This window comes from Dunckerocampus dactyliophorus, chromosome 11, assembly GCF_027744805.1.
Source record: "Dunckerocampus dactyliophorus isolate RoL2022-P2 chromosome 11, RoL_Ddac_1.1, whole genome shotgun sequence".
In the NCBI taxonomy this organism is placed as follows: Eukaryota; Metazoa; Chordata; class Actinopteri; order Syngnathiformes; family Syngnathidae; genus Dunckerocampus; species Dunckerocampus dactyliophorus.
The window spans coordinates 16209076-16497433 of NC_072829.1; the positions used below are offsets into that span (position 1 = coordinate 16209076).

The 288358-nt window shown below is 40.9% G+C and overlaps 8 protein-coding genes and 6 non-coding genes across 27 annotated transcripts in view; 12 read left to right on the forward strand and 2 right to left on the reverse strand.

Annotated features, from left to right (window-relative positions):
* Window positions 1-18557: 18557 nt before the first annotated feature.
* csnk1a1 (casein kinase 1, alpha 1) lies at window positions 18558-67672 on the reverse strand. 4 transcript variants are annotated; one of them, XM_054791088.1, is made up of 11 exons: window positions 66997-67671; window positions 66607-66713; window positions 53155-53281; window positions 50093-50191; window positions 39184-39267; window positions 33071-33210; window positions 32638-32716; window positions 32357-32431; window positions 31554-31660; window positions 28660-28808; window positions 18558-19293 (listed from the first exon to the last, which is right to left on the reverse strand). In XM_054791088.1, exons 1-11 carry the CDS (start codon window positions 67117-67119, stop codon window positions 19286-19288), a joined length of 1098 nt encoding a protein of 365 aa, XP_054647063.1. In that variant the 5' UTR covers window positions 67120-67671; the 3' UTR covers window positions 18558-19285. The 4 variants fall into 4 exon arrangements, with proteins under 4 accessions (XP_054647063.1, XP_054647065.1, XP_054647066.1 ...); XM_054791090.1 differs by having other exon boundaries at window positions 28696-28808; window positions 66997-67670; XM_054791091.1 differs by lacking the exon at window positions 39184-39267 and having other exon boundaries at window positions 66997-67665.
* A 6942-nt stretch (window positions 67673-74614) lies between these two features.
* On the forward strand, window positions 74615-77951 carry LOC129189732 (trypsin inhibitor ClTI-1-like). Its single transcript, XM_054791723.1, has 4 exons — window positions 74615-74732; window positions 75674-75720; window positions 77054-77160; window positions 77238-77951. The coding sequence occupies exons 1-4, from the start codon at window positions 74690-74692 to the stop codon at window positions 77287-77289; spliced, it is 249 nt and encodes an 82-aa protein (XP_054647698.1). The 5' UTR covers window positions 74615-74689; the 3' UTR covers window positions 77290-77951.
* A 1256-nt stretch (window positions 77952-79207) lies between these two features.
* Window positions 79208-130288, forward strand: LOC129189730 (storkhead-box protein 2-like). 3 transcript variants are annotated; one of them, XM_054791720.1, is made up of 4 exons: window positions 79208-80083; window positions 106492-106644; window positions 119934-122319; window positions 124256-130288. In XM_054791720.1, exons 1-4 carry the CDS (start codon window positions 79747-79749, stop codon window positions 124458-124460), a joined length of 3081 nt encoding a protein of 1026 aa, XP_054647695.1. In that variant the 5' UTR covers window positions 79208-79746; the 3' UTR covers window positions 124461-130288. The 3 variants fall into 3 exon arrangements, with proteins under 3 accessions (XP_054647695.1, XP_054647696.1, XP_054647697.1); XM_054791721.1 differs by lacking the exon at window positions 79208-80083 and adding an exon at window positions 84916-87344; XM_054791722.1 differs by lacking the exon at window positions 79208-80083 and adding an exon at window positions 98349-98616 and having other exon boundaries at window positions 124256-130287.
* A 992-nt stretch (window positions 130289-131280) lies between these two features.
* Window positions 131281-145258, forward strand: enpp6 (ectonucleotide pyrophosphatase/phosphodiesterase 6). 3 transcript variants are annotated; one of them, XR_008572906.1, is made up of 9 exons: window positions 131281-131590; window positions 138366-138545; window positions 139779-139890; window positions 140623-140764; window positions 140833-141012; window positions 141484-141621; window positions 143732-143858; window positions 144382-144496; window positions 144617-144765. XR_008572906.1 is itself a non-coding variant. In XM_054792167.1 (8 exons), exons 1-8 carry the CDS (start codon window positions 131356-131358, stop codon window positions 144826-144828), a joined length of 1326 nt encoding a protein of 441 aa, XP_054648142.1. In that variant the 5' UTR covers window positions 131282-131355; the 3' UTR covers window positions 144829-145258. The 3 variants fall into 3 exon arrangements, 1 of the variants encoding a protein (XP_054648142.1); XR_008572905.1 differs by having other exon boundaries at window positions 143732-144496; XM_054792167.1 differs by lacking the exon at window positions 144382-144496 and having other exon boundaries at window positions 131282-131590; window positions 144617-145258.
* Window positions 145259-158439: 13181 nt separating this feature from the next.
* trnad-guc (transfer RNA aspartic acid (anticodon GUC)) lies at window positions 158440-158511 on the forward strand. The gene has a single exon. It is a non-coding gene; the product is annotated as a tRNA-Asp (tRNA).
* A 169-nt stretch (window positions 158512-158680) lies between these two features.
* On the forward strand, window positions 158681-158751 carry trnag-gcc (transfer RNA glycine (anticodon GCC)). The gene has a single exon. It is a non-coding gene; the product is annotated as a tRNA-Gly (tRNA).
* A 2034-nt stretch (window positions 158752-160785) lies between these two features.
* trnag-gcc (transfer RNA glycine (anticodon GCC)) lies at window positions 160786-160856 on the forward strand. Its single transcript has one exon. It is a non-coding gene; the product is annotated as a tRNA-Gly (tRNA).
* A 3200-nt stretch (window positions 160857-164056) lies between these two features.
* On the forward strand, window positions 164057-164128 carry trnad-guc (transfer RNA aspartic acid (anticodon GUC)). The gene has a single exon. It is a non-coding gene; the product is annotated as a tRNA-Asp (tRNA).
* Window positions 164129-164642: 514 nt separating this feature from the next.
* On the forward strand, window positions 164643-164713 carry trnag-gcc (transfer RNA glycine (anticodon GCC)). Its single transcript has one exon. It is a non-coding gene; the product is annotated as a tRNA-Gly (tRNA).
* Window positions 164714-168161: 3448 nt separating this feature from the next.
* On the forward strand, window positions 168162-168233 carry trnad-guc (transfer RNA aspartic acid (anticodon GUC)). The gene has a single exon. It is a non-coding gene; the product is annotated as a tRNA-Asp (tRNA).
* Window positions 168234-186091: 17858 nt separating this feature from the next.
* aup1 (AUP1 lipid droplet regulating VLDL assembly factor) lies at window positions 186092-199915 on the forward strand. 3 transcript variants are annotated; one of them, XM_054792776.1, is made up of 13 exons: window positions 186092-186189; window positions 187077-187174; window positions 187551-187688; window positions 188430-188580; window positions 190016-190203; window positions 192245-192317; window positions 192712-192785; window positions 194205-194271; window positions 195858-195960; window positions 196046-196183; window positions 198284-198423; window positions 198514-198602; window positions 199577-199915. In XM_054792776.1, exons 2-13 carry the CDS (start codon window positions 187134-187136, stop codon window positions 199620-199622), a joined length of 1248 nt encoding a protein of 415 aa, XP_054648751.1. In that variant the 5' UTR covers window positions 186092-186189; window positions 187077-187133; the 3' UTR covers window positions 199623-199915. The 3 variants fall into 3 exon arrangements, with proteins under 3 accessions (XP_054648751.1, XP_054648752.1, XP_054648750.1); XM_054792775.1 differs by lacking the exon at window positions 186092-186189 and having other exon boundaries at window positions 186653-187174; XM_054792777.1 differs by lacking the exons at window positions 186092-186189; window positions 187551-187688 and having other exon boundaries at window positions 186647-187174.
* Window positions 199916-202001: 2086 nt separating this feature from the next.
* On the forward strand, window positions 202002-210129 carry fnta (farnesyltransferase, CAAX box, alpha). Of its 2 annotated transcripts, none has more exons than XM_054792932.1 (10): window positions 202002-202111; window positions 202197-202359; window positions 202655-202740; window positions 204007-204121; window positions 204257-204361; window positions 205317-205443; window positions 207133-207281; window positions 208007-208069; window positions 208335-208524; window positions 209381-210129. In XM_054792932.1, exons 2-10 carry the CDS (start codon window positions 202232-202234, stop codon window positions 209534-209536), a joined length of 1119 nt encoding a protein of 372 aa, XP_054648907.1. In that variant the 5' UTR covers window positions 202002-202111; window positions 202197-202231; the 3' UTR covers window positions 209537-210129. The 2 variants fall into 2 exon arrangements, with proteins under 2 accessions (XP_054648907.1, XP_054648908.1); XM_054792933.1 differs by having other exon boundaries at window positions 202015-202080.
* Window positions 210130-217975: 7846 nt separating this feature from the next.
* LOC129190024 (transmembrane protein 271-like) lies at window positions 217976-219295 on the forward strand. The gene has a single exon (XM_054792322.1). It carries the CDS (start codon window positions 218332-218334, stop codon window positions 219121-219123), a length of 792 nt encoding a protein of 263 aa, XP_054648297.1. The 5' UTR covers window positions 217976-218331; the 3' UTR covers window positions 219124-219295.
* Window positions 219296-227187: 7892 nt separating this feature from the next.
* pigg (phosphatidylinositol glycan anchor biosynthesis class G) overlaps window positions 227188-288358 on the reverse strand; it is a 90165-nt gene continuing 28994 nt past the window's right edge. For 2 of the 4 annotated variants that reach the window (XM_054792041.1, XM_054792044.1), the window contains 7 exons: window positions 283576-283793; window positions 282693-282977; window positions 277232-277632; window positions 276264-276455; window positions 258245-258554; window positions 243289-243452; window positions 231475-238568 (listed from right to left, as the gene is read on the reverse strand). In XM_054792041.1, coding sequence (XP_054648016.1) covers window positions 238358-238568; window positions 243289-243452; window positions 258245-258554; window positions 276264-276455; window positions 277232-277632; window positions 282693-282977; window positions 283576-283793 — 1781 coding nt within the window. In that variant the 3' untranslated portion in view covers window positions 231475-238357. Of the gene's footprint in view, window positions 230115-231474; window positions 238569-243288; window positions 243453-258244; window positions 258555-276263; window positions 276456-277231; window positions 277633-282692; window positions 282978-283575; window positions 283794-288358 lie in introns of those variants that run through there. The other 2 variants (XM_054792043.1, XM_054792042.1) reach the window with 2 other exon arrangements.

The window sequence follows — 288358 nt, forward strand, 5'->3', positions numbered from 1 at the left end:
TTGTTAACACACGCAAGTAAAGAGGCCGCTAACAGTCACACTGCTCATACTGGTTGTGGTGTTCCCGTGCCAAAACCTTCACACTAGTTCATCTGAACGTTTGGAATATTACCACTTTAACACTTCATTCTCATATCATTTGCTATTTTTTCTTTCAAATATGTACTTTATTCTCATCTTTATTCTCTCAGACGTCATTGTTATACTGCAGTTTTAATATTTTATGATGTAAACTGGTAATAAAATAAAACTAAATCACACTTTAGTTTGGTAACATGACAACTTCATTTCATTTTTTCCTGAAAATAAACCTGATTTTATTATAATGTTACAACTTTATTATGGCAAAAGCACTTTTTCTGGGAAAAAAATCTTAATTTATTTTTATAATATTACAAATGTTTTACATCTGGTTACATTACAACTTGTTACTCAAAAAATATCAAACTTTGTTCTTACAGTTTTACTATTTTATTACGGTAAAATACCTTAAAATTGTATTTTTTTTAATCACATTTTGTCTTGTAACATTACAACTTCTCAGAAACTTTTTCATTTAATTTTGTCCTGAAAATAAATCAGACTTTTTTTTATAACGTATAGCATCATAACGTATTACTACATAATAGTATAAACGAGTATATATTTTGGCAAAAGTATAAAAGAAAAAAATCAGAATTTATACTCATAATATTAGAACATGTGACTAAAAATATCAGACTTTAATTATGTCTATATTACTTCATTTGTATTTTACTATAAGATATTTTCTTCTACTTATTTTATAACACTGAGCTTCGTAGGATAATACAAATATTTTTTCAATTTGTCAATCGTGATTATAATCAGAATAAAACATAAGACAAACAATAAAGTCTATTTTTAACAATATATAAGTACAACATTGTAAGACAATGTAACAATATAAAAAATAATGCGTTTATTCCCTTTTAGTACACGCAGTTGTTTGAGTAAAATAAAGTCAATAGTGCAAAATAACTAAATGAAAGCAAAAACTATTATTAGCGCTCATTCAAATCCTTATTCCCTGAGTTGATAAATAATATAACAACATATAAATATTACAATACTGACCAAGACAAGAAAAATAAGCATAGAAGAGAAAGAAAGAAATGTTGACGTCACCCCGCTAATATTGATGTAATACTGCTACTATGGATAACTAAGTAACAGTGCGGAGATTCTCTGACGTAAGATCCATGTAGGACTCCAACCTCCAACTGTGGAAGTGTCCCGTTTCATGTCTGACTTTTGGGACCACCCAGTAGCACCGAGTTTTCACATCAAAACATCGTTAGAATGATTTATTTTACCTTCATGTGACGCTTTTGTCATCACTGCTTTTCTCGGCAAATGGAAACTGAGTTGGACTTTGGACTCCATGAGATTGAAGTGTCTTTGTTCTAGTCCCTCTTATTCTTTTGACCGTGCATGCATGTGTGTGAGTGTGTGTGCGAGGCGGACACTTTGTATGACAAGCAGATAAAGTCAAATGGTTTCCTGTGTGTGATTTACAGAACTGGGAGGGGAAACGACCATATAAGGAAATGTTTAGCTTCACAGAAGAGATAGCTCTCTGGCTGTTATCATAGCCTGTATAAACACACACACACACACACACACACACACATTACACACACGCACACACACACTAAAGTGATTGTGCCTCCATCACAAGCTTCATGACATGACATTAGATTTGTGCCAGGCTTCACATGCAATGTTGATGATATGTTAGAAGTTTAAAAAGGTAGTTTGGACTATGAAACATGTCCACATTGATCATTGTCTCTTTTCTCTCTTGGAAAATGAACCACTGGTCGTGAACCACATATCGTGGAACCTTGGTCAGTCTGCTTTTCAAATAACGTTGAAAATTTACGCCAAAAGTTTGCTTCGGTTTGCATACATATTCTGGTTAGTATACAATATGGTGTGCGTCTGTCAATAATTGTGGTTCTTAATGTATTTTTATCACAAAACGTCTTTGTTAGCAGCCTGTTAGCTTGCTAATACATGGAAACAGGAAGCGGAAGTCAGCTCTGTCGCCTGTCTATGATGTCATCACTGGTTGACTGTAGTTCTTTGCTAACTAATACAGTTATGCCACAAGTCTCAAAAATGTTAACACGAAACATGTTTTTATAGTTTTGCAATGGTATTTGTACTGTACATGCATAAAACAATTCAAAATGCATATAATGAATGAGGAATGAAATGATAAATAGATAAATAGAATATTTAAGTCTACTTTTAGTCTATATTTAAATCTACTTTGACCTACAAAATGTGTCAGCAAGAGCAACACGGACACCACCTTTGTGTTTTGCTACGAGTTGTTTCTTGAATTCAACAGTGTTTTGATAAAGAAGGTGGGAAACACTTTGGAATTGAAGAAATAACTTATAGCAAAACACGAATGTGGTGTCCGTGTTCATCTTGCCGCCTTTGTCAACACGTCATCACGTCTTCAATGTAGGTAAAAGCAACTTAAATGTTCATTTATCCTTTTCATTCTTCATTTATATGTATTTCGTATTGTTTTATGCATGTAAAACTGTAACTGTAAAACTATAAAAACATCTTTTGTGGTAACAAACCCAGACTAGTGGCTAACTGTGTTAGAGTCATCCGCTGACGACATATTATACGTATTTAGTCATTTGGGAGCCCAAGGCAAACCTAGTCATAGGGGCCCTCCACGTCCTTGTTTTATATTAATTTTTACTAAATGTGAGTATGTAATTTCGGCCACTTTTTTCCTGCTTTTTCAGCTTAAGTTGTTTATATACCACCCCAAAACGATTTTAAACTAATACTACTACTAACAAGTGTGAATATAAGAAAATTCTTCTATTTCCTGAGCTAGATAAAGTCCTTAAAGTCCTCCTGGGGGATGATTATTACTTAACATGTGAATCATCTCAACGCTTTTACTGTAATTGTTAAGAACATTAAGCAAGATTTAACATAGCACACACCCCTTTAATACTCACATCGTTGTGAGGAAAAGCGTCACTCTCAGCTTCTTCACCACTAAAACTACTGTGGCTGACTAAAACAGTAATATGTACTTTAAATCAAATTTAAAAAATCAATCAGTTTGGGGGCCGCCGGAAATCTCGGGGCCCTAGGCCATTGCCTTTGTTTGCCTAATGGTAAGTCCACCCCTGCTAACAGACTGCTAAAAGGACGTTTTGTGATAAAAATCCTTTAGGAATACAGCTGCACTCACACAGTGTATTAACACGACAAGATGCGCACCATATTGTACGCTAACTGGAAAATGTACGCAAACCGAGGCAAAATTTTGCTGTAAATTTGTGACATTCACCAAAAAAAACATGCTAACCGGAGCATACACTAACCAAGGCTCCACTGTGGTTATGTTCCTGTTGCTGTTTCACGCTGCTTAGCAATAATGATAAAGTTTGCAATACCACCGCACATGTCGACATACGTAAACATTTTTCATAGAAGTGAACCCTTTGGCTCTCAAATTTCGGCTCTCTTTCAATGCAAAAGTGGTCGACCATGTATGTCAACGACGACTCAAGCTTAGTGTGTATATATACTGTATATATACTGTATATATATATATATATATATATATATATATATATATATGTATATATATATACTGTATATGTATATACTTGTTACACGTTAACGATGGTAATTTATTTATTTCATTAATTACGTTACTTTTTTTGTGTAATTAAGGCATGGGCACCAGAGCAAACATGCTTCTCTGTGATGACGGCAGACGGATCCGTCGTCATAAGCACAGTGGAGCACAAAGCACAATGAAGCACAGTGGAGCGTCCCCACACAGTCACACAGAGTCTGATGCTCTTTTATGACTTCATTCTGACCTGAACACATCAACAGCAGTACAATTCCAACACCGTATACGTACTCTATGTGTCTCCAACTCAAAAACATCTCTAGTCAGTTCATCCTGGGAATGACACTTCCTCATTCTCATGACAAGAACGCGAGATGCATTCAGGGACACGCCAAACATCACAAAAACGGCTTTATAATGCATGTGTCACTTGGTAACGCTTAATACGGATGTAGCATTTGCTACATTTAAGTATGCTGGTATGTACACTGTGGTTAGCATGTTGGTCAGGAGATCGGGAAGATCTGGGTTCCAATCTCCGTTGGGCATCTCTGTGTGGAGTATGCTAATGGTGATTAATCATGATTAATTAATTTTAAAACTGTGATTAATCGGATTTTTAAAAATGTAATCACTTGACAGCCCTAATATATACTATATATACTGTATATATATAATATATATATATATATAATATCCATCCATCCATCCATCCATCCATTTTCTATACCGCTTCATCCTCATTAGGGTCGCGGGGGCTATAATATATAATATTATATATAATATTATATATATATATATATATTATATATATGTATGTATATATGTATATATGTATATACACACAAGTGTGAGGCTGAGAGAGGGCAGATGTGTTTGTTGGTTGTGTGTCATACACTTCCTGGGAGCAAACGTGAAAACATGGCCTATTGTGTGTGTGAGGGCGAGCAAGAGAGAGAGAGAGTGAGAGAGTGCAAGTCTTTCTTCTTAATAAGGACTTGTTGAGCCAGAGCATAGGGAGAAAGCCCTCCGCCTCCTTGCCGTTAAGTGTGACTAGAAAAGGGAATGTATGTACTACTAGCCAGCTGGAGGGGGTGTGGGGGTTGTGTGTGTGTGTGTGGGGTGGGAGTTGGGGGGGGGGGGGGGGGGGGGGGGGGCAATCTATCTGTGGGAGTAATCACAGTCTGAAAGAGGGAATGTTTATCCAGTGCACTGATCCCATTTTCCATGATCCCAAAAATAAAAAGGCCAGCTAAGACCTTATATGGGACGACGGAGACTTTCCAGTCTAACAATGTCAGAGTTTTCCAGCAAAAAAAGAACACCTTGTTAGCTTCTAGACTGTTCATTATTATTGCAATCCACATTTCAACGTTGTCTTCTTTGATCAGGAGTCGTTACGGAGACGAAGTGATGCAGAACAAAGGCGGACATTAAGTCTTGTAAGGTGCTATTTTGTATTTATTGTGTATTAAGGATGTTGAGTTCGTCACTTTGCAGGTATTCCAAGATGTATGAGTAGTGGGGTCGTAGCCGTAAGACGTGGTGTTGTTACATACTGACAGTTCTTGTATTGAGTTGAGTACTTTATTGTGGTACACTGAACACGTGACGCTTTAACTATTGGTTGTCAACCATGGTCATGCTTTACACCAGCGTGTTGGATGTACCATGTTAGTCCATGCTAGAGCTGTCAGCTGTCTGTCTTAAAGCAACGTGTACACGTGTCCTCTCCCAGGGTCACGTGTCCACATTTCTCTGTCCTGTCTCAGAGCTCACGCCACTCTCATCATGAACAAATAACACTGCACGCTTTACTGACAGAACTCATACCACGACAATCCCCTCGTTTATTGCTGTTACTTAGTTCCAGACCCAACCGTGATAAGTGAATTTCTGCAAAGTAGGATTCCTTATTTATACATATAATATTTTGGTATTATTTTGGTTATGGTATAGAAAACTTGTTTACAGCTTTCTACGTACAGTGTTTAATATTATTAGAGCCTTGTAGACATGAGATAATACCCCTATAGTCACCTTTACGCTCCTATTACCCAATACAGTAGACATAATAGGGGAAAATAAGACATAACATTGGATTATTAACACTCTTAACAAAGTGTGTGTGTGTGTTTTGCTCTCTTATGTGTGTGTTTCAGATGAGATGTTCATGCAGCAAAGAGGTGAGTATCAAACACACGTAAAACAAACACACACTCTTTTGCCTCCAGTATTATTTTTGCGCCAAAGGAGTCCTTACAGCGCCTTCATCTCAAAGCTCTTGTGTGTGTGTGTGTGTTTGCGTAATATGAGAAGGAACAGCACTTAGCGCCACAGGAAGTTAGAATGATGTAGGTCTGTTAGAGTTCAAGTCATTTCCTGTTTACCCCTCCCATGTCAAAGTGCATTTGCAGTACTTTTGTCCCTGCGGCCCGTGGTGCAGTGCTGCATCTCTGGTCAGTTGCTAGTCTGAGATGAAGCACTGTAGCTCGGGACGGAGGACCGACACACTGTACCGCCGAACACCTGCCGGTCAAATGGGAAGAATGTGGAATCAATCTGGAATTGTCCATGTGATGATCATTGTTTTCTTATTTTTATCTCCTCTCTCCTGGGGTCCAGTTTTCCCAGGAATCCCTTCACCTGTCCAAAAAGGGGATTCCTGGAAATACTGTTCTTAGGGGCGGGGCCGAACAACAATTTCATCCGTATTAAACAATGATTGAATTATTTCCATGTGTATTAAACAATTCTTAAAAATGTGTATTAAACAAGGAGTTAATAGCATTAGAAATTAATTTTTCAACGAGTATTAAGCAACAATTGAATTATTTCCACACATACTAAGCAACAGTTACATTATTTCCATGTGTATTAAAAACATTTTAAATTATTTCCATGAGTGTTAAACAACGCTTAAATTATTTCCATTAGTACTAAACAATGTTTGAATTATTTACACGCCTTAAATTATTAAAAACTATTAAAAGATTATTGAATTATTTCTACAAGTGTTAATGGTTGAATAATTTCCAAGTGTACTAAACGATGATGAAATTATTTCCATTAATATTAAACAACGATTGAATTATTTCCATTAGTATTAATTTTTTTTGTATTATTTCCATAAGTATTTAACAATGATTGAATTATTTCCATTAGTATTAAAAAATATTTAATTATTTCCATACGTATTAAATAATGATTTAATTATTTCCATTAGTATTTTTTAAAAATTACATTATTTCCATAAGTATTAAACAATGATTGAATTATTTCCATTAGTATTAAAAAATATTTAATTATTTCCATACGTATTAAATAATGATTTAATTATTTCCATTAGTATTTTTAAAAAATTACATTATTTCCATAAGTATTAAACAATGATTGAATTATTTCCATTTGTATTAAATTTTTAAAAATGATTTCCATAAGCATTAAACAATGATTTAATTATTTCCATTAGTAATTTTTTTAAAATTATTATTTCCATAAGTATTAAACAACGATTGAATTATTTCCATTAGTATTAATTTTTTTTTAATTATTTCCAGAAGTATTTAACAATGATTGAATTATTTCCATTAGTATTAAATTCTTTTTTAAATTTCCATAAGTATTAAACAACGATTGAATTATTTCCATTAGTATTAAAAAATATTTAATTATTTCCATACGTATTAAATAATGATTTAATTATTTCCATTGGTATTTTTAAAAAATTACATTATTTCCATAAGTATTAAACAATGATTGAATTATTTCCATTTGTATTAAATTTTTTAAAATTATTTCCATAAGTATTAAACAACGATTTAATTATTTCCATTAGTATTAAAAAAATTGTCAAATTATTTCCATAAGTATTAAACAACGATTCAATTATTTCCATTAGTATTAAAAATGTTTTTCATTATTTCCAAGCGCATTAAACAATGATCGAATTATTTCCATGAGTATTAAACAGTGATTGGAATTATTTCCATTGGTCTTAAAAAAAAGTTTAATTATTTCCATATGAGTATTAAACAATGACTTAAATATTTCCACAAGTACTAAACAGCAATTGACTTATTTGATTATGAAAAAATGTAAAATAATTTGCGTGCATATTATACAATGATCAAATTATTCCCGTTAATATTAAACAACGCTTAAATGATTCCCATTGGTATTAAACAATGTTTGCATGATTTACACGTGTATTACATGACGATTAAATGATGATTGAATTATTTCCACAAGTATTAAACGGTGGAATCATTTCTGCGTGTACTAAACGATGATTCAATATTAAGCAATGATCAAATTATTTTCAATGATTGAAATCTGAGCGTGATTTTGGAGGCTGACAAAATAGAAATATGATAAAGACAAAGATGTGTGAAAATGTGTCCAAAAAAAGACAGCAACGTGAGTATGTCAATGGCAATGATGGAAGTATGATGTACTATAATAACATTATTGCAATAAATCCCACTATGATGACTCTCGTCTGTCTTTCTCTGTGTGTTATTTTGTGTTTGTTTTTTCTGTATTATACCATATGTAGCTTTGTTATGAATATGCATAGAACACAACAGAAAATACTTTTTTTAGGCAAGCCGCATTATAATCAATATAATGACATCATCCATCCATCCATCTTCTATGCCGCTTATCCTCAATATGGTCGCAGAGATGCCCAACGGAGATTCGGACCAAGATCTCCTGACTGTGTGGCCAACATGCTAACCTTATAATGACATCATATATCATGAAAATGTCATCTGTCTGTGCTACACATTTTCTTGAATTAAATACAATGACTTCAATTAATGTACTTCCAGGACAGTCCAAAATAGATCACATGCTATGTTTACTAGACTAGACCATTCACTGTATGGACAAATGTTGAGAGTATTATTATATTATTGATATTAGTAGCAGTACTTTTTAAGTGTACACATATGTCTTTCTCTTTTCTGTGCGTTCTAAAGATGTAAAAACAGCTAAAAAGATGCAGCTAAGAATGCACGTAATGGGAAACACTTATTCCGCCTATAAAGCCTTCTGAAAAAAACTCCAAAAAGCGTCAGCAATGCTCCATTTACATATAATGTGACGTGCATGTTAACCAAGCTAGAGCGACACTATTATTATTATTATTAATATTAACAATGTTACACCAATCGAACTACATTACTGGCGCATTGACACTTAGCCATACCACACTAGCTACTAGCTGGTTAGCGACTAGCTTCACCACTCACTCGCCCGTAGCGCGTAACAACACGCTCACAACGCCTCAGACACTACCGAAGGGTAAAGCTACATATTGGACCTGCTGCTGTGTTTTTATTTTTGAGTTTGGAAAGGTTTATGCTAGGTGTAGGCATTCGTTTCTATGTTGATATGTGAAATCGATGCATCCAGGAAGGAAGGTCCAGTAATGTTAAAAGGACCAAAATATGGCAAAATACTGTAAGCATTAGAGTTAATATTACGTTATTCTCGTAAAATTGCAACTTTTTTCACTTAATATTTCCACTTCATCTTGTAAAATGTTTCATTGTTGCTGTTGTCGGGTTTCTGTATTTTCTTGTTATATCGAGGAAAAGGCTTCTTGAGACGTCATCTGATTCTTGTTATATCCTACTTTTAGAATGTGCCGCGGGCCACAAATGGTCCCTGGACCACACTTTGAACACCATAGTGGTTTCAAAGAACAGATTGGACTGATACATGTCCATATTTGTCACAATTCAAAGTCAAACTTTTGTTCAACTCCAATAAAATGGCGTTCTTAACTTTCACTCACCACTGTCTGGTATTCACGGACAAGTCCGCAGCACGTGCACGTACACAAAATCAGTCATTTGTAGTCATCGTGTGGTTATGATAGGCTATACATTCAATGACAGCTAACGTCAACAGTGGTTCATCTTTGTCTAATCACTACCATTAGCGGACAACTAACATTAACTAATGCCTTGCTTGCAGCGCCGAAGCCGTACCTAACCAAGGTAGACTTGGCATCTTTCTTGAAAGGAAGGCACAATACAGTGTATGTTGTCTGTGTATAAACTGCACTGTCTGGTCTTGGCCACAAGGTGGTGCAGTTTCAACTTCACACAGCAAGCAGAGGTCCACTTTCTATCACACATATCAAATTTCATTGAATCGATTGAATTGACTGCGAGATAACGTGATAAATTGTGTCCGGGTCCAGTCTGCATGGCGACGTGTTTGTGCTTCCAACATGTCAGCCTGGAACATTCTTCATACTTGTGAACATTCAGTCATGTTCACAAGTCAACCAAAGTGCCGGCTAGTTGACTTTCAATTATCCCGCTTTGTCGACCTCCCACACACGCAAATGTGAATAACTGAGTGTAATATAAAGTCACCGTTGCCTCCAATAATCTGCTCTCTTAACTCAGTTTAAACCAAATTACACCCTTCACACAATACAGTGCAAAAGACAATATAGCAAAGCACGTAATAGACAGCAGGACAGGCATTTCTTTCAATTCATGCCATTAGAAAAAGGTAGACATCGACGGACAAAGCACTGACTCACGCTAATAAATGAGATGTCATTAAATACATTAAAGTTGTGTACACCAATAAATGTGTGTCCCTCCCCTCAACCAACACACACACACGCACACACGTGAATAATTGCTCACCAAATAGGAGTGTTTCAAGCAAAAGGAACACACCTTGCAGGGTGTGTCACCCTTGAATTTCACTGACTCACAACTCAGCTATGAAGCTGTGTTCGTCTGCATCTTGTGTAATCAGTGGATCACATTAACACGGTGTGTTTTGTTGTATACACACACTGATGTTCATTTTTCAACACAGATGTATTGAAAGCTTTTATTTTGGTCAAGCAGGTATAGGCTGTACCAAATGAAACAGCATGCTAATGTATGCTAATTGTAGATTGTATGGTCCTTAGGCGTGAATGTGAGTGTGAATGGTTGGTTGTATACCTAGATGTGTCTTGGGATTGGTTGCCTACCAGTCCAGGGTGTACCCCACCTCTCACCCAAAGTCAGCTGGGATAGACTCCATCTTACCCATGACCTTAAAGGAGAACAAGCGGTATAGAAAATGGACGGATGGAGAGACAAATGATAACACCGACATTGCTTCAGGAGAGGCGGGTAAGGCAGCGCCTAAACTGTCATGATGAAAATTATAAAGCAAATAATGATAACATGAAATAAATATTCATATTTGTTCATTCTGTATCACAGAAAGGTCACATGCAGAGGCACTGCAGTACTCTCCTCATCCTGAGGGGGTGGGAGAGTGCGTGAGCTGGAATGTGCTTGTCACTGTTGTCCTTCCATAGAGAGGAAAAGCCTCTGTTTTTTTTACAGCAGGAGCACCATCTGGAGAAATGTATTAAATATATTTGTATGCTCTGATGAATGAATGAATTTGACTGCCAAAATGGAGGATTATATACCCAAACTCACCAGAAGGTGTTCAGACTTTTACAACAAAGTATAAGAGCTTTTCCTGGAGAAGGATAGGGTGCAAGTACTTATATATTAGGGCTGTTTTCGACGAAGGATTTTCATAGTCAAATCCGATGTGTTAGATATTGTCTATAGTCAACTAATAGTCAAAAAAAAAAAAAATTTAATAAGAGGACCACTCATGGCCCCCCCGTAGACCCACCACCTGCGGGGGCAAGCATAAGGCTCCGGTGCATTGCGTTTTGGGTGGCGGTCGAGGGCGGGCACCTAGGCGACCTGGTCTTCGGCGGCCAAATCTGGTTCTTGGAACATGGAACGTCACTTCTCTGGCGGGGAAGGAGCCCGAACTTGTGAGAGAGGTTGAGACATTCCGACTAGATATAGTCGGACTCACCTCGACCCACAGTTTGGGTTCTGGATCCAAACTCCTCGAGAGGGGCTGGACCTTGTTCTACTCTGGAGTTGCTGCAGGGGAGAGGCGGCGAGCTGGTGTGGGCTTATTAATAGCCCCCTGGCTCGGTGCCTCTGTGTTGGAGTCATCCCCGGTAAACGAGAGGGTCATTTCCCTACGCCTTTGGGTTGGGGAAAGGGTCCTGACTGTCGTTTGTGCGTACGCGCCAAACGGCAGTTCAGAGTACCCAGCCTTCCTGGAGTCCATCAGAGGGGTGCTGGAGAGCACCCCAACTGGTGACTCTGTCGTTTTGCTGGGAGACTTCAACGCCCATGTGGGCAATGACAGTATGACCTGGAGGGGCGTGATTGGGAGGAACGGCCTCCCCGATCTGAACCCGTGCGGTGTGATGTTGTTGGACTTCTGTGCGAACCACAGTTTGTCCATCACAAACACCATGTTCCAGCATAAGGATGTCCATAAGTGCACATGGCACCAGGACACCCTAGGCCGCAGGTCTATGATCGACTTTGTAGTCGTATCATCAGACCTGCGTCCGCATGTTTTGGACACACGGGTAAAGAGAGGGGCTGAGCTGTCAACTGATCACCACCTGGTGATGAGTTGGATTAGATGGCGGGGGAGGATGCCGGACAGACCCGGGAGACCCAAACGTGTAGTGAGGGTGTGCTGGGAACGTTTGGCAGAGTCTCCTGTTCGTCGAGTCTTCAGCTCTCACCTCCGGCAGAGCTTCTCCTGCATCCCGGGGGAGGACGAGGATATCGAGTCCGAATGGGCTCTATTCCGTGCCTCCATTGCTGAGGCAGCCGATCGGAGCTGCGGCCGCAAGGTGGTCGGTGCCAGTCGTGGCGGCAAGCCCCGAACCCGATGGTGGACACCAGAGGTCAGGGCTGCCGTCAAGCTGAAGAAGGAGTCCTATCGAGCATGGATGGCTTGTGGGACTCCTGAAGCAGCTGACGGGTACCGGCAGGCCAAGCGGCACGCGGCTTCGGCGGTGGTCGAGGCAAAAACTCGGGTGTGGGAGGAGTTCGGTGAGGCCATGGAACACGACTTTCGGTCGGCCTCGAAGAGGTTCTGGCAAACCGTCCGGCGCCTCAGAAAGGGGAAGCAGTGCCCGGTCCACACTGTTTACAGTGGGGACGGGAGCCTGCTGACCTCGACTGAGGATATAGTTGGGCGGTGGAAGGAATACTTTGAGGCCCTTCTCAATCCCACTGACATACCTTCCCTAGAGGAAGCAGAGACTGAGGATACGAACGCGGACAGTTCCATCACCGTGGCTGAGGTATCTGGGGTAGTCAAAATGCTCCCCAGTGGCAAAGCTCCGGGGGTGGACGAGTTTCGCCCTGAATTCCTCAAGGCTTTGGATGTTGCGGGACTGTCTTGGCTGACACGTCTCTTCAACATTGCGTGGAAGTCGGGAACAGTACCTCTGGATTGGCAGACTGGGGTGGTGGTCCCCCTTTTCAAGAAGGGTGACCGGAGGGTGTGTTCCAACTATAGGGGGATCACACTCCTCAGCCTCCCTGGGAAAGTCTATTCCAGGGTGCTGGAGAGAAGGGTACGACCGTTAATCGAACCTCGGCTACAGGAGGTGCAATGTGGTTTTCGTCCTGGTCGTGGAACACTGGACCAGCTCTACACCCTTGCAAGGGTCCTGGAGGGTACTTGGGAGTTTGCCCAACCGGTCTACATGTGCTTTGTGGACCTGGAAAAGGCATACGACCGTGTCCCTCGCGGTGTCCTGTGGGGGGTGCTCCGGGAGTATGGGATTGGTGGCGCGCTACTACGTGCCATTCAGTCCTTGTACAACCGGAGCAGGAGCCTGGTTCGCATTGCCAGTAGTAAGTCAAGCCTGTTTCCGGTGAACGTTGGCCTCCGCCAAGGCTGCCCTTTGTCACCGATTCTGTTCATAATTTTCATGGACAGAATTTCTAGGCGCAGCCAAGGTGTCGAGGGAGTCCAGTTCGGGGGCACTAGGATCTCATCTCTGCTATTTGCAGACGATGTGGTCCTGATGGCCTCATTGAGCTGTGACCTGCAGCGTTTACTGGGACGGTTTGCATCTGAGTGTGAAGCTTCTGGGATGAGACTCAGCACCTCCAAATCCGAGGCCATGGTTCTCAGTCGGAAAAGGGTGGATTGCTCCCTCCGGGTTGGGAATGAGGTCCTGCCCCAGGTGGAGGAGTTCAAGTATCTCGGGGTCTTGTTCACGAGTGAGGGAAGGTTGGAGCGTGAGGTCGATAGGCGGATCGGCGCAGCGTCTGCAGTAATGCGGTCGCTGTACCGGACCGTCGTGGTGAAGAGAGAGCTGAGCCGGAAGGCAAAGCTCTCAATTTACCGATCGATCTATGTTCCCACCCTCACCTATGGTCATGAGCTTTGGGTCATGACCGAAAGAACGAGATCGCGGATACAAGCGGCTGAAATGAGTTTTCTTCGTAGGGTAGCGGGACTCACCCTAAGAGACAGGGTGAGAAGCTCGGTTATCCGAGAGGAGCTCAGAGTAGAGCCGCTGCTCCTTCACATCGAGAGGAGCCAGCTGAGGTGGCTCGGGCATCTAGTCCGGATGCCTCCCGGACGCTTCCCTGGTGAGGTGTTTCGGGCATGCCCAGCCGGGAGAAGGCCCCGGGGAAGACCTAGGACACGCTGGAGGGATTATGTCTCACAGCTGGCCTGGGAACGCCTCGGTGTCCTCCCGGTGGAGCTGGAGGAGGTGGTCGGGGACCGGGAAGTCTGGGCTTCCCTACTGAGACTGCTGCCCCCGCGACCCGGACCCGGATAAGCGGAGGAAAATGGAATGGAAATGGAATGGAATGGAATGGACCACTAACGGCGATTCCCACAAATAAACAGATCTCATTTGCAACTTCTTCCTCCTCAAAGAAAAAGGCCAACACACTCAGATAAACAAACATGGTGGGTGTGCAGCAATAGTACTTTTACTTAGTGACACAGAAAGCGCCTTTGGTCTTGCTGGTTTCAGCCACTCTTCTCTCAGTCCAAAGCGCGTGGCGGTCGGCTAGCTCAATAGCATTGTTCGGTACTAGTCATGTCTCTGTGAAAATGAGGACATCGCAGTCCAAAAGTCTCTTACTGCGGGTGGTGTGGAGTCGTAACTTGTCCATTTTAATCACTAAAGACCGCATATTAATTAGTGAGGAAAATGCTTGGTAAGGAGAGTCTGTGCGGTGTTGAGCTTGAGCTTAGCTCGTATTCCCCCGCACCTTCCCCGCCTTTGTTTACGTTCTTGACGCCGCTTGCAAACACTTCCGCCCGTATGCGCCGCCATCTTGCGTAAGTATAGGTCTTCTGTTAAACACACACGTCATTTTCAAATGTTTATCAACACAAATGAGACTGAGTTTTGTATTCAAATAAGCTATGGATAACAAAAAACAAAACAATGTATGAAAATGTATGCTCAGCAGCAGCCGTGGTCACCCCCATGTAGTCCCGACTTCATGCACAGATAAAAGATAACACCACCAATGTTTTGCAGTTTATGAATAAATAAATAAATGGAACTAACAAGTATTTGAAATCTAATTTTTTAACAATTTTCCTCTTCATAAGAAACCTGTACTAACAGGGCCTCACCAGCCACGAGCCTCACAGTAGAATGATCCATTCCTTCATGCACACCAGTCACAGCAAACAGGATGTGTTTCCACACCTCCATCCTGAGTCATCGGCTGTGTACATACACTAACTGTTGTTCAATCCTGCTGACTTCCTTTCACATGGGGCAGCTTTTATACATTCTTTTTCTTAGCGAGCCGTCACAGCCGCTGATGCCACAATTGACAGGAATGTTTCATGGCCTCTCTTTCTTTCATTAGTATCATTATGTCCTCAAAACAGACAGCTCATAGACGTCTCCCGTGTCACCCCCAGGAGAAAATAAAGCCTTCTTTTATGGATGCTACTGTTCAATTACATGAAACTGCTGATGCTACCACTGCTTTGGCTGCTACTTTGGCTCCGTTGTAAACACGTCCCATATGCAGTGTTATAATATGATATCTGACTCTTGTGTAATGACTTCAAATGATGCATTTATGATCATGTTGTCGGGAGCTCCTCCATGAATCACCACCTCGTGGTGGAGGAGTTTGAGTGCCCCAGTGATCATAGGAGCTAAGTTGTCTGGGGCTATATGACCCTGGTAGGGTGTCCCGCGATGTTTTAACTCGACAGACCCCTCCGGATCGCCATTGTTGCATGGAGTTCTCTTGTGTGGCTTCGTGCTGTGATGTTCCTGAACAAGTCGAGTCTTCTGAATGGCTCTTTTAAATGAGCAAAGAGTTGCACATAAGAACGCCTAATTCTTATACAGTAATCCCTTGTTCATCGTGGTTACATTGTTCCAGACCCAACCGGAATAAATGAATTTCCACAAAGTAGGATTCTTTATGTAGCTATGAATGGAACAATTTTTATAGTTAGAGCATAGAAAACCTCTTAACAACCTTCTAAACATGGGTTTCGCCGTTATTAGACATGAAATAACACCCCTATAGTCACGTATTACCCATTATATTGTACACACAGTAAGATAGTGTGTGTTGCTGTAAATGTGTTCAGGTGCTAGGGGAGCAGAGTGGGGGACGAACAGGAAGTAACGTCAGTGGTTCAGAGTTGAGTTTTAGCTTGGTGTGGGTTATGGCAGCAACAGTAACAAGACCTTTGTCCATGACTGTAGATTAGTTCCAGCTCCAAAAACAATCTGGATGTCCCTCGAACCACCATTGTGCACTACTACTACAGGAGAAGCTAAATAGCTCATCAACGAGAGCTGTGGTTGCTCAGTCTCAGGAAAACACTGCCCTCGCCGGCAGAAGGGAGGGCGTAGTGACTGTGCTGTAATGTCATGAAGCCTCAAGAGGTGAGATCATGCATGGTGCTTTGTGCGACGGCGATTGACTGTCATCACAGCAACAGTGCTCTCTTTCTCACCAAGCAAGGTCACTACTAAATGCTTTTAAAATGTGGTCCCCTAATAATTTGTTTTCTATCACATTCTGCTTGCAATAAACGTGCACTTGGTGGCAGCAGAAAATACAGTAAGCATACATATGCTTAGCGTTGCTTCATTTGGAAGTGTGAGGACTGGCCTCACAGGTTATACTGGATTTCTACAGGTTATGACTAGCACCATGAGAATATCCACAGATTAGTTCCACTTTAACCCAATGCCTTCCACACCACTGAAGTTATTTACGGTAGCTGCTCAAACTATGCAGTAGTTAAAACACATTATACTGTAATTCAGTGTTTTAAAAGGATTTTAAAATGAAAAATAAATGAATAATGGTGAACTGTGCTCCTAACACAAAGGTCACATTGAACATTTGCTTGTATTTTCATTAGTTGGTTGTATGGAAAATGGGTATTTTTACTTTGTGTGAACTGTGCGTCAAGTGAAGTCTGTTCTTGGTATAATTGTAGAGCTGACAAAAGCTTCTTGAAGCGTGAACATGATAGTAATTTGGCACATCTACATTCCTAAAATTAAACATCTAAAAGTGTTGACGAAGTAGGCTTTATCGCCTTTGTTTAAAAAATGTTCGCGCTTGAATACTGCATCTTATTCGTGTGTGCACTGGCGAGTGCGAGTGTATGTTCTTGACCGCTCCCAAACTCAAATCACGCAACAAGCTTGTTCCCATCCCAACCTGTTCTTCTACATCGTCCTGGTATGTCACTACTGGCTCTACTACTTACCAGCTTTGCGGCTGGGCGGGGTCTCCTTCCACCTTTGTTATCTTAAGTACTGTAGCTCCATTGAGGTAGCTCTCAATTTTTTTCTATCATGCCCCCACTGGGGGACAGAAACGTTTTCGCACCCCACCCAATTTGAAACACTATTGAGAAACGGATCTATTTATCTGTACTCAACTGGAAACCAGTGAAATGCAACAAAATGGACAGCAGTGAAGCATACACGTGCATTCAAGAGTAAAATTGCATGCCAAGTATGACAAATTCATAGATGTTGGCAGGTTTGCACTAATATTGAAAGTCCTCTGCCTCTCATGCCCCCCAACATTTTTCCATAACAGCTTTGAATTGTTGACCCATTTTGTGGTCCCTGTAACAGGCCTTTTTGGATAATTCTGAAATACACATTTTCTTCTTACCCGGGGCCGCACGGTGATCTAGTGGTTAGCATGTTGGCCACACAGTCAGTCAGGAGATGGGGAAGACCTGGGTCCGAATCTCCATTGGGCATTTTCTGTGTGGAGTTTGCATGTTCTCCCCGTGCGTGCGTGGGTGGGTTTCCTCCCACGTTAGGTTAATTGTCCATAGGTATGAATGTGAGAGTGAATGGTTGTCTGTATGTGCCCTGCGATTGGCTAGTGACCAGTCCAGGGTGTACCCCGCCTGTCACCCAAAGTCAGCTAGCGGCATAGAAAATGGACTGATGGGTAACCTTACCCTTCTGGGGTGTTCAAAAGTTCTGACCGGTAGTGTATGTCAACATGCAAGTACACATCTAACACTGGAAATGCTTTTCAATGTTATCTTGTATGGCAAAAACAAGATTAAGGTCTATGAGTGTCATGAGCACTTCAGGCTTCCATCTATCTATTTTCTATGCCGCTTATCCTCATTAGGGCCAAGGGGGTATGCTGGAGCCTATCCCAGCTGACTTTGGGCAAGAGGCAGGGTACACCGTGGACTGGTCGCCTGCCAATCGCAAGGTACATATAGACACACGCATATTTTTGGAATGTGGGAGGAAAACCCACGCACGCATGGGAAAAACATGCAAACTCCACACAGATGCCCAAACGGAGATTCATACCCAGATTTTCTCAACCTCCTGACTGTGTGGCCAACATGACACCTACCTTTAAGCTTAGTTTCATTGCTCACAAATTCATGTTTCTATCTGATTTCTATACCTGTACACAATGAGTGCTGCAGCATGCAGTATGTAGTAGTAGTAGTATGGCAAAGAAATGCCTTTGGCAAAACCATGTACGTGTATGCATGTATGTTCAGACAATTCAGAGTTGTGTAATGTTTTTATTTGTATTTCTGGAGAAGACCATGGGTTTTACAACAGATTTAATAATAAGTCAAAGCTCTAAAGAAAGGGAGAGAGCCAGAGTATCAATCTACTACAGACTGTTGCCATCAGCTGCTTATAATGTCAGCAGGCAAACTCCTAACCACCATAGGAAAAACAAAACAAAACATGATTCATCAATAGTTCACCGTTCAGTAAATAACCAGGGTTTCCTCAATCAGCTCTTCAGAAACAAAAAAGGGGGGAGGAGTTTTTAGGTTTACATGTTGAAACATTTGCTTGGTAAAGCAGAGTGAAATAAGTGAAGGGGGGAAGAGGTGCTTTGAGATACTCACACAGAGAAAAAGAAAAGGGCCAAGGTTGCCTATTTTTTAAAATTCAGTTTTGAACAAAACCTTACAAAAAGCCAACGATGAAAAGGAAGACAGACAGGGATAGATGAGAAGGTTTGTCAGGTCAGGGTTACAGCCTCCACATCCAAAGGTCCTTCTATTCCATTCTTCCTTTCTTTCAGAGTGGAGAGTTTTATTATATACACATACAAATATATAGATTTACACACACGTGTCTGCTGTGTTATCTATATATTTCCATTACACAGATAGATAGAAGGGGGACAAAAACTCTCTTTGTTGCATGTCTAGGAAAGAGCCTTGTTGTTCCTGGTCGCCAACACTTCTGCAGCTCTGCTCTGAAGAGACTACTCAGAAACCTACGGGCACACAGACAAATAACATCAGCACCATTCTCAAAACACAAAGGCTCAAAACACAAAGGCTGAAGGTGACAGCAAGATGCGCACACCATGCATGGAGATAGTATAACAAAGAATGAAGTAGTATAACAAATCACTTAATCACTGAAAGAATTTCAAGTAGCAAAATGATCTAGAAGAGACTTTGTGGTAGTTTGGTTACATTGACACTGCAGGTATGATGCACAATGTGTACTTTAAACAAAAAAAAAATCCCATCTTTTTATGTCGTCGTTCACATTACAAAAAATCCGACTTGATTTGTCTGCGACTACAATGCGTCTGCGTAGTTTTATATTGTGCAAAACTGCATAACATAATTTACTTGTAAGAACCTTTTCTAACAGTTAGTAGCTAGTTTTCTTCATTTGAAGAATGGTAGAGTGAAGGATATTGGTGGCTTAAGAATGCATGCTACTCTTCAGAATTTAGCAGTTATCTATCCAAAGGGCGAGTAGAGTAGGAGAGTAGGCATGTACACTGTTGATAGTGCACATGCATAGTAGATAAATAGTTTATCCCTATGATTCATGTGACTTTAAGAAAATAAAACGGCTGATTATCTAAAAAATTAAACCAACTGGTTGTTCATTACTCTTGTATTTATAACTGTTCTTTAACCAAGAAAAAGTAGGTTTTATCCGACTACTCAATTAACTAGAAAAGCACTCTGAGAGCGCAGATCTCCAACATAGTTCCACCCATAAATATTACTCTTACATTTTATCTACATATTAACATTGCTAATGTTAAACATTAGCATGCTAACACCTAGCATTATAATGGTGTTTATATATGTGTCTAGCTATGAAAATGGCTTAGAATACTATTATCATGCTACCATTGCTCACGTGCTAACATTAGCACGCTAACACCTAGCATGATAGTGCTAAGTTTTTATATAGTGTCTACCTATGAAAATGGCTGAAATGCTACTGTGCTAATGTTAACATGCTAAAATGCTAAAATTAGTACGCTAACAGCTAACATGATAGTGCTAAGTGCTTATATATGTATCTACCCATTAAAATAGCTAAAAATGCTACTATGTTAACGTTAACACTCTAGCAATGCTAACATGCTAATGTTAGCATGCCAACACCTAGCATGATAGTGCTAAGTGCTAGAGCCACATAAACCATCTTGAGCTCTGAGAACCTCAGGTAATTGTCTCCTGTGGGCGCGAAGAGTTAAGACTAAACACATGGTGAGGCTACGTTTCAGTTACACATGGTGAGGCTACGTTTCAGTTTTATGCTGCCAAAATCTGGAACAGTCTTCCAGAGGATGTGTGACAATCCTCTACTTTGGCAATGTTCAAATCCAAGCTGAACACTTCTATTCAACTGTGCATTTCACAACTGAAAGTATTTTATCTGCACTCTTCATTTTTTTAATTTGATGGAATTTTATATAATGATTTTAGAATTATTGTGTTTATGTAATGTTTTTATGAAGTGATTTTATCCTTTTCTGTAAAGCACTGTTAATTACCTTGTGTATGAATTGTGCTCTACAAATACACTTGCCTTGCCTAAGTGTTTATATATGTGTAAATAGCTAATAGCCATGAGAATAGCTAAACACGCTAGTATGCTAACATTAACATGCTAATGTTAGCATTCTAACACCTGGCATGATAGCGCAATGTACCGGGAAGGCTAAATGTCCCGAATTAGTTGAGAATGTTGACTGTGGAACGGTCTGAATTTGTTGAGAAATGTGGACGCAGTTAGAACTCTTAGGATAAAAGGCATTTTGCATTCCGAAAAAGGGGAATGTCAAGAAAAATAGCTGGTATGTGGAAAATGGCATGACTGTCCTTAATTAGTTCAATGCTTTGATGTTGGAATGGTCTGAATCAGTTGAGCAATGTGGAAATAGCTAGAACTCTTTAGATCAAAGGCATTTTGCGTTCTGGAAGAAAAAAACGTGGCAATTTTTGTGCTGTGGCTAATAGCATGAATGTCCTGACTTTGTTGAATGAGTTGGATGTTGGAATAAGGTGAATCCATTGAGAAATGTGGAAGTAGTAGTTGGCAATAGCAGTTTTACAGAAAAGTGTGAATTTTGGGAACAATTTAAGATTTTTTTCACTATAAATATATGTAGCCTGAATGTTCTGAACGTGTTGAACAATTTGATGTAGATGAAATGTGGCAGTAGAAGCACATAATAATAATAATTAGTTGTAGGGAAAAGGGTGAATTGGGAAAATTTTGAATTTTGGATCACCTCAAAAAATTTAATCAGTTCTTCCACCATATCCCATTTCCAGAAATTCCTGAAAATGTCATCCAAATCCATTCAGAACTTTTCAAGTTATTTTGAACACAGACAAACAGATAAACGCAGTCAAAAACATAACCTCTGCGCTGCGCTTTGCGGAGGTAAAAAAGAATTTTCAGTAGAATACCTGATCACTAAAATATTTGATCGCTGCAGCCCTAAAATAGACACACAGACAGAACCACATGACACACCAAAACTAAAGAAGAAAGCATGCGCATAAGGTCTGTCATCTTCCGCATGCCTGGCTTGGAATTACTTCTGCAAGTCACTAGAGTATAAGGAGAACGTTGACTGGCAGTCATGCGAGTCGAAATGTTCAGATATGTTGATTTTTCAGCAGCAGTACACAAATGGTCACTTCTGGCCACGTTGTCATCATTCACATAGCATGTTCACATAGCAACGACAAGGTGGCCCTGTTAGAATGTCATTTTCTGTCAGCGTTCACTGTCATGAGCTCTTGATGGCAAAGGCAAAAAAGCTTTCTCTCTTTGAACGCGATCTGATAGTTGAGCTGCAATAAGCAAGGTCTCTCGCAGCGCTGAGGTTGGACACAGAAAGACTTCATCTTCAAAGATCCTGAGGGTTATGGAACAAAAGAGTCAAGTGGTAGACCCAAAAAAAGTGTCACTGGCCCTGAGCCGGAGGATCAGATTGTCGGCTGTCCATCAAGATACGGGACGACCCTCGACACAAATGAAGGTTGTTACCGGTGCCGAGCAGGGCTGGACAAAAATCAGATTTGAATTGAGAATGACCTAAAAATTCTGAAATGCACTGAATTAAATTCCATTTCCTATAATTCAAATTCAATTCAACATACTGTGGGGCGGAGTCAATTAAAATTCTGAAAATCTGAAACTTGCACAGGCCTGATGCCAAGTACAGTCCAATAACCATCAGAGGGAATCTGCAATAGAAGGGTTTTAAGAACAAAAAATGTCTTCAAAGACCTGGTCTCCTTCAACACAACAAAATTGCCTGTTTGGAATTTGCATGAGAGCGCCAAACATGGGACATTGATAGGTGGAAGAAAGTTTTACTCTATGATGAGAAAAAAACTTAACATTGACAGCCCTGATGTCTTCCAATGTTACTGGGATGACAAGAAGATCCCACCTGAGATGTTTTCCACACAGCACAGTAGAGGGGCCACCATCATTATATGGAGTGCTTTTTCCTTCAATGGAACAATGGAGGTCCAGGTTGTGCAGGGGCATCAAACGGCAGATGGCTATGTGGAGATGTTGCAGGGGGCACCCCTCATGACTGAAGGCCCTTATGTGTGTGGTAATGACTGGGTTTTTCAACAGGACAATGATGCAGTTCACAATGCCGGCCTGACAAAGGACTTTTTCCAGAGTAATAACGTTACTCTTTTGGACCATCCTGCATGTTCCCCTGATCATTTTAAATCCAAGTGAGAACATTTGGGGATGGACGGCAAGGGAAGTTTCAATCCTGCAATGTGAAGTTTTAAAATATTTTCATGCAAACATATGCGGACAAATGCTCACAGCGGAAAAGACGGCATAAACCATCATGGGGAACGTGAGTTGGTGAGATCAAACAAGATGGAAGAGCTAACGGCGCTAACCTGGCTGCAGAGGCACTACCGCGAGTGCAGCCTGATTAAGATTGATTATATTTGACTTTTTCTTTATTTTTTTCCCCCCCAAAGAGAATGGACTACTGCATTTTAGTTCAGCGGCTATTTTTCTATAAGATCTTTTTTTACATTTTAATAAAACAACTTTGCACGCATATTTGGCTTTGTCTTAACTCATTTGTGGAAAAAAATATCGGGATATACAGTATATCGATATTCAACCTAAATAGTAATAGAGTTTAGAGTTTTGGTCCATAATTGCCCAGTCCTATTCTGTTGACATTTTTACAAATAGGCAATCACCACAGTACAGTAGCAGTACTAGTTCTGCGACTACATGCTAGATGCTTAGCATAACTTACAGCTGATGTTGTGAGTCCATCCTGGCTTCCACACGTCGCCATTTGTTGTACATCATCATTAACCGCTTTCATTTCTGTGAGCCCCTGCTTCTTCTGTCAATATGTTACCTCTAAAACTAAACACAATCTGAACAAAAGAGTGGCTAAATACCACCGGGGATAATGAGTAAACATCGTGCCACACCAACTCTGATCGCCGTTAATGAAACCATTGGTCATTTTCCTGTATGGATTTCCTGCGCTCAAAAGATAATACACCGTGCGAGCGCAAGTCATCTGGCTGGTCTATTACTCTGAGCACTGAGTAAACAAGACTTAAAAAAAAATAACTAGTAAACTAGGCTAGTTAGGCAAAAACAATAGGCAAGATGTAACAGCTTGTTGCTCTGGACAAGTTAAAGCCTCAATGAGATGTGATTCTGTTTGTGACCCAGACCTGCCAACCTTGAAGACATTTTATGAAGCACATTGTACAAGTATATTTAAGGGTCGAAATGTGTGCCATGTATGAAAAATGCATACATGCTGACAGCTCTGGTGACAATGTGGTGTTTTTAAAGTGACGATGATAATGTTGCACATTAGAGTAAGCAAAAACTACTAATGGACTCTGCTAATATAAAAACAACCATATCGTTCATATCAATATAGACTGGATTTGCGCTGTAACTCTTAGCTCACTCATCACTCTACACTAGAGGAGGGGCAGAGCAGAAGCTCGGCAGCTCAGTCTTCAACAAAAATGGAGGACGCGACAGCGTCTACGGTAGAAGAATTAGTCAGAAAGAAAGAACAGAACAGTAATTTGGAGGTACTTTGGATTCAGAGCATAAAAAAAAAATAAATTTCACCACCTTCAAATCTGGCACAAACTCCAATATGAGGAATGTGTGAAGCTGCGCTCTGGCTGCACAACTCCTGCCACAACACAAAAAGCTAACTGCTTGCTTCTTTTTCCTGTTGTGTTCCTCATGAAAGAAAAAGTGCAAAGTGGTGTGCTATTAATAAAGCAGTGTTCTATCACATTGCTGAAGATATGGTCCCCGTTGAAACAGTGGAAAAAAACGGCTTTAAAACCTGCTGAAAACAATGGACTATGTCCAGCGAGCTTTGCAGTCAATCATTTCGGATGACAAGCTTAACCACAAATATACACTGTCAGTCAGACAGTTGCTAAGCCGGATGCAGTTGAGACGTTGGTGTTCCTGGCACAAAATAAGGACATGTTTGTGTCTTCTAAAAATGTTTACGTAAAAAAATTACTGTTCAATTTAAAGTATTTTTGAGTTGCTGACATTAACAAATTTCTTCTGAAACCGGACACTCCTTCATATTGTTGTTCATATTGTTTGTTCTTTTGTGCTTTTGTTATTACATGAGGATTTGAGCATAGTTAAATGTTTGTTATAAAAAAGATTTTTCTATATTTATTTCAAAAAGGGAATAGCCTACTTTATTTTAGTGGCTATTTTTAGATAATGTGCATCTTGCATGCAGCTTTTAAAATTTCCAAAAATGTCTTCATGTTCAGTATGTATTTTAATAAAAGAACTTGACACATATTTGGCTTTGACTTTGTCTAAATAAACTTTGCGGAAAAAATATTGTGTATCAATATTCAGCCTAAATTTTTCGGGATATGAGTTTTGGTCCATATTGCCCTGCCCTAGGAACACCCAAATAGACTGTGTAGATTATCTGCAGTTTGATGCATATGATGGAACTGTTAAGTTTGAAGTGGTATCCTGCATATGCAAAGATTGTTATTTTAACTTTAGATTATTTAAATGGAATCGATGCATGCACCAGATATCATTCAACTAATTTCCATCTATAATTTCCAACTGACATACACTCACTCAGCACACATGAAGCAAGACCCAATATCATATACAATAAAATGACAGCATATATAATGGCATACACTTATCACAACACATCATAAACGAGCCCTCAAGGAATTAAACTTTCCCCCACAATTGCTTTTTGCTTTTATCAAAGTGCCAGTCTAATCAATGCTGGTAACACTGGTTCAGTAACTTCTCTTTTACAAGAGAACGAAAGCTACTGTAATTTGTCATGATGTTTCCAGGTGCATGGGAAACTTATTCCACTCTTTCCTAGCTTTAAAAGAAAAAATGCACTCCTGACATGAACGTGTTTTTCCCTTTTCTGTGCATTCTAAGGAGAGAAAAAGTTAACATGAGGCATCTAACAATGCACGTAATGAGACTCACCTATTTAGACTATAAAGCCCTCTAAAAACCAAAAAACCCCAAAACGCCAACAATGTGCCATTTACATAATGTGACCTGCATACAGTGACATGGTTATTGTAACCGAAGAACTACTTTTTCGCACACAGTGCCGCTCACAACGCCTCAGGCCACTACCAAGCTAATAGCTAATAGCTAATGCTCCCAGATCTGCTGCTGCATCGCCTGTTAGTTTGTAAAAGTTAATGCTAGGTTATAAATCATACCTCGCACATGTAGAACGTTGTGGCAATAAGCTGAAAAGTTGGTCGACTTTGAGATTCCACACGTTAACAACTAAACATCCGGATAGACTGAAGCAGTGGATACTGGCTCCCAACTTAGACCCAATGACATTGCTAAGAAGACTCAGGTATATGCTCGTTTGGTCTCAGTATTTTTTACCTGAGGACTACGCTGAATTTACCAGCTCAACGGGGAGCACAAGTCTTGTGCTGGAAGATACAGCCATCCCATCAGTTGGCATCCCAGCGAGAGCAGACATTTTAAGTAGGCGTAGGCCAGTATGAGATTCTTATGAGATAACCTTGGAAAAAAATATTAGTTTGACCGTTTCACAGCATTATAATTACAGCTCTGAAATGTGTTAAATGTGTGAAATATCTTCTTAGTCACGTTTAAACAGTAATTTTAAAAACTATAAAATAACACGATGAAAGTGGAACATATGTATTTTAAAGTAACAAAAATAACTGAATTCTTTCTCTCCATCCATCCATCAATTTTCTATGCCGCTTCTCCTCATTAGGGTCGCGGGGGGTATGCTGGAGCCTATCCCAGCTAACCTTGGGCAACAGGCGGGGTTCACCCTGGACTGGTCGCCAGCCAATCGCAGGGTGCATATAGACAACCATTCACACTCACATTCATACCTATGGACAATTTAGAGTCTCCAATTAACCTAACAAGCATTTTTTTGGAATGCGGGAGGAAACCAGAGTACTTGGAGAAAACCCACGTACGCATGGGGAGAACATGCAAACTCCACACAGAAACGCCCAACGGAGATTCAAACCCAGCGCTTTTATTTTGAAGGCCGGATGTGTGTTGAGAATGGCAATTGACGGTTGATACGCGCTCGGTGCAAGAAGGTGCCTTATCTTTTTTCACTCAGAACCTGCATGTCGTCAGTGGGCATTGTAAAATGGTCCTTCCATCCATTACATCATAAAATGGTCCTTACATTAAAGTGGTAAAACAACACGGTCCAGTCTGAGTCACATGCACACACAGCTGCACTACTCAACTAAGCTAAACCTGGTAGCTTCCATTCACGCTCCGCAACAGAGGAGCTACGGAGCCAAATATTCAACGTCCAAAGTGAAACTAACTTCACCATTGTACTCCGCGGACATGTCTGCACCGTGGTGTTGACCCGATCTTGTGGCGGAAGCAGATATTATCCGATCTTCAAAATACAGCGGTGATTTTTGGTAAATCGTTGGGGTTTTTTGGGTCATGGAGAAGTTATCTGTGGTGACCATGTTGACACAAAATATATGAACATGAGTTGGCCGCAATAATTACGTATGTGGGGTGCATGTGTTCCGCACGACATACATACGAGTGTGTAATTGTGGCATACAAAAAACTTGGCATTTTGCCCAAATCTGACACCAGCAAAATGTACACGTACGGCCATACAGACGACGCACAAAGGCAAATGAAGTTCGTAAGTTTGTCTTGCAACCTGGGCTAAAAAATAAGCATCTGTAGAACTTGTTTGATATGACAAAGAACCTCTGCGCCCAGTCTATGGCTCAAATCGGCACATCACACGTGCGTTTCTTGTACATAGACTGGCCGTAGGAGCCCATTTAAATGTACGATGCACGCTGAAATTAATTGGCAAAAAGTTGAAGAAACTTTTAATTTGGTGGAAACGGGCACAAATGGCTCTTTTGATGCTAAAGGTTGCCAACCCCTGTTTTAGACACTTTTTGTGTAAAACTCAGACCACTTTGATTTTAAATCTTCTTTTTGGAAATTTTATTGTTGATATTATTTACAGACACTTAATTGTCCGTAATCGGTGTAGAACTTTACCAGTTCCACGTATGTCGTCAGCCCGATTTGAATAAATCAGGCTAAATTTTGAAATCTGGTGGAAATGCCAAGCACATTAGGCTAGGGTTGGGAATCTCTGGCCACCTCACAGTTTGATGCGATTACAATTCAGGGGCTCGTTGGAACTTGTTTGTAACGCAAGGATCACTTGTAATTGTGCACTCAGTGTACTTGTTTGTAACTCACAAAATTACAACTTAAGTAGACCAGTATTCCTCTCTCATTGCTAAAGAGACACCATCTTGTTGCAAGCATTCATAATGTTGACAAAGTTCAATGGGAAACCAAAAGTTGAAAAAGAATAGATGCAGATAATGGCAAACAGTCAAGAGTTAAGTCATCAGAATGAGTTAGTCAACAGGAGCAGAGAAAGAGAGCCCATTGTCCAGCCCCAACAAAGGAACATGATCTCAGTGCAACAAAGTTAGTAGTCAAATTCCCCAAGGACGTCTTTGCTATAGCAAGACTGACCAATTGTGTCACTATCTCATTCCTTTGACTTCTGGCTCTTTTGTGATGGTGATGCCGCTCTAATTTTTCTATGGTATCATTCCAAAAACCTTTTCATTTTTGGTTTTCATTTGGTTCTTTTTTTTTAGAGTTTAAAGGGGGGAGGGGGTGTGGGTTATACAATAGCAATAGCTAATGTCTATTTACAATACTGAGACTGAGCAATTGGTGTCTATAAAAAAACGTCGCTTGGCTGTTTGCTACTAACCTTTCATGTTAGGCTTGGGTTTGTCAGTTTGCTTGCCTGTGGGGGTTTGTGCCTGTTGGCCCTGGCCCCCGGAGGAGGCCCCCTGCTGTGCTGCTTTCTGTTTCAGCATGGTCCAGTCGAATGTATAGTCATACTGGTGGTTCAGAGTCCTAAAACACAGCAAAGGATTCAGTTTTTTTGGGCAGAGGGAATTGCATTTTGAACCAGTTGAAGGAAGGTAGGGTAAAGAAACAAAACAAAAACAATTTCCAATGAAGAGCAGTTGAACTGTTAGGACAAGAGCTCCGCTGCCTGAGACACCACCATCGGTAGTTTGTTTTTTCCCCAGTTGAGAAAATCGTCAGTGCCGTCTGTGTTCCTGCGCTCATCGTGTTTAAAACCGAAATATTCCCACACTGCGCTGTCGGCTGTGGCCTTCGCCTCAGAAACCATCGCTTCCGTTCCTTCATTCATGTTAGCGTATGTTGCCTCAAGAGGCTAACCGCTAGCACTCTGTATCCACTCACTCCTAGCCCCGCATCCACAAAAAAATTCACTCTCTACGTTCATTCCACTATAGAATGAATAAGCATAAACAGATGCATAGTGAAACCTCTTGTACCAGCCCGTGTGGTACAGCGAGATGAGCAGAGGAAACACACACGCATACATGCACGTGTCAATTCATCAAAGGCATCATAATTATAGACCTGTTTTTTTTTTTTTTTTTTAAATCGTTCGATAAATCTATCGATTATCATGACAGGTCTGTGATCGCGTCACAATTTTAAAGCTGGGCACGCTACGCGCGTTTATGTTGGAACAAGATACACAACCAGTGTTTTGAAGACAAGACAATCATTATAATGGAGACAAGAGGGCTAGGTTGTTAGACACTTAAAAAAGTTAGGACGTACTCCATGAATGTGACAGCCATTGTAGTTTCCCTGTAGGACAAATACGAGCTCAGAACGAACCACATTGCTTGCTTGTTTTAAACACAAAATGTCTGTGGTTAAAAAAAAAAGTCACATTTGGAGTCTGTGGACCAGAGACTAACTATAGCGGATAACTATAGCTAGCCATCTACCTGCCGCCAGAGAGACAGTGGAGCCATGCAAAATGTGTAAACAAAGACGATAGCATAAGCGTGAGCGATCACACACTGGCATCGATAGGCTTAGACTGTGACAAGCTGTCGTCAACTGACTACACATTTCACAGACTATTTTACCCCCCCCAACCATTTGGTCCCTCAAGTCCAGTTCTGGTCGGATTTTCTGCTTAGTTGTTGAGTCATTTAAGTAAAGAGTTTGGCTTGCGTTCAAAAGAGTAATACATTTGCATCATAAAAATGCCTACAATGGTGGTGATGTGAAACACGCGTAAACAAGATGACCCCGACGCTCCGTCGCGGATGAAGATGCAAGCATCTTCATCACATACACACGAATGGAGAGGCGACAGTGTGCAGGGACATGGCGGGAGGCATTACTGTATTATCCTTTCAAGTAGAGATGCCAAAGTTCACAGTCTGATTGGCTTCTGGCTACCCTGTTCTTGCGATAAAGTATTTCTCCAAACGGAAAATCTCGCCACGTTTTAATCTCACCCCGAGTAAACAGCATATTCCACACAATGTTGCTAAAAGTGAAGCAAGGACGTGTACTGTATATGCAAATGAGCTGACATCTGCATTGAAACCCAATGTGAACTTCAGAGTATTTACGGGTTGCTTTTTTGCCAATATTCAGACAATAAGGAAAGTGACAAATTCAAAATCAGAAATATTGTGATTTTTATTTAAGTGCAATTTTTGCTAAAAGAGACATTTTATTTTATTAGCCCATTTTATTTTCATTGGGCTGTTTTTGTCTTATTTTATTTAGAAGCTCTTGACATTCCATTTACAATGTTAAATACTCTTGAGAAATTACATTTATTGCTTTTGATAGTGTACTGTGTTCCCTCGTGGTTCACTTTTAGCTGCGTGTTCTGCGTCCTTATTGGCTGTAGACCATTGTCAACCAATCTCCTTCGTGCCATACTGCCATGCTTCCTGTTGTCTGATCGCTAGCAAACAGCTTGCCGAGACTCTGACCTCTGTATGTTTACACATTTTCTCCCTGACAAAACTCACAATGTCGACGAAATGTTCTGCACCCAAAAGGCAGAGGAAGATGCGAACCATCACACATAAAGTTGGACTTCTGGACATGCTAAATGTAAACGTTACACAGCTGTAGGTCGCCATTACAGAATAAATTAATCTGGATGAGGAGGATGAGGAAAGTACTACGACAGCAACAATATGTTTTAACAAGGATTAAAAAAAATGCTTCAGAGGCACGGCGCCAGGACAAAGAGGCGTGGTCAGAGGAGTGAAATACACCAGTCTTAATTTAGGGTTAAGGGTTACTGTGTCTTCTTGTGTCTAACCTCGTAGGTTGAGCATTAAAATTCAAACAAAGGTTTGAACTTATGTTAAAACGAGAGAAATGTGAGAAATGTTAATGCGTGTCTGAGAAAAGTGTATAACGTGTATGGTGAGGGGATTTACAACATATATAATTATATACAAATAAAATTGGCTACTTCGCGGATTTCACTTATTGCGGGCTATTTTGGGAACCTATCCCCCGCGATAAACGAGGGAACACCATACTGCATTATTATGCCATTTATTATTACATTAATGAATAAATTGTCTCAAAATAATGTCGGCAATATAGCTATCGGCAATAATTTGGAGGACAATTATCGAGCAAAATTTGTTGTTGTGACAGGCCTATTCTAGCTACATTTGCTGATTGGTGCGGCTGCATATTAAAGCTAACACAGTTGCCTTTTGAGTCGTACTGAAAAAGTATTATTTTCCAAATTCATACTGTCCAAGAGACACAAGTGGAATTTACCTGAAGAGGATGCGGAAGAGTTGGCGCAGATACATGTAATCTGGAGCCTCCTCAAAGCGCAGGCCACGGCAATAGTTCAAATACATGGAAAATTCTGCTGGAAAACCCTGAAGGCATGTAATAATACAATGAGTTGTCCTGATGTGGAGGGAAATAATGTTCAGAAATTCAGTGACGTGCAGTGAGGTTCATTCATTCGGCAGTGTAAAATATCTTGCATTTTACTTGTTGCTAAACAGCTGCTGTAGCTGGTGCTACAGCAAAAAAAGAAAAAAAAGAAAAGAAAAAAATAATTGGCTTTTTCTCTCTATGGAAGGACAGCAAAGAAACACCTTTCAAATCGCGCACCCCTTCAGGATGAGGTGGAGTACTGCAGCACCTCTGCATCTCATATTCCTCTGTATTTTATTATCTAAATAGCAAGAATAATGATGACACATGCACATTAAAAGACACATAATAGAAGTCTCTGCAAACTTTATATTGGAGACATGCTGAGAAACAGAAACGGCCATGCGCCATCTGGCATCCTGTGCACCTAATGCGGTGCACTCGGACGGTAGGACTCTGCTGCCCATTTAAGAACAAAGGAGAGATTCACCACAGTCTCAGCTCAGCTTTTTGCTTGTATCTAATGAGGAAATGTGCAAATTCAGCCATTTTTACTTAAGAAAATGTTAACGATTGTAATCATACAGAAAATATTGTTAACAGTTTAACGGACAAATATTTACATTTTTTTTCACCATGAGCTTCCCCTGACCGCACGTCACTGCAGTAATTCCATGATTGTGTGCTCTTACCTTACAGAGTATTTCCACAGGGGTGGACATCTTCTTCTCGGAGATTTTCTCATATTTCTGTTTCTTTGTGGCAGCCTGGCAACCACAATGTTCAGTGTCACAATAGCATTATACATGTACTGTATGACAAGACTGTCTTGTCCAATCAACAGTATGTAAGCCACTATCGAAATTACATAATTACCAAGTAAGAACCCAAAACGCCATAAACGGTAAGCAATGAATTCAGATGCTTAAACTATACCAAGAGAACATCAAAACGAACGAGCTCCAACTCATACCTTGAGTCCTTGCCATGGTAGACTGGTTCTGTTGAAGTACATCAGCACATAGCCTAGCGACTCCATGTCATCACGCCGACTAAAACAACAAATAATTGAAATGTAGCATACAAATTTTGGGGGTGCGGCTGGTGTGTGCTGACCAACACGGACACAAATGCAAAAAAAACGGCATTGCTAAGTCATAGAATGACTAATGTATATAATGCTAGTAGAAACACTGCAAATGGAGCAGTGCTTTCATCAAAACTAAAAGTTTAAGACAAACATTTCATAGTTCACCTTAACAGAGAACAAAAATCCCAAGTGAAAAGCTGGTGGTGGCAAATCAAATCAAATCTTAATTTAGGGTTGCTCCAAATCAATGATATAAAAGCAGACCGTTTTAAGTGAAGCAACTAACGAATTTAATTGAGCTACTGTGTCAACAGACCTCTGTTCAATGCCCAGGTGTGCATTGATGGAGGCGTAGCGTGCTGTGCCAGTCAGGTTCTTGTCTTCTCTGTAGGGGATGTGCTGTCGTGTTCGGTTATCTCTGTACTTCTTCGCCAATCCAAAGTCAATAAGGAACAACTGTATAGAGGGAGAGAAAATATATTTTTATTATTTGTGCCTAGACCGGAGAGATCAAAAATAAGCATGCACAACTTTGTCCACATTATTCAACATGAAGGTTTTTCTATTAAATTCCAATAAGGAGTCTACTCTCCTATGCAGATAAGATTGGGGCCTCTGACAGAAGGACTCGGGCGCAATTCCGTCCACCATATAGGCACTCACAGTATGCTGCACTGCTACAACATGTCCTTCATGGTAAATACCTTCTGTGTTCAGCGTATGTCTTGATTCTGTTAATCATTTGCTGAGTATCTGAGAGGTTATGGATGTACATGTGGTTTAGCCATGCTGCAAAATTGAACTAATTATATCTGGGAGGTGTTAAGGTTTCAAGGTTATTCATTTAATGTGACGGTGATAACGCCGCAAAGACAAGCAAACTAAGTAAGTGGTTAAAGCTGCAATGTCTATTCAAAACTCATCAAAACTACAAGCTGCTAACATACGGCCTTATTAACACTCTGTCTACCAGAATTCTGCAACTACTAGAATGACCATAGCAGTCATTTTGACTCTTTGTATATAATTTGGATTATCATTAAAAAGATCTAAAAATAAATTGGTGGAATATGTAAAAAAAACACATCAGGACACTAAATGAAAACTATAGTGATTGAGTGTTTGATTGAATTGACACAACATAACTTCTCTGCAATTACACATGCAAACTCGAACTGCAACCATTTTCTGTGAAGCAAGGCTAAAGCCTCCATAGCTGTCACCTTCTTTCTACTTGTCATTTTTGTCTCTCTTGGGTTTAGAGTGAAGCTACAGCTAGATTTTAGCATCACAGAGCATAAAAAACAAACAGCCAATAGAGCAGGAGGAAGGGCGGGAAAAATGTAGTAAATAGTGAAATATGACACCCCCTGTAAAAAGCAGGCAGTCAATTTGACTGCTATGGTCATTCGAGGTAGTAATACTCAGATCTCTTTAGTGTTTTGAAATTTTAATGATAAAACAATGTTAGAATAAAATATACACACATTTAGGAAAAGTCAGTGTCCCCTGGGTACATAGGTTTTTTTTAACCAAGTTATGACATTGCAAATTTTGAAAACAGTTAAAATGACTGCCTTGGGAGTTCGAGTGTTAAATTGCACAAAATGCAAAAGATGGTAATTTTCAAACTCTGTCAGGTGCAACCTTAAGCAAAATTATCATTGGGAAATGTCTGCCAAATGACTTTGTTAAAGCAATGTCTTACTGAAGTAAAATGACAACATCAACTACCCCTGTAAAATGTCATCCCCTCCCATTCTGGTAGTTCATACATCATAACCAGCTGTCACAGGAAAACTGGTACAATATGCTCTACCCATTTGTGACATGGAACAATAAGTTGGAACAATCATATAAATACAATTATTCCCAAGTGGCCTTAATGATAGAATACCATGGTGAATGCCCCACCAACTGCAGACTAAGAGTACATCCTTTAAATTCGAAACAGCCGCCTCAGCTTTCAAACAAACACTTAAAAATAGTAGGCTCAGCAATGAAACACAATTTAAAAAGTCGTACTGACAAATTCACATTTGAACTGAAATAGGACTGCCACATAGAAATTATGACGATACTGTACTTGAAAGAAAAATGGCACTTGTGGGAATTTTGCTTATCCACAATCCTTATGTGAAACATGAACACACGTCTTTCCCTTTTCTGTGCGTTCTAGAGAGACAGCTAGCATGTGGTAGCTAACAAAGCACGTGACGGGACACACCTGTTTTGACTATAAAGCCCTAAAGAAACCCCTCCCGTAAAAGGGCAACAATGTTCCATTAACATAATTGACCATTATATAAACCAAGCTAGAACATTGTTATTGTAGGAGCTAACATGAAGAGCTATATTTCTGGCCTAGTGATGCAGAGCCTCACGCCACTACAGAGAGGTAACGGGCCGACTCAAAACCAATGCGATAGAACAACCATCTGTACAGACCAGGAAACAACAAGCATATGAACAACTATGAATAGACAAAAAAAAAAAAGAGAAAAACAGCATGAGGGTGCTAACAATGCACGTAATGCGACAAACCTCTTTCGACTATAAAGCCCTCTAAAAAACCAACAACGTTTTATATACGTGCTGTGACCATGCAGTAAACAGGTACATTCATGACAGCATGTAATTTTTACAGTATTTTGCCCTATTTTGATCATTTTAAACATTACTGGAACGTCCTTCCTGGGCGCATTGATTTCACAGAGCCCATAGATAGAACTAGTGCCACGAAACAAAAATGGTCTCATTTTGAGACTAAAATATGACATGTCACGAGTAAATTTTTCATCTACTCCCGCATGTGCGACCAGATAAAAGTATGTCCGTTGACCAGATGCACTTTGTCCCTTATTACTGTGAGAATGTGTAGTCAATTGACGACAACTTGTAACAGTCTAAGCCTATCGATGCCAGCATGTGTGATCGCTCACGTTTCAATTGTATTTGATTGAATCTTTGTTTGCACATTTTGCCTGGCTCTCATTTCTTCTGTCGCACCGACAACAGCTAGCTAGCTATTGTTATCAACCTAGCCACTGGTCCATTAACTCCAAATGTGACTTTTTAACCACAGTGATATTTTGTCTTTAAAACAAGCAATGTGGTTTGTTCGGTGCTCGTTTTTGTCCCACAAGGAAGCTAGAATGTGGTTTTCTCTCTCCACTCTGATTTTGAGTAGCAGATTCTCAAAACTATGAACACACATGTGGAATTATGTAATTAACAAAAAAGTGTGAAACAATTCTAAAAATGTCATATTTTAGGCGTTTTATTTCTTATTTTTTGATAGCGCTGCAAACCCTTGGTGTTCTCTCAATGAGCTTCATGAGGTAGTCACCTGAAATGGTCTTCACTTCACAGGTGTGCCTTGTCAGGGTTACTTAGTGGAATTTCTTACCTTATTAAATGGGGTTGGGACCATCAGTTGTGTTGTGTGTGTCCACACTTTTGGCCTGTACTGCATATTAATGAACAATTAATTTCCCATGAATTAGTATTCCTCTAAAAAGGCATCAAATAAAATGTAGGTTTGTGTCAAATAGTACACCGTTTGTTTCACACAAAGCCCTCCCCGCCCCCAAGCCACTTTACTTTTTGTTGCTGACAAACTTGCAGTAACGTGCAATGAGGTATTTTGCCAACCCACATTAACTCCTAAAGAGGAAGAAAGGAGACAAGCACCACAGAAGAAGGCAGGCCGATGTGTGTGCAAAGATGGGGGCTATAGGAGTTAACAGTATTTATCAATAATACACTGTAAGCAGAGGAAATGTAAATGTTTACTTTGCAAGTCGATTTCGGTGTGTGTGACCCAAAATTTTCCTGCTTGCATTCCTAAAATTTTAAGTTAGGGGCCACTGTGCTCCTAGTACAAAAGTTAGTCTGGAGCCCTATACCGTGTTACCATTAGTGGAAAAGCTTTGTGTATACAGTGAGGAGGACACTGTCCAAAGGACTGCATCACAACAAAGCTTTCCACCTACCCAAAATCAACTGTAAAAGACACCTCAGACCAGCTGGACAACTGTTCATCCAGTAAGTCAGTGCTTGATATCACAGCTATACACAGTCCATCTAGCAGAGTACAAACAAAACATGGAATGTGGGCTAATACATTCCAGATAATTTGGTTGTCTATTCGTAGTTTTTACTTCTTCTTGTTTCCCAGTCAGTACGAATCCTATCGCATTGTTTTGGAGTGGGTCCGTTATTCAATAGTGGCATGAGGCGCTGCGTCATTGTGCCAGAAAAATTGTTCTTCGTGTTAACTCCTACAATGTCATATACAGGTCAGTTAAGTTTTTGGAGAATTTTTAGGGCTTTATAGTCTAAAGAGGGGTGTCCCGTTATGTGCATTGTTAGCTCCCACATGCTACTGTTTTTATCTCTTTAGAACATGCAGAAAAGGGAAAGACGTGCGGTCATGTTTTACATAAGGATTGTGGATGATGGGCGAAACTTTAAAAAGTGCGGTTTTCCTTTAAAATTGTTCGCCAGATCAGGGAAAAAGAAAAAGAAACAAATTGCACCTTCGCCCAAGCATACCCGACATATCTTCATATTTCTCGTGCTTTCTGCGTCAGTGAATTTTTAATCACTGTGCAGTTTCATGTCCTGAGTCCAATTTAGTGCTTTGCAACTACACAATGCCACCATCAGTGTAAACAAAGCAGAAAACATGACAAATCTAGAAAACTGAAATATTTAGCTGAAAGGTCAAATGAAACAATACGTGTTATGGTAGTAGAAGCAGAAGCAGCCACATGCAGTGCAAAATCCTTTGTACTGACTATAATGACCTAGGCTTCTGCTTGAAAATGGTGCTTAGATACCTCTGTGGTGATACTCTAGTCTTGTTAATAACACACAGTGTATCATTATTCAGGCAAAAAGTTGCAGGCTTCATTAAAATTAGCTAACCAACTGTCTCATAAAAAGATGGGATTTACAAGATCTCAGCTCAGTTTAGGGGAGGGCAATCTAGCGAGTTTTTACTGATATACTTGTTGATATACACAATGATACAATAATGTTTTGGTAAATGTTGTCCTGCAAGGGTGTGTGGTGTGTGTGTTTGCCTCTTTCCTCTCCTCACTCTGTACATCCCCACCTCCACCCTCCCCATGCGCTGCTGCCTGCTCAGTGCTGGCTAAGGCTATGAAAGAAATTGTGTGTAAAAAGACAAACAAGGTTAAGTTATTATGAGATGGTATGGATTGAAAAGATCAGATGAGTAGATAAATATAATGTATAGAGAATGTTGCAAACAGGTTGCATTGGAAAGTGAAAAGCACATGGGATCTCGACCACATCAGTAGACATTATTTGATTTTTAAGTATTGGGTTGTTACCTTTGTTCTGTAATTGCACTTCACTCTATTGTTAGAAAGACTGAAAACTCTGCACAGAGATTGACAGTGTTTTATTCAAATTTCAATGATACATTTGCCCAGACACGACTATTAGCTAGGATTTGCGAGTTGTCTGCGATGTCGGCATCACAATCTGCATATATGCATGAAGTGCATTTTATTGAAAAACAGGGAGTCCAGCGTAGCTCTACTGTGTGTACTGTGATTGGCCAACAAGGCACTGCTAGCGCAATCACTGGACAGTTGTCCATCTTTCAGTTGTCTATTATTCATCTCAATCACAACTTTACTGCTGGAGATTTTTGATCAGAATAAAATACTTATGTTTTGGTGTAATACATCTCTAAAATGTGGATATTCCTTCAAGTCTGTGAAAAGGTACAATTATTAGTAACTTATGGGTGTTACCAGCCAGCCCCAACCCTTGACTGGAAAAAAGGCTATTCTGGAGAGTTGTTCTTGAAACCTGCAATGTTTCAACCTATATTTCATTAGGTCTATACTCTGGACACTAAGATAATAGTGCATAATGAGGCATTCACCAAATTTTATTCATTTATTTGCTCTCTCTTACTACTGACAGTTGATAATTCCATTAGATGGGCGATCTTCCAACAGCAGTAATATTTTCGCAAGATAACATAGACCAAACTTGTTTGACATTTTTCATTCCAAAGGTTGTTTCCTTACGTTAGTGAAAACTGTGTTTCTGTCTTAAAGGCTTAAACTGCACCAGGTTTGACATTGGTTTATAAAAAGAGTAGGTGGATTTAATTTACTCACACGTCAAATATCGCACAAGAGACTTCCTTTAGGGTAGGTAAGAGGAGCAGCCCTCTAAAAAGGAGGTTTTACAAGTAGAGAGCCAAGAATGAACATTTTTACCCTCCTCTCCCAATGGAATGAAGTGCACACTGGGTGGTTGAGTAAGTAAGTGCAAGATGAGCGCTAATGGTCTGATTCACTCAAAGCCTGTATAGTTAATTATAATTGCAAAGCGACAACTGCTGTTGTGAGGCAGCTGGTGTTGCGGTAAAGGTCACACCTGGTTTAATCCTGAGAAAGATGGGTCCTGAGAAGAGCTAACCGCCAAGCTTCTTTTCCTCTTCCCCACTGATGAGTCTAAACACTAGGGGCAGACAGTAGAGGGGCAGGGGTCAAAAATCACAGCCTCTATCCACCTTTAGTCACAGTTAACATGAGTACAACAGGCACTTCTAGTTGCACCCACTTAGTTTAAAATTAATTCTGTACAAAAAAAGTACAAGCGCCTTTTGTACATTTAAGATTGGACCTACAAACACAAATTCCTTATTTTTGTGGTATATGATAAATCTGGCCATCAGTCAAGAAGAATTACAGGTGTGATGTTCTTCTGCCAGGACACCATGGAAAAATCAATATTGCACAAAAAGAGAAAAATCCCCCAAAACAAAATGAAACTTCCATATCCTATCTGACAGTGGTTTAAAAAGCCAGCGCCGAATGGCCACAACATAAACAGGACCGAGAATTTTTGGCGGGGCAGGGGTCCAAGAAATAAGACCATGTTTACATTTACAGAAAAGAAAAACTATGCCTTTACATCGACATAGAATTTTAGTTTGAATATTCATTCAGCCAAGTTCAATTTAAGCTCAGAAATATGTGTTTAGTAGATTATTCCTTCAATGCTTCTTAACACCACTTTTATACTATTGGAAGTCTCTAGTTCCCTTTTAAGTGACGCCCTAGTTGTAAAGAACATACATTTGCTGGACGAGCAGCACAACTGAGAATGTGTGATGCATCCATGGAAAATGTGCCATGTGATCACTGTCTATACAAATCAGTTTATTTTGCTGTTGTTACAGACTCCTCAGACGCTTCAGTGCTGACAATGAGCTGCCTGACTGGTAATCTGTAACACTTACACACTTGTGTAAGTACTGTAAGCTTTTTATATATACACTGTGGTGTGAAAAAGTGTTTGCCTCCTTCCTCATTTATTTTATATGTTTCAGATCAACAAGTTTAAATGGTCAATGACAACGCAACGCAACGCAAGGAGAAGAAACACTGTCCTGCTGCAGAACCCAAGTTCATTTCAGCTTGAGGTCACAAACAGATGGCCGTGCATTCTCCTTCAGAATTTTTTGGTAGACAGCAGAATTCATGCTTCCAGTTATCACAGCAAGTCATCCAGGTCCTGAAGCAGCAAAATAGCCCCAGACCATCACACAACCACCACATTATATTGTCGGTATGATGTTCTTTTTCTGAACTGCAGCATTACTTTTACTCCAAATGTAATGGGGACACACACCTTCCAAAAAGTGAAACTTTTGTCTCGTCAGACCACACAGTATTTGGGGATCTTAGTGATCATCAAGATGTTTTCTGGCAAAATTGAGACGAGCCTTAATGTTGTTTTTGTTCAGCAGTGAGTTTGGTCTTGGAACTCTGCCATGCAGGCCGTTTTTGCCCAGTGTCTTTCTTATGGTGGAGTCATGAACACTGACCTTAACTGAGGCAAGTGAGGCCTGCAGTTCTTTAGATGTTGTGGGGTCTTTTGTGACCTCTTGAATGAGTCGTCTCTGTACTCTTGGGGTAATTTTGGTTGGCCTGACACTCCTGGGAAGGTTCCCCAATGTTCCGTGTTTTCAGCATTTGTGGATAAAGGCTTTCACTGTACAGTCAAACCTGTCTTAGTGGCCACCTGCCTATAGCGGCCACTGAAAAAGCCCCCGCAGAAAATTGTGTATAGCGGTCACCTGTCTAACACGGCCAGCGGCCACCCATTTTGTATCCCTTGGTCAATATCGGACCGCATATAGCGGCCAAAATACCGACTCAAGCAGAAGCTTCATGCACGAAAAAGTTTAGTTTTTTTAAACCACTGAAGCCGTTGTGTGTAGACTTTAATTACTGAGTCCTAGCTCAGTCACAATCATTCACAAGATCCACACAAACTGTCAGTTGTTCAACATAAAAAAAGCCGTCTTCTTTGGAGCTTGTTGCAGACAGTGACACCGTTTATTTCCTGGTGTGAGACAATGTGCGCTGGTCAATACTGTAATGCCCCTTGTTGTGGGGAAGGAGAGACTCACGTCGCCAATGCACTTTAATCGCTTTATCAACAGCGGAGAACACGGCAGGACTTTACATCCACACACTTCCCAACTCTCTCGACACTCACAGCTAGCACTCAGCCTAGCTCTCCTGCTCGTGACGTCGCACCGTCACTTCCTGATGAACTAAAGCTGTAGTGACACTCTGCCATATACAACCCCTGGCAAAAATTATGGAATCACCAGTCTCGGAGGATGTTCATTCAGTTGTTTAAATTTGTAGAAAAAAAGCAGATCACAGACATGACACAAAACTAAAGTCATTTCAAATGGCAACTTTCTGGCTTTAAGAAACACTAAAAGAAATCAAGAAAAAAAGATGTGGTAGTCAGTAACAGTTACTTTTTTAGACCAATCAGAGGGAAAAAAATTACGGAATCACTCAATTCTGAGGAAAAAATTATGGAATCACCCTGTAAATTTCCATTCCCAAAACTAACACCTGCATCAGATTAGATCTGCTCGTTAGTCTGCAGTTAAACAGGAGTGATCACACCTTGGAGAGATGTTGCACCATGTAAACTGACATGAATCATGGCTCCAACACAAGAGATGTCAATTGAAACAAAGGAGAGGATTATCAAACTTCTTAAAGAAGGTAAATCATCACGCAATGTTGCAAAAGATGTTGGTTGTTCACAGTCAGCTGTGTCTAAAATCTGGACCAAGTACAAACAACATGGAAAGGTTGTTAAAGGCAAGCATACTGGTAGACCAAGGAAGACATCAAAGCGTCAAGACAGAAAACTTAAAGCAATATGTCTTGAAAACACAAAATGCACAGCAAAACAAATGAGGAACAAATGGGAGGAAACTGGAGTCAATGTCTGTGACCGAACTGTAAGAAACCGCCTAAAGGAAATGGGATTTACATACAGGAAAGCTAAACGAAAGCCATCATTAACACCTAAACAGAAAAAAACAAGGTTACAATGGGCTAAGGAAAAGCAATCGTGGACTGTGGATGACTGGATGAAAGTCATATTCAGTGATGAATCGCGAATCTGCATTGGGCAAGGTGATGATGCTGGAACTTTTGCTTGGTGCCGTTCCTATGAGATTTATGAAGACGACTGCCTGAAGAAAACATGCAAATTTCCACAGTCATTGATGATATGGGGCTGCATGTCAGGTAAAGGCACTGGGGAGATGGCTGTCATTACATCTTCAATAAATGCACAAGTTTACGTTGACATTTTGGACACTTTTCTTATCCCATCAATTGAAAGGGCGTTTGGGGATGATGAAATCATTTTTCAGGATGATAATGCATCTTGCCATAGAGCAAAAACTGTGAAAACATTCCTTGAAGAAAGACACATAAGGTCAATGTCATGGCCTGCAAATAATCCGGATCTCAATCCAACTGAAAATCTGTGGTGGAAGTTGAAGAAAATGGTCCATGACAAGGCTCCAACCTGCAAAGCTGATCTGGCAAAAGCAATCAGAGAAAGTTGGAGCCAGATTGATGAAGAGTACTGTTTGTCACTCATTAAGTCCATGCCTCTGAGACTGCGAGCTGTTATAAAAGCCAGAGGTGGTGCAACAAAGTACTAGTGGTGTGTTGAAGTATTCTTTTGTTGTTGTTTTTTTCATGATTCCATAATTTTTTCCTCAGAATTGAGTGATTCCATAATTTTTTCCCTCTGATTGGTGTAAAAAAGTAACTGTTACTGACTACCACATCTTTTTTTCTTGATTTCTTTTAGTGTTTGTTAAAGCCAGAAAGTTGCCATTTGAAATGACTTTAGTTTTGTGCCATGTCTGTGATCTGCTTTTTTCTACAAAATTAAACAACTGAATGAACATCCTCCGAGAATGGTGATTCCATAATTTTTGCCAGAGGTTGTATATAGTAGCACAGCTTTGTTCTGTGGGTGGTGTAGAATAACAAGCCTAGTTGTTCTTTACAACTTTTATCTGCAGTCCCACAGTGCCCTCTACTGGTCAACATGTAACAGTATAATTATATGTATCTGCTAACACAACAAGCTTCTAATCACAGACATGTTAATATGTGCGTGCACAAATTCAAAATGGCCCCCAACCTGTCTACAACGGCCACTTTTGCCGTTTCCCTTTAGTGGCCGCTATAGACAGGTTTGACTGTAGTTTGCTTGAGTCCCAAAGCTTTAGAAATGGCTTTATATACTTTTCCAGACCGATAAATCTCAATTAATCTCAATTAATAACATGGGGGACAATCACCTTTTCACATAGCCATGTAAGTTTGTATTTTTTCCCCTTAATAATAAAATGAATCATAGCAATACGATATATATATGCGCAATATGCCAACAACTGTTATATCACATCGGGTTAGCTTCAGCTCCAATAAACCTTCAGCTCCTAATCCGTCTTTGCCATTGTTCACTCGCAACAAAGGAAACTATCAAGCAAACCATATAGAAGCATAATTCAGGCTTCCAGGTCATACGCACCAACACATTTGAAATGATAAAATGCAGAGGTACTCACCACAAACGCATGATAAAGATGACTGATAAAACAGATCACATCAGAGTCACGGTCTAGTCTTTAGCCTGGTCCTCATGCTACTGCTACAGCCACCTCCTCCATCTCCCCATAAAGTGACTAGCGGTGGTAAGCAGCCCCGCTTCTCCTGACTAGCAGAGCAATCAGAAGGTGTTTCTCCAATGCCGCATGTACATAAGCCAACTACTTGCCTGTTGTAATTCCAGTACGGATTTACGATCATAAATTTACTTGTGTTCACCATAATGCAAGTTTTACAGCCTGATTGTAACAAAGTTAACCAAATATACCTCTGCAGCCACATAGGGTGCTGCCATCTTACAGACATTACATCATTACGTCAATCGTTTATGCTGTAAGGAATGCTGTATTATGCTTTATCACATATTTATTTAAGTTATTAACAACTTAGGGTGAATGATCTCTGTTTTCTGGGAAAAATAGCCTCTCAAGAGAATTGTAGAGACCTCCCACAAAAAACCCCACAAAAATTAGCCATAATTTGCGGGAACGTGAATGCTGAATCGCTAATATGTGGGGAATCCACTGTATTGTGTTATGTCTGAACATTTTCACATTTCAAATTCTCCAATTTCTCCTTTGGTGCACTTGATATTGCAAAAAAACTTAATGATTATGAATCATCATTATTTCTCGGTATACAAGTGATGTACTACAAGGGATGGCTATCGGCATGTATTGCTGTTTTCATACCGACAAGAAGACATGGCTAAATATTCAATGGCTGCTGCCAAACCGGCTGAAACTGAACCTTCAGACATTCTGCAAAAGCACAATGATACCACAGTGGGTTACAGGTGGATTTTAGTACCCCTACCTGATAGTATCAAATTAAGAGGCAGATCAACATCCACAGGGGAACAAGTCAATCCATGTGTGACATTTAAGGTTTACAAGTCAAGACAATCCAGCAGGAAATCTCTAACAAGCCATTATATTTTGGCTATTAAGTATCAACATGGATGACTTATACACTCATGTTCAAAATCTTACGACCAGTTGAAAAATTGCTAGAATTTCCATTTTGCACATTTGGATCTTAATGAAGGGGCCGCATGGTGGTCTAGTGGTTAGCATGTTGGCCACACAGTCACAGTCTGGAGATCGGGAAGAACTGTGTTCGATTCTCCCTTGGGCATTTCTGTGTGGAGTTAAAGCTAAGAAGCATTCTCTTTTTAAACGTGGTCAGATTGCCGAGCTGCATAAGCAGGGCCTCTCACAGCGTGCCATTGCTGCCGAGGTTGGGCGCAGTAAGACAGTCAGATTCTAAGTTTTTTGAAAGATCCTGAGCATTATGGAACGTAAAAGTCAAGTGGTAGCTCTACTTAAAACCTCATTAAGATCCAAATATGCAAAATGCAAATTATAGCAATTTTTCAACTGGTCTTAAGATTTTGATCGGGAGTGTATGAATACAACCTAATATACTCCTCCTTAAAATTGACATTAACCCTTTGCTCCATTTCAAAGTTCTGAATACTTTTTCTTTCTCCAAACAAGTGTTGAAAATATAATTTTTGGACCAATTATATATAAGAGGTGACTGGCTGTCGCAAAGTGATAAAACAGTTATCTGGAGATTGATGAACAAGGTGCTTAAGTTAGGCAGAAGCACACATTTCTCCACAGTAGTCTAGTACAGGCGGTCCTCGCTTCGTGGTTACAAACACACCGTTGTAAATGTTTAATTCAGCACAAAAAGAAAAAGAACTAGTTATGTGCACAAGACTGAAAAATACATAGACGGAGTAATACGTAATCGCATACTGCTAAATCAAGGAAGGACATCGTCACTTTTGTTATTTTTAGTTACATTTGTAACTTTTACTTTCATTATGTCTCCCAAGTATGTGGCAGACTCTTCTGGTGGCAGAAACAAAAAGTCTTAAGTAAAATTAGACACTGTAAAACAGCCAGCGGACAAATGAACTTTGGCTGCATTTCTGGTCGTAGCCGCTCAATCGCCAAATATGAAGGACAAAGGTGGCATTTTAAACATGTAGAAGGATCTGCTCCAATTAAATGGACAGTGACAACTTAACAGTGTAGTGGTCTCATTATGGAGACTTCCTTCTCCCATTAAGCCTGTCTCTCCCTCCCTTGCAACACCTTCCAGTGTGCAAGACAACCACATGGTCACATCATTAAATTAATGGGATGGCTACTCTCACAAATCAGTAATGACAGCCACCACCTCGCAGAAAATAAATAATCAGAATGACTAGAGATATGACTGGAAATAATCCACAAAGTCGGGAAAATTGCAGTAATACAGCAGCTTAGACGTGATAGGAGTAGGCCTGTCACAATAATCAATCAATTAACCCCATGACAAATAAAAACAAACTCAATTTTGCCAGTCTTAATAAATTGACATGTGCATGCTTGCTTGTTGGGAGCTAGCCAGTGTACACAGAGTGCTGCAAGTGAATGTCATGGGGAGTAACAAGCAAGCAAAAGTACAAGGGTGATTCTCCTGAAAGGGGTAACGGCGAATGAGAACATTCAGAGGTGTACCAGCAACAGTGCAGTTACTTCGAGGGTCATGACGCACAGACTACAGTGATTTGAAGCCATAGCCATGTGAAAATATACTGCAAATATATTGAATGAACAGAGGAAACAGTGTTGAAAACATTTTAGTGCGTGCTGTGCATAAAACATGATTTGGGCTGTCAATTTCAGCCCGTGTGCGCATAGTCATTAGTGACATTAAAATGTTTCTGACAAAGAATAAAAGAAAAACGGTGGAACTTACGGTTCAGCTGCTGTGATTTGTCAAGTCTAACACTTCATTGTGCCCCAAATGCATTTTGTTGCATCCAAAACTTTGACCAAACTCCAAAAACATTACATCTCATTAAGCGTAAACAGCGTATTCCACACAATGTTGATAAAAGCAAGGACGCGTATATGCAAATGAGCTGACATCTGCATTGACACACAATGCCAGCTTCCGAGTACGTCCGGCTTATTTCTTCGTCCCCCTCCCCCCTCAATATTCAGACAATAACGAAAGTGACACTGATTGAAAATCAGAAATATTGTAGTTGTGATTTTAATTTAAGTGCAATTTTTGCTAAAAGAGACAAGTACAATTTATTTTCATTGGGGTGTTTGTCTTTGTTGTTAATTTATTATGTTTGTTAGTTAGAAGCTTGGTGGCCTAGTGGTTAGAATGTCGGCCCCACATGGGCCGGGAATATCTGGGTTTGAATCTCCGTTAGGCAGTTTGCGTGGGTTTTCTCCAGGTAGTCAGTACATTCCAAAAACATGCATGTTAGGTTAATTGGAGACTCTAAATTGTCCATAGGTATGAATGTGAGTGTGGGTGTGTCTGTCTATATGTGCCCTGCGATTGGCTGCCGACCAGTCCAGGGTGTACCACCTCTCGCCCGAAGTCAGCTAGATAGACTCCAGCATACCAGCAACCTTAGTGAGGATAAGTGGCATAGAAGATGGATGGATGGGGGGGACAAAAGTTTGGAGTGAACAAAAACTTAAGAGATTGGCAAAAAGCGGAGGATACTCTAACTGCAATGATGACAACAAAGCTAATCGCAGGCTAAAAGCTAGCTGGCCACAACTAACAGAGCAAGCAAAATGGGTGCTTAAATGTGCTGCCAGGAGAGGCTTGTCAACAGTGCAGTTACATGTCCACGCCCAGGTAGGTGCCATGACTTTGCGGGTTGTTTACGTTTTTAGTTATCTGAATAACTGTGGTTATTCTATGGTGGTAACTATGTTAACGTACCACCTATTTACCTTACGTTAATAGACGCTGGTACTTTACACTACACATTTGAAGCAGCATTACATGAGAAAAACTCAAGAGACGACAAGAAGTCATTAGCTATAACTGAAAAGATGACCAGCTCTTTTCAGTGGTAAGAAAAGCCGGGTTTAAACACTTAATTGAGCATCTCGAACCTCACAATATTATGCCTAGTCGCCACCACATTATGGATAAAAGCATAAAGATTCTTCAAAAGTAAATGGGTCCATTTTTCCTTATACCTACTGTTTTCTAACATTCCACATAACAAAATAAGTACAAGTATGTATGATTTGTGGCGATATCACATTAATATCAGTATCTGTTGATATTTAAGGCTGCAATATCGGTATACAAAAATCTTGACTAATGTAATAGCATGTAATAAGAACTCTTCACTCAAAAGCAACTACTGGTGGCCTACAAAGCCCCATCAAAGAAACCACTGCTGCAGCAAAATGTCACCCTTCCTTTGCTTTACACCAATAGCATTTGTCAAGGTGCAGATTTACTCCTACCAAACTGCATGTAATGCCAGCATGTTGCAGCGCACATATATAATTGGGAAAGACGTGTGACAAAATTTTGAGTGGCTAACTGGGATAAACAGGCAGGTAAAGGAAACTTCAAATTTCTTGATGACCACCTGGAACAGCTATGAATGTACACAATTAAAATAACTGGTCATGTTACCATCTATGTAAAAATACATTGTAAAGTTTTTTATTTTTTTCCACTGGCAGGCTTAGGCTGTTATTGTGTCAAAACAATGCAATTTGCATATTGAGGAGAATGGCATTTTAGCCACACAAATTTCTGCTCAAGTGGGACTGGTCAAACCAGAATGGCCAAGCAGGTTACATTGACAACAAAAATCTTGAGCAACATGAGCGCATGGTGGAGATACAACTACATCGAAATTCAGTACTGTAAGTCATGATGCCATGTAATTGGTTTTGTGAAATAAAAATAGATTGTAAAATTCTCATTGTCAAGTAAACTATAATCATTAGAGATGTCCCTATCCAATCTTCAGAATCGGGATCGGCTGCCAGTGATCTGTATTTTGAAGATCAGATACTATCGGCTTCCGCCATGAGATTGAGCCGATCTGGTTGCCGTATCACGTTCGTAACTGTGGGCCACACTCCAACATGGTAGGTGTGGCAATGCGATTTGAAGCTGGTTGCCACTCAACTTCGGCCACCCGCAAGAAGAAGAAAACGCACCACCACCATGCAGACATGTCCACGGTCTACCGTGGTGAAGTTGGTTTCGTGTTCGACGTTGGATATTCTGCTCCGAAGCTACCGCGGGAGTTTCCCCTCACTGTGCCCGGACTGCTGTGCCATTGTGTTGGGAGCTCCCAGGCAGTGGTGGAGCTACATGGTGGCTGTGGCCACCCTTGGTCACTGTCCGGCCGCCCCACTGGTCATCTAGACATTTCAGGTATCAACTTATTGCCGCCCCTATGAAAAATCTCTGGCGCCGCCACCGCTCGCATGTGAAGTGCTGCTCTAACCGCTGCTTGTTTACACTAGCGACTGTCAATAAATTACTATTGCGTTGACAGGTTTGTTCAAAAAAAAAAAAAAAAAAAAAATTCTATATCACGCACCAAATTGATCTATAACCATGTCAGATGATTAGTCCTACCCTAAAAGTATTTTACACGGCCATTTTTTCCAATTTTATCTTTTATTGGATTAGGGACATGACTCAGAGGTTTGCTCCAAACAATATTGTTGGTCATGCTGTGTAACAAAAAAAAGTAAATTCAGCAATACTTTGTATTATTTTTAATGCTTTGAAGAGCTATTTCATAACAATATTCAGTTCAACAAATTCTTTCTGGTAACAAAAGCTCATTAGAAAAAAAGAAAAAGGATCGGTACCGGATCGGCAAGACTATTAAAAAAAAAGTCGGATCGGAAGCTAAAAAAACGTGGAATGGGACATACCTAATAATCATATATTGCCTGCTCTCACTTTTGGCCTTGATATGACCAGCCAAACCATTGAAAACATGAGCCCCTTTTTCACCACAGGAACTAGTCAGGAACTTACCTGGGATTTTGAAAAACCTCTGCACATTTCCACCTACTTTTCCCGGAAAAGAAAGATGGGAAAAGTAATCCTTTCCCAGGACACCAAAGTTTCGCTGAAAAGGTACCTAGTACCAGAGGAGTCTTTTCAGAAGCCAAGAAACTTCTGAGGTGGGTTGTGTGCACAAGAATGCGGATTGTTGGAATGCCCTCATACTGTTTCGTTCACCCACCATGTTACCCTGGCGTGTGGGTTGCAAACTTGTTTTTGTTTTTCATTTTTACAATCGATCATTTGAAAAACACAGCAAAAGAAGAGAAGCTATAAGAAGTGGACAGACGACTCTTCAAAGTTGGTGGAAAAGGGGCTAATGTGTACTCTGGCATTTCGGTGGCTCGAGTCACAAACCACAATTAAAAAAAAATATTTACATTTGGACTGGAAAGTTAACATGACTACAGCTGACACACAATCAACTGTTTACAACTCGTGTTTGGGCGTCTTACCTTGTTACAGTGACGGCCGATGCCCATGAGAAAGTTGTCTGGTTTGATATCTCTGTGGATGAAGTTCTTTGTGTGTACATACTCAATTCTGCTGATCATCTGAAATGAAAGGGTTGGCAAAATTTTCAATGTCTCCCAGACAATTGCAGATTTTGCAGTCTGACAATTTGGTGTTACCTCCATTTACTTAAATAGATACACTTGCTGAGCTAAAAAAACAAACAAGCATGTACTAAACTAAAGAACACATGCTGTATGATTTGAGTTGACTTCAGTCTACTATCTGGATACATCCTAACAGGAATACGACATATGGCATACCATAGAATTAAAACCTCTATCATTTGATAGATTTCTATCACCCTAATAATGCATGTTGATGACGCAACTTAGCCGTATCCTGCAGAACTGACAGTGACAAGCTGCAACAAGTCATCACTGTAACCTAGTGCTGGAGCTAGCGCGGCTAAAGTATGTGCGGAGCCGCTCCTCTGAGTTACTAATCCTCGCCTTCATGGCAGCAAATAAACTAGTATCATTATTACAGGGTTCCGATGGACTTTAGACTTCAAAATCCCATACTTTTTCCATACTCAGTAAATAGATTTAGGGGTGTCATGAGACACCCAACTCACGAGACGATGCATGAGATCGTGTCCACAAGGACGAGATGAGACGAGATTTTAACATGAAGAAAATATCTATTTTTAATAAATATAATAAAAGATAAGTACTTTAAACGAGTCACAAAACATTGTAGGTGTGTTTTTAAATGCAAATTCATGCTTTGAGACATTTTTGAGACCAAATAAGCCACTGTTATAATCATATCAATACAATAATAAATAATAAGAACAACAATAATATAATAATACATCATCATAATGCAATATTTGCTGTAAAAGGTAATCTTTCTCTCTGTAAAATTGCAGTTTGTGACACGTATTTTCTCACAGGCAATTCACACTGTTTGTAAAACGGCTTTTCAATGGAGGTGTCAGCATTAATAGCTCCAGCTTGTAGTTCAACAATGCCAGCTCATTGTTTTTGTCTTATCTACTTATGCGTCTGTGTAGGCTCTCAGTCGTACAGGAGTTGTCCAACGAGGGAAGAGGCTTCTTGAGACGTCATCTGTACTTCTGTGAAGAATGTGTCGGACGTTTCGCTCCTCAGCCAAAGACCTTCGTCAGCGAACTAACAAGTGTTGGTATCCTAGGCCTTAAATAATGATCGAAGGTGCTAATGGGAGGAGAGGATTAGGCCACCACTCCTCCCAGTCTTAGTGTAAGGAACCAATAGGAGGAGGGCATTGGCACACCAATTCCGCCCACTCGTACTGTATTTAAGGCCTAGGCTACCAGCACTTGTTAGTTCGCCGACGAAGCTCTTCGGATGAGGAGCGAAACGTCCGACACATTCTTCACAGAAGTACAGATGACGTCTCAAGAAGCCTTTCCCTCGTTATCTACTTATGCTATTTTAGTAATCGACTCGTCGTTTTTTTTTGAAAATGTAAATATCCTCTGATTTCAGCCTCTCAAATGTGAAAATTGTTTCATTTCCTTAGTCAACCCTAAAAGCAGACCTATTATCTTTGCGTTTGACTTTGGAGAACAGTGATCACCACTAGGCCTGTCACCATAACAAATTTTGCTGACAATAATTGTCCTACAAATTAATGTCAATAATCAATATTACTGGCAACATTTTTGAGATCATTTTTTCATTAATTATATGGCATAGTACTGCAAATACATTGTATCAAAAGCAATAAACTTTAATATTCTCAAGAGTATTTAGTCTCTTTTAGCAAAAATTGCACTTAAAAATTCAAATTTTAACCAAAAACAATATAAAATAGACACGGTCTCTGTCTCTATTAAGAAAAAAAAAACTCCAATAAAATGCACACAACAATAAAAAATAATAATAAAAAATTGAGTATCAAGTTTCTGTGTACAAAATTGCACTTGAATAAATAATGAACATTGGGTATTATCCCTTACCAGGAAGGCTTAACATGTAGCGAACGACACTGTCTGTGAGCGTGGACCATTTTGTGCTGTTTTCTCTCATTTTTTTTAACGTTGCCCACCAAACGCCTCAGCAAGTGTTGACCGTTGGGACGAAGGCACTGCTGCACGTCCAGAGGTAGCGGTATCAGTTCATCTGTGTTCATGAGCTCACCCTATTCATTCTGTTTAAAAGTAAAATATTCCCCACACTGGAGCTGTGGCATTTGGCTTAGAAACCATTGCTTTTATGCCTTCATGCATATTACATATTCATATTCATAAGTTAGCACACGCCGCTAACTTGTGCTACGGCTAAGCCCAGAAAGATGCAAAGTGCACCCTCTTGTCATCCAGCCTGTGTCGTAAAGAGAGAGGAGCGAGAGGATCACAAACACGCATGCACGTCAGTTTAGAAGCCGGCAAAATTATCGATTTACGTTTTATTTTATCGTTCGATTAATCGATTTATTGATCATCATGACAGGCCTAGAAACCACTGTTTGTGTTTGCTTCATATTTATTTGATCCATCTAGGGCCTAACCGATTACTCAATCAAAACATGCAACTTCAGATTAATCGGTTAATCTAATCAGATTAATCTAAAGCACACTAAGATTAGACAGAGATTCCATGTTGACCGCTAAAATAGCTTGAATGTAAAGTAGCAAATGCAAAATAAGTCCTTAGTACTCATTTACAAGCGTCTAGCTGGAACTGCGCTACAGCGGAGAATAACCAGTTTTGAACAAGAAATTAGTAAATAGACTTTAATCAGTCTAAAGAGACAATACAACATACACATGTCCAAAAAACAATGCAATACACCATCGCCTATGTCAGCAGCCAAAAGCCAGTCTCACTTGTAACCAGTTTTGAAATGCTTCCATTATAATTTACATGCCAAAGAATATACCAGCTGAAAGATATATATCGCAATAAGGATTTTAGACAATATCGTTCGTCCCTACATCCTACCCTTTGTTGAACCCCCTAAGCAAAATCATCACCTCAGAAGACTGCATAGAAATGTGATGTTTGTGGGCTACCTGGTCTGCCAACATAAGGACTGTCTTCATGGTGAAGCGGCGAGAGCAGAAGTTGAACAGGTCCTCGAGGCTGGGGCCAAGCAGGTCCATGACTAGGACGTTGTAATCTTTCTCTTGGCCATACCACCTAAAAAGAGAAGTCATGAGTCTGAGTTTTTCTTATTATTTAGCAAACATTCTAAATTTTGCCTACTAGCAAATGTAGTGTTCAACACCAAGCTGCTCATCTCACACCAATTTACATGAGCTAACATGATATTAGTAGTGCCTTTTCCACTTCTACACTGCAAGAACTTTTCTCATTTACCCGGGACTTTGAAAGACTTGAGTGTTTCCAACGACCCCAAACTTGCCTTGATAAAAGTCCTATCCTATTACAAGACACGTTTTAAAATTCCTAGGAACTTCTGAGGGGTAGAAACAGACTTGCAGCATTTCTGATCTGCTAATTTGGACCAATTTGGCTAACCTGAACACCGGATAGGCTTATTTAGACACACCAAAGCCCTAACACTTCACTTACTTTTTTAGTTAATCTTAGGGCACCTTCTTTTGTTTTTTAATAGTCTTGCTTTGTATTTAGCTTACTTGCACCTTAGTTAGAAAGTCTTGAGTTGAAACTTTGAGGTGCTGTGGGAAAACCCAACCCTCACAGATGACCAAGAATTACTACCTGGTAATTCAGGGTGCCGATTTCCTTAATTTTGAGGTATCAGCCATCGGCCAATTCTACATATGAAACCCATCTATCACTATTAAAGCTACTTTGACAAAAGAAAGGAGAGGTGAGCTACTTGCGTTTTATGTGTCTGGCAACATTTAAATTGTACGTTATTTAAAAAGCAGATCTCCACTTAAACAGTGTGCTCATTTGTCATTAAATACAGGCATCATGTCTGCACTGAACGGCTATAAAAAATACTAAAAGTTGAAACAAATATTCTTTGGTGAACTACTCAACAAGGTACATAACACAATGTGTTTACATTAAACAACTTAAAAAAAACACACAACTAGTGTTTTGAAGACAAGGCAATTATTAATAAAACAGCAAGGTTGTTGAGTGACTAAGTAAAAGTAAGTTAGCACGTACACTTGAACGAGATAGCCACTTTTAGCTTCCTCGTGGGTCAAAAACAAGCTCTGAACTACCCGCATTACTTGTATGTTTTATACAAAATGTTACAGTGGGAAAAAAGTCACATTTGGAGTATGAAAACCAGAGGCTAAGTGGAAAACTAGCTAGCTAGCTAGCTGCCACCAGAGAGGTAGAGTGACCACCAGAGAAAGTGTGTGAACACAGACAACAGCAAAGTCGAACGGCAGATTGAAAAGGTGAGTGATCACACATGCTGGCATCGATAGGCTTAGCCTGTGTCGTCAACTGACTCCCCATTTTACACACTATTTTTCACTCTTGCGGTAATAAGGGACAAAATGCGCCCCTTGTCCATCTAATAAGGGCCACATACTTTTATCTGGTTGCACATGGCCAAGTAGATGAAAAATGTACTCGCATTTCTCAAATTTTAGTCTCAAAATACGACCATTTAGTTGCAGTCTGGAGGCCTGGTATCGAGTTAAAATCATGCCAAAACCTCAAAAACACACAAAACAAGTTTTACTCAAGCCCAATGATTCACAACAAACTCAGTGTGATTTGCAAATACAAAACATGATTCAAGTCATGCATTTTGTTTTGCAAATAAGAAACATACCTATCAAACAAATACATCTTGCTTCACAAACCAATACAGCATGTTTTACAATTTCAAAAAATCTGCCAAAATCTGTATCGGCAGGTCAGGCTTTTTAAAGGTTGGCGATCGGCCAGAAAACTAAAATCAGTGCACCCCTACTGGTAATTGTTCCTGGAAAAACGTTTCATTGTCATACAGTAATCACTCGTTCAACGTGGATAATTTGTTCCAGACCAGACCGTGCTAAGTGAATTTTTGCAAAGTAGGATTCCTTATTTATAAATCATATTTTTGTAGTTAAGAGCATAGAAAACCTGGTTAAGACATTCTAAATATGGTTTTTAACATTATTAGAGCCCTCTAGGCATAAAATACCACCCCATGGTCTCCTTCAGACTCAACTGCTGGGTTCCACGTAACGTCACGTCTGGTTGAGGTCAGTCCCGCCTCAGAGATGGGAGGCAAATAGACGTCTTTGTAACTAGAAGTCATTTTAAATCAGAGCAAAAACACGCATACGCGCAGCGTTCTCACATGTGGAAATCATTCAAATATGTATTTCAAAAAACAGTATTACTAAGATAGTCCATCACAACAGAATAAAGTTCAGGAAACAACCACAAAAAGCAGAAAAAACACCTTTTTTCGGCGTTTGCTAACCAGCTGATACTGTTGTTGGGCAGAGCCGTGTAAGCACGGTCCAGTTTACAGTGCGCAACAAGAAGCACAATTTACACTAAAATGTAAGTTAAAACATTGTTTGAATTAAAAAATGTGAAATACAGCCACCTAGAAGAATGCACTGGAAGAAGTGCCACTCCATGGAGGGCTTCTTGGAAATGAGGCCTGCTAGCTAGCTTCTAGCAGCTTCTTTTATGATAGGAAACATTTATGAAAAATGTAATTATCTCATCTGCCTTGGTCAGTCGGCAAGCAGTGATGACATAATGAGAATCAAGTGGTGTCCCATTTTTAGTAGCTTCTTCCCCTTGGCCCTAGGTTTTAAAGGGAAGGGGAAGGAAAAAGACTACGGGGTAGAATTGGGATTCAGACTAAATCTCCCAGATTAAACACTCTTAATGGACAACATAATCATCAAACATTTATTCACATAGGGCGATGAAGAACTTGCAAGTTCTCCCACTTTGAAATCATGGAGGGGTCTGAAATTTTCATCTTAGGTGCATGTCCACTGTGAGAGACAATCTAAAAAAAAAAAAAGTCCAGAAATCAAATGTATGGTTTTATAATAATTTATTTGTATGTTACTGCTCGAAGTACTTGAACACCTGCCAATCAGCAAAATTTCTGGCCCTCAAAGACCTGTTAGTCCGCCTCTAAAAAGTCAACCTACACTCCACTTATTATTCTAAATTAGAAGCACTCTTCGAGATCGTTAGCTGCATAACGACACCTGTCCACCCCATACAATCAATAAGACTCCAACTACTAATATGGCTAAGACCAAAGAGCTGTCCAAAGACACCAGAGACAAAATTGTAGACCTCCACAAGGCTGGAAAGGGCTACGGTGCAATTGCCAAGCTGCTTGGTGAGCAAAGTTCAAGGGTTGGAGCAATTATTCGAAGATGGAAGAAGCTAAACATGACTGTCAATCACCCTCGGACTGGGGCTCTAAGCAAGATCTCATCTTGTGGCATATCAAGAAAGGTGAGGAATCAGCCCAGAACTACACAAGATTGAGCTGGTCAATGACGTGAAGAGAGCTGGCACCACTGTTTCCAAGGGACTGTGGGTAATACACTAAGATGTCATGGTTTAAAATCATGCATGACACGGAAGGTTCACCTGCTTAAATCAGCACACGTCCAGGCCCGTCTTAAGTTGGTCCACTCGCCGTGTTGGGAGGAGGAAGAATGAGGAATACCATCCCAAAAACACCATCCTTACTGTGAAGCATGGGGGTGGAAGCATCATGCTTTGGGGGTGTTTTACTGCACATGGGACAGGACGACTGCACTGTATTAAGGAGAGGATGACCAGGGCCATGTATTGCCAGACAACCTCGTTCCCTCAGAGCATTGAAGATGGGTCGTGGCTGGGTCTTTCAACATGAGAATGACCTGAAGCACACATCCAGGATAACCAAGGAGTGGCCTACCTAGTCAGACTCCAGACCTAAACCCAACAGAAAATCTTGAGAGGGAGCTCAAACTCCATGTTTCTCAGCGACAGCTGAGAAACCTGGCTGATCTAGAGAAGATCTGTGTGGAGGCACGGGCCAAAATCCCTGCTGCAGTGTGCGCAAACCTGGTGAAATCTACAGGACACGTTTGACCTCAGTAATTGCAAACAAAGGCTACTGTACCAAATATTAACAGTGATTTTCACAGGTGTTCAAATACGTATTTGCAGGAGTAACATAAAAATAAATGATAAAAAAAAAAACACACACTGCGATTTCTGGACTTTTTTTCTAGACTATGCCTCTCACATTGGACATGCACCTAAGATGAAAATTTCAGACCCCTCCATGATTTCAAAGTGGGAGAACTTGCAAAATCACAGGGTGTTGAAATACTTATTTTCCTCACTGTACCCCCTGTGACAATTGGCATACCCCACTTTGGGAACATAGGCAATAATGTATTCTTGCACACTTCTTGGGTGTAAGAACACAAATTGACATGTTAGAAGCATTATTTTCATTATGTCTGAAGATAATCTTTCACTACTTTTCGATCATCTTGTTTTCAACTATTTTATTTCTTCATGCATCACACCATGTACACACACCATTACAGCAAATCATTTCTGGTAAAATAAGTGTAAAAGGTAAAAAAACAAAATTTTAAAAATTTTAAACTGAAAAAAAAAACTTAATTTGGGGAAAAAAAATAAAACAGATTTCATAGTGTAGGCATGGACCGGTATGAGATTCTGGCGCTATGATAACTGTGGGCAAAAGTATCACAGAATTATAATTACAGTAGGGCCCTATGATTTCCGTGTGAATGGAATCGTGGACAAAATCGCAGAATTGGCCAAGAAAACGGAATTTACAGTTAAATGCGTAGTTTCTCAGAAAGTGACAGTGTGAATGAAATACTGTGACCGTGAGAACGAATGTTAGAGTGGGGAAATATTTCCCCAGCGGACCTCTCATTCATTGCGGCATGTCCTCACAAACACTAACCAGCCCCCTCCTGAACTAAACATGTCGAGGCGGCAACCGGAAACATCGGTGAAAAAAACTTTGAAATTCTTATTTGTCACACAGTGTGAGCTCACGTAGCAATAGCCAGTGTAAGCTAGCTGGATTAGCTTAGTGTAGCGGAGCATGCTAATGCAGCTGTGTGTGCCACTCTGGCTGTATGAGTTGTGCTTTAGTGCTTGTTAATGTAACCAAGCGTTTTAGGATGGCCGTTGACTTCGTGCAACGTGTGTGTGAAATAGGGAGACATCCATGGCTGCAAGATGCACTCAGATAGCTACCTCACTTTTTAACAGACTAAACACGTTTTCATCACACATCACACCTCCGGCCTTCAAAATAAGAGGAACACACATCCTGTCTCATTGTAGTAATAAAATCAGGGTGTTATGAATAATAGCTTACATTAATAAAGCTATAACAATTACATCTGCAACTACATCTTTAACCACAAGTACTGATATGATCGTTTCTTGAGGATTTTGTAGCAATGAAAACTTAGACAAACCTCTAAGTGTGACAAACATGCAAAAAGAAAAAGAAAAAAAGAAATTGGGAAGGGGCAAACACTGTTGCACACCACTGTACATACTGTCTCTAAATGTATACCATCCCCTATAACACGTGTCAATGGAGGGCCCAAACACTGCAGGTTCTCTCTCCAAGCAGTTTCTCCAGCAGGTGATTTAATTGATGATTTCCTTCCTTCAAACTGAAGGCGGTGTTAATCATTAAAATCCTCTGCCTTTAGTGACCGGCTGGAAAGAAAACCTGCAGTGTCTCATCCCTCCATGGCATGAGTTTGACACCCCATATCTATAAAGTCAATTTTAAACAGTAGCATATTAAATGACAGCTTTGAGGAAAGAATACATTTAATTTCCAGCCGTTTACAAATCCTTTTGCACCATTTTACAGAAAATACCTACTTTGGCACAGCTATAATAGTATCAGAGTTGATGATAAATTGTTCTCATTCAGTTATATTCAAAGTGCATTAAAAGGTGTTGGCTGAGATTTGTAGTTCTTACTAGCAGACTACAGTCATTTGGAAAGGGGTACTGTTAGTGTAGCTGCAAAAACAGAGTTGGGGGGAAAAAAGTCACAGAAATGCAAGGCGATGAAAGATAAACTGGAGGAAGTTTTAAACGTGAGCCGGGAGGTGATGTGAGTGGAGGAGGGGCAGCAAGACCAGCAGGTTGGACAGGTTCAGGCTAGACTTCGCTTCAAAACCAAAAAGTATTACCAACAACAGGGTTTCCCCTAGGATTCTTTGAAGCTGTGGTGGTGGGCTGTGTGGGAGGCGGACTGCCGCTGCTATGTTGTGTGCTGCTGTGTCGCTGGGGCCAGAATTTTTTAATATTTTAATGTACTGTCCGTAATAATGTCAACATTAAAGTCGTTTTCACAGTCTTGAACACCAAATGTGTTTAACTTTAAATGGCTTTCTCTCTGCCTTTTCTTCCGCTCCTTATCTGTCAAGTGCCAACAGGGCAAGCACGTGATTCGGGAACATGTTTTTCTAAATGAAGTGTAGTGAAACGTTTTTATGATATTTGATAGATATTTTATTTCAAATTAATGGTGGTCAATATGTAAATAGGCTATACATGTATCTATACGTCATTGGGGTGCTCACACTTTTTCAACCTTTGGGCTACTTTGCCCCAAAGATCTACCTCCTACTATAAACACAGATTATATATATATATATATATATATATATATATATATATATATATATATATATATATATATATATATATATAATAAATATGAGTATTTGTGTATATTGTTACACTGATCAAACTACTGGTGCATTGACACTTCACCATAACACACCAGCTAGCTACACTAGCTTCACCACACTTACCCGCAGCGCGTTAGCAACGCGCTTACAATGCCTCAGACCAAAAAGGTATGGCTACATATTTGAGCTGACACCACTGCTGCTTGATGTTTTTGAGTTTGGAAAAGTTAATGCTAGGTGTAGGCGTTTGTTTCTATGTTGTTAAGTGAAACCAATGCACCGAGGAAGGAAGTTCCGGTAATGCTTAAAATGCCCAAAATACATCTCGTGGAGAAATGCTGCATCGCGAAGCCAAACAGACTGAACAATGGCATTGCTATTATGAGTGATAATAAATATGGAAGTGGCAGTGTGCAAGGCATTATTGGAAGCGCACACTTTAAACCCTGCAATCTAACCTAGTGACATGTGGCTGTTTTTTTTTTGTTGTTGTTTTTAAAACACAATTAGAGTTAAACAGCTGCTTGATACTTGCTGAAGTCCAAGCAGAAGCTGTAGTAATTCTATATTTGATCAACTTTACTTACAGATTTGTCAGATCAGCCTACGTAGATTTTGGGACTTGTCTGCACCTTTAATCACCGAACGGTTCTCTTGATGCTCATTGCATTCAGCTGAGAACCAACTTTCAAGCACCCACGATCACCGATTCCATTTCGTAACCCCTCATACATAGAAGAGATCTGTGTTGACAATTTAGCGACATGGTCAACATATCCAGCCAGTAAGGGTGCGCATTTAAGTCTTTTTTGCGTCATGCATTTATTTGAGAATTATATACAAGCCATCAACAAAAGGTGAGGAGCGTGGAAGTGAGCTTCACCTCCGTACCGCCGTGCAATGCAGGTCTGTTCTGTCGCCTCGCAGCACCTCGCCTTCCTGGTAAAACACGCATGAGTGTCCACAGTGTGGTGCCAGTGCCAACTTCGGAATGTGGCTCAATGCAGCAATAAAATATATAAAAACCCAGCAAGTGAGAGCAAAAAGGCATAATGCAAATAGAAAACGTTAGATTGTTGATAATAACTAACAAAAACAAAGATTTGTCTTTAAATATATGTTTGTTTGTTTTTTTTATTGTAATTTTTTAAAAATTATAAATATGCAAGGACAGCTGGACATCCCTGATGTAAATGGACAAAAGACTGTAGATAAAAAAGTGAGCTGTACTATTATCATCATCATCATCATCAAAACAGGGGTTTATTTGGTTTCAAAAAACGCATTGTTTTGTGATTCAGTGGAATAAAAGAAGCTGAAAAAGTTGGATTGCCCAGTCATATTTTTTCTCAGTAATTTTAGTAAAATTTTTAACTCTCGTCTCGTCCGCGTGGTGCCAATCTCGTTCATTGTCTTGTCTTGCGAGTTGGGTGTTTAGTGACACCCTTACTTATTTGCTCTTATTTTCTCTACTATTTTGGGTAATACCAGTGTAAAGCCATTTAAAGGAAAACTGCACTCTGCAATTTTTCCCATCATCCACAATCCTTATGTGAGACATGAACACGTCTCTCTTTTCAGTGCGTTCCAAAATACTGACAAAAACAAGACATCTCAGTACCGCATGTTGGAAACACATATTCCGCCTAGTAAGCTTTCATAAAAATACTCCAAAAAGCGCCAACAATGCTCCATTTACATGTGACGGGCATATAACCAAGCTACAGCGACAGTTATTATGATTATTTATTATTATTAACATTGCGACAGTTATTATTAACATTGGTACGCCCATCGAACTACACTACTGGCGCATTGACACTTAGCCATAACACACCACCTACCTACTAGCTGGCTAACGACTAGCTTCACCACAGACTCGGCCACAGCGCTTCAGCGTCATGCTGACAACAATGCCTTAGACCACTACAATAGAGGTAAGGCTACATATCTGAGCTGACACCACTGCTACTGTGTTTTTATTTTTGAGTTTGGAAAAGTTAACGCTAGGTGTAAGCGTTCGTTTCTACGTTGTTATGTGGTATCAATGCAGTGAGTACTTCAAAGTTTCCTTAATGCTTTGAATGGGCAAAATACTGTAAGTATTACATGTTATCATAAATGTACCTAGTGTATCAGCATGTATGAAACAATAAAACGTTGGAGGTTTTTGGAGTCTGTGAAGGCGGCATGTGTGGATCCCATTATGTGCAGTACTGAGCTGTCCGTTTTTATATCTTTACAACGTACAGAAGAGAGAAAGACGTGTGTTCATGGCTCACATAAGGATTGTGGATGATGGGCAAAATTCTAAAAATTTCCTGTAAAGCCGCCATTACAATACATAAATGTTTTGTGGACGTGCGCTGCCCAGAAAAACGTGTCATTTTCTCTGATTATATCTACTATATTGGGTAACAGGAGTGTAAAGGTGACTATATGGGTGTTATTTCAGGGCTCCAGATTAACGTTTACTAGGAGTACAGTGGCCCCTATCTTCATATTTTAAGGGCGCAAGCAGAACATGTAGGAAACGCACACCGAAATCGACTTGCGAAGTAAACATCCACATTTCCTTCCGAGAAGAAGGTTCTCAAGTGACAGTTTAAAAGTAAGTTAGCAAGTACCCCATGAACGTGACAGTAGGGTCGGGTGATCAGGTATAAATTCTTTAAATGATAAGAAAATAACATATCGGTATTAATTATTTTAAAACGTAAAAAGCAGAGTTAAAGACCTGTTTTTCCTACGGCTGCGCATCGCAGCCCTCTGTATTGATGCATTGGTGCCTCACATATAGCATGGTCCAGTGGTGGCAGAAAAAGCACAGCAAACAACAAAACAATAAAACAAATGAGAGAAAATTAGCATGGCTGAAGGCGAAGGAGAAGCAGAGAGTACAGACGAAAAAAACTGTTGCTAAATGGGTAGGTACCTCTGTAATATGGAAGTGGTTTGGTTTCCATTGAGCCGATGTAGTACAGACATTTGAAGTAGCCGAGCAACTCAACCATATACTAGCCTCATGGTCCACTACATAACCAGCGACTGGACTTTGAAGTCGCCCTGTCTCCAAACAAGTTTTTTTTCCGGAGGAACACACATCGCAAGTGAGTTGAAGGAGTTTCTCCAGGAAAGGGACTTAGATGAGAAGAAACAAGTGTGTAACAACTGACAGTGGATCTAATGTTGTGAAAGCAGCTGTCCTGAACAACTGGAATAGACAGGCCTGCTTTGGACATTCTCTACACAGTGCCATGGATAAGCTTACTTTTAAGTTAATTACTTCTAATTATACGGGTTAAGGTTTGTAACTTTTTATACAAGACTCCGCCAAATTTAATTATATCGTCGTATTGTGATATATCCCAAAAATATTGTGATACATGCTAAGGTCCATATCACCCAACCCTAGTAGAAAAGTCGATCAAATGCGATTGAAAGGTGAGCAATCACACAGGCTGACATAGATAGGTTTTGACCGTGACAAGCAGTCGTCAATTTACTCCACATTTTACAGTCTATTTTTAAATCTCACGGTAATATGGGACAAAGTGCATCACTTGTCAATGGGTGTACCATTATCTAGTCACACGTGTGCGAGTAGATGAAAGATTTACTCGCTATGTCTCATATTTTAGTAGCAAAATGTGCCCAGCCCATTTAGTCGCAGTTCGGAGCCCTTTATTTCATGTCTTGAGGGCTATCATGTTAAAACACGTATTGAGAAGATCGTAAACAGGTTTTCTATGCCATAACTTAAAATATTGAATCCTACTTCGCAGAAATTCAGTTATCACGGCCGAGTCTGGAACCTATTAACCACGATAAACGAGGAACAACTGTACTAAAAAAACTATTGCAAAAGTGAAATCACATTCATCTTTGTATTATCTTGCACCCACCTTTACCCCAGATTAATAAAGTACTTCTGATTCTGAAAATACACATACCAAAAACAGCAAACATATGGCAGAGCAACATTCCAGGCTTTTCAAAATTAAACCAAATATGTGTAATTCTACATTTGATTTATGATACTGTATAATAAGGGTTTGGTATGTACAGTGCTTTGGTAATAAGTAATGTTTAATTTTTTATACAATAAGGGCACGAAATACAAATCATAACACTACTTAATCTATAAACAGAAACTGTTGAATCAAAAATAAATAAATATGATTTTCTCTATCATCATTTGCAAAGTTGCTTTTAAGGAAAGTGAAACAATGCAGGAAGTACAAGAGCAAGGGTGATCAGTGTGAATGATTATTTTATTTTTAGTACACCATCGTCCGTCACTACATCGCAGTTTCAACATCCCTCCCTCAATCTATCGCGGTTTTTCAAAAATTAAATGATCACTCATGATCACCTGGTCACTAGGCATCAGTAACGTTACATTGATGAGACATGACATTACATTAACTTAACACTACATTGAGTCAGCCATGGCATGTCCCACATGATAAGAGTGAACTAAAGTTCCCCTCCCATTCTGTGTGAAAGTGGTACGCTTTTGGCTTCTTACTTTGTCCTTCTTCCACACTCCGTTTGAAACACTTAGGTTTAAAACAAATTGGATGCTAACTGGTTAGCTCGGTAGCTTGCTATGTGCTATTAGCGGCGGCCGTGTCTCATTTCCCTGCAGTGACCCCCATAGCCTACGTATTAGTGGTGTGCAATGTGGGCGTAAGCAAAGAATAGTAGGAGTGTAAGGGTGACTATGGGGGTGTGTTTTCATGTCTGCAGGGCTCTAATAATGGTAAAAACTGTATTTAGAAAGTCAAACAGGTTTTCTATGCTTTAACTACAAAAACGTTCTGTTTATTAATATTGAATCCTACTTGACCGCGATAAATGAGGGACGACTGTTAATGTATTCTGGTGCTAGGAGAGAGAAAGTGGCTTCGGGGTTCAGATTTGAGCTTTTAGCTTACAACAGTAGCTCATGCTAAAGATTATTGTGTCTGCTGTGGGATAATTCAAACCTGCAGTAAAAGCCTGTTGTGCCGGCAATCAGGTCTGGTGCTTATGTCTCTTACCGAACATTACAGTAAAGCCTAGGTCACAACCGGATGTACGATTTTTTGGCATTGCGAATTTTTGGCGTTCCACAAATCGCTGAGTTGTTTTTTGTTCGTGGAGAACGTAGTTGTGGTGATCATGAAGGAGTAAGATCTTGACACGCATAAAGGACGTGTGAAATATCTCAACGTGCATTAGCCACATTAATTACATATATTGATCGCATGTGTGGCGCACTACATACAAAAAAAAAATACATTTTGCCGAAACCTGACTCCAGCTGAAACGTACAAAAGACACACATTAGCGGTACAGACAATGCGCAAAGATATACTAAGTGTGTAAGTTTGTCCTGAAACGTGAATAAAAAAGTGTCTGTAGAGTTTGTTTGACATGATAAAGAACCTCTGCAGCCAGCCTACAGCTCGAAAATATGCAAGTCACAGGCACACCTGTGTTTCTTGTGTTTTATGCACGTAGAACGACCGTAGGAGCCCATACGACCGGTTGCGACCGAGTCTTAACATTACTGACACCTAGTGACTTGTTTAGAACACAACATGTCATCAGAACGTCTTTGAATTAGTCTTCTGAATGTATTATTTATTTGTATTTTAGTTCATCCACCCATCCATTTTCTATGCCGGTTATCCTCACTAGGGTCGCGGGGGTAGTATGTTGGAGGCTATCCCAGCTGACTTTGGGCGAGAGGTGAGGTACACCCTGGACTGGTCGCCAGCCAATCGCATGGCACATATGTATTTTAGTTCATTTTACCATTTCATTGGCAAAATGCTTAACTTTGGCAAAAAAAAGTTTGCTTAAATATGCACATTTTATTAGTGTTAATAGGTCGTATTCAACAACAAAATCCGATGCTCAAAGTGGCGAGGGATGACAGTACAGTCCAATCAAGCATATTGCTCCTGCAGCGTCTTCAGCCTGATTTACACACCATTTGCTAGGACCTTGCTGTTATGAAAAAGCAAAACACGAATGAGCTCCTGGAGCTACAGTTACTAGCAGCTCATGGATATTTGGTGGAAAAGGGGTTAATCATTCCTTCTGTTGCTCAAGTGCTAATGATACATAACCCTATAAAATCATTATGCTTTGAATAAGCATCTCTAAGTCTGTACATCTGAAGTCCCTTTGGCTATTTTTTAATAACTCAGGCACAATCAACAATTAAGACATTTCAATTTCAATGTGATAATTAGTTATGTTTTCTTCTAGAAGTTTCTGCACACAGTTTAGTGTACTTTACTCATGGTCTACCATTAATTATTATCCAACACAAGCTGAAATGATGCAAGCAACATGTTCTATCAACATGAAGTGACGAACAACTGGAGCACCAGTGCGAAAACTGTGAATGTTTGCACCACTCTGTCTAACAACGCAAAAAAGCAGCGCAGTTTAACGCAATTTTGCTCTTTCTGACGCAGTCCGATACTTAACGACAGGCTCAAGTTCTTGTTTTCCCTGCTGAGCTCCGCCGCCATTTTCTATTCCGAGCACAGGAAGACATGTTGAGAACAACAAAAGAGGAGCGGCCATTTCCAACACATAGCAAGCTTTCCTCGCCCGCAACAGCTGCTATTTATCAAAAAACAACAAAATCATTTTACTGACACGATCACTAATACAACCGAAAATTTATGTTTGGAATAAAAGTATAGTATTTATAAGCGATAACCGACAAATCATTGTTAACAGGGTCGGCTAAGAGAAGAGCGATTACACAACAATAAAAAAATGGTATACAAGGACAATACAGGGTACCAAGAATGCCCTTACCGTATATGTGGAATGCCAACGCCACCTTGTAGTATTTTATACAGTTTACTTTCGTATAACAACTGTGGATGCCTGGCTTTCTGCGACTCCAGTTTGACTGCTACCTCCTAAACATAACACACGGAACAGGTGACAGTCAGATTTGTTCTTAGCATATACGAAATAAATACTATGTCAGCAATGTCTACCCCACTACAGTTCAAACAAGTTAATTCGTTAGTTCAACACATGTGGCTATGGATAATCTTATGCAATACAAAGGAAGGTTACTATGGATTGATGGGGAACCTGACAACACTACATGTTTAATTAGGTATTTAAATACGTGTAATGAACTGACGTTCAATGTTACGTTCACAAATTAGTATGGACAATTATAAAGCGTATTACCTCTCCATTTGTGACGTTGATGGCCAGATATATGTCGCCGAAAGACCCCGATCCAATTTTCCGGACAAGCTTGTACTTCCCACCGACAATGAATTCGGCTTTAGAGCCGCTGCTGCTCGCCATAATATCCACCAAATGACAACAGCCACACGATTCACTTCAGGAAATTCAGTTTTGTGGGGAAACTAAACCGGTGAAACATAAATGTAGCTCCGAGTCACTTGGCGTTAGCTACTTCAAAACTATGCTAACGTACTGCGCCAATTGGAAACAAATATCGGACTGCTGACCTTTTTAATGCTACCATCCGCAAAAGATCTTCGTTGAAATACGAAGTCCTTTAAGAAACACTGTATGACGCGGTAGTAACGACATACAATTGGATCTAAATCGAAATATCTTGCGGCCTTGTACGACCAGCCAGTAACAGCTAATGTTAGCTAAATGCTAACGCTATCGCGAGGATCGTCCCGGAAAAAACGACCTCAAACGCTTATGGCTGAAACGCCAAAACAATAACGCTCCAGGCGATAATGTTTTTCTATCCAAACATTTCGCTCCTAAACATCTATTGGACTATCTTCGAGTGTCGCAACCGTTTGTCCACAGCGCGACCCGTTCACTCGGCCATTTTGTCTTCTCTACCCTTTCTCTCAGCTGTTTTCCGCTGCTTAGGTTTGATAGCGCATGGGGCCTTCAGGAGCTGTCGGAAATATGAACTTCAGTCTCATGGTGGAAGTCAATGACAGTGATCGTATTTAGTGCACGTAGTCCTTAAGTTATATAATTACTTTGGGATTTAAGCAACGTTAGACACTGCTATGAAGATCAAATGTTTTATATTAATACACACGGATAAAATATGAAAGAAACTTTACATGGCTTTTTGACAAACCGACAAATCGTCTGCTCTATTTTGCCACGTTTAGGCACTGTTAGGGAGATCCATCAATTTTTGAAACTGCTGTCTTCACTCGGGTCACAGGTAAGCTGGATCCTATCCCAGCTGACTTGGGACCAGAGGCCTGGTCCACCCTGGACGGATGACGTTGATAAAATTAACTATATGTATATGTTTAATCACGATGTATCAAAGCTTTGAGGTTGTATTTTATGAAGTATTTCCCAGTCCCCTGGCACCATTAATTTGAGTAATAAAGCAACGTAAATAGCATTACACGTCGTTAGTTTCCTGAACAGGACGAGCTTCATGATTGAATAGCATTAACCACTCAAATAGCACCATCTACTGCTCATATAGTGGAACAACAACCAGGACTAGTAAGCAAAGTCTTGGTCATGAGCGTTGGGTTGGGCGGGTCGATCCAAATATCGATATTAGTATGAATACCTGGTCCATGCGAGCGTGAGGAGAGCTACATTTTTCAGTTCTCTTTCATGTTAGGAGGATGAGCGCCAACACTTTTTTATGATTATTTTGCACTACGGACTAATTTTACTAAAACAATTGTAATAAAAGGGAACACTTGTATTGTTTTGTTGAAATGGTTAAATTGTCTTGTTTTTAAATTAAGCCAATGTTAATTTTTTGTGTTTGTTTGCCTTAAACATTTGCCCTTTGTTTTATTGTCATTATAATCCATCCATCAGGCCTGGGATGCGGGGGCAGCAGTCTCAGGAAGTCTAGACTTCTCGGTCTCCACCTCCTCTGCCACCTCTTCCATTTCCACCGGGAAGACACCAAGTCGTTCCCAGGCCAGCTGTGAGACATAATCCCTCCAGGGTGTGCTATAGATCTGACCTCCGAGCAGGGTATGCCCAGAACACCTCAACAGGGAGGTGTCAAGGAGGCATCCGGACTAGATGCTCGACCCACCTCAACCCTCTCCTCTCGATATGAAGGAGCTGTGGCTCTACTCTGAGCTCCTCCCGGATGACTGGGCATCAGTCCAGCCACCATACTGAGGAAACTCATTTTGGCCACTTGTATCCGTGATCTCGTTTTTTCAGTCACTACCCAAAGCTCATGAACATAGATGAGAGTGGGAATTGAGAGTTTTGCCTTCCGGCTCAGCTCTCTCTTCACAATGATGGTCTGGTACAATGACCACATTACTGCAGATGCTGCGCCGATCCGCCTGTCGATCTCACGCCCCAGCCTTTCCTCACTCGTGAACAAGACCCCAAGATTCTTGAAGTCATCCACCATGGGGTAAGACCTCACTCCCAACTTTGGAGATTTGGAGGTGCTGAATCTCATCCCAGAAGCTTCACACTGTGCTGTAAACTGCCCCAGTAAATGCTGAAGGTCATCAGGCCATCAGGACCACATTATCTGCAAACAGCAGAGACGAGATCCTAAGGCACCCGAACTGGACCCCCTCGACACATTGACGGCACCTAGAAATTCTGTCCATAAAAACAGAAGTGAGTCATTCTAATCATGATCAACAAATTATTGCTATTTGTCCGTGAACTGTGTTACACATTTATTTTTTGTATGATTCCAATAGTTAAAAAAAAATTTTCTTCAGTAAAAATTGCTGAATTGGTACATTTAGTCAAATACAGAGCATCCCTTCTCAGCCTAGTGCGCAAGCCCTGCCTACCGTAAGGGTGCACTCAATGAGCGCACTAAGTTGAATCGTGGCATCGGTCAGTTTGTGTCCGCATGTCACTGTTGCAGAAACATTTATTATCCATCATGACTTTCTTGAGTATGCGATTGGCTGGCGACAAGTCCAGGGTGTACCCTGACTCTCGCCCAAAGTCAGCTGGGATAGGCTCCAGCATACCCCTGCGCCCGTAGTGAGGATAAGCGGCATAGAAAATGGATAGATGGACTCTCTACAGCCTTTGTAATGTCTTTAATGTGTGACGTCATTATTCTTGCTAATCCCACAATAACACACAGAAATGTCATAGGGGGGCACTGCAGTACTCTCCTCATCCTGAAGGGGTAAGGCGTGAGCTGGAAGGTGCCTGTCACTGCCGTCCTTCCATAGAGAGGAAAAGCCAGCATTTTTTTTTTTTGACAGTCAAGTCAAATGCATTCAAGACACTTTTATGCTTTGCTGAATGAATGAATGAATTTGACTGCCAAGAAAGAGGATTACATAGCCAAGTTCACCAGGACGTGATCAGACTTTCACAAGAAAGTATCAGGTTTTTCTGGGGAGGGGTTATACAAATAAAAGATACCAGCTGTTTTCAGTTAATTGAAAAAAATCTTTGTTCACTAATAAAAAAAAGTTGCTGGCATCTTTAGTTGCTTTGATGATGTGAAGTTAATGTTTTGCCTCAATGGTTAGTTAGATGTTTTAGTTGCTTCCCTGTTGTCTAGCAATGTTTTACATAAGTTTAGGTTTTGCAGATGGCAAGCCTCTATTTCCTGTGTAGGATGAGTGAATATAAGTCTCCAGACATTTTAAAAGTTACTGATAAGGATGTTTTGCTTTCATATAAACCGTATTTCTAATTTTTTTTAGTTGTGGCATTTTTTTATTCTGCATTTCACATTTTCATGAGCATTTTGGAGTTCCAACTTTTTTAATGTTGGTATAAATTCTGCTTGTTGTTGGCCACTGCAAACTTGAGCGTGTTGACGTGGTTCTCCTCGACAAGAGAGACTGGTTCAGCAGCCACCTTTCTCAGCCTTTTTTGGCTGTTTCTTGAACTTTTGTCCCTTCATGATGGACAATCTTAGTAACAACTTTTTTCAGAGTTCCTATTTGAACAATTTGTACATGCGAGAACAGTGCATGTATGCGACATTTTCGCTCTGGCTTCACTTGACTTTGAGCCCCGAATACAGTAATCCCTTATTTATTGCAGTTGTACGATTAGGAGTAAGATTCCTTATTTAGAAATGGAATGGTTCTTAGTTTCATAGAGCATAGAAAACCTGTTTACAACCTTCTAAATACGGTTTTTAAGATTACTGGAGCCCTCCAGGCATGAAATACCACCCCTAGAGTCACATTTACACTCATATTACTCAATGTAGTAGAAATAACAGAAAACAAGACATTTAAGAAATACCATAGACCAGGGGTCTCAAACTCGTGGCCCGTGGACCATTTGCGGCACCAAGTCACATTTTGCGGCCCGTGACTTGTCTTCAAAGATGACTGTAGTACGGCCTGCGACAAGCCAATGTTACCCGTAGGATGCACACAGAAGCCTACACTGAACTAAGAGTGAGTGAGTCACTTAAAAAATGTGGTAAAAAAATTCCACCCATTTTCTATACCAGTTGTCTTCATTAGGGTCACGGGTAAGATGGAGCCTATCCCAGCTGAATGCAGCAAAATATAAACTGTGAAATTATTTATTTATTTGATTCGCCCTATTACTGTATCAAGATATTATTGTTATTGTTATCGTGAGCCATGTATTGCGTGTCGTATCGTGAGGTACCCTGAGATTCCCAGCCCTACTCCCAATACCTGATGGGGCCCAGCCTCACTCAGATTCTACCTCCAGCGGCCCCCAGGTAAATTGTGTTTGAGACCCCTGTCATAGACTGACAAATGTTAGCGTTTCTTTTTTTACTTCTGGTTTATACTGTACTTCTTTCGCTGACTGTCGTCTCATCAATGTAACATTACTGACACCAAGTGTCCAGTGTAGAATACTACATATCGCTCATGTCTTTGAATTCGTTTTTTGAATATCTTATATCTGTATTTTTAGTTCATTTAGCCATTTTTATGCTCGAAATGCTACATTTAGGCAAGATATACCTAACATTTCCTTTAAATGTGCATATTTTTGGACTAATAATAGTCCGTATTCAACGACAAAACAGCCATGATTTATGTATTAATATGTTTTTGAAGAAAAATAATAAAGTGAAGCCGCAAAATTCAAAGCGCAAAGTGGTGAGGGATTACTGTAGGCTTGTTTGACCCCATCTGCTTGAGACTGTGACAACAGCAACCGGACGTAATGTTACAGTCAAACCTGCCTATAGCGGCCAAAAAAAGGCAAAGAGCAAAAGTGGCCACTATAGGCAGGTGGCCGTTATAGACAGGTTGGCGGCCATTTTGAATTTGTGCGCACACATATTAACATGTCTGTGATTAGAAGCTTGTTGTGTTTGCAGATACATATAATTATACTGTTACATGTTGACCAGTAGAGGGCACTGTGGGACTGCGGATAAAAGTTGTAAAGAACAACTAGGCTTGTTATTCTACACCACCCACAGAACAAAGCTGTGCTACTATATATACGGCAGAGTGTCATTACAGCTTTAGTTCATCGGGAAGTGACGGTGCGACGTCACGAGCAGGAGAGCTAGGCTGAGTGCTAGCTGTGAGTGTTGAGAGAGTTGGGAAGTGTGTGGATGTAAAGTCCTGCAGTGTTCTCCGCTGTTAATAAAGCGATTAAAGTGCATCGGCGATGTGAGTCTCTCCTTCCCCACAACAAGCGGCATTACAGTATTGACCAGCGCACATTGTCTCACACCAGGAAATAAACGGTGTCACTGTCGGCAACAAGCTCCAAAAGAAGACAGCTTTTTTTATGTGGAAAAACTGACAGTTTGTGTGGATCTTGTGAATGATTGTGACTGAGCTAGGACTCAGTAATTAAAGTCTACACACGACGGCTTCATTGATTAAAAAACGAAACTTTTTCGTGCATGAAGCTTCTGCTTGAGTTGGTATTTTGGCCGCTACTTGTATATGCGGTCAGATATTGACCAAGGGATACAAAATGGGTGGCCGCATTAGACAGGTGACTGCTATACACAGGGTCTATAACACATAAATTTTCTGTGGGGGATTCTTCAATGGCCGCTATAGGCAGGTGGCCGTTCTATACAGGTGGCCTCTAAGACGTATATACAACGCAGCAATATATTTACGCTCCTCAGTGCTGCCACTAGTGGTCAAATGAGGTAAAACATAAACAAAGGCCAGCACCAAAATAAACCCAATACACCAAATAAACTAGACCAAAACAAACCATAAATGGTATTTACAGCAAAAATAAAACTGTTTTACAGTGGAACCTTGGTTAGCGTCATTGATCCGCTCCAGAAGGTCCTACTCTAATCAAAAATACTCGAACTGAATCAAATTTTCAATCCAGTTAATCCTGACAGGAAACACTTTTTTAAGAATGGTTTTATAATTATAGTTTTACACGCATAAAACTATTCAAAATGCATATAAATGACAAATGAAAGGCATAAATGACCATTTAAGGTTACTTTTACCTTCACTGAAAAAGTGATTGTTGCCTGAGACATGATGTAGCAGTGAGATAAACACAGACACCACCTTCCTGTTTTGACATGTGTTTTTTTCTTGAATTCAATAGTGTTTCTCACCTCTAGTCTCTGCTTGTCTTTTGATCACAGCTGCAATAAACCCAAAATAGAGTCATAGAAAGTTGCAAGTGTCAGGCTTTGATTAAAAAAAGAGGGAGAAACCCAACTGAATTCAAGAAATAACTCATGGCAAAACACAAAGGTGGTGTCTGTGCCACATTATGTGTTTGTCAACAATCATGTCTTCAATTAAAGTAAAAGTAACGTTAAATGTTAATTTATCCCTTTTATTCGTAATTTATATGCATTTTGAATTGTTTTATACATGTAAAACTATAATTGTAAAACTATGTCGCCCGAAGTCAGCTGGGATAGGCTCCAGCATACCCCCGTGACCCTAATGATGAGAAGCGGCATAGAAAATGGATGGATGGATATAACAATGTGTTTTGTGTTAACCTTTTTGAGACTGGTGGCGTAACTGTGTTAGTTAGCAAAGAACTACGGAGTCAACAGCTGATGACATCATAGACAGGCGATGGAACTGACTTCCGCTTCCTGTTTTCATGCTAACAAGCTAATAGGATTTGCTAACAAAGATGTTTTGTGATAAAAACACATGAAGAACACAGTTGGACTCACGCAGTGTCTCAATACCACGACAAGATGCAAACTATATTGGACGATAAACGGAAAATGTATGCAAACTGAGGCAAAATTTGGCATAAAAAAGACCCTAGGAGGGGCGTACACTAACCAAGGTGCCACTGTATATTTGTGTTGAGTTTGTTTTCGATTTCTAAACGTGTTTTTCTGGTTACATGCGTTTTTCAATGCTTTGTCTCAAAGGGCAATGTTTGCCATGAAGCATGTAAATATTTCTTCTGCAACTTCAGCATCTTTTTCACTATACACATGCTCCCAAGTTTGCTATCTTGCATTGTTCTTAAAGGCACGAAAACGTCTGGGCCTGAATTCACAAGTGAGCAGGACGGCGTCACGAGTGGCACGGAGGACAAGGAACAGGAAGTATAAAATACTTGCTGGAAAAGCAGGTTTTAACCGGCTGGAATGAGAAACAAGGCTAAGCGGCATAGAAAACGAATGGATGGAATGAGAAACACGAGTTTGACACCCCTGTGAATGCCCTTTCAGGGAGTCATGGGATCTCAGCGGAAACAGAGGACATAAAGATGAATGCACAAAACACAAGTGAACATACCATCAATGACTATGTTATTCTACTCCGTCCACTTAGTCTAGTGTGTGTGAAAGATATGAAAAGATGTCATTTTAGTAAGTCACATGTTTGTTTTTCCAAGTGGTTGATTGGCCTGATTCACAGGCCCTGCCTACCTGGCCTTGAAAATCAAACCTGTTGACGTTTGATGGATGAGAAAACATCCACCTGTTGTGGAGCGCACACAAGCCATCGCACGCGACTGAGAAGAAATGAAGCTTCTTGTGCTGTTCACTTCTATTTTGCTACTTGCTGGTGAGTTGATGATGAAGTTTACTTGACTTTTTTTTTTTCCCCGCAACATGCTGGGCAAATAAGAAAGACAAGTTACAGCACCAGTGCCAAAAGAACAAGAGAAATGTTTACTATATAAGTATTGCTTTCTTGTTGTTACAGTAGGTAATCGGTATTTATTTATTAGCTTATTTAACCGTGTTTGTCTTTAAACCTGAAGTATTAAAATATTTCATCTTATAAGCAACTGTAAGCCAAGACGCAACAAATCTTTTCACTTATCTTTTTTAAATCAAAAATACCACACAAAAAACAAGACATACTTGCTGATAAAACAGTCAATAGTAACCCAAACTGTTGACAGTGATGTCAGTGTTCGACGCCCCCCAGTGGCCACCTAAGGAGAAACTCCTATTGTATGCCATATTGAAGCCAGTCTTAAGGAGTGACTGTCATGTGACTTTCCGGGGCTATGCTTTCCCCACGATGGCAGCGTGTCACGTATGCTAGCTAATTTCCAAACGTGTATTTTTTTGCCATTAAAGCACGTTTTAAACCCATTTAGCAATTCTATATGAAATTCTATATACCAATCAAAATGTTACTAGTATACTTCAGTGAATTCAGAGAGAACAGGCTAGGGAAATATCACTATAGAGCTTGGCTTAAAATTGCTACGGGGAAGCCTGACTCAACATATTTGTTACAATAGCAAAAACGCTAATAAGACACTCATGTGATTGTTTCAATGATTTTTGAATGAATGTTGAATCAATGACTGTGCAGTGTACTTTCAAAATAACATTTTTACATCACATTGTTGTAGTAAAAAAACCTATGTCATCTCTGTTATAGCCTCAATTCATTACTCATCATTTCATAATGGTTTATATAATGTCTGGTTTTGATTATATTACTGGAATAATTTGTGTGTGTGTGTGTGTGTGTGTGTGTGTGTGTAGTCACCACTCAGCAAGTTGGGGCTCAGTCTCCGGGAAATGAAATAGAGGTGAGCTCGTTTTTTCATTTGAATGTTAGCAACATGGTGTCTCTCCTACCTTTTTATATTTACAACAGGTCAAGCTCCTTTTTTTTTTTAATTGAAATAGCCTCATCTTACATGACAGCATGTCATTTCTCACTTCACGGTAGCGTTTACAATCTAATTCGGAGGGGTGATGGCGTTTGTACACGTTTACTTTGTGGATCAATTTGGAATCTTTGAGCTCAGCAGATGAATGATACTTAATTTCAGTACAAATGTTGCTGTAAGCCAAGAGTAGACACTAACGTACTGTAGCTGCATGTACAAATCTCATGAGCCATCATTAGATTAGCTTCGATTCCAGAACCCTCACCTTCTCTCTCTGATATGCCTCAGACACTATTAAACTGCCGGTAACATGTTATTTTTTACAACCCTAATTTTCTCATTTTACTTTTCTTAAAAGGAATGTTAAAACCTTGCCTCGTAGACACCCCGAATAGTTTCACTTTTACAGCAGCTATGGTGCATTCAAGGACCACAGAACAAAGTGTGAAATCTCTACGCTTGAGGAAAAAACATTCAGTGAAGCCTAAATATGTAAGAAATTGTTGGCGTCTTGAACAGTGGTACATGTATTTTAATTTTCAGAAAAATTGTACAAAAAATGCACAAATTTGCAGGGCCACGAATGCTGAATCACAAATGTACGGATGAGTTAGAGTTTCATGCATCCTGCCATGATGAAGATATCGGCAAAATTTGATAAAGCCCTCAAATGTAGTGACCGTAATACAGTGGAACCATGGTTGCCGTGTTTTTCAGTTAGTGTCAAATGTACGCCAAAATTGTCTTGCGTACATTTTTTTTGGTTAGCATTTTATGGTGGGTGTCATACACTGAATCCAACTGTGTTCCTAATTTATTTTTATAAATCTTCTTGCTAATAGATGGAAACAGAGAAATGAACGTTTAATACAAATACTCAATGGTGTCTCTCACCTTTATCAAAATGCTGGCACTCGCAACTTTCATTTGGGTTATTTTGCAGCCGTGATCAAAAAAGGGAGAGACTTGAAGTGAAACACTTAAATTCAAGAAATGACTCCTGGTGTATGCACGTCTTTTTACTGGAGCTCTGGTGTTGCCGCCTTGTATTTTCATCGCCTTTTTTGAAAAGATGTGCAGTTCACTGTGCTAACTTTCCCTGGGCTTCTTCACTCACTGCCATAGTCATTGTTGGAATAGAGACACTATTTGACGCTGTCTTGCTTTTTATGGATGTATCTTCATACACCAATTTTTCCCCAATATTTTTGACTTGTATGTAATGAGATGTAAATCTGTTTTTGTCAAGCCTGCCTGTGAGAACTATGGAACCTTTTGCCCCAAGATTTTGAATCCAGTGTGTGGCAGTGATGGACAGACCTATGACAATGAGTGCATCCTCTGCCAGATAAACGGGTATGTCCTCACTCTGCATCTATCTTGTATGTATACACAATTATGCTCAATGCTCATGCCTTCTTTTTCACCAACAGACTCAAGAACACACACGTGAAGGTGGCGCACAAAGGAATGTGCGATCCCTAATGTGCACACACTGCTGTGTAAAAGACAAATTCTGTCTATGAGCAAAAATGTCCAAACTAAAAATTAAACGGCTATACTCATTTTTTTTTTACAATGTTTTACATGTGTCACTCAAACTTCAAACTTTTTTCCAAATGTGCATTAAGATATCCAGAGTCCGGCCTGGGCACCATGTGTGGCCTGCAGCATATTTATAAAAAAAAAGTCTGCATCAAAACATTGCAAAGGATGAGGTCCGCACAACTTAAAAGTATTAAAAAAAAAGTAGTAAAAGTATTTGCCAGCTGGATATTCAAGACTCATTTCAATAAAATTGCAACTTTAACAACTTAAAACCAACTTAAAATCAAAAAAGTAAACCAGAATGTCTTTAAAAAAAAAAAAAGAAAAAAAATTGATTACAAAACTTTATTTGCCATAAAACAAATACAAATCAATGAAATAATGGATTGCTTTATACCACATGTCGAACTCATGGCCCGGGGGCTAGATGCGGCTCACCACATCATTTTATGTGACCTGGGTATGATGTGTGTCAATAACACTTCACCTTTTTCCCTGTGAATGGATTTGTTCTCATTTTGACAGAAATGGTACTGCATGCAGTTCTTCTAAACTTAATCTGATCATGCAACAAGATATTCCAAGCATTATTATTAAAGTGGGACTGGCATCCTTTCATTTGTCTGTATCGGCACCCGTCCTCAAGTGTTTGGCTTTATAATCTTACTTTGAAAATCTATCTGCAGGGAAAGGTGCTTAACCCATGTCAGCAGCATCCTCGAACACCTGTCAAGGAGAGATGTACGAGTCGTTCACAACACATGTGCTTGAACGGAATCAGGACAGACTTAACTCGTTCACTTACGGGACCCTGCTACAGCGAGCTAAATTTGAAAAGAAACCAGTTAACGTGTCATGAATTGTGCACCTGTGATTCTAACTGCATTTGTACAGTATAAATGGAAAAGCAACATCTGGTCCTTGCCTCAAATCCAGTCCTTTTCTCCTTCCTACCAGAGCTGCATCAGACGCCACAAAGCTGATTCATTCACTCAGCCTGTGTGTTTCAGTGAGTCCCGGGTACTCGACAAAGACTCTCCCAGGTGTGAATTGTTACATGCTCTGTGGTGGGTGACTTGAGTGAATCAAGTACTCAATTCAGTTGGGGGTCGACAGGTGAACTTGTTGAGCATGTGCAAGTTTCTGCGTATTCAACTTGAGTTAGAGTACGCAATTCATTCCAGTAAGTGACTCATAACAACTCGAGTGAGTAAAACGAGTCAAGTTTCCCATAACTGTCAATGCCAATTTTGGTACTGATCCGATACCAAGTAAAAACAGGGCCAGTGTAGCCAATAGCAACACTGATGGATACTTTTTTTTTTTTTTCAAGACCATTGAAGTCAGCTGGGATAGGCTCCAGCATACCTCCGCGACCCCAATGAGGTTAAGAGGCATAGAAAGTGGATGAATGGATTATATTCAGTGTACACACAGGACAAAGATTTTGGGCAACAAAATATTTTTGTTTTATCAAACTTATTTTTGTGAACAATTGAAAACTACCTAAACAATGTAAGACAATGTAACAAAATAATAAAATTACTTTTTATAACAATTGTTTTAACAAACTCATTGCAAAATAACATTAAAAATACATAAATGAAGCAAAAACGACAATTTGCTCTTATTATGGTCACAAATAATGTAACTATAAATATTACATTATCAATGTAACAACATATAAATATAATACCAACAAAACAATTTGAAGAACACAAAAAACACATTTGTGAAACTAAACCGTTAAAAAGAACTGAAAAATGTCGATCTCATCACGCTCGTATCGGTCCGACACTGATACTACAGTTGGTATCGATACTATGGCTATTTGGATCGATTTACCCATCCATAGTATCCTTACCTGGATGAGGATCCACACCTCAGCCGTGTCCTCATAGCAGGCGCCAAGCAGGGTTTATACTTCACCCGGAGAACATTCTCACCTTCGGCATCGCAAAGGGCGGGAAAAAGGGCACCGGCGTCCACAAGACCTGATGCTGCCTGGCAACGAGAGAAAGGAGGGGGGCGTTAGCATCCTGCTAGCTTTGTTGCAAGGCTGCTGTTGTAACGACGTGTTTTTTCTACCGAAAATCACGGATGTCATCCCGTGGTTCAAGTGGTTTGCGTTGCACGTCAGTCTTGAGTAAATACTCGCACCACTTAGTGGTCGAAACATCACGTCTGAAGAGGAGGAGGAGGATGCGTTTGGCGTGAGGAAGATAAAGGCAGCTAGCCTGCTAGCTTGATGCTGATGACTTGTAGGCTATGCGGCTAACATGCTAGCGCTTAGCTACACACCCCGTTAGCAAACATGGACTTGCTGTTGCTCGATGCTGTAGGACACAGCTAATAAATGCAATGACAACACTCAACCCGGCAGCCAGCTAGACCATGGAGTCTTTCCTTCAGATCGCTCCCCACTCACTGGCCATAGTGCTATCTAGGGTCGGGGCTGGGGAGGCGCTGGGGGCCGGGGTGTCGGAAAGCGACGAGCTGCCGAGACACCACACTGGCTATGAGATATTTGCCGATTTCAAAGCTGAAAATACTCAGCATCACGTATGGAATCAACGGATTACTGAGGCTGTGTCCGAGACTTTCTTCCTGGGATGGATAGACGAGCATGTGCTTCTCATACAGGGCAAGGAAGACCACCTGGAGGTTTTGAGGGAGGGTTGGATGCGGAGGTCCCTCAACCCTCCCAGAGGATTCACTATCAAATATCTGGGTAAGTCTTGCATACACCTGCCTTAAGTGACTCTAGAGATGTGCGAGTCATGAACGAGTCGTTCAAAACTCGCGAGTGTTTTAAATGAATCTGGACTCACGGGTACTCGTTGACTTCCCACTGTTACCGGTAACTTAATAAAATTAGGAGACCAGAAAACATTCCAGTAATTGGGCAAGTACTACCATTAAACCCATATAACAGTGGTAAAAGTTATTTCTGCGCCCCCTGGTGGTGGCCTTGGGTCTGGTTAACCGCTGACCACTTTTTGATCTGCTTGTCTCACCTTAAACAGGTGTGAAAATAGTCTTGTAAAGTGGAACTTTCAATGCCCCTGATGTTGACCATTTAAGTTGACAATAGTGAGAAAAATAATACTTGTACAATATTGTTTCCATGGGAAAAAATACATATTTCTTTACTTACAGAGAATTAATAGCTCACCCGTTCTGAAGGAGACACACACATTAATTTTTATCAAGTTTGAATCTGTACAGAAATGGCAAAGCGTCATTACTGTTTTTGTATTTTTGTATGTTTTTTTGGATGCACATGTTGCATTATTGCAAATAGATGATACAAGATACATTTGTAGTGTATGGAAATAAGTCATGTGTTTTGCCATTAGCCCAAGATTAGGATGGTGATTATATGAAGGAAAAAGTTGTTTAGCTTGTAGTGATGTCGGTGCAGGTGTGTGTGTGTGTGTGTGTGTGTTCGTCTGTCAAGAGTTTTCTGCTCCAGTTACCAATTAAAGAGGAGAAAGGCAGCAGTGACATTAATAAAGGTCCTATTCTTACCACTACCGTGGGCATGTACTCACATGCTTATAAATGGCTGGACAGATGGCAGTTTAACGCGTCATGACGGGATGCAAGTGCCACATACTTATCCTTCCTATGTTGGATTTAGGGATTGGAATTTTACTCAGTTTCTTTGACGGAATCTATAGAAAGTCATTGATTAATGAATTATATTATTTTCATGTGTGAAAATAATTTTAAGTGTGGTTATGAAGCAGAATGATGCCGTCTGCAGGAGTTCTCTGTGGATGGAGCTGAACTTCCCATAGTTCTGGTCATCAGGATCTTCTTTGGACAGCAAGCTTGTTTCAGCTGAATAAACAGCGGCTGTGCTCATTGCAGCCAGGTAGTCCACTCCGTTTTGCTTCAAGATGCAATTAACCAGCGTGAAATTCCACAACTGACAACAAGACTTCTCAATGATGAATTAAATTATTACAGGAGAACCTCGGTTTTTGTCATTAGTCTGTTCCAAACGGTGTGGCAAAAACTGAATGAATTATTTCCATAAGAAATAATGTAAATCCAATGAATCCGTTCCAGACGTTCAGAAATATTACCAAAAAACACATTTAGTAGAGAATATTTATAGTTTTAAATGCAGAAAACAAAATAAAATGCATATAATTGACAAATGGAATGGATTAATGAACATTTAACATAATTTTTACCTGTATTGACTGTTTTATTGAACAATTGAACAATTGATGAGAGGGAGAAGGTGGCGGGGAGAAGAGCCACGCGGACACATTTTCACTCTAGTCTGTTACAAACTTAACTTCAAAGCGTGGACGGTTAGAGCTGTATGCTTGCTCACTTGAACTTTTATTGTAAGCTTCGGGAGCAGGTAGGATCATCATTACACACGCCTGGCCACCCCACTTTCTGTTAGTTGTGTCTCTCTTAAACCGTTCCTCCTACAACCTTTGTTAACTAGGAACCTTTACATTACAATCCTGTTGTACTACTTTGCTACACATTCTTTCTTGAATTCAATAGTGTTTCTCACATAATTTATCCAAGTTCCGCCACTTGCAACTTTTTTCAGCCCTCCCTGATTAAAAAAAAAAAAAAAGCAGAAACTGTTTGAAAGCCTCACCTAACACTCAGAAATACACAATGCGTTTAAATGTCTGGTTGGGCAAGGGGGCACAGTGCATATTAGGAGGAAGAAAGGAGACAGAAACTGAGTTGTTCATCATTCTGTGTGCATTCTATGAACAAATAAACAAACAAACAAACAAACAAATAAATAAATAATTAGCAGTGTGGTTTTCGTCCTGGTCGTGGAACTGTGGACCAGCTCTACACTCTCAGCAGGGTCCTTGAGGGTGCATGGGAGTTTGCCCAACCAGTCTACATGTGTTTTGTGGACTTGGAGAAGGCATTCGACCGTGTTCCTCGAGGAATTTTGTGGGGAGTACTCCGGGAGTATGGAGTATCGGACCAGCTAATTCAAGCTGTTTGTTCCCTGTATGACCGGTGTCAGAGTTTGGTTTGCATTGCCGGCAGTAAGTCGGACCCGTTTCCAGTGAAGGTTGGACTCCGCCAGGGCTGCCCTTTGTCACCAATTCTGTTCATTATTTTTATGGACAGAATTTCTAGGCGCAGCCAGGGCGTTGAGGGGTTCCGGTTTGGTGGCTGCAGGATTGAGTCTCTGCTTTTTGCAGATGATGTGGTCCTGCTGGCTTCATCAAGCCGTGAACTTCAACTTTCACTGGATCGGTTCGCAGCCGAGTGCGAAGCGGCCGGGATGAGAATCAGCACCTCCAAGTTCGAGTCCATGGTTCCCGCCCGGAAAAGGGTGGAATGCCATCTCCAGGTCGGGGATGAGATCCTGCCCCAAGTGGAGGAGTTTAGGTACCTTGGGGTCTTATTCACGAGTGAGGGAAGGATGGAACGCGAGATCGATAAGCGAATTGGTGCGGCGTCTGCAGTGATGCAGACTCTACATCGGTCTGTTGTGGTGAAGAGAGAGCTAAGCCAAAAGGCAAAGCTCTCAATTTACTGGTCGATCTACGTTCCTATCCTCACCTATGGTCATGAGCTTTGGGTAGTGACCGAAAGGACAAGATCGCGGGTACAAGCGGCCGAAATGAGTTTTCTCCGTAGGGTGGCTGGGCTCTCCCTTAGAGATAGGGTGAGAAGCACTGTCATCCGGGAGAGACTCGGATTAGAACCGCTGCTCCTCCGCATTGAGAGGAGCCAGATGAGGTGGCTTGGGCATCTGGTCAGGATGCCTCCCGGACGCCTCCCTGGGGAGGTGTTCAGGGCAAGTCCGACCGGTAAAAGGCCTCGGGGAAGACCCAGGACACGTTGGAGAGACTGTTTCCCAACTGGCCTGGGAACGCCTCAGGATCCGCCGGGAGGAGCTGGACGAAGTGGCCGGGGAGAGGAAAATCTGGGCCTCCCTGCTTAGGCTGTTGCCCCCGCGACCCGATCTCGGATAAGCGGTAGAAGATGGATGGATGGATGGATAAATAATTAGCAATGAAGAATTTGAATTTGCTAGAATTTGCATTTTGCACATTTGGATCTTAGTGAGGTTTTAAGTAGTGCTACAATATGCAAAAGCAAGAAGGGGGAGTGAGACAAAAAGCATTTTGAAAAAGTAACTTCTTGAAAAGAACAATTAAACTGAAATAGGCTGTTTATCAGCTGATCAAAAGTTTAGGACCATCGCTCAAAAAATAACAAAAACAACTCTCCAAACCAGAAAAAAAAAATGTTCTCAGTAGGACTCAGTATTGAGTAGCTCCACCGTTCTTGTTAATCACTTCAAAAATTGCTTTGGGCATGCTTGATGCGAGTGTTTCCAGGAGGCTAGTGGGAACATTGCTCCAAGTGGTGAAGATGGCTTCACGAAGGGCATCAACTGTCTGGAACTGATGGCCATTTTTATAAACTTCCCTTGCCATCCATCCCCAAATGTTCTCTATGGGATTTAAATGAGGGGAACATGTAGGATGGTCCAAAAGAGTGATGTTATTCTCCCTGAAGAAGTCCTTGGTCAAGCGAGCATTGTGAACTGCAGCATTGTCCTGTTGAAAAACCCAGCTGTTACCACACAGACGAGGGCCCTCAGTCATGAGGGATGCCCGCTGCAACATCTGCACGTAAGCATATCGCCGTTTGACGACCCTGCACCACCTGAAGCTCCAGTGTTCCACTGAATGAAAAAGCACCCCATATCATGAAGGACCCCCCTCCACTATGCCGGGTAGAAAACATCTCAGGTGGATCTCCTTGTCATGCCAGTAACATTGGAAGCCATCTGGACCGTCAAGGTTCCATTTTTTCTTATCAGAGAATAAAACTTTTTTCCACCTTTCAATGTCCCATGTTTGATGCTCCCTGGCAAAGTCTAAACGGGCAGTTTTGTGGCGTTGAAGGAGACGAGGTCTTTGAATTCCTTTTTTGTTTTTTAAACCCTTTTCCCGCACATTCCGTCTGATGGCGCAATAAGCGCTGCAGTCGGCACCAGTAAGGGCCTTAATGTGAGTAGAAGACCGCCCTGTGTCTTGATGGACAGCCAATCAGATCCTCCGGTTCAGCACAGGTGTGATTTTTTTTTTTTGGTCTACCACTTGACTTTTTTGTTCCATAATGCTCAGGATCTTTCAAAAAATGTAGAACGACTGTCTTACTGTGCCCAACCTCAGCAGCAATGGCACGCTGCGAGAGGCCTTGCTTATGCAGCTCGACAATCCGACCACATTCAAAAAGAGAAAGCGTCTTAATTTTAGCCATCAGGAGGGCATGACAGTGTGAATGCCTGACAGAAAATGAACATTTTGAGCAGATTTGGGCTTTTATAGCCTGCGGTCTTAAACTTTTGATCAGTTGATAAACAACCTATTTCAGTTTAATTGTTGTTTTCAATAAATTACATTTCCAAAGTGCTTTTTGTCTCACTCCCTCTTCTTGTTTTTGCATATTGTAGCTCTACTTAAAACCTCATTAAGATCCAAATGTGCAAAATGCAAATTCTAGCAATTTTTCAACTGATCTTAAGATTCTGATCAGGAGTGTACCTTGTGTCAGTCAGTCATCCGCCACTAAACAAACCTTACGGACATCTTGAAGTAAAGGTATGTGGTCAACTTTTTTTGTGCTAAAATTTTGTAGCACAACATAAACATAAAACAGTACTTGCTGTGCAAACTGTGGAATGCCGGTGAAATAAAATGCTCAAAGTCGTCGTCCAATCAGATAACTTTGGTGAAAGTACTTAAAAAGTAAGAGATGGGTCACGAAAAATGGCATTTTAATTTCAGCGCGGTCCAAAGGCACATAGCTCCTGGGTAAACAAGTCTTTTTTTTACTAAGTCACATTTTGAATAGGATCAAAATTGCTTAGTTCCCTCAATCAAATACGATTTCATTCATAACCTTTATTAGTTAACAATTTTTTTCTGCTTTTTTTTTTTTTTTTTTTTTACATTTTTTTAACAATTCTGGACTGTTCATATCTTTGTAAGTTGGTAAACTTACAAAATCAGCAGGGGATCAAAAACATATTTTTCCAGTGTAAATCCTGTACATACGTACACACATGTATACACATACAGACGTTGTATTGCATGTGAGGCTGTGTGCATTCTGTGTGCGTGTTGTGACAGATGTGATGTTGTGATTGGGATATGAACATAGACACACATATTGACAGTGATAGAGTACATCAGGGGTGCCCACACTTTTTCAGCCTGCGAGCTACTTTTAAAATTATTTTAAAGATCTACCCCCTACTACAAACATAGACAATATATACATTTGGTATATTTATAAATTTGAGTATTTATGTACATTGCTCATGTATATCAGGGGTGCACACACATGAAAATTACAAGTCAAAATTATGTCCCTCTTAATATAAAACATAACACATATATCAAATCTAACCGGTATACTTTGAAACTACAATACTGAATACTAATGATTAGTATTTCACATTCACAATTTCATGGGTTTTATTTGTAGTTAAGATTTTTCATGTTGAAGACATTTCTGAAACAACTGGGATATTACAATGCAAACAGCTGGATGTTGATGTTTTGATATGTGTTTATACACTGAGAGGTAAATATCTTAAAAAAATAAAAAAAAATGCAATTATTACCACAATAACCTTCCACAATATAAATAATCAGAACAACTTGAAATCAGATTGGAAATTGCAGCAATATAAAAGTCATGGTACAAACACACACACACACACACACATACAGTATATTAGTGCATGGATGCATCAGCTCAGCTTTAGGATATGCACGTTTTCTATGAATGGGCAGCAGCTCCCAGCTTTTACAACAGGGGGGAAACAAGGGGGTGGGCTGACAAGAATCTCTCAGCCCCTCCTCGCCATGCTCCTCTCTCACAACAGTGAGCACAGCAGAGGGTGAAGGGAGAAGACAAAGAGAAGTGGAGACAGCTTTCGCTCCAGTCTGGATTTACCACACCATTGTGGATTTTTATTTAGCAGATTTTTCTCTGTTAGACTTCCATCATCCCTCTGTTCAGCTGTAGTCGTGTCACATAGCAACACATTTTCTTCCCGGCGGTTAAAAGCAGTGTTTTTCAACACGATCCTGGCGCAAACCGGATGGGTAGATCTTGAAGTGAGGAGCTTATGTGGGTTTCCCATGGATGTTTTGTTGTTCTCGCTCTCTCTTGGCTGGCTTTCTTTTGTATTAGCACGCCCTCCCACCTTCCCTTCTTCCCTCGCTTGGCTGCACAGGCTTTTCTGGGATTCATCGGCTTTCCCTTCCCAGAGACCCAACAGCGTCATACCCCAACTTTGCCCTCCTGTTTGGGGAGAGAACTTACAAATCTGATGGAAAAACAACTTTTTTAACCACGCCAATATCTTGTTTCTTATATTTGTGACAGTAGAGGCATTGGCTGTGCAATCAATACATTTTTGCTGACCTGAGAAGACACTGTGGATATACTCCCTGCTTCAATCTGCCTCTCTGAATCAATGATTCTTTTGCTTGTGTTAACAGTGACATGATGACGGCTGGCAAAACCTGGAGTGTAATTTTATTTTTTTTCCCCACAACACGACGCTGGGTTGATTTTCATTTCTTGATTTAAGCCGCTAGCGCTGCAGAATGGAATTCACGTGATGTGTTGCAGACAGAAAGCCTTTGGTCTGTTCTTTGGCTCAGATATTCCACTTGCTTGTTTTGACTCAGCCTTGTAGATACAATTACCACCTGTTTGTTATCTGCCACCCGGCGTGGTGAGGATGAAGAAGACACACAGCAGCACACTGAGGCGGGCATGGCCCAGCTCTGACCTGTCAGAACGGCTGTTGCCACTGGCAGCCTGTGCAGAGCCTCACAGGAACCGACGCTCTCATAGCGAGAAGGACTACAGAATCCACAAACACAGAAAGAAGAACCACTATCCCGCACCCTATCTGTGTCAGAGTCCGCCTGCTTATATTCACACAGGTACTGTCCACACATCACCAAGCGGGTTGTATTTGGCTTCACAGAGCTTCTAATGTGCTATGGACACACTATTTATACTCCCTTCCTAAATTCGTATTGTTTCAATATGGGAAATATTAAGATAGCTGAGTATCTTGTTAGGTGGTAATGCTTGTTACCATGGATACCATCCAACACACATTAGTTATACATACACATGTGTGTAGAGATAGGTAGTATCACATTTGAACCAATACGGTACCAATGGTTGGTACCGGGGAATCAGTATCAGTGCTCGATGGTACCAATTTTCGCTACTTTTGTGTGTCTTTATGTGGTAATAAATGTTAATTTGTGCAACTCTAAAATCTCAACATTTTCCAATTTAACATTTATTTCTCAATGTATACATTTTAACAACTACAGTAATCCATCGCCACTTTGCACTTCAATTTTCGCAGCTTCACTCTATCATAGTTTTAAAAAATATATTAATTCATAAATCATGCTGTTTTCTGGTAGCATACGGCCTATTATTAGTACCAAAAAAATCTGCATATATTATGTTTTTTGCCTAAATTAAGCATTTCAAGCATAAAAATGGCTAAATGAAGTAAAATACAAATAGAAGGCTTTCCGAAGACACTTTCAAAGATGATATACAGTATCCTACACTGGTCACTAGGTGCCAGTAATGGTACTGGAATGTTTGGTGAGACAAACAAGCACCAGACGTGATGCCCGGGGAACAACTGGCTTTTATTACAGGTTTGCATTACCTCGCAACAGGCACAATAATCCCACAATAATATCCACGCCAAGATAAACCTAAACTCTGAACTCCCAGCGTAACTTCCTGTCCGCCCCCCTCTCAGCTCCCCTAGCACCGGAACACATTTACAGCAGCACACAGGAGTCTTATTTATGTCTTCAATGGCTTATTTTCTCTTATTTTGTCTAGTATATTGGATAATAGGAGTGTAAAGGTGACTATAGGGGTGGTATTTCATGTGTAGAGGGCTCTAATATTATTAAAACCCGTATTTAGAAGGTTGTAAACAGGTTTTCTATGCTCGAACTATGAAAATATTACATTTATAAATAAGGAATCCTACCTCCTGGAAATTCACTTGTCATGGTCGGGTCTGTAACCAATTAAGTTACAAACTTGACATCAAACTGTCTGCTTGCACAAATAACGGCTGCATTTGGAGTTGCCTTCGCGGACATTGTAATTTGCACAGCCTTCGCTCGGCGCGATGACGTCATGCAGCCCCCAAATGCGGACTAGTAGGCTGCAGACCTCGGATTTAGACAGCCTTTGTTTTCTATGTAATCGCCTGTAAACGTCACGTCACGTTTTCAGTAGGGATGTAAATCTTTGTGATTGACGATTCCATTCGAATCTAGATACACAGGTAACGATATGATTCAAAAACGATATTCTTACCAACAGAACGATTCGATGCAGCGTACAGACGATACGATTCGATTTAATTCTACGGTTAATGTTTGTTGATGTAGACATTAATCTTTATCAAATAAAGATGGCAATTATATAACAGTGGCATGCTTACAGTATTAGACCGTCATGAGACAGGTTAGCGTAGCTAGCTGGCCGGCCGGCACGTTCGTACCTAGCCCGGGCACGCTCGTAGCTAGTCAGGGCTCGCTGTACACTGCGCGCTGGTAGCTAGCTAGCTAGCTAGTCGACGGTTAGCATTCTCATCTTCAGCCATGGAAAGTAATAGAGCATGCGTGACAATCCTCTCACGCTGTGTATAAGACACTAGCAACCGATTGCGTCTCTCGCGATGCCCGGTGCATGTCTCCACAATCGATTAATCGAAAGATTTATGGCTAATGCTTTATGCTATCTGCCGTGTTATTGTTGTTTTCTACTTTTCACTGACTAACTAAATGCTAAATGATTTTCAGTCTATTTTTATTCATTTGTGAATACAAATTTACAAAGTTTTGGTGTTAAAATTTGGCTAATTGGTATTTTCTACACACATGAATTAAATGTTGTTAGGAGCACCACTATGACACCCCACGGAGACTGGCGTTTAGGTACAGAAACAAGGTACAGTTGAATCGGTACTTGGTATGAGCATTTGTGCATGTTCGTCTCTGCGATCGTTAGCCCAACTCCCCCCAACCCAACTTAATTCTGACTTATTTTGTATCTTTTCTAATGCTTTCTCTGATGAATGTTTATGACATGTAACTGTAGTTGAGCTATTGCAGTACACACAGGCACACCTGATGTGTGTATCCCAAATGTTACTGCAAAAGTGCTACCGCACTACAATGTGCTCTGCTGCGCGAGTCGATGATAGTCAAACCCTCACCCCCCTAAAGCTGAAACCTAGGGGAAAGACTGGGCTGTGGTATTTTCTGCCTTGTGAGAATGAAACAGCTGACTTGTGCATGTATGTCTTAATACTAGAACAATGTGTGTGTTGTGTGGAGACAAACAGGTCAGAAGGGCTCTATGCTCTGCTTCTACACAGCAATACGCTATCTTCTTCACAAATACTTCATATTGAAAGTTTCCTTAACGTTGGAAAGTACATACAAATTCAGACCACATCTATGTAAGACTTCAGGCTTTGGAGATGCTTGGAGCATTCCAGAGCTATGATGGGATCAAGTCTCAATCAAGAGGAGGAAGTAGCATTGAAGGCTTTGTCCCAGAAAGCCTGCAGTTAGACGTAACAGATGCAGACTACAACTCTCTGTGGGCTGGTGGTCCTTGGGTGAGGTATAGATGCTCATGAGATTCGAACCCAGATCTTCCCGATCTCCTGACTGTGTGGCCAACATGCTAACCACTAGTGAATATGGCACTTTAACATAGTAACATGCCATCCAGCAATCCAATAGAGTCAGACCTTGGTTTTTCAACGCCCCAATTTTTGTACGGTTTTCGCCAAAATTTTGCCACGGTTCTTGTACACTGTCTCGGTAATCGTACAATATTCCGCGCAGCAAACTGTTGTATTTTACCTTTGGTACGTTGAATCTTGTGGTATTAGTAAAGATGCGGACGGATGATACTGCCAGCATAGCTAGTTTATTCCGCCATCTCGGATCACACCCAACACCAAATCTCACAATACTTAGTCCATCCATCCTTTTTCTGTGCTGCTTATCCTTATTATGTTTGTGGGAGCCTATGCCAGCTGACTTCGGGCGAGAGTTGGGGTACACCCCGGACTGGTCGCCAGCCAAACGCCGGGCGCAAATAGCATATAACAACCGTTCACGCTCACATTCATACCTGTGGATGGATTTCGAGTCGCCAATTAACCTAACATGCATGTTTTTGGAATGTGGGAGGAAACCTGAATACCCGGAGAAAACCCACACACGCACGTGGAGAACATGCAAACTCCACACAGAGATGCCCAAGTGGAGATTCCTGACTGTGTGGCCAACATGCTAACCACTCAGCCACTGTACAGGCCCGCACAATACTATTTATCTACTATGTAAAGCACATTCATTTGGCAAACTCAAACACCGACTAGTCCGCATCAACAATAAGTTCCATTCTGGTAAAGAAATAAGAGATCAAGGAAGATGTTGCGAGAGGTGTTTACGAAACAGAGATCACAAACAGTGGAAGATTTTGAGATGTTGTTTGTGCGGATCCTCTGCTGTCTCTCCCCTCCCCGCTTCGCTCGCTGCTTTTTTATGGGAACCTGGAACGGATTAGTTGGATTTACATTATTTCCTTTGGGAAAAATTGCTCTGGTTTTTGGTACGTTTTGGTTTTCATCCAAAACATGTACTTTGACCAAACTCTGACAAAACCTGTACGCGTCACAAACGTAAGGAGCTTAGTCTCCACACAATGAAACTAAAATTGAATCGCGGAAGACTATACGCAAATGAGCTGACCTCTGCCTTGAAAGACAAAGTGAACTTCCGAGTATTTGAGTGTTATTTCTCCATTTTTTTTGTTTTTTATCTCTGGCATTTTATACACCACACCAGACAGTGGAGTGTACATCGTCATGCATATAGTGGAAACTTGCTTTTTGTTAAATTAACTTCCCATGTATTACTATTACTCTAAAACATACATCAAATTAAATTCAGGTTTGTGTCAAATAGCACATTTGTTTCACACAATTGAAGGCAACACACAAATGAGCTACTTTGCCAACCCATATTAACTCCTAGAGAGGAAGAAAGGAGGCAAACACCAAAGAAAAAGGCAGGAAGAAGAAGGTGGAAAGAGAGGGGAGTTTTGGAGTTATAATGTCTATGATGCCACCAATGAGGCCTTCCAGAAGCTAGGGACAGGAACAGGGGGGATAGAGAAGACCGTTGTCAGTAATACAGTGAAAATGAGAGGAAATGTGAATATTTACTTTGCAATTCGATTTCGGTGTGCACCCCTGAATTTTCCGTTTGCGCTCCTAAAATTTTAAATTGGGGGGCCACTATGCTCCTAGTAAAAAAAAAAAAAAAAATTCAGTCACATGTCACCCAACACCATGACTTCAGCCACCGGTCTCTTGGATGCTCTGTTGAGGTTCAGGTCACACATGTTGAGATGGCAACAGAAAGAGAAATGACAGAGCAGTTCCATAACAAAGTAGGGATGTCCCGATCCACATTTATTGGCTTCTTGATCCAATTTTTTTTATTGTCTTGCCGATACGATCCAGTACCGATATTGATAGGTTTTTGTTACGAACATGAATTAGTGAAATTGAATATGGGTATGAAAATAGCTCTTCAAAGCACTAAAAATCATGCAACCAAGGTATTGCTTAATTTCCTTTTTTATTACACAGCATGACCATCAATATTGTTTGGCTTTTGAACGTCTAGTGGTCTTCTGTCAAGATCTGTCACTCCTTTACAGTAGGGATTGACGGATACGTTGAATTCTGCACCAGTTTGCATTTTCCATTTGAGCCCACCTGTTGTGTACATTTGAATTTGTATTGTATTTGTATTGTTGCCGATTAGCATGAAAAAAAATAGCAGAAAGAGAATTGAAATGAGTGAGGTATTATTGTTATAGTAGTAGTAGTAGTAGTAGTGGTAGTATAGTACGTTTACGTATTTCACCGGGAAGGCAAAGTATTCCCATACAACGGACGAGAGTCTCCAGGCGCTACCCGAGACTCCCGCAAGCCAAAGGCCTGGCTACATTGTATTTGTTTACCGAGTAAATCTGTGACATAAGAAACACTTCCCGTCCCTCACTCAACATGTACCATGTGGGAATTCATTACACATCTTTATTGAATCGAAGGTTCCGTACCAAAAAAAATTGATTACGTATTACATGTACTGTTACACCCCTCACAGCAGTATACAGTGGAATCTCGGTTTTCATACGACACGGTTTTTGTGTGATTAAAAAATGAATGGCAAAAAGTTGTCTCGGTTTTTGTACAACGTCTCGGTTATCGTGCGGCCAAACGGTGCACCTAACTCACTATTCTGTTTTCTGGCGTATCATTTCGCGGAATTGAGTGCAAGAAAGAACTTGGAGCAAAGCAGGGAGGTAGGGTCTGTTACAGTAAGATTGTTATGTAAAGGTTCCTAGTTGTATTTTGCTTTGTTTTCTGTATGTAAAACTATAATTATTCTCTGTAAAATGTGTTTTGTGTTCATATTTTATCTATTTCATCTATTTGCATATCTATTTCCCATGCAAAAATAGCTTTTTTTTCATCTGGCCTTTAGGAAAACGGAGGTTCCAATGTATTACATTCCTGTCCTTTGTGGTAGCCAACATGTTTTCTGCCTCACTTGAGGAATCTTGTGGGTAACTATTAGCGCCACAGCCCCCAGTGACAATTTAAAACACTGAAACTTGTTTAGTTACCATTATTTGAGTATGTTTGTCAAGTAGTCAACAAAGAGGGTTTTATGAAGAGTGGCACTCATCAGCCATCTGTCTACTCTGCTGGCACAACACACTGGGTGAAGCAGTGTTTCTCAAATAATAATAATAATAATACATTTTATTTAAAAGCACTTTTCAAGAAACTCTAAGGCACTTCACAATAAAGTAATGAAATGCAGAAAATATATCATAAAGCAATAAAGACAGAAAATCAATCGTGAGCTAAAAACTGAAGACAACTAAACATATAATAAAATGGAAGTATTAAACGGTAAATGCCAGTTTGAAGAAGTGGCTTTTGACATGTCTTGAAGGTGGATAACTCAATACAGTTACGATTGGGTGCGGGAAGGGAGTTCCAGAAGGAGGGGGCAGCGAAGCTAAAGGCTCTGTCACACCAGATCCGGTGCTTGCAAATGACATCTCTCATAGTCTCCCTTGGACAACTTGAATAAGAGGCGACATGACCTCATGGACCATGCCGTCACATCTCATCCGGCCAATCACAGGCTCTTGAAGTTAAATTAGTTGACGCTCCTGAGATTTTTTATTTATTGATTTTTGGCCGAGTTTTAAAAAATGTGTGTCGACACTGGACAAGGCCACTCCTGTCTCACCTCAACACTTCCATACCTGCAAAGGGTATGTATGTAGGGGCCTATGATTTCCGCGTTAACGGAATCGCGGAATTGGCCAATAAAAATGGAATTTATTGTTAAACGTGGAACGTTGTGACGAGAAGGAACATTGGTGTGGGGAAGTATTTCCTTGGCGGACCGCTCAATCGTGGCTGGACACTAACCCGCCCTCTCCTGAACTAAACATGTCAAAACGGTGGATTTACATTGGTGACTACATCTTCCTGAATCACAAGCAGGGGCATTACAGTTTGGAATGTGTGCAGAGGTTGACATCCTATTACAAAAGTTAGCCAAGTTACATCCATTTCTAAATTACTGGACAAAATTGGCTATTGAGGATTTTTGAATTTAATTCATGCACATACGTAAAATACGTGTAAAAGGTGAAAAACGAAATTTTAAAAATTTAAACAAAAAAAAAATGAATTTGGGAAAAAATTTTGATTTTATACGGTCCTAATTATGTCACCATGCCCAACTGCCTTCCCATAATTCATCCTAACCTGCTGCACAGTCTTCCCATCTTGATTTCTATGCCCTTCCCATTTTTACTGTTTGTTTTCTCCTTCCTTACAGTCTAGTCTCTCGTGCAACCCATCAAAGGCCTCAATTAGACTTTGCCATTCAAACCTTTGCCCTAGTCTCATATCTTTGTAGTATCTCTGGGCTCCTCTGGTTCCCTCTGGTGGACAGACAGAGCATTGCAGCACAATCCATGCCTCCATTTTCTATGCTGCTTGTCCTCCAATGAAATTGCTCAAATGAAATGCATTATGGGAACACTTTTAAATGTGTCTTTTTTTTCATTTTAAACTCGCACTGGTACATGTTTGTATATTTCTGAGGTACACCTTTTTCAGTGTTAAATTGCTATGTGATTAGTTTGGTGATGTTTTTTTTAGATGACACCATGAGTCAGACTGTTATATTGTTATACCCTTGTATATACTGACCTCCTGCAGTTTCCAATGGGTTGACAGGCTTGTTATAAGGGCGCTTTGCCATTTTATGACGTAGACATGTGCAGCTTATACATGTACAAATCTGCGTCTTATATATGTACAAATCTGTTTTTCCCCCTAAATTGAATAGGTGCAACTTATACACTGAAATTTACGGTACACTTCCTTGATGAAATAGACAATTGGAGAGTTTTGCCCGATAATTCAGAAGCGGATGTAGCTTGGATAACTTTTGTAATGGGATATCAGCAACTGCAAACATTTCTACAAAATCCTCAACAATTTGTAATACCCGTGCTTTTGATTAAAGAAGATGTAATCACCAATGCAGTTGTAAGATATTTTCATGACACCCTTTTTTGTCTGCACAATTAGACAGGATGTGGCGGTCTTATTTTGAACGCCGGAAGTGAATTGTGTGTGTTGAGAATGTCTATTGACAGTTAAGACGAGCTGGTAGCAAGAATAAACGTGCCTCTCATTTTATTTCACTGAAAACGCTCACTTACATTAACAGGCGGTAAAAGGCAACACGGTTTAAACACACTCGTAGAGCCTAAGTTGCACACACGCAGCCGCAATAGCATGCTCTGCTAAACAAAGCTAACCCAGCTAGCTTCGATTCACAATCCGTTAAAAGAGTTTTTCTGCCAACTTTCGCCAGTGTTTCAGGCGGCCCGTATGAACATGTTTAGTTTGGGAGGGCGTTAGTGTTTGTGATGACATGCCACCACGATTGAGCGGTCCGCCGGGGAAATACTTCCCCTCACAAACGTTCCTACTTGTTACGATGACCTGTTTGGTGAAGCGAGGGAGGAGGAAATCCACCACGCACGCACATGTAAAAATATAGAGGCGGGAAATTTATTGTATTGTTTTTAATTACCGTGTGCTTAATTTATTCGATTATCGTGGCAGGCCTATGTGAAGGGGTGTACTCATTTCTGTGACATCCTGTACATGCTGCTTTGTTTGTGAAGGGGAGTCCGAATTACAGTGCAAAGCAGGGAGCAGAGGTTATGTCCATACCCAGCTGTTCAAATCTGGATGCCCTTTCAGGGAACAGCTGGATGCTCTCTCCCACACACACTACGAAAACACGCATACACATTACTACAACAACCTCTTGTGGCAGTAAATTATCCTTACATGTTGCGGGAGAAGCATCGGGCCTCCTGTCTGTGGATTAGGTTCAGTCTTGATCACGTGGACCAATCAGCACTCAGTCCGATGTGGATTGCTGGCAGAAAAGCTGATTTCCAATATGAGTTCAAAGCTGCCTTCATGCATCTGTTAAGAATATATTTCTGGAACTAAAGGGCTACAATCATTGTTGTGTTGTGCACAGATACAATACTTTCAAAACAAATCCATGTGAATTCTGCTGGTGGACTACGGGAGATGCTCCACTTCACAACCATTTTCAGCTTGTTGGTATATGCATTGTATTTGCTCCACAGGATTCAAATGTTACCTCCAAGTTTCATCAGCATCATCGACCAACCCAATAAACATATGTGCATTACGGACTTACAAGCATTGATATTGTAAACTTAGTAGGGACGCGCTGATCAGTATCGGACGATTTCCGTAACAAAGCATGTTACCATTCAGTGCCGATCACAAAAAAAAGCCTGCAGAGATGCAATTTCTGGAGTGATAAAAGTTTGCATCCTGCAACACATGCCGTGAAAAATATCTCACAGGGGTGGCATGTTAAAAAAGGTTTAATTTGACAAACAAACACTTGAAGGAGTATGGTGAGTTTTTGAGGTTAATGGTGAAGCAACAGACGGAAAGCTAACATAGTCATCACTCGCCTGTAGGACTGCGACAGTCAGAAGGCTCAGGAAACAACCCGAAAAATAATTGAATTCAACCGACTAGATGACCAGTCTTTCTCAGCAGTGGACGACGCCGGGTTCCGCCTACTGCTCTCTCACTTGGAGCCCAGCTATGTGCTACCTGGAAGTCCTGCCATGAAGCGCTCCATCAGACAACGTACTCTCACATCAAAAGTCTCCTTAAAGAAGGCAACATTTTTATCTAAATTGTCACATTAATCGAAACACACTGAGACGTGTTGGTTAGGAAAGATACAGAGTCCACTAACATTGTTGAGGGGCGACAGAGCTGTGGGACAATGACGTCCTGGTGGGAGTTTAGAGCACGTATTCTAACAAAGACACGTTACGGACACAGCTGGACTCACGCAGTATGTTAATAACGAGGCGTGTCCGGCGCCGATATTGACATTAGATATCGGTCTGATATCAGCCAAAAAAAAAAAAAAAAACGCACCGGATTATATCGGCCTGCATTTAAAATCTTCTACATTGGCACTCCGATACAAGCAGTCCATAAAGTCTGAAAAATACGTCGCAGCTGATTGCAAAACTTCATGAACATGTCAAGTTTTCACCACTGACACATTTGCAAGGCTTGACCAACTCCGACGTGACGGGGAGTCATTGGCTGTAACAGAAAAGAGTCAGCCCTGTTGGTGGTGAGTAATGTCGGATGTAAACATTTCATCGCGCATGTCGAGCCTCACTACATTATGCCTGTTGTTGATAAAACGATACACTTGTTGCATCAAGAAGTAAATGGGTCAGTTTTTCTCATAACTACTGTTGCTGACTATTATTCTCTTGGGTGAGTAATATCACTTGATCAAGCCGTTTCTAACATTCCACACTACTAAACAAGTAATAAAAGTATGTATCATCTGTGCTGATATCAGATTGACATTGATATCAGCCGATATTCAAGGCTGCAATTTCAGAATCTGATCGGAAGTGCAAAAGTCACCCCTATTAATAACGTGACAAGACTGAGTCACCAGTGCGTGGGATTCTTCGTTTGGGCACTGGAGTCTGTGGAATGATACGCGGGCAAACTGACTCATTTGTGAGGTACAGTGTTGGGCCGTGCAATAACTGAGACAGCGTACGAAAACCACGACATTTTTGGCAGACATTTCCAGGGAAAACCGAGGTACCACTGAACTGTTATACAGTAAGCCCGGCGAATGCCTCCAATCAAATCATATTGATAAATGGACAATTTATATAAGGGAGCATTTCAAAGCGCCATATATTCTGTGTAGTTGTGTGTGTCCTACATTCTACAGTCTTAGTGTTCAAACTGGGTCACACCAGAATCCAGCTGCAGTTCTGCAACACCGGCTTCCCCAGAGCTTGTGCAGATATACACACCGTCACACACCACATCAGCACATGCTTCTAAAAAGGGACCGACTGTGCTTGTATGACTGTGTGTGTGTGTGTGTGTGCGCGCGCATGTGTGTGTGTGAACACATGAGTGATGGCAAGAAAGAGCATCTTGGGATGCGTTGTCATGACAACCTTCTCAGCAGCCCGCCTACAAGCTCGTATGCCAGTGAGCATTACACAGTGAGAGAAGGGGAGGGGGCGGGTGGGCGCAGATGCAGAGTGAGGCAGTATGTGATTGGTCACACCCCCTTGTCTTTGTTTGGCGCAAAGGATTGTGGGAAGTCCTTCAGTGAATGCGCATTTGTGTGTGTGTGTGTGTGTGTGGGAAAAGAGGGGAGGGGACCAGCAAGTGTGTGCGTGTGAGAAGAGTGGAGGACGTAACAAGTCTGTGTGTGTTTGCTCGGGGCGGGTGAGGAACAGAGCGTGTGTGTGTGTGTGAGTGTGACAGAGAACAGCATGAGCTAGCGTGTGTGTGTGTGTGTGAGAGAGAAAGCGAGCTGTGCTACGATCAGAACCCCCCTTTTTGAAAGGGAATTCTATTTTTGGCGTAGAGAGAGGAAGAGGATAACCAAGGTATGAATCTGCATGTGTGCCTTTGTGTGTTGCACTCTGACATTATGAGTTAGCACATTAGCATAGCAACTACTTAGCATTGTAGCATAGCATCGCAGCTGTGCAGAGCGAGCAAGACAGTGAGGCAGTAACATACGAGTGGCTGGAAGATGGATGCGTACATAAGACAGATGCGGAATACGTGTTGTAGCCAAAGCAGGATAAATTGCGGTAATGAAATAAATGAATGGTAAGAGAGGGAGGGAGAGCATGACAAAAGGAGGGGGTGTGGTTTAGTGCTGTGGACAAAGGAGGCCGGCTGATTGTTTACTACCACTGCAGTGAGAGAGACATGGACGATCAATGCTTCCTGCCTTCCTCATTCTTTATTCCTTCTACTTTGCCTCATTAAACTGCCCTCTTTCTCACTCTGCTTTTCCTCTCCTCACCTATAATTCTTGTGTTTTACGTTCACTTGTTATTTTGTCCACAGTGCTCTCTCCCACTCTCTCTCTTTGCCAGTTTTTTTTGGACACTGTAGTAAAAATGGAGAAGGCAGGGTCTGCAAGCTAACAGCTGCTCTACCAAAATGGCTCTTCCATATCTGCATCTCAGTGGTTTTAGTGGCATGACTGAATGAGACAGTGAAATGTTCATTTAACACAACTGCTATTGCTTGTGGTTACTGTGTTGTTTGCTGTAGCATTTGTTGTTGTATGTCCATTGCTAGCTATCTGCAATGAAACCGTCTGTCTGTGTGGTTTTTTGTTTGTTTTGTTTTGTTTTTTGCAAGCAGCAGAGATGGGTGAAATAGATTTAATGGTGAAATGCAGCAATGGAAAGAGTAACAGTAGAACAAGCAATATGTTCTGTTGCTGTGGCGGAAATGACAAAGATGATACTGTTAAAGTATATACAGTAATCATATAGTAATCCCTCACCACTTTGAATTTCACGGCTTCACTCTCATCACAGTTTTTCAAAATATATTAATTAATAAATCATGCTGTTTTGCGGTTGAATGTGGCCTATTATTAGTCAAAAAGGATGCATATTCAAGCTAATTTTATGCCTAAATTAAGCATTTTCAAGCATAATTTAGCAAGCTCCCCGTACCATGACACAGCAGTTTGGGCACAGTGAGGGGAAACTACCGCTGTAGCTGAATATCCGACATCCAACATGAAACAAACTTCACCACGGCACACCATGGACATGTCTGCATGGTGGTGTTGCGTTTTCTATTTCTTGCGGGAGTCGAGTGGCAACCCGCTTTGAGGCGCATTACCGCACCTACCATATTGGAGTGTGCACCATGCTGTACGCTAACTGGAGAATAAACGCAAACCGGGGCAAAATTGTGGCATAAATTTTCAATGTTAACTAAAACACACTAACCAGGGCGGACGCTAACCAAGGTTCCACTTTTCTACCTGGCACTTATGTATAATGTACGAGTTTGTTTAAGTGGCTGGGTGGGGTAGTGGGTAACGACATTGGAACTTGGCACAGGGGACTGTGGTTTGAATCCTAGTCAGGGTAAATTGTGACGTATGACAATATACACTACCGGTTAAAAGTTTTAGAACACCCCGATTTTTCCGGTTTATTTTCCAGTTATTTTTTGAAATTCAAGATGTTCAAGTCCGATGAATAGTTTGAAATGGTACATAGGTAAGTGGTGAAATGCCAGAGGTTTAAAAAAAGCTAAGCTTACCCAAAACTGAAAAATAATATGTATTTCAGAATGATACAAAAAGGCCTGTTTCAGGGACCACAAAATGGGTCAACAATTTAAAGCTGTTCTACAGGAATGGAGGTTGATCAAACCTTGGCAGTTGGTGCAACTAACTTACTACAAGTTCTGGAGTACTTACTACCTCCTCTGTCTGCATAAAAACAGTGTTTGGAACACACTGTGGTACTATACCCTCGTGAACATGAGTTGAACAGCATTGTACTAGAGAAAGTAATTTGTTGCTCCAAAAATGGCAAGAAAAAATGGCATTAACAATGGAAGAGAAACAGACCATCTTAACACTTAAAAATGTAGGTTTTTCCTCCAGGGAAATTGGAGTATTCTAAAACTTTTGTCAGATCATTATTAGCATAATTTAAAGTCCAACCACACCTCCTTCACATCGAGGGGAGCCAGTTGAGGTGACTCGGGCATCTTGTCCGGATCCTTCCTGGACGCCTCCTTGGTCAGGTGTTCACTTTTCGCGGAATCGCTCTTTCGCAGAATTTTTTTTTTGTGTAATTTTAGTGCTTTTTGAAAACACTTTCACAGTGTAAGAACGATGTTACAGACTGAGCCTGGCTCTTTAAGAAGAATTGCATTGTGGGAAGTTGAGTGTTGTAGTCTTCTGCATCCTGATTGGCTGTAGACCGTCTTCCTGTTGTGGTCATGGCTAGCGAGCTAACAGTGTGAGAAGCGTCAGAAGCTACCTGGACACGCCAAAGCAAGGCAAGACACACAGCTGGAACAAATGAATCCTTGGCTCACGGATTACGATGCGGGGGGAATAAACACGACAGTAGATGCAACACTCTTCAACAAGGACACAAAAACGCCACAGCCGAACGGTGAAGAGCCACGGTCAGTGAGTCAATAATTTCTTGTGTCCAACGAAGGAGGTTCATTAAAATTCAAACGAAATTTGAACTTTGAGAGTGTTTAAACAAGAGAGAAATGTGAAGACATGTTAATGCCTGTATGAGAAAAGTGTATAAAGCGTATGGTGAGCGGTTTTACAGTCTTAAACAATATATAATGATGGTAAACAAAGACAGTTGGCTACTTCGTGGATTTCACTTATTGCGGGCTCATTGGGAACCTATCCCCCGCAATAAATGAGGGAACACCGTATTTGCATGCACGCCGAGATCTGCATGCACATCGTATGGGCGCACACGCTCCACTAAAATCTGAACTATCAGACGTCCTACTATTTTCTAAGACAGTACTTCATGATAAAGAAGTGACACTTTTTGTCGGCTTCATCACATTTACTCTTCAATGGTTTGGTCACGGTTCCCTGGTCTCATTTGTAATGCAGTAATAGTGCACCACCTGCTGACCAAAGGCTGAACAGGTGAAATGAACTTGCGCAACGGTATTATGAACCACAGTGGCAACAGTCACTTGTTATACAAAAATAAACAAATAGGGGGACAACTATTTTACAGCGTGCCACAAATACATTGTGAATTTCCAACCTAGCTGCTCCTCTCACTGTATTTCTGGATAGGTATGGCTGAATCTAATTCTTCAACATACAGTATATAACAAATTTTAAAGCCAAAAAAGTCCAAACTTTCATATGATTTATGGTTTAATTTTATTTGAACATGCATGCAAGTTACAATGGAATACATCAGATAATTCAATTCACAGTTCCACATGTTCACCCCCCATTCGTTCCACATCTTGCGCAGTACATTCTATTCACTTCCTGTATTCCATATGTGATTTTATAATACATACAGTAGAATAATAAGGTAATGTAACAATATGATGATGTAATTATTTTATGTTATTTTATTTTATATAATAATCAGTATAATTATTCGCATCTGCAGCTGGTCCAGAATGCTGCTGCCCAGTTTTTAACAAACACGCCCAGACGTGAGCACATCACCCCGATGTTGTCGTCACTCTACTGGCTTCCAGTTCGTTTTAGAATCGATTTTAAAATTTTAGTATTTGTTTTTAATGCCATTAATGGCCTTGCTCCGTCGTACCTGTCGGAGCTTTTAACTATCTGCAATCACGGCATGGCCCTGCGTTCCTCAGGACAGCTTCTGTTAGAAGTCCCACGGGCAAAATACAAACAGTGGGGCGAATGCTGTTTCTCCGTCGCTGCTCCCAGACTGTGGAACAAACTGCCCACTGATATTCGCACCACTACTGAAGTCGGCCTTTTTAAATCGAAATTGAAAACTCATTTTTTTAGACAGGCGTTCAACACCGACTAGGGCGGTCTTGTATTTATTCTCATTTTATGCATATTTATTTCTTGTTGATTCCCATTTTATGTACTTTTAAAGGCTTTTAGCACTCTGCAGCACTGAAGCACTTTCTTATAGAGTTTTTTTTTTGTGTTTACTTTGTGTTTTTGTTTTGTTTTGATGCTGTGTTCCTATGTATCGTTTTATTTTAAAGCACTTTGGGAGCCTGTGGGCTATTGTAAAGCGCTATATAAATAAACTTTGATTGATTGGTTGATTGATAATGACAAAAAAAAATAGAGACAACCATAACAAAAGAAGTTCAAGACTCTTCTGCCTTGTATTTTGCAAACATCAACTGTATTTGCTTGCATTGTTTTTTGAATTCGCTCATCTTGGTGCATTGTTTGAGTTCCGTACTCGATCCGTTCCATAATTTAATTCCACATACTGAAATGGCATGGGTTTTTTCGCGGTGTGTTTCAAGTTAAATTTTCCCCAAAATCATATTTCTCCTCTCTTGTAGAGAAGTATTGCATGACATTTTTTGGTAGCAGGCTATTGTTAAAATTATGCATTATTTTAGAGGTTTGAAAATTTACAAAATCAGCAAATTTTAATATTTGTGATTTTAAAAATAAGGGATTTGTGTGTTCTCTATACACGGCATTATGACTTATACTCACTGATTTTTTATTTTTTTTGCAGTACATTTAGCGAGTGACGATTGCTTTTATAGTTATTACCCCATATCTCCTCACAAGAACTAATTTTGCTTTATTCAATATTGAAGTATTTCTCGCCACCTTATGTTGTATATTTTTGATGTGAAATTTCCAGGTAATTTTTCATCTATTATGATCCCCAGGAATTTATTTTCATTCTCCTTTTCAATGTCCACTCTGTCTATTTGTATTTGGTCGTACGTGTCCTTTCTGCTATTACCAAATACCAGTATTTTAGTTTTACTTAAGTTCAAGGATAATCTGTTTTTATCAAGCCATCTTTTTAACCACTATTTAATCTGTGACTTTTTTAATTAGCTCTTTTGTGCTTTCCCCAGAACAAAAGGCAGCATTGAAGAGTTTTGGTCCCAGTATTGACCCCTGGGGCACTCCACATGTAATATTTGAACTTTCAGATGTGTATTCTCCTAGCTTTACAAATTGCTTCCTGTTTGCTCGGTAGCTTTTAACCCAATTCAAAACTAATCCTCTGATTCCGCCCTTTCTAATTTTGTTGTTGTGGATGCCGTGATTAATTGATTGAAGGCCTTTGAAAGATCCATAATTCATTCTTATTAATAAATTTGTCCAACCTGTTATTAAATAGATTCTCGATAATTTTAGAAAATAATAGTAATAAGGAAACTAGTCTGTAATTTGTAAATTGATGTTTTTGTCCATTTTTTTCCGCTCTGAAATGATAAGTTACTGTACATATGTTAACTGTTCTATGATCTCATTGATAACCCTTTTTATTGTTTCCATGACAATCCGTTGATGTTTTTGCTTTTCAATTATTGACAATGTCAGTGATTTCCTTTTAAGTTACATCAGTGAGAAACATGGAATTATGATTCCTGTCTATGGTTTCATTCCTTTCCTCCATTGTCTACAATTTTGTCATTTCCTCTTCCAGTTTGGCCCAATATTTACAAAGTAGTTGTTAAGCATTTCAACTACCTCTTTCATATCATCCTTATTAGTGTTTCCAACCATAAAATAATATAATATAATATATATACTGTACACTTCGGGTCACTTTGTTATCATGAACTACTGTGCCTTTGGAAAATAGTAGTAAGTAGCCTGGTTTTCTTCTAGTATGGTGTCACACTCAAAATGTTCCCCCTGCAACTTTTGCTTACGCGAAACATTTACATTACAGTCCTCTTGTAACAGCGGCCCGCTGTTAGCGCTTATGAGCAGTGAAAAGAGCAAAGCTGTTCTTAGGTAAATTATGGAGTTCATGGCATTGAACGACTAGCCATGAGCCATTAGTCTTCTAGATTATCATTTTATGAACTACCTCAAGCCTTGTCATTTCCTTTTATTTGTATAAGCAAACTACTGCTGTGCATTTTATTTTTGGTAAGAGGCTCAAGTCAAGTCTTAAGTGTAACCTGTTGTGCAAGTTTAGTTTGTTTTTAAAATGTGAAAATAAAAGACTAAAGAAACTGATTCAAACATTCAGTAGTTTAGACAGCAATTTTCTAAACTTTTTTTGGTTTTCAACAAAATAAGATTGTAACATTAAATGTGTGTGCTGTCAATTATTTTTTAAAAATCTGTATGGGACAAAACTGGAATTGGCAGGTCAGACTTTTTAAAGATCAGTCAGAAAATTGTAACCGGTGCACCCCTAGTACTTACCCATGCAAGTCCAACATTGTCTTTCATGGCCTGAAAACTAGATCTAAAGAAGTTATGTGTCTCCATACTTTTGTAGTTCTTTCATTCCTTGCTAGCGTAGAAGGAAGTGTGGGCCACCAGATCGTTGGAAATGTTAACTTCGGTGATGTTGTGAAAATTGTTTAAATCTTCCCATCAAGTCTTTCTTCATAAGAGTGCATGGGTCCACTCCATCACAACTTCAAACTTCAAACTTGGAAGTGACACCCAGCAATAGTGGAAAAGGGGTATGTCAAAGGTATCCTGAAATGACATTCGGTGTGGTCTGGTGCTTTATTTTCCCGACACCCAGAAAAATGAAAGTTATATAGGCAAAACAATATGCTACAGTCATTTTTATGTCAGAATTAATTTTTAAACATTTTTTATGCAGTGCCCTTTGCAGTGGACAACAGTCTCTAGTGCCAATAATAATAATAATTCTTTAATCCATCGTCTTTTCTACTGTTGTGATGAAGACTTTTTCAAATAAACTATATAAAGCAGTTAAAAGGTCTACTGGGATATAATTTCAGGGGAAACATTGAGGTACACATTTTGTCAAAGATTACAATGATCAAACTTGTAACACAGTATGTTAGTATGTAATGTGAAAGTTAATCATTCATTTTCTATGCCGTTTGTCCTCACTATGGTCACGGGGGTATATTTGAGCCTCTCCCAGCTGACTTCGGGCAAGAGTTCGGGTTACACCCTGGACTGGTCGCCAGCCAATCACAGGGCACATATAGACAAAACCATTCACACTTATGGATAATTTAGAGTCGCCAATTAACCTAACTAACATGGATAGGAAGCCAGAGTACCCGGAGAAAACTCACGGACGGGGGAGAACATGCAAACTCCACACAGAGATGCCCAAAAAGGAGATTCAAACTTAGATCTTCCAGGTCTCTGTGTGGCCAACATGCTAACCACTAGGCCACCGTGCGGCCAATATTTATCCATTTTAGAACATAATTATTTTAAATAATTGGCTTGTATTCTCTGGTTTCTGCCTTTATCCTTGCAGTTCTAAAACTATTGTAGACTTGAGCCAGCTGTTACTCTTTTCTCTGTGTGTGTTGTCACGTTTGCTTTACCACAGGAGTTTTTACTTTTCAGTTCCAGTTTTTTTTAACTAGAATGCAAAGTGAACTTGATTGACATGGCAGAGAGAAGGCATCTGTACAAGTAATCAAAGTGGAAAAAACTCACCTTATTTATTTGTGCAGAACTTGTAGTGAGAGGAAACAAATCGTACTTGCTAAACCATGTCTGGCTGACATTGTGATGTGATCTCTGAGGGGTAAATATCTGTACATTTGGTCACCATGGACCAATGCCAGATCAGTATTTGGTAAAGTCTCGCAATATCAGTTGAACTAGTGAAGCATGTTGAGTACGTTTGGCAACAAGTCATGTCTGTCTGTGACTGGATGTTCTAAAACGGGACAATACATGCACCTCATGTACCTTTAATATCTTTTGGTAGTTGGTTATGTTATAGCCGATCCATTAATTATAGTGACTTGCTCATCTCTTTTCACAGGTGATGTGTCGCCCATCAGTATGTCCCCTATCAGCCAATCGCAGTTCATCCCCCTGGGAGAAGTACTGCTATTGGCTATCTCTGCTATGAACTCTACCCATAAGCCTGTCACCCAGGAGGCCCTAACTGAACATCTGCAGACATGTTTTCCAGGTAACACCCAAGTTAATTTTCATATCAAGTTCTGCCGCCTTTTTGTGTATTTTGTGAAGTAGTACATTAGGTTTAAAACAACAAAAAAACATATATACAGTGGTGTCAAAGTGTTGGAAGAGTTGGTGTGGTAAATGGAACCATGAATTCTGCTCTCTACCAAAAAATCCTGAATGTCCGGTCATCTGTTGGTGACCTCAAGATGAAACCAACTTGGGTTCTGCAGCAGGACAATGATCCAAAACACACCAGCAAGTCCACCTCTGAATGGCTGAAGAAAAACAAAATGAAGACTTTTGAGGGGCCGAGTCAAAATCCTGACCTGAATTTTATTCAGATGCTGTGGCATGACCTTAAAAAGGCGCTTCATGCTGGAAAACCATACAATGTGGCTGGATTACAACAATTCTGCAAAGTGGGCCAAAATTCTCATTGCAAGTTATGGCCAATGCTTGATTGCAGTTGTTGCTGCTAAGGGTGGCTCAACCAGTTATTAGGTTTAGGGGGCAATCACTTTTCCACACAGGGCCATGTAGGTTTGGATTGTTTTTCTCCCTTAATAATAGAAACTTTCATTTAAAAGCTGCATTTTGTGTTCAGTTGTGTTGTCATTGACTAATATTTTAATTTGTTTGATCTGAAACATTTTAAGTGTGACAAACATGCAAAAAAAAAAAAAAAGAAATCAGGAAGGGGGCAAACTTTTTAACAGCACTGTAGTGGTGTTGTTTAGTGGTGGTTATGATGGCGCTGTCATCAGAGCAAACCGTTTTTTAGGAGTGTCATGACGCCGCTTAAATTCACAAGAGAAGAAGACGAGCCAGAGGGAGGAGGCAAGATTAATTTTTCTTTAATAAGTACAATTTTTTAAGTACATGGATACAATAAAAACTTAGCTTATGCTGGAAGAAGGCACTTTTAATACATGACATGATGCCCGAACGTGTCCCAGTGTGTATCAAACGAGTGTTATTTTAACACCAAAACCTCATTTTTGTATTCACAAGTGAATGAAAATGGACTGAAAATCATACATGTGTATTTAGTTCGTCACTGGTTGACACAGCAGCTGCAGTCTCCAAGCTAGACATAATTAGTTTCCTAATGAAACAACACTGCTGTCGAAAATACCACATTTCTCAAACCACAGGAGGTATCATATCATTTATAGTTACACATTACTTACAGACACATAGCCTCCAAGACAGGAGCATATTGGAAAGTAACAAAAAGCATCCGGTATGCTCTGTATCATTCAGTTTGTGTGCCTAACTGCGTCACAGCTCGACTTAATGAATTATTGCGGCCACTAGGTGTCACCAAAAAAAACAACCACCACCCCACTTTAGCTTGTTCAATTATATACTGTATATATTAGGGGTGCTGCGATCAGGCTCTTATGCTGCTGATTTCAATACTGATCATCCATAAGTGGGATCGTCTGATCACTGATGATACCGTTCACATTAACTGTAAATCAAAAGTGGGGGAAAGTTAGGACAATTCAAAATAGGTAATTATTAAAAAAAATAAAAGGGGGTTGCCAACGTGATTTGTTTTCTTTCATGGGCCCCATAATTCCTGGCTCCACCCTGCTATTGGTTCTATGCTCTGAAAAAGGAACCATAAAATCACCTTCATTTAGACAAAAACTTACTTTTTCAAGAGAACATACAGTCATGGAAAAAGTTATTAGACCACCCTTTGTTTCTTCCGTTTCATGTTCATTTTAATGTCTGATACAACTAAAGGTACATTTGTTTGGACAAATCATATTTTTCCATCATACCGCAGCAACGGCATGATGGAAAAACTTAAGAGGCGTCCACAATGAAAAGTTTTCAGGTCCAAACAGAAAAGTATTCGATCATTTCAGCTTTTCATGCACATGGAAACGGCGTTCTGGATGCCCTGCAACGGTATTTTTTGAAAATGGCATCCAGAGTGGGAAAATCTGAAAACGGCAGCTTGTCGCTGCCGTGTATACAAGCAACTCATGTGACAAGCAAGTCACATGACCAGGAGTGACAGGCCGACAACATATCTGAATACTTTGACTGGCATGACTCACCCCAGTCGACAATCTCCTGATACTTTTTGCACATTTTTTTCCATCGCCAAAAAAAATACCAGGAACGTTTTTGTATGAACAAGGCCTCGGTGGTTTTGACTTTTTCATACCCTGAAACCGGTAACCGGCTCATACTCACTTGCAGCACATTCAAAAGTTACACTCCCCCATGCAGCACCGAACCAAGGCAGAAGGCATATTTATGTTTTTTAATTTTTAATACTTTTGCAAACATTTAAAGAAAATATTTTTCTTGTTGTTCTGTGGGGTGTGTACAATTTGGAACAGAAAATTAATTAATTAAGCTGGAACATAACAAAATGTGGAAAAAGTGAAGCGCTGTGTGTCTTATCATTTGTTTCTTTCTTGAGAAAACATTTTAAAACAAAAGAAAAAGTGAATAGTTCTGTGACATTATCCCATTGTTTGTAAGGCAGTATTTATTTTGTAATATATACACTCAACAAAAATATAAACTATTGGCCTTTTATTGTGGGCAGTCTTAGGCACACCTGTGCACTAATCATGGTGTCTAATCAGCATCTTGATATGGCACACCTGTGAGGTGGGATGGATTATCTCAGCAAAGGAAAAGTGCTCACTATCACAGATTTAGACAGATTTGTGAACAGTATTTGAGAGAAATGGTGATATTGTGTATGTGGAAAAAGTTTTAGATCTTTGAGTTCATCTCATAAAAAATGAGAGCAAAATAAAACGTGTTGCGTTTATATTTTTGTTGAGTGTATTTGTAATATCTTAATGTTTGTACAAATGTTCTAAAATGGTGGCATGGCATTGGCAAACATTAGCACCTGCTAAATAAGGCCCATCCATCAGTTTTCAGACAAGATCCACAGGAAATAGAGGATTTTCATACTGACAGGAGAACACTGCATTTAGCACGGTGTGATTAGCCCTTATATTCCTAAATGATTGTAAACTGTTTACATTTATCAGTGCACTTTATTTTATGTGTGTCATGTGTTATGTGTGGATGTTGTATAGTCAGAAAAAGACACAGGCATACACACACACACACACGAGCGCACACTTACACAGTCTTAGCCCGTTGGTGTGTGTTAGTCTGTTAATCAGCTCTGGGTTTCCCTCTTTAGTGAACTTGCATCATGTCACCAAAGCAACGGCGTTTGTATGATGTAATGAAAGGCAACGCAGAAACCCTAAACCACACACATGCTCGCACACACAAAGCTGTCTGCAAAGCTGCTGCTATTGGGCTTGAGTTGATATCAGCATCACCAGTCAGCCTCACACCGATCGGTCATTTCACCATTCTGACAATTTGATCATGATTATTTCAAGTTGTCTCATCATTATACTGTTGATACTTGTAAATTACAAATATTTCCTGGAAGTATTTCTCACAGCTGCTTTATACTTTCATCCAATTCAGCATTCGGAACCCCGCACATTTGCGGAATTTTGGTTAAAAAAAAAAAAAAAGAATTCCTTTTTTTTCTGAAAAAACTGGCAGGCCTTTTTTTCCCGCAGAAAACACATCTCATTCATCATAAGTTGGTAATCATATATAAATATGTGATGTAGGGATGTCCCGATACGATCGTCCGGATTGGGATCGGTTGCCGATTCGCTGTATTTTGAAGATCAGATAATATCGACTTCCGACATGAGATCGGGCCGATCCGGTTGCCTTATAATGTTGGTAACTCTGGGCCACACTCCAACACGGTAGGTGCGGTAATGCGCCTCAAAGCTGGCTGTCACTCGACTCGCGCAACCCGCAAGAAAAAGAGAAGGCAACACCACCATGCAGACATGTCTGCGGTGTATGGTAGTTCCCCCTCACTGTGCCCGGACTGCTCAATCGTGGCAGAATCTCATCGTAAACACTACTAAACATGTTGAAACGGTGGCAAAAAACCTTGGAAACTCCTCTGTTAAGGAGCATGAATGGAAGCTAGCGGTTCTCCTAGTTAAGCAGAGCGTCTAGTGTAGCTGTGTGCGTGCGTGCACGCGCAACTCAGGCTGGATGAGTATATTTTCACCGCGTTGTGTTTTACCGCTTTTATGTAAGGACCATTTTTAAATGCCCACTGACGACATGCAGGTTCTGAGTGAAAAAAGACGAGAGGCGCGTTTATTCTTGCACCCAGCTTGTATCAACCGACAATTGCCATTCTCAACACATATCCGAGTAAGAGCGCTCTTTGTCACATTTGTCCACTTATGAAAACAAAATAAGGGTGTCATTAAAATATCTTTAACAGCGCGATTGGAATGGCATCTGTGACTACATCTTTTTCATATGTGCTGAGGCTGACATCCCGTTAGAAAACTTAGCTAAGCTACATCCATTTCTCAATTACTGGACAATATGGGCCAATGATGTATTGCAATAAATGTAAGGATTTTTGCATTTTATTCACTAATCCAAATAGCACACACTCTATGCTGGTAAAATAAGTGGAAATGGTAAAAAACGGAATTCTAAAAAATGTAAACGGAAAGAATAGAATTTGGGAAAAAAATAAAACAGATTTCATAGAGTTTGTTTTAAAAAAAAAACAACTCATATAGTCACACCAAATTGATCTATAACCATGTCAAGTAATTAGTCCTACACTAAAAGTATTTTGTACGCCCATTTGATTTTTTATTGGATGGACTTTTATTGGATCTTTTATTGGATTAGGGACCTGACTCACAGGTTTGTTACAAAGGCCAAACAATATTGATGGTCATGCTGTGTAATAAAAATTTGGGATCGGGATCGGATTAGAAGCCAAAAAATGTGGCTCGGGACATCCCTGATGTGATGATACAGGTAAATGTACGGCATACATGTACCACTGTTAGAAAAGCCCACCATTTTTACATATTTATGTCTTTATGCTTCACCGATAATGTTCTTTCATCATGTATTGCAATTTCTCACGTAGTTCAGCGGTCTTTCAACACACCAGTTACTTCGAGCTTTCTTAGTCACTGTCACTGCATCATAAATCCACCAAATAGAAGACCAACTGCTATGTTAGTGGCGAGTACCTATAATTCTTATACTTGAAATGTGTTGTAAGTGCATATTTTAGGGCTTAAACCTGGTTTGCGTCACAGCTGAACAATGGTAATTGAAGAGAGAAGGGGAGGGTTGTGGAGCTCAATCTAATTTAAAAGTTACAACAGTCACTTATACTGCTAATGTTGATCAGAGCGTCAACGTCAAGTTGGCAGGAGGGTGTTTGGCACTTTTGTAGGCGTCTCAATTGCTTGCGGCTTTTGCCATTCACTGGTGGTGCATATGAGGTGTGTTAAGGAGGGGATGCCATCTAGTGTACGGAGTTGGAATGACAAGCTACATTCAATCCATTATATTGTGTTTATGGGGGAGGCCAAGAGGTAGCGCCAAATCTATTTGTGGTGGGGTCAAATGAATGTATGGGAAGCACTCAGTACATTTCCATGCACTAAATTACTGAAATAATTTGGTTTCTCCAGTTTCCACACCTCAAAGTGACGTCCCTGTTTGTAGGCACTATCTCCACTGCAATTGTTGGCCATGCGCTGTCTCCCCAAAAAAAAAAATGCTAGATGGTGCTTATGGTCCTTTCAGCGCAGGTAAAAGTTTGGCTTTTCTGGTTGATCTTTTACGTCACATATAAACAAAGCATCTCGGCCAGCATTGCCAGATTCTCCTATTAGAAGCGACATTTGTAAAGATGCTTGCAAATTCCCAAGTTTCTTGTTGTTTCGGGCTTTCTTTCACAGATTAGTCGCTTGTTTCTCTCGCAAGACCTGGCAACTGTCTCTGTGTCTCAGCTGCAAATGTGCATGAAAAGGAATTCTACGAGCTGTATTGTGCTATCTGTTGAAGTGACTATGCTAAATAATTACCTGCCAGACACAGCTGCTGCCCTCTATTCAATTTATGATGAGCATCTTGACCTGGACGGCTAGCAATTTGCACAGAAACAATACAGGATCGCCGCAGTGTGATGGCTACTTTTTTAGATCACAAAGTACAAGCGTTTGGCTTCCTCCATTCATATGTGCTATACTTTGTCTTTAATAGCCACTAACGGTAGACACAGTTGTCTGTTTTTCTCCACATTCATGAGCGACACGGATCATAGATCCGGATTTAGATTGTAGCTAAAGTTGCATCCACCAAACATGGACACATACTGTATTACCATGAACAGCTTTTCGCAAGTCAAACACAATTCAATTAAGGTGTTTACATGCGTGTTTAAAAGCTAGTTTTACACTAATTCATGCAATAATTACTTGGGGTTTTTTAGTGCATGTAAATGTACTGATTGACGTGACTGAACCTTTGTCCAGAAGGCGTTCCACTTGTCCATGTGTGCAGCTGCAAATTTCAGTGGAGTTTAAAGGGTCACTGACATGGTTAATCAACTTTGCTTAAATATGGTCTATATTGTTTGTAATTATGTTCTACATTGTTCGTTTTTAGAAAGCAAACGGTAAATTTGTAAACTACATTTGAACTGTGTGTCAGGAAAGATTGCAAACATCCGTCTTGGAAAAGGGGAGTTTCTGTAAGTGACGTCTGTGAAGGCGTATATGTCTTTGGGTGCAGCGTAAACAAAGGCTTCTAGACGCGGTTCGTCAACTTCGTTCGGTTTATTTTTCATCAAAATAGTAGTCATGCCAGATCGTTGTGTTGCCGCTGGCTGGTCACAGTGTCCGAGTGATACTGTAAGTTTCTTTTCTTTTCCAAAAGACAAAGGTTTAAGACTGCAATGAACGAAGCAACTACAGAGAACAACAACCAAATGGACGCATCAGCTTGCATTCTGTTCTTTGCAATGTTCATTTCACTGAAGACTGCTATTAAGGAACACCGTTAGGGGGCAGCAGCGGGGATGGGGGAGGGCAGCAGCGACAGCGAAATACACACTAAACAAAGGCTATAAAGACCCCTTTAAGAAGCTGATTTAAAATAATAATAGAAGGATAAGCAACTACAAGGTAATTTACACTTATCATTCTCTTCATCTCCATGTCTCTTTCTCGTCAGACACGCTAGTTTCATTGTCGGTGGTTCGAATAAATGCGGCTTAATTCCCTGTTCTGCAAGTTCTCTATGCATCTCATCTCCACATGTTTCTTCCTCCTTGAAAACTATTGACACATAGCTCAAATCTTCACTAAAATTGCTGTAAACATCCTCCGTCTGGTACGCTGCCATGTCTGTTTGCCTGTGAATACTCCCTCACAGACGTCACTGAAACGGCCCCTTTCCAAGACCGATGTTTGCAGTCTTTCCCGCCACGCACTTTAAATGTAATTCTTACGAATTTAGCGTTCGCTTTCAAAAAACGAACAACGTAGAACATAATTACAAACAATATAGAACATATTAAGCAAAGTTGATAAATCATGTCAGTGACTCTTTTAAAGAAGTTGTTTTCAGAACAGAGGCTTCTTTCTTGGTGGGCAAGTATGGTGATGTTAAACTGCGTTCCCTGTGGACAGTGACACTGGCATTCCAAGGGTTTTTATTTCATGGTCTGCTTGAGACTTGATGTTTCCTTAGATCAGTGGTTGCCAATTGTTTTCTGTCATGCCCCCACTGGGGGACAGAAATATCCCCCGGCCCCGATTTGAAATACTATTGTGAAACTGATAATATCTACTTATTTATCTGTACTGTACAGACTGAATTCGAAAGTGGAACCAGCAAAATGCAACAAAACGGAGGGCAGTGAAGGGCAGGTCTGCACTAATATTGAAAGACCCCAGGCAAAGACGCGTGACCCTCTAAAAACGAGTCGCAACCCACCAGTTGAGAATCTGATTCAGGTGACTGTATGTAGCCACATTCGCCGAACCTCCAGAGCACACTTCCTTTATTCCAAATGTACTCTTTGAAAATGATAAGGTAATATGATATGGTAATATAAGGTAACATATTGTGACATGGTGATTAATCATGATTAATTAATTTGAAGACCTTGATTAATCTGATTTTAAAAAATGTATCATTTGACAGTCTTAATGATTATTATTTATGATTGTGGGAACACTTTTACATTTATATTACCACATTGATACATATCGCGTTTGTATGTATTAAAAAGATCACATGAAATACAGGAAGTGAATAAATGTACTGCGACAGATGTAGAATGGACGGGTGTAGGATGAAATAAAATAAACTAAGCTAAATTATTGTACTATGTAACTTACTGTATATGCATGTTCAAATAAAATTAAACCATTAAAATAGTTATGGGGCAAATTACTCCATGTGAATTAAATGTTAGTATGTTATTGATATGTAAAAATCATGTGGTTATCACAGTTATCACAATTATCACAGCTGTTATCACTGACATGAATTTTTTATTTGCCACTATTTTTCACAAAGTTAACGTTGTACAGGAATCTTTTTACATGTTTTTCATGATGTGGCGCTAGGTCTGTGACGATAATCAATAAATCAATTAACCGTGCTAAAAATAAAAACAAAATTGATAATTTTGCCGGCCTCGATATATTGACGTGTGCGTGCGTGTTTGATTTCCCCTTCTCGCTCTCTACCAAACAGGTCATCGTGACGAGAAGGAACATTTGTGTGGGGAAGTACCGGTATTTCTCCAGCAGATCGCTCAATTGTGTCGGAATGTCATCACAAACACTCACCCCCCTCCCGAACTAACAGATCGCTCAATTGTGTCGGAATGTCATCACAAACACTCACCCCCCTCCCGAACTAACAGAGTTGATACGGCGGGCTGAAAAAACACCTCTTACGGAGCATGGATGGAAGCTAGCTGGTTTAGCTTAGTTTAGCAGAGCATGCTAGTGCGGCTGTGTGTGTGCCACTCAGGCTCTAGGATTATGTTTACACCACGTTGTCGTTTACTGCCTGTTAATTTAAGCGAGCGTTTTACGATGCCTGCAGACGATGTGCAGGTTTTCGGTGAAATGAGTTGAGAGGCACATTATTCTTGCTCCCAGCTCATCGTAACCGTCATCAAACAATTTCAACGTGCACACTTCCGGCCATCAAAATAAGAGTGACACATCCTGTCTAATTGTGCAAACAAAATAAGGGCCTCATAAAAAAATATCTTACATTACAATTGGAATTGCATTGGTGGCTATGTCTTCCTTAACCACAAGCACAGGCATTACAAATTGTTGAGGACTTTGTAGAAATGATTGCAGTGGCTGACGTCCCATTAGAAAAGTTAGCCAAGCCACATCCGCTTCTGAATTACTGGGCAAAATTGTCTAATTTTAATTGTCTAATTATTGCATCAAGGAAGTGTACATGCAAATGAGATGACGTCTGCATTGACACACAATGTTAACTTCAGAGTATTTCCCGGTTATTTCTTCGTTTTTTTGTCACTCCTCAGAAAATAACGAAAGTGGCACTGATTCAAAATCAGAAATACGGTGGTCGATTGTGATTTTTATAAGTGCAGTTTTTGCTAAAAGACAGAGTCCATTTTATTTTCATTGGGGTTTTTGTCTTTTTTGTTTGTTGAATTTATAATGTTGTTTGTTACGGTGTACTCGCATTATTATGCCATATACTGTATTATCATTACATTAATGAAGAAATGGGCTAAAAAATAATGTTGACAATAATATCGTTTATCGGCAATAATTTATCGTTGTTTTCGTGACAGGCCTAGGTGGCACTGATTGAACACTGCAAGAAAGGTTTTGAGTGCACCCCAACTTTAAATCTTGATGCACTTTAGGTTTTTAGTGAGCAGGTTCGGAGAACGTGTCATGTATTTGAGCATGTATGTGTAATTATGGCCCTGTGTAAACTAGAAAAAAACGAAAATATCACGATGAAGCTACATTTCATCCTAACAAAAACGTTTCAATAAATCATTAAGGGTCCCTAATTAATAAGACATTTATGCACAAGATGAGGGCATGTCGAGTCATAGTTTCACCTACCTATTTCAAACTAGAAGAAACAGGGCTAGACTAAAGTTTGAGTTATGTTTGCCTTACATATTGTTTTTACTGTACAGGTGTGAATTGTTTTCCAGTGGGGGGTGCAAATGTCTTGTGTTTATTTGTGTTAGAGGATAGGGTGTTGAATTGTGCTTCCAACAGACCAAAAGCAAAATGTAACTAATTAAGAAGAGTGTGTGTGTGTGTGTGTGTGTGTGTGTGTGTGTGTGTGTGTGTGTGTGTGTGTGTGTGTGTGTGTGCGCGCGCGTGTGCGGGCAGGCATGAGCGTGTGTGTTATGCATGCATGCATACGCACTGCAGCAGCTTGTCTGTCTGCATCGCATTGCATCATGCTGCCTGGGCTGAGAGGCTGCTGTGATGTAAGTGGGAGTAATACTCCCAGACTGACAGAGGAAGTGACAGCGCAAGAGGGCGACATACACCTGACCTGTTTACTGTACCACAGCTTATAAATAATGGTGTGATGTTCGTAGTATTTTTAGATTTCCTCCACTGTAATACCTACAATCCAATGGCAAGTCTTTTTTGCTGAACTTTCACTACAGTGTCTCTTTAAAGACCACTTTGATGTTAATTGTATTTGTCAATAGCATTTTTAGTGGTCTGCAAATACTGTCAATTCCGTAATAGTCAGCTCACAGTCATTTGCTTACTGATTTTTAAAATAGTAATAGTAGGCCTGTCAGAACAAATTTTGCTGGACAACAATTGTCCTACAAATCTTTTCTTTAATTATATGGCAGAATAATGAGAGTACATCGTATCAAAAGCAGTAAACTTTAATTTCTCAAGAGTATTTAACATTGTAATTGGAATGTCAGGAGCTTTTAAATAAATGAAACAACATAATAAATTAAACAAACAAAAAAGACAAAAAAAGCTCAATGAAAATAAAATGGACTGTTTCTTGTAGTAAAAATTGCACTTAAATAAAAATAACAATCATAACCAAAAACAATTTTTTATAGTATATTTTATAGTATAGTAATATTTTTTATAATAGACGCTGTCTCTGTTAAGAAAAAAAACCCACTCCAATAAAACACACACAACCATTCAGCCTCTTTGTCCCACTACGTGGAGGCGGGGCTACTAGTGAGTGGATACACGGAGCTAGCAGCAAGTTAGCAAGAAAACGCTAATATGAATGAAGGCACAAAAATGATGGTTTCTAAGCCTAATGCCACAGCCCCAGTGTGGAGGTACAGCAGAGCCTTCGCCCAACAGTTAGTGCTTAGTGGGCCGTTTGTTCAGCAAAGTAAATATAAACGAAACAGCGCAAAATGGTGCGCACTGACAGACAGTGTCGCTTGCTACATTGCAAAAGAAATGCAACCTTTCAATACGGTTGAAAAGCCAACATTTTAAATGTTACAAATATTTGACAGACAATACACTACATAACTGCTATGGTAATCACTATAGCAGTTACTGCTATGGTAATCACTATAGCAGGAGGGTGCACTCTTTGAGTTCATTCCACTATAGAACCAATGCGCACAGACACATGCAGAGTAAACCCTCTTGTCATCCTGCCTGTGTGGTAACAAGAGACGAGGAAAACAAACATGCGGGCATGCGCATGTCAATTTATCGAGGTGCAAAATTATTGACTTTGTTTTTTTTTTTTTTTTTTTTTTTTTTTTTTTTTACTGTTCGATTAATCAGTTTATCAATTATTGTGACAGGCCTATGTTGTAGTAAAATACAGGTCGTAGGTGGAGGGTGTACTTCTGTTGCAGAATCGGTCGTTTACATCAGATTTCTACGTACACTGATCCCTCGCCACTTCGTGCTTCAAATTTCGCAGCTTCAGTCTATCATGGTTTTTCAAAAATATATTAATAAATCGTTGTTTCATGGTTCAGTGTAGCCTGTATATGCTTATTGAAGCAAAATTTTCATTTTTTGCCTAAAATAAGCAATTTCAAGCATAAAAATGGCTAAATGAACTAAAATACAAATACAGTATTAGGACTTAGAAGACTCTTTCAGAGACGTGATGATTTGTAGTACTGGTCACTAGGTGCCATTGATGTTACATTGATGAGACAATAGCCACTATAGGAAGTACTGTACAGAACAGGAAGTAAAAAAAATGGTCATGGTTTAATTCATTTTGAACATGCATACAAGTCACACCGAGTAGGAAGAAGCAAAGCTTATTTAATCCTACTCCTCATCTGTTTTACAACAATTACAATACATCTGTTCACCTCCTGTGTTCCAAATGTACTAATGTAAATTTTAAGGCAATGCAACAATGTGGTGCAATGACAGTCAAGGTTTATAATTACTATAAAGAAAATACAGTATAATACACTTATGATGATAATAATAGATATAACTTGTAACTTATAAAGGGGTTAATAGTTGACAGAAACATAGTTTTATGATGAATGAGTACAGACCAGAAATGAAGAGTTAGTGGTCAGTGTAAGAGTGATTAGACATAGTATTGCATGTACAGTGGTTCATGTCTCTGCTTCCTTGTACTTTATAAACATCAACTGCTTGTACTGTTTCTTGAATTCGCTCATTTTGGTGCATCGTTTCAGTTTTTTTACTCAATCCGTTCCATAATTTGATTCCACATACTGAAATGCTGAAGGATTTTAGCATTGTCCGTGCATATATGTGTTTTAAGTTTATTTTTTTCCCCTAAGATCATATTTCTCCTCTCTTGTTGAGAAGAATTTTATGTTTTTGGGTAGCAGGTTACTGTTTGCTTTATGCAGAATTCTAGCTGTTTGAAAGTTTACCAGATGAGCAAATTTTAATAGTTGTGACTTTAGGAATAAAGGGATGTATGTTCTCTATATGCGGCATTGTGAATTATCCCAACTGACCTTTTTTGTGGTACAGTTAGTGAGTGAAGTGGACTTTGGTAGTTATTCCCCCATATCTCCACACAGTAAGTTAGATATGGTAATATTAGAGAACTATAGAGCGTATGGAGTGATTTTTGGTGAAAAGGACAACAAGGAAATCTCCCAATGCAATCATGCTTCATTTAGGCAAAATAATACATACAATTTGCTTGAATATGCATATTTTTGACTAACAGGCTGTATACAACCATGAAACTGCATGGTTTATTGCTTACCATATTTTCGAAAAACTGTGCTAGAGCGAAGCCGCAGAATTCAAAGCATAAAGTGGCGAGGGATTACCATAGTGAGTTTGTCCAATGTACACACAAGCATACAAATATTGCCAGTCAGCAACTCTCTAACTGCTTCATGTTTCTTCCTTTTCACAGGTGTGCCCACCCCAACAGAGGAGGTCCTGCACCACACGCTCAACATGTTGGTCCGTGAACGCAAAATCTACCCAACAACTGATGGATATTTTGTTGTAACTCCTCAAACTTACTTCATCACTCCAAGCCTAATACGAACCAGCTCCAAGTGGTACCACTTAGATGAGCGATCCGCCGACCGCCACCAACAGCAACAACATCAGAATCCTCAGCAGAATCAGCAGACACAGTGCACCTCCCCACTCTCTGGCACCATCACACCATCCACCTCTGGTGGCGTACGAGATAGAACGCACCCAAAATCCAATCAGAACCACAGTGGGGGTGGTGGAGTCGTGGATTCCTTTCACAATAACACCTATCGTGGAGACGACCCCCCTAGTCATCACAACACTCTGCAACACAGATCCTCCAAAGACCCCCGGGAAGCATATTCGTCTCCACATTCTCCACAGTCACCTCCTCAGCTAGCAGGAGGCACCACAGAAAAAAGCCGCAACACCCTCGGGTTCCCCTTCAAGACGGACACGCTCACAAAGCATCGTGGAGGAGGAGGAGGAGGGGGTGGAGGTGGGACTGCTGAGCTAGAGAAGCAACCGGGAAGTGGTACAGCGAGTCGGAAGTTTGGTTTGAAGCTGTTCCGTCTTAGCTTTAAGAAAGACAAGGCCAAGCAGTTGGCTACCTTCTCTGCGCAGTTCCCCCCTGAGGAGTGGCCTCTCCGCGATGAGGAGTCACCCAGTCAGCTTCCACGTCATATAGAGATGGAGATTATCCGCAGAATCAACCCTGATCTTACAGTAGAGAACCTTGCTCGGCACACAGCGGTCATGAAGCGTCTTGAAGAAGAGCGTGCTCAGAGGAGCAAAGCGTCATCAGCCAATCACAGCTCAAGAAGCAGAAGAAGCGGAGGCAGACATCGGAAGCCGTCCCAGACCAAACTTAGCCGCTCGCATAGCAAGACAAGGGTGTCTCGTGGTGAGCATAGCGAGAGTGCCCATTTGGAACTCACTGACAAGGACTACAGAGCCTACTCGTCATCACTGGCTCGGTCACCAAGGGAACATGCCCTGGCCATGGAGAGACAACGGACACGCCTTCATCTGGCACACAGTAACCCCAACATCCTTGACTCCTCCCATTTACCTGTCACGCCGGAATGGGACGTGTCTGGAGAGCTCGCCAAACGACGGACAGAAATGCCTTTCCCTGAGCCAAGCCATGGCCCATCAGCAAACCACTCGAAAGTCCACCGCTCACACTCTCATACGCAGGAGAGGAAGTCCCGGAATGAACGCAGTGATAAAGCCAAGGAACGTTCCAGATCAATGGAAAATTCAAAAGGACCACTTGGAGCTGGCTTGATTGGACCACCCAGTTACTATGATGATCGAAGTCGTTATTATACCGATGACGGAACCTTACGAGCCAACCAGAACTCTTGCCACTACCCTCATGTCACTCCCCCCTTGGCTAAGATGCCAGGGGAATCACTAGGGTTAGATGGTGGCAGAAGTTTAGAGAAATGTAAGAGTCGGGACAGTCTGCCAGCATACTCTCCTAAACCACAGCACAACTCTGTCCCTGCTGATGGATACTTCCAGTGCTCCGGTTCTTCTGAGGCTGTACTCATGGCCCCAAGTCCACTGGGAACTCTTGGCAGAAGTAGCCAAGATGGGTTAAAACTGGGCAGCGCTGACTGGCAAACAGAAAGACAGACACCACATCCTCCAGACAATATGGAGGACTTGTCAAAAGCGGGACCTAAAGGTGGCAGCCTGCCTCCAATACCTCTCTCAATGCCAGATCCCCCTGTTTCCAATGGACGACCTCCCCACAGTGGTCAGGAAAAATGTAAGGAGATCTTTAGTAAAGACACACTTTTCAAACCCCCTCCAGGCCTTCCTTTGCCAGGATATAGCTCCCTGAGGAAACCCCCTGCCCTCACCTCCTCCAATCTGTCTTCATCCTGCGATGCACTTGATTCCCAGGAGGCCTATGATGCTCCCAAACCTCTGGTTGCGACACCTTCTGCTTCCATACCGGGGAGTGAACCCACAACCAGTGCTGCAGAGGTCTCCTTTGACTATTACAATGTTTCAGATGATGATGAACTTGAGGAGGGAGGAACAAAAAGCAGGGGAGAGGATGGTAAGACTGGAGGAGGGGTTGTTGGAAGGGGAGGGGGTGGAGCAGGTACCATGCAGTGGCTATTGGAGAGAGAGAAGGAAAGGGATCTACAGAGAAGGTTTGAAAGAACCCTCACGTTCCCTGGTGCTAAAGAGAACCTTCCAGAACCCGGTCAGAATCAGCAATCTGCCCACTCTGCCAGACTGGACAGTATGGACTCAAGCTCGGTTACTGTTGACAGCGGATTCAACTCACCAAGGTGAAATATCTACACACCTCAATATGATTTTATTGAATAGAATTTTCAAATCATCAGGTTGGATGTTGGGTTATCCATCAGAATGTAAACTGGGATCAGAAGTTCGTTTAGCGCAGGATATAGGTTCCCAAAATAGCCCGCAATAAGTGAAAACCACGTAGTAGCCAACTGTATTTTTCTATATTTACACAAAATTGTACACGCAGCGCTTCCCTTTGTTTCACTTCACATTTACAACCTCATTCCAAAATTGATTACAGTAACCTCTTGCCACTTTGTGCTTCCAATTTTGCGGCTTCACTCTCACGGTTTTTCACAAATATACAGTATTAATACATCATTATTACATGACATAAATTATTATTAGTAAAAAAAAAAAAAAAAAGCATAGTCATTTAAATTATTTTTAAAAAATTTAAGCATAAAAATGGTTATATGAAGTAGATTTCATTCAGAAGACACATTCGAAGATGTGCTACATAGTAGTCTACACTGGTCGCTCGGTATCGGGAATGTTACATTGATGTGACCATAGCCACCGCAGGAAGTACTGTACATAACAGGAAGTAAAAAAGAACAACAATACCAATGTGTGAGTCTATATTATGTCTTGTAAGTCTTATTTTCTCGTATGTCCACAGTACTATATTGGGTAATAGGAGTATAAAGGTGACAATGGCTATCTCAAAACTCTTTCATGTCTAGAGAGCTCTAATGTTAAAAAAGTATTTAGAAGGTTGTAAACAGGTTTTGTATGCTATAACTACAAAAGTATTCCATTTATAACTAAGGAATCCGACTTTGATGAAATTGACTTATCACAGTAAGGTCTGGAAGCAATTAACTGGGATAAACGAGTGACAAGTTGTCAAAAAGTTTAAAAAAAACATGATCATCATGGTAATTGAGTGTTGTTTTTTTAGACAGAATAATGATGAGGTTTACATTTTTAATACTTTTCAGGTTTTGACCTCTATGGCTAGGCTACTAGACTAGAATAAAGTGTTCTCTCATTTATCGCGAGGGATAGGTTCCCAAAATAGCCCGCAATAAGTGAAAAACCGCAAAGTAGCCAACTTGATTTGTTTACAATTATTATATGTGTTAAGGCTGTTAAACCCCTCACAATACATTTTATACACTTTTCTCACACAGACATTTTCTCACATTTTTAACACTCTCAAAGTTCAAATTTCATTTGAATTTTGATGATCAGTCTACTAGGTTGGACACAATAAATGATTGAGTGACTCACTCGTATTCACTCCTCTGACCGTGTTATGTCCTGGCGCCGTTCGGCTTTTTGTATCCTTGTTAAAAATTTTTGCTCCTGCCTTCATCCTCCTACTCAAGCCAAAAATGTTAACACAAAACACGTTTTTATTAGGGGTGTCACGACACACTCTGTTCACGAGACGGGACGATACACGTGATTGGGTCTGCGAGAATGAGACGAGACGAGATTTTAACATGCAAAACCAATTTTAACATTGCTTTTTAGAAAACAATATGACAAAATATTGCAATCTACTAATTTAATTTATACTATGTTACTCTTCTGCACTCTGTGTATGCATGCTACCGGTCCCGCCTCCACCCACCGAGACAAAGAGACTGTATGACTGACAAAAGGGCTCACTCCGTTCATGCCGTTGTTCTGTGAAACAAACGCGCCATGGTGCTAAAAGCAATGCGCAGAGTGAACTCTCTTCCTGGCTGCTTAGAAGTGAGAGACGAGGAAAACAGACACGCATGCACATGGCGAGCCAGCAAAGTTATCGAGTTTGTTTTTGTTTACTGTGACGAGTGCAGGCCAGTGGTGGATGAATGAGGGAGGCATAACCGTGCTGAAGCATGGTATGTACAACTGGGCCTGTCAGTGTAGATGTTGTGCTGTATATGTTGTATACATTTCTTACAGTGTTTTTGTTTACAGAACGAGGGAGAGCCTAGCATCAAACACCTCCTCCATAGTGGAGAGTAATCGACGGCAGAATTTGGCTCTCAGTCCCGGCCACCTCGGCATTACAAACAGCAACGGTCCCCCTTTCTCATTCCGCACTATCCCTGAACCAGCTGGGAGCCAACCGGAGAAACTCCAAAAGCCCAACGCCTGCCTTGCATCAATCACCAGCGTCTAGTGGGGGGCATAACGAAGGGCAAGTGGAAGTCACACCCCAAGGACTGTTATACCTGCAGACTGTCACATTGACTGAATCAGTGGAGCTTGCCACAAGACCACTGTGGAACTACAGTTGTTAACACACACACACACACACACTCAAACAAACATAGGGATTTAGACCACCATGAGACGGCTTATAAACACACACATTAACACCATGCCACTGGACTGATTGACCATGTTATTTCATAGCCTCTAGTTTACACACCGCTGTTGTGTTCTGTCACTTGCGTGGGTTCTACTGTGCGCGTGCGTGTGTGTGTGTGTGCGCGTGTGAATGCATCAGAGTGTGATTTGTGTAGGACATGGTTGTGGAATGGTAATGTGTAATCTCAGGTCATTTTTCATTCATTTTCACTCCCATTTCAGCTGCTCCGTATGCGTGCATCTTTCGCCAGCGGTGTGTTTCCACACTGAATGAAGGGTCAGAAGCTCAGCTACTCTTATTGATACTACACACATTCTCACTCATCCACTTTCACTCGATCATGTCATATCAGTTTGCTGAATATCGGCAGAATTGACCAAAAATGTGAGCGGCACAGATATTAATGCGTAGAACCGGTACACAGGTCTTTTTAGTAGAGGCGCATAGATTGAACGGCCATCGTCCAGAATTTGGGGGGGAACATTTCAGCTTGAGCTGCCATGACCCTGCTAATTAGTCAGTGGTAGAACCAGAAGTCACACCCTGGCTTACATTGGGCTTTCACAGTCAGACCAATGCAAGTCTGAAACATTAAGAGCTGTACTTTGAATATGATGCATTAGACCAGTGAAGTTGGCAAGATTAGCTGCCTTTGCTCGTTCCTCGGTCATGACCACCGCCAAAGCCATTAAGAGAAAAGTTCACACCTCTGTGTCTTTTCACTTACACATTTTTAGTTTGTTTGACTTTTTTTCAGCTTTTTTTTTCTAGTGTAAGAAACATCCATCAAAGGGAATTTACAAAAACATTTGAGGTCAGGTTTACAACAAAGAGGAAAACAAGGAGTAGCTCAACCTACTACATACACTAACAGTCAAATGTTTAGACACACCTTCTCATTCAACAGCATGGGTGGGTGTCTCCAAACATTTGACTGGCGGTGTATAGCGAACCATATCAGTGAACCATATCAGTCGATGAACCATTGACTTGCTGGTACGCACATTGTCCTGCCACACTGTTTTCTTTTATAAATCACAACATTGCCATAAAAAGTAATGCACTCTACTTTCAGGCAACTTTTATATGAGTCAATTAAACCTCGGATTACTGGCGGGTAGTGCGGTCCTGGATTTGTGACATTTTACACTGTTTTTTTAGTAGCTTGATGCAGTACTGGTAATATCAGTCTGCTGATACAGACTCGGGTTAAAAAATCAAAAATTCATTTATCAGCTACAGTGGAACCTTGGGTCGCGTCATTAATCCGTTCCAGAAGGTCTGATTCTAACCGAAATGTATTCTAACCCAATCAGTTTTTTGCATAATAAATAATGTATATCCGTATATTTGAAAACATGGCAACACCACAATTTCACTGAAGGTAAAAGTTACCTTAAATGTTCATTAATCCCTTTCATTTGTCATTTATGGGCATTTAAAATTGTTTTATGCATATAAAATTATAATTGTGAAACTATAAAAACATGTTTTGTGTTAACATTTTTGCGACTTGTAGTGTAACTGTGTTAGTTAGCAAAGAACTCCAGACTCAACCGTTGATGACATCATAGATGGACGGTGGAACCGACTTTGGCTTCCTGTTTTCATGTAGCAAGCTAATGTGGATGCCAACAAGCACATTTAGTGATAAAAAATACATCAAGAACACATTTGGCCTTAAACAGTGTATTTCCAGTAGAACACCACCAGACACGCGCCATATTGTACACTAACTGGAAAATGTACGTAAAACCGAAGCAACATTTTGACGTTAACCGAAAACACGCTAACCTTTGCATACGCTAACCAAGGATCCACTGGACTAATATTTATTTGATATTACTTGGAAGGCAATATTCATATTCTTTTGCGATAGCATCTGGCCCTCACCGTGTCTGCTGAGAAGAATTCTGTCTCTTGGACAAATGCAGTTGATGACCCGTTTGACCGCTAAACCCCCCACCCCAAACCGCCCTGAGTCGTCCTCGACGCTCCTTCTCAACTACCTCCACAACAGCAAAAACACGCCCATCCCATCAACGATCACACTGTCGTGAGCTTCTGGCCTGTGAATGTCTGCACATACACTACACGATCATACAGTACACACTACACATCCAAGTGCTGGACTCCCTTACCATTTGTTCACCATGGATTCTAGCATAGCTGCTAGTAAGTGCAAAAGCGCATGGAAGAATCTCTGACTCATTGGAGATATATCCGTATGCTGTAAAATTCTATAGAAAGCTCTTTAGGACACCACACAATGTATTTTCTATCAAAAATGATCTTATGGTATACTAAGGCTAATCTGTATCAGAGTACTCATGTTTGTGTTACGAAAATGCTTTGGTTTCAGTCCTTTGAAAAGATTCTGCTTTTCCCAAATACACACACTAATAAGGCCTCCTCCAAACGGCACAGTTCTGTTTAGTATGATTCAACTTTTCAGGAAAGTATAGTTTTGTTTTTGTTTTGTTTTTTGACAGAGAATGGTGTTTCTGTCAGACATGTTTATTTTCTTTGATGGATACACATGGTGTCACTTGTATGCTATCAAGCAGGGGTGTCCAAACTGCAGCCGGGGGGCATTTGCGGCCCGCAGCACCTTCCAAAAATAGAATTTAACAAGAAAACTAAAAGAAACACAACAGCAAAAATGGAAAAATCAGCTATGAGAAAAAAGTAAGGAAAAAGTTGTATTTTTATGAAAATAAACTTGTTATATGAGGATAAATAAATGTCATTTTAGTAGCATAAAGTTGAAATATTAAGGAAAAAAGACTAGTTATAATTTTTTGAAAATTATGTTGGGGAAAAGTTTAAATGTGGGAATAAAGTCTTAATGTTAAAACAATATTACGAAAATGTATTATGAACATTTACAAGAAAATAGTTGGAAAATTAAAAAAAACAGCAGAAATGGAAATAATTATAGGACGAATAAAGTCAAATATTCCAAGAAAAAAGTTAAAGTCAGAAAAAAAGTTTCAATTTTACAAGAATAAACTCATCCTATTACGAAAGGTAACATTTTAGTAGCACCATTGAAATATTAAAAGGTTATTTTTTCAAAGTCGTACTATTGTGACAAACCAACAGATAGTAATTTTTGGAAAAAGTTATAATATTGTGCGAATAAAGTCAAAATATATTAACAAAAGAGAGATTATTTTGGAAGACAGTTGAAATGGAAAATTAAAAAAATGGGGAAACAAACAGCAAAGACCAAAGTTCATACTAATAATGCACTTTTACACCTAGCGTATATCACAAAGGGGAGATGCAGTTTTTTCTTGACATATACAGTATATGTAACTTCTTAGCATATCTACATTTGTTGCTTTCAAAATATCTAAGCGGCCCTTGCATCCTTTCATTTTTCAGTATGTGGCCCTTGGTGGAAAACGTTTGGACACCCCTGCTACAAACTGAACAGTACTGCTTGGTGGTTTAAGACTCACTGCCAGTCACACTTTGAAACCTTTGTCTTCAGTACTTTAATGGTATATAGTAGTTACAAAACAAGTATGAGTAGGTCAACCCACTGCATGTCTGGGTTCTACCATAGTGAATCATATGAAGAATTAATTTAGCCATGACTGTTTCATTTGAATGAGCAGCTTTCAGTCCATTGGACCCGTTTACTTGATTTATGGATCCCAATCTGAGCCGGTTCGTCATCATCCACTGGATGCTGCTGCCTCATGTTTGGATTTAGCATCTTTTTCAGGCCTGGTTGAATTTATTATGCCGTTGCAGCTCACATGAAAGTGTGAAATTCAAGATTACACTCTATATATACACTTCTGCTCAGAAGTTGACATACACTCATCATGGGAATGAATTTCATATCAATTTTGAGCCCGTAATGATTTATTTGACCCCTTATTTTTCTGGGTTTTTCCATATTTACACAAAATTGTACATGCAGCGCTTCGCTTTTTCTTCACTTACATTTTACAGGCGTATTCCGAAATTGATTACAGTAACCTCTTGCCACTTTGCACTTCCAATTTTGCGGCTTCACTCTCACAAATATACAGCATAAATAAATCATTACATTGCATAAATTTAGTAAAAAAAAAATGCATATTTAAGCAAATTTCATATATTTTTGCCTGAATTAAAAAAAATCAAGCATAAAAATGGTTAAATGAAGTAGAATACAAATATAAGGCATTCAGAAGACACATTCGAAGATGTGCTACGTAGTCGTCTACACTGGTCGCTAGGTATCGGGATTGTTACATTGATGTGACCATAGCCACAGCAGGAAGTACTGTACAGAACAGGAAGTAAAAGAACAATGCTAATGTGTGAGTCTATATCATGTCTTATAAGTCTTATTTTTTCTTATGTCTACTACAGTATATTGGGTAATAGGAGTATAAAGGTGATATCTATCTCTAGACTCATGTCTAGAGAGCTCTAATGTTAAAAAAAAAACTTATTTAGAAGGTTGTGAACAGGTTTTGTATGCTATAACTACGAAAATATTCAATTTCTAACTAAGGAATCCGACTTCGATGAAATTCACTTATCACAGTAAGGTCTGGAAGCAATTAACTGCGATAAACGAGTGATTACTGTACATTAATTTTTGTACAGACAACACCACAATATGACAACACTGGTTTTAGTAATGTTTGTAATAGTATAAGTAATAACATCAGAAATCGCATTTGCATAAGTATTCACAGCCTTTGCGCTTTGATGCACAGTACAGCCTCAAATATTTTTGAATTATGATTCCACAAGCTTGGCACGCCTATCTTTGGGCACTTTCACCTATTTTCTGCACGTCTCAAGCTGCATCGGGATGGAAAGCATCGGTGCACAGCCATTTTCACATCTTTTAGTTTGAAATGAGCAAAGACATTCAAGCCCATGAGTGTATGTAAACTTCTTTGGAATGTATCAGACATGTCCATTCTTCTAAAGCCCTGATCACAAGCCATTGAGTCCTTCCTACGTCATTACTGTACAATTGGGCTGGAGTCCCAAGTCTACCTCTCCAAACAGGATGTGTATCAGCTTACATTATCAGTTTGAACACAGTCGTGGTCGAGTGTTCTCCGACTGCTGTTTATGGTGCTCACCCTTTTTGTTCTAATTAGTCTGTAAGATACCACCACTGTTGGATTAACCACTGAGTTCATGACTCCAAGGGGGTCTATGCTCGAGCTACGATGGAGGGCCTCATGTCTAATATTTGCACTGCCCCGATCCCCAACCAACCAACCGACCCACCCTCTGTCTGGCCTGCAGGTCATCCATCCACCTTATTCCCCTCCAGTCAGCCAGCCACAGTCATGTGACCTTCCATCCCTTTTCTACACTGACAGTCCAAGAAATGTCTTCCCTTAACATCGGCATTAGGTTGTGAAAGTATGACATTGCTTGAAACGGTGACAGTACGTCATACCTGTAAATGATGTTTATCTGCCATGCCTAGTCAACTAATTGCAACAATAAAAAGAGGGATTTTTGAAAAAAATGTCTATAATATCTGAAAGTCCCTTTGGTGTTAGTACTGTTGTTACCATTGTTGTAGTGTATGTGATACCCTATGGGGATTGTGTTACTTTTTAAGATAATAAAATCATGTTTGGTTACGCTGTGTTGTGTGCGTGTGTCATTCATGCATTTATCCCCCATGAAAAAGGCTTTCTATCAGAGACTAATCCTGTATTCATATTTTAGTTCACTCCTGACTCAAGCTCTTGATGTCACGTTCCACATGTCATCTTTCTCTTTTCGTTTCATTTCCTGTTTAGTGGATTTATTTTGTATTTTCTGTTTGACGCCGTAGGTTGTGCCTTTTCTTTGGTTTGAGGTCACTAAGGGCGTACTTGTGAGCGGCAATTTGCATGCTATTTAGTTCATCTGAGACCGCAGCCTCAGTTCGCCGTCATAACAGAGAGCTGTGGCTTGCCTTGATATGTTAATGTTACAAATCGTAATGTCATTAATTAAATAATTTAGTTGTGTACCATTGTCATCTGCAGGACAGGAGAGGATTTGTTTTTTTTAATGAAAGTTAACGTAAGGGGAATTTAAGGGTTGTACAGTAGACTCTGTGACTGTTATGATACTCCAATAATAACATGCCACATTTCACAGTCGTTTGAAAGAGCAGAGCTGCGGACTCGAGTCACAATTAAAGATGACCTTGGACTCGACAAAATCATTAAAGCTCGATTTGGACTTCGACGTCAATGACTTGGTATTTTGTTTATATTTATATTATATCTGACATTTGGCTATTGTTTAGTTTATTTTCGAGTTTCGCCATCTTTCTTTCGCCATCGAGAGGTCGTCTGGGAGGTAAACTAACAAGACCTTTTTACGTTATGTGTTACCTGGGGAGACATTCGTATGTTCCCGAAATTCAGTGTTATAGTTGCGCATTCCCACTTACAAAACCTGTCAAATGAATGTTTGATTGCCATTCATTCTTTGTAGAACATATTATAACAGAACATAGTATAACAAATATTATCAACAATGTTACATTTGGAGCAACCCAACGAAAAACGCTAGTATCACGCTAGTATCCACACGATTCTGCTACTACCGTCGGTATCTACACAGTCGATCACTGAATCGGTCCACCCGCCCCTACAATGTGGATGCATTCCCGCCGTCAGCTGTTTTTATCCTCACAATTTGACTGTGCCGCTACGTAGGAGCATACATGGCGTCCCCCACTTGTGTCTTCGTGGCTCTGCTAATGCTAGCAGTGGGACAGCAGTGTCTCGCCGTCCATCCCCTACTTGTTTTTCTCATTGACGGTTTCCGTTACGACTACATGGACAACCTGGACTCACTACCTGGATTTAAAGAGCTTGTTTCCAGGGGGGTGAAAGTGGACTACATGACGCCGGATTTCCCCAGTTTATCCTACCCCAACTACTACTCGTTAATGACAGGTACTGTAGCCAACTACTACTCGGTAATGATAGGTAGTAGTTCTACTAATTAATACAGATACTGTAACTGTACTGTTGTCATGAATGTAGTGTAAATCCTGGCAGGGGCGCCATATAGGGGAAAAAGTTAGGACAATTAAAGGGTCCCTGGACAAAAATAGATGTGTGGTAATAACAGCTGCCCAGGGGGTGTCCAAATAAAAAAAAAATCATGATGTCCAGAATTACCACCAGAATTAACAGTGGTGCCCCTGCATACCGCATTGTTGGACCAGGCACAATCGCAGGTACAAATTCATGCCTTGACTTTTGCAGCTTCAGTCTATCACAGTTTTTCAAAAATAGAATTAATCATCTTTTTGCGGTTGAATACAGCCAAAAATGAAAGAATGCAAGGGCAACTTAGAAGCACTCCTGATCAAAATGCTAAGACAGGTTTGAAAAACTGCAACAATTTACATTTTGCATTGTTGTATCTTAAGGACCTTCTAAGTAGAGCATCAAAATGTTGAAAAGAAATGGGAGTGAGTAAACAATTTATTGCAAACAAGCATTAATGTGGAATAGGCCGTTCATCAGCTGATCAAACGCTTAAGACTACAGCCTTTAAAAGCCAAAATCTTGGCAAAAATGTAGATTCAATGTCATTTTCTGTGAAGTATTCACACTGTCATAATCTCTTGATGGCAAAGCCAAAAAAGCGTTCTCTGTTGAGCTGCATAAGCAAGGCCTCTCGCAGCGCGCCATTGCTGCTGAGGTTGGATGCAGTAAGACAGTCATTTGAAATCTTCAACGCAACAAAATTGCCCATTTGAAATTTGCATGAGAGCACCAAACGTGGGACATAGAAAGGTGGAAGAAAGTTTAGTCTCTGAGGAAAAAAATATATATATAAATGTGACCTTGACGGTCCTGATGGCTTCCAACGTTACCTGCATAAGGAGATCCCACCTGGGATGTTTTCCACACGGTACTGTGGAGGGGGCTGCTTTTTCTTTCAATAGAAAAATTGAGTTTCAGGTTGTGGAGGGGCGTCAAACGGCAGCTGGCAATGTGGAGATGTTGCAGGGGGGGCAACCCTCATGACTGAAGGCCCTTGTCTATGTGGTAATGACTGGGGTTTTTTAAACAGGACAATGCTGCAGTTCACAGTGTTCGCCTGCAAAGGACTTCTTCCAGAGGAATGACCTCACTCTTTTGGACCATCCTGCATGTTCCCCTGATCTAAACCCAACTGAGAACATTTCGTTATCACCACTGGCACGGGTCCCAGGTATTGTGGGCCCCAGAGCAGAGACAAAGGCAATATTGTGTAAAAAAGGAATTCTAATAATAAGAAAAAGTGAGCGACAAAGTACAACAGAAAATGGCGGTGACATACGATCACTGGGGAGTAAGAAGTAACAAAAAAGCAAACAGCAAATAAGGTAGTACAGATAATGCTCAACAACTTACTGAATAGTTGGCAGCAGGGAATAAAGGCATACAAGGAAAAGTAGCAATGTGGCAGGAGGAACGACACGTGTACCATGCTGGCAAAACTAGACAACAATCTGGCAAGGAACTAGCAAGACTGCATGGCTTAAGAAGGTCTTGATTACTAATTGGCTGCAGAAGGAGAGCAGGAAAGCAGACTCCTCTGCACAGCTGAAACGAGACAGCAGAGGGCAGCAGACCAAGCAGAGTGAATCATGACACATTTGGGGATGGCTGGCATAGGAAGTCTACAAAATGGACTTCAGTTCCAGACAGAGGATGTCCTCCGTGAAGCCATCTTCACCACCCAGAGCAACATTCCCACTAGACGGGGGTGGAATTACCATTCGGCAAACACAGGCAATCGCCTCGGGCCCTGAGATTTCCAGGGGCTTCCAAACGTCACATAAAAACTGATTATTAATTTTTTTTTCTTCAATTTAAAGTACATATTTCTGTTTTAGTCTTAATTTACGTGCTTAAACTCAAAATACATAATCTATCATGAATGTTTGGACTGCTCCCCCTCCCTTCTAATGCTATGGACTATGCCATGTTACTGTGCATGTGCAGATTGAGTCAGGAATTCGGCGGTAAAAACAAAGTTGCTGGCGCGGCGTGAAGGAAGATGAAGCTTAGTTGCCGGAGTGGAGCGGAGAAGGTGAGAGGAAAGTACATAGTTTTTATCAAAACTACTGAAGGTGTCAGCCTTTTTCATAGCCCCAATACAAACGTAGACACACGACAACAAGAGCCAGACGCCCTTGACGGTAACCCTGCTGTCAGTGTCAGCCGCGGAGGTAGTCCTCGGGATGACGCTGAGCCTGCAAAAGATGCTTTTCATCACAAAGATGTGAGTATCAAAGCTGTAATCTACATTAAATGTTGCTTCATGTTCTTATCAATTACAGTAAAAGCGTTGAAATGATTCACTTTTTAGGTAATAATAATCCCCCAGGAGGATCTTAATGACTTTATGTACGGGCTTTAAATAGTGAGAATAAAACTTTTGTCAGTGCAGTACCAGAATCTGGAGGGCCCCAATGACTGGGTTTGCCTTGGGCCCCCAAATTACTAAATACACCTCTGCCACTAGCCTCCTGGAAACACTGGCATCAAGCATGCCCAAGCCAATTTTTGAGGTGATCACCAACAATGGCGCAGCTACTCATCATGAGTTCTTTTGTGAAAAATTGACTTCTATTTATTTTGGGGGGGGGTTAGCTGTGGCCTTAAACTTTGGATCAGCCTATTCAGATTAATGGTTGTTTACAAGAAATTGCTTACTCAAAAAGTTTTTAGTATCACTCCCATTTTTTCTTTTTCCTTAAGATCCAACAGTGCAAAATGTAAATTTGTTCATTTTTTTTTCAGCTGGTCTTAAAGTTTTCTATATTTGTATATATTATATTGTATATTTAAAAAAAAAAGTGCATCTCAGCTTTGTGATAGAGGTGAAAAAGCGCATTACTAGTGCAAACTTTGGTCTTTTTTTCCCATGTGTATTTTTTTCAAGTTTCTTCTTAAATCTTTCTTCTTAATTATCTTTCTTTTTGTAATATTATGACTTTATTCACATAATATTATGACTTTATTTCCATAATATTATAATGTTTTCCACATCCCAATTTTCCAAAAATTATTTTGTTTTGTTCGTTTCTCATAAAATTATGACTTAAAAAATAATAGCATATGTTTTCTTTAATATTTCAGCGCTATGCTACTACAATTATATTTATACATTATATTTATCTTAACATACAGTCATGGAAAAAAATATTAGACCACCCTTGTTTCTTCAGTTTTTTGTTCATTTTAATGCCTGATACAACTAAAGGTACTTTTGTTTGGACAAATATAACAATGACAACAAAAATAGCTCATAAGAGTTACATTTTTGGCAGTACAATGCTATAGATATTCATGTAAGAACTTAAGTAATTTGGTTATCATCAAGAAAACCACGGAATCTGCTAGATATCAGCTCTTGAATTAAACTCTTATGAGCTTTATTTGTTATCATCATTATATTTGTCAAAACAAATGTAGCTTTAGTTGTGCCAGGCATTAAAATGCATCAATAACCTGAAGAAACAAGGGTGGTCTAATAATTTTTTTCCATTACTGTATGAGTTTATTGTTGTAAAATTGGTTTTGTTCTCGTTAGACATTTTCTCTTGATATTTTATTGTCATGAAATTGGAGCTGTTTTTCCATTTCTACTGTTGTTGTTTTTAAATTTTGCCAACTATTTCAGTTTCTTTTTGTATATTTTCTTCTCATAATATTATGACTTTATTCCCATAGTATTTTATTTATATTTTAATATATATAATGTATATCATATTATATGGCTCTGTATATCATATAGTATATCTGTATATCATACAGTATATCTGTACATCATATAGTATATCTGTATATCATATAGTATATCTGTACATCATATAGTATATCTGTATATCATACAGTATATCTGTACATCATATAGTATATCTGTATATCATATAGTATATCTGTACATCATATAGTATATCTGTATATCATATAGTCTATCTGTACATCATATAGTATATCTGTATATTATATAGTATATCTGTATATCATATAGTATATCTGTATATCCCTTAGTACATTAGTATGCAGTCTGAATGGTACACATGACAAGTCACTCACAGCACAGCGCAGGTTGTACTCATATTGTGTTCATCATCTCTACGCATCAGGTTCAGTGGCCTTTAGTGTAAATGATTTTGCATTATATGGTTAAAGTTTGATCAGACTGTCATTTACAGTCAAAGTTCAATACGTTTTACAGTCCCTGATCTTTATCCGGTTCCTTACTGAGCCAGACAGGCTTATGATTGGCCAGAATGGTAATGAGGAGGCTTAACAATGGGGTGTGCATTACATCACAAAAATTTGTAGGTACTTCATGGGCAATATAACCTGTAAAATCAACGTGACGCTTGTTTTCACATAAAACAATCATCCTTTGAAGACTGATCATTAAGAAGGCAACACGTTTGGATTTAATGTTTGACCTCAACTACCTTTGGCATCGCAACTTTATTTGGTTTAAGGATGGCTGTTGCACGCGATATCTAATCTAATATCTAACTTCTGATGGAGCAGACCACAAGATATTCATTAAAGTCTTTTCAGTGACGTGAGATGTTGTGCCTATTCAAATAGAGATTAAATTTGACATCAACATAAGTACGTACAATTTGAAGTTGAACCTGCATCTTCCTTCTGTGGGTTTTTTTCCCTGGAATTTGCCAGAAACCGTATGTGTAATTCATGAGGGATTCTTGGTAGCGTCATTGTGTAAATTCCAACATTCCTGGAGCTCCTCTGCTCCTCGGTACACTTAGTCTGTCTCTCTCTGGTAACCTTCAGTCTCTGGAAACCACAGGACCGCACCCGGAGTGAACTCTGCAGTGTGCGGAGAGCCTTGGTGGGAAGATGTGGGAGACAAGTTAGTACCCATGCAACAAGTCTCCCCTTTCTACATCAAAGGAATGTTCTACTGGAAAGGCAGAACCAGTGCCTACGGTTCCAGTGATGTCGCAGGAGTTGCCAGAACAATGCTACATGCGGCAAATAACTGCCTTTTGGGTCTCCGGCTCCATGCTGTTTGCCCATACCTGGGGTCCTAGCAGGTGCTACCACTCCTGGCCAGGGTGGATCTGGGAGTACTGAGAGCTAAGGGTTACCTCCGCATTCCCCAAAATCCAGAACTCCCGAACTGGCGTTGCCAGCGAACTTCCCAGCAGTTGCAGTTCACCATCATACCCAGGACACTTAGTACAGCAATGAATACACGTTTAATCTGCCAAGTACACAAGAGCATGCCAATTTAGGCACGTAGCTTAAGTGTAGGTCAAGACAATTTGTTCGACAGAGCCTCACAATGGTGAAAGAAGACTATATACAGTGGGAAATAGAAGTATTTGATCCCCTGCTTAGTTTGTAAGCTTACCCCCTTACAAACATAGGAACACTCCATCCGTTTTATTGTTTTATATGGGTTTATTGAAACAGAGATGCAGAACGAAAAAAAAACAATTAACGTTAGAAATTTGTATTTGATTGAGGGAAATAACTATTGCATTACATTTTCTTAAGTAGAAATTTCTGAATATGCACACTTCCCGATCAAATACAGGGCAGAAACCTAAGATGAGGCTGCCGCCAGCGTCTTTTCTCTGCTTCGTGCACAAACCCTGCCTACCGTCTGCGTACACTCGGTGAATGCACTGTTTCTGTTTGTCAGAATGTCGCCAATAATCTAATGTTGCAGAAATATTTATTATACACCAAGACTTTCTACAGCCCGTGTAATGTCTTTAATGTAAGTGTGACATCATTATTCTTGCTAATCGGACAATAAAATACAGAGAAGTGTCATACGCGGAGGCACTGCAGTACTTGCTTCATCCTGAAGAGATGGGGCGTGCGTGAACTGGAAGGTGCTTATCACTACCGTCCTTCCATAGAGAGGAAAAGACAGCGGGTTTTTTTTTTGACAGTAGTAACCGAGTGAAAGAAGACATGTTGAAGGACATCACGAACATTGCATTTTACTCCGCCACTGCAGATATGTGGTCCAGCTCAAATATGACCCCCCTACATTACTTTAACAATACCCTACATGAATGCATTTGACTGCCAAGATGGAGGATTATACAGGTATATCCAAGCTCACCAGAAGGTAATCAGGCTTTGTGACTGCATAAAAGCCACACTAAAAATAAAGGCCAGGATGCAGAAACATGGCAAGGCACTTTGGTGTCTTGTTGACAGCCATGAAACTTGTATTTTTCCTTAGTGAGAGAGACGACATAAAGTCATTTCAGATCTACACCAACGCTTGGTCCCGCTATGAAAAGCAGCTCAGCTAGAGCTGAAATGAAATGACATCAGTTGTGTTAGATAAAGCTCCGTGCCTCCCTTGTGCGACCATGCAGAATGCTGATGAGGCACTTTTCATTGGGCCTTATTATTGAACATGCTGTCAGTGACCACTCTGCTGACCACTTGGCTGCACATTTCATTATCTACAGATAGCTACAACTAAAAGCAAGTCGTTTTTTTTTTTTTTTTTAATCGAGTCTGATCAGCACTACTCCAACAAATGAACGTGTCTGTTTTTTGGATCAAAGAATCACATAAATATGCATATGCATACACGTCACAGAGAGACATCTAAGGACCTTAATCATCTTGAGTATATACAGTGTCACCCATTGCTGTATGTTAGATACATTTCAGGATTGCTCTTGCTTTTTTCCAGGCCGCCACTGTGAAGTTCATCAGATGACTGGAAACTACATGTGGGATGAATCCTCCGGGAAAGAGTTTCTGATTGGCACCAATCCTGACAGCAGATTGCCTCTTTGGTGGAATGGATCAGAACCGCTATGGGTCACTTTGCAGAATCTTGGAAAGAAAGTTTTCATGTACTACTGGCCAGGTGATTACACACAATTTGATTATTAGAAGCACTTCTTGTCACTATGTTCATAGTCCATCTATGAACAGTTTAGATCAGGGGTGTCCAGAGTTCTGCCTAGGGGACATTTGCGGTCCGCGGCCTTTTTTTTATTGGCCTGCGGTACATTTGAAAAATACACTTTAACTATAAAAGTTTAAAAAACCTGCAAAAATTGAAAAATCAACAGTATTTTACAAGCATAAAGTCAAAATATTAAAAGAAAAAAGTTGTAATTAACAAAAAAAGGTTGTTATTTTACGGGAATACAGTCGTCCCTCGCTACATCGCGGTTCGAATATCGCTCGCTTACATCGCTGTTTTAAAAAAAATAATTAATTAATTAATGATCACTGTTTTGTGGTTGACTATGGCCTATTATTAGTAAAAAAATATGGAAATACAAGTCATATGTAGTACTCTGGTCACTAAGCGTCACTAATGTTACACTGGTAAGACATAGATTACATTCTCAGCCATTAGTCATTAGTCAGCCATGGCATGTCCGACGAAAAACGTTCTCCCATTCCACGTGCAAGTGGTACATTTTTGGCTGCTTACTTTGTCCTTCTAGTTAGCTCAGTAGCTTGCTGTATGCTATGAGCAGCAGCCGTCTGTTATTTCCCTGCAGTGATCCCGTAGCCTGCGCAATGTGGTGTAAACAATGAATAAAAGGAATGTAAAGGTGAGTGTGTGGGTGTTATTTCATGTCAGCAGGGCTCTAATAATGTTGAAATTCGTATTTTCAAAAGTCCTAAACAGGTTTCGATGCTTTAACTATAAAATATTCTATTTATTCATATTGACTCCTACTTCATGGAAATTCACTTATCGTGGCAGAGTCTGGAACCAATTAACCACGATAAACGACGGACAACTGTAACATAATTTTACTAACATAAAATTGAAATATTAAAGAAAAAGACGGATAAAGTAATAATGTGAGACATAAAACAACAAATAAAATTGTCATTTTTGGAAAGGTTGCTGAAAAAGTTATTATGTTCTCGCAAGCCAGCTTTTCACCAAATGAGAAATCTCATCACTTTTTGATCTTGCGACACCCCTACTGAGTATGCATCCCTACTCAACAGATATACGGTATTTACGGTGCACCTGTGCAATGTGTGTGTGTGTGCCCCACTAATATATTGGTAAGGGAAACACTGCTCTCACTGGAATCTGACATTTGTCGGTGCGTTTGTGTGCCTTTAGGCTGTGAGGCAGAGATTCTGGGGGTTCGCCCAACCTTCTGTGAAGAGTATGTCTACAACCCATCTATGCAGAACCTAACTGATTCCATTGAAAATGCTCTCAACTTACTCAGGTAAGAACATGTCAATCAAGAAATGCCTTAAGCAACAACGTGGCTGTGGATTGGGTCGAGCTGCTAATCAGATTGCACCAGCACACAAACAGCACACATCAGGGGTGCAGTTATAATGATTGATGTGAGACCATCGCATCATTGCATAAATGGTGCCTGATATATACAGTATATGTAACCACTGTGTTGCAACTTTGCTAATGTACGGTCGGTACAGAAAAGTGCCACTGATACTCTCTCTGTTGGGCCCATCAGAAGAAGTAAATCCTCTCGAGGATGCTACATAGGACCCGGGAATTTTTTTTTTTTTTACGTTTTTGCTCCCCCTCCCCTCTTGATTTGAAATACTATTGAGAAACTGATCATATCTATTTATTTATCTGTAGTGTACAGACTGAACTCGAAATTGAAACCAGCAAAACGCAACAAAATGGAGAGCACTGAAGCATACAAGCATATTCAAGAGACAAATTGCATGCTTGCTGAGTATGACAAATTCATACATGTTGGCAGGTCTTCACTAATATTGAAAGTCCTCCCTGTCTCTCACACACCCCCGACAGTTCACCGTGCCCACCCCCCAGTGGGCCCGCCCCCCTATTGCACAGTTAACTGTTGGGATGTGATTATTAGTCACATAAACATCAAAGATTTTGAAAACAACAAATGCGTGCACAATTTTGAAATGATTTTGTATTTTCTTCATTTTCTCAACATGTACTGTACGTGCAGGTCAGGCGATGCAGACATGGCAGCAGTATATTATGAGAAAATCGACGTGGAGGGACACCACTTTGGCCCAGACTCTCATCAGACCAAAACAGCGGTACAGGAGCTGGACTTGGCCATGCAGACGCTCAACAACAAAATCAAAGTAAGCTGTTGATGTTGCCACAAATGACACATAGTTTTTATCCACTTTTATTACTTACAATTTTGCAGGAGAAGAATATGGTGAATCAGATCAACATCGTGCTGTTTTCAGACCACGGTATGACCAAAATTGATTGGATGGAGAGGGTTGTCGAGCTGGACAAGTACATCAACATGTCAGACGTTGTCAAGATGATGGACAAAGGACCAGTTGTCAGTTTGTGGGTCAAAGGAGAGAAGATTCAAGAGGTCAGACCAGAATTTAATTGTTTCGGTAAATAAGAAAAGTTCATGTATAAATTAGGGCTGTCAAAAATAACGTGTTAACGGCGGTAACTAATTTAAGTAATTACGTAAAATTGTTTGGTGTAATTAACGCATGCGCGCCAGAGCAAGCACGCTCTGTTATGACGGCTGCACAATTTGCTACATTTAAGTATGCTGGAAATTACACACACAAAAATTAAGTTAATTAATTTGGAGCTGTTAATACACACAAATATATATATAATCCTGTCTTGTCATTGATCTTTCTCATCATTTAATACAGTAAAAATGACTATATTTCATACAAAATTGCTAATGGTGGTTAATTGTGATTAATTAAGTTAAAAACTGTGATTAATCTGATAAAATTTTGTCATCATTTGACAGCCCTAGTATAAATACCATGTATTTTTTTGCATATTTATATGTGCTTGACATGTGTTGCTTTGCCAGGTCCACATTGCTTTGTCCAAGATCCCTAACATGCACGTCTATGCCAGAGAGGAAATCCCGGAACGCTTCCATTACAAAGGAGGAAAGTTTGTTGCCCCGCTGACCCTGGTGGCAGAGCCAGGCTGGTTCATCGCCCAGGTAAATCTACATCAAGTCTGAAACACTTAACTTAATTCATTAGACTTAGACTTAGACAGACTTTATTGATCCACAAGGGAAATTGCTTGGTTGCAGTAGCTCAATTGCAGAAGAAAAAGAAAAATACTCTTAAATAAAATGCAATGCAATATGAATAAATTATAATAAAATAGAAATGTAATCAAATTAGCATATTTACAAATTGTGAAAGTAAATACATGTACATTTATACTATATACAAGGAGGACAGACAGTACAGTGCAATAATGTGAATGATCTTTTACAGACAGGTGAGGTATTGTAGAGCTGGATGTCATGTGGAAAGAATGAAGTGTTATACACACACTAGCTACAAATACCGACTTTCTCCACCTCTGTACTTTCTTACTCATGACTAGTGTTGGGAGTAATGAAGCTCCAGTACAGTGGAACCTTGGTTAGCGTCCGCCCCGGTTAGCATGTTTTTCAGTTAACGTCGAAAAATGTATGCCAAAAATCTGCCACGGTTTACGTTCATTTTTCGGTTACGGTGCGCGGCTGTTATTAATACATCGCGTGACACCAACTGTGTTCTCCATGTTTTGTTTTGTTTTTTATCACAAAATATCCTCAGTTTCTATCAAAGAACCTGGTTACAACGGTCAGAGTAGCCCGTCTTTGAAGTTCTCAGCGGTTGACTAAGAATTTTACATGCATAAAACAATTCTAAATACATATAAATGATGGACAAAAGGGATAAATGAGCATTTAATGTTACTTTTATCTTAATTCAAGACGTGACTGTTCCCAAAGACACACAGCGAGACACAACACAGATACCATCTTCCTGTTTTGTTATGAGTTATTTATTGAATTTAATTTAATAAAATGTAGGGTTTTTTACATTCTTGGTCAAAATGCTGAAATGCTGAGCGTTTTGTGGCTCCATTTTGCGTTATTGGGGTAAAAAAAAACACTAATGAATTGAAGAAAATAAGTCGTGGCAAAAAAGGAGGTTGTTAGCCATGCATTGTCTCGTGGCCACATTGTGTCTTTGGGAGCCGTCACAACAACAATCACATCTTTAATGAAGGTAAAAGTACCCTTAAATGCTCATTTATTCCTTTCATTGATCATTTACCAAAATTGCCGGTGTATAAAATGCTATTTTTTGTCTTAAACTGTGAACCCTGTGGCTAATCTCTAATTTCTAATCTGGTGACATCTCTTATACTTCAGAACTACTACTCATCATTTAAATACTGTGTCGCTCAAGGAAGTCAGCGAGCAAACGGTAGCTCTTTCTTTGGCAGGAGCCAATCACGAGCTATAAGGAAACTCACACCAAGCTTGTCAACCCATCGGAAATGAGGAAGCTCATGAGCTCCCTCTGGTGGCTTGGCAGCCATAGCTGTTTTTTGTTGCTGTTTTTTTGCTTATTTTTTTGTTAAGCTTTGAGCTGCAGATAAATCCCCCGACAGAGAGCCTCTCCTCTCTCCTGTAAAGCCTGAATATAATGTCACATTTAGGTTGCTCTCCGTTTCAGTTATGTTTCGCTCTCCTTTTGCGATCCGGAATGACTGATCTAATCGTGACGTCAGGGTAAACGTGAGAAAACGTGACACAACCAGGAAGTGTGAGGAAGGCAAGACGTCTAAATTCACAAGGCTGGAGGAGGAGCTTCCGAAGGTCTGGCCTTTGTCCACCGTCAACTGGCCTTGTCGGCTGCAGACCCTTAATTTGGACGTAGCCACTGATTTTTTTTTATTTTTTTTAAAATTCAAAACAAGTAACGAAAGGGTCACCCTAAAAAACGAGCTACCTGCAGTGAGTAATCTGACCAAAAGATGGTGCTGTTGCTAAGAACAATAATACAACACATGATGGGGGGCATAACGACATTGTTCAACAATAATAATGATAAAATAATAGCACATAAAAAATAATAAATCAAGAAATAAAATAAAGAAGTGAAGGAGTGCATCAGTGTTTCTTCAACCAGTTTATGCATCTGTTTTCAATGCTAATTTGCATCAGAAGAGAATATACTGTAATAGTTTAATGTAAGACGTAACTGTAACCATTGGAACATGTTTTATGCTTTGTTATGTTTTCTAAATACTCTCTCCAGAATCGGGCTCAACTCCCATACTGGAAAAATGACTCCAGTGCGCAGCCCCTGGCATGGCAAAATGGCTGGCACGGTTACGACAATGAATTCCTCGACATGGGTGGCTTTTTCATGGCTGCAGGACCTGGTAATACAGTGTTCCCTCGCTACATCACTGTTTTGCGGATGTGCAATTTTGCATTTTTTTAACAGCGTATGAACACACGTGTGTTCTGCATCCTTGTGGCGTATTAGAGCGATCTATCGGTGCTCTGTTGTATGTGTCTGTTATTGTATTTACTACTGCTACCAGTACATGTGTAGCTCCACCTCCTCTCAGGTGTGTTTACATGCCTGTACGAGCATATTAGGAACCCACAGTAGACAATAGCCGGCTAAATATAGAGCCACGACAGTCCTTATTGGCTAAGGGAGAACCCGCTCATTGTTTTCTACGTCCTGATTGGCTGTAGACCATTGTCAATCAATCTCCTTCATGCCATCGCTAGCAAACTAGCTAACTGCGTGAGCTGCTTGCTAAAAATTAAGTTGGCTACTTCGCAGATTTGACTTATTGCGCGCTATTTTGGGAACCTATTCCCCGCCATAAACGAGGGAACACTTCTAATCATAAATTGTATTTGAGCTGTTTATGCCTCATTCTGCTTCAGCTTTGGGTGATTGACGCTGTTGTAGAAAGATACCTTCCACATGAAGGCTACACACAGTTGACCTTTTATCTTTGATTGTAACTTCATGCTTGCACTGAGCAGCCAGGACAGACATGTGCGTACCATTTTCCTACATTGTTCTATGGTCATCATTACACTGTTCCCCCCCTTCCTGTTCTTGTCTTCAGAGATTCTACTGCCTTGATTTGACTTATGTTCTGTTCATTTTCTGTAGACTTCAAGCAGAATCTTCGGGCTGCACCTATTCGAGCAGTAGATGTCTATAATGTACTGTGTCGGACACTAGGAGTGGAACCTCTACCAAATAATGGGTCCTGGTCTCGGGTGAGGAATCTCCTAAACGGTTCAGGTGGTCCGCACACGTCTGCAACCCAGTGGACCTGCTGGATGGCTTTGTTAGGAACCCTGCTGGCACTGTGGCAATGAAAGATGTCAAGACTCTGTTTTTCGTGAGAAATCATACAAATCAGGAACACAAAACCATGAGTCTTGAGCCGTGTTTTTGCAAGGTTTACTTTTTATTATATTGTCATTTCCACTGGGGCTTTATATAAGAAGATTTTATGTAAGATGTAAGAAAAGCTGGATCATTTTTTAAAACATCAACAGGCCTCAGATGACAAAGAGATCAAATCAACACAAAGCCATAAGGTTGGTAGATGTAGATGTGTTTGATTAGATTATTTTATTCCAAGTGAATGTGTCTTCTTAGAAGCATTTTAAGGACTTAGAAGACATTTTGACTGAGGTATACTTACGTATCCGGAACAAATGCAACAAGTATTTTCATGATATTGAATTTAATTCAGCTGTGTATGTCTTTGTGGGAGTTGTAATATACATTTCTATAAATAAATTGGCTTTGATTTAAAACATTGCACTGTCTGTCCAAGGTATGGTCCATGTTTTTGGTACCTGCATATCAATACAGTCAATTGGAAAGCGCTGGTGCACACACCAATTTAAGAAAAAAAGAGTAAGAAGACGCATAATTAGTTGTGGCCTTGTGGATGTGATAAGGATGATGGACCTGATCTGGCCGTGAGCAACAAGTGGAGGTAGGCACATCAAATATTTGAGACAATGTTGTCACAATTGATTGGGCTGGATCCCGGGATGCAGAGACAGAAGACGGTAGTAGATGTCCAGAAGCTCCTTTTATTTACTACACCAGGTAGGCAAACGGCAAAAACAGATGACGTGCTCTACAAGTGGGAACACAAAAAATCACCGGCAAAAAATGAAGAAAACATAGCTGGGAGGAAAATACCAAACGAGAGTGGCACAGGGTGATACAAAAATAAGACATAGCAAACAGAATGTAGCAAATGTTGCCTTACAAATATGAATACAAATAATATTACCAATCATACCAATCCTTTTAATACAGAGCTGAATGAGCAGCAAGTGGGAGTTGGAAGAACAAAGTAGATTAGAGGACTGCCAAGGATCTGGTAGATGAGATAATCCAGACTGCCCTCAAGGATCTGAAGGATAAAAAACACGATTAGAAGATAAAAGTATCAGCTCTCGAGAAGGAAGGAACAAACCATAGTGTGAATGAAGTGTAGAATAGATTAAATAGAGCAAAGCACGCGCATGAATCTGCAACGCAGCGCATGAATCAAGGCAACGGGGCTCTTCTTGTTTGTTGAAGATGTTTCACCTTTAATCCAAAAGGCTTCTCCACTTCTAAAATTCAGGTGTAGAAATAAAAGCACATCTGTTATCATGAATTCTATTAACAAGATAAACCCGATGCTGAAGCAGCATTAAGCTAAAAGAAAAAACGCAGACATTAGACATGGGAATCTGGCAGGGCGTTGGACAGACTTGCATTTGATAAATCCGTCCGTCGAATTTAATTTCCAATTAAAAAAATTTTAAAAACAGAGCTGAAAATGGTCGTAATTGCTACTGTCCACCAGCAGAGGGACTTTGTAACCCGTACTGCTGTATGAAACCTGTCCAGGCGCCAGTTAGGCTATGCAGGCTCACTCTTCCCCCTCCAAACCCTTGTTTGCAATAAAAAGTGACACATCTAGTAACACATCATTGGTTCTACCTCAAATAACACTCTTGTCTTCCTTTAACTGATTGTTCGCATCGGTGCAGATGTTCCTGACCTGGTTATGTCTGCCAGTTTCATATAGCATTGACTGCCAAACAATTCAAATGCAGAGACTAAGGCTCAATCATAGAAATGCAATTTTGTTTTAAAATTCTGTGTAATGTACGATTTATTGCTCATGTTGGCACTTTTAGAGACTGAATCTTAGACATTTCACTGCGTTGTAAAGTAAAATGTAAATTATTGATGACTACATTTTTGTGCCCCTTAACATTTTATAAGGCAAAAATATAAAAGGTAAAAATTTCAAATTGTCATGGTCAGGTGGAACAGAGTCTGGGTCTGCCACATCGATATTGATTTGTATAATTTTATATATTTACAGAATACAAAGTATATATTTAATACAGTATATAATGTTTCAAAATGAATGTCTATTGCTACGGCTATGTAAGTACATGCTGACAAGCTGGTCAAATGCTGCAGTGACTTAATTGACGCAGAGTGTGCCTCGCTGATTGGCTGGTCGAGAATCGTGGTTCTCCAACCGCTTGGCATGCCTTTTTTATGCAGTAAGCAAATAATTTGCTGCTATCTACAAGCGTAAAAAACAGTAACATCTAGAGTAAATGACAATTAGTTAAGTTAAAAAAATATACAGTGTCAAACCTTTTAAAAAGGTGATTCAAAAGAGAGGATAAAAGAAAGCATTCAATACGACGCAGCAATACACTACAATACCATGCAGCGTTGATTTTTACAAGCTGCAGTGAAGGGGTTCATTGGACAGGCTTCCCAATTAGCCAATCAATGTTACCTGTGAACCAACGTGACCACTTCCTGTTTTACATTACCACTTCCTGTTTCTCTTCGTGCCATTGCGCCTGACGTATGCTGATCGATGGATGAGAGAGGTATTAAATCCGTGGCATCCGCAAGGTAAGCAATGGAAATAATATTCGAATCCTTTGTCATTCATTGTTGATGATGTTTAACAGTCGCTGATTGCTATACTGTTATCACATTTTAAACTTTATTGAACTTCGTTAGTAGTTATCTCAGCCAATATGGCGGGGTGAAATGCTAAAGCTTGTTCGTACATTGACACAGCGATGAGGGTGAACACTGTTTTTTAACTTTTTAGGCTGATTGTAAAACAGATGATAATTATGTTATTTCATGTTGTGGTGTTAAAGGGGCCAATTTTTAATCGTTTGTCACTCATTACTTACCAAGGACACTAGAAATAAATAGAATTGTCAACTCGGCTTCCACTTCCGTAGTATCCCGCACGCGGGTTTGGCCGCCATGACGGTGACCAGGTCTCCAAAAACATTGCATTGTAAACATGTCTTGGCACACTGCTCAGCGGTTAATTTCTTCAATAGAGGGTTCAAACGATCAAATCAAAACAAAGACAGTCTTGTGTCATAAAAAATATGATTTATAACGGTGGTTGTTGTAAATAAACATGACAGTGGCCAAGACTCAAAGTGTTGTCCCACATAATATAGCTTTAAGCTAATTTGTTTCTGATTAGTTGAATTAATGACAAGTCCGTTATGATGATGATTTAGGTTATAGTCTAGCAAATGAATGAACAATGCCATTACTGAAATAAATGCTGCATTGCAAATACTTCTGTTAATTGCCCATATAAGATAAGCATTATTGTTTTGTATATTTTTTAAGATATGGTAACATTGCAAGGAAGAAAAAAAGTCAAATAAAAAAGGAAAAAGTTTAGTTCATACTGCTGCTCAGAGCTAATGAATACATTGTCCCCCTAGCCCTGCATCCCTTTCTTGCTCACCATCATGGCAGACTTTCTGATCCATCGCAGCGGACTACACTCTGTTCCATTCATTTGCGGCTGAGTCAACTTTACTATTCATGTATCATCTTTAATTTTACGTTCTTGGTATGTATGAAGTCCCCGTTTACATGGACCATCTCTAGTAGGCTGAACGCTGCCTCTGATATACTACAGGGCGACTGTGGTCATTTCAGCTCGCTATGTGGGTAGAGGAAGAGAATTCTAGGCTGTCACTAGCAGAAGCCTTTGGAATAATGGATGACGCAATATTCCACCGCCTGTGGTTATAATGCTCTTTAAAGGCATACAAAAAGTCCCCATTGTGATGTCTTGCTTTGACTGACAAATGAAAGGCCCTGTCCACACTAATAATTTTTTTTTAACGCTTATTGTTCGATGCATTTTGGCCTCTCATCCACAGCAAACAGAGGTTTTTGTCCAAAAAAACTGAGCTTTTGGAAAACTACGGCCAGGGTGAAGGTTTTTGAAAACTATGCGTGTGGATGGGGAAGACAGAGCTTTTGGCTTGTTGCTGACAGATGATGTAACAATTATGTGATGTTATTTCCACATTAGATAAGTATAATTTAATGTGTGAAATGGCAAACATGACATTGCTGCTTTTAAGTACACTAGGTCCCCAACTTACGAACATCCGACTAGCGAACATTTGTGGATACGAACACAAGCCATCTGGTCTATATTTTATTTTTTTTTGCCTTGTAGTCGCTCAATCAGTATTTATGCTGCTACTGTACATGCTTGACGAGTAGAGGGCACTGTGACACTGCTAATGGGACCAACAGTTACAGGCAGACTGGGGGGCAGAGAAGTGGAGAAAAGCTACGTTGTAGCTGTATGATACAACCCGGACAGAATGTGCGATTAAAGTTTATGAAGAGTTAATAGTCCTGCTTAATTCTAAACCACCCACAGAACACTACCTCTTTTAGAAGAGTCTAACGAAGACGACGATTTGTCCTTTTTTTCAATATCTCCTCCTCCTCCACCACAACGACGTATGCTCGACCACTCCTCTTCAAAGGTAAATAACATTTATCATTATGTATTATTATATCATTTTTTTCATTAATTATCCTTGTTTAATATTACTACTGCATCCAAACTCATATTTACATACATACACATATAATGTATATGTATACACGTACATGTAGTACCCATATTATTGGTAATATTACCTTTTCCCCTACTTAAGAACAATACGACATAAGAACGGCCATCTGGAACCAATTGTTTTCGTAAGTTGGGGACATAGTGTATACTGAAATGACTTGTATGTGTATATATGTGTGTGTATATATATATATGTGTGTGTGTATGTGTGTATATATGTATATATATATGTGTTTATATATATGTGTGTGTGTATATATACCTGTGCATATATATATATATATGTGTGTGTGTGTGTGTGTGTGTGTGTGTGTGTGTGTATATATCTGTGTGTGTGTGTGTGTATGTATGTATGTATGTATGTATGTATGTATACATACACGGAAGCTGCTCACCATGCACAGAGGGTTCCAGTATCCAGAGGCTATACACTAAGCGCAAAGAGGGAGGCCGAGGATTAGTGAGCATCAGGACCACTATCCAAGACGAAACATCAAAGCTCCACAAATACATCAGGAAGATGGCCCCAAGAGATGAAGCACTTAGTGAATGTCTCAGGCAGTGGAAACTGGAAAAGGAGTTGGAGGAACCATCATGGGAGGAAAAACCCCTGCACAGGATGTTCCACCGATAGATAGCTGAAGTTGCGGATATGAACAAGTCCTTCCAAAGGCTAGAGAGGGCTGGACTGAAGGACAGCACAGAGGCGCTAATCATGGCAGCACAGGAGCAGGCCTTGAGCAACAAAGCAATAGAGGCCCAGATTTACCACACGAGGCAGGATCCCAGGTGCAGGCTGTGCAAAGAGGCCCCTGAAACAGTCCAGCAACTAATAGCAGCACAGACCCCTAGATCTCAATGGGAAACACCTCCCAAGGTGGTGGAAAATGAGAGGGCTAAGATCCTGTGGGACTTCCGACTACAGACCGATAAGATGGTTGTAGCCAACCAACCGGACATCACGATCATGGATAAGCAGCAGAGGACAGCCATTGTGATCGATGTAGCCATTCCCAATGATGGCAATATCAGGAAAAAGGAACGAGAAACGAGAGAAATACCAAGGGCTCAAGGAAGAGCTGGAGAAAGCCTGCAAGGTGAACGCAACAGTGGTGCCCGTAGTCATAGGAGCACTGGGTGCTGTGTCCCCCACACTGGAGAAGTGGCTCCAGCAGATACCTGGAGAAACATCAGACCTCTCCGTCAGGAAGAGCGCAGTTCTAGGAATGGCTAAGATACTGCGCAGGACCCATATACACATACAGTCAAACTTGTCTATAGCGGCCACTAGAGGGAGTCTGCAAAAGTGGCCGCTATAGACAGGTTGGCGTCCAGTTTGAATGTTGACCAGTAGAGGAAAAAAAAGGGAAAAAATAATAATCATAATGTTGACCAGTAGAGGGCACTGCGGACTGCGGATAAAAGTTGTACAGCACTACTAGGCTTGTTATTATCATGGTTCATGGTTTTAATTCATCCTGAACATGCATATGAGTCAAACAGTAGCCCATCACATAGTACAATTCACAATTTTGCATGTCCAAAAAGGAGTAGGAAGAAGCAAAGCTTATTTAATCCTACCCCTCATCAGTTTCACATCAGTTGCAATACATTTATTCACCTCTTCTTCTTCCAAGTGTACTTTGTAGGTTTACATGACAATGTAGTGCAATCATAGCCAAGGTTTTTACTTACTAAAAGGAAGCTACAGGCTTAATAATAACTGATAGAATACATCCACGACCCACAGAAAAAAGCTGTGCTAGTAATGTCTTACGCTTGTTTTTAATATTTTACTTTTTATACGGCAAAGTGTCATTACAGCTTTAGTTTATCAAGAAGTGACGGGAAGTGACGTTGGGCGTCCCGAGCAGAAGAATGAGGCTCAGTGCTAGCTGTGAGTTTCGAGAGAGTTGGGAAGTGTGTTTATGTTGGTGTGGATGTAAAGTCCTGCAGTGTTCTCCGCTGTTAATAAAGCGATTAAAGTGCATCGGCGACGTGAGTCTCTCCTTCCCCACAACAAGCGGCATTACAGTATTGACCAGTGCGCACCAGGAAATAAACGGTGTCACTTGTTACAGGCATTGCCTGGACAGCTTCGATGCTCTTAAAGTTACATGTTTGACCAGGATATAGCAAGCTCAAAAGAAGACTGCTTTTTTTATGTGGAACAACTGACAGTTTGTGTGGATCTTGTGAATGATTGTGACTGAGCTAGGACTCAGTAATTAAAGTCTACACACGATGGCTTCATTGATTGGAAAAACTAAACTTTTTCGTGCATGAAGCTACTTGAGTCGGTGTGTGTGTATATATATATATACATAGTCGAACCTGTCTTAGCGGCCACCTGTATAGAACGGCCACCTGCCTATAGCAGCCACTGAAAAATCCCCCCCCAGCTAATTTACATGTTATAGACCCTGTGTATAGCAGTCACCTGTCTAACGCAGCCAGCGGCCACCCATTTTGTCTCCCTTGGTCAATATCTGACTGCATATAGCGGCCAAATTACCAACTCAAGTAGAAGCTTCATGCACGAAAAAGTTTCGTGGACGTGCTCCCAGCGACGCTACAATAAAAAGAAAACATACGCTAGCATGCATGCGGCAGCGGGAGCAAAAATGAGTTCGATTGTACTTAATTGAAGTATTTTAGAATGTACTCACGTTATTTTTCATCAATCCTCATCCACAAATCCATCAAAGTCCTCATCTTCTGTATGCGACACAAAAAAGCCGTCTTCTTTTCCGTTCGCTACTAGTCTGTTAACTTGTCAGTGTTATTCAGCTCCGAAGCAAAGAAGGAAACTTCTCCTGTTGCTTCTGCCAACTTTATTTATTGAACGCGGCCACCAGACAGCAGCTCAGAACACACACACATCTCTTAGCATCGTCTCTCCTTCTTGCTTACCCACAAGGCAAAGGTTAAACAAGCCCCACTACATAGCTGTCCAGCCAATGCCTGTAAGAAATGACACTGTTTATTTCCTGGTGCGCACTGGTCAATACTGTAATGCCGCTTGTTGTGGGGAAGGAGAGACTCACATCGCCGATGCACTTTAATGGCTTTATTAACAACGGAGAACACTGCAGGACTTTACATCCACGCCAACATAAACACACTTCCCAACTCTCTCGAAACTCACAGCTAGCACTGAGCCTAGCTCTCCTGCTCGGGACGCCCATCGTCACTTCCCGTCACTTCCTGATGAACCAAAGCTGTAATGACACTCAATAAATATTAAAAACAAGCGTAAGACATTACTAGCACAGCTTTGTTCTGTGGGTCGTGGATATATTCTATCAGTTATTATTAAGCTTGTAGCTTCCTTTTAGTAAGTAAAAACCTTGGCTATGATTGCACTACATTGTCATGTAAACCTACAAAGTACACTTGGAAGAAGAAGAGGTGAATAAATGTATTGCAGCTGATGTGAAACTGATGAGGGGTAGGATTAAATAAGCTTTGCTTCTTCCTACTCCTTTTTGGACATGCAAAATTGTGAGTTGTACTATGTGATGTGCTACTGTTCGACTCATGCATGTTCAGGATGAATTAAAACCATGAACCATGATAATAACAAGCCTAGTAGTGCTGTACAACTTTTATCCGCAGTCCGCAGTGCCCTCTACTGGTCAACATTATGATTATTATTTTTTCCCTTTTTTTTCCTCTACTGGTCAACATTCAAACTGGACGCCAACCTGTCTATAGCGGCCACTTTTGCAGACTCCCTCTAGTGGCTGCTATAGACAAGTTTGTACGTATATATATATATATACATATATGTAGTATACTGTATTTTCACAACCTTAAGGAGCACTTAAAAGCCTTAAATTTTGTCCAAAATGGGCGGGGCGCCTTATGTGTGTACCGAGTTCCAAAATCTGTAAGTTTTGCTGTGTGACTTTGATGAGCGCTATGCTCAACTGACTGGGAGTGTCTCCTGCTGACACGCTGCTTATATAGAGGAAGTGAACATGACCGAGGACGCTAAAGGCACGCCCCCAGTAGTTATATAGGTATATTTTATGAAACGGCGCCATCTATCCATCTGGGCAAGGACAACCGTGGCGCAGCAACATCCAGCAGATTACAAGGAAAGCTGGCCATCTTTGGCTCCTACTGCAGTAAAAGCATTGCAGACAAACACATCCAGCCCAACTACATCACCAACATGGACGACTTTTACTTTTACTGGTGTGCTTGGTTGCCATGGTAATGGACAGAAACTGCCACTTGTGGTGATTTTTAAGAGGAAGACGCTGTCTAAATAAAAGTTTCCAGCCGGAAGGGGCTAGAAGGACGAGGAAAAAATGGCTGAGTGACATGTACGGAAAGAGATCGGATGTTTTTTTCCCACACGTCACCACAGCCACTGTGAAAAACCAAGTGCAGCAAATGAACTTGGAGCTTGACATCATTCCGGGAGGCTTGACGAAGGAACGCCAACTGCTGGACATCGGTGTAAACACGGCGTTTAAAGTGAAGTTACGAGCGGCGTGGGAGCGATGAATGACAGCTAGCGAACACAGCTTCACCAAGACTGGGAGGCAGCGCCGTGCGAGTTTCGCCACAATTTGTGAATGAATTGTGGATGCTTGGGCTAACGTGTCTGATGCACTGTTGTTGGAGCTTTCGCAAAAGCCAGCATCATTGCTGAAGCGCTGCACGGCAACGAGACTGACTCCGACAATGACGAGAGGGAACCTGGCGTGTTTGATGGAGAACTTGTTCATTTGGGATACAGAAAAGGAGGACTTGGATGGATTTGTGGATGAGGATTGATCAGACCAAGAGTGATTCAGAAGACCTTTATGAAGAAACACATGAGGAGAGACCGCACCTCGCCCGGACGTGGGATACCGGGGCCTCACCCTGGAGCCAGGCCTGGGGGAGGGGCTCGTAGGCGAGCGCCTTGTGGTCGGGCTCTCACCCGTGGGGCTCGGCCGGGCTCAGCCCGAACAAGCCACACGGGATTTCCCCCCCGTAGACCCACCACATGCGGGGGCAAGCATAAGGGTCCGGTGCATTGCGCTTTCGGTGGTGGTCGAGGGCGGGCGCCTGGGCGACCTGGTCTTCGACGGCCAAATCTGGTTCTTGAGATGTCATTTCTCTGGCGGGGAAGGATCCCGAACTTGTGAGAGAGGTTGAGACATTCCGACTAGATATACAGTAGTTGGACTCACCTCAAACCACAGTTTGGGTTCTGGACCCAAACTCCTCGAGAGGGGATGGATCTTGTTATACTCTGGAGTTGCTGCTGGGGAGAGGCGGCAAGCTGGTGTGGGCTTATTAATAGCCCCCCGGCTTGGTGCCTCTGTGTTGGAGTCATCCCCGGTTAACGAGAGGGTTATTTCCCTACGCCTTCGGGATGGGTAAAGGGTCCTGACTGTTGTTTGTGCGTACGCGCCGAATGGCAGTTCAAAATACCCAGTCTTCTTGGAGTCCATCACAGGGGTGCTGGAGAGCACCCCAACTGGTGACTCTGTCGTTTTGCTGAGAGATTTCAACGCCCATGTGGGCAATGACAGTGTGACCTGGAGGGGCGTGATTGGGAGGAACGGCCTCCCCGATCTGAACCCGTGCGGTGTGTTGTTGTTGGACTTCTGTGCGAACCACAGTTTGTCCATCACAAACACCATGTTCGAACATAAGGATGTCCATAAATGCACGTGGCACCAGGACACCCTAGGCCGCAGGTTTATGATCGACTTTGTAGTCGTATCATCAGACCTGCGTCCGCATGTTCTGGACACGGGGGTGAAGAGAGGGGCTGTGCTGTCAACTGATCACCACCTGGTGATGAGTTGGATTAGATGGAGGGGGTGGATGCCGGACAGACCCGGGAGACCCAAACGTGTAGTGAGGGTGTGCTGGGAACGTTTGACAGAGTTTCCTGTTCGTCGAGTCTTAAGCTCTCACCTCTGGCAGAGCTTTGCCTGCATCCCGGGGGAGGACGAGGATATTGAATCCGAATGGGCTCTATTCCGTGCCTCCATTGCTGAGGCAGCCGATCGGAGCTGCGGCCGCAAGGTGGTCGGTGACATGGCGGTAAGCCCTGAACCCGATGGTGGACACCAGAGGTCAGGGTTGCCGTCAAGCTGAAGGAGTCCTATCGAGCATGGATGGCTTGTGGGACTCCTGAAGCAGCTGATAGGTACCGGCAGGCCAAGCGGCACGCGGCTTCGGCGGTGGTCGAGGCAAAAACTCGGGTATGGGAGGAGTTTGGTGAGGCTATGGCACACAACTTTCGGTCGGCCTCGAAGAGGTTCTGGCAAACCGTCTGGCGCCTCAGAAAGGGGAAGCAGTGCCCAGTCCACATTGTTTACAGTGGGGACGGGGGCCTGCTGACCTCGACTCAGGATATAGTTGGGCGGTGGAAGGAATACTTTGAGGCCCTTCTCAATCCCACTGACATACCTTCCATAGAGCAAGCAGAGGCTGAGGACACGAACGCGAACAGTTCCATCACCGTGGCTGAGGTATCTGGGGTAGTCAAAACGCTCCCCCAGTGGCAAAGCTCCTGCGGTGGACGAGTTTCGCCCTGAATTCCTCAAGGCTCTGGATGTTGAGGGACTGTCTTGGCTGACACGTCTCTTCAACATTGCGTGGAAGTCGGGAACAGTATCTCTGGATTGCAGACTGGGGTGGTGGTCCCCCTTTTCAAGAAGGGTGACTACAGGGGGATCACACTCCTCAGCCTCCCTGGGAAAGTCTATTCCAGGGTGCTGGAGAGAAGGGTACGACCGTTAGTCGAACCTCGGCTACAGGAGGTGCAATGTGTTTTTCGTCCTGGTCGCGGAACACTGGACCAGCTCTACACCCTTGCAAGGGTACTGGAGGGTACCGGTCTACATGTGTTTTGTGGACCTGGAAAAGGCATTCGACCGTGTCCCTCGCGGGTGGGTGCTCCGGGAGTATGGGATTGTTGGCGCACTACTACGTGCCATTCGGTCCTTGTACAATCTGAGCAGGAGCCTGGTTCACATTGCCAGCAGTAAGTCAAGCCTGTTTCCGGTGAACGTTGGCCTCCACCAAAGCTGCCCTTTGTCACCGATTCTGTTCATAATTTTCATGGACAGAATTTCTAGGCGCAGCCAAGGTGTCGAGGGAGTCCAGTTCGGGGGCCTTAAGATCTCATCTCTGCTATTTGCGGACGACGTGGTCGTGATGGCCTCATCGGGCTGTGACCTGCAGCCTTTACTGGGACGGTTTGCATCTGAGTGTGAAGCTTCTGGGATGAGACTCAGCACCTCCAAATCTGAGGCCACGGTTCTCAGTCGGAAAAGGGTGGATTGCTCCCTCCGGGTTGGGAATGAGGTCCTGCCCCAGGTGGAGGAATTCAAGTATCTCGGAGTCTTGTTCCCGAGTGAGGGAAGGTTGGAGCATGAGGTCGATAGGCGGATTGGCGCAGCGTCTGCAGTAATGCGGTTGCTGTACCGGACCGTCGTGGTGAAGAGAGAGCTGAGCCGGAAGGCAAAGCTCTCAATTTACCGTTCCATTTATGTTCCCACCCTCACCTATGAGAATGAGCTTTGGGTCATGACCGAAAGAACAAGATCGCGGATACAAGCTGCTGAAATGAGTTTTCTTCGTAGGGTTAGATAGGGTGAAAAGCTTGGTCATCTGGGAGGAGCTCAGAGTCGAGCCGCTGCTCCTTCACATTGAGAGGAGCCAGCTGAGGTGGCTCGGGCATCTAGTCCGGATGCCTCCCGGATGCCTCCCTGGTGAGGTGTTTCGGGCATGCCCAACCGGGAGAAGGCCCCGGGGAAGACCTTGGACACGCTGGAGGGATTATGTCTCAAAGCTGGCCTGGGAACGCCTTGGTGTCCTCCCGGTGGAGCTGGAGGAGGTAGTCGGGGACCGGGAAGTCTGGGCTTCCCTACTAAGACTGCTGCCCCCGCGACCCAGACCCGGATAAGCGGAGGAAAATGGAATGGAATGGAAAAATGGAATGGATTGATCAAAAATAAGGTGAGTACACTGTTAAATACTGCAGTAAAGTACAACCGAACTCAGTTTTGCTCCCGCTGGCTTTTTAAAAGCATACAGTAGCATGCATGCTAGCGTATTGTAGCTTCACCGGGAGCACTTCCTGTTCCCCAGCATGTTTTGCGGTACTGTTTTGGTGCAAATGCTCTTAAAGTTACATGTTTAAGCTACATAGTTGTTAGTTATTGTTCTGAAAAATAGTGGTAGTGTCTTGTCGGTTTTTGTGTTGCTGTGTGATGTTTTTAGTTGTGCACCATGACTGAGACTATTGTGTTGAGTGATGACCATCGTGATTTCAAGTGGGTTTGATAAGATGAATGAGAGTTCTGCTCTTAATCTGTCCAAAGAAATAAAGTATTGTCGCTTCCTCACTGACTTCTGAAAAACACGGTATCTTTTAGTGTGCATACCTGTGCCCAATAATATGGTGTTACTTGTGTATGTGTTAAATTCAGAAATATACCCATAATATATATATATATATATATATGTATGTATATACACACACATATATAGGTTATTATTTACTCCCATATTGACCGAAATTAGATTGAAAGCAATTTTAAAATATCATTAAAAAGTTTCACTTCGCTTTATTTTGAAAAGCATGCAATTCCGGTGCATGCTTTTCAAAATAAAGCGGAATTGCCTCTCTGCCGCTTTGACACTTGCTAATGTTGCGACGCAAGCATTTTGTGTAGTCCGTAAAATGTGTAGTAAGTTGACAACTTGTCACATGACAAGGCTGTCTATGCCAGCGTGTAGGATAGCTTACGTTTCAATGTCATTCGACTTTCTGCCGTCTTTTACTCATTTACGCTGCACCTCTGGCGGTAGCCAGCCAGATTACGGGCGCGCTAGAAGTGGCTATCACATCCATGCTAACGCACCAAAAACACACTTTTTGTGACACAGTGAATTCTTTCCATTGCTATAGTTACAATTAGAGGTAACCCATTTGAGTTTACTAAGTACGTCAAAATGTTTTGATCTCATCTGTAAATCTTGACAGCAGTCCTCGTTAGTATAGTGGACAGTATCTCCGCCTGTCACGCGGAAGACCGGGGTTCGATTCCCCGACGGGGAGTTTCTTTTGTCATCATCGTATGATTGACATATTTTTTTGTCCTGACCAGGCATTGTTGCAGATAGGATTGTTGATGTAAATGCCCTTATGTAAACAAAAGATTTGCCCTAGCTAGTCTTCATGGTACCAACTGATTTTTTCAGATTTTCCCGTGATGCCGGTGTAACAAGCATTGGTGGTTCAGTGGTAGAATTCTCGCCTGCCACGCGGGAGGCCCGGGTTCGATTCCCGGCCAATGCAATTGTTGTTTTTTTCCAACAAATCGTGTATTTCATCAAAGGCCTTGTCCGGATGGCTACCTCTTGGCTACCTTCAGAGAAATCATATTTGAACTGTTGGTTCCATAGCTCATCCAGTTTGGCCACAGTTATTCTGTTTGACGTAATCTTGGCTACCTTCAGAGAAGTCATATTTGAACTGTTGTTTCCATAGCTCATCCAGTTTGGCCACAGTTATTCTGTTTGACGTAACACATATTACATTTCCATTTGTTTCATAGTTGCCTTCTCTGAACGGTCCATTAACTGTCTATCCAAGTGCAGTTTTGACTGCATAAGGTCCATTATCCACACTCCTGATTACCTCTTCAGGTTCCATAGCCTTTGGCACATTGGTCCCAGTCAGCAGACCTCTTTCTGTGTCAATGTGGGGAATCCACACTTTCTCCAGGCGAGGCCACCTGTTTACGTCCTCTTGCAGTGGAATGTTGCCTTTGTATGCTGATATGGTCTTTTGAGAGACCACTTCCCGTAGTTCAATGAAGTTGTGGCCTTCAACACCGCTCACCTCCAAGTCTCCTCCAACATGGCTAGGAACAGTCTTTTGTTCTCCCATAGTTGTTAATAAAATGTTGATCTTCTTCCCATTCAAGTTGAGGTCATTCATCAGCCTTTTGGTGCACAAGGTGTGCAGTGCTTCCTGGATCCAAGAAGGCATATGAATTTACAACTTTGCTTCCGTTCTTTGCTTTTACTTGGACTGGAACGATTGTAAGAATACTGTCCGTTTCCCCGACCCCAGTGCATATTTTCTTTGTTGTGTCTACAAATCCAATAATCACAGACTGCTTCTCTCCTTCGTCGGATGATCCTTCCTTCGGTGTAATCTTGTCTTTGCTCTTAATGTGCAACACAGTGGGATGAGTCATTGAGCAGACTTCAGTTTAATTTGTCCTCACAGAACTTGCTCATGTGTCCATGTTCAAACAGCTGAAGCACAGTCCTTTTCCACAAAGTACATTTTCTTACATTCCACCATACTGTGTTGACTTTGACAAAAGAGACATGGCTTGATGTTTGGCAGGCAGGTTTCACCTGCCGCTTTATCATCCTCCATGATTTCGAAGCCTTTTCCACTTGCTAGCTGCAGTTAGCTTGACACAGAAAAGTGTTCCAATATCCGTCACAGCCACACCACAGAAAATATCCACGTCATTAAAGTCGTTTAGCAGGTGGATGAACGCAAATTAGCATAACAATATGCGTTTCCACTTGACATGTAGTAGTTTCCACAGCAATGCACAATCACAATCGCTTTTCCACACAGGGCAATGTAGGTTTAGATTTTTAACTAATATTTAAATTTTTTTGATCTGAAACATTTTTAGTAGGAACCCTTTTAAGTCCACTTAGTACGTTAGAATTTCCTTGATCTCTTACTGACAAATTGGTACCAGAAGTACTCGTTAATATAGTGGACAGTATCTCCGCCTGTCACACGGAAGACAGGGGTTTGATTCCCCGACGGGGAGAATATTTTTTACCATCATCGTATGATTGACGCATTTTATTTGTTGATTTATTTTTTGTCCTGTCCAGCCACTAGGGCAGATAGTATTGCTGATCTAACTGCCGATCTAAATGCCCTTACGTCAGGGGTCACCAACGTTTTTCCTTGTGAGAGCTACTTTTACAAAATGAAAATGGCCAAGAGCTACTCATGTTTGTAACATTTATTTTCAGAGCTTATTTTAAACCCAAACAAAGCGAATATGATTACTTTACCAGAACATTAACAAAATGCTGGTGTCCACAACTCACATATTGTATTTCAGAATGCATTTCTTTCTACTGTTCCTTCATTATTTACACCAAAACCTGAATGAAAAGCAGGCTTGCGGGCACCTCATGTGGTCGTGGGGGGCTACCTGGTACCCGCGGGCACCACGTTGGTGACCCCTGCCTTACGTGCTCAACAGACTTGCTTTGGACAGTCTTTTGGCACCAGCACGACAGCATTTTCAGATTTTCCCACGCTGCTTTGCTGACACAACAGGCATTGGTGGTTCAGTGGTAGAATTCTCGCCTGCCACGCGGGAGGCCCGGGTTCGATTCCCGGCCAATGCAAATGCTTTTTTTATTCCCCCCCCCCCCAACAAATGGAATATTTAATCTAAGGCCCCGTCCAGATGGAAACGTTCCTGGGGTTTTTTAGCCAGTCTTTATGGAAACAACAAGACAGTATTTTCAGATTTTTCCACTCTGCTCATTGGTGGTTTGGTGGTAGAATTCTCGCCTGCTGGCCGGAAGCCAGTCACGTGTAGTTGACATTTACTGCCAGCCAATCAGAATCAATGCTTTCGCACAGGGGCTGGAGATTCCTCCCTCTTTCTCTTACTCGACTGTTTTTCCTCCACTGGGAGGAAGGCTGCACTGTCTCTAAACCTAGATCAGACAGGATGGCGGGAGAAGGAGCACTTGTGGCATGTCCAGGATCCTTCTTGCGATTATGTTTGTCCAAGTCTAAAGGGACTGGACGTCAGTCTGGCTCCGTGTACTCCAGGCCAAACCTCTCACCAGTGTCTTCAGTTGCCAGACGAAGAGCGGGGTACTTCTCTTGGACTTGGAACAGCTCTGGGGACACCTGTGTGCCTGTCACCCACTTGGCCTGGTGGAAGTGGAAGCCGTCCTGCTGAGACATGCCTCTGATGGGGATCCAGACAGAGACTGCCGCACGCTCACCTGGCCTGCGGTGCAAGGCCACCATAAAAACCTAAGTAGGTCAAAATCTTCGGATGGTACTCTTTCTTGGTGGAACAGGGTTTCCACATCAACCATTATAGCCATCGGTTCTTGGCGAAATCTTGTGATGATGTCAACCAAGGTACTTGTGAGGTCTGGCCCCTGGAGAAGCTGTACATTCAGAGAGGTCCCTTGATAAGAGGCACCGCAGTGAAATACAACACAAAGCTTGTGTTTTTTGGGATGATACACACCATGGTGTGGAATGTACCAAACCTTTCCATTGTTACGATTAAAGTCTTCTTCAGCAACCTTTTTTTGCATAGCCTTTGGTGATCATATCACTCATAAAGGTAATGTACTCTTCCTGAAACATGGGATTCTTGAGGAATCTTTTTTCAATTTCAATGCTCGCTGTTCTGCGATAGCACGGTTGTTAGGCATTTTAAACTCTTGTTTTTTAGTGGCAAACCAACACAATAATGTCCCAGTTTCAATCTGGTAGACTGTGACACATTTTCCATGAATTGGAGGTCTTCTTGGGACATTTCCATCGGCTCCTCTTGGCTACCTTCAGGGAAGTCATATTTGAACTGTTGGTTCCATAGCTTATCCAGTTTGGCCACAGTTATTCTGTTTGAAGTAATACATATTACATCTCCATTTGTTTCTGTCAGCCCCTGACCCTAATGAGGAGAAGCGGTATAGAAAATGGATGGATGGATTATTTCTGCCAGGTTCAAACTCCTGTGACACTTGTAAAACACAGAGAAAAATTACAGAAGAGACAAGACAACAAGCATATCTTTTACTCATGAGGAGAAGCGAGGAACGTACCAGAGTTACCTTCCCACACCGTTCTGAATACGTTCTCTGAGCTCTGGCTTTTTATTTGGGTATTCCTTATCTACAAGGTTGTGCAACTATTAAGGGATGGGGTAGCAAGCAGCTGCACAACTGTATTTGTTTTGTCTCTGTGTGTGTCTCTGTGGAGGTTATCTGTAATACATGTGTGGTATAAAGCACATTTCAGCACAGCCTCGAAGGACATCGGTTAGTATGCGACTGAAGCTTTGTAGTCAGCAGACACGGTGGCGCCGTGAGTCGCCACCTTCTATGTTGCTAGGTCACCACTGCATTCCTAAAACAGACATTCCTACAGGACAACACACTTTAACACTACTACGATATAAAGTATGAGTGATAATTATATTGCTGGTTAATTTATGTCCAGTTCCAACAGTTTTTCACAGTTGCCTTCTCTCAATGGTCCATTAACTGTCCATCCCAGTGCAGTTTTGACTGCATAAGGTCCATCATCCACACTCCTGATTACCTCTTCAGGTTCCATAGCCTTTGGCACTTTGGTCCCAATCAGGAGACCTCTTTCTGCGCCAATGTGAGGAATCCACACTTTCTCCAGACGAGGCCACCTGTTTACGTCCTCTTGCAGTGGAATGTTGCCTTTGTATGCTGATATGGTCTTTTGAGAGACCACTTCCCGTAGTTCAATGAAGTTGTGGCCTTCAACACCACTCACCTCCAAGTCTCTTCCAACATGGCTAGGAACAGTCTTTTGTTCCCCCATAGTTGTTAATAAAATGTTGATCTTCTTCCCATTCAAGTTGAGGTCATTCATCAGCCTTTCGGTGCACAAGGTGTGCAGTGCTTTCTGGATCCAAGAAGACATATGAATTTACAACTTTGCTGCTGTTCTTTGCTTTTACTTGGACTGGAACGATGGCAAGAATACTGTCCGTTTCCCCAGCCCCAGTGCCGGAACATATTTGCTTTGTTGTGTCTACAAATCCACTAATCACAGACTGCTGTCTGATGATTCTTTCTTTGGTGTAATCTTGTCTTTGCTTTTAATGTGCAACACAGTGGGATGAGTCATTTTAGCAGACTTCAGTTTAATTTGTCTTCACAGAACCTGCTCATGTGTCCATGTTTCAAACAGCTGAAGCACAGTCCTTTCCCACGAAGGAAGTCTATCTTCTCTGTGCAGAGCCTTTCTCATTTTCTTACATTCCACCATACTGTGTTGACAGTATGGTGGAATGTAAGTATGACAGTATGGTGAATTTCCCCGCTGTGGGATAAATAAAGTACAAATACAGAGCTTTGACAAAAGAGACATAGCTTGGTGTTTGGCAGGCAGCTTTCACCTGCTGCTTTATCATCCTCCATGATTTTGAAGCCTTTTCCACTTGCTAGCTGCAGTTAGCTTGATACAGAAAAGTATTCCAATATCCGTCACAGCCACACCACAGAAAATATCCACGTCATGAAAGTCGTTTAGCAGGTGGATGAACGCTAATTAGCATAACAATGTGTTTCCACTTGACATGTAGTAGTTTCCACAGCAATGCACAATCGTAAGCGCTTTTCCACACAGGGCAATGTAGGTTTGGATTTTTCTCCTTTTAATAATAAAATGTTTGCATTTAAAAGCTGCATTTTGTGTTGTCATTAACTAATATCTAAATTTGTTTGATCTGAAACATGTTCAGTAGGAACCCTTGTAAGTCCACTTAGTACGTTAGAATTTCCTTGATCTCTTACTGACAAATTGGTACCAGAAGTCCTCGTTAGTATAGTGGACAGTATCTCCGCCTGTCACGCGGAAGACCGGGGTTCGATTCCCCGACGGGGAGAATATTTTAAACCATCATTGACGCATTTTATTTGTTGATTTATTTTTTGTCCTGTCCAGCCACTAGGACAGATATTATTGCTGATCTAATTGCTGATCTAAATGCCCTTACGTCAGGGGTCACCAACGTTTTTCCTTGTGACAGCTACTTTTACAAAATGAAAATGGCCAAGAGCTACTCATTTTTGTAACATTTATTTTCAGAGCTTATGTTAAACCCAAACAAAGCGAATATGCTTGTTTTACCAGAACATTAACAAAATGCTGGTGTCCACAACTCATATTTTGTATTTCAGAATGCATTTCTTTCTACTGTTCCTTCATTATTTACACCAAAACCTGAATGAAAAGCAGGCTTGCGGGTACCTCGTGGTCGTGGGGGGCTACCTGGTACCCGCGGGCACCACGTTGGTGACCCCTGCCTTACGTGCTCAACAGTCTTGCTCTGGACAGTCTTTTGGCACCAGCACGACAGCATTTTCAGATTTTCCCACGCTGCTTTGCTTACGCAACAGGCATTGGTGGTTCAGTGGTAGAATTCTCGCCTGCCACGCGGGAGGCCCGGGTTCGATTCCCGGCCAATGCAAATGCTTTTTTTTTTTCTCCCCCCCCCAAACAAATGGAATCTAAGGCCCCGTCCAGATGGAAACGTTCCTGGGGTTTTTTAGCCAGTCTTTATGGAAACAACAGGACAGCATTTTCAGATTTTTCCACTCTGCTCATTGGTGGTTTGGTGGTAGAATTCTCGCCTGCTGGCCGTAAGCCAGTCGCTTGTAGTTGACATTTACTGCCAGCCAATCAGAATCAGCGCTTTCGCACAGGGGCTGGAGATTCCTCCCTCTTTCTCTTACTCTACTGTTTTTCCTCCACTGGGAGGAAGGCTGCACTGTCTCTAAACTTAGATCAGACAGGATGGCGGGAGAAGGAGCACTTGTGACATGTCCAGGATCCTTCTTGCGATTATGTTTGTCCAAGTCTAAAGGGACTGGACGTCAGTCTGGCTCCGTGTACTCCAGGCCAAACCTCTCACCAGTGTCTTCAGTTGCCAGACGAATAGCGGGGTACTTCTCTTGGACTTGGAACAGCTCTGGGGACACCTGTGTGCCTGTCACCCACTTGGCCTAGTGGAAGTGGAAGCCGTCCTGCTGAGACATGCCTCTGATGGGGATCCAGACAGAGACTGCCGCACGCTCACCTGGCATGCGGTGCAAGGCCACCATAAAAATCTAAGTAGGTCAAAATCTTCGGATGGTACTCTTTCTTGGTGGAACAGGGTTTCCACATCAACCATTATAGCCATCGGTTCTTGGCGAAATCTTGTGATGATGCCAATCAAGGTACTTGTGAGGTCTGGCCCCTGGGGAAGCTGTACATTCAGAGAAGTCCCTTGATAAGAGGCACCGCTGTGAAATACAACACGAAGCTTGTGTTTTTTGGGATGATACACACCATGGTGTGGAATGTACCAAACCTTTCCATTGTTACGATTAAAGTCTTCTTCAGCAACCTTTTTTTGCATAGCCTTTGGTGATCATATCACTCATAAAGGTAATGTACTCTTCCTGAAACATGGGATTCTTGAGGAATCTTTTCTTCAATTTCAATGCTCGCTGTTAGGCGATAGCACTGTTGTTTAGGCATTTTAAACTCTTGTTTTTTAGTGGCAAACCAACACAATAATGTCCCAGTTTCTATCTGGTAGACTGTGACACATTTTCCATGAATTGGAGGTCTTCTTGGGACATTTCAATCTGCTCCTCTTGGCTCCCTTCAGGGAAGTTGTATTTGAACTGTTGGTTCCATAGCTCATCCAGTTTGGCCACAGTTATTCTGTTTGACGTAATACATATTACATCTCCATTTGTTTCTGTCAGGTTCACACTCCTGTGACACTTGTAAAACACAGAAAAATTACAGAAGAGACAAGACAACAAGCATATCTTTTACTCACGAGGAGAAGGGAGGAACGTACCAGAGTTACCTTCCCACACCGCTCTGAATACGTTCTCTGAGCTCTGGCTTTTTATTTGGGTATTCCCTATCTACAAGGTTGTGCAACTTAAAGGGATGGGGTAGCAAGCAGCTGCACAACTGTATTTGTTTTGTCTATGTGTGTGTCACTGTGGAGGTTATCTGTATTACATGTGTGGTATAAAGCTCATTTCAGCACAGCCTCGAAGGACATCGGTTAGTATGCGACTGAAGCCTTGTAGTCAGCAGACACGGTGGCGCCGTGAGTCGCCACCTTCTCTGTTGCTAGGTCACCACTGCATTCCTAAAACAGACATTCCTACAGGGCAACACACTTTAACACTACTACGATATACAGTATAAGTGATAATTATATTGCTGGTTAATTTATGTCCAGTTCCAACAGTTTCACAGTTGCCTTCTCTCAATGGTCCATTAACTGTCCATTCCAGTGCAGTTTTGACTGCATAAGGTCCATCATCCACACTCCTGATTACCTCTTCAGGTTCCATAGCTTTTGGCACATTGGTCCCAATCAGGAGACCTCTTTCTGCGTCAATGTGGGGAATCCACACTTTCTCTAGATGAGGCCACCTGTTTACGTCCTCTTGCAGTGGAAGGCATATGAATTTACAACTTTGCTGCCGTTCTTTGCTTTTACTTGGACTGGAACGATGGCAAGAAAACTGTCCGTTTCCCCGGCCCCAGTGCCGAAACATATTTTCTTTGTTGTGTCTACAAATCCAATAATCACAGACTGCTTCTCTCCTTCGTCGTATGATCCTTCCTTCGGTGTAATCTTTTCTTTGCACTTAATGTGCAACACAGTGGGATGAGTCATTGAGCAGACTTCAGTTTAATTTGTCTTCACAGAACTTGGTCATGTGTCCATGTTCAAACAGCTGAAGCACAGTCCTTTCCCACGAAGGAAGTCTATCTTCTCTGTGCAGAGCCTTTCTCATTTTCTTACAATCCAGCATACTGTGTTGACGTTGACAAAAGAGACATGGCTTGGTGTTTGGCAGGCAGGTTTCACTTGCCGCTTTATCATCCTCCATGATTTCGAAGCCTGTTCCACTTGGTAGCTGCAGTTAGCTAGACACAGAAAAGTGTTCCAATATCCGTCACAGCCAAACCACAGAAAATATCCACATGTCTTAAAGTCGTTAGCAGGTGGATGAACGCTAATTAGCATAACAATATGCGTTTCCTGAAGCCGCGCGCCACCTTTGTCCCGAGCCTTTCCAAGCCGACCCAGAGCCGGTCGCGGCGCACCGCCAGTGGAGGAAATGCGCCCGGCGGGGGCGTGCCGGAACCCGGCCGGAGGTCCCGCGAGGGGATCCTCCCGCACCGGGCGGCCCGCCCTGGCCCGCCGAGTTGAATCCCTCGGGCGGACTGCGCGGACCCCACCCGTTTACCTCTCAACGGTTTCACGCCCTGTTGAACTCTCTCTTCAAAGTTCTTTTCAACTTTCCCTTAAGGTACTTGTCGACTATCGGTCTCGTGCCGGTATTTAGCCTTAGATGGAGTTTACCACCCGCTTTGGGTGGTAAACTTAGCAGCTCCTTCAGCAGCAGACTGTTACACCCACTGTGTAAGAAGGAGAGGTTCAGCAGGTCCTTCATACCGACCGCTGTCAGGCTCTACAACACCTGCACCACCTGAACCATGTTGTAGTCACGATGCTTTACTTTACTTTACTTTACTTTACTGTTCTCTTTACTTGTCTTGCTTGCTTGCTGCTGTAACAAGTAAATTTCCCCGCTGTGGGATAAATAAAGTACATACAATACAATACATACAATACAATACAATTCCACTTGTGCATGTAGTAGTTTCCACAGCAATGCACAATCGCAATCGCTTTTCCACACAGGGCAATGTAGGTTTGGATTTTTCTCCTTTTAATAATAAAATGTTTGCATTTAAAAGCTGCATTTTGTGTTGTCATTAACTAATATTTAAATTTGTTTGATCTGAAACATGTTCAGTAGGAACTCTTTTAAGTGCACTTAGTACGTTAAACGTTCCTTTATCTCTTACCCACAAGTTGGCACCAGAAGTCCTCGTTAGTATAGTGGACAGTATCTCCGCCTGTCACGCGGATGACCGGGGTTCGATTCCCCGACGGGGAGAATATTTTTTACCATCGTTGACGCATTTTATTTGTTGATTTATTTTTTGTCTTTTCCAGCCATTAGGGCAGATAGTATTGCTGATCTAATTGCCGATCTAAATGCCCTTACGCCAGGGGTCACCAACGTTTTTCCTTGTGAGAGCTACTTTTACAAAATGAAAATGGCCAAGAGCTACTCATTTTTGTAACATTTATTTTCAGAGCTTATTTTAAACCCAAACAAAGCGAGTGGTATTGTCAAACTACCGGGGTAAATGGGAAAGGTTTCTTGTCATTTGAGTTAAAAATGTCTTTTTTGTCCTGTCTTTTCTCACAACATCCTCTGCTGCCGGTTCATTGTCATTAATCAGATGATTTTAGCTGTAGCTTGGTACTGTCAGATGGTCTGCAAATGCTCTGCTGTTGCTAATCCATTTTGTTAATGGACAATCGCTAGTGGACAATCGCTTTTTCACACAGGGATTTTTTCTCCTTTTAATAATAAAAAGTTTCATTTAAAAACTTCATTTTGTGTTGTCATTAATATTTAAATTTGTTTGATCTGAAACATGTTCAGTCGGAACTGATCGAGTTATGTTATTTTTGTTAGGCTTGGCATATTCCTTGTTACTATAGTGGACAGTATCTCCACCTTTGATTCCCTGATTCCAACATAATTTTGTCTTTTCCTAATGCTGGGCATTGCTTTGGAACATGTTAGAATGTTCTTGATGTTCTCCTAATAGTGGCAGTCCTTGTTAGTACAGTGGACAGTAATCATGCGGAAGACCGGGGTTCGATTCCCCAACGGGGAGAATCTGTGTGCATGTGGGGGATATTTGGGCCCTGCTTCAGCTGCATCTTGCAGAACCGGCACTTTCACACAGGGGCTGGAGATTCCTCCCGCTTCCTGCTCTTATGCTGCTCCATCAGGGTATGATCAGTTGCTTGTGGTGGCAGTGATAGAGAAATAACCATGGTTGCAGGCAGTGTCAGTACAGGCACAGTATAGGTAGTGCTTAGCACCTGCCAAAGCTGCTGTGTTTGTAATCAACTAAAAATGACAAAATAAAAGTTGACTCGGTTTACAGCTATATTGGTCAAGTTTTTAGGTTAGTAACTGACCTAAAAATATATGATTTTTTTTAAAAGTCTGTAATAGGTTGGGACACACCGGCTCACGGACCTTCAGCATGCACTGCTTCAAAAAACGCTCCCTCTGAAAAACACTTGGAAGCGTGGGCAATTTCCTCAGCCACAATAAAGCTAGCTTCCACTGCCGCATTGTTTTAGGCTCTGGATTTCGTGACCACACTTTTCTGCAACCACAGTTTGCTTTTTAATTCTTGGGCAATTTGTTGCATTGCTTGAAGGCTAGCTTTGGCATACTTAGCTCCGTGTTTAGTGTCAAAATGCTGACGCAGATTGTACTCTTTAACAACCGACACCGCTTCATAACACAAAAGACATACCGGTCTTTCTCCTTGAAGCACAAAGAAGTACTCGCCTTCCCATCTTTCTTGAAACGGTCTTCCATCCGCATCAACTTTTCTCTCCCTGGACATTTTGGGATCATTATTTATTTGTCAATTCATTCGTTGGCATTGACGTGGAGACACTGCCGTTTAATGGCGGTGAGCCATCACTTTGTATTGTAGTCGATAGGCATTGTGGGAAATGTAGTTTTTGATCAAAGCACGCTTTTGACCTACAGCCAAAAACCTGTCTTAGCGGCCACCTGTATAGAACGGCCACCTGCCTATAGCGGCCACTGAAAAATCCCCCACAGAAAATTTGCGTGTTATAGACCCTGTGTATAGCGGTCACCTGTCTAACGTGGCCAGCGGCCACCCGTTTTGTATCCCGTGGTCAATATCTGACCGCATATAGCAGCCAAAATGCCGACTCAAGCAGAAGCTTCATGCACGAAAAAGTTTAGTTTTTTAAGCAAAGCAATGAAGCCGTCGTGTGTACTGCAGACTTTAATTACTGAGTCGTAGCTCAGTCACAATCATTCACAAGATCCACACAAACTGTCAGTTGTTCGAGATAAAAAAAAGCCGTCTTCTTTGGAGCTTGTTGCAGACAGTGACACCGTTTATTTCCTGGTGTGAGACAATGTGCACTGGTCAATACTGTAATGCCCCTTGTTGTGGGGAAGGAGAGACTCACGTCGCCGATGCACTTTAATCGCTTTATTAACGGGTTTATTAACCTAGTAGTGCTTTACAACTTGTATCCGCAGTCCCACAGAGCCCTCTACTGGTCTACATGTAACAGTATAATTATATGTATCTGCAAAGACAACTAGCTTCTAATCACAGACATGTTGATATGTGCGCGCTCCAATTCAAAATGGCAGCCAACCTGTCTATAACGACCACCTGCCTATAGCGGCCACATTTGCCGTTTCCCTTTAGTGGCCGCTATAGACAGGTTTGGCTGTATTTTATAGCTCTCGCGGGCCACATAAAATGACGTGGCGGGCCACATTTGGCCCGCGGGCCTTGAGTTTGACACATGTGACCTAGTCCTTTGCTTTCCTGGACAAACACCAGCAGTGTGATGAGGTTGGAAGGTGAAATCACAGCTACGTATTAGGCACATTTAGAAAATTTACTCCATTTACAACAGATTTGCTTGTATTCGCACATGCAGTAGCGGTCATGTGATTCGTAACAAGACAGGAGTCGAGGATAAGTGGTATAAACCATTTACTCTCCACTGAATAACAACAACCACTTAGCAACAGTTGCCAACACATGACATCACATGACCCGGAAACGGAAGTGAAACTTGGTGACACAAGCAAATTAATCAAAACACAGCAAATACACAATCAAACAACTCCAAAATGCTTGTAGAATAGTTGTTTTTGAAATAGTAACGTAACATAAGTTTTTGAAATATATATACACCGTAATTTGAACCCGATGGCTTATACAGCGGTGCGGGGAATTCATGGGTTAGTTCTAATCTCTTGACATCTTTACTTGACAAATACTACTTATCGTTTAAATACTGTGCCGTGCCATTAGCTATCATCCACATACACCCCATATACATGCACACAGATACACCATCCTCTTTTATTTTATTTCCTCTTTTATTTTATTTTATTTATGTATTTATTTATTTATTTATTTATTTTTTAAATTGCATTATAGACACAATCACACCTTATCACATACACGGGTGGGGCGGGCTGGATTGGGGTGCCTCGTGCACCTCGGCGTCTGCCCGCCAGGGTCGGCGGTGTGACCGGGGGCCTGGCCGTCGCAGTGGCTCGCCCGGGGCGGCCTGGCCTGTGGGGTGCCCTTGTCTGGTTCGCCTGCCCTTCCCTGGGGTGGCCCTCTGGGGCCTGTTGATGCCGGGGCTTGCGCCGGGGGGGGGGCGGCTTGCGGTGCTTCCCCTGGACTGGCACGTGCTGCGGGCGCCTCTGCGCTCTTGGGGCGGGTTCGGCGGTCTCCGGGGGGCGGTGCCGGTGCTGCGGGTGGCCCGTGTGCCGCCGCGGCGGCTGGTGGTTGCTGCGCTGTGGCGGCTGCTGGGGCGCCGGGCCAGCTGGTGGGTTGGAGCTTGGTCATGCTTGCAGGTACTGTGGGCCTGGGTGGCGGGGTGGGGGTTTTGGGGCGGTTGCCCTGGGGCCGGACCCGCCGGGGGGGGGTTGTGCTCTGCCGGGCGCTTGGGCGTTTGTCGCCGTTGCGCTTTGTGCTCTGCCGGGCCGCTGTCTGTGTCCTCGCCTCCCCCGGTCTGTCTGTGGGCTTGTCGGGGGTGGGGCTCCGGTGCGCGGGTGGTGCGCTGTCGGCTCTGGTGGCATGTGGCTGGTCTGGCTTCTGGTGGTTTGTGGGGTCCGTCGGCTGGTCTGCTGCTGGTCTCGCCTTCTCGGCTCTGGTGCTTGGCCTCCCTGCGGCTTGGAGTGTGGTGCTCCCGCTCCCTCTTCGGGGTTTGCTGGCCCGCGGGTGTCGGTTGGCGCTTTGTGGTGGTTCGCCTGGCTGCTCGCCCTTTTCCCCGCCTGCCTGCTCAGTTTCCCGCTTTCCTCCTCGCTGGCTCCCCTGTCTGCCTTGCTGGCGGCGTCCTACCGTTGGGAGGGTGTGGCCTGGTGTCTTCCTGCTCCCCGGCGGTCCGCGCTCTCCGCGCCTGGGTTCTGGATCGTATGTCTGGGACCCCGGGGTCCCCGGCTCCGCTGCTCCTTGGGTTACCAACGGGGGATAGGGTGGGGCTTCCGGGTGTCGGGCAGTCGACCACTGTGTGTGTGTGTGTGTGTGTCTGTGTGTGTGTGTGTGTGCGCGCGCGCTTGAGTAAGTAGGTGTGTGTATGAGCGTGCGCGTAGGGGTGTGTATGTGCGTAGGAGTGTGTATGTGCGTGCGTGTGGGTGCGTAGGAGTGTGTACTGTATGTGCGTGCGTGTGTGCACTTTGATTTATTTATTTATTTTAGTTATTTATTTTGGGGGGGGGGGCATACAGGGGTTTGCTCCGTGGGGTCGGGTGCTTGGTGATACATCTCTGCCGCCCGTACCTCCGCCGGGTGGGTGGAGGGTGTGCCTCCTGCATCCCTTGGCGGGGCGGCCCTGTGTCGGGGGTCGGGCGGGGGTTGGCCCGGGGCGGGCCGGGCTCCGCTCCCTGGGGGTGTGGGGGGGCGGTGGGCGGGAATTGGCGCTTCCGGCGCGGGCGGGCTTCTTTCCGGTTGTGGAGGCGTCTCTGGGCCTGCTGGTTTGTGGCCCCCGGTACCCGTCTGCCTTTGTGGGGTGTGATCTCTCGCTGGTCTCAGAGGTTGGCAGTCCTCCGGCCCGCTGGCGTCCTGTCCTTGGCTGGGATTACCTCTCTTCGGCCCCTTGCTGGTCTTCCCGGGGGGGGGGCCCTCTGGGCTGGCTCTTGGGGCACTGATCTTTGTGCTGCCTGCCCCTATGGGCCTGGTGACCTTCTGGCGGCCGGGGCTCGGCCTGGCTATTTGGGGCGGGGCTCTCTGGGAGGTGAAGGCGGCCCCTTTCCTTTCATGCATTCTGACAATTACACGCCCACACATTTCTGCACCTTTACATATACAGTATATGAAGTCTTCCTCACATACAGAGATACCTGTACATATGCACACTCACAGTACATACGTACTTCCCCACATTACTCACTGAGTTAACCAGGGTGTTATTATGTCGTTGGTTTTATTACAGCGACGGTGATATCAGCAGTATGACTATATATATATATATATTTTTTTTACAATGATGTGCATTACAGTACTTTTCATTCTGTTCACTATCATGGATAATCATTTCATTACTACAATTATGTGTGACTGTTTCAATGCGGTATTATCATTGTGATCACTATCATAGTTCATCATTTCATGACTGCTATTATGTGTGACTGTTTCAATGCAGTATTGTCATTGTGATCACTATCATAGTTCATCATTTCATGACTGCTATTATGTGTGATTGTCATTGACAGCTTTGTCATTGTGATTGTTGATATTGTTTTGTCCTTATGTCCTTGTTCGTCTTTATAGTTGTCACAGACATTTATTTGCTGATGTCGTTCTGTATGTTTCTGTTGTTCTGTCACTATTGTTGTTGTTGCTGCTGTTGTCCTTGTCTCTTGTCTCTCTTTTTTTGTTTTTGTCCCCCTCTCGTCCCCCCCCCCCCGTTTCCTTTTCTCTTCTTCTCTGCCCCCTCCTGCTCCGGTCCGGTCGCTCCAAATGTGCTTTATAACAAGCATCAAGGTCGAATAAATTTTGTATGACAGGGGAAGTGTATATCACACTTCTCCCTGGCAGAGTAAATCTGTTTAGCACTTGACGGCATTTAGATCTACAATTCTATCTGCTTTAAAGGCTGGACAGGACAGGGGTGAAAATAAATAAATAAATAAATAAATAAATAAATACTGTGCCGCTCACGAGTTGGTGACGAAACAGTGGCCAATCACGAGCTGTCAGTGCACTCATGAGCTTGTGAACCCATAAAAGTTTTCCCATAATGCATTGCATCTGAGCAAAGCATTCATTGTTGCATGCCAGGGCGCTGCAATGATGTCAGCCTCCCTCTGGGCACCTCTGGCTCTGTCTGGTGGACAGAGGCAGCGTTGCAGCAGAATCCATCCATCCATCATCCATTTTCTATGCAGCTTGTCGTCCAATAAAATGCTTTGCTCAAATGTAATGTATTATGGGAAAACTTTAAATTAAGGCTGCCAAAATAACACGTTAATGGCAGTAACTAATTAATTTAACTAATGACCTTACATTTTTTAGTGTAATTAACGTATGCGCACCAGAGCAAGCAGCAAGCAAGCCTCTCTGTTATGATGACAAACGGAATCATAGCGAAGCGTCCCTTCACAGTCACATAGAGTCTGACGCTCTTTTTATAACTTCATTCTGACCTGAACACGTCAACATGAGCACAATTCCAACACCAAATACTGTCTGTATTTTCAACTCACACACGCCTGTAGTCCGTTCATCCTGGAAACGACACTTCCTCATTGTCTTTACAAGAGCGCAAGATGCATTCAGGGACACTCCAAACATCACAAAAACATCTTATATTGTGGGTGTCTGTAAATAAACAGGAAGATTAAGAAAAACATGAAGTGGCTATTCTTATCACTCACTTAGTAACTCTTTAACAGTCCAGTCGCCACAATTCCACCTTGTGCGGATTACCATGACGTGGATGACTGAGATGACATATCTACATTGTATGATCATTTAAGAGCTTTTGTATTTTGTTAAATGTCCTAAACAGGGCAAAGCCGAAAGTTTGTATCTCTTTAACTGTGTGAAGTCCAGGACACGAATGAGGAGGAGGCCACAAATGAACTGCAAGTCCACAGCGCCACCACTGGACAGATGTGTGATATGACCATTTCATTGTCAAGCTTTGGTGGCTCAGTGGGAAGCGGCAACGCGGGAGGTTGAATTCCCGGCCAGTGGATTTTGTCTTTTATCCCACAAATTAATATTTAAGCTAAATCAAATTAAATACTAAGTGGACAAACATCCAACTATTACCTTGTTTTAACACTCTTGTAAACAAACACAACAGGAGACGGCAGGTGAAGTGGAGTGTCGTCGGGAGCAAGGAAGCGAAGGGGAGAATGTGACGGGCGTGGGGAGGTTATTGCTTGGAGAGAAAATCCTGTCTTGGTCTTTTCCTGTTACTGCACTCCTGTAGGACAAAAATATCTTGAGAGGTCTGTTTTGGCATTTATTTTAAGATTTGCTAAACATGGGACAATGCATCAAGGACATTAGAAATTAATAGGACTATCAACTAGCCCTGCGCGGGTTTGGCCACCATGATGGTGAGCAGAATCCAGAAACATTGCATTGAAAACATGTCCTCGGCACACTGCTAAGCAATTAATTGCTCTAATAGAGTGTCCAAATGACCAGATTTGACCTCCGCTTATCCGGGTCGCGGGAGCAGCAGTAGGGAAGTCCAGACTTGCCGGTCCCTGGCCACCTCTTCCAGTTCCACCGGGAGGACACCAAGGCATTCCGAGGCCAGCTATGAGATAGTCACTCCAGCGTGTCCTAGGTCTGCCTCGGGGCCTTCTCCCGGCTGGGCATGCCCGGAACACCTGTCGACCTCACGCTCCAAACTTCCCTCACTACTTGAACTCCTCCACCTGGGGCAGGACCTCATTCCCAACCAGCAGGGTGCAATCCACCCTTTTCCGACTGAGACCCATGGCCTGGGATTTGGAGGTGCTGAGTCTCATTCCAGAAGCTTCACACTTGGCTGCAAACCGCTCCAGTAAACGCTGAAGGTCATAGCCCGATTGGGCCATCAGGACCACATCATCCGCACAGATGAGGATGAAAACCTCCTGTAGCCGAGGTTCGACTAACGGTCGTACCTTTCTCTCCAACACCCTGCAATAGACTAGGGGAGCTGAGGAGTAGGATCCCTTCCTACTCCCTCACACCCTCCGGTCACTCTTCTTGAAAAGGGGGACCACCACCCCGGTCTGCCAATCCAGAGGTACTGTTCCCGACTTCCACGAAATGTTGAAGAGACGTGTCAGCCTAGGCAGTCCCTCAACATCCCCAGCCTTGAGGAATTCAGGGCGAAACTCGTCCACCCCTGGATCTTTGCCACTGGGGAGTTTTTTGACTACCCCAGATACCTCAGTCACGGTGATGGAACTGTCCACGTTTGTGTCCTCAGACTCTGCTTCCTCTAAGGACGGTATGTCATTGGAATTGAGAAGGGCCTCAAAGTATTCCTTCCACCGTCTGACTATTTATCTTCAGTCAAGGTCAACAGGCTTCCGACCACACTGTTTACCAGAACCTCTTGGAGGCCGACCGAAAGTCGTGCTCCATGGCCTCACCAAACTCCTCCCAACCTTAGTTTTTGCCTCAACCACCGCCGAAGCCATGTGCTGCTAGGCCTGCCAGTACCTGTCAGCTGCTTCAGGAGTCCCACAAGTCATCCATGCTCGAAGGACTCCTTCTTCAGCTTGACAGCTGCCTTGACCTCTGGTGACCACTGGGTCTTTCCGCCACGACTGGCACTGACCACCTTGCGGCTGCAGCTCCGATCAACTGCCTCAGCAATGTAGGCACGGAATGCGGCCCATTCGGACTCTATATCCTCGTCCTCCCCTGGGATGCAGACGAAGCTCTGCCGGAGGTGAGAGTTAAAGACTCAACGAACAGGAGACTGCTAGACGTTCCGAGCACACCCTCACTACACGTTTGGGTCTGCCGGGTCTTTCCGGCATCCTCCCCCGCCATCTAATCCAACTCATCACCAGGTGGTGATCAGTTGACAATTCAGCCCCAGCTCACCCTTGTGTCTGATGATACGACTGCAAAGTCGATCACAGACCTGCAGCCTAGGGTGTCTTGGTGCCAAGTGCAGTTTTGGACAGCTTTATGTTCGACAAACTGGTTTCGCACAGACGTCCAATAACATTACACCGCATGGGTTCAGATTGGGGAGGCCGTTCCTCCCAGTCACACCCCTCCAGTGTAACGCTGTTATTGCCCAAATGGGTGTTGAAGTCTCCCAGTAGAACTACGGAATCAATAGCTGGGGTGCTCTCTAGCACCCCTCAGATAGACTCCAAGAAGGCTGGGTACTCTGAACTGCCGTTTGGCGCATACGCACAAACAAGAGTCAGGACTCTTTCCCCAACCCAAAGGCGTAGGGAAATGGCCCTCTTGTTCACTGGGGATGACTCCAACATGAAGGCACCGAGCCGGAGGGCTATTAATAAGCCCATACCAGCTCGCCGCCTCTCTCCTGCAGCAACTCCAGAGTAGAACAAGGTCCAGTCCCTTTGGTTCCATAACCCAAACTGTGGTTCAAGGTGAGTCCAACTATGTCTAATCGGCATGTCTCAGCCTCTCAAACAAGTTCTGGCTCCTTCCCCAACAGAGAAGTGACATTCTATTTCCCAACAACCAGATTTGGCCGCCGAAGACCGGGTCGCCCAGGCACCCTCGCCCTCGATCGCCGGGGGGGGGGGATCTCAAGTGGCTTCTTTGAGCTGGGCCCGGCCAGGCTCCTTGTCATTTTTCAGGTTCCCCAAAAACAAATACCAGGTATGTGTTGTAAAAATGTTGTTATAAAATTGTTTTTGTAAATAAACATGACAGTGGACAAGACTCCAAGTGTTGTCCCACACTATATAGATTTAAAGGAAAATGCACAGTTTTTTGGTATTTTGCCCATCATCCACAATTATTCTGTGAGACATGAACACGTCTCTCTTTTCTGTGCATTCTACAGATATAAAAACAGATAAAAACAAAGATAGCTCATTATTGCATGTAATGGGAAGCACTTACTCCGCCAATAGCCTTCTGAAAAAGACTCCAAAAAGTGCCAATAACGCGCCATTTACATAGAAAGTGATGTGCAATGCTACAGCGACATTGTTATTATTAACATTGTTACGCCGCTTGAACTACTATTGACACTTTGCCACATCACACTGGCTAGCTAGTAGCCAGCTAGTGACTCGCTTCACCACACACTCGCCTGCAGCGCGTTAGTGCTGGGCTCACAATGCCTTGGACCACTACCAAAAGGGTAAGGCTACATATTGGAGCTGCCGCCACTGCTGCTGTGTTTTTATTTTTGAGTTTGGAAAAGTTCATGCTTAGGTCTAGGCGTTCTTTTCTATGTTGCTGTTTGGAAAATTTAATGTCTAGGTGTTCATTTCTATGTGGCTATGCGAAAACAATGTGCCGAGTAATTCTTAAAAGGACCCAAATACGGCAAAATACTGTAAGTAGTACATGTTATCATGAACCCTACCTGTTACTACATGGTCATAGCATGGATGTAAAACCATAAAACCTTGTTGGAGGTTTTTCGAGGTGTTTTAATAGCGGTCTTTGTAGGCGGCGTGGGTGTGTTCCATTACGTGCAGTAATTCGCTGACTCTTTTCTATCTGCTTTTATATCCTTAGAACGCACAGAAAAGAGAAAGATGTGTTCATGTCTCACAGAAGGATTATGGCTGATGGGCTAAATTTTAAAAAAGAGCTTTGTTTTTCTGGTTAGTTGAATTAATAAATCAGTGATGATGATTTAGGTTATAGTCTTTCAAACATATTAATGTCATTACTGAAATAAATTCATTATGTAAATAATGTAATGTTGCTCTCGCATGTGGAAATGGTTCAAATAAGGATTTTCGGAAAAGTTATTACTAAGATAGTCCATGGAGAGGAAAAAAAGTTAAAGAAAAAAAAAAAGGTGCCTGCAGAGCTAGTCTCTCGTCAATCAATACAATACAGTCTAGTTGCAAATATGGACATGTCAACTGTAGGCTAATGGGAGGCAATGTAACGATTGCGATCACATTTTTATGGCAAATTACTGTTCATACACCCCCGTGGAATAACAGTGCAGCGAAATGAAGGACACGTGCTTGTGCTTCATTCACCAATTATGTTGGTTAAAAGGACAAGAAGGTTTTAAGGTTTTTAATACTTTCAATACAGTATGCACAAATATGTGTTGAAAAAAAAAAGAAATATGTGTTGAAAATTTCAGGATAAAAAAAAAAATAAATATACAGAGTTGGGTTGCAGGTGGAATGTCCAGTTTGGCCCACAACCTAAAGTAGGCTTTGAGTTTTGTCCGCCTGTGTGATTGACTTGATTGGTTTCGAGCAGGGGTCACCAACACAGTGCCCGCGAGCACCAGGTAGCCCCCCACGACCACGAGGTGCCCGCAAGCCTGCTTTTCATTCAGGTTTTCAGTTAATAATGAAAGAACAGTAGAAAGAAATGCATTCTGAAATACAAAATGTGAGTTGTGGATACCAGCATTTTGTTACTGTTCTGGTAAAACGAGCATATTTGATCTGTTTGGGTTGAAATAAGGAATGAAAATCATTTCTACAAATTTTCTACATTTTCATTTTCTAAAAGTAGCTCTCGCAAGAAAAAACGTTGGTGACCCCTGGTTTAGAGCAAGGTTGCAGGCCTGTTATGGTGGGTCTTGCAAAACACAGAGGTCGCTGAAATTTCACTTTCAGAACATTGACAGAGCTGAAACGTCACTTCCAAAAATTGAGAGCTTTGAAACAACGGCGCTTTTTGATGTGTCACCGTCCCGCCAATTGGTTAGCCCTAGCATCAGCTTCACTTCAGAGAAGTACAGATGACGTCTCAAGAAGCCTTTCCCTCCTTTCAGTGTTTTGTTAACAGCACAATGACCCATCCGTAATCTTGTCATCACCACTTCTTCTCTCCTGCTCTTACCACCAATTCTAGAATCCTTGACCTTTTGCTGGATTTGTGTCAGGTTCAAGCAACCTAAAACATTCAAAAACACAAGAAGACAGACAAGGTTGCTTTTACTCGCGAGAACGGACAGAGATGTACTCAGTTTACAACCTCGACCCGCTCTGAGTAAACTCTACCATCTCCTCCCTTTTATTCTGTTGGGGAGTTCCCTAGATACACAGAGCACGTTGCAGCTCTAAAGGACGGGGGAACACTCAAGCTGCATCGTGTTTTCAAGATTCAAGAGAGTTTTATTGTCATGTGCATGGTAAAACAGCAGTTATAGTATGCAATGAAAATCTTATTCTGTTCATTCTCCCAAGAAAAGAAAGAAAACACAAGAAAGAATAAGAACATAAGAAACATAAACATATATACCAATAAATTAAGCAACAACAACAGAAGAGACATTAATACAAATAAATATACAAATAAATAAATAAAGTGCTATGAGTGTGTGTTGCGTGCGGCGTGTGTGAGTGCTTCGTTGAGAAGCCTGATGGCCTGTGGGTAAAAGCTGTTTGCCAGCCTTGTGGTCCTGGACTTCAAACTCCTGTAGCGTCTGCCTGACGGTAGGAGTGTGAATAATGAGTGTTGTGGATGTGTGTTCTCCTTGATGAGGTTGTGTGTTCTGCGTAGGACTCTAGTTTTATAAATGTCTTGCAGTGATGGGAGGGCTGCCCCAACAATGTTCTGTGAGGTCTTGATCACCCGCTGGAGTGCCTTCCTATCACGTGTTGTACAGTTACCGTACCAAACAGTGATGGAGGTGGTAAGGACACTTTCGATAGTGCATCTGTAGAAGCAACTCAGGATTGTGGTGGACATGCCAAATTTCCTCAGTCTTCTCAGGAAGTACAGTCTCCTTTGGGACTTCTTCATAATTTGTTGGGTGTTGTGAGACCGACCAGGTGAGGTCCTCGCTGATGTGTGTGCCAAGGAACTTGAAGGTTTTCACCCTCTCCACCTCAGTCTCATCAATAAACAGGGGTCTATACGGCTCCTTTTCCCTTGTTCTTGGGTCGATGATCATCTCTTTAGTCTTATCTGTATTGAGAAGGAGATTGTTATCACGACACCAAGCTATGAGGTCGACTGCATCATCCGTGGACCGGTTCTGGCGATATGCAAACTGTAGAGGGTCCACAGTTGCCGTCGGGATGCTCTTTTTGATGTGGGTCATGACTAATCTTTCAAAGCACTTCATAACAATAGGAGTGAGTGCTATAGGGCGATAGTCATTCAAGCAGGTCACGTTGCTCTTCTTGGGTACGGGCACTATGGTGGTGGACTTAAAGCAGGTCGGTACAGATGCTTGTGCAAGCGACAGGTTAAATATGTCAGCAAGCACATCAGCTAGCTCTGATGAGCAAACCCGAAGTGCACGTCCTGAGATGTTGTCTGGACCTGCTGCTTTTCGTGGGTTTGTTTTGTTCAGAACCCTGCGCACATCAGCTGATGTCACCATGAGAGGTGAGTCCTGTGTGCTCCCCAAGTCCAGCCACCCACTCTGCTCATCAGGAGTTTGGGTGTCAAAGCGGGCATAGAACTCATTCAGCTCATCTGGAAGTGTGGTTTGGCTGGACGTGGCTACGCTACTCCGCTGTCGATAGTCTGTGATGTGCTGGAGCCCCGCCCACATGCGCCGAGGGTCTGAGGTGGAATAGTAGCCCTCCAGCTTCTGTCTGTACTGTCTTTTGGCCTCTCGTATGGACCTCCTCAGGTCATATCTGGCCTTTTTGTAGTCATCAGCGGTGCCCATGACAAATGCAGTCGAACGAGCACGTAGCTTAGCCCTTACATCACAGTTCATCCACTGTTTTTGGTTAGGGTATTTTCTGTAATACTTGGTGGTGGTAACAGTCTCTATGCATGTGCTAATGTAGCCAGTAACAGCAGAAGCATATTCATCCAAATCAACAGTACAATCTTCCCTCCCCGCTGCAGTTTTAAACACATCCCAGTTTGTGCAGCCAAAGCAGTCCTGAAGTACTTGATCAGTTTCTTCATTCCACACTTTAACTGCTGTACTTACTGGGGGAGCTTGTTTAAGAAGTTGTCTGTATGTTGGATAAAGGAATATAGAGATGTGGTCGGCCTTTCCAAAGTGGGGTCTTGGAACAGCCTTCAAAGCACCTTTCATGTTGCAGTAGACTTGGTCCAGGATGTTATTTTCCCTTGTGGGAAAGCTCACATGCTGGTAATATTTGGGGAGGACAGTCCAGAGGTTACAGTGGTTGAAATCGCCAGATATAATGAATACAGCGTCTGGGTGTTTGGTCTCGTGTTTATCAATGATGTCATGCAAAATCGTTCGCACCAGTGTTCTTAGGTTGATGAATGCCAACTGCGATGCCCGTGCATGTGAGTCCTAATTTGCATAGGTCACCGCCTATTATTTTCTATATAAGGTAAAAAAATGTGCCGTGCGCAACAGGCAGCTGGAGGCGGAGATGGCAACGCGCAAAGACAAGACTGAGGAGCAGCTGGACAACAAACGAAAGAAAAACTTAAATTCTACTGAAATAGAGGTGCTTTTACAAGGAGTGACCGAACACAAGACCACCTTATTTTCACGTGTATCCACCGGTCATCAGGCCATCCAAAAGAGTCGGCATGGAGCACCATTGCAGGAAACATAAATGCCGTTTCCACGGAGAAACGCACCACCGCAGAGGTTAAAAAGAAGTGTTTTGACTTAAAATCAGAGTAAAAAAAAAAGATTAGACTGCACCGGAGGGATCTGGAGGAAACGGGAGGTGGGCCATCAATCAGAAACCAAACCATTTCGGAAACTCTAGAAAATATTTACACAATCATGATGGAAAAATAAAGTCAAAATACATAGTTTGTGTGTGACTATTTATTTTTTCTGTGGTTACATTTGATCAGATGCTGCCTAATTAATACAGCAGCCCCGTGCTCTGGCTCAAGACGTGGCTGGGGGCGCATGTCGTTATCTGGGGGTGCTACGTGCGCAATAGACACACCACGTTTCATTGTGATGTTATTCTGATGATCCTGCACACCTGCAAGAACAGAGAGGGAAGCCTGAAGCAGGACATCAAATATTCGTGGCTTTCAGCAAATAAATCTACATGGTCCCTTTACATTCTCTCTCTGCGCAGCGCACATCCAGCCAGCCTTTTTTTTTTGATGAATTGGGATTGAATATATATTTATCGATGGAGTATATTTTAGTTGTTTTGATGATAAATAATTGTTGGGATATTTTATTTGCACTACATTTTTTGGGATCAGGTTGCAAAATCCATCATGAGGGCGATTGCGCATTGAAAGTGCAAGCTTTGCTTGTGCGTAAGAGTCCTCCTGAGCGTTTGTAGAATTTGTTCTTAGATCTAAGAACTGTGAGTTAAGAACACGTTTCGTGAATGCCACAAATCTTCGTAAGAAGGCTTTAAGAACACATTTGTGCGTAAGAACATTTCGTGAATGAGGCCCCTTGCTCTTAGTTCGTCCATCTTGTTTTCGAGGGAGCAGACGTTGGCTAGCAGCAGGCTTGGTAGCGGTGGCCTAGTCGCTCTAGCTTTTAGCTTAGCATGCAGGCCGGCCCGCTTGCCTCGTTTACGCCTGGGATGCTTTGCTCGCCGGGTATTCAGCTCACCAGGCCCACAGGCTGCTGCGTTCTCCCGGCGCAGAAGAAAGGCAAAGTCTGAGAGGCTAAATGAAAGTTCATGGTGAACCCTGCCGATGTTCAAAAGTGTCTCTCTGTTGTAATGTACTGCGTGAGTGTGTTGAATGTCCAAAATGACCAATAAAATAGCAAGAAATAGAAAAAAACGTGAGAATGTCACAGAGACGTCTGCCACGGAGGGCGCCATCTTTGATCTTTGATGTGTATCTGTTAACATGCAGCGGGGTCAGAAACAGGAGGTTCAAAAGTTCAGGTGGACAGGATGACAGCAACGGTGTGTCTTGTAGATGAAAGTACATCATAAATCCAAACAGTTACACCAGAACATTCCAAGCATCTGTTTAGCAATTCCCGTTTCTTCATCTACAAAGAGTGTCTGTGGATGTGTGCATTGAAAAGATAAACAACTAAGGAACAGAATCAATCGTCTGAGCGCTCAAGAGTTAATCATCTCCTCTGCAGCCCCATGAGTTTTCCTGCTCAGACACCGAAGTTCTAGCAGTTGAAGGAAAGGAAGACTGAAAGATTACACACAATAGTCAGGAATGTCATGCATTTTGTTAAGTCAATCACCCACGGCCATTTTTGTCCAGCCTTGTCAATGAAAACACAACTCGTCATGTTGTAGTCAAACAACACCTTTACCCATTAAACTGTCACATTTCCATAAACGAGCACTAAAGCACTAGCTTACAAACATACTGTAACTTTAGTTGGTGTTACAGTTCAGCAGAGCCAGATTCTGGATTCCAAAATGCAGAGTCGAAGCAGTCCGTTAAACAAAAGGTTTATTAAAACAGAATGAGACCATGAAGTGGCAAAAATACACAAATGAAAACTACAAAAAAAACTACAGTACAACTGAAAGCTACCAGACCTAGTCACAGGGGTAAATATACAAAACTCAGGACGCTGCTGGTATAGAACGCTAGTAGGAAAAAAGGAGGCAGAGGAAAAACAACTGACATAAATCACAGCTTAACGGTCAAGCAGGAACTCTCATACTGTAAACAGAAAAAACACTCAGCACTGCAGGGAAACGCAACAGCAGGGAACTACGAGACACAAGGCAGAACAAGGACCAGAGAGTAGAACTGCGAAAGACTACATGCTGGTAAGAGCAGGTAGCTGGCAAAGGGTTGACAACAATCTGGCTGCAGTTTAAGAATGGCAGCCAGCGAATTGTCTGCAGGTGTGTCCAATTAGTCCCTCCTGCAGACTCGGGTGTGCTGCAACGAAACACAGCCAGGGGGCAGCAGAGCAGCACACAACATGACAGTTGGATGGAATAATCAACATATCTTAGACCAAAACAAGACCATGTTGCACAATAAATGTCTTTTTTTCTTTTAAAAAAAAATCTTTGACCTATCAACATTTGCATTGGTGAAGGCCTGGCAGATAACATTCATATGGTAACACAGAAGCTGAAATCTGGACAAAAGCATACCATACCCAGCAGTCAAGAGACACATCACAAATGAAGACTGTTGGAAATAAATTAATACAATTTCATGGAACAAATACTACAATTGAAGTTGTAGATGGAGGTCAGTGCTTATATTTTCTAGAGAACATTTTAGAAACAATGTCCATCAAAGACAATTCATTCTTTTTTTTTCTTTTTTTTTTTTTTTACAAAAAAATATTATGATCACATGGGTATTGATCTGTGAGATTGTATTGGTGATGAATGTTTGTTTTATATACTGTATGTGCTTTAACGTACTGCATTGTTATCGAAATAAAATTTAAAAATAAAAAAACAACAACTTATAATCGCCGTCTTGGCTATGTAATGGAACAGGAGGGACTTAACTCGAATGGTTGCTACCACTGATCTGTACAAAAAATATCTGGATAGATCATACGTCGCACGCGCCCGTGCAAGCCGCTGAAGCCACAGAGAGGCCATCTTACCACTCACATCTCGTACGTAGCAGACTACATTGGCACAGCGTACATTCAAGATTCAAGAGTTTTTATTGTCATATGCATAGTAAAACTGGCAGTTATACTATGCAATGAAATTCTTATTCTGTTCATTCTCCCAAGAAAAGAAAGAAAACACAAGAAAAAGAATAAGAACATAAACAAATACCATCATAAGAAACATAAATAGTGTACAAAGCAGATGAAAAAAGTATCATACCCGAGTCCTTATGACTAAGCTCAAGCACACCTGTTGTGCCAGTTTAGTCTGAAGACTAACCTTGCATTTAGTGTGAGTGGGTAACAAACTTACAACAGACTTAACAACTCACAAGTTCTGACATAAGTCATTGTCCGAGAAGTGTTTCTTGTGAGTGGTAATATGGCGGCCGCGTGGCTTCACAAGTCATTGACCAATGCGCTATCCAGATTTTTTTCGTAAAGATCAGTGGTTGCTATTCACAAATTTTAAAAAAAGGAGAGGCGAAGAAGAGGAAGCAGATAAAATTGGGATCGCCATTTTTGGTAAGTGCGCAGCCGCAGTCATGTGTTTGGGACAGCACTACACTGTCAAAGTTGGCGCCCTCAGGAACGAAATACGCAGTGTACACTCAGTACATATATAAAATGTAAGTACGGAATTGAAACAGTCTAGTCCTGCTTACGTTTTTTTCATTTGAAAATATGGGTTTTAAGATTTCTAGACAAGGGAAATTCTGATCTTTCACCAGCAGGGGTATGTGCGCGTGTGTGCCGTGCTTTTTATTTTGAAGTCTTGGCCACTGGCTATATGGTAAACTATTGTACTATATGATCTTAAACGAGAGGACGCCGGGAAAGACGGGAAAATATTGTGGTTTCCCGGGTTAACAGGTATGGCTTAGTTTTGTCTGACGGAAGTTTTATTTTGAAAGTAATGAATAAAATTTACTGTAATACTAAATCACTGCCTAACAAGTCATCGCTGTGGCGCCCCTGACAGGCAAAAACCAGAAGTGAAAAGAAATGATTGTAAATGACCCTTAGTGATTTGACGTCAACGTTAACTGGTAGTTTTCTGTAAATGCTGTTTGTGTTGAATGATACGTGTTTGTATTGATTTTGTGGCGTATAAGGTAACACGTGTGACTCAGCAAGGCTAACTGACATTTTAACCCGCTTGAGGTGTTTTTGAGAGGCTAGTGAACTTGTAGGAGCATGTCATTTACGCCACAAACGTGTTCCTTGATATTGTTACATTACCTTAGCAAGTAATTTATTCGTGTTTGCAGATTTATTTTGGAAGATTTGGCCCGGAAGTGTTTCTTGCTAAGGTTACCAGAACGCATAGGTCCAATGCTAACATAAGCGATTAAGCTAACGCCGTAAACTTGCTGGCGCTGTTCTCTCAAAACCTTTCGGTCCAAATTTCTTCATAACACTTGGAGTCAGCAGTAACCTTTGGCAGATGTTTGCTTTATATACGCCCTCGGATGATACGTTGTTGTTGTGAACGTGATGACTGATTTATTTTTAGGGAGAAGGTTGTGTTTTAATAGCAGTGTCCTCTGAGTAAAGCTTGGGCTTGACAGACATGGAGGCTCCTGGTATTGAAGATATGATCGACTTTCGCCGGTAAGTCATTGAAGGCTTGCTGGCTTATGTAACGTCAGTTTACGTCCTGATACAGTGCGACAAAATATACATTACTAACAATTACCCTCTCATGAAGTACAAAATTTGTGCTCAGGATACCCCCAAATTATTTGCAACATCTCATTTGTACGTTTTATATAGAAACGGAATCAACCTAACACGGTGTTAGGCGAAATACACACACACACACACACACACACACTGACACGTAATGCTATGTATCGAAAATAAAAGCTGCAAAGTGTGGAAGTTGGAGGCCAACATATTTATATTAATAACAAATAGTAGATTTCACAAAACCACATAGCAGACATGTTATGTTATTTTGATTTACGTGGTTTCCATTTTTGCACAGGTTACCCAAAGACACACTTGTCCTGCTGCTGCTGCTGCTGTACTTTCCAGTTGGCATTTGTTTGATGTTGTTACGGATTTTTATTGGTATACACGTGTTCTTGGTCAGCTGTGCACTTCCAGAAAGTTTTTTAAGAAGGTAAGCTTTTTGCATTTGGAAATCTACACCCGTATTACCGCATAAAGTTGTGTGGCAAAGGACACACTGTTCACGTTCCTTGCATCACTTGATTTTCCAGTGTTGGTGCTTTATGTGTAAAAATACAATTTGCAGACGCAGTTCAGTGTTTTACTACAGTACTGCATTCTATCTGTGGCGTTGAATTGGGGTGATGAGTGATGTCATCTAATTTGCATAATTGGATATCACGCAAAACTCCGGACAGAGTGGATTTGCTTTCAAAAACGGCAAGCTGTGTTAATGAACAGAATTACGGTGCTGTGTACTGAACAGAGTTATCATGAGCTACACAGACAGTCCCGTTATAATGTGTTTGTGAGTGACAGCCAAGTCTGTAAATGGCGGTCGAAATGTACTGCTGGCATGCCACCACAAATAAATGAATGTGTTGTTATTTGACTGAAAATTGTATTTACATTTTTCTCTCAAACAAGTTCAGATTTAGATTGAAGTCTACCTTAAAGACAGATGTGCTTGTTGTATGTTACTCTGAACTTTTTTGTTCTCACTCATTGTACAGGAAATAGAAGCTGTAATGATTGAATTAAGTTTAGCGAGCCCATTAAGTATCCGTGAGCATATGATCAATTCTTTGTGTACTCCATCACTAATACAGTCATGAACAGAAATGACCTGAAATCTGCTTTATTTTATATAGTTGAGAGGTCACTCTTCTTTTGTTCTCTCTCCGTCTAACAGATTCATTGTGAGGGTTATGTGCTCGGTCTTGGGGATGCACGTGAGGCAGAAAAATCATCGATCCAGAGACAGGAATACCAAACTGTATATATGCAATCACGTGACAGAGTTTGATCACAACATAATCAACCTCCTGACGCCCTGCTGTACTGTGAGTCCTCTTGATTGTATTTGCTCCGTATTTGTGCTGGATGCACACGCAATATGTTGTGAGACGCTGGTTGAGTTCTGTTTTGTTGAAATTTCAAAGCAAGTTTGCCCACAGGAGATCATGGAAAATTCAGTTATATGTTCCAGGGTCAAACTTTGGCTGTACAATAATCCCCCACCACTTCACGCTTCGAATTTTGCGGTTCACTTTCACTTTTTTTTCAAAAATATATAAATTTATAAATCATTGCTGTTTTCTGGTTGAACACAGCCTTTTATTGGTCAAAAATATGCTTATTTAAACATTTAAACACATTATATATACAGTATATATATATATATATATATATATATATATATATTTTTTTTTCCTAATTGAAAGATTTTCAAGCATAAAAATGGCTAACGGAACTAGAATATAATTGCAGTAATCCCTTGTTTATCACAGTTAATTGGTTCCAGACCCGACCCGATAAGTGAATTTCTTCAAAGTAGGATTCAATATTATAGTTATAGAGCATAGAAGACCCTTTTTATGACGAGTTTTAAATATGATGAAATACTTTTTTTTATTATTATTAGAACCGTCTAGACATGAAATAACACCCCTATAGTTACACTCATACTACCCAATATATTAGTTATAATAAAAAGAAAAAGCAATTTTAAAACATAAATAAGACTCGTGCTCATGTGTGTTTCAAAAAATGTCTTCTGGACGTGTGGTCAAGAAGTAAAATAGGGGATTTAGAGTTTAGTTTTTGCTGGAATACGGGTACGACAGTAGAAGTAGTAGTATTATAATTAGGAAAATGTTTAAATTAGGCGAAAAATACGTAAAATGTGCATTTTTTTTTTACTAAGTATAGGCCATATTCAACCACAAAACTTGAAAGATTTGTTAATATATTTTTGAAAAACCATGATCGAGTGAAGCCGATAAATTGGAAGTGCAAAGTGGCGAGGTATTGCTGTATTTTAAAAAGAAAACAGTGCATTTACCCTCCACTTGCTTGTGCTTCAGAGGCTAATTGTCTTCACATATGCCTCAATGCAGCTTTCGTTGCCACACATTCCCTTCTTCTTTTTATTATTGTTAAATGGGACCTATCCTCCTCATTTTAGGGGCTTTTAAAATGATATAGGACCTAAGTGGGACACCATATTAAGTTTGTTTAGAAAGATTGAATTATGAATATATAAAATCCAGGCTGAAGTTCTCTTTAACTGTGCATATGATAACTGAAAGTATTTATCTGTTCTGTTCACTTGTAATTAATTTTTAACTTTTTTGTTTTATGGAATTGTATGTAATGATTTTGTTTTATGAAGAGATTTTACCCTTCTTTTCTGTGAAGCACTTTGAATTACCATGCCAAACTTACCTTGCCTATGAAATTTAGTTTTTTACTAAAAAAAAAACTCCTGTTCATTAGCCCCAGTTGGAGGGCTCTACAGGTTTTGTGTGTTGGGCCAGAGGTTTCATGGAAGTCCGCTTGGCACCTGGCCAGGGAGCAATCGGAGAGTCTCTTCAGAGGTACTGCTCCACTGAAGGTGCCTCACCGTTGCTTCTGCTTCCTGAGGAGGACACTACAAATGGCCATTCTGGCCTGCTCAAGTTCAGGTCAGTGCCAAAACGTTACACTTTATCTTCAGATCTACTACATCAACATGGGATGCAGTGCAATTTGCAACATATGTATTGTAAAAAAAAAAAAAAAAAAAAAGCTCCATTGTAAACTTCTGCTTTACAGATGTCATGGCTGCTGAGCCAGCGGTGTGTGTTGCAGTAACGCATTTCACAAAACATGGCGGAATTAGTTATAGTAAAGGTATAGCAACCTAGTGGCACCTGTGTCGATTGATAAGGGAACTATGGTCAACAAAAATATAAAGGCAACACTTTACTTTTTGCTTCCATTTATCATGAGCTGAACCCCTAAATGTAAAATGTTTTCTATATACACAAAAGGCCTATTTCTCTCAAATATTCTAATCAGTTTAAATCTGTGTTAGTGAGCATTCATCATTCATGACTCATAATCTATCCACCTCACAGTGGTGTCATATCAAGCTTAATTGTTACACAGGTGTGCCTTAGGTTGGCCACAGTAAAAGGCACGTATGTTTATTAGTACCAAGGCACATGTTGCGATGCCTCCTAGGATTGAGGTAGTTTATAGTGTCAAAGGTATAGATGTGTGCGTGTGTGATTAAGAGCAAGGTAATTTGTCTTCTATTTGGTGGATTTATCAAGCTCTGGCAACATAGGGGAAGTTATGTGCTTTGAATGTTGCTGGGTGCTAGACAGATCCAGCTGTAGTGAAACACTAAGCCATTCTCGTCGCGTTGTCATGTAAATGTTTCATGGACAAAATAAGACCATAATAAAACAGTTGCTTGCAATGTCTGCTGTCACTGGGATGCCGACTGATGGGATGGTTGCATCTTTCAGCACAAGACTTGTGTTCTCTGTTGAGCTGGTAAATTCAGCATAGTCCTGAAGTAAGAAATGCTTTGAGCAAACGATCATCTATCTGTTGTCGGGTCTAAGGCTGTGTCCACGCAAACACGGATATTTTCAAAAACACACATTTGCCCTTCATCAATGTTAAAAAATTTTTTTAAAAAAGTCTCTATCCACACAGTGACAAAGTAAAGGGAGTGCAGCAGCCATGGACTGTTAAGGCAATTTTAATCAATCAGAAGCACCGATGACATCATTTCCGTAGATGCACCATCACAAACATGGCAATGCATAGGAGAAGACGTGGATTGCTAGCAAAGTAGTTACTTTTCAGCAGGCTATTTCACATTTGTCAGCAAAATTGACTGAATATGAAACATGGAGTGGATGTTGATTATCACTACCATGCTGTGAAATGTGGTTTGTGTTATCGGCCAAGAAAGAAAAAAAAAAGTGGTTCTTTTAATGTGGACTGGCTGTCCGAGTATATGCAAACAGAAGAACAAGAGGTGAAACTGGGTGAGATGTTTCCTTTTTCAAGTGAGAAAGGGCTTCTATTAAAAAACAAAAAACATGCTGCACAGGCAAAGTAGTAAGTCAGTTTTTGGAGTGAAAAGTATGGACTCGATGTGTGGTCTAACTATGAATGTTTTATTGCCGTGCTTTTATTTTGATGGCCCGGCGTACTAGATACAGGAAGTGTTACGTCGCTTTACAAAAAAGTCAAAAAGAAGTGACAGAACGTTTATTTACATATTTGTTGCTGCTTTTCATGTTTTTTTTATACTCACTTTTTGTCTCCCACGATGTTATTCCTCTGTCCTGCAGCATCCATTGCAATTACATGCAAATGAATCGGGGCCAGTTAACTGGCAGACATAGTAGTCATGATAATGATAATAAATATCTAAGTTGTGAAATTAGAGTGGTATCAGGAGTATCATAGGCCTGTGGCAACCTTCACAATAAAAGTAATATAGTGTTTGTGCAGGGATACTGATTACTCAGCCAAATTAATCTGTTTTCACCATAGAACTGGAAAACAAACTGGGAATCAGATGTAGAACTTAAATATCACAGGTTTAAACAGACTATTTCGGTGCATCATGAGTGTATAAGATATGATTCCATAGTTGCTTCTGATAATGGGGATGATGTTTATTGTACGCACTAATCTAATCTCTTCTTTCCTCTTCAGTTCTTGGCCTTTCTCTCTGACAGACTCCATTCAACCTGTGGCCTTGCGGGTTGCACGACCCCTGATTGCTTTGGTAATTTTAATTTTGATATTTCCTGTCTGCATAAACGTAGAACATTATTTTTGAAGCACAATTATTGTTTTGTTACTGATAATGACTGAAGGCATTATATCTTGAATGCCCTGTCAACTCTGTTCATTGTTTCTTATACGAAAAGTAGTTTTCTTTGGCTTCCAAAACATATCAGTATGCTTGAAATTGTTCCTCACACTAAGGCACACTTTACTCTTTTCCCCAAATAACGGAACACATAAAAACATTAAATCTAACACAGCTTTTTTTTCTCACATACAGATATAACTAACACTACCTCATCGGCTGCAAATGTGTGCCTTTTTGGATAATCAAGGCTCTTTTATAATCCCACAAAATCTCATTGACTTTTTCTGTGTTTTTACATTTGCAGAGTACACCAGAGTCCAGTTGGTTGACAGAGCTTTTATGGACATTTTTTGCTCCATTTACAGTGTATCATGTAAGGTACTACATAACTTTATATTTATTATTATCACTATCAGCTGCAGCGTCTTTTGGTTACATCATCACAATATGGACTGTATGTATTCTTTTCTTCTTCTAAATGTGATGATTTTGTTGCATGGCCACTGAATCCTCCACAACAGAGAGCACATTTTTAAAAATTAGACAATATACACCAATGATAATAATAATAATAATAATAATAGTAATTATAATAGTAATAATATAAGTTATCCCTGCTTTCATTTTGATGTCACTCTTAAATCTCATGAGTGGTCTGGTACGAGAACGAGATTTCCACAAGAGCTTGTGAATTCCTCATGTCACAACTTTAAGAAGTACAGCCACTTGCTTAGTGCTGTTTGTCGTTTCGTTTTTGGCCGTTTCGTGCCCAAAAATGGCAGTCATAAAGTGTTTTTTGAATGATCTGAACCAGAGTAAGTCAGCAATAGCAAGCTATTTTTAAAGACCTATTTTGCGGTCACTGCACCTATGCTCTCGCCACTTTTGTGAAAGCACAGTTTGACGCCAGATTCTCCGATATTCATCCAATTATATCTGATATGCAGTTCTTCTTTACTGTTTTGTGATAAGTTTTTCCCATAGATTCATTTTTTTTCATACTAAAAATACATGTGGACCGCCACAGATTGATTTGGTGCCATCTGTTATCCCTTGAACTGTGTTTGAATTTCCTTCGGGATCAGTAAAGTTTCTATATATCTACAGTGCCTCCAGTGTACTGTAGTGGAACAGTGAGGTCAATTCCTTTTATTTATGCTGTAGAATGAAAACATTTGGGTTTGGCATCAAAAGATGAATATGAGACCGGAGAGCAACATTTTAGCTTTTATTTCCAGGTATTTACTGTACATCTGAATTAGATGTAAGAAAGAAGCTTGGAAGAATAGCACCTTTTTTTTATGTGTGCAAAAGTACTGGAACTTGTTGGACAGGTGTGCTTTGTTGCCAGGTGTGTCCTATTGCATTATTTTTGTATTCCATAAACAGCACTGAATGTCTATGCTTAGTTTCAGATGAGGTAAAATAGGTTTTGCATGTAGAGGTGAAAACAACATGAAAACCAGAGAACTTTATGGGCGGAAAAACAAGCAATTTTGAATCTAAGAGAAGATGGAAAATCAAACATCACCTTTGCTCAAACACTGAAAATACATAGGCACCTCATCTAACAGGAATCTCCGGAAGAATAAAGGAAACCGTTGGTGTATTAAGAGACGCTGAACAGTTAAACGGACCAAGGAAAACAGTAGGTGATGATAGAAACATTGTAAAGTAACATCAGTAACAACTAGCAGAGGGCAGGAGTGAAGGTATTACTATCTACTGTTCATTGAAGACTTTATAAACAAAAGTACAATAATAAATAACAATAATAAAAATCTTTTCTGTCCTCAGTTGGTTACCACCAGTTTCCCGTCAGGATGGTGAATCCTCGCAGGAATTTGCCAACAAAGTCCAGGAGGTAAACTACAGCGAGTCAAATAGACATTTATAAACTGGTCAGCTTAAATTCATGCATTTACGCCAGTGTTTTCTAGTTAATGATATCCAGTCATCCCTCGCTACATCTTGGTTTGAACATCGCTCCCTCTCTCAGGTTTTTGAAAATTAACAAATGGTCACTGTTTCCTGGTTGACTATGGCCTATTATTAGTAACAAAAAAAAATTACTGAAAGACAATTAATAGTGTGTAGTATACTAGGTGTCAGTAATGTTACATTGATGAGGCATGACGTTATATTACATTACCTTCACACTGCATGACGTCAGCCATGCATGTCCGTCATGACAGAGTAGAAAAAAAGTTATCCCCCCATTCCGTGCGGAAGTGGTAAGTTTTTGGCTTCCCCCCACCCCGTTTCACACACTAGCTTAAGTTTAGAATAAGTACATTGGAGAGGCTATCTCGTTAGCTAGGTAGCTTTCTTTGCTAGTGGCGGCTAGCCAAGCCATTCCAACATTAAACTGTTCAGGCAGGACATTCAGGCTACCTATTTTTCACATCACTAACATTTTCGCTTCACTCAAAATTCCAACTTTTCTCTAAAAAAAAATTAACAATTGTCACTGCTGCCACATTTCTTGATCCATTTCAACCATTACAAAGTCAAGATGCACAAGTCAGGACATTTAGCGTTCGTGGTGCATTGTGCTATGTGTTAGCATGATAGCAATGCTAACATTAGCATATTAGCATTTTCTGCTATTTTTTAGAATATTAACATACACAGACACTTAGTGCTACCATGCTAGGTGTTGCATACTAACATTAGCATAGTAACATTTGAGCAGTTTTCATGAGTAGAAACTTGAGTACTATCATGTTAGGTGTTTGCATGTTAGCGCTAGCATGCTAACCTTAGCATAGTAGCATTTTAGACATTTTCATAAGTATTAACATATGCAGACACTAAGCTCTACCATCCTGGGTGTTGAATGCTCATGTTAGCATGTTAACTTTGTTAGCATGCTAACGTGAGCATAGTAGCAATTTAGCCATTTTCATAAGTAGAAGTATATAAACACTTAATGCTGTCATGCTAGGTATCATTCATACATTTAGTTTACATTTCAGCGATGCTCCACAGAGGGCTTGGAAGTGTGGCCTGCTAGCTATTGTAGCCAGCTTCTAGCAGCGCGGAAATATTGAGTAAAATCTGGTTGAAAATTGGCTATGGAGCTCACACTTTGCCAAACAGTGCAGCGAAATGATGGACATTCCAGAATATATTCATGCATACTGACTTGGTGTAAAATGCTAATTTACATGTTAGAAGCTGCTGCTGGTGCTGAGATACTGTAATGTTTCACTGCTTTTCAGTCATCTTGTTTTCAACTATTTTATGTCTTCATGCATCGCACCATGTATACTCACACAATTGAAGCAAATAATTTCAACGACATGCACTGTTATTTGCTGTAATCTCCAAAATATTGTCCCGTGGTTGAAACCCAGCAATTAACCGTGATAAACAAGGGAGGACTGCATTGCTGTGTTTGTGCTGCCATTTGGTTAGTGTGACATTGGTGGGTCTCCATCCTTTTAGCTGTTAGCCTGTGAACTTGGCTTGGTCTCGACAAAGATCACTAAGGCTGACAAAGCAGAGCACATCAAAAGGAAACGACATGCTGTGCCACAAACCTCTTCAAGTAAGCGAATAAGTCAACATCCTACAGGATGAGCAGCCACAATTCGGCAGATTGTATTTCCATTTTGATGTATTTGTCATTGTAGGCGCAAGACCCGGCTCTATTGGCCTGGGTTTCATGGTGCCGAGTTTGGGAACAGATGAGCGAAGGATTGCTAAGATGGCCCAGCAAGTGAAGGACGTACTGCCTCACATGCCACTGCATGTCATTGTAAAGGACTTAGGTAAAGTAAAACACAGTCAGCGCACTTTTACTCGTCCATCCTACATCCTCCTTCCTTGCGCTGTCCTCTGCTCTACCGAAATCATATTAAAATTGATTGTGTAATCTCATTGCTGCAGCATCATGTGCCAGATGTGCTCCTTTCTCACTGAAGGGAGTTTTATTTTTTATTTTTTTAATGCTGCTTAAATTTGTGTCTGGTGAGTGAAATGATTAATTTTGGCCAACATTTGGAAATACATGCTTTTCACTGAACATTGACGTATACAAATGTATATCCCTAGCACAGGGCATAAAGCCGGGTCGAGTCGGACCTGTTGGAACAAGGTTCCACTGTGTGTATATAGCTATATGGTCTCAGGTGTGTTACATTTCATACTGGTCACTGGAAGTTCAACATGGCACGTGCTGAAAAGACGGGAAGGTGTTGAGAATAAAAAAAACCTAAACAAAAAAAGTAAGATGTTAAAAAATAAAGATCAAATTAAATTTTAAATGTAATGAGAAGAATAATAATAACACGGTGACCCCACACCACTTTGCGCTTTGAATTTCACGGCTTCACTCACGGTTTTTCAAAAATATATTCATTAATCAGTCATTGGTTTTTTTTGGTTGAAAACGGCCTATTATTAGTCCAAAAAGTATGCATATTTAAGTAAATGTTATGTATTATTTGCCTAAATTGTGCATTTTTAAGCATAAAAATGGTAAATGAATGAAAATAAAAATATAAAGCATTCACAAGACTTATTCAGAGATGTTGTGATGATATGTAGTATTCTACACTGGTCACGAGGTGTAACTGTAATTTTGGGTGAGACACACAAGCACCAGACCAGATGTTTTGTGGTTGGATATGGTGTATTAGTTAAAAATATGCATATTTAAGCAAAATGAGAAAAAAAACTTTTTTTTGTCTAAATTAATCATTTTCAAGTAAAAATGGCTAAATGAACTAAAGTACAAATATAAGGCATTCAGAAGACTCATTCGGAGATATGTAGTAATTCACACTGGCCACTAGGTGTCAGTAATGTTACTCACTGTGTTTGGTGAGACACACAAGCACCAGACTTGATCGCCGGAACAACAGGCTTTTATTGCAGGTTTGAATGATCTCACAACAGACACAATAATCCCTAACACGGGCTACTGTTCGGCCATAATCCACGCCAAACTCTGAACTCAACTCTGAAACCCCAACGTCACTTGTTGTCCGCCCCTCACTCAGCTCCCCTTACCACCAGAACACTATTTCCAGCAACATGTGTGAGTCTATATTATGTCTTATATGTTTTATTTTCTGTTATTATGTTTACTATGTTGGGTATCACAAGTGTAAAGGTGACTATAGGGGTGTTATTTAATGTAAAAATATATATATATATATTTAGTATGTCGTAAACAGGGTTTCTCTGCTCTAACTACAAAAATATTTGATTTATAAATAAGGTATCCTACTTTGTGGAAATTCACTTGTAATGGTCTGGTCCGCAGCCAATTAACTGCGATAAATGAGGGTTTACTGTAAATAAGTACTGTAAATTAGAGTGTTTTACTGTTTGAATGCAAGAAGGTTTTGGTTGCTGTTTGGAAGTGAAATATTGATGTTGAAATATTACAGCCAGAAGGTGGCGTACTGTGCCTGTAGTGGCAAGCAGGGAAACTTTAAGGCGTCAATCCAGTTTGGCCTGAAATGAGGGACCTCGACAAGTTATTTAAAAATATCATGTACAGTCATGATAGGGCCACCCTTGTTTCTTAAGTTTCTTGTTCATTTTAATGCCTGATACAACTAAAGGTACCTTTTTGTTTGGACAAATATAACAATAACAACAAAAATAGTTCGTAAGAGTTACATTTTTTGCCAGTACTATGCTATAGCTATTCATGTGCTCTTAAATGAAACTCTTATGAGCTATGTTTGTTATCATCATTATATGTGTCCAAACAAATGTAGCTTTAGTTGTGCCAGGCATTAAAATTTATCAAACTGAAGAAACAAGGGTGGTCTAACATTTTTTTTTTCCCCATGACTGTGAGACTTCTGCTAGTTATTTGCAGTGCATCTGAAAGTTGCCTTTTGATGATTCTACAGCAAAAACCAATTGTGTTGACATCACCATAACTAACTTGCTGGAGAACAAGGAGGAAGCCTCAGTGGAAGACACTGGGATGTCGTCATTTGGAGCTTCAATGAACAGCACACACACTTCTGGTTCTGCTCCAACCATAAAGGTTTGGCCATCATGTACAGTAGTCTGTTATTTATGTTACTCTTTTTTTGTGTCTCAATGCAATATTAATTCCATATTATCATCTCCACAGCCTGCTGCCAAATCTTTTGGGAAGTCGCCAGCTGACAGGCATTTGTCTCTCCAAGAGAGGAAGGAAGCGCTGTACAATTTTGCACGAAGGTTTGATTTCTTTGTCCTTAGCAGTACAGTCGTCTGTTGTTTATCGCGGTTAATTGGTTCTAGACCTGACACTCAATAAGTGAATTTTTGAGAAGTAGGATTCAATACAGTATGAATAAACACAAAACCTGTTGATGACTTTCTAAATATGGTTTTTACCATTATTAGAGCCCTGTAGACATGAAATAACACCCCGGTAGTCACCTTTACACTTGTATTATTCTTTGTTTACGCCACATCGCGCAACACTAACGCACAGGCGATGAGATCACTGCAGGGACAAAAGAGACTGCCGCCGCTCATAGCATACAGCAGTCTACCGAGCTAACTGGTGCGCCTCCAGTTTATTTGTTCTAAACTTAAGAGTTTCAAATGTAGTGGGGAAGAAGGACAAAGTAAGAAGCCAAAAACGTATCACTTCCACATGAAATGAGAGGAGAACTTTTTTTCCACTATTATGTCGGACATGCCGTAGCTGACTCCATGTAGTGTTTAGGTCATGTAATATATCATCAGTGTAACATTACTGACGCATAGTGACCAGAATACTACATATGACTCGTCTTTCAATATCTTTTTGACTAATAGGCTGTAGTCAACCACTAAACAACAAACATTTATTAATTTTGGAAAAACCGTGATAGAGCGAAGGTACGATATTCGAACAGGGATGTAGCAAGGGACAACTGTACTGTGTCATACAGATATTCTGTAGTTATGTTCGTTGACATTGCAACAGAAACCATCAAGATCAGCAACTTAGAGATATAATACAGATTTTTGTCGGTCCTTCATTGCATTTCATATGAACTGAATCATTTCCCAATGGGGTATCTCTCTTTGCACGGAATTGTAAACAGTCAAAAGTAAGGTTGCGGTCTTCACTACAAAGTGCAAATGATGAGTTTTTTTTTTAGTATTGTTGATGTCTTGATAAAGCAGTGATGCTTAAGTGTTTCCCGTTTGTTTTCCAGACGCTATATTGAAAAACACGGATTGGACCAAGAGTACAGCCAGTGAACACTTGGGGTCAAGCCGTCATTCTCAACAGAAGGAAGCATTCAATTTATCTGCCTAGCCTCAAAGATGATTTTTATATTCAGTCTACTGCAGGGTGTTGGAAAAAGAGACTTTGCAGATAATGCAGACAATTGTACCCAACATGTATAAGTTGGAAAGGTGATTTATGCATGTTCAATACTTCATTCTTGCTGATGCGTAATTTTGATAACTTTGTATTACGATGCTGACTGTGAATCATTATTTATTTTTATAATGTCCAGAGTCGTCAATTAAAATAAAAGTTCAGCTTGACCGTGCATTTGGAGGAATTATTTAACAACACTGCACAATTTTCTGGTAATGGTAATTGTAATGGTTTAATTCATTTTGAACATGCATCCGTGTTACACTGGAGGACATCACGTAGTCCAATTCATTTCCAAAAAGGAGAAGGAAAAGCAAATCTTATTTAATCCTACCCCTCATCTGTGCCATGGCTTAACCACAGCTTTCTTTTTCCTTTAGCAAAATAGTCCTAGCCTTGATTTTGATCTCAAATATTTATTTGAGGTTTAATATGTCACAATTAGGACTAAACCTAATTGAGAATGCATCACACTCACACCAGTTGTGAAATTACATCCATCCATCCATCCATCCATTTCCTATACCGCTTGTCCTCACTAGGGTTACAGGTATACTTGGAGCCCATACCAGCTGTCTCGGAGTGCAAGGCTTGGTACACCCTGGACTGGTTGATGTGAACTAATTAGCCTTGCATTTCGCCTGTGAAACGAATCTGAAACCTGATTGATTAAAGAAACAGCCTCATTGCCAATAGTGTTTGTATAGCAAGTGATTGATTTGTTAAACCCCGTACAATTACACTTACTGCATTATTTGGTTGAATTCAGATGTGTGGCTAGGGGGATTCCTACCTGAGCCATGCATCAGTGAAACGGTAGTCTTCCTTGAGTACCTGTGAGTCAGTGAAACTCGCGGGCTGAGCGAGTGAACCGTTTGTTTTCTCAACAAGTCGATGATGCAGCTCGAGATTTGTTGCTTTTTCCATGGGGCTAATACGTTTATACTGGCAGTAAGCATAGCAGTTGCACAATTAGTGACGTTAACTGTTTAAAGAAAAAAAATAGCAGTAGCAGGGTAAGAAGTGAATAAGTCAAGCTGTTAACGGAGACGAGTGCCCCTGACTCCCGATCATTAAAGACTCGCGATTTTTGAACGAATCGTTCATGACTGTAGTCCACCCACATTAAGGCCCTTACTGGTGCCGAATGCAGCGCAATAACCATCAGACGTCATCTGCGGGAAAAGGGTTTAAAAAACAAATTCAAAGACCTCGTCTCCTTCAACGCCACAAAACTGCCCGTTTACACTTTGCCAGGGAGCATCGAACATGGGACATTGAAAGGTGGAAAAAAGTTTTACTCTGTGGTGAGAAAAAATGTAACCTTGACGGTCCAGATGGCTTCCAACTTTACTGGCATGACAAGGAGATCCCACCTGAGATGTTTTCTACCCGGCACAGTGGAGGGGGGTCCTTCATGATCTGGGGTGCTTTTTCATTCAGTGGAACAGTGGAGCTTCATGTGGTGCGGGGTCGTCAAACGGCGGTTGCTTTACATACAGATGTTGCAGTGGGCATCCCTCATGACTGAGGGCCCTCGTCTGTGTGGTAACAGCTGGGTTTTTCAACAGGACAACGCTGCAGTTCACAATGCTCGCTTGACCAAGGACTTCTTCAGGGAGAATAACATCACTCTTGGACCATCCTGCATGTTCCCCTCATTTAAATCCCATAGAGAACATTTGGGGATGGATGGCAAGGGAAGTTTATAAAAACAGCCATCAGTTCCAGACAGGTGTTGCCCATCGTGAAACACTCGCATCAAGCATGCCCAAACCAATTTTTGAAGTGATTAACAAGAACGGTGGAGCTACTCATTACTGAGTCCTACTGAGGACATTTTTTGTTCTGGTTTGGAGAGGGTTTTTTTTATTTTTTTGAGCGATGGTCTTAAACGTTTGATCAGCTGATAAACAGCCTATTTCAGTTTAATTGTTGTTTTCAATAAATTACTTTTTAAAAATGCTTTTTGTCTCACTCCCCCTTCTTGCTTTTGAATATTGTAGCTCTACTTAAAACCTCAGTAAGATCCAAATGTGCAAAATGCAAATTCTAGCCATTTTTTAACTGGTCTTAAGATTTTGAACAGGAGTGTACTAGCAGCAAGAATAGCAGTTGCACAGTTTGGTGACATGTTAACTGTTTAAACAAAACTAGCTGTAGTACTGTAAGTGAATGAGTGAACTAGTTAACGGAGACGAGTACCCGTGAGTCTCGACCATTTAAAGACTCGCGAGATTTGACCGACTCATTCATGATTCGCACATCTTGTGTCTTGAAATACGGCGTCAATTTTTTTCAATACTAGGAGAAGGACTGCATACACTTTGGGTGATATGTCCTATTTTCTCTATACTAAAAGGTATCAAAAGAATAAAAATATTTACAAATGTTCTACAGTATCCTGTTTGTGAAACCGGAAATGGCGTTCTTGTCTTTCCTTCCAGAGCATAGACGTGATTAATAAGCTAACACGTTAGCAATGTCGGGTATGGAGGATATTTCCAACGATTTTGGGACATTTAAAGAAGATAGTGAGTTTAATGTAGAGGCGGGGGACCATGTCGAGGATGGCTTTGTCTTGGACCCCACTCGGTACATGTTTTACAGGTAGGTGTCCGTTACCGAAATGTATTAGTGTTTAGCTAGGTAGCTGCTTATTAGTAGAACTAACTTAATCATGGAATGAAGACTAGCTTTTGTCTCGTGTTTGAGTACGAAAAACATTAAATGAGCGTGCCTATTTTCCAAACTTGACATTACTTCAGTATCGTAAGGTCTTACGTTAATGTTAAGTTACAGGTGCCTCCCCAAACAAGTTCTACTGCATTAATGTGATGCATTTGGTATGTATTCATTTGTTCAGCTAGAGTTTTATTTGTTTGTTTTTATATGTGTGTTTCAGAGACAGAAAGGAGTGGGCTGACTTGGAGCCTGTTCCTCAGGATGATGGACCGAACCCTGTTGTAAAGATCGCTTATTCAGAAAAGTGTGAGTTTGTTGGAGATAGGTATTACACTAGCTGAAGATGCAATTTGCAGCAAGTTAAAGCACCAGAAAACATCTCCATTGCGGTGCAAGATTCTGATAAATATGGTGTCGATTCGATACCAACCTAGTCTTTCTGCTCCGCAATGACTGGTAATTTTCAATTGCTTCTCTGAGATTGCGTGTACCGTAAGTGGATGTGCGCGCACACTTAAAAGCCACTCCCCCTTTTCGGGCCGAACGACAAATCCTATTCCGTTGACCTCGACGTTGTGATGAACATTTTAATTTTGTACAAACTGTTCTCTGAAACCACAATTGGTAACATAAATTTTTTGGGTGAAAAAAGTGTCATTTGGAGCCAAGGAAGAATGGCAGCTTTAATTTATTGAGCATGATTATAATCAGAATAAAACACAGGATACATATTTTATGCAAAAACAAATGTTTTATCCCCAAACTCAATAGTGAACAACTTAACAATATATAATTATAACAATGTGACAGTATCAACAAAATAGTACAATTATTTCCTTTTATTACATGCAATCTACTATTGGCTCGCATTCAAATCTGAGCCCTTTTGTGGCCAAAATCCATGACCTTATTCCCAAATTACCCCAACAGTATAAAAATATTTACCTTTAACAATATCAAAATCAACTTTATTTGCCGTGTGTTACCACACTAGGAACTTGACTCTCTGTTACAAAGTACAACAATAGTAAATAAGTTTACATATATATGGACAACACTACTAGACATATTTACATAGAATGATTAGAAATGTGGTATTTGCAATGTTACAGGTTACAAATTCACAGTGTTGCGTCCAGGACAGTATGTAGTGCAATGCTCATGGGTGCCAATAGCAGTGGTTGGTAATGTAAATATGACTAAAAAATAAAGTAGTACCTGCATACATACATATAGGTCAGCTTGTTGGGGAGGGGTGTCATATCAATGATGTAATAAGATGAACAAAACAACAGATATTTGTAAAAAAAAAAAAAAAAAGTGAACTGAAAAATCTCAATCTCATCACACTAGTGATGATCTGATACCTTTCATATTGATACTACCGAAATTTCGATAGATCCACCCACCCCTACCTTTAATGAGTTTTACATGTTTGGTCCAAATAAATAGCAGCTGTTGCGCAGGATTGCAAATCATACTGTAAATAGGTGCATCAGTACCCATGCAAATAATGTAAATACGTGACTGTTAAACTGTTTGTGTTCATTTATTTTCTGTCTTTTCCAACAGTCTCTGATGTTTTTGATTATTTCCGTGCCCTCCTAAAGAATGATGAAAAGAGCGAAAGAGCTTTCGCCTTGACTGCAGATGCCATTGAGCTGAATGCTGCAAATTACACAGTGTGGTAAGCTCGTTGTTGATAAGTTTGACTGGAAATTATGTTTGAAATACAGTTTATTTTAATTAGGTTCGCTGCCCGTAACAAGATGTTTTCTGAAAGGCAGTTGCATAACTGCGGGCATTTTGTGGCAACATGCAGGCACTACAGGCGGGTGTTGCTACAAGCTCTGGCAAAGGACCTGAGGGAGGAAATGAGGTACATTACAGCCATCATTGAGGATCAACCTAAAAACTACCAAGTGTGGTGAGTACATCTAAAGAAATGTCAGTTCAAACATCGTGCCATAGGATGTTAGCTTTTAGGGAAAGTCATTTTCTCCAGTTTCATTTATGTAATCAAGTACAGTCGTCCCTCGTTAATCGCGGTTATTTGCCCACCTTTTGAGGCGAAGCTGACAACAATCGGAATGTGACAGCACGTGAAACCCAGCAATAGGTTCCAGAGCTGACCACGATAAGTGAAACTTCCGCAAAGTAGAATTCAATATTAATAAACGGAATATTTTCTTAGTTAAGGCATAGAAAACCTGTTTATTACTTTATAAATACAGGTTTTACCACGATTAGTGTCCTGTAGACATGAAATAAGACCCCAATAGTCACTTTTACACTCCTATTATTCTTTGTTTAAATCACATTGCGCAGGCTATGGGATCATTGCAGGGCCATAAGAAGACAGCCGCCGCTTGCATAGCAAGCTACTGAGCTAACTAGTTAGCCTCAACAATTTACTTACAGTATTCTAAATTTAAGTGTTTCAAACGGAGTGGGGAAGAAGGACAAAGAAGCCAAAAACGTACCATTTCCACACAGATTGAGAGGAGAACCCTTTTAATTTTTTTCCAACTCGAGCTCAGCCGTGGCATGTCCGTCTCAGCCATTGCATGTTGGCTCTCTCAGTATCCTGTCTCCATGCAGTGTGAAAGGTAATGTAATCTAACGTCATGTCTCATATCACTGATGCCTCGTGACCAGAATGCTGCATATAACTTGTCTTTCAATATTTTCTGACTAATAATACGCCATAGTCAACCACAAAACAGAGAGCATTTATTAATTAATTATTTTCTGAAGAACCGCAATAGAGTGAGGAAGCGGTATTCCAACTGCGATATAACGAGTGACAAAATGAATTGCAGAGAGAAACAATGTTGTGAAGTGAAATGAAAAACCATCTCAGCATTGCAACTGTCTTCCAGGCATCATAGGCGTATCGTGGTAGAGTGGTTGAACGATCCCTCAGAGGAGCTGGAGTTCATTGCAGACATCCTCAGCCAAGATGCAAAGAACTACCATGCTTGGCAACACAGGCAGTGGGTCATCCAGGTTAGTGATGGACAGTGTTTATAATATGATGATGATGATAATTATTATCATCAGATTTATTAGTGCTTTTAAATAATTCGTTTTTAAATTGTCAAGAAACTAACTGATCTTTAGGAATTTTGGCCATATCAAATACAGATGTAGAGCATATCTTCTGCCGGAGCACTTTCCTCCCTGAAAACAGATTACAATAATCCCTCGTTTATCGCGATTAATTGGTTCAATACTGCTTGTCCTCACTCGTGTCGTGGAAAAGCTGGAGCCTATCCCAGCTGTCTTCGGGCAAGAGGCGGGGTACAGTCTGGACTGGTCGCCAGACAATCGCAGAGCACATATAAACAACCATTCACACTCACATTCACACCTATGGACAATTTAGAGTCGTCAATTAACCTAACATGCATGTTGTCCTTTAATCCCTTAAACTGTATTTTAGTTCATTTACTAATTGTTATGCTTAAATGCTTAATTTAGACAAAAAATACATAAAAATAGCTTAATATTCATATTTTTGACTAATAATAGGCCGTAGTCAAGCACGAAACAGCAGTCATATATTAGTTTTTGAAAAACTAATTATAGTTGTCATTTATTTCAAAGTCGATATCCGTATGTAACGGTAGTCGTCCCTGCAGTCCAGCCCTCCGCACGACTGGCTCAAACGAGCGACCACATCTGATTGATGAGCTCCACACACAGGAGGCGACGTCACTAGTCCATTAATTTTCAATGGAACTTGCGCGACAGGGCTTTTATTGCCAGTCTCTGTCCAGCCAAGCGACACGTAAATTGTATGCGTGTGCATGTCATCGTGCACATGCGATCCCAAAAAGTTGAAAAATGTTCAACTTTTGCCTAGATGAGGACCAATCAGCGGGAGTTTCATTGACCGACTAATGAGCGGACAGGAGGCTATTCAGTACTCTCTTGCAGGTAAACTTGGAGGAAAAATAATACCTGCCATGTCAGATATCCCGGAGCTACTAGACATTTCCAAAAAAGAAATTAGAGATATAAAGAAAAAACAGCGGCATGGAAACTTGATGGCGCCAGAGTAAACATATCAGGTAAGTTTACATTAGTTTACATGAACATTTACGTCTGTTTATCTTCAATACACGCAAGATCCGATCCTAGCAAGAGTACTTGATCAACACCACTTTTTCTCCTCTGAACTACTTTGATACAAAATTCCTTCCAAATTTGACAGCGAATCAAAACCGCGGCAGACTCGTAATTCACTCTGGATGTGAGCACGTCGCTCACCGTTGTCGCTGGCCACAGCTGTTTGCCGCCGGCCAGAGCTGTTTGTCGCCAAGCCAGTGAGCTAAAAGAAACTGTCAATTCACTGTGCTGCAGATTTCTTGAGGCGTCAGATAGTGATGTTTAACCAAGATGATACTCTCATAACCCTACTAGTTGGAATAACATTAGCAGTGCAATGCAATAGAAAGTTGTCTTTTTTTTAAAAACATTTTAACAAGCTGGCTGCTGCACTTCCGTTGAAGTCCTCTGGTGCCGTGTAGTGAAAATATCCTGCAAGGAGGCAGTTATACTGTATATTGAAATAAACACTGATCTTTAATATGCAGCGTTATTTTTACACAACTCTGAACAGCACGGAAGGCCCAAAACATGTGAAAGTGCCAAATTACGACAAGATATTCATTCTTTCCATTAAACTTTCAGGAGTACAAACTATGGGACAAGGAGCTGGAGTTTGTAGAGAATCTCCTGGAAGAAGATGTGAGGAATAATTCTGCCTGGAATCAGAGGCATTTTGTCATCTCACTCACGACAGGCTTCTCCGATCAAGCCGTGCTAGAGAGAGAGATTGAGTAAGTCTGTCCGTATCCTCAAGTGCCTTTCACATCACATTTCTACCAGTATCTGGGGAATATCCACTTCCATTAATGTGTAGGAGTCAGCATTTCCCACAGGACTGCGCGGAAGTTGGGGTAGATGGCATCATTGTTTAATTTGCATACTTGTCCCATAACGCAAAAAGTTCGGCCAGAGTGGAGATTTTCAAAAACTCTGACCCAGTGTTTGCGTGTGGATGGGTGAAACTCAGCAGAAATGTGCAACATGATCTCATGTTTTTATTTAACAACAGAGCTTGAAGTTACTGGACGTATTTTGCGCAGCAGTAGACATGCATGTGTGTGCCTTAAAACACGCACGAATGATTAAAACCAAAAAAATGTGTGATGCTTCCTGGGCTTTATGTAAATGTGCACTGATTTTAAAGATAATGTACACATCATTGTACATCTAATATATCACTATATTGATAAACAGATGCAATATAATGTGTGACCAAGTCATCTGCAGTATGTGTGTAAGGGAGTGAAACAGGTATGGCCAAATCTATCTACCACGGTCTAGATTTATTATTTTATACATACACACATTTATATTTTATTATTATTATTATTAACACTGGGAGGTTATGTTGTAGTTTATTTAGGTAAATATGACTTCTATGATTTTACTTAGAATGTTTGCGGTTCTTCTCTGCACAACTGTCTTTATCTTGCCTCCATTTGTATTCTCACATAAGGTACTGTTTGACCCAGATCAGGAAGGCCCCCCATAATGAAAGTGCATGGAACTACTTGAAAGGGTAAGACATTTATTTCCTATATGGTGTTTCTTTTTATATGCACTGTATAAATCTGCCACAATGATTATTTGATCTTACGATAAGTTCCTGACTGATTCTTAATTTATTTACCCGAGTGGGCACTGATTGCAGTCTGATCAAACTGTTGTCATCTCACAATACTGGGACAGTAATGAGCATAATGGTCATTATTGCTGCCATCACTTCTATTATTGCTACTTGCAACCTACCAAGTAGTGATGACGAATCCTGATTTTTCTCCAAGGATGCTGCAAGACAGAGGTCTGTCATCTCAGCCCGGCCTGCTGGAAAAAATCCTGGAACTGAAGGAGACACGTTGTTCCTCTTACCTTCTAGCCTTTCTCTTTGATTGCTACGAAGATGCTTTGGAGAGCAGCAGTGAAAAAGAAAACGCGGAGGAAGAACGCATGGAAACCTTAAATCGAGCTTTAGAAGTAAGTAAGATGTAAGGTGCTCCAAATTTTAACGGAAAAAACTTTGCTTTTCAGTCTGTTTGTAGTTGTCTTGTCGTCTCAAAACACTGCTTGAGTCCAACTGTGTTTGTAACGCATTTTTAATCACAACACGTCCCTGTTAGCAGCCAGCTATTGTTTGCTTTATGCATAATTTTAGCCATTTGAAAGTTTACTATTTCCACAAAGGATGCTGTTCAATACGCTCACGCAGGTAAACATGGAAGAAAAAATAATAATACTTGCCGTGTCAGATTTTCCGGAGCTATTTGGCATAGGTCTTGATGTGAGTGTGAGTGTGCCACCCACTGGTGTAGCTGGCCACAGCCGCTTGTCGCCTCCCGTGTGCAGAGTTTTGTACACGTAGGTAATGAGTTTCACCAATCATGGTCGTTTGTCGTCTCCCTTGTGTGGAGCCCATTACGCCACAAGTAGGTGAGAATTCAAGAAATAACTCCTAGCTAAACATGACGGTGCTGTTCGTGTTAATATCTCCTCCCCTTCTCCTCCTCCTACTTCGTAAAAGTAAACAGTAAAGTAAAATTAAACTTTAAATGTTCATTTATCTCCGTCTTTTCTCATTTATGTGCATTTTAAATAGTTGTAGAAATCTAAAGTTTTTTGTGTTAGCATTTTTGGGGTTTCTGGAATGGATTAATTGGATTGACATGATTTGTTATGCGAAAATGGGTTTGGTTTGAGTCAAAGCATTTTCTTTCAAAGGTGAGTGAATTAACGTGTGAGACAGCGCCCTCTGCTGGATTTATAGCTGCAGTGTGTACTTAGTACCTGAGGGTGCAAATTTAATGTTGTCTTTTCTCTTTTGTCTTCTTCCAAGGTTTGCCAACTTTTAGCTCAGGAGAAGGATAACATCCGTAAGGAGTATTGGCTGTTTTTGGGACGTTCTTTAAAGAGCAAATATGGATTGAGTGGGCCTATAACAGCTGATGCTGAACCTCCATCTCCGACAGCTGAGCAGCAGGAAGTGAACTAGACATGCTGTGCCCACTCCACTACCACAAAACTTCTTTGCTGAACTTCTGACTGTCAACTCCAGTTTTGTTTATTGTAGAACAGGATTCTCACTACACACGCTCATGCAGGGAAGGAAATGACAGCTTATATATACATATATGGATACATATACTAGGGCTGTCAAAAAAATAACTCCTTAATGGCAGTCATAGTATTAAGAGTTAAACATTTTAATGTAATTAACTCATTCACATCATGGCAAGTTTTTATGACAGCAGACAGGCACAGAGTAGCGTCCCCACAGTCACACAGAGTCTTGACGCTCTTTTCTAACTTTATTCTGACCTGAACACATCACCGGCATTGCAATTTCCAACACCATATATATCTCCAACTCACAAACACGTCCCTAATCCATTGGTCCTCGGAATGACAGTGTTGTTAGACGACCGCAAGGTGCATTCATGGACATTCCAAACGTCAGAAACATCTTTATTACGAGTGTATGTGTGGTCTAAATAAACAGAACGACAACGAGTGGATATTTTCATCACTTGGTAACTCTTAATGCGAAAGCACAATTTGTTGCATTTTTAAAAATGCTCGGAAATCCCACAAATACGCGCAAAACATCAGACGTAGTATCTTTTAGCTTAATCTAAATGTTAGTTCCTTTGGAGCTGTTAATTTTTTCAAATATATATAATAAATACAGATGTATATCTGTATACTGTATCCTGTCCTGTCATTTATCTTTCTGTCACAAAAATACTGTAAAAATGGGCATTTTTCAGACACGGTTTTAAATAGTGATTAATCATGATTAATTGATTTGAAAACTGGTAATTTGATTAAAATTTGTAATAAATTGACAGCCCTAATATATACACATATATGGCAAGTCCATTCAAAAGCAGGACAGAAATCATTTGTGGGCCATTAGGTTTCATCGCATATGATCATGTATGTAGTTCATCATTCTGCCCTCCTATGATAGCTTTGTTTGTAGGTATTGGTCCTATGTTATCATGTTACATTGCATTGCTAGCAACAGGACATGGCGTTACTAAAAGCACTCTCAAGTGTCTTATTTGTGTTTTAAAGTGACTTTGCAACTGACTCATTATTAAATCTTTACACACCTCTCACCTTTTTCAGGTTTAATGGTGGGGGAAATGCATCACAAAATAGTCGAGTATGTGCACGTATCACATTCACGATTCAGCACTCACGGCCCTGCAAATCTACATGCCGTATATTTATTGTTTCAAAAAAACAGGCTGTTTTTTTCTGTGGAAAACACCACATTCACAATAAGTGGGTAATAATTTATACTTGCAGTATGTGATAATATGAGAAGTGTGTGTGAGGGATATTAGCGCTTAAACTTGGGTAATACCACCAGTGAACAATGGCAATTGAAGAGAGAAGGAGAGGGTTCTGGAGCTGAATCTAATCTAATTACGACAGTCGCCTTTATTGCAAATGTTGATCAAAAATCAGAGGAGAATGTCAACATCAAGCTAGTAGGGGGGTTTGGGGTTTGTGTCAAAATAGACATTTATATGGGCGGATCAATTACCCTTGGTTTTTTGGTATTCGCTGGTGATCTGGAACGTAACCCACACAAAAAGCTACTAGGGCTGTACTGTACTTGTTAAGCCACTGCTGCCCTTTCTGGTCAAACACACACGCATTAGCACTCCGCCTCGTGTCTCACACTCTGTAGGAGCTGGTCAATCGCTTCACATCACTTCATCCATGTTTCCTTCACCACAACATGCGCTGTCCCTCTAGTTTTTGCAGCAGTGTTAGTAGACGAGTACCCTAGTACTTGTGGTACAGTACACCAGATGATGATATGCAAAAAAAAAAAACTATGTGATTACAAGACAAGCATTGCAAACAAAATTTTGCAGTAAAATTGTGCATCGAGTTAGACTTACCTGTGAGTAAAGTGAACGTGGGAAATGCAAGCATCAATAAGTGCTTACATTGGTTGAATCCTAAAGAGTCAGCAGTCTAATTTGAACCCCACAACTCTTTAGCTTGTGTGTCATGAATCATACGCAGTAAATAAGACGAGTCTGTAATTCCACACCTTGTTGTCCACAACGTCCATAAAAGCTTAAGCTCCTGCCTGTTTTTCAAAATCCATATTCATAAGCAGTGCACGAACGTAAGGTCTTATGTATTAACAAGGAGTTCTGGCTAAGGTCTTACTTTATGATATTTATGATGAGATTGGCAGCCAGGCTTGGTTTATAAACATTTCCATACTGTAGGATCTACAATATGCTCAATTGTAGAAACGTAAGCTCCAGTGGTGTCCCATTACTTTTGCTCAGCGTCATTTATGTATTGTCACTTTTTACCAAAGTTACGGTAGAGAGGTGGCAGTTTGACCTTGGAACAGGTTATTTTCATTTCCCTCACTGTGCTTCCTAATGGGAAAGTTTGATTAGAAATCCGAACAAACTGGAGAGAAAAGTTTACAGTAATTTAACTTTGATGTAAACGTACAAGGTGTCTCTGGTGTCTGGACATACAATATACAGAAATTAGACAAAAAAAACTATTTTAAATTAATATAACACATGAAACAATTATTTAGAAATAATATAATTTAAAGTGCCATAAATACAATAAGTAAAATATAAATAAAAAGTATGAAATCAGTAAATTCAGTTTAAAAGAAGAAAACATATATAAAAATTAACTTGTTAAATATAACAATTTGTATAATACAGTAATCTTTTGTCTATTGTGGTTAATTGGTTCCAGATCCGACAGTGATAAGTGAACTTCTGCAAAGTAGGATTCCATATTTTTTGTAGTTTAGAGCATAGAAGCCCCTCTCATTACATTTAAGAGCCCTCTAGACATGAAGCAACACCCCTATAGTCACCTTTACACTCTTATTGTCCAACATAGCAGGCATAATAACAGTGGCGGAGCCACACATTTTTCATTGGGGTGGCCAAGATGAGACCATTATTCACAGAGGTGCTCATAAGTTGATACCTGAAATGTCTCCACCAAGCTCCACCACTGCATAATAAGACATGGAAGACATAAATAGGACTCGTGCTCATGTGTGTTGCGGTCGGTGTGTTTGGCTGCTAGGGCAGCTGACTGCGGCACGGACAGGAAGTGCCGTCCGGGATTCAAGAGTGGGATTTCATCTTGCCGTGGGTTATGGCAGGGATTATTGTGTCTGTTGTGAGATCATTCAAACCAGCAGTAAAAGCTTGTTCCGGCGATCAAGTCTGGTGCTTGTGTGTCTCGCCAAACATTACAGTAACATTACTGGCACCTAGTGACCAGAGTGAATTACTACATATCTCTGAATGCGTCTTCTGAATGCCTTATACTTGTACAGTAGTTCATTTGCTTGAAAAGAATTAATTTAGACAAAAAAGTATGATTTGCTTAAATATGCATATTTTAGACTAATAGGCCGTGATTAAAAAAAACAAAAAACGTGATAAAGTGAAGTCATGAAATTCAAAACACGAAGTGGCGATGGATTACTGTTCATGCATTTTTGCGCATGTGTCCAGGCTTTAGGGACGCCCTGTATAGAAAGAGAAGCAGAGAAAAGGAACAAGATTATGACCTTGAGGTATTGCATGCATTTGGACATTCTGGTATGATTTGCTCGCCATACCGATTGCATCTAGTAATACTGTACTTATCGTAGTGTAATAGCATGTTTCCATAGTCATTTTCCTTATACTCTCAGACAAGAGAGCCGAGGTAATGTTCCCACTAAAGACAAGCAAACTAAACAATAAAAATATGGCCTACTAACCTCCTCTTGTCATTCTGGATAAACTTTTCTTTCCTGGAGTGGGTGTTTTCCTGGAGGGCAACAGGTCCAACCACATACCAACTCATCCTTTTGGTTCCGTCTGAGCGACATGTTACATAATGCTCATATTCACTGACTTTTTACTCTGACACTTGGAAATAATTCCATGCATTTGCCTCCAAATACGGAGGGTGGTGACAGTGACTTGATGTCGTCCGTGCATGCCGGTCATAATAACATGTATTAGAAATATTACTGTGTTCGCTATTATCCAATGAATGCGTTGAATCTTGGGTATTGGTTTGTAATGGTAATCATTACATCTCATCTCGCTGCATTACCTCATAGTTGAGCTTTGCTCGAAAGTCCTGGGCTAAAAATCCTCTGAAAAACTTTGTGAAAATCCATGAAGCAATGACAAGTGTTCATCCTCTTAAAGAACAATCACAGTGATGGCAAGAAATGCACTTTAGATATTAATCTCCTTTCTGCATCAGCTGCTTCCAGCAGACCAGCATGTCCAAGCCTGCGGGATGATTTATAATTGGCTTCAATATTTTCAGCTTAATGAAATGATGGTGATGTCGAGTGACCCGACACTGCTTGGCCCTGAAATCTTTTCATAGAAGAAGCTCAGCTGAACATTCTGTGGAATGCAGCATTCAAGGACACTTTGAATTGAAAAGTCTCTCCAAGGAAACTAATTAGTAATATTTATCACTCAGTAACCAAGTCTTTTAAGAGTCTATTTAGTTGATTTGCTTCCATTTGAAAGGATTCATCGATGATTCAGACTCTGTATTGAGACGCTAATACTGGTAAAAGGCCTCTTTTTTTTCGGCTAATATTACTGTTTTGTTAATGCTATTGTTTTGTTTTCTATTACTATCTGTTCTGTTTACACAATGGCGGTCCAGAGTCCGGCCCGGGGGCTATTTGTAGTCTGCGGCTCATTTTTATTGGCTCGCCACACATTCTAAACACAAAATTAAACAGCCTCACATCAGAACCACTTTGCACTGAACAGGAAGTCACTATGCACATTTTAACGCTGTCAAACTAGACAGGAGTTGCTGTTGGGGTTTTTTTACACTGCTTAGTGATAATGATGACGTTAATACTACAACAACCAACAATGGATCTATTTTTCATGGAAATTGCTCCTTCGGAGCTCACGTTTTATGTCGACACTAATCACGGCGATCAGTGAATTTCCGCAAAGTAGGATTCCGTATTTAATAATGGAATATTTTCATTGCTAGAGCATAGGAAACCTGTTAACGACCTTTGAAATCCATTTTTTTAATCATTATTAGAGCTCCCTAGATATAAAATAACACCCCTACAGTCACCTTTACACTCGTATTACCCAATACAGTAGACATAATAAGAGAAAATAAGCCATTTAAGACATAGATAAGACTCATGCTTGTGTGTGTTTTGCTGTAAATGTGTTCCGGTGCTTGGGGAACCGAGTGGGGGACGGACAGGAAGTGACGTTGGAGATTCAGAGTTGAGTTGAGTTTGCCATGGGTTAGAGCTACAACAATAGCCCATATTAGGGTTTATTGTGCCTTTTCTGAAATAACTCAAACCTGCAATAAAAGCTTGTTGTTCCCGCCATCGGGTCTGGTGCTTGTGTGTCTCACTGAACATTACAGTAAAATGACGGACACCGGTGACCAGTGTAGAATACTACATGTCATCATGTTGACTGTGTCTTCTGAATGCCTCATATTTGTATTTCACTTTATTTAGCCATTTTTATGCTTGAAAATGCTTAATCTAGGTAAAAATATGTAACATTTGCTTAAATGTGCATATTTTTTGACAAATAATCGGCCATATTCAACCACGAAACAGCATGATTTATTAATTAATAGATTTTTGAAAAACCATAATACAGTGAAGCCGCGAAATTCAAAGCTCGAAGTGACGCGAGGTTACTGTGCTCACTAGGCCGCAGTCAGCCCCTTTGGTTTCTAATGCTTTAGAAACATGGAATAATAACTAATAATAATGAAATGTACAATTTTAGGTGGACCTAACAGTGATGACTTTGGTGTCTTCCAGCTTTGTGTGCACACAGCAGAACCATGAGGGCTTCCCTGATAAAAAAAAAAAAAAAAAAACTCATCAAATTTATCGGACCATTAAATTCTCTCATTTTCTCCACAATGAAAATACTCTGTCATGGTGACTCCTCATTCTTGGATTTTAATAAAGCTATTTCCAGAACCTTCTCTGCTCCAGGTTTATTTAAAGAGCTCTTAATCACAGTCAGTGTGTTGAGATTTCCCACTTGAACGAACACACACACACACACACACATACAGTATATAATAGTACAGTAACAGTAGAGTACAGTGGAACAACAAAACCATTTTCTCTGTTTGGAGTTCCCAAAGTAAGTCCTTACTGCCAGCCCCTAAGGAACATGTGACCAAACATAAACACAGCTGTCAAGTGTAAAAAGAAGTTAACCACTGTCCAAGTGTTTTAAAAAGTTGATCAGTGTTAAACTACTTGAATGTCTGATTCTTCCATGAATTGTTTGAGCTAAGATCATGACTGACTGCAGCTTGCCAGCATAAAAGAATTCGTTCCTTGGAACTTAGACATCTAAGATGGGGAATTGTAAGTTTACACAAGATGGGAAAGTATTTTGGAGCCATTTCTAAAGTGCTCCAGACATTGGTTAGGATATTCAGGATGTTAGGATGGTTAGGATGTGAATGGCAAAAATCTGCAAATAATCGAGACGCACGTAAAAATGTCCTTTTACTATCAATGGTGTGATGGATGATGTTGTTCATGAGCAAGATATTCTCTCATCTGGACAATAAGACTTGGCTGCACTGACACCACACACACACACACACACAGAACTGCTACAGTCATGGCTGATTGTAATGAATGGACGGCCAAGGGTATCTTCTATCTTTCAATTGCACTTAAACATTTGCTTCATTGAGTCGAGTGTGTGTGTCCTCTGCTTTACATCTAAATGAATGTGAACAGTGGAATGCAACAAGCTTCACGCTTCCCCTTTTTAGCCGGTTGCCTGAAATAGTATGTTTTTACTAGCCTTCCTCTCACACAATACTGGGAAAGTCCCCCCAGGATGGATGCTTAGGTTGTTTTTTCTTTACCTTCATCTGTCACATCTTCGCAAAACCCATTTAGGTTGCATCATCATCTCTTTATTTCAGCAATATGATGACTCACGCACACGTCCCTCTGCAATGATGTGGGCGACATACAACTTATTCTTGCACGTAAAAATAAAAGAGTCGTCCTCAATGACAACAACTGAAGCGCATTTTTAACACTTTTATTAAGGCTGATGATGGCTACTTCAGAAGGAGTGATTTAGCAGTATTGGCCGTGGACCGTCTTCTACTTATCTGCACTCCTACTCACTATCTGACAAAGAACCACACAATTACAGAAGAATGAAAACAAAATGAATCTTTTTTATGCACGCATGTTTCAGAGTGTAGGACACCTCTTGGGAGCGTTTTGATACCTGGCAATTAGTAAAACTAAAACTACGGAATGTGTTTAACAGAATACACTGTTTGCAAACATCCATCAATTTTCTATGCCGCTTATCCTCATTAGGGTGGCAGGGGTATGCTGGAGCCTATCCCAGGTGACTTCAGGCGAGAGGCCGGGGACACCCTGGACTGGTCACCAGCCAATCGTAGGGCACATATAGACAAACAACCATTCACTCTCACATTCATACCTACGGACAATTTAGAGTCACCAATAAACCTAACATGCATGTTTTTGGAATGCGGGAGGAAACCGGAGTACCCGGAGAAAACCCACGCACGCACAGGGAGAACATGCAAACTCCTATTGTGCCTTTTGTGAGATAAAACTTGTAGTAAAAGCCTGGTGTTCCGGTGATCAAGTCTGGTGCATGTGTGTCTCACCAAACATTCCAGTAACATTACTGACACCTTGTGACCAGTGTACAGTACTACATATCACTACTACATATATTGTATTTTAATTCATGTAGCCATTTTTATGCTTGAAAATGCTTAATTTAGGCAAAAATATGTTAAATTAGCTTAAATATATATATTTTTTTTTACAAATAATAGTCCATAGTCAACCACAAAAAAGAATTATTTAATACAACGTAATATATTTTTGAAAAAACGTCGAAGTTAAGGCTCAAAATGGCGAGGGATTACTGTATAAGTTTGACTTTTGACTCTCACACAGGTGCATTCACGGACCATGGAACAAAGTGCGAAGTCTAAAGGACACATAAAGACACAAACATGTAAAGTGGTACAATGGTACATGTTTGCTGTACATTTTACTTGTTTTATCACATATATGTATTTATAAATGATTACCAATTTAGGGTGAACGTGTTTTCCGGGGGAAAAAACAGCCTAATTTTCTAGAAAAAAATTTTTTGACCAAAAATCAGCAGATTTGCAGTGTGTCGCTTGACCTACTGTACCGTAAGTGTAAACAATATTAATAAAGTAAACGATGTTACATCACGCTATTATATTTTTATATTACTACGATGACTATTTTAGGGATGCTAATATATTAAGTCATATTAGCATAGTTAGTCATATTCAAACATCTCCAATTACTGGTCCACACGAACGCCCTTTCTCCTGCCACACGCAAACACACGCACGCACACACAAGCTCGGCCAGGGACAGACAGCCCAAACTTAAGGTTTAGGCGTGTTGTGCACGTGAAGGTGATGAGTGGTAAGGTGGATAAGTGATCAGTGTTTATGAAAGGATTATCGATGAGGCGGTAAATGCAAAAAACAAGAGGCCTTGCCTTCCTGCCATTAATTATTTAAATCTTTCCGGTAAAGCGGTCGGGATGCGAGAAAGACGCCACAGCGGCGCGGATCGCCGCCTGTGAACCGGAGGAGAACCCGCCGATGATGTCCGCTGCTGGTGAGGTTCCTCCCCGAGCAGACGGAGGATGAAGAAGGTGGACTATAATGAAGGTGAGTGGCAAAGGACTGTGCGTCGTCCTGTCCAGCAGCCTCCTCTTCGTGTGCGCGCTCAGCGAACTTGCTCTGGGATTAAGATGCGTCTCACTGGGTTCCTCAGTCAAAGAACATTTCCACCTCGGCGCCGCGGCGGGAGCTTTCTACTCCGGGATGCTGCTCGGATCCGGGCAGGTTCTCCTGGGCGTCGCGCTGCTCTGCTGCACCGGGAAGCCGCGCAGCAGGAACTTGGTCCTCCTGGGTGTTGTGGTCTTCTTGTTGGGAGTCCTCGCCGCCTTCTCCGGTGCTGTGGTGGACGGGGACACCGCTTCTCTAGTGGAGAGGAAATACACACACTACTGCTTCCACCCGGGACTGCTGAGCTCCGCCTGTGAGCAGCTGAGGGAGTACCATCGGAGTCTGGTCATCTCCACGGTTCTCAGCACGTTGGAGTGCCTCCTGGGGCTCCTCAACCTGCTGCTCATCCAGCGCTACAAAGCGGCGCAGTTTTCCAGGAGCAGGCCGGGTCAGAGGCACAGCTCCGGGCCCATCATCTTCAGCGAGGAGCGGGACTGCTCCTCTGCGGATTTCCAGCCGGTGTCTTACATCAATTTAGCTGTATTGAACGTGTTTGATGAGACTGGAGCTGAGGTGCAGCGCGGCGGACACCCGTCCATCGAACTGCCGGGGTACTCGCCCGCAGACCCGGAGATCAACCGCTGCTTCCCATTCTCTTACCCGCTCCCCAGCGACCTGCCGCCGGCTTATGAGGACATCTTCCCGGCTGAGGTGTGCAACACATAACCGCTGTGGATGTGTGACACTCTTCATCCTCCATCACCATCGAGGAAGGCGCCAGGTTCTTACACCTGCTAATGTTGAACAATCACACTCACAACACAAATAATAAGGCAATCATCTTCTATAAATCTGTGTTGGAATATTTACTGTTCAGATTTATACTTCAATAAAAAGTATATTTAACCTCATCTCACGCCCACTGAATTCAAACCAAATCCTGATCATACTTCTAAAATGTCATATTTTACCGTACAATAATCAAATGTTTGGACATACATTTGTCCAAATCAGTCAGCATGAGAAAGCTGGGGACATTTTTTGACTGGTATAAGTTATACAGTGCATCTGGAAATGTTGCCTTTACTTTTCATCTTATTGTTACGTGACAGCCTCATCCCAAAATGGAATAAGGTCATTTTTTCCCCCCAAATTCTACACATAACACCCTCTAACGACAACATCAAAATAGTTTTTTTTGGAAATTTTTACAAATGAATTAAAAAAAATATATATATAAAAAAAATCACATGTACAAAAGTATTCAGAGCATTCACTTTTTACTGATTTTTAAGTCTTATTCCAAAATGAAATAATATTTTAAAAAATTCGACAGTGTTTTTTTTTATGTTTGCAAATGAATTTAAAGTATTTCTTAAAGAAAGCAATCACATGTACATAAGTATTCACAGCCTTCACTTTTTACAGATTCTAAGTCTCAAAATTCATTTTCCTTCCTAAAAATTCTAAATAGAACACCCCATAACGATAACATAAAAAGTGTTTTTTTGAAATATTTGCAAACGAATTAAAAAAATGTTTTTTTTTTTTTTTTTTTTTTTTTTAAAAAAAGAAATCACATCTACATAAGTATTCACAGCCTTTACTTTCCCCACATTTCACTGTGACAGCCTTATTCGGAAATGGAATAAATAAAATTTTTCCTTTAAAATTTGACACTGTACACCACATAACAACATGAAAAGATTTTTTTTTGCGAATATTTGCAAATTGATAAAAAATACAAGAAATCACACGTTCATAAGTATTCACACTTTGCTCAGTAATGTGTTGAGGCTTAGCGCTGTCATGTTGTGGTTGTTGTGCGTCAAATTATTTTGAGAAAAAACATGAATTTAATAGAATAAATTCATTTTTGTACTCAAAATTCAACACAAAATACCCCATAAAGACAACATGAAAAATGTTTTTTGAAAATGTAAAGTGGAAATGTTAAAAAAACAACAAACTCTCATGTACATAAGTATTCACAGCCTTTGCTCAGTACTTTGTTGATGCGCCTTTACAACTGTCATTATGGGGTTGCTGTGTGTAGAATGTTGAGGACAAAAATGAATAATGGCAACATGACAAAGTTTTTTGAAATGTTGCAAATGAAATAAAAATGGGGGAGGGGAAAAAAATCACACATTCATCAGTATTCATGACCATTGCTCAATACTTTTTGTTGATGCCCCTTTGCAGACAAAAAAAAGATGCATTCAATTTCGGAATAACAAAATGTGCAACAAGTAAAGCGCTGTGTATCCTTTCCGGATGCACTGTAATAGAACTATTATAATGTCTTACACAACTTTTCAGTTACTTTGACTGTTACAATTCCTTTGTATTTTAATTTTTACACAAAATCCAAAATGGTTTTGTAGCCACTAAATACATAAACATGTCACTGTAAGTCCTGACAGTCTGTCCACTGTAAGTGTTAACTGTATAATAGTTCGCAGGTCCAAAAAAGTGGACATGATGCCACAGTCCTTCCCCGTTGCTCTGCTTTTGTTTTATTATTTATTAAACACAAAATAGAAAGAAGAAGAGAAATGTGTGGCGAAAAGACAACTTTGGATCACCACAAGACAAACAAGATTGTATTATAGTACCAAAAATGATAAATGGCCCATGAAAACACTGTTAATAGTGAGCGTGTCGCTCACTATTCAATGTATGCTTTATGTATTTGTTATTTTGGTCTGAGATCACATCTTGAGAGTTATTTCTTCCGTATCTTTAACCACTGCTGTCCAAGACTCCTCATTAAAGAGCAAACCCTGCTCGGGAAACCTGCAGGCACCACTTCAACACAATGCAGGCCCAAAATAGAGCAAAAAACCACGTGGAGGTTTTGCAGACGTCCAGTGTGACAGTGACAAAAGGAGCTGCACTGTAAAGAAAACGCTGATTGTTCTTCTGCGGGCATCTTAAACAAGTACTTACATCCGTACAAGTACATCACAATCCGTCTTTTAGTTGTTTTGAAGTGTGTGATGATGCCCTCGCTCTTTGGCTGTTTGCCTGACAAATTGAACACAAACACCTGTTCTTCCTGCTACAGCGTATAAAAAAACACACACACTTCCACCTCAGGAATTGTCTTAACAACTCATCAGATGATGCAAGTTGCCCTCAGGGAGGGGAGGACGCACTGAACTCTTCATCGCTGTCAATTTGGAATACGTCCTTTCAGGAGGAAAAAGTCAGGGATGGAAAAAGAAACGAAATTTTGTGTACTGTGATATAATAAGTTGACTAACTCATCAAGTCCTGCTCCGTGGTGGTCTTCTTATGACTAGAAAGTGACTGCTTAATAGTAGCACATGTTGAACACGCAGTGTAACTGTACCACCCGGACTCGTGGGTATCAAAATAAATGCTTGCACATGAATATACGTGCAAAACAATACTATTTTATGCTAATTTACAAACCGCAAGTCAGGTTGGGAAGCCCCCGTGCACACTTTTCCCAGTTACAGTTACCCAGCATACCTTGCGGGTTATATAGTGTTGTTCCCCGTGTTGTTTTTCGTCACACCTTTGGAAAACAGGAGGGTTTACAGGTATGGATTATAGCCCTATGCACCTGACAATGACACATGGTGTAGTATGGATCATGGGGTGTTTTCACTTGCCATGTGATTGCACAAGATGGGAGGCTTATAAAAAATGGTATGTATCAGCGGCGTCCAAAGTCTGGCCTGCAGCTTGTTTTTTATTGGCCTGCGAAATAAAACAAATAAATGACAATGAAACGGCCTGCATCAGAACATTGAGAAGGAGGATTAGTGCCACGCAAAAAAAACCCTTTTGCCTCAGTTTGGATATTCAAGAATAATTGAAATAAAATTTAAAATGTAACAACTTTGCTTTTGCTTTTTGTTTTTTTCAAAAAATGACATTTGCCAGAGATTATTTTGTATTTCTTTTAAAAGAATGAAAAAAATAACATACTTTACTCTGTCCAAAAGAAACGCAAAAACAAAAAAATCTAAAAAAAAAAAAATAAAAAAATACATTGGCCTGCATAATAATTATACAGTATTTGGATAAATTAGAAAATTAATTACAATTTCAGAAGGAAGAAAATTGAGAAAACTGTATTGGACTCTGTTATTACTGGATGATTAATGAACTGCTTAGCATAGCTTGACCTACTTTGGATTGGTTTTAACGTGTTTTATAAACACAAGCAAACAGAATATGAAAGTGACCCATGCACCCTTTCATTTGTCTGTATGCTGCCCTTGCTGGAAAACGTTTGGACACCCCCGGTGTACGCTACTGCTCAAAAGTTTGGGGACACTTTATCATGTTATTGCATGAGAAACATGCGACAAACGGTAATCTGGTTTTAGTCCTGTCAAGTTACCAGTGGTTTGAACTTCTGAACATTCATGAAAGTCCCACAGCAAAAAAAAAAAAAAAAAATCAATGATTTAATTAAATACATGCATGAGGTTTTTGGTCTAGGAATGAGAATTACGTTCCGATGAAGGTGATGTGAGTGAGTTTTTGTGTAAATTGCAACTTATACCCATGTAACGGATGCCAGCCTGTGAGGCTGTGCAAGTGTACGTTGGTAAACCTCACTCCCTCTGCCTTAAGAGCTGCACTGAACACGCGGTTGACAGTCCGGGCTTTTGGCCGTGTGGTCACCGCTCTTGCCTCCCATTGCGAAAGTCATGTGTTCGAGTCCTGGTGCGGGCGGTGCGAAACAGGTCGGGTTACACCTAAACACATAACATTTTACCTACACACAAATACAGCAATAAAAACATTAAATACAAGAATGAGTGAAACAGTACAAAGTAATACAAGTCCTTACATTTATCCCTGTGGTTGTCTTGCACGCTAGAAGGGGTGTTGCAAAGGATAGAGAGATGGGCTTATTGGGAGGAGGAAGTCCCACCACTATGCTGTTTAGTTATCAATGTCCATTTCACAGGAGCAGATCCTTTCAGATGTTCAAAGGTACCATCCTTCATCCTTTATGATGGTAGCGGACCCGGCGTGCAGCAAATGTTCATCGGCATTTCTCCCTTTTCTGAGCATTTTACGATGTCTGATGTCACTTTCACTTTTCTTTTCCTTGATGCGCTATCATCAGGAGAGTTTGCCTCATGCTTGTGAGACAGAATGAAGGGAAAAAGTTAACTCAAAAGAACAAAAGTGGCGTCCTTCCACTGTGTAGCGACACGTGCCTACAAAAAGATACAAGGGCCAATTTGATATTTCTCACAGGGGACCTATAATACTAATTTTCTGGCCTTTCTATTGCGTTCTGGACTCGTATAGAGCAGCTACACACGATAACCCGCACAGAAAGCTTTCTACATCTTCCAGGCTCTGCACCTCTTCCTGCAGTGTTTCCTGCCTCCCGCCCAAACGCTCTGTGTAATTTACTCCACCCCCGGCCCTCCTCCTGGTACACCTCCCTTCAAGCCCACTCCGCGGTGATTGGTCACACTCCCAAGAGCTCCCGAGGACTTCTGGACGGCTGCCGAACCCCTGTTGTCTGATTGCTTTTACAAAATAAACACAGTTAGGACACTGATAAATTGTTACTTATAGTTTGTCTGTGTAGGCTCTCAGTCGTACAGGAGTTGTCCATCGAGGGAAAGGCTTCTTGAGACGTCATCTGTACTTCTGTGAAGAAGGTGTCGGACGTTTCGCTCCTCATCCGAAGAGCTTCGTCAGCAAACTAATAAGTGCTGGTAGCCTAGGCCTTAAGTACAGTAAGAGTGGGCGGAATGGGTGTGCCAACACCCTCCTTCTATTGGTTCCTTACACTAAGCCTGGGCGGAATAGTGGTATAATCCTCTCCTGCTATTAACACCTCCGATAAAAGGGAAGTGTCGCTCCCCGAGTTGGGTATGAACGACTCTGATACTGGCTCGTTAGCATCTATTGTTTGCTCTTCTGACTCTTCAACACGACAGAGTAACTTTGGAAAGGTGTCGGACTTCAGCAACAGTTTGGCGCATAGTCCAGCTTCATATTGGCCCATGTTCCCAAAACAGTGCCGTGTGAAGTGCTGTTGACAGATGAGCATCTTTTTCTCTTGCTGGCTGGGAATCAGCAACTCAACCACTTCTGCCTGATGCTTGCCTCTTTAGGCACACCCGAACAAACATTTCCTGGGAGCCTTACGTGCTAACAGTGAACAGAGCAGGGGAGGGCAGGCCTACAGCGTTTGCCTGGGCATGCCCGTATAAGGAAGTCCGGGTTGCATTGACGTCGATGGAACTCGGTGTTAAAAAAACAGATGCCCAAACCACCTCATCTGGCTCCTCTCAGTGCGGATGAGTCAGTTCCATTCCGAGTCTCTCCCGGATGACAGTGCTTCTCACCTTATCTCTAAGGGAGAGCCCAGCCACCCAATGGAGAAAACTAATTTCGGCCGCTTGTACCCGCGATCTTGTCCTTTCGGTCACTAGCCAAAGCACATGACCATAGGTGAGGGTAGGAACGTTGATCGACTGGTAAATTGAGAGCTTTGCCTTTCAGCTCAGCTCCCTTTTCACCACAACAAACCGATGCAGAGTCCGCCTCACTGCCGACGCCGCACCAATCCGCTTGTCGATGTCAGTTCCATCCTTCCCTCAACCCCGAGGTACCTAAACTCCTCCACTTGGGGAAGTGTCTCATCCCCGACCCGGAGAAGGCACTCCACCCTTTTCCGAGCGAGAACCATGGACTCGGACTCGGAGGTGCCGATTCTCATCCCGGTCGCTTCACACTCGGCTGCGAACCGATCCAGTGAAAGTTGAAGTTCGCGGCTCGATGAAGCCAGCAGGACATCATCTGCAAAAAGCAGAGACCCAATCCTGCGGCCACCAAACCGGAACCCCTCAACGCCCTGGCTGCGCCTAGGTTCCCTTTAAGTAATATTCGTCAATTTTATTTTTGTAATATTTTGACTTTTTCCCCACGACATTCTAACTTTTTCCCCAACCAAATTTTCCAAAAATTATGTCATTGTGTCATTAAAAATTGTTTTTTTCCTTTGCTATTCCAACTTTATGCTACTAACATTATGTTATTTTTCCCTCATAATATTACAGCGTTATTCTTGTAAAATTACGACTTTTTCTCTTAATATTTTGACTTTATTCTTGTAAAATTACTGTTGATTTTTCCACTTTTTAAACAATGTTCTTGTGAAATTGCAGTTTTAGAATGTGCCGCATGACAATAAAAGAACAGCATCAGGTCACAAATGACCCGCGGGCCACACTTTGGACACCCCTGATCTAGATTTTAAATTGCCTCATTACTTCGAAGGTGCCTGTTTCTGCAGTTTTGATGATGCATTACCAGATCTGTATGCCGATTCATCACGCTGCATTGATGATATTTAAATATTCATGCGATCCATTTGGACTGCACGGACAGACTGCATTTATTTGTTTCAGTTTCAGACGGTGCGATATAGATTAACTGTGCGACAATGTGATTTCCAGTGAAAGCCTCAAAGCTAGGAGAAGAATATTGAGTATACTCAGTCGACCAGCTTATTATTTCCAGGTCCAAGTTGAGCTTTATTATCAAGTTAAATTTGCTCCCTCACCGAAATGAGCATTGAGCGCACTCGTACCTGTGGGCACAGCATTCATCTGCTGCTGAAATTTCATTCTAAAAGTTTGCACACACACAAAAAAGATATCTATAATGATAAAATCAGTGTTCTCTGAGGCTGGGAGGCAATTGCGCGGGCGAGGGATCTTTAGTTGGATTGTGTTGCTGCATTAGTGTAATGAGCCTCCAAGCTCTAGTCACACAAGGTGAAAAAGTGCTGACTTGCATCCTCTAACGTCCTCTCTTGAGGTGTCTGCACAAGTGATGGCGCTGCAGAAATTTGGAAGAATGATGAATGTTGATATGTGCACGCTGCCAGGGAGTCTTGATGGAGCCTCGGGGTGAGGGCGTGACATAAAGAAAAAAATGTGTTGGGCAATCCCGGAAGACACTTTGTACATTGTTGTAGTGCTGTGCACACAACCATGGTGGCTGTTGAGATGCATTCATCCAACAATTTTTATTACTGTGCAACACGACGCTGATACTGTGAGGTATTAGAGTGGTAGTAAAATACGTAGTGTGGAAGCGGCTCCTTGTGAGATGAGATGTACAGCTGCACTTATTGCATATTGTGGCTGGTGAATGTCTGCTGTCCATACTTACGGGAACAAAATCAATATCCCTAAAAGCTTTTGATAATACACATATCCATTTGTCTGCAAAGTCTTGGTTTTAAAAAGGCAACAATGATCCAAAAATGTGCTCTATTGCTAATGTGTGTGCTGTTGAGGTTTGGGAATTTTGGTATGTTGGAGCCAAACTTTGTTCCCATTGCTAGCATATACAGTAAAGTATACCTAATGTCTATAAGTGTCTGTCATATGCGGGTTAGCACACAGGAAAAACATTGGGCATTGAGAAAAAAGGCCTATACAGTAATCCCTCGTTTATGGTGGTTGATTGGTTCCACACCCGAACGTGGTAAGTGGTCATTAAAGGTTGCTTTTATTTTCATTGAAGATGCGGGATCAACACAGACACCACCTTCCTGTTTTGCCATGAGGTATTTCTTGAATAACTAACCCCTATAGTGCTTCTCACATCAAGTCTCTACTTTTCTTTTGATCACGGCTGCACAAGAACCCACAATGGTGCCAAAAAAAAGGTGCACGTGCCAGTATTTTGATCAAGAAGGTGTGAAATTAAGAAATAATTCATAGCAAAACACATCGGTGGTGTCTGTGTTGATCCCGCATCTTCAATGAAAAATAAAAGCAACCTTAAATGTTCATTTATCCCTTTCATTCTCCATTTATATGAATTCAGAATTGTTTGACGCATGTAAAACTAATTGTAAAACTATAAAAACATGTTTTGTGTTAACCTTTTTGAGACTTGTGGCGTAACTGTGTTAGTTAGCAAAGAACTACGGATTCAACCGCTGATTACATCATAGACGGGCGACAGAGCTGACTTCTGCTTCCTGTTTCCATGCTAACAAGCTAATAGGATGCCAACAAAGATGTTCGGTGATAAAAATACATTAAGAACACAGTTTCACTGTGTTACAGTTATAGTGTATTAATAACACAAGGCACACGTCATATTGTACGCTAAACAAAACATTTTCTCGCTGTAATTAGATAAGGATCTATTCATTACGTTTGGAAAGGAAATCCTAATTTTCACTTCCTGCAGTTTTACCTCTGCTTCAGATCTAATCAAGAGTTTCCTCTTTGTCCGCAGCTAAAATTGTGTTTGTGTGCACAGTACATGTGACAAACGTAATGGATTGCTTCATACATCATTCTATTATTGTGAGGCCGTCTACCCTGCAGTATGATTTGTACTGTATGGATGGAAGTGTGTACAGTGTGTGTGTGTGTGTGTGTGTGTGTGTCCTTGCAGCCTAAAGACTCTTGATAGGAGGGGAGATGTGTTTTCTTGTAAACGACTTAAAAGTGTGTCTATATGCTGCGTAGAAGTGAAAACCTCCATCAGTTCATTCCAGTAAGAGTGTCAGGAGTGGTGAATGTATGCAAGCGGACTGTGAGGCAGTGAGGCAGAGGAGCACTGGCAGCGTGCAGCCCCACCACCGAACTGGGCGTCCATCAGCGGCTTCAGCTGTGGAGCCAGCTGGAAACTTGTAATAACCTCTTTGGCTGGCCGCCGTCCAGCAATTAGCAGACATCTCCTAGAGCATCATATCAGTGTGGCTGAGGTGCGGTCGCTCTTGCAGGAAAAACGTCCAACTTCACTTCCAGATGCACGCAAAGGCTGCAGGGTCTTTGAACTGTTTGATGATGATGATGATGGGAATGCGGTCTTGCTAACGGGCATTCTTTCTAGCTGCCTTCTAGTGATTCATGGATGGACCAGGTATCACCAAGTCAGAGCTGTTAGTAGCAAAGAGAACACCTGAAGCCTCCTTTGTGAGGCTGAGTGATTATTCTGGCCTTTGTTAAGTCAATCAACTCCATTACCTGCTGACAGGTGCAGATGTGCTGACTGCGTGGACACACAAACTGGAGATTAGAGACTGCCCAACTATCAGGGATCGCACTACTTAGTGGAGTACTGGATTAAACCATTACTTCTTGCCAAAGAAACAAGTGTTAGTTGGTTAAACACTCCTTTGCATAGAGTCTACAGGTTACGTATGAGTTCCGTTCTTAGACTGTGATGTAAGTGGAGTTTTAGTGTCGGAACTTAAACCTAAATGAACAACTAACTCGGTTACACTGTACACGTACAACACTTGAAGGATGTATGAATCCAACACAGTAATCCCTCGTTTACTGCAGTTAAATCCGTTCCAGACCCAACCATGAAAAGCGAATATCCACAAAGTAGGATTCCTTATTTATAAATCAAATACTTTCATAGTTAAGAGCATAGAAAATGGCCTCCTAAATATGGCTTTTAACATTATTAAAGCCCTCTAGACATGAAATACCAGCCCATAGTCACTTTTACACTTGTATTAACCAACATTGTCAATATAATGAGAAAATAAGACATATATAGTAAGACATACAGTAATATACAGTAAGACACAGTAAATAAGACTTGTAAATGTGTTCTGGTGGAGGGAACAGGAAGTGACATCAGGGGTTCAGAGTTGAGTTTCAGCTCTGCAAGGGTCACAGCCGCAAGAGTAGGCTGTGTTAGGGGTTGTTGTGCCTGTTGTGAGATAATTCAAACCTGCAATAAAAGCCTGTTGTTCCGGGGATCAAGTCTGGTGCTTGTGCATTTCACCGAACAATACAGCAACATTACTGACACCTAGTGGCCAGTGTAGGATAGAACATATCATCATGTCTTTCAACGCGTCTTTTGAATGGCTTATACAATATTGCAGTTTGATTATCGCTACCTGTCTATATTACAGTTTTTCAGAAATGAATTGAAGTCAGCCATAGCATGTCCGACATGATAGACTGAAAAAAAGTTCTCGTCCCATTCCATGTGGAAGTGGTCAATTTTGGCTTCTTAAGTTTCGAAGAAATGAATTTGAGGTTAACTGGTTAGCTCACTAGCTCGCAGCTGTCCCGAGTCCCTGCAGCATAAGAGTTGCGCAATGTAGTGTAACCAATGAAGAAGAGGAGTGTAAAGGTGAGTATAGGGGTGTTACTTCACGTCTACAGGGCTCTAATGTTTAAAAAAAAAACATATTTAGAAAGTCTTAAACAGGTTTTCTATGCTCTAACTCTGAACATATTCCATTTGTGAACATTGAATGCTAAATTCATTTATCGCTGTTGGATCTGAACCTTTATCTTGCCAAGATCTTTTCGATTACCTCGGTTTTCTAGAACCCCGGCAAGCGTTCACTGCCAACTTCACAGCATAGCGACGTTTTGGTTTACAAAAATGTCATTTTTCATTATGGGGCCTTTGGACAAGTTTGGACACCCCTGATCTAATTCATTTGGGGTTAAAACAAAGATGGTGAGCCAGCAGGCCCTCTTTCAGTGACCTCACAAACGTTCTCCTTGAGGAATGGACAAACATTCTCACTGAGACACTCCATCATCTTGTAGAGCATCTTACCAGAAGGGTTCACCACTTTAGTCCGCGCTGTTTTCAATCCATACTCTGAGTGGACAAAGTCCATGAAATGTCCATCCATTCTGCAGGGATGGCTGCAGGTTTACTTCCAAACGAGATCATCAGCTGGGCTGCTAATCACCGACAAGAAAATGTTCATAATTTGTGTTAGTTGCCAACAAGAAATCACAAAAGTGAAATTTATGGACGGAAGTACATTTATTCCATTAAGAAAAACATAAATAAAGCCGAGGCGGATTGACCTCCATAAATCGTGACTCACCACTTCCATGACATTACAGAAATGACAAATATGCAGAAATAATTCTAATCAATAAATAGGATCACGGCAACTTAAATACACAGTAGGTTGCATAGCTACTAGAAAACTCACAGAACATAACATTGTGACCACTGGCTCCATCTGACTACAGTAGTTTGCATTCAGAGACCACCTGCAATCAACACCAGTAATTGAGACGGCAAAAAAAAAATTATAATTTTTTTTACGCTAATAAAGGGCACTTTTATATATATTTTTTTAATCGTATCGGGATCCTCCGGGAAGAGCTGGACAAAGCGGCAGAGGAAAGGGAAGTCTGGGCATCTCTGCTTAAGCTGCTGACCCCACGACCCAAAAGAGAGATGGATGGCTAAAACAAAACATGATACATATTTAAAAAGACATTGCTTTTTGTTACTTAGTTACTTTCACTTAGTTATTAATATCAACATGTCTGTTTTTTACCGATACATTATGCCTTTTGCTCTATTTTAGCTATGTCTGCTGTTTTTTGTTTATTTTATTTCTACAATGTGTCGCTGGCCAAGAAAAAATGAGCCAGGGGCCAAAAATGGCCCCTGAGCCGCACTTTGGACACACCTGCTTTTAAAGGTCTTTTATAGTGGGCTGTCCATCCTCTAAACGAGTCGTATACACACAGGAAATAATGTACTACAAGCCTTACAGGTCTGCTTCGTTGGAGCTTGAGGATTTTTTGTGAAGTGCATGACAATACAGTACAAGAGAACTGAAGCCGGCAAAGCGCAACAAAATGCGTAACTGAGAGCTGTGAAGCTTACAAGCGTGTTCAAGGAAGGCTCAAAATGCATGTCGTGTACAAAAAATGTGTACATGTTGGCCGGTCTGTAGTGAACGTATGCCCTTTTGCCTGGTCGTCACGCTATGGGCTACAACCACGCTTAGAAGCTAGTGCTTCCGTAAAAACACCTGTCATTGTATACACGTATGCTGTATTACTATGCTGTACATTTTAGTATCATAAATTGATCAATTATTACCAACTTAGGGTAAACAAGGTGTTTTCTGAAAAAACCCCAAAATGTCTTATATTTGGAGAGAAAAAGCACACATGGCTGGGTTTTCCCACAAATAAAATATATAATATATATATATATATATATATATATTTATATATATATATATATATATATATATATATATATATATATATATATATATATATATATATATTTTTTACCAAAAATCAAGTGAATTTGTGGGGACGTGAATGCTGAATCGTGAATATGCGGGAAGCCACTATAGGTCCAAAACAAGAGCTGCAACGATAATAATGCTCATCTTTGACACATCGAGTTTAACATTTCAAAAACCTGTTTTCCTCTCATGGAACTAAACAACCAAAATGATTGTGTTTAGTATGACACAGTGAAGCGCAAACTGCAATAATAATCTGATTGCTACATGAATAGCTTTCAATGCATGTGGACATAATGTGGCTATTCAGTGTGTATAAAAAAACAACACAAAATATGTAAATATACTAGAACCTTCGTTAGCGTACTTAATTTGTTCCAGAGGCCTTCAAGACTCCAAGGTAGCAGGTAGCCCAATGGGGTGACTTCACAGAGAGTCGAACCAGCGTACACGAGACCCAGGTTCAGCTGGCTCCAGCTGTTCATACCCGGTTAAGGCCCCCGCTCAGGGAGTTCAAGCCCCTGCTCAAGTTCCACTCCCTTGTAGTTTACTATTTGTTTGGGAAAGACTACACTCCCAAAGGTGGTTGGTGGAGCACTGTTACACCTTCTGGCAAGTCCTACATCTGTGCTGACATCAACTGTATTGGCTCGTTCTTTCCGTTTGGATCCTGGCAGGGTGGGGCCAAGAGGGCGATCCTGACAACTAGGCACCCCGGGATCCCCCATAATCTTCGCCTAGGCCTGTGACTTGCGCCCTGGAGAGGTCACTCCAGTGTTGCGACAGAAACAATACGGGAAACAGCAGTTACGAGTCACCCTCCTTGAGTCTCAGCTTTGTTGCACGTCTATGATGTCATCACCAGTTGACCTTGTAGTTCTTTGTTAACGAACACAGTTACGCCACAGGTCTTTTTGTGGCTTTTTTTTATTGATCACAGCTGCAAAATAATCTAAAGTGAAGCCAAAGGCAGTTGCAAGTTCCAGCATTTTAATGAATGAATAAAAAAAGAAACACTATTAAATTCAAGAAATAACTTGTAGCAAAGTATGAAGGTGTCATCCATGTGGATATCGCTTCTCCTCCATCGCTGCTCGTCATCGCGTGTTTCGTGTTAACATTTTTGCACGTATTGCATTGAATTTACATGATTTCTTATGGGTTCGGTTTTGGGTTTCGTCTGGAAATGATTAATGATGCTAACCAAGGTTCCACTGAAAATAGCTTGAGGTAAAAAATAAAAATAAAAAAATAACAATGAAACCCACATTCTTATGCAAAGACTTCCTCTTTAAGTTATCCTTTTTCATCTACTTTACCGCTGTTCGACATTAGCTTCCAGCCGCCTTGTAAATCGCAGAATGGAACTTTTGGTTTTAGAATGCTGTGTAAAAATCAAACATGTGGAGCATCATCACAGAAATAGCATGGTTGCTTCTTTGTAGACAAAGTGAGAGGCTGTGGATGTCAGACGTGAAGGATGACTCACATGCAAAGTGCTTTTCCTTCAGAAGTTGCTTTCATTTACACCTTTTCAACGACACCCACGAGGCACTAGAAGGAATAATAAAATTAACTACGAAGGAAACTAAGTTGAAGCTACCTTCTCCGTGAGCTGAACAGCTGAACCTGGAGACCCAGGGCTCACACACGTTCCAGGTTCCAAGATAAATAATTATTAAAAACTCTTCTTTAACTGACAATGTATGTCAAGTAGGTAAAACCATAATTTTGTTCTGAACAACTAATTAATTAATGGCAAAATCAATGTCATCTTGAAAAACAAAAGCCCAAACTATTTTTAATAGATCATTTACTGTATTTTCCGGACTATAAGTCGCTCCGGAGTATAAATTGCATCAGTCAAAAAATGCTTCATGAAGATGGAAAAAAACTATATAAGTTACATTTGGAGTATTTGTTGCATTTACCGGTACATTGCAGTTAATTGGCTACAGACCCGACTGTGATAAGTGAATTTCCGCAATCCTTATTTGGAAATGGAATATTTTCATACTTACAGCATGGAAAACCTGTTTACGACCTTCTAAATACGTTTTTTAACATTAGAGCACTCAAGACATGAAATAACACCCCTAATCATCGTTATACTCTTATTAGCCAATATAGTAGTACAGTCATCTCTCGCCACTTTGCGCGTCAAATTTTGCGGCTTCGCTCTATCACGTTTTTCTAAAATCTATTAATTAATAAATCATGCTGCTTTGTGGCTGAATACAGCCTTATAGTCAAAAAAGCACATTTAAGCAAATGTTACGTATTGTTTTGCCTAAATCAAGCATTTCCAAGCATAAAAATGACAAAATGAAGGAAAATACAACTATAAGGCATTCAAAAGACACATTCAAAGACATTGACCCATCACTAGGTTTCAGTCATTTTAGTGTAAGACAATCACCAGTCTTGTTTGCCGAAACTAGCTTTTATTGCAGGTTTGAATTATCAGGCACAATACTCCCTAATAAAAATGTTGAACAAAAACACGGGCTACTGTTGCGGCAGTAACCGACTGCAAGCTGAAACGTAACTTTGAACCACAATGTCACTTCCTGTCCGCCACTCACTCTCCTCCCCGAGGGAGCACATTTATGGCAACACACACGAGTCATATTTTCTCTTATTGTGTCTACTATATTTGGTAATATGAGTGTAAAGGTGACTATAGGGGTGTTATTTCATGTCTAGAGAGCTCTAATAATCTTAAAAATCGTATTGAGAAGGTTGTAAACAGGTTTTCTATGCTGTAACTTTAATAATAATCCATTTATAAATAAGAAATCCGACTTATCTTATCACGGTCGGGACTGGAAGCAATTAACCACGATAAACGAGGGATTACTCCATGTCTACAATATGACATGGTTTCCCACCATTAGTGCAAATTTTTATTTTCATTCTGAAATTCGACAGACGGGTTGTCGACATACGCGGGATTTGTGTTATCCTCTCTAACTTTGCTGCATATACGGTATGTGTTCAAATCAGCCTTTTTTTGCTCAATGGCTCAATTAGCATAAAGTATAAAGAGCTGTGTGCAAAAAACACATTTAAAAGCAGCTATGGCTCAGTGTGTGACTTCGCGCTGCCTGCGGTGACTTGGGAGATGTCAGTAATCTTGGCCGCAGGTGAGAAAGTGTCACATGGCAGTCAGTTTCATCAAGCTGAGTGACAGGTTTTGAGGCGGGAACATGTAATTCATCTTTGTGCCTGGAAGTGATAAGTTGTGCCTTGTGGCTTCAAAACCGAACCTTTCACCTGATTTTGTCAGAAGAAACCTCAGTGGGTTTAACAAAGTTCCAAAAAGCACGGATGTTTTCCAACATGTCTGTGACTCATCCTAAAAACTACTGCTTGCACCTACCACTAAACTGCAAAAAGACTTTTTTGTGACTCATCCTTTTTGGACAGGAGGTCCTCGGTCTAAGTACCAGTTCCATTCCTACGGCGGCGCTGTAAGCCAAGTTTTAATGTAAGTCGGAACGTCAACCTAAATTCAAACTAAGTCACTCACGCTGTACACAGAACACCGTACTAAAATAAAATACCGTAGTAAAAATATGAAATACAAGAAGAGAGAGCAACTCCTTACTTTTATCGCTGTGCCTGTCTTGCACACTGGAAGGGGCGTAAGGGAGGGAGAGACAGGCTTATTGGGAAGAGGAAGTCTTACAGTGCCTAGTTATCATTGTCCATTTCATTGGAGCAGATCCTGTCACATGTTCAAGGATACTATTTGGTCCTTCATGATGATCACGACAGTTGAACGGCTCAGACCAAGCAAGGGGCCAATGTTTGCATTGCCAATGTCGGCATTTCTCCATTTTCTGAGCATTTTATCATGTCCAATTTCACTTCCATGGTGACGGCTTTCCTTATCCTTGACACGTTTCCATCAGAAAAGTCTGCCTTATGTTTTGAAGAGAAAGATAAGATAAGATAAGATATGCCTTTTTCAGTCCCACAAGGGGAAATTTCAGGTTTACAGCAGCAAAAGCAGAGTACAATAGCACACACAAGAGCATGGAAAGTTATTAGAAAATTATTCTAGTTCTTGTAACTAGTAACTAGTTCTGTTTCTTTTTTGTACAGTACACTAGGTCCCCGACTTGCGAACATTCGGAGATACGAACACACGCTGACTGGGCTATATTTTTATGTATTTTTCCTTGCAGTAACTCAATATTTATACTGCTACATGCTTGACCAGTAGAGGGCACTGTGGCACTGCTAATGGGACCAACAGGTAGAGGAAGAAGGTGGGGAGAGAGTGTAAAGGAGAAATGCAAAGCTAAATTGTAGCTGTATGATACAACCCAGACAGAGCGTGTGATTAAAGTTTATGAAGAGTTAATAGGCCTGCTTAATTCTACACCACCCACAGAACACTACCTCTTTTAGAAGAGTCTAACGACGACGACGATTTGTCCTTTTCTCAATAACTCCTCCCCCACCACAACAACGTATGCTCGACCACTCCTCTTCAAAGGTAAATAACATTTATCATTACGTATTATTATATCATTTTTATTATTATTGTTTTTTTCATTAATTATCCTTGTTTAATATTACTACTACATCCAAACTCATATTTACATACATACGCATATACTGTATATGTATACATGTACATGTAGTACCTATATCATTGGTAATATTACCTTTTGTTGGACTTACGAACAAATCGACTTGCGAACGGTCGTCTGGAACCAATTGTGGGACTTTGTGTATTAATAATTGATGGGGATGCATTGTAGCATGCAACACATAAAACAAAGAATGCCTGTAATTGTCATTTAAACATTCACAAGCGAGATTCACGATAGTTTGACTATCTTTTTCAACTTTAACTCAAAAAACGTTGGCTAAATAATGAGTAAAATACAGTGCCCTCCAGAAGTATTGGAACTCTGAGGTCAATTTCCTTATTTTTACTGTAGACTGAAAACATTTCAGCTTTTATTTCCAGGTATTTACAGCTGAACCGAACCACACAACTCTGAAGATAGCACCTTTTGTTTGAAGCCGCCCATTTTTCATGTGAGCAAAATTGGAACATGTGACTGACGTGCGCTTGGTTGCGCAGGTGTGTCCTGGTGAGCACTGAATGTCTACGCTCATTTTCAGATTGGGTAAGGTAGGTCTTGCTCGTTTAGACTGCATTTAGAGGTGAAAACGACATTAAATGATCAGAGTGCTGTCTATGGGTGAAAGACAAGCAATTGTGAGTCTGAGGCCATGTCCACACAAACACGGATATTTTCAAAAACCCACATTTGCCCCGCTGCGGTGCCAAAAAAAAAATCTTTGTCAAATACGCATTCACAAGTCATGCGCAGGCCAAACTAATGGCGGCGCTGCACCCATGGACTGTTAAGGCAATTTTAGCCAATCAGAGTTATGTTATTTCTGGAGACGGCACAATAACAATCATGGTGATTCGCGTTGCTTTTAAACAAATCTGTATTCGTGTGGACATAGACTGAGAGAGGATGGAAAATCAATCAGAACCATTGGCCAAACATTGGTCATAGCCACTACATCCATTTGTGATGTCTTAAAGAAGAAAGAAAGCACTGGTGTACTAAGTAACATAAGTAACAGGTAGACCAAGGAAAGGTCAGGCTGGAATTAGCCAAAAAGTACAGAGATGAACCTCAAAAATTCAGAGACATGGGTTTTATGGACTGCTGGAGGGTTGTGAGGATGGGAGGGCGGAGGTTGTTAGATGACATCTAACAATAACAATAATAACACACATGGGCGATTAAGAAAACCATTCATGATGTTTCCTGGACTATTTTAAAGACAATGTACAGGTCATTGTATATAAAATACTGTATATACTGTATTTAAAGTGGGGTCAGCAGGAGGTAAACACATTTGACCCTAACGGAAATTCTGCTACTTCATCTCAAATATAAAAGGTGGATTTAGTGGATTTTAGCAAACTTCCTTGTGGGAGCAGCCTGTGGTATTTCATGGTATCTTGAAAACTGCACTTTTTAAAAAGATTTTGCACATCATCCACAATCCTTATGTCAGACATGAACACACGTCTTTCTCTTTTGCGTGCGTTCTAAAAATATAAAAACAGACAAAAAGAGACAAAAAGAGACCGCTCATTAAAACACCTCCAAAAACCTCCAACATGGTTTTATATTCATGCTGTAACCATATAGTAACAGGTACATTCATGATAACATGTAATACTGACAGTATTTTGCCGTATTTTCAGCATTACCGGAACTTCCTTCCTTGGCGCATTGATAGTAATGAACGCCTACAGCTAGCGTTAACTTCTCCAAACTCAAAAATAAAAACACAGCTGCAGTAGCGTCAGGTCCAATATGTAGCCTTACCTTTTTGGTAGTGGTCTGAGGCATTGTGAGCGCGGCGCTGATGTGCTGCGGGCGAGTGTTTGGTGAAGCTAGTTGTTAGCCGGATAGTAGCTAGCCGTTGTGGTGTGGCGAAGTGTCAATGCGGTGTAACAATGTTAATAATATCAATGTCACTGTATCTTGGTCAATATGCACATCACGTTATATGTAAATGGAGCGTTGTTGGTGCTTTTTGGAGTGTTTTTCAGGGGGCTTTATAGGCGGAATATGTGTTTCCCATTACATGCAGTAATGAGCTGTCTCTTTTTATCTGTTTATCTGTATCATATGTTCATGGCTCACATAAGGATTGTGGATGATGGGCAAAATTAAAAAAAAATGCAGTTTTCCTTTAATATCTTCATCAAAAACAATATTTACATCACTTTTATCCCTACTCAGGAAGTCAGTGCAACCTTGCAAGACCTTCGGATGCATCCATCCAAATACTTTGGAAAAGTAATATGAGTGTTTGAAGGAGATTATGAAAAAATATAATAACCTTTGACCTTGATGTGCACTATGACGTGCTTTGCTCCATGGTGTTGAAGAAGAGACAGATGCCGGCAGTGATCAGCAAGTGCATGGCCTCGTACAATAATTTAGGTGAAAAGACGGTCCAGATGAAGGTATGGTTGCGCATGACAGTTATCAGGAAAATGTAGGCTGCAGCTGGCACAGACCTGAGCAGAGCCAGGCAGTAGCAACCGTGGCCGACGGCAGCCGGACTCCTGCATGCAGAGGAAAAGACGCCATTAGAGAAGGGAACGTTCCATTATTTGAAAAAAATCTTGTTTGTTTTGGGCAGTTGGCTAGGGTGTGACAAATAAAAACATATCTTTATTTTCTGAACAGATTTGATGCTACAGTCATCTGGCGCCACTTTGTGCTTCGACTTCTGCAGCTTCACTCTGTTATGGTTTCTCCAAATACATTTTTAAAAAATCATAATGCGGTTTCTCATTGTTTTGCGGTTGACTACGACCTATTATTAGTAAAAAGGTAAGCATTTAATCAAGTTTGTATGTTTTTATCCTAATTGAGCATTTTCAAGCATAAAAATGGCAAAATGAAGTAAAATTCAAATATACGGCATTCAGAAGAAACTTTTGATAAGCTGATAAACAGCCTATTTCAGTTTAATTGTTGTTTTCAATAAATTACTTTTTCAAAGTGCTTTTTGTCTCACTCCCCCTTCTTGCCTTTGCATATTGTAGCTCTACTTAAAACCTCATTAAGATCCAAATGTGCAAAATGCAAATTCTAGCAATTTTTTAACTGGTTTTAAGATTTTGATCAGTAGTATAGTAAGAGTATAAAATGAAACAAACCGTAGGCTAGGGGTATGTGTGTCATTGTTTCCAGGTCTCGTGTGAGAAACAAGTGACTAACGCTCTGAAAACAAGCCCAAAACAACAGGGAACTTGGGAATTTGCACACGACTTGACAAAAAAACACCACCAAAGTTGCTTATAGTAAGCAGACCTAGCAACACTGATGTGTGCGTGTGAATCTATATCAGTGGTTCTCAACTGCTTTGGCTGCGGGACCCACTATCACCCTTCAATGACAGGCGGCGACACAAATTACGGAAATTTTTGAACGGAAATCATTCATTTGTAATTTGGAGTCAGTTTCAAACAGTCCCTTTAATGAAAAGACATTAAAGTCCAATTTGAACTTGAGGTAGTCAACTTTTCGGTCATATTCTAATTTATTGAGCAGCACCCATATATACAGTATACGTGCATAAGTGTGCGCGCATGTGTGTATGTGGAATTCTCACTGAGAATGTGTGAAGGGTGAGGGACTGCCTCCCACCCGGCATGGCGAGTTTGAAAGTGCAGACAAACGTGCCTCCAAACTCCTCCATCCCTCCCCATTATGCCAAGGGTGTCCACTACAGGTAAAATGATGTGAAATGTTCAAAGGTACCCATCCCTAAGTGTGGGTGTCATTGAAGACTTTAAACTACAAATGAGTGGTCGCAGACAACCACAATGTACCTAACCAGGCCTACTGCAAACAATTAAACAAACCAGTTCATCCCCTGCGTTTGCTTGGTGGAATGCAATAACTATACTACCATCTTTAATGCCCCAAGATGGATTTATGCAATAATACCTTTGGCATCAGGTTATAACTAATTTGGGGATAAACTGTAGCACCAGAGAGAGAAACATAACAAGCATAAAAGCAAAGCATTGGAAACTGTGTTGCGTCAGGAAAAACAAAGTAGCAAGAAGTACTCGGAGCTGCGAGATGTTTATTTTTTTTTGTCATTACATAAAAGCTTGTAGACGACACAATCTTTACAAGGATCTTCTATTCTACTGTATGTATATTTTGAAATTGTTAGTTGTAGGTGAAATGGAAATTCCATGGTTGTAATTGTTATATTATTGAGGTATAGTGATGACAAAATGAATTTTGGGTAACAACTGGTCTTTCCTTGATTGATGATTTAATCCTAGCTATCAAGGGAAAAAAAGGACACAAAACCCTGACAGGAACATCAGGATTTTGGGAGTGTTTTTGATATGAAGTGTAATGGCACCTTGTGAAATGATTTGCAGTGGAAGCCATTATTGATGTGCTGTTTGCAAAAATATGCACACAATTTCACAGTCGTCCCTCGTTCATCTCGGCTAATTGGGTCCACACTCGACCGTGATAAGTGAATTTTTGCGAAGTAAGATTTAATATTAATGAATGAAATATTTTCGTAGTACACCCCTATTCTTTGTTGACACCACATTGCGCAGGCTACAGAATGACTGCAGGGACACAAAAGACAGCCACCACTTTAAACATAGCAAGCTAACAAGCCAGCCTCCAATTTATTTATTCTAGACTTAAGAAAGTGTTTCAAATGGAGTGGGGAAAAAAGGACAAAGTAAGAAGCCAAAAACGTACCACTTCCACATGGAATGGGAGAACTTTTTACGACTTTATTATGTCAGCTATGCCATGGCTGACTACTTGCAGTGTTAAGGTAATGTAATCTAAGGTAACGTCCCATCAATGTAACATTATTGACACCTACTGTAGTGACCAGAACACTACATGACTTGTCTTTCAATATTTTTTTACTAATAATAGGCCATAATCAACCATGAAATAACAATCATTTATTAATTAACTGATTTTTGAAAGTTTGCGATAGAGCAATGTTCGAGCAGGGAAGAATAAAAAAAAATAAAATGTTACCTTTCATGTCCTCTGCCGTCATGCTTGCTAATTAGCATGGGAAGCGCCTCGCACGCCGTACTGACATACCTCGGTGAATGCAAGGTTTTATTTGCCACTATTTTTTGTAAACTTAACATTGATTATTTATCTTTTTATGACGTGACTGTGATTGAACAATGCAAAAAATAAGCATGTTTTCAGTGTACCGCAACTTTAAATTTCGACTCCCAGGTTTTCAGTCAGTAGGTTTGGAGAAGTGTCATTTTCAGTAGTTCCCCACTTTTCGCGGCGCGATTGATGAAAATCTGTGAGCATCTGAGACGCCCATAAAAATGTCTATTTTTGACACACAGAGCTCGCGAAGTCCAGCAGAAGGTGTCTATAATCAAGCAGTTGACAGCATTGACATACACGTGAGTGGAGGCAAAGAGGGTTGACAACAAGTGACGGTGAGCAAAAAGGGTTCTGAAGCACCTTGAAGTTAAAATTATACAGGGAAATACTGGCAATGCAGCGGGACCTGTCTGACATCTTCACAACAAATGGAAATGAAACAACCATTAAGAACCCGCCTAATTGCAAATAGCAAAAAATAGCAATAGGAATTGCATTTGGGACATCTGCGTCCCAGTTCCCGCAGCTACTGAGGAGTCAAACTAATGCACACCAACGAAACAGGAAACAACAAAATAAGAGCACAAAACCGGAAGTTATGAAAAAATGATAATCGAGACAAACACTGTCATCCATCCATCCATTTTCTATACCACTTCTCCTCTTTAGGGTCGCGGGGGCATGCTGGAGCCTATCCCAGCTGACTCCGGGCGACAGGCGGGGTAAACCCTGGACTGGTCGCCAGCCAATTGCAGGGCACATATTGACAAACAATCATTCACACTCACATTCATACCTATGGACAATTTAGAGTCTCCAATTAACCTAAGCTGCATGTTTTTGCAATGTGGGAGGAAACCGGAGTACCCGGAGAAAACCCACGCACACGCGGGGAGAACATGCAAACTCCACACAGAAATGCCCAGGGGAGAATGCCCAGGTCTTCCCGATCTCCAGGCCGTTACTGTGTTGGCCAACATGCTAACCACTAGACCACCGTGCGGCAAACACTGTCATGCTGAGCACAATGTTACAAGGGGACTACTGAGTAACAACATCTACTAAAATTAATTGAAGCAATCTTCCAATATAATTGTGTAGGATAAAAGTGTGGTTTCTGTTTTCATTATTCTTATTCTTACTGCATTGCGTTAGAAAATTACAATACTGTTCTAAATACATGTAAATTCAGCCGATTGCCATTCCTCTGAACTAGGCTGAGAGATGCAAGAAACATTTCAAAGCAATAAAGGATATAATGGTGTGTAGGATGTTTTAGCTTCATTTAAATTTTCTGTTCCTTTGGAGCTGTTAATATACACACAAATAATCGTGTCCCATCTTTTATGTTCCTGTTAATAAAATACAGCCAAAAGGGCCATTTTTCAGACATACAGTAGTTGCAATTGGTGATCATGACTAATTAATTTGCATATGGATTAATCTGATTAAAACTTAAATCACTTGACATCCCTAATAAAGACATACAACATGTAAAATTGTGTTGTTGCTGTTTTTTTTTTTAACAGTGGTACATGTACACTACTGGTCAAAAGTTTTACAACACCTCAATTTTTATTTTATTAATAGTTATTTATTGAAAGTCAGGTTGTTCAAGTCCAATGAATAGCTTGAAATGGTACAAAGGTAAGTGGCAAAGAACAAAAATTCTATAATAACCATAGAACTTACAGAACCATAGAACACTTTTGGGAAATTGCCATAATGTGACCTGGCTGCTCAGAGTAATTTGGCTTAACATTAATGCTTCAAAAAATTGGAATGTTTACCATCAAGTTAGGGCTTTACGTGAGGTGACCCGTTTCATCACTTGTCATCAAGTTAGGGCTGACAAGTTTTATTGTTAGCTGTCAACTTTTTTTTTTTGCATGACAATTGAGTTTTTATGCGTGGCGACACCCCTTCCAAGCAGCAATCCTTTCTTACCACATTTCCATACACATCAATCACCTGTCATTACAGTTAAGGTTTAAAATATGTCGAATTGTTTTTAGGTTTTACAATCAACAACAATTAAATTCAGTTGACTCCTGTGACAGTTTAGATTGTTGCTCCCAATCCCAACAAATTGTTTGTCCCGGAAAAGTATAAAACCCCATGGTACAGTCATGATTTGACACTCACCTGTCTTTCTCTGAGCTGAGGTAACAGATGAGGTGGCATGCCCAAAGCAGGGGCCCCGCATATGTACTGAGGGCTGTTAAGAAGATGGCAGGAGCTTCTACGTAGCGGTCCAAACCAACAAGCCCAACAGAGACATCAACAGTGGTAATGTTGTTGGAATTGCCCTGCAAGAGCACATAAAAACAATAAAAAAATATGAATGAGCGACATATGAACAAAAAGTGGCTTCATGCTTTGTAGGTATTGATATCATAAATTTCTATGCACCAGGAGAAATGCTCTCTGCAGACTGAAATCTGAGTAATAGTACAGCTCTGAAGTTGAACAGACATGCCTTGACATACTGTATATGGTAAAAGTCTTTCACATGTACAGTATATGTTTACTCCTTGCTACAAAAAGTTGGCTGTTAGTGCAGTTGACGTCCACTATTAAGTGCAGTCTGCAAGTCAGAATCTTCATCATACATTGCTTGTCGACTTTAACAATGCCGCAATGTAATGATCTGCGCTTGATATAAAGTTGTCTGGTACAGTTCTTCTCCATCAATTAGCCTGGCCCTTCATTGTGTCCCGTGTCCATTGCCATACTATCAGGTATTTTACTGCAATATGCTATTTGCAGTACATTACCGCATTATAAAATGTCTCAACACATGGTCATTAATGTCTAAATAGTTGGCGACACAAGTACCAAAATGATTGCATTACAGTCAAGCATGGTGGTGGTAGCATCATGATGTGGGGCTGCATGAGAGATACCAGCCAAAATTTGGTTCATTGCGTGAACCATAATTCCCAACACATACTGTAACATTCTGAAGCAGAAACCGGGTTGCATTCCAGCTTCCCAACATAACGACCCCAAACACACCTCCAAGACAAGTGTGTCGCTGAAGAAGCTAAAGGTGTTGCCAAGTATCAGGTGTCTCCAGATCTGAACCCAATTGAGCTAATACCCATCAACTCCACCAGTGATGTCACCATGGAGGAGAGGAAGATGATGTGCAGCTCTGATGAATGCTATGTTACAGTACATTCATCATCAAACTGGTTCTGTCAACTATTCAACCTTTTATCAGTTATTATCTATTTGTTATTCTCATTAAGTCTACTACATAATTTATTTGCACTAAGTATATATACCTTGACTGCAATTGCACCACATTGTTATATTGCCTTATCACTTTCCTATTCAAAATTGGCAAAGACTACATTTGGAAAACAGGAGATGAATAAATGAATTGCAACTGATGTGAAACAGATGAGGGGTAGGATCAAATAATTCTTTTCTAGTCCTTTTTGGATGCATCGATTTATATTCCTACGATTGTTTAAAAGGTAGTCAATCAGGTCCCCTGTGCGGGGTTGGCTCTTGGGGGGCCAGCCTCTGGTGGCAGTCTGGTGGCACTGATGCAGTCCCTCTCCTTTCATGCATTCTCAGTGACAATTACACGTTCACATATACAAGCACATTTATATACATAAAGACATGCACACATACACAGAGATACCTGTGCACGCATACATATACACACACTCACAATCATCAAGACGGAGGACCCATCTACGACCCTCACAGCGGCAAAGGTACAAGGAGGCCACATCATACATTATCTTTCAAATGGATGCTCTGATCAGGAGGATTATTGTCACAAAAAAGTCCCTGCTGCCATCGGCCCATATGGGTGAGAAAGTTGCAGCACCTAATTGAAGATACCATGCCACATTCATTTGCTGTTTGCTGAATTTGCATAATGTCCCTCACCTTTGGGTGCAAAGTGCAGGTTTGGATTGCACTATTTTCCACAGTCACAATGGGTGAATTCTTGGCTAAAAGGTTTCTGAATCGATTTAAAGTTACTGAATCGTTTCGTTCGAAATGAACCAATATCGTCTTTGAATCGTATCAGAAACCACAAATCGTGATGCGAATCGAATCGTTGTACCCCTACTATTTAGGCAATAAGTGTTGACTTAATTTCTGAGGACAATAAATACAATACAATAACCCTCTTAATACACCGGTAAAACCCAGAAAAAAGTGTCTGGTGCACATTGTATGTACTGTATAAGTGGAACAAGTATGCCTTGCTTAGGAGTAATTTCTAATAAGGCAAAAATAGAATGGAAGCAATGCACTGGCAAACTAAACCCAACGTGGACAACGACAGCCTATTTATTAACCTCTAACAACCACAAGCCACCAACCACAAGTGACAAAACTCTAGTACAGCAAAGCCCAGATTGGACTTGGAGACTCATTGGGCTAATTAAAAAAAGATGAGTAATCAGCACAATGATGGAAGAGCATTGTGCGTCACATCATCTGTCAAACATAGTGGAGGCAGCTTTGGGGCAGGTTTGTGTGGCTGCTTGTGTCACCAGTTTTGTATCACAGGATGTTTATTGTAATGCGTACAATAGAAACACAGTGATAACATTGAGTGAGCAATGAAAATATTAAAATATAAAATATACAATTAAAAGAAAAGGGTGAGGGGCATGTATGTCCATGTGAACAAATTAAAAAAAGACTATTGAAAATAGGTTTTTCGGTTTACATAAATGAGTTATGCTACAATTTTGCCTCGGTTTGCGTACAATGGGGCACGCGTCTTGTCGTGTTATTAATACAGTGCATGACTCCAAATGTGTTCTTTGCAAGTGCCAGCATTTTGATAAAGCTGAGAAAAACTACTGAATTCAAGGAATACCTGTCCCGCGGACCTCTCTTCTCATCCCTTGCTGCTGGTTATCCCCGTTTTTGCAAATAATGAAGTTTAAATGAATGGAAAAGTGACGTTACGTGTTCATTTACTGTAAGCCTTTCATATGTCATTTATATGTATTTAGGATTGTTTTCTGTCAAAGTCTAAAAAAAAACTATAAACTAAAAAGGTGGGGTGTATAGAACAGATTTGTGTCATTTCTTATGGGAAAAATGTATTCAGTTTGAGTCGGACTTCTGGAACGGATTCATGACACTAACCAAGCTTCCACTGTATATTATAGTGCAGTCGCTGTTGATCTGCTGCAAAGAAAACAGAAATACAAATATAATGTACAACGGCTGTAGGCATTCAATTATTCAAGTATTACATGTTGTATTGCACAGTGTAAACATTAAAGTGTGAGCAGGATTGCAGAAATATTGCACAATGTGGTTCACAGCTCAAGGTTGTATGTCCTTTCTTTAAGAGTCTCATGGCCTGTGGCGTAGAAGCTGTTGTTCAGTCTTGTTGTTCTGGCTGCGACACTCCTGTCGCGTCTGCCAGATGGAAGAAGTGTGAAGATGTGTTTGGTGGATGTGTGCTGTCTTTAATCATGGTCTGTGTCCTCTTTGTGGCACAGCTGTCATAAATGTGATGTAGTGGTATGAGGGCTACTCCACAGATGTGCTGAGCTGTTTTTATGACACCCTGGAGAGCCCTTCTGTCCTGTATGGGGCAGTTCCCATGCCATACTGTGATGGATTTGGTCAGGATGCTCTCGAGTCTCGAGCATCGATGGGAACTGGGAGTAACATTCCGATTCTCCCAGGATTGTTCAAATGTTTTTATTTCCATTGCTAGATTCGATGCTCACTTCGCCAACCGGAAGAACACCAACAAAGATGAAGCGGCTAAAAAGTTTTGCTTAACTTCATGTAAAGGAGCGGTCAGCTCAGTTCAACATTTGCAACACAATGACATCATGCAAAGGAAGGTGCACGATCAACATAATTAATGTTCACACATTCATGGTGTAGAAATAAACAGAGTACCTCGTCTTTGATGCGCTACATCAGACTACCTCCAAGCAGTCAAAATCAGGGAAGTCCAGCAATAAATGACGTCTGTTTCATGCCAATGTGACCCAGGGTTCCAGGATGCGAGCTGTTGTGGATGTTTGGTGTAAATAAAGGACAGGCGCTACCGCTAGGCAAGTTTATTTACTTGCACAGTACGTCTCGGTTCTCAACAATCGAGGGAATATGAATCTGAACTGGATTCGTTCAAATTCAAACGATGCCCAACCCTACTACTCTACTGTGCATTTGTACAAGTTGCGAAGGCGTTTGGGGGGTATTCCGAATTTTCTCAGCTTTCTTAAGAAGTACAGTCTTTATTGCGCCTTCTTGGTGATGTGCTGTGTGTTGTGGGTCCATGTGAGGTCATCGCTGATGTGAGGCTTTCACCCTCTTCAGTTCTACGAATGACAAGTGGTGCGAGCTGCTCTTTCCTCTGCCCAGGGTTGACAATCATCTCCTAAGTCTCTTCAGCATTTAAAGATAGATTACTTTCATGGCACCAGTATACCAGCCAGGCTGGTGTTCAGGCCCATGACTGTTGTGTCATCAGTAAACTTGATGTTGGAGGTATTATCCTGGGAGGAGATGCAGTCATGAGTGAAGAGGGTCTATAAGAGAGGGCTGCTTGGAATGAGTGTGTTCAATGCTGAGCTGTAGTCAATACACTGCATTCCAACCTAAGTTAGGGATGAGCCGGATACTCGTTGTAGACAAGTATCCATCCATACGGATTATGCATTTTCGCCGAGTAAGAGCATGAAACAAGTACAGCTCGTCATTATCCGTAATCCTGATGAGGAAAAATCCTCATTATGTATTCACTCTTCACGCTCTGTGATTGGCCAGTCACACACAGCGACCGCCCCTTCCTAGACATAAACACAACTGCACAGCAACATAACATCTCAGCTATCAGAAGTACACTAAACACACTGAAATAATATGCTAACAATATAATGAATTGGTGACAAACTGGCGAGGCTAACTTGGCGCAGCAGTTACTGACCAGCTCGGCGGCTGGATGCTTAAGGCACACAATACAATATCACAGTGCAAACAGCGTCTAGCATTGAACAATGAGAAATAACCAGGTTACTCACGTTTATAGACGCACACACTGTTAGTTGACCATCAAAAACAAGGTCCGTTTTACAACAACAGCAGTGGCTTGCCATGATGCGTATGTGTTAAATAGCTAACAAATGTAATGTAATTAATACAATTAATGAGTTACCGCCGTTAACGTGCTATTTTTGACAGCCCGACGAGTAAGTCTGACAGATCACTTACGTACATACACAGTACACATATAGCTAACTAATAAACAATAAATATAGCAACTTCTGTACAAACCATGTCAATTTCAGGCTTAAAATTTGACTTACTGATTTAAGTCCCACCCGTTTCCGGTTAAACCATACCCACTTCTGATTTATGCCCCGCCCATTCCGAATACAGATATGGATCTAGATAATTTAGATGGGTGAACAGATACAGATAAAGATAGTGGTGTACTCGCTCATCCCTACTAAGTGTCCTTATTTTTGAGGTATGGATGACTGTGTTGACAGCATCATTAGTGGTGCGTTTTTGACTATAAGCAAACTGCAGGGGTTCGGTGTTTCCAAGACTTCATGTGTGTCATGACTACTTTCCCAAAGCCCAACTGAGGTGAATAAATGAATGGGGAACAGGTTAAAGATGTCTGTAAACACGTCCGTCAACTCTGAAGAGCAAACCCTCGGAAGTCGGCCAGGGACGTTCTTAGGGCTTGCTGCTTTCCGGGGGTTAGTTCTCCTCAAATCTTGACACACGTCCACTGATGATACAGTGCGAGGGGAGCTCTGTGCTGCCTCTGTTGGTATGATGCGTTAAAGTGGTGCTGCGGGACCTACCATCACCCTTATATGACAAGCGGCGACCCAAAATTGTGGACATTTTTAATATAAACTTCTCAGATATTTTATTTATTTAAAAAAGTGCATGTACTAAAAGGAGCTAATTTTGAATGTTTTGCAAGCATTATATCCCGCCCTCCTTCGGCTCCGAGCATGCAAGCTGATCCCCAGGTAACACACACACATACTGTACGCAGGAGCCTTTACTAAGCTCTGGCAGTGTCATTTTGAGCCAGTTGCAAACAGCCCCTTTAATAAAAAGTAATTCAATTGCAGTTTGAATTTGAGGCAGTGCAAAAAAGACTAATGACTAATTTCATGATCAGTTCAGCAACAACACGTTTTTATCCACAAATTGAAATTTTTTTTGAAAAAGTGTGTGGAAGGTATTCAGTCCATGTTATATCTAGAGATGTTGGAACTGTATATAAATTAACCAGCAATATAATTAGCACTCATATATCTTAGTAGTGATAAAGTGTGCATGCCCTTTAGAAATGTCTGCTTTAGGAATACAGCCGTGACCCAGCAACAGAGAAAGTGGCGACTTATGGCGCCACTGTGTCTGTTGACGACCGAGACTGCCATCGCAGATCAACCGATGTCCTTTAAGGCTGTGCTGAAATGTGCATCATAACGTACATGTACTAAAGATAATCACCCACAGACACACACACATAGACAAGACAAGTACAGTTTGTGCAACTGCTTGCTCACCCTATCCCTTAGAGTTGCACAACCATGTAGATAGGGAATGCCCAAAGAAAATAAAAAGAGGGCTCGGAGAGCGTATTCAGAGCGGTGTGGGATTGTAACTCTAGTACATTCCTCCGTTCTCCTTGCGAGTAAAAAGATATGTTTGTTGTCTTGTCTCTTCTGTAATATTACTGTGATTTACAAGTGTCACAGGAGTGTGAACCTGACAGGAAAGCTGAATCAGAGCATTTGCAAATGGATCTGGATGAGAAGTGAAACATGAAGGTAAAAATCAAATGAGTCCAGTTGCTCTGAAACACTAAGTATGTAGGTTTAATAATAATAATAATAATTGTTAATAATTGGCTTCCCTGATGGATCTACAGTATTTAGGTCCTATCTGGCCTTTCTGTAGCCCTCAGTACCAGTAGCATTCACTGTCCTTGGAAGTTCATCCAGGGTTTTTGCTTTGGTTTAATTTTGCAGCGCTTGGTGGGAACAATGCTGTTGGAGCATGCTGATATAATCTGTGACAACTGAGGTATATTCCTCCAGTCCACAGAGCAGTCCTCACTCTGCTGCTTAGTTATCACTGTACATTCATGCAGCAGAGTGCCCTAATGGTGCTCGATGTAATGGCCCAATGGAAACCAAGACATTTTCATTCATTCCTAAAAAAAACAAAACAAAACAAAACGAACAGGATGTGAAAACAGGACATGTACTGGGAAAACAGGACTTTAGGTCATCCTAGCACTGCAGCATTGCACTGTCCGTGTTTTCATCCTTACATGCTGTAACTAGTTCTCAAGCAAGTGTTAAGTTCTTAATTTGTGGGCACGAGTTAGTAAACACGAAATGCCGTAACACGAGTCCGCCTCTACTACAACACGTTGACATAATCTTAGCAATTTTTCTAATAAATCACCACCTTGGGTCTCACATTTTATGTCAAAAATAGTACTTTACCATGTATGTCGATGTCAACCTAAATGGGTGATTTTTAGTAATAAGAACATAGCGGATCAGGATTTGAGTTGGTGGTTGCACATTTCTGAGCACTTTTCAAATGCAAATGAAGGTCTAACACACAAAATTAACTGACACTCCAAAAACAACCGCAAACCACAGTCACATAAAGTGCATTACTTAGAAAATACAACTATCTTCATGACAAAAGGCTCCACTACTGGCCCACTCTTCTCACAATCTAATGGCCCTGAAATAAACTTCTTAGCCTGAATAGTCTTATGTGTAGCCAAACAATCGTGACTTCAATGAGTCACTGTTGTAAAAAGAATCAAGTTTGCCCACTTTTCACATCAATGTGGTGATTCATATTTTCTGCACACGGTTGCTCAGTTGCAGCGCAATTCATCCCCGTAGGGTGACTCGTCCCTACTTAACATTTGAACAAACTGGCTCATTTCTGAAGAATAAACACCTCCTTGCTGCCTTATTGACCATCTGGTTTAGGAGGAAAAATCAAAAATGTTCATCAGTCTAAATGATCAACAGAGACAAATACTTAGCAGGGATTTTAGTCATCACGATGCGAGGTAACTGAGGTTACTAGGAATATTCCCAACAATCCTCCTATGGTTTTTTATGTTTGGCCACCAAAAGCAAAGAAGGATTGAAAAAAATACTGAAGACATCCAAAATCAGCAGCTTTCTAAACACAGTCTCCAGTTGAACACACCTACACAGTTTTAAAATATAGTACAGTGGTGTGAAAAAGTGTTTGCCCCCTTCCTGATTCCTTTTTTTTTTTTGCATGTTTGTCACACTTAAATGTTTCAGATCATTAAACAAATTTAAATATGATCAATGGAACCATGAATACTGCTGTGCTCAAGCTGAAACGAACTTTTGCAGCAGGACAATGATCCAAAACACACCGGCACGTCCACCTTTGAACAACTAAAAGAAAAACAAAATGAAGACCTTTGAGTGACCTAGTCAAATTCCTGACCTGAATCCTATTGAGATGCTGTGGCATGACCTTAAAAAGGCGCTTCATGCTGGAAAACCCTCCAATGTGGCTGAATTACAACAATTCTACAAAGATGAGTGGGCCAAAATTCATCCACAGTGCTGTAAGAGGCTCATTGCAAGTTATCACAAACGCTTAATTACAGGAGCAATGATGCATGCCTGTGCAGGAGCACACTTTCACAAAAGAGGTTTACTTTTGAAAAGTAGTACACTTTACTTGCTGCCTCAATGTTGGCGTAAGCTATTTTTTTACGACACCATTATTGTATGAAGACAGATGAACAGGATATAACCGACAGCACTATTATTTTGAAGGCCAGAAGTGTGTTGTGCGAGCTGAAAAGGTCCCTTGATTGTTGCTAACAGAGATGTCGTGTGCAAACAAAAAACCTGCCTAGCCGTAGTTCACGGTGAGTGGCACAAATCCTCATTGCACCAGAACAGGTTTTCATTGCCAGTTTCAATTATCTCACAACAGGCACAATAAATAAATAAAAACACTGGCTAATTGCAGCTGTTACCCACTAAACTCAACACTGAACCACCTTTCCTGTCCATTTTACAACAGAACATTTATTGTTGCATAAAATGGATGGTAAGCTAATCCAAAGCATGAACACACAACTGTGCAACTTCAGGTGCCGAACCAAGTTGTTGCTTCTCCGTCTGTTATTCTCGTAATGCAGGTTTTGCAGACAGCAATTCGTTTTTTTGTTCATGACCTCGTAATTTGCGAATGCAAATGGAAGTATCCTCGGTATCATGTTGACACATCCCGGTGTTAATCACTGCCACTCTGCAGCAGTCTGGCACAGACAGAAATATAATCACCCGCATTGTTTGTTCTTAAAACAGACTGGACATTAATAGATGCATTCAATGACGCAGATTCTGTGGGAAGATTTGCCGTCTTGCTGGAAATGACATACTAAAGGTCACGTTAGTCGAATACTTTGCATGGGCACACATTTTACTGTCCACACTCACTGAAAATATTATGTACTTTCGAGTCAACAGGCCAAAGTCCAAGTCAAGTCCCCAGTCAGTGACGTCTAAGTCCAAGTCTGGCCTATGATAATATTGTCTAAAGTCGAGTTTGAACTCATCAAAAATATGACTCGAGTCTGACTGGAGTCCAAGCCACACGACTCGAGTCCACACCTCTAGTATGTAGTAATATGTAGGGACTCTCCGATCAGGGTTTTATACTGCCGATTCTGATCATCCAGGACTGAAATCGATACCGATCACATGGATTAATTATACATTTTTCAATTTATTTATGATAAGTGCTTTTTATGTAGGGGAAATGTGATTTTTTTTTTCCCCCATAGGACCCAGAATTCCTGGCTGCACTCCTGCTACTGGGCTACATGATATGAAAAAAGGAACCAAAAAAATTACCTTCGTTTAGACATAAAACATATTTTACTTACTTTTTGAAAACAACATATATCACTTGTGAAACTTCCAGAGGATGAGACGCCTTCTTTAGGAAGACTTTGGCGAACCCAGTGTCTTCCATTGCTGAGGAAGGCTGCTCTTAGCTTAACCGCCTGACTGTCACACACATACGGTTGAGTATTGTCCACATGGCTGTGTTAGCTGCCGTTTGACTGATGCTCGCCCGTGAGCCTCCAAAACTTTTTAAATGTGCTAACCCCGCAACATAGTTTTCGTGGCATGTGTTAGCTGTTAGGTTCCACACGGCAGACATGATTGTTTTTGTTTTGAAAGAAAGTGGGAGGACAACACGGCCCAAGACGTTAGTTAGGGCAAGACACTAAAGGGTCGCTACAGGCTGCGACAGTGCTTGCCACAGGTGATTGGCTTTTGTGATCGGAGTCGAAAGGCATTTACAGAAATCGGCCGATAATGATCGGTGGCCGATCGATCGAAGCATCCCTAGTGACATGTAGTAATTGTATGTAGTAGTATGTTCAATCATCAAAAGTGTGTGTGAGTTAGGGACGTTACAACGCATGTTTGCATGAATCACCATCTTGACACAGATCATTAAAAAAATAATAAAAAAACAAAGTCTTACAGATCACTTCCACACATATACAGTGCACATATAGCTGAATAATAAACAGTCAATATCGCAACTTCTGATCAATCCATGTCAATTTCAGATTTAAAATAATGTACCGATTTAAGCCCCACCCATTTCAGGTGAAACCACGCCCGCTTCCGGTATATGCCACGCCCACTCCGAGTACAGATACCGATACAGATCATTTAGATGGGTGGACAGATACAGATAGTGGTGTGTACTCACTCATCCCTAGTATGAGTATTGTGGGAGTATTGTGGAAGCTCTACTAATTGAACATGGTTCAAATCAATGTACACATTTAGTGGGAAAGAACGAAACAATGATTCAGTCTCTTTAGTAGTCTTTCAGCTTGACACATCGACTTGTCATATTAATATTGTCCTTGCTTCAAATCTGTCATTGCCACAGCACCATTCTTTGTTGTTGGCATGCTTTGTAGTAGATAAATCAGTTTCTCACATACTGTAAAGGATATTTGGAGCTGTTCACAACTTGCTTTACTTTAACTGAATGCCTAGTTCCCAACGCTTGCTACTAACACCACTATGGTTTACTGTGGATATGTTTCTTTTGGTATTGTACAGACAAATTTAGCATTTGTAATTAACTAACTACTGATAATGTTTTCTCATCAAGGTTTTGCACTTTGTTCAACGGCCCTTGAATTCACAATTGTTCTGTGCTGCGAGTTTGTTTGGCTACGGAAGAACTAGCTTCGCCAGTCTGTGTGGCCTCGAAACATACAATGAGGTGTAATATACTATCGTACATCATGACTGGAATTACAACAGGCAAGCAGTGTGGATAATGACGACGTGGATCTCCAGCCTGTTAGCCTCTAGCGGAGAGGTCACCAACGTGGTGCCCGCGGGCACCAGGTAGCCCCCCACGACCACATGTGGTGCCCGCAAGTCTGCTTTTCATTCATTCATTCAGTTAATAATGAAAGAACACTAGAAAGAAATGCATTCTGAAATACAAAATGTGAGTTGTGGACGCCAGCATGTTGTTAATGTTCTGGTAAAACAAGCATATTCGCTTTGTTTGGGTTTAAAATAAGCTCTGAAAATAAATGTTACAAAAATGAGTAGCTCTTGGCCATTTTCATTTTGTAAAAGTAGCTCTCACAAGGAAAAACGTTGGTGACCCCTGCTCTAGCGCTAGCCTGAGGCTAAATGTTACACCGTGACTCAGATTCTATGTGTTCATCTGATATTAGAAGGCCTACAGTAGTGGTCACCAACCTTTTTGAGGCCAAGACCGCTGGTCTCGGCCGTGAACCTGCACAAGATACACCAATCCCCTCCAAACAAGTGGTATATAATATACATATACACGCACGCACGCACGCAATATGTGTTATTATTAGTTGTTAGTTTCAGCCTTTTGCTGTATTTTGATAAATTTTGCTGTTTTTTTTTTAAATTTATTTTATTTTGTTTCTGCAGTGATGCAAAGCTAGCAAAGGTAGACTTTGAGCCCTATTAACGTGCAATAATTACTGTTGTGTGCGCAAGCACATCGCTGCAGCACTGTCACTCCCTACCTCTCTCCCTCGATCTTTTGATAGCGTGGGGGGTAAGTCGGTGCAGGAGGCGAGCCGGTGTACTAGTATACTTCCAGCCGGGTTTTGGCAACTGGGTTCCTTGCTGGGGCTCACCAGCCGCCTGGATAGCGGCGAGGTGTACGGGCGTGTTCAGGGGACAAAATGCATGCCTGTTGGTCGCTCTCCGGGAGGTGAGGGAACTGATATCGCGATCGGCCGGCAAAGTCCCAAAGATTGACTAGTCGCTCACGATCGACTTGGCAACCACTGGCCTACAGAGACGAAAAAAAAAGACCTCGGCAAGAGTGGCAGTGGTCGGAGGAGAGTAATGCCTTATTTTGAGGAGCTTGACAAAGTTTTGGGCAACACACATCGCCGTGCCAGCTTGCCGGTGCTGTTGTGTTTAATACCACATGCTGTACTTCTCAAAGCTCCACCAAAATCCGGGAGGCTATCACAAAAGAAGACTCAGGCACAAGTGAGACCTGCCAGGACTCCTGTAAGTTGTATTTGTTTAATTTAATGTTCATAGCACAGTTTTGTGTGTAAATACTAGCCTAGCTGTTAACGTTACCATCCTAGCTTGCTATTATCGGAATGAATGAAAGCCTCGCTACCCTCCTCTTCTCATTTGTTTACTGTATATGGCAGCAAACTAGTTTCATTGTAAACCGATAGCCATGTAAGACTGCCAAGTGCCCGCCCCCCATATATCGCATCAAACTAAAGCTTTTTAACGCGCCACCCCGGCGAGACATTTTTCGTGGCATGTTTTGCAGGGCGCAAATCTTATATCACTCTCACAACGACAGGAAGTCCCACACGGCAGACATGCTTGTTTTGGTTTTGTGAAGGGAAAGTGGGCAAGAGACGGTCGCTATACGCTGGGTGCTGCAATGGGGGCGGAGGTGATCGGCGTTATAAAGAAAGTATCAGCATATGCCGATACTGTGCTTTTTCACGGAAATCAGCCGAAACTGATCAGTGGGACGATCGATTGGAGCACCCCGGTGTTAATATGTTTGGGTGGAACGGATTAAATGAATTGATATTAATTCTTCTGGGAAATGAAAATGATTGTTTTCTTCTGATTCAGCTTTTGATGGACCCTTTCGAGGGGATTAATAGCAAAAACCAATTACCACTGTAAATTTCATTGGAAGAGAGAAAATATATAATGCATCACAGAGAGATTGCCAAAAAAGTACAGAGTTAAAAACTGACGACACAAGAAGCGGAAGAGGATGGATGGATGGATGGACACAAGAAGAACACTGGTCAGATAGGCTGCCAAGAGGCTCTCAGCCTGATTAAAATAGATAACAGGAGATTACCACACCCACACTGAAGCATGGTGGTGGTAGCATCATGATTTGACGGACTCATTCTTCACTACAAACTGGAACTTTAGTCAAGGATGAAGTAATTGTGAACAGTTCCAAATACCAATCTATTTTCAGACAAAATATTCAAACACTGAATAGGAAATTTAACCTCATCAGGATATTTCTCTGTTCACATAGGCCTCTCAATTCAAAAAAGGGAAAACTTGTTTCTTCACTTTCTACTTAGACATACCTGCTGTATGCCTTCAACTTTGTGGAAAGAGGTTTTTTTATTCCGATCTATGCCATAGTACACAAAGCAAGATCAGTAAAGAAATGCTTGTAACCAATGAATGGACAAACATATCAAATGCACTCCAAACACTTACTTTAAGCCATTCCAGATTAATTGAAGCAAGAAGCAAAAGGGCTCTTCATTCCTATAGATTTACAATAGGATGTGAGAAACACTCCAGTAAGTGTAATATGTACTGTAAGTGCTCTATTACCTCGGTCTGTATAGTCTATCATTAAGTCTCCTCATGTCATGTACGAACAAAAGAGTATTCGACTGAAACAGTACAGGTAAGTGTACATCAGAAAGACGCTGTAAATATTAGGGATGGTATGCCGTACAATACTGGACAGTTTGGTCCACCCTGCATGGAGCAATACCCCCTTATAAACCGCAGGTTTGCAATTCATTTTTCCCTGTGTCCTGTGAGCAGAGTTCTGGACAGTTTTTCATGATGAAGAAAGTAGTTCCGGCTAGTTGGTGGGGTCACAAAAGTAGAGCGTTAAAAGCAAGTGGGCACCAAAGTATCAAGGATGAAACAGTTGTGTGTGTGTAGTGCACACTTCAGCAAGGACAATTACGTTCCCACATGCCCAGGCCAGAGGAAAAAACATGTTTTGAAGAGCTCTGTTGTTCCAGCACCCCAGGTAAGAACAAGAATTACAAGTTAATTAGATGTCGCCTATTACCGCCTTGTTTAGAAGCTATTACACTCAGAACAGGCAACAAAGAATCCGCTAGTAACATTGTGTGCAGCAAATCACCAATGTCACATTATCAGTGAAGCCTCTACATAACATAACATTATATGATGACTGTTATTATTATTGTTGTTAGCAACTACATGGAAGCGTAGTCGTTTCCACGTTTCGTTAGCTGCATATGAATTTCAAAATTTTTGTTGGCGTGCTTTTATTTTGAAGACTGGACTTTACCAGATGACAGGAAATGCTGCGCTGAGTTGGCCTGACTGTTGTCGAAGAGTCTGGACGAGACAAGTTATCACTGTGAGTTGTGAATAAAGAAAGCTGGTTTGTGGAAAATGCCTTGTCGTCCGCTTGAACCCACATAAGAAAAAGACAGACTACTCAGACAAGTAATGGAGAGGTGCACAACAGTTGGCAAGGAAGCTAGAGTAATATGAGGTTTTAGTGCCTGACCACCACCACCAAAGCCCAGAGAGAGGAAAGAAAATAGTCGAGAGAGTAAATAATTTATAAAGACTTTGTGAATGCCACTGAAATACACTGAAAAAAATCCTACATACTACTCTAACACCACACCAGACCTTATTTCTAGGCAATGTTTCTGCAACTTTATATCACAGATGACCTCTTTATTGCTTACCTGAAAGTAAAAGAAGGCCTGACCGAACCAGTAGTGCATGATGGTGGTCTGGGCTGCATCATAGTGGAGCTTCTTCCAGATGAACTGAGCCATAAGTGTTTGGATCAGTAGACAGCAACACAGCACTGGCAGGTTGTGGGCACGGAACAACAGTGACACCAACAAGACCAGGCCGCTGTAAATCTCCCATAAGCCTCGGTTCTTCAGTTTGGAATCAGCTGTGATGATCTGGGATCGCAACAGGTCCTTTGTGCCCGTGAAAAGGATACCCAAAACGAACACATACACAAAGCGTGCTTCCACGGTGCCCCTGAAAGAGACAAACAGACTGGGTCATTCCTGATAGCAAAAATCAAATGCATTCTCTTTATCAGTAAATAAACTAGGAACATTTTTGCAATGGTTTTGTCTTTGGAAAATATATGATCTTCATTAGGGGTTTCTCAGAACAGTCGACTATTCGATTTGGAGGAGTCTGATTTGACTATCAGTTTCACCGTCACATGATCAAGATTGTACCAGTCTGACTACATGGGGGTGACACGTTTTTTTTTTTTTTTTTTTAAACAAAGAATGTCTCTGTTTTTGTTATAAATAGCCTATTTTGAGCCATAAAGAATTGAAAATGACGTGTGCGCTTAACAGACCTATACTTACCACGCATTAATAAAATCACCTGCTTATCAATGGCACAAACCAGAGGAGCTGAGGTGAGCGCTAGCTTTGAATGCTAGGAAGGCCGTTTTAACATTGAAGGACTTGTTGGCTCATAAGGTCTACTAATGGCTTTTGAAAAGGTTAAAGATTATTCCAGAATGTGACTTGTGTCAGCAGCTTCTTACATACCACAATAACAACCACCATGGCATATCATTTAAGACAGGTAAGAATCAGAATCTTTACTCTCATTTTGTTTCCACACAATGGACCCGGCCCGTGTATATTGAGTCCAGGGCTGGAAGAGGACTTCCCACAATCCCCTGTGCTGTTTTCACTACCGGGATAAAAAAGACTTGGGTAAGACCTGAAGGTAAATAAGGTAAGACCTGGGAAAGGCTGTTACACCAACTTGTTTTTAAATTTCGATTGTGAATTTTAATGCAAGAAATTATGCTGCTAACTGACGTTTTTCAGGCCATGTTGTTCCTATTTTATGTGCACTTTGCTGATGTGTGATATGCCCACTTGCCGACAGCAACAGTGTTTCGGTTTTGTTTATCTTTATGCGTTGCTAAATAAATAAATGCACTGTTGTTGCACATCTAACATGTTTATCTTAGAGGTTTAGTCTTTTTATTTGAGGTGGAAAAAGTTGCAAATAAAAAGGTAGAAAAAGTCAGAATTTGTTTATTTGTTGAGTCATCATTAGCTCTGCTCTTAAAAAAACCCACACATACTGACTGACTATTCATCGACTATGGACAAAAGCTCACAAATCAGATTTGATTATGAAAATCCTTCGTCAAAGACAGCCTTAATATTCATGAAGGATGAAGATGGTGTGACCCTTCCAGTGTGCAAGACAACCACTGGGATAAAAGTAAAAAAAATGCTCTAATTTTTATGACTGTTTAATTGATAAATTGCATTTAATCATTTTATATGTCCTGAATGAACTTTAATTTAGGTATAATATAGGTAACAGTTCTGACTTTCCACAAAAACTTGACTCGACAGTGGTGTGAAGGTGTTTGCACCTTTCCTGATTTCTTATTTTTTTTGCACGTTTGTCACACTTAAATGTTTCAGCTCATCAAACATATTTAAATATTAGTCAATGACAACACAATTTAAGACAAAATGCAGTTTAATTGTAATTTAGTCACATTGGAGAGTTTTCCAGCATGACACGCTTTTAAGGTCATGCCACAGCATTTCAATAGGATTCAGGTCAGGACTTTGACTAGGCCCCTGCAAAGTCTTCATTTTGTTTTTCTTCAGCCATTCAGTGGCGGACTTGCTGTGTTTTGGATCATTGTCCTGCTGCAGAACTCAAGTTCATTTCAGCTTGAGGTTATGAACAGATGGCCGGACATTCTCCTTCAGGATTTTTTGGTAGACAGCAGAATTCATGGTTTAATGTATCACAGTATGTCTTCCACATCCTGAAGCAGCAAAACAGCCCCAAACCATCACACCACCACTACATTTTACTGTTGGCATGATGTTTTTTTTTTCTGAAATGTGGTGTTACTTTTACGGCAGATGTAATGGGACACACACCTTCCAAAAAGTTAAACTTTTGAGACATCAGACCACAGAGTATTTTCCCAAAGGTCTTGGGGATCATCAAGATGTTTTCTGGCAAAATTGAGACGAGTCTTAAATGTTCTTTTTGTTCAACAGTGGTTTTTGTCTTGGAACTTCGCCATGCAGGTCGTTTCTGCCCAGTGTCTTTCTTATGGTGGAGTCATGAACACTGACCTTAACTGAGGAAAATGAGGCCGCAGTTCTTTGGATGTTGTTGTGGGGTCTTTTGTGACCTCTTGGTTGAGTCGTCGCTGCGCTCTTGGGGTAATTTTGGTTGGCCGGCCACTCCTGGGAAGGTTCACCACTGTTCCATGTTTTCGCCATTTGTGGATAATGGCTCTCACTGTGGTTCGCTGGAATCCCAAAGCTTTAGAAATGGCTTTATAACCTTTTCCAGACTGATAGAGCTCAATTAATCTCAGTTAAGTTATGTTTTTTACACTGGGTGCAATCACTTTCTCACACAGGTTTGTACGTTTGGATCTTGTTTCTTTTTCTCCCTTAATAAAGAAAAGTTTCATTTACAAACTGCATTTTGTGTTCAGTTGTGTTGTCAGTGACTAATATTTAAATTTATTTGATGAACTGAAACATTTAAGTGTGATAAACATGCAAAAAATAAGAAATCAGGAAGTGGGCAAACACTTTCACACCACTGTACATCACAGTTGTGAGAATGGAACTTCGTTTGTAGACGGAGGACCTCACGGATTCATTCATTTCATATCACAGTCACTTATTATTCATGATTCATGATGTTTCTTGCAGACGGAGTCAAGGTAATATCAATAATTAAAATCATGAGACAGGTAGACAGAATGAACTGCCTGAAGGGAACATACTTCATGTCTCACTATCTGTTGCACTCCTGTGTGAGCAGAATGATGATAACTTGGGGTGCTTATGAGATAAAATCAAAAACCTAGAACTGTTCTGTTAAAACCAAGATTTCAAACAGAGTATTCTCTAAACATACTGGTCATATTAACTCATTCAATACCAAATATGTATTTATACATCTTTTTAAACCCCAAGGCTCGCTCCCAAAGATGTATTTACACATCTTTTACTTTTTACGTGAGGCAAAAAGAGGTGATGACACAAGTGCACAATAAAAGAGGTCCAATTTCATGCAGTTTTAAGCCAGAAAAATGGCAACAATGCGGCAGAAGTGCATTTGGGAAGAGTTTGGCATGGATCTTTTGCTTGTATTAACGACAGCATGGAGGAAGTGAGAGAGTGTGGAGGAGTGTAGCGTGCAGAACGTTATGCATTGTAAGGAAATTTGAACGTGCATGCGCGCACATGCGTGCACACACACAGTTCAGTTCCAAATGTGAAATTTGTAAATAGTTCACGGTGTTATATTTGTAAGTAAATTGTTATTTTGATGTAAAACAACCCTTTTTTCTGTTCTGTTGTGGTGCAGTTGTTTAGAAATTTGAGCTGTCACAAAAGAAAAAAAAGTGAAAGTTATGCTTGAAATGTTTCTTTTCACAAAAAGCGTTTTTTTCCCCCGTTTTAGTTGGGAACTGACATTTTCCTGAAGCTTACCTATGTTCTACTGCTGATTACTAAAGAACGGAAAAAGGTAGAAAAAACATTTTTTTCTGATGGAAGAGGGGGGTCATTTTTCTTTTGGTAGGTTTATGTATACAGCCATAGAACACAAGATTCTGTGTGCCTTGAAAAATCAGTTAAAACCGTCTAAAATGGCCGGTACTGAAGGGGGTGAATTTTGAAAAATGGCTGTGATTGAATGAGTTAAGTACTAGAGTTTGGGAATAGGCAAGTTGCTATGCATAGCTAATGCGCTCTTGGGAGTTTTCTGCCCAAACTAATTCAGCTTTGCATTAGTTAAAACATTAGTAGAAGGAAGTTATAAGTCACAAAACAGAAAACAAATGTAAACTTAATAGAAAACTGCAAAAGAAATAACAGTTTCCTTTTCAGGGAATCAAAGTTTCAATCTAACCTAAATAAAGCATGGAATACAATTACAACAAAGAACTGCAGTTTCAACTGTTGACAATAACCTACAAGCCATCTTTCGGGAGAAAATTAGTACTGAAACTGATTGTAGTCTGACAATAGCAATTAGGGATGTCCCGATCTACATTTTTAAACTTCCGATCCGCCCTTTTTTTTTTTAAATAAGCTTTTGTTACAAACATGAATTTGTGGAATTGAATATGGAATATGGTTATGAAAATAGCTCTTCAAAGCATTAAAAATAATGCAACCCAATGCTGACTTTACTGTCAGGTTCCGTGCGCTGCTCTGCTGCTCTCGCTCTCTGCTCCTTTGCAGCGTACCTCCTCCGCCACCGAGGTCCTAATTGACACACCTGCAGCCACTCAGGGCCGCTCTCCTCTTAAGCAGCAAGGTCCTGCAAGGTGGTGCCAGATTGTTGCCAACTACCCGTCAACACAAGCTCTACTCCACAGTGTTTTGACCCATTGCTTCCCTCAGCATTCCTCGCCAGCCTTGCGCTGTGTTTTTCTGTTTGTTTGCCACACGTGCCGCCTGCAGTGTGTTTGTCTTTTGTCCCAGCCTGCCTTGGATTTTGCAGTGCTGCCTCATAGCTTAGTCTCGAGTTTTGCTGTTTTATCACTCCTTTTTCGGTAGCTATTTTTGTTAGTACTAATATTTTTCCCCGTGAACCCTCCGGGTGGTTTTTAGTTGACCATTTCCTTGTTTGTACTTTTGCACCCTCTGTTTGTATTTTTGTGCTCCTTGTGTAATAAATATTATTACACCCAGTCGCTGGCTCACGCATCTTGGAATCCAAGTTCCGGCCCTGGGCCGAAGTCTGACATTAACTTTTTTATTACACAGCATAACCAACAATATTGTTTGGCATTGTAACAAACCTCTGTGGGTCAGGTCCCTTATCCAATAATAAATACAATTGTAAACAATGAGTGTGCAAAATACTTTTAGGGTAGGACTAAACATTTGACATGGTTATAGATCAATTTGTGGTGCGATTTAGAATATTATAATATTTCGACTTTTTTTTTTTTTAACAAACTCTCTTCAACGCATTAGTAATTTATTAACGGTCCCTGGTATAAACAACCAGCGGTTAGAGCACAACTTCCCGCGCGGGCTCCCCGCACAATGACACAGCAGTCCGGGCACAGTGAGGGGGAATTACCGCTGTAGCTACGGAGCCGAATATCCAATACACCACGGACATGTCTGCATGGTGCTGTTGCGTTTTCCTCTTCTTGCGGGTGGCGCTAGTCGAGTGGCAACCAGCTTTGAGGCGGATTACTGCACTTCCAATGTTGGAGTGTGGCTCACAGTTACGAACGTGATACGGCAACCGGATCGGCCCGATCTCGTGGTGGAAGCCGATAGTATCCGTTCTTCAAAATACAGCGGACCGGCAGCCGACCCCGATCCTGAAGATTGGATCGAGAAATCCCTAATAGCAATGCAAGAATTCACAGACATATCTTAAGAACAGTACGACACCCTGGTCTCAACAAAGGATGATAGAACCACCCACCTAGATATACTCTATGAATCTTAGAATAATAATGTGGGGTTTTGTGCCAAAAAGGCTAGCTAAACGGGGGCTGCTGCACACTTGTCTTGTATCTTGCAGCGTCTTCATAGATCTGTCATTGTCAATCACTGCCGGTCAAACAACATTTCAGTTGTGGCTGATTTTTTTCTGTGTGTTACATCACCTGCTTAATGAAGTGCTTTGTCAACAAGTGGAGGCAGTTCTGGCTTCCGAAACTGATATAGTGCCAGCAAACAGTGCTTATTCTATAAATGTTGAAAAACTAATGTATGTAGTTACAATGTACAACGTATAAGTAACTACTCATCACAACACAATATCAGTAAGTGTTATTGTGGTGAATATTTCTCTTTCTTGGCTTTGCTGTGCATCCATGGATGTGTTTTGATGAGTCTACTTGCCAGAAAGCGTCCTCGGCATGACGTCACAGCCAAGAAGGCAGCGGTTCATAAATCTCGCTTGCAGGTTGTTGTTTTTTTTTATAATTACAACTTAATTTCACTCGTATTTTATAGTTTTTACTGGCGGGTGACAGCAATACAACAAAAACACGGGCTGCCATGAGCAAGAGAGGGACGTGGCTGCAGATATCTGTGAGAAGAGTGCGCCATAAAGAGAGAGAGCGTAAGTCTCACTGCTGCAGCTCACGTTGTGTTGCGAAGGGGAATTCCGCCCACAATGAAGACTCCCAGGTACGACAGTAAAGCGGACTGAAAGGTTTTTTATGCCTATTTCAAACTATTGGTCTGGGCAGGTGGGTGGTCTACAGAAGAAATGGCCTTCCTGTTACTATTCAACTTACAGTACGTACTGAGTTAATCTGAAGAAAAGTTAAATTTGACATGTAAATATTTGTACCTATTGTTCATCTGAAGAGTTGCATCACAGCAACTCAACTTTCTTGAAGATGTTTCATCTCTCCTCCAGGTCCAAGTCCAGTTGCTCTGATTCAACTCCTCAGATATAGTAAGTACAAAAATAACCTTAACAGACACTTTTTTGTTCAAATAGTTTTGAATTTGCAAATTAAAAACCTATAGTTCCTGAAATTATGGCATAGAATTCACCAGAACTTCTCAGATTGTTACTGGAATCCTCATCCTGGTGGATATTGACATCTTGAGCTTCCCACACGTATTCAATCAGAGACACTGCCATTACATCATGTTCACCTTCCTCAGCAAGGCAACTGTCATCTTGTAGGTGTGTTTGGACTCGTTATGTTAGAAAACCGCCGTGTGGCCAAGTTTCCAAAGAGTGGGAATCATGTTCTGCTTCAGAATGGCCAAGTACATGTTGGAATTTACGTCACTGATACTTTGCAACATCTGCCATTCAGGTCTAAGTGGTTATATTTGCAGAGAAAAGAGTAAATTTACAATTAAAAAAAGCCTTGACGATAAACTGTTTCATTCTAAATCAGGATCGATTGAGGAAAAATAAAGACCATTAAGAGCTAATGGCAATGAAGGTCGATAAGGCTTGCATTTTCAATTTACTGCTTAGAGGCAACGATGCTAATTGTATTCTCAGAAAAGCACAAACTCAACATTTTTAATAGGATGAAAAGGCTTCATATAAGGTTCAGTATCAACCCAAATATCCCACACTTCTATTACAACTACATGCATGGTTGTAGATGACTACTGCGTATCGTATCTGGATCACATCACATGACATCACTAGCTAGCCATCAACACATTAGCAAAACACAAGCACAGCACAGCGATCCAATCCATCTTATTCATCATGTATTGTGCAAAACCATAACAGGAACAACATCAAATTTAAAGCATGAAAACAATACAGACCCACCATCCACCAGCACGAGCCCGGAACTGTCTTCCAGAGAGGCCGTGCACCCAACAAACAAGCACACTAGCACTCAATAAGGTCATCAAATCTTACCTTTATGCATTCCCCACATAGTATCGGCATTTGGGATCAAATATGAGGTGAAAGAAAATAGGGTATAGTAGTCTATCTGTAAAGCGTGGGCCAACATTAGAAAGTATGTTGAAGGACCGTTAAAGTGGGACAAAACTCTGCTCAGATTAAACATGCAAAAAGTGGGGGATTTCTAAATGTCTATCTAGGCCCGTCACGATAACAAATTTTCCTGGTAGTTTTCCTGTCATAATTGTGCTACAAATCGTCTATAATCAATGATAACATTTTTTTAGACCATTTTTTCATGAATTGTCATGAAAGGTGTAATTCACATTTGAACCACTAGATGGTACTCAAGTATCACGTACCTGTGGAAGCCTCATTAGCTGCCTATATACACTGTAGATAGATAGATACTGTCACTGTTAAGAAAAAACAAAAACAAACACAATTTTGCAGTGTATTGTTAAACTCACAGTCTGTAAGGAGTCAGATTTGAGCTGGACCACATACTGTATCTGTAGTGGCAGAGTAAAATGCAATGTTGCCCATTGTCCTACAACACGTCTTCTTTCACTCAGTTATACAGTTCAGGAATTGCTGGGTATGATATGTGCACGTATGTTCTCCAAGGCAGTTTGTACTGTCTGTCGAACATTTCCCAAAATGTTGGCTTTTCAACCGTATTGAAAGGTTGCATTTCTTTTGCAATGTAGAGAGAGACACTTGTCTGTGACCATGCACCATTTTGTGCTGTTTCGTTTTATATTTACTCTGCGATCAAACGTTGACCGTCGGTACGAAGGCTCTGCTGCACAGCCACACTGGAGATGTGGCACTCACTTAGAAACTCACCTTTGTGCCTTAATTTACATTAGCCTTTGCTTGCGACCTTGTTAACTGCTAGCACTCTGTGTATCCACTCACTAGTAGCCCCCGCCTCCACCTACTCGGAAAAATATGCTGAGTGGCTGACAGGAGGGTTCACTCTCTACTCTCTCCCTTCATTCCACTATAGAACCAATGTGCACAGACACATGCACAGGGAACGCTCTTGTCATTCAGCCTGTGAGGTACAATGAGACGAGGAAAAGGAGCAGGCATACATACATGCACATGTCAATTTATCGAGACCATCAAAATTATCAACCTTATTTTGTTTTGTTTTTTTATCGTTCAATTAATCGATTATCGTGACAGGCCTATAATTACAGTATAGTTATAGTATAGTAATTATAGTATAGTTGCGAATCAAATCGTTTACCACAAAGAGATTTACATCCCTACTTATTTGAAAATAAATACGCTAGATTACAGCACAACTGCTAGTTTCCATCTGTAGTCTCTGCAGGAAACAAAGAAATAACAATAAACAATGTAAAAACAATACACAATAAACAACAAAAATAAACACAGAACATGAAGAGGCTGTGGCAGATAAAAACCTATTTTCTATCTGCGATTAAGTGTGATTAATTATGAGTTAACTGGACAACATGTGATTAATCGCAATTAAATATTTGAATCGATTGACAGCTCTACTTTTTGCTTTAAATTGAAGAAGAACTGAAATACTGTTATAAACACATAGTAGACATCCAAATAAATGTAACATATAGACATCTGTGGTAAAAAAGTGCCAATGTGTCATTTTGAATGTCTGCTTCCAGTCAAAGGCTGTCTCGTAAAGTGCCGTCTCTTTACCAGCAGGATGCCGTCAAAGTTGCAAAAGTACTACGGGATAATGGCTGACCCTAAAAGAGCTGAGCAAGTATTGGACATATATTATTAAACTGTGTGTTTTATGGAAGCTGTTACAACAGAAGGGGCAGAGCAATACACTCCATACAGCACTTTCTTTAATATTCACAATGTAGCAGATTCATCATTAATGTATGCAGTGCAGAAGCAGAAGCTCTTGGTAAGAAGAGTTATTGATTTGATCAGTTTGTGTAAGCACTGCACATAATGGTGAAGAATACGCACTGCAACTTTTCACAAGAGGTCTTTCGGGATCGTGACAAGCCGTTCTTTCTTTACCAGCCAAGCCAGTGAGGCTTCAAAATAAATGTAAAAAGTAGAGTGTTATTCCTCAAAGTAAACATTCCCGCTTATTCGGGAAGCGTACTAAAACCCGGGACACCCCGGTGCAGACGAAAACAGTAGCAGACTGAAAAACGAAGTGGCTACCGGTGTCTCATTTTGGTGCTAAATTAACATAGGCATCAGCCAGGAGGTGATATTGTGCAAGTAACGTCCTGTAAGTAATAGTGTCGTGCCAGAGGCACACATGGTCTGATGCTTCTTTTACATTTTATTGCCAATAATCCAACAGCAGTGCTCATTTCCAAGCCTGCGCATACATTTTTTTGTCGCTGTCCACACCAGCAACACAATACTTCATTATTCATCAGTTACACTCACATGAAATGCATTCAAAAACACTGGCATTTTGAACACCAACAGGACAATCCAAGTATGGTGTTACACTAACTTCACTGTGATAAGTGACCATTTGTTGTGAATTTTACTTCATATTGGTGAATAAATTGCTTAGTTATTTTAGTTACATAACCAAAGTATTGAATTTACTATTCTGTTCAACTTGTCTGTCACAAAATTCCCTAAGTATGAAAACACATTGTTTTTGGCCAAAATGTGTATGTTTTCCTTCTTTTAAGTACTAGTTTGGGCAACGTTTCCATGGTACAATGCAAATTTCCTAGAGCTTACCAAGATACCCCTTGGATATTGCCATGACCACATCCACACATCAGTCACAATTTACAGTGTGCTCATGAGCCTTTAGGAAGTGGAATAGCTCCAACATCTTAAATCTACTCGATGCCAGTGTTTCCAGGAGGCTAGTGGGAACATTGCTCCAAGTGGTGAAGATGGCTTCACGAAGTGTATCAATTGTCTGGAACTGATGGCCATTTTTATAAACTTCCCTTGCCATCCTTCACCAAATGTTCTCTTGGGATTTAAATGAGGGGAACATGCAGGATGGTCCAAAAGAGTGATGTTATTCTCCCTGAGGAAGTCCTTGGTCAAGCGAGCATTGTGAACTGCAGCGTTGTCCTGTTGAAAAACCCAGCTGTTACCACACAGACGAGGGCCCTCAGTCATGAGGGATGCCCGCTGCAACATCTGCACGTAAGCAACCGCCGTTTGACGACCCTGCACCACCTGAAGCTCCAGTGTTCAACAGAATGAAAAAGCATCCCAGATCATGAAGGACCCCCCTCCACTGTGCCGTGTAGAAAACATCTCAGGTGGGATCTCCTTGTCATGCCAGTAAAATTGGAAGCCATCTGGACCGTCAAAGTTACATTTTTTCCTCATCAGAGAACAAAACTTTTTTCCATCTTTCAATGTCCCATGTTTGATGCTCCCTGGCAAAGTCTAAACAGACAGTTTTGTGGTGTTGAAGGAGACGAGGTCTTTGAATTCCTTTTTTGTTTTTTAAACCCTTTTCCCGCACATGCCATCTGCACCAGTAAGGGCCTTAATGTGGGGTCAAAGACCGCCCTGTGTCTTGATGGACAGCCAATCGGATCCTCCGGGTCATCGCAGGTGTGATTTTTTTTGGGTCTACCACTTGACTTTTTTGTTCCATAATGCTCAGGATCTTTCAAAAAGTGTAGAATGACTGTCTTACTGCGCCCAACCTCAGCAGCAATGGCACGCTGCGAGAGGTCTTGCTTATGCGGCTCAACAATCCGACCACGTTCAAAAAGAGAACGCTTCTTAGCTTTAGCCAACAGGAGGGCATGACTTTGTGAACGCCTGACAGAAAATGAAATTTTGAGCAGATTTTGGCTTTTATAGACTGTGGTCTTAAACTTTTGATCAGGTGATAAACAACCTTTTTTTTGTTTGTTTTTTTGTTTGAATGACAAGTTCTAAATGTTTTTTTCTCACTCCCCCTCTTTGCTTTTGCATATTGTAGCTCTACTTAAAACCTCATTAAGATCCAAATGAGCAAAATTTAAATTTTCAACTTGTCTTAAGATTTTGATCAGGAGTGTATACTGATGTTTTTCAGTTTAATAAAAAAATAAAGAAATGCGGCTCAGAAGTACATTTTTGTTTTTTAACAAAAGTGAATTGTTCTCTTCTTATCCTCTTACTGAAACCAAAGGAGTCTGTCCTCACCAGTCATGAACCAGCGCATGACCCACACAAGCTGACCATCTGGAGTGCCACTCCTAAATGCAATTGGTCATATTCAATCAGCAGTTTGCTCACTAGGTTGAGATAGGCAGGGCTTTGTTGAAAAAAATATCATTTCCCAAGGGACAGCCCTTAGATATTTCCCCTTGGATATTGCCATGACCACATCCACACATCAGTCACAATTTACAGCGTGCTCATGAGCCTTTAGGAAGTGGAATAGCTCCAACATTTGTGGAATACATGATGCAACATGTCCAACAAAAGATAAAACAAAGTGCTGAAAGTATCAGCTTTGACATTGCTCATGGTGGCCTATATTTCATTTCAGTTTTCTGAAATAATGTTAGCACCCTGGCTGGGTACTCACAAAGAAAAGAAAGCACAACAATCACTTTGTCAGTTGTTTGTCACCATGAACATTTCAATTCACCGCACCATTGCAAGGTGAATCAACCTGACCTAATATTGTGACTTTATTAATAGTAGCAACACAGGACAACCCTAAGCAGCTTTTCAAGGCAAGGAACAAACAGGTTGCTGGGAGTTTTTGTTACCCTGGAAACAAGCACTGGTGTGGATAAGAGAGCTAAGACTGTGCCCAATCCCCTCATGTTTAGAATGTCCTCTTCATAAATCAGCTGCATGAAGCAAACACATTCAGCAAACAAATCAGCCCAACAACCAATATACTGCCAGGGAAAAAGGGAAAAGAAAGAAGCACATTAATATCATAACAACTGTGAAGCAACAGTCGGAAAACTGTGACTGTTGTCCACCAATCTTTCAAATTACATTTCCTTCTCCAGGCAACGATACTGTCCAATGGGATGGACCATCACTGAATATCTTTGGGCGAAAATCAAAAGCCTTTTTGGCATACACCCTTCACTGAACATAAATAAAGACTTTTTTTTTGCCCATCACCAAGTTTAGCAGGTCTGAACTTTTTACAACAATTACTCAAAAAAAGAAGGACCAATGTGAGGATTTGAGCATAGCTAAAGGTTTATTATAAAGAAGATTGATGATTATATTTTACTTTTTCAATATTTATTTCAAAAAGAGAATGGACTATTTTATTTTATATAGGATTTTTTATTTTATTTTAATGAAACACACATTTGACTTTGAACTCACTTTGTGGAAAATATATCAGGGTATATATCGTATGTCCGTATTCAACATAAACATATTGAGACATGAGTTTTGGTCCATATTGCCTAGCCCTACTACGACCGTTTAAGTTAGCCAAGATGAATATTTGTTCAAAGTTTATGTGAATATTGTACCAGCTCAACATTGTCTGCAAAACAGGGTTATAAAATGGTTATTTGACGAAAAATTTATTACTAGTGACCGCATAATTTATTGATCAAGGGTAAAGACTAAAGTTTGCCTTGGGTATTGGTTCTTAGACTAAGGGGCAAGAAAATGTACTGCCAATGACAGGAACTACAAAGGACAGGAATAGCTTGTGTGTGTGTGTGTGTGTGTGTGTTTGTGTGTCTGTGTTCAGGGTTCACAGGTGTCTCGAGATGGGTTTGAATACATTTCCATTTTTAAGTGTGATCTGTATGCATGACTATATTTGAACTGGGAACAGGCATGACGGTCCTGTACATGATAAAATGGGTCATGTTTTGTGCAGGTGAAAAAGATAATACAAACACAGATGAAAAAAATAAACATTGTGAATGTCACTCCCTCAAACCATTGCTTTGATGGCAAGCTACTTTTGAAAATGACAAATGGTCAAAACATAAAGAAAAATTCCTTGCTGCTACTAATGCAAGCTACAGCTCGACCATAAAACCAAAAGCGATCTGTCAAAAACATCCAGATAGCCTGCTGAGGTCCACTAATTGTTTATGATCTGTGATGCTTTGAGTATGTTCCCTTCTTACTATAATTCACTCATAGCGGGCAGGCAGGCCAGCGGTATAAGCGCTGTGTACAGTCTTTCCTGTGCCAGATTTCCAGCGTGTGGCTCTCAAGATCACTTCTGTGCAAAGGCTGGGAATGACAGTGTAACCCAGGTAACAAATTCTGCGCAAAGCCTGTGTATCCCCTTAGTGGTTATCAGCTTGTTTCAAGTATGCCTTATTTCTACAACAAAACCTGTTGACGTAATGGTTTCAAACTGTAGCCATTAAACACATTTGTCATTTGACATGTCTGATGTACTTGAGCACTTTTAAAGATATGCCTTGTCTAATATGAATGTTAGTTATTCCATATACTTTTACTAATTATATACCTGTTGAATATTATGTATGAAATGTAACAACCGTAAATGGTATGTATTATCTATATTGTTGAACTGTTCATATTTAAGTATATAATTTAAAATACATTGTATTTATAGTGAAACATGTTTTGTTATTGGACATTGTTATTCCATTCATGTGAACATTTTACAGACAAAAGCATGGTTGTGCTTTGGGTTCAGCAGTATCCCTTATCGAGGTCAACCTCTACATGGAGGACATGCAAAGGAGGACTCTGAACTCCTTCAAGGTAACAGCACCAAGTCACTGGTACAGATATGTGGATGACACATGGGTCAAAATTAGAAGCCGAAAAGTGTGAACCTTCACCAAGCAGACGAGGGAACCATCTATGTTAAAGTTAAGAAGCCATCTCTGAACAGAGGGGGAGGTCTGCGACACCACCTTTCTCCCACATACAGTACAATGCTGTCCTTTCAACCCTTCCTAAAAGATTCAATCATTTAGCCTCTAACAAATAAACAAGGAGCAGCCACCTTGGTTTCAGGCGTGTCCGAGAGAGAGCTGTTTGCCTTTGCCATCAAGAGATCATGACAGTGTGAACAGAAAACGACAATGAGTCCACACTTTTGCCAAGATTTGGGCTTTTAAAGGCTGTGGTGTTAAACTTTTAATCAGCTTATGAACAGTATTTTGCAGTTTAATACTTCTTTGCAATAAATTGCTTACTCAAAAATGTTTTTGTCTCACTCCCGTTTCTTCTTGATGCATTTTGATCTTTGCTCTACTTTGAACCTCCTTAAGATCCAACAGTACAAAATGTAAATTCTTGCATTTTTTTAATTGGCCTTAAAATTTTGATCAGGAGTGTATGCCTCACACTTATTAAACACATTTAAAGTATAATGCGTATAGATACACGCCACTAAACAATGATAATGTCAGATGATCCATGACTGTTGAAGCTAATATAGTATATACAGTATAGCTAGTATATTATTTTTGTGCTAACAGGGAGAAATACAAAAAAAAAATGTCTTGAGCAATGCTCAGCATTAATGGCCTGGCTGAGGTCTGAGGAAAGAGCTAGAGGACCACTCAGCTGTCAACATGTCAATCATAGTGTGTGTAGAGGGGAACTACAGTCAGTCCCTCGCATTGCTTCTTCTGGTGTGCTTTGTATGGCTGTGGGTTAGAGGTTGAGCTTTTAATTAGGGGAGCAAGTAGAAGTGACTGCCAAGGAGAGCAGGAAAGGTTAGGGAAGGCCAGGCAACTGTTCATAGTTGGAGGTGCCTGGAAAGCTAAGCAGTGGAATTCAACAGCCTCACACACTCATTTTCTGATAAAGTAAGCAGCTCATTTTGGTTATCGTGAGTTACCTCAACAAACACTTGTTTACAGTTCAATATAACAGTTCTGGTGAATTCAAAGTCAGTGCGTTGACAGAACGGTGATTTCTAAGTAACATTTTGCAGTGGATCTAACTTCTGAAGGTTTGTGTGACTTTAGATGCAGATTAGAAATGAAGAGGTTCCACTGTAGAATATAGTAGTCATAATTTTGCTTTTATCATTGTAATAGTAGTAGTCGTGGTAGTAATAGTGATGTGTGGCTCAATACTGAAATAGATACCACCGATGCCAGATTTTTATGCGCCAAAATAAATTCTCAAATAGAAATATTGACACTTCATTTGAGGCATTGTACCTGTATGTCATTAATAAGAACACAGCGGACAGTAAAGAAATGATTGCAATCTCGTCGAAATCAGTGGTGATGTGTGCTGTCCTATATCATTGAGATCTAATGCTATTTATTGTATACAGTATTGTGTGAATAAACCAAGACATCCACAACATCAACTTAAAAACAAAATGAACACAGACCATTCAACATCAGTATGAGTCGGGAGTTCGTTTGAGAGAAGATTATAACGTCGTCGTATGGTGTGACAAATATGCACATTAGCACTCAATGTCAGTCAACATCAGAGAACACAACGATGGTGCATTTCAAGGCACGTCGAACAAAGTGAGAAGGGTCGCCGCTCGCCGAAACACAATGAACAAAACCACTATTAACATGCAAAAACTGTGGGATTTCTGACAGTATATTCATTTTTTAAATAAAATATTAGCCCTTACTTCCAAAATGGGTATGCATGTACATACAATTTGATGTACGTATTTTAGTTGGAAGCACCTGGTCTACAAGTAAAGAGATGATCATTGACCCAAGAACAAGGGAAAAGGAGCCGCATAGACCCCAGTTTATTGATGAGACTGAGGTGGAGAGGGTGAAAACCTTCAAGTTCCTTGGCACACACATCAGCGAGGACCTCACCTGGTCTCACAACACCCAACAAATTATGAAGAAGTCCCAAAGGAGACTGTACTTCCTGAGAAGACTGAGGAAATTTGGCATGCCCACCACAATCCTGAGTTGCTTCTACAGATGCACTATCGAAAGTGTCCTTACCGCCTCCATCACTGTTTGGTACGGTAACTGTACAACACGTGATAGGAAGGCACTCCAGCGGGTGATCAAGACCTCACAGAACATTGTTGGGGCAGCCCTCCCGTCACTGCAAGACATTTATAAATCTAGAGTCCTACGCAGAACACACAACCTCATCAAGGACAGCACACATCCACAACACTCATTATTCACACTCCTACCGTCAGGCAGACGCTACAGGAGTTTGAAGTCCATATATGTTTATGTGTTTATGTTTCTTATGTTCTTATTCTTTCATTTTTTTTCTTTCTTTTCTTGGGAGAATGAACAGAATAAGATTTTCATTGCATAGTATAACTGCTGTTGTACTATGCACATGACAATAAAACTCTCTTGATCTCTTGAAATGATATGCAGTTGGTGGGAACTACTTTTTTTTCCTGCCTGCGTAAGTGCGTAATGCGTAAGCACAGCGGCACACTGTTAAGTCAGTCCCAGGCTGTTGAAAAGGACATCAGTGGGTTGTCCTACCATGCAAAGGATTGGCATAACAAGATTGGGCCCTACTAGTTCTTTGATGGTAGAAAGCAGAAAGAATTAGAAAGCCACCAGTTTTATTTTGATGTTACAATCTTATCTAACTGCTCCTGTGGTAATTTTGTTGTACACATTAACTACAATGACAATATTTCTTCTGGTGGCTAACAATCTAAAACTATCTTTAAAAAAATCAAATGGGTGCATTTTGTGAGTTGTTACAGTAGAATCCAGGTTAATACCGCCATTCTTCTATTTTGAAGCTTAGTTTGCACTGAACAGGAAGTCAGTGTGCACATTTTAATGCTATGTCACAGTAGACAGTAGTTGTTTCACTGCTGTAGTTTCATGCTGCTGAGCAATAAACTATACGACAACACATGTTGACATAAATTGACACATTTTTCATAGAAACGGCTCCTTTGGCACTAATTTCATGTCGACAAAAACAGTCCACCACGTACAGTATGTAAACACTTTTTAGTAATAAGAAGATCCGGTAATAAGAAGGCGATCCGGTACTTGAGTTGGTCCACACAGACGATATAGGCGGGACGGTCTTATGTGGGTTCCACAGTATACCACGGGTCCTCACTTTTCATGGGGATTACATTCCGGGAACACCAGCGAATGGTGAAAATCCGCTAATAATTGAAACTTTCATAAAAATGCCTGTTTTTGATACACAGGACACCACCCTCACCCTTTGCGAAGCACAAACTGCATGAACGTGTGCGTACCCCACTTTGAATATTCTGAATATTTTTGTCCAGACGCACATTTTGGGTTTCTGGCATACACAATTTTTTTGTCAGATTTCCACGCACAGTTTTATAAGTAAGGCTCCCGGTGTATCACTTCAAGCCTCTCATTGGCAAAGGACAATCTACAGTAACTGTCATGAGTAATGGTCACGGTCAAGTACCTCATAGAAACTTACTTGGACATATCTTGAGCGGGTTGCTGCCAAGGAAACAAGACATTGCCGACAGCTGCCCTGTAGCTGTAGACCCCCAAAAGTCCAAGGGCGAGGGCGACCTTGGACACCAGCGAGCATCGTCTTTGGATCAGGAAGTAGATAAGAACCAAACAAAAAGCAGCCAGCAGGGACAGCACCACTCTGTGTTCACCGCTAGAAAGAGAAGAGTCACTCAATGTAAAATTCATTTCCAAATTATAATCAGTGATTTTTTTGCCGAATACATGCTTATTTTTGTCAACCAGTTGAGTCAACTTGTAGTTGACCCTATCGGTTGAGTACTTAGAGACAAGAATAGGCAAAATGCAAGCATAGATCTAATTACGCAAGCTATAGGCAGTGAAGATAGGAGAAAAGGATATCTGGGAAAAGGTAAAAATCCACATCTTCATTTTACAGTGCAATGCATGTTAAAGAAGTCATAATGTACTGTGCTGTTGCAAGAATACTGATCAATCTAAAATGATGAAATAACTGCTCTTTCCTTCCAGGAATCAGAGAGGGCTTTGCCCATGTTATATTTTTACGAAAAAACTGTTGCACACTTGGAAAATCAACAGGAAAATTGTGTGTTAAGGTCCAAAACGTGCCTTCAGCTATTTCCTACTTCTCCTCAAATTATGTTTCAGTTACTTCTGGCATACAGTGAGTGGTTGCTTCTCAAATATGCAGACATTAATTTTATATCTTGCTGCTGTCCTTACCCCACTGAGATATCCCACCTCAATCTTTTCATCCATATGCTCACAAATAGAATTTTGATGTAGTATTGCTGTTTTGTGAATATGATAAATTCTATCATTATTTATACTTAAAGAATAAAGTAACCTTTTTGCACATTGAAGTATTTAAGAAATAACTACTCTATGCCAGAAACCTTGTGATATTCCTTTTTTTTTAAATATCGGAATCAGTAAAGTCAATCCCACCTGTTAAGCCAATGGCCGACATCAGAAAGATGAGCCCACTGCACACCAGTCTGGTTGAGGGAGCGCAGCAGCCGGCAGCAAAGCAGAGTGAAGGGAGGCGTGACTAAAGCTAGCCACTTCTCTGAGTAAACCTCTGCCTTGGGGTAGCCAGGAGGACAGTCTTTGGAAGGAATGATATACTCTTCATCACCCCCATAGTCACTCTTCTCTCTGAAGTACTTGCGACACACATCCTGGAAGACTGCTAGGCAGAGAGTGCTGAGCAGGAAGTACCAGGTTTGATGTTCTTCCTCTATGAAGCTGGTGGATGCCAAGCTGAGGGTATGACCGGTTGTGCCCGCCAGCAGCAAAACATCCAGCTCTGACAGTGACCACTCACTGCTACTGCTCTGAAGTGGAGACTATGAAAAGAAAGAAGACTATTAAAAGAAAGAAGGGTTAAAACTTTAATAATGGCAACTGGACCCTTATTGCTGAAGACGTTTTATGTTTTATCCAAAAGGCTTCTTCAATTCAAAAGTGTGGACTCTCCCTATTTATCTATCTGAGGGGTCTCTCCCCTGGAGATCATCTTTGGGGGAGAGATGTCCCAAAGATTAGCTCATTCCATGGGAAGAGTGGGCACCGATGAGCTGTTTTACCACTAAGCAGGCTAATGACCTACTGTAGTTAGAAGAATATGGTTAGCTCTTGCATTTATAAAGTGTCTTGTGTCCATTATTTGATTTTACCAATATGAGTACACATTCATGTCACACTGACTTGCTATGATTGTCTGCTCGAGGCTAGATGCCTCATCTTCACATGCTTATCACCTGAATAAAGTAGCCTTGAGTGTCTAGGCATGTGAGTCTGCCCTTCATCGTTTCTGTACCTCACAGGAGAAGATCACACCCTCCCTCCTCCTTTCCTATGTTAACTCACATTTCAGCAGTCAGACATTTCTCAAGAAACCATCCGTTCAGGTTGTACTGATTTGTCTCCTTGCATGCAAATTTTATTAAATTTTATCTCTCATTATTCTCAAAGAACTATTTTGGAGCTAGCAGCAAATTTTAGGACTGTCATGACCAGCCAGGCTGGGAAATAACCCCCCTCCCGCAGAGACATAAATAGGTAGAGTCCACACTTAAAAATATCGAACTGAAGAAGCCTTTTGGATTAACGGTAAAACGTCTTCAACAAACAAGAAGAGTCCTTCAACACAATTACCATGACCTGAATGACTGACAATCTACACAGACATTCTGCTTCTACAGTTTATTGTTTTGCATTCTTGACATTTATGACTGCCGGTAATTTGGACTGTCCCAGTTTTACGTCGTTGGGATTGGGTACACTATGAACAGGTCATCACACAGGACACAGCTGACACACAGAGACAGACAACCATTCACAATCATGCTCACAATTATCACCAATCTAAGCCCCTTTTCCTCTACCTGCCTCAATTTGGGGACATCAGGAATCTGACTTCACAGAGATGGTGAATTATAATCTATTATTTGCAGATTTCCCACTTCCCAGTACTGGCTAAATTGTTCAGCTCTACTCTGCTCGATTTGAAACCCATCAGTTGTCCACTTCCAAATAATAAAGCCGGAAGTGGAGTATTATACTTCAGTGTCAATAGTTAAGGTGGAGGAACAGTTTGAGCCAGTGTTACCAAGGGAGTTTATATTTGTCCTTTCTCTCTGTTACAATGATGCTGCAATGACACATCTACTCAACCAATGACCAACTATCGGCACACTTGATACTTTATGTATTAGAAATGGGAAAGCCAGCAGAGCAGTGCAGATCCAGTAAGTACTGCGCAACGTAAAAAGGGTATTAAACAGCTTCAATTAACCTAACATTTTTGGACTTTGGGAGGAAGCCAGAATACCATTGTGCCACCCCAAGTCTTGCTTTTATTAGGACCGTAATTTTATGACACTTGCCTGTCAGTAAAATCTAATGATAAGATGCAGATATCTAAGTCACAGATGAAATGCTTCGAATGTGATTTCCTCCTCTCTAAAGCTGTTTTCTATAAGGCTTCACTGCAGGTTCATTAGACTTTTTGCTGTATCAGTACCTTTACAAGTTCCCAGAAGGGAAATGAGACGTAACCTTTGAAAGATCTATTATAATGGGCCTAGCGATAAAGTAATAAAGATGAAAAATTGATCTGACCAATTCAAAAGATGAGACTAAAACTTTTACCCTTCAAAATACCTAATTGCTGGTTCCTATTAGTTGAATTGGGAGCCAAATTTCAAAAGAGCAATACATGTTGCATTGAGACCAAAAAAATCAACACAAAAAAAGGATAGTTCAGATTTTTTGTTCCGTGAATGGAGTTCTGTTTGGATTTCAAAACATAGTTCCAGTTAGTTATTGGGGTTACTTCCGTAAAGAGTATATGTTCGAAATATGTTCGAAAGAGTAATACATTTGCTTGACAAAAATGGCTCCTCAAAAAAAATAAAAAAAATAAAAAAATCAGAGCTCACAAATTGCTCGGCTTTACTTTCTCTGATGTTGTATTAATGCGCGCTATTGGCTGTCAACTGTTGTGTATGTGATGAAGATGGCTGCGACCCTTGCTTCTTCATCCGCTGTAGTACACATACATAAACAAGATGGCTGCAACGCTCGCTGCAGATGCATCTTCATCACATACACAACAATGGACAGCCGATAGCGTGCATTAATATAATGTCTGTGAAAGTACTGTACAGCTGAGCGATTTGTGAGGTTGATTTTTTCGAGGAGGCATTTTTGTCATGCAAATGTATTCCTCTTTCAAACGCATAGTGTTTTTACTTTACTTCGGTAACCCCGATAACTAACCGGAACTATGTTTCTCATCACCGAAATCCTACCAGAACTGGGCTCATGGACCCAAGTCGGGGGTAAGTCACTGTTGATGTACTACACTGCTGATGGACATGTCATACGTCATGTCAAAAAATCCTAACTATCCCTTTAAATAACCTAGAGCCAAAAGAAAAACTGACAGCTCAGTCTGTGTACGGTAAATGCGTCTAAACTGTAAAGCCTATTTAGGAGCATGTGTGTCATAAAGTACAAAGAGTCCAAAAGTCTTCTTTTTTGACAACCTAGCGTAAAAATTAAAACATTATATACAGTGTATCCCGGCATATTTGCGATTCAGCACACATTATTTTTGGTTGCGCCGTGAGTAAGGTAGGCATTTGGTTTAATGCAGTTGTTAGGCTGGAGGATGCACCATCACCCCTCAATGACAAGCGGTGACGTAAATTGCAGAAATGTTTCAACTTTATCTTATCTCAAATCCCTTATATTTAGAGTGATTGTTTGCAAGACAATCTGAGCTGCAGAAGTGAGATTATGTCTCTCTCTGTATGATGTGGTGTCTCTAGCATATATATATATATATATATATATATATATATATACTGTATATATATCAGCTGTGTGTCGGATGGGCCGCATATTAAGTCTCCAGTTGAAGTCCTTCCCCCAGTGCTCAAACTTGACAAAGTCGCCCATACAAATGGCGCGCACCTAGCTGGCCGATATGGACCAAAACTCATATCCCGATATACACTCCTGATCAAAATCTTAAGACCAGTTGAAAAATGGTAGAATTTGCATTTTGCACATTTGGATCTTAATGAGGTTTTAAGTAGAGCTACAATATGCAAAAACAAGAAGGGGGAGTGAGACAAAAAGCATTTTGAAAAAGTAATTTATTCAACCTAAGTTGTAAGTTTAAGACCACAGGCTATAAAAGCCAAAATCTGCTCAAAATTGTCATTTTCTGTCAGGCATTCCCACTGTCATGCCCTCCTGATGGCTAAAGCTAAGAAGCTTTCTCTTTTTGAACGTGGTCGGATTGTTGAGCTGCATAAGCAAGGCCTCTCGCAGCGTGCCATTGCTGCTGAGGTTGGGCACAATAAGACAGTCATTCTACATTTTTTGAAAGATCCTGAGCATTATGGAACAAAAAGCGGCTGCTTACGTGCAGATGTTGCAGCGGGCATCCCTCATGACTCAGGGCCATCACTCTTTTGGACCATCCTACATGTTCCCCTGATTTAAATCCCATAGAGAACATTTGGGGATGGATGGCAAGGGAAGTTTATAAAAATGGCCATCAGTTCCAGACAGTTGGTGCCCTTCGTGAAGCCATCTTCACCACTTGGAGCAATGTTCCCACTGGCCTCCTGGAAACACTCGCATCAAGCATGCCCAAACCAATTTTTGAAGTGATTAACAAGAAAGGTGGAGCTACTAAATACTGAGTCCTACTGAGAACATTTTGTGTTCTGGTTTGGAGAGTTTTTTGTTCTTTTTTGTGCGATGGTCTTTTGATCAGTTGATAAACAGCCTATTTCAGTTTAATTGTTGTTTTCAATAAATTACTTTTTCAAAATGCTTTTTGTCTCTTCTTGTTTTTGAATGTTGTAGCTCTACTTAAAACCTCATTAAGAACCAAATGTGCAAAATGCAAATTGTAGCAATTTTTCAATTAGTGTTAAGATTTTGATCAGGAGTGTATTTAGGTTGAATATCAATATACGATATATATCCCAATATTTTTTCCACAAAGTGAGTTCAAAGTCAAAGCCAAATATGTGTGCAAAGTAAAAAAAAAAAATTATATTAAAAATAGCAGCTAAAATAAAATAGTCCATTGTCTTTTTGAAATAAATACAGAAAAAGTAAAATATATTCGTCAATATAACAAACTTTTAGCTCCAGGACAGGCCACAAGTTTGGACACACAATACAAGCCCATGGTCCCAAACCCATTAATAAGGCAAGAAATTCAACTACCTCACGTGACTACCTCATGAAACTCACTGAGAGAACACCAAGGGTTTGCAGCACTATCAAAAAAAAAAAAAAAAACAACAAAAAAAAACTTTTGGCCTGTACGGTATACTCAAACCCTCAGCTAATACTAAAAAGCAAAAAATAACAAAATATAAACCACCGCAGACGTTGTTGCTTCCTTTATGTTTGTTGATTAAGCGGGGCTTTGGCCCCGCCCCTCCTCTCCTCCCCTTCATGCACGGAGGAGGCCAGGAGATCTCATTCAGTGCAGAGGGATGAGTGAGACCTCCGCGTCAAGATATCAAGAACAATGTATGGGTATGAACGATGTGTGTTTTTGATATCGTGCTCAAAAGAAATATCGATATATCGCCCAGCCCTACGTGCACCTCACGCCGGTGTAGAAAGCGGAAAAATAGCACAGACAATAACGCAAGGTGCATTCACTGACATCAGGTCAGTACATTATCTTTTTTTCTGCTGAGGGAAAGACCTACAACCCACTGCAAACAGTTCCACGACATCCACCAGTGGGTTGCAACGCACCAGTTGAAAATAACTGGTTTAATGAACTGCTAAATATTGTCTTAGTTATGCTCAAAAGTAGGTTCCTTTATTAGAAATGATAGGATTGAAAAGCAAAACTCACCTTCCCATGAAACTTTGGGCCCAGGGAGAGTAGTCTTGTTATCATTGAGAGCAGTGTACAAGACACTGCTGAAGAGACAGCGATAGCAGCAAACACTACACCCCAGGAGAAGCTGCAGAAGTAGCAGGCGCTCTCAGTGGACGTGCACACCAATACGTGCATAGAAGCCAGCAGCAGGCACAATAGGTAGAAAGGCAGGGAGAGCAGGGACGAGACGACCGGGAGGTCCACCGCTGCTGCGCCACTCAGGGCTTGGGGCATCGCCAACAGTAAGACCAACAGCAGCTTTGAGGACATCACAAACGGACAATGGAGAAAAAGGAGTACAAAGCTTTTAGAAAGAATGATAAGAATGACAAGAATGATATCATACTTTCAATAAATGTCTCTAATCAAAACAATGTTGTATGTTTAATGGGAGTTATTGCATTTGAATATGTGGTTTGGGAAGTCTACATTCAACACAAGTCGAACAGTTTCTTGTCCCAAATACAGTGGAACCTTGGTTAGCGTCATTAATCAGTTCCAGAATGTCCGACTGTAACCGAAACGCACTCTAACCAAAAACATTTTCCAATTAGAAATAATGTATGTAAATCCACTTAATCTGCTTGAGAAATCCAAAAATGTTAACACAAAACACGTTTTTTAGTTTATTTTATAGCATTTTTTTTTTTAAACTTGTATCACAGTTTTGAAGTCTTCCTATGAGGAACATTGCTTCACAATCGAAACCAATCAGAGAAAGCCGAATGTCTCAGGACAGACAGTGTAAACTTGAGAGGTTGTACTGTATGAATGACTTTTTTCACTCACACAATTCTACTTTCAACACAAAAATTACCCCCCTTTGGACGGGTTAGACAAAATCTTTGCTGCTCACCTGAAATACAAAGACAATTCCAGCAATCATGGAGTACATGTCATACATTCCCTGATGTTTGCTGAGGGCTGCGCTCATGGTGGCCAGGGCCTCCAAATACTGCTTCAGGACCTTTCTACCCATGTTAGTCAACACCTCTGACGTGTTTCCCTCCAGGTAGCGCTTCATCCAGCTCCCATGTGCCTTCTCTGCCATACGGTACTGTTCAAAGCCTGCCTCTGGATGGGAACAAAAAGATAGTTTAATGTGAGGTGTTTGAAGCTGGAATTTATGATCAAAAGGCAAGAACAGCTGCAATATCTTAACTTTTTGTGACAACATTGGAATTCCTACATTAGTAATCACTAGGGGTGTTGCGTGATTCACGAGATCTCGCAAAATTAAAATGTGACAAGATTTGTTGCTTGGAAAAAAGCTGTATCGTGAAAACAGGGCATCCAGAAGCCAATCAGACTGTGAGCTTTGGCATGGCTACTATTAATGATAATATGGTAATATGTAAGTGGCAGTGTGCAAGGCATTATTGGAAGCAAACAAGCAACAAGTGTTTAGGCACACTTTGCAATTCAGGCTACCTTGGTGTTCACAGCGTCAGAAAGTGACGTGTCGCTGTTTTTTGGAATTTAACAGCTGCTTGCTACTTGTTGATGTCCAAACAGAAGCTGTAGTAATTCTACATTTCATCAATTTTACTTAAAGATTTGTCAGATCAACCCACACAGATGTTCGGACTTGTCTGCCCGCCCTTAATCACAAAGCAATTTTATTGACGCACCCAGAATTGCCAGTTCCGTTTCATAACACATCTTATACATAGAGACCTGTGCTGACAATTTAGAGGCATGGTCGTTATACTTGCCAAGTAAGGGTGCGCATTTAAGTGTTTCTTGCATCACGCATGTATTCAGTAATTAAATACAATGCATCAACAAAGAAAATAAACAAAAACCCAACACAAGTGAAAAAATAGAGCAAAAAGGCATAATGTAACTAAAACAAGCTAAAATGTTGATACTAATTAATAAAAACACAAATATTTGTCTTTAAATATGTGTTTTTTTATTCTAATTATTATAAATATATATATATATATATATATATATATATATATATATATATATATATATATCTCTCTCCAAAGACAGCTGGACAGCTCTAACAAATAGACAAGTAAACAACAGAAAAACAGTGAGCTGCATTATTATCAACATCATCATAACAGTGGTTTATTTGGTCTCAAAAAATGTTGACAACAATACCTTTGAGCGTCAATTTATGGGACAAACATTTCAAAATGCACCTGCATTGTTTTTTGACACAGTTAAATAAAAAGAGTTTGTCTGGTCATATTTTTTCATTGTACTTTTCTTAAAATTTATGTTAAAAGCTTGTCGTGTACCCAATCTCGTGCATTGTCTCGTGAGTTAGGTGTGTCGTGACAGCCCCAGTAATCACACAGAGTAACGTATGTTACTGGCAGTGCAAACACAGCTGACTTTTCTGAAGGTCTGTGTGGGATTGATTCTCGCTCACGCTAGGTGTGAGTGTAAATGGTCGTCTCTGTGTGCCTTGTGATTGGCTGATTCGATGACATTGTGTGCTATATGGAAACGTGGTTTTATCTACACGTCTGTGAATATTCTCATTCATCCAGGTCATTCTATTCTCAGGGAATCGAATCGATTGCAACTGGACTGTTCAGGTTGTCTTAGCAAACGTTTCGCCTCTCATCTTAGCAGGCTTGATCAGTTCATGCTCAAAGACTAGACCAGACAGTTTTGCATACCTGGAGAGCAGCAAAGAGTACAAGCGTATTTAAGGGTCAAAATGTGTTCCGAGTACGTACATCTTTGCAGGTCTGCAATTTGGTTACAATCCACCAACCAAGAAAGTGAATGCAATGGAACCTTGGTTAGCATCAGTCATTTGTTTCAGAAGGTCTGACTCTAACCAAATCAATTTTTCCCATAAGTAATAATGTACATCCAATGAATCCACATATCCAATGAAAGTTGCAAGTGCTAAAAATGTGAACATTTTTGAGTGAACCGCTGATGACATCAGAGGCGAGCAACATAGTTGACTTCTGGTTATGTTCGTCCTTTTGTTAGCAAGCTAATGATGCAAACAAGGATAAAAATGTGATAAAAATACATGAGGAACACAGTTGGAGTCAGAGTGTTTAAATAACACGGCAAGATGCGTGTCATATTGTACGCTAACTGGAAAATGTACTCAAACAAAGGCAAAATGTTGGTGGAAATTTTTGATTATTTGCAGAAAACAAGGTAAACGGTGTAGACGCCAACAGAGATTCTACTGTATTTGGTATTTTTCCCTGGTCTTACGATTTTGTTCAATTGCTCCATGGTCCGGGGGTTGCTGACCCCTGCGCTACAATATTCTGTACTGCTTTTACATGTTTGTTTGAAAGTGAAGAAATTATTGTATGACATTTTAATTTTTTGCAGTACTTTGGAGCCTTTTTAAGGACAGTGTACATTAATGAACAGACATACCCTGTTAAAAAAAAAATTTAAATAAAATAAAATCAGCAAGCACATAACTGTAGCCAAGCTGATGATAAATATGAACTGGCATTTGTCAGACAGAATGATTGGTAGAAATATTACAACCTCAAGCCAGAGGCGTAGATCATACAATATCGATGGCCCTGGCCATATTCATCAAAGTACAGGGAATGGTTAATGGTCCTTCTAGATGCCTGAGGTAAAGAAGCATGTGAAAACACAATATGAAGCAGAGAAGTATAATTATTACCCATACTTTAATTTTACTACTCCACATAATATGCCCATTTTAATGTTGGTAACCCTGTAATTTTGAAAATTAAACAAAATAATGTAATAGTACACAGTGCTGCCTTTCCTGCTGAAGGCGCGGGTTAGATTCCCGGACAGGGTCCCCATACCCAGTCACTGAAGATGTCCAGTGCCCAAGTCCAATAACCATTCAGACTCATATTCATACCAAAGGACAATTTAGAGCTGCCAATTAACCTAAATGCATGTTTTTGGAATGTGGGAGAAAGCCGGAGTACCCGGAGAAAACCCACGCACGCATGGTGAAAACAAACTCCACACAAAGATGTCCAACGGAGATTCAAACCCAGATCTTCCAGATCTTCTGACTGCGTGGCCTAACCACTAGGTCAACGTGCCATCTTTAGTAACAACCATCCATCTTCTTCCGCTTGTCTGAGCTCGGGTCGCGGGGGCAGCAGCCTAATAAGCAGGGAAGCCCAGACTTTCGTCTCCCCGGCTACTTCATCCAGCTCCTTCAGGCAGATCCCGGGGCATTCCCAGGCCAGTTGAAAGACATAGTCCGTCCTGGGTCTTCCCCAAGGCCTCCTACCGGTTGGACATGCCCTGAACACATCCCCAGGGAGGCGTACAGGAGGCATGCAGACCAGACACCCAGGCCACCTCATCTAGCTCCTTCTCAATTCCGAAAGAGCAGTGGTTCTACTCAGAGTTTCTCCCGGATGACAGTGCTTCTCAACTTATCTCTAAGGGAGGGCCCAGCCACCCTACAGAGAAAACTAATTTCGGACGCTTGTACCCGCGATCTTGTCCTTTCGGTCACTACCCAAAGCTCATAACCATAGGTGAGGGTAGGAACGTAGATCGACCGGTAAATTGAGAGCTTTGCCTTTTGGCTCAACTCCGTTTTCCCTCAACTGACCGATGCAGAGTCTGCCTCACTACAGACGCTGCACCAATCCGCCTGTCGATCTCACGTTCCATCATTCCCCTCACTCGTGAGCAAGACCCCAAGGTACTTAAACTTCGCCACTTGGGGCAGTATCTCATCCCCAACCCAGAGATGGCACTCCACCTTTTTCCGCTCGGGTTCAGATCGAGGATTCAGATTCCTCCCAATCACGCCTTTCCAGGTCGTCTCACTGTTGCTGCCAACATGAGCATTGAAGTCCCCCAGCAGAACAAGGGAATCATCCAAGGGAGCACTCTCCAGTACTCCAGTACTTACAATACTCCTCCCAGGACTCCAAAAAGGGCAGGTATTCTGAACTGTTGTTTGGCACATAAACAGTCAGGACCCACCTGAAGGCAGAGGGGAAACTACCCACTTGTTCACGGGGTTAAAGGTCAACGTACAGGCCCTGGAAAGTGAGGCAACAAGAATCGCCACCCCTGCCCGTCGCCTCTCACTGTTGGAAACGCCAGAGTGGAATGAAGTCCAGCCACTCACGAGAGGACTGGTTCCAGAGCCCTTGCTGTCCATCGAGGCGAGTCCGACTATGTCTAGCCGGAACTTCTCCACCTCGCGCACCAGCTCTCGCCACCCAGCTCGCTCTGCAGCCGACCCCTTTGGCCCCTCCCATGAGTGCGTGAGCTCATGGGAGGTTTCAGTAACTACTCATGATTTAATATTAAGTGTGAAACAGAAAAAAACACAAATGAAAAACACATATCAAAAACACCATCAACGCTTCCACAAGTCGCTGTATTGAAATAACTCATATCATCATGGAAACATTAGAAAATAAAAATTTGCCGCAAGGTGATACTTCTCTCCCTCATTTAACTTTTAAGAAAAAATGTCACACTAGCAAATATTTATCACACTTGTCTCAGTGGTGTACTGTGTATTGTTTCACATTTAAAACCTCGACTAGACCTTTCTAGAAGGAGAATGTGCAATCTCCACATATGTAGTCATGTAACGCTGTCTTTCTGTCAGATAGCTCACCACTTCTCTGAGAGAATGGCAGCAATTATAAATGCTGCGGTATGCACAT

Bases quoted from the DNA above. Each gene is read 5' to 3' on its own strand.
- LOC129189732 (XM_054791723.1), top strand. From the start codon at position 74,690: ATGAAGCTTCTTGTGCTGTTCACTTCTATTTTGCTACTTGCTG. The intron at 74,733-75,673 runs GTGAGTTGATGA...GTGTGTGTGTAG, and splicing joins TTCTATTTTGCTACTTGCTG to TCACCACTCAGCAAGTTGGG. The intron at 77,161-77,237 runs GTATGTCCTCAC...TTTCACCAACAG, and splicing joins ATCCTCTGCCAGATAAACGG to ACTCAAGAACACACACGTGA.
- enpp6 (XM_054792167.1), top strand. From the start codon at position 131,356: ATGGCGTCCCCCACTTGTGTCTTCGTGGCTCTGCTAATGCTAGCAGTG. The intron at 141,013-141,483 runs GTCAGACCAGAA...TTGCTTTGCCAG, and splicing joins AAGGAGAGAAGATTCAAGAG to GTCCACATTGCTTTGTCCAA. The intron at 141,622-143,731 runs GTAAATCTACAT...TACTCTCTCCAG, and splicing joins CAGGCTGGTTCATCGCCCAG to AATCGGGCTCAACTCCCATA.
- LOC129189730 (XM_054791720.1), top strand. From the start codon at position 79,747: ATGGAGTCTTTCCTTCAGATCGCTCCCCACTCACTGGCCATAGTGCTA. The intron at 106,645-119,933 runs GTAACACCCAAG...TCCTTTTCACAG, and splicing joins TCTGCAGACATGTTTTCCAG to GTGTGCCCACCCCAACAGAG. The intron at 122,320-124,255 runs GTGAAATATCTA...TTTTGTTTACAG, and splicing joins AGCGGATTCAACTCACCAAG to AACGAGGGAGAGCCTAGCAT.
- csnk1a1 (XM_054791088.1), bottom strand. From the start codon at position 67,119: ATGGCGAGCAGCAGCGGCTCTAAAGCCGAATTCATTGTCGGTGGGAAG. The intron at 32,432-32,637 runs GTATGAGTTGGA...TGTGGTTGCCAG, and splicing joins TACCATGGCAAGGACTCAAG to GCTGCCACAAAGAAACAGAA. The intron at 31,661-32,356 runs GTAAGAGCACAC...ACATGCCTTCAG, and splicing joins CTGTGGAAATACTCTGTAAG to GGTTTTCCAGCAGAATTTTC.
- LOC129190024 (XM_054792322.1), top strand. From the start codon at position 218,332: ATGAAGGTGAGTGGCAAAGGACTGTGCGTCGTCCTGTCCAGCAGCCTC.
- aup1 (XM_054792776.1), top strand. From the start codon at position 187,134: ATGGAGGCTCCTGGTATTGAAGATATGATCGACTTTCGCCG. The intron at 187,689-188,429 runs GTAAGCTTTTTG...TCCGTCTAACAG, and splicing joins CCAGAAAGTTTTTTAAGAAG to ATTCATTGTGAGGGTTATGT. The intron at 192,786-194,204 runs GTACTACATAAC...TTCTGTCCTCAG, and splicing joins TTTACAGTGTATCATGTAAG to TTGGTTACCACCAGTTTCCC.
- fnta (XM_054792932.1), top strand. From the start codon at position 202,232: ATGTCGGGTATGGAGGATATTTCCAACGATTTTGGGACATTTAAAGAA. The intron at 205,444-207,132 runs GTTAGTGATGGA...TTAAACTTTCAG, and splicing joins ACAGGCAGTGGGTCATCCAG to GAGTACAAACTATGGGACAA. The intron at 208,525-209,380 runs GTAAGTAAGATG...TCTTCTTCCAAG, and splicing joins CCTTAAATCGAGCTTTAGAA to GTTTGCCAACTTTTAGCTCA.